The 284230-nt window shown below is 39.2% G+C and overlaps 4 protein-coding genes across 13 annotated transcripts; 1 reads left to right on the top strand and 3 right to left on the bottom strand.

Annotated features, from left to right (window-relative positions):
• Window positions 1-63045: 63045 nt before the first annotated feature.
• TBC1D1 (TBC1 domain family member 1) lies at window positions 63046-163391 on the bottom strand. 9 transcript variants are annotated; one of them, XM_058837482.1, is made up of 22 exons: window positions 163296-163391; window positions 155034-155556; window positions 116496-117029; window positions 113345-113434; window positions 112219-112323; window positions 111475-111607; window positions 109959-110050; window positions 108261-108371; window positions 105190-105318; window positions 103072-103140; window positions 101699-101988; window positions 99884-100012; window positions 97399-97518; window positions 96090-96229; window positions 85672-85857; window positions 81782-81943; window positions 79812-79970; window positions 75129-75373; window positions 74540-74699; window positions 70209-70378; window positions 67349-67519; window positions 63046-64833 (listed from the first exon to the last, which is right to left on the bottom strand). In XM_058837482.1, exons 2-22 carry the CDS (start codon window positions 155448-155450, stop codon window positions 64636-64638), a joined length of 3810 nt encoding a protein of 1269 aa, XP_058693465.1. In that variant the 5' UTR covers window positions 155451-155556; window positions 163296-163391; the 3' UTR covers window positions 63046-64635. The 9 variants fall into 9 exon arrangements, with proteins under 9 accessions (XP_058693465.1, XP_058693469.1, XP_058693464.1 ...); XM_058837486.1 differs by lacking the exon at window positions 163296-163391 and adding an exon at window positions 163067-163282 and having other exon boundaries at window positions 101738-101988; XM_058837481.1 differs by lacking the exon at window positions 163296-163391 and adding an exon at window positions 163067-163282.
• A 1822-nt stretch (window positions 163392-165213) lies between these two features.
• PGM2 (phosphoglucomutase 2) lies at window positions 165214-187346 on the bottom strand. Its single transcript, XM_058838257.1, has 14 exons — window positions 187186-187346; window positions 182617-182784; window positions 181673-181779; window positions 181231-181315; window positions 179976-180059; window positions 179218-179411; window positions 177917-178106; window positions 177162-177259; window positions 174508-174688; window positions 174296-174389; window positions 173059-173188; window positions 170416-170605; window positions 169677-169810; window positions 165214-168887 (listed from the first exon to the last, which is right to left on the bottom strand). Exons 1-14 carry the CDS (start codon window positions 187255-187257, stop codon window positions 168785-168787), a joined length of 1830 nt encoding a protein of 609 aa, XP_058694240.1. The 5' UTR covers window positions 187258-187346; the 3' UTR covers window positions 165214-168784.
• Window positions 187347-206796: 19450 nt separating this feature from the next.
• On the top strand, window positions 206797-230083 carry RELL1 (RELT like 1). 2 transcript variants are annotated; one of them, XR_009277557.1, is made up of 8 exons: window positions 206797-206971; window positions 217268-217507; window positions 219219-219290; window positions 220537-220594; window positions 223176-223415; window positions 224082-224264; window positions 227604-227874; window positions 228422-230083. XR_009277557.1 is itself a non-coding variant. In XM_058837840.1 (7 exons), the coding sequence occupies exons 1-6, from the start codon at window positions 206884-206886 to the stop codon at window positions 224260-224262; spliced, it is 879 nt and encodes a 292-aa protein (XP_058693823.1). In that variant the 5' UTR covers window positions 206797-206883; the 3' UTR covers window positions 224263-224264; window positions 227604-230083. The 2 variants fall into 2 exon arrangements, 1 of the variants encoding a protein (XP_058693823.1); XM_058837840.1 differs by having other exon boundaries at window positions 227604-230083.
• A 6976-nt stretch (window positions 230084-237059) lies between these two features.
• Window positions 237060-256070, bottom strand: C4H4orf19 (chromosome 4 C4orf19 homolog). The gene is made up of 3 exons (XM_058837841.1): window positions 256043-256070; window positions 253325-253379; window positions 237060-239704 (listed from the first exon to the last, which is right to left on the bottom strand). Exon 3 carries the CDS (start codon window positions 239401-239403, stop codon window positions 238762-238764), a length of 642 nt encoding a protein of 213 aa, XP_058693824.1. The 5' UTR covers window positions 239404-239704; window positions 253325-253379; window positions 256043-256070; the 3' UTR covers window positions 237060-238761.
• Window positions 256071-284230: the final 28160 nt, after the last annotated feature.

Below are 284230 nucleotides of genomic sequence, written 5' to 3' on the forward strand. Positions count from 1 at the left end.
TTCACTCAATTATCTAGGCCACCCAGTCTTGACTCATTTCAGGTAAGAAGTTCAAGATAAATCTCTAAGCCATTGAGAAGACAGTATAACTAACTGATGCCTTGTTTTCTCTGTGAACAGATTTTCTAGGAACCCTGATATTAGTGGGTTTGGGTTTTTTCCACTGTCTCATAGACTAGAGCTGTCCCTTTCCATGCCAAACCAAGAATAGTTGCAGGAATGTCCTACAGATTGACCATTGACATAAAATAAACGCATCAGACCTCTGTAAGAAACAGAGTAGACCATTCTTGAAGGCAAAACATCTCACCTGACATTTTGGCTGGAATTAAAAATCCTGTTGTATGACGCTAAAAACTTCAACCACCTTCTACTGAAAGTTGTTTAGGAGAAAACAAAGTTCTAATTCTCATTCTCCCTCCCTTGTTTTTAAGGTGAATTTAACACTGTTAGAGGAGCAAAACTGAGAACATCATACAAAAATGACCCAGTATGTTTTCTGAGAGTTCAAAACCCATCTTGCTGTCTATCCTCGGAGGACACAATCCATCCTCAGTTGGTTTGTACAAGTTACCATCAGAGCTGTAAGCTCACAAAGACTTACTGTCACTATGAAAATAAGCACATTAAAATCACAAAACACTCTAACAGAAAAACATAAATCTTGATTGGCTGTCATCAGTCCCCTGAAGTGCCTGATGCTGGCAGAACAGGTCTTTTAAAACTGATGGCCAGCTGCTCAGTTACTGTAAATCAGCATAAGATGTTGTGAAGAGGAAAAACATTGGTAAAGGTTGTTTTAAAGAGATCAGTGAATAACTAAATGTTTAACATGCCCACTGGGATGTGTATAAAACAGAGTCTGATTTGCAGAGAAGAAGATTTAAATTACATATTTTAAAAAAAATATTATCTAGTGGCTAAGCAGAAGCAGGCTGTGTTGCTAATATCCTTCACTGGGAGTTCGTAAGAACTGATCAGACTAACATCTGCCACACATGGATTCTGGATTCTGCTCCAGTGGAGAGGCTGAACTGTGTGTGCTCTGGAGATCTCTTCAGTGCTTGCAAAGTGTGAAGAAATAGAACTCAGAATTGAAACAGTTATGGATTTTCAAAACACCTTTGTCTCCTTGTTTCCTGTTCTAGACAGACCGCAAGACTCACAGATTGGTTCAATCCCATGTGTTAATCCCTGTGTTATTCAGCCTGCACTTCATTTCTGAGCACAGCTAAGAGACAGGCAGTACGTGTAAATCATTCTAGCAAATGTAGTTAAATCAATCCAGTAAAATTTTAATATTCCTTTTCACGCTAAAGTGAGCTATAACTGCTATTTAACTTCAGAGTTAACTACATTATATAAGTATCTATTTATTACTGTATAACTATGAACATATAATTATAAAATTGTATATGGTAGTTACTTATTAAATAACTGTAACATGTATGGTTTTTATTCAGAAGGCATGGTTTATTGTATGGTTTTTATTCAGAAGGCATTTTACAGAGTCAAAGCAATGGAAAAAGTTCCATTTGTTTCAATGGAAAATGTGTCAGAATTAAAAGGAGAATATTAGTGTTTTTTGACAATTGGTGGTAGGCATAGCAGAGCCATAGTGGTAACATATAACTGTAATTCACAGTGTGCACTCTTCCAGTGGAATTTGCTAAGCATGTTACAGTAAAAAGAAATAAATTCTTCCATCTTAGTCTACGATTTGACATTTGTTGTAAGAAGTTATGAGTATTTTAGTAGTGCATGAGGTAGATCTTAGTGGAGTCTTTTCTGTAGGATTCTCTGTCCTGACTTTCCACTCTCCTGCTTTGTGTGCAGTTTAAGGATTTATATGAGACGAGGGATAGGACAACTGTACTTTGAGAAGGGCATTGTAATTTCTCCAGATCCTTGTGTTGTTCAGACCACTGGAGTGAAATTGTTTTGAGGCAGGAAAATGCTTTACCACTTAGCACAGTTAATGCTGAGACCAAGCTTGCACAAGAGTTTTCTCAAATTATGCCTGTGAGATGGGTTGCACAGGAATCTGCAGCCTCAGGGGCACTTCTCAAGGCTAAACCTCAAGGCTTAGACACACCACACTGTTTGTGCACAAGGGAAAGAAAGGGCCACATCCCTTGTGAAGCCTAGAGTGAGGTCTCCCATTGAGCTACTAGTGATCAAGGCCAGGTGTGAGTACCAACACACAGGTTAAACCAATGTGTCTCTGTATGACAGACACAGGAAGTCCAGTGAGTGGAAAATAGTGCCCATCATAAACACAGAAAACATAATGTAGCTTCCCAGGTTAGTATGAGAGCCCTTTTGTTGAGGTTTTTAAAAGTATCCCATTGGTAGTTGATCCTGACACTTCTCTGCTACGTGGTTATACCACCATCTGTGCACCATAAATTGCCAGGCCAGTTAACATTCAATTACCTCCTGGTGTTTTTGGGCATTATTCTACTGGGCAGCAGAGCCAGCTGGGGATCAGCAGCACTTGTGGGTTTAGGAGGAATGTCACACAGGCACAGCTCCACTGCTTGCTGAGCCAGCTCTGCTCTGGCAGCTTTTCTGCAGTTGTGTTGCTGAGTCGGAGGACAAAATTAAGCAGCACACCTAAAGTGACCTTATCAGTGTTAAATGAGGCAGTCCTGTTCCTCCCTCCTTCCTATTTCTCCACTGTCCCAGTCTTTCCCTCCCTGATCTTTTTCACCCTGCTAATAATAAAGTCTTTATCTTAAGGAACTATGCTCGACTCCAGGGGGCTACCTGCAGAGCCCCGTCGGGTTTTTCCAATTGCTTTTCCAATACCAGGACTGCAGAGCAGGTACACTCACGTCTGGTGTCACTGGTATTAAACCCAAGATGGTAAATCCAGCCAGATCATTGAGCACTGGAGAGAAAAACATACCTTGCTCTGTAGTGGGGTAAGTAGGCTTGTTATCTCTGGCCATGTGCCAGTGTAGTTAGTGCTGTGCTGTCTCTAGGTAACCCTATCTGGATGTCCCTGTGTCAACTGCTCCAGCCCCTGTATGACTGGGTTTCTGCTATTCTCTGCAGTGTTCCAGCCCTTCTGTTTCAACCTGAAGTTTCTTTGAATTGTGCCACTTGTCACTAATGGATAATGTGCTATTTCAAAAGAGAAAACTCAGTTTTTGCTCTGTTTTTGTAGCTTCTAGTTGGAGTCTCATAGGGTAGAGTACAGAAGGCTGTCATCTCATGGCCTTCAATAGTAAAAGAGTACTACTATTCATGGTACATTTTGTACCATGTAGAGCTCATCACTGAGAAAGAACAGGAAAAGCACATGGAGATTAAGGATGTTTTTTTAAATGGGACCCCAAAATAAGAAACAGTGAAGTAGGAGTCTGGGTGTAATTTTCATTTAAATGAATTTGTTTTCTGATCTATTTTTTTTAAGTCAAAATGTTTCCAAAGCAATAGCAGTTTTGTCAAGAAGAGTGAGAGACAAAGTAATTGAAGAAGTAGGCACACATCATGTTCTGTGACAAGGGAATTAGATAATTTCCTAGACTAGGATTCTGACTCATTCCCTGCTTTGCTGTAATGCAAGTGTCAAGGATGGAAAGATTTGTGAGTCCCACAAAAGAAACTTGGATGGGGATACCGGGACACTAATGCCTTCCACCAGTGCCACCAGTGCCTTCCAAAGTGGAAAACCAAGAGGTTTAGTCTGCAAACAGATGTCTCAGCACATTTCTGACAGAAGAGTAAGTTGAAAGACATTATTTCACTCTCTGAAGAACAAAATCAAAAATAATTTTAATATTTAAATGTGGTCACAAAGAACTTAGATGGCACCTTTGATCCATGCTGCTTTTGTCATGAGACTATGTAGTAATGCTCTATTGGAACAAGTGGAAAATAATGAAAAAGAAATTATAGCACATGGTGTGTGTGGCAGAAGGCAAAGGCTGAGCTGTAGAGAAAGTCGAAGGTCAGAAGCTGGTACAGGCTGGGGCTTTTTTTTTCAGTCTAGACCTGAAGTTATTTCTGGTAGTTACAGGGATCTATCAGAATCTGGGGGTCCCTCTGAAGCAGTCTGTGGGTCTTGTGGGTTACTTCAGCACCTGGAGTGCCAGGACCACTCTGGTCACACAACCAGAGTGTCCTGCCATGCCCAGGCAGATCAGTCTGCTGGGGAGCTGTATGGAGAGAAAATGCCCACTGAAAAAACTGTATGGAGAGCCCCGGCAGTGGGTACTATGGCAGGAAAGAAAGGACAGTAGCTGAGAGGGTTTAGTAGGAGAGGGAAGAAATGGATTACAGAGCATTTAAGAAAGTGGCACAATGCCCAAAATGTGATTCAAGTAGAGCACTGGATGTGAGCATCAAAGTCCAAAGAAGTTGTAGGTGTGTAAACTGGCTGTGTCCCAGTGCACGTCGGGCAGCCACCTGTCTCCAAATCCGAAATCCAAGAAGACTCTGCATCTGCTCCCAAAGTTTGGGGCTGCCTGTGCTCACAGGGAGGTCCTGACATGGCCTGGGCACCTCCAGCTCCGCTTCACTGCTTGGCCTGAAGCACCACAGCCCACATGGCTCCGGGTGCTGGGAAGGGCGGGATACAGGAAGCTGGCTGCTCTCAGCCCCACTCCCTCAGGGCCCATCCCATTCCCTGTTCCCAGAGCACACCTAACACCCACGGATGGCATTTGGCTGCCTGCAGAACTCAGCAGGGGCCAAGCTCTTTGAAAACAGGCCCTAGTTATGATAGAGGAGGTAATGGCACAGCCATGTGAGGTTTTTTTAGTTAATGCCACATTGTGGTTAAGGGTGCCTGCCCAGGGGAACCTCAATATTAAGTCTTCCTCAGTCTAGAGAAGCTCAAGTGTACATTTCCCAAGAGAGCAGCCTAATAAGCATCTGTGGGAGGGGAGGAAACTTAGAGCTTGTTGTTGAAGCGGGTTCTTGGCAGAATAAATTATACATGAGTCAAAGGGCCAGGAAGGGAGCAACCAGGGGTAGTGTGACTGCAGCCCAGGGGCTACAGCAGAGCTGGGAAGGAAATAAAGCCTGGCATATCCCCATCTCCATGGCTATTTCTTCATCTCAGCCCATGCAAAAGACAGTCCAGAGCCAGATGTGAAGACTGGAGATATTATTTCTTGGAAGGAGACATTAACCTTTCACCATAGGCCTAGGCTCGTTCATGTCCCTGAACCTTTCTTCAGAATCCTTATTTCTTAATGGCTTCCCTGTATTTTTTTGGGCCCACTCAGGTCACTAAGGATAGCCATTTCTTGGGCAAGTGCTTTAGGCAGCAGGATATCATCTAGTACTTGGGTACTGGATGGTACACTGTCATGAGTTTTGAAATAAACTGTTATTCTTGCTTTTTCGTTTTTGAGGAGATGGTTACAGGACTTTTCTTTGGGAGAGACTTCTTGGTGATGGGTTCCAAATAAACAAATATTCCTAATTGCATTTCTCCATGAGCATCCCAGACTCTGGACAGGGGTCCACAGAAACACAGGACAATGGAGGTCAGAAGAGACTTCTGGGTGTCATCCAATCCAAACTCTTCCTCCAACTGTTATCAAGTACAGCAAGTTTCTCAGGGCCATGTGAAGCTGAGCTTTGAATATCTGCAAGAATTGAGACTCCACAATTCCATTGGGAAATCTCTTCCAGTGTTGGATTAGTCTCACTGTGAACATTTTTGTCCTCATATCTAGGCAGAATTTCCTCTGCTGCAACTTGTGATGATTGCCATTGTCCTTCCACTGTGCACCTCTGAGGGAAGTCTGGCACTGCCCTACCTTAGGTAGCTGATGGCAGGAATTAGGTGTCTCCTTGCCAGGGTTTTGCACTGACATAACTCTCTGCTCAGCATTGCCATTCAGAGGTGCCTTGTCTTCCCTGCGCACTGTGGTTTACTAGCTAGCACAGCATCTTGCTGTTGGTCTGGGGGAACAGCCCTCTAAGTCTGTGTTGGATTTTGCACTGCTGTGGCCTAATTATATCATATGCTATTGAATTTTCATTACGCTCTGTGTTTCCTTGCAGTTTCTCCAATTCCTGTTTAAATTTGCAACATTGCCTGAGTAAAGAATCATATGGAGTGTGGCCAGCAATTATTTTTTATTGAAAGAAGCAGATGCTATGGAACAATTAAAAATCATTCTCAACACCATAAATGTTTTCAAATATAAGCAGAAACTCTGGAATGAATGTACAGGAAAAGAGAATCTGTTTATTATGTTGTCACTTTATACAGCTAAACCATTTATTCTGTGCTTTGTTTACACTGAGATATGGGTCCTTTTTAGGTGGCAGTTGTACACCAGCTGTGTGTGTAGTTCCTCCTATAAAGATCACAGAAGGAACACACAGGCTGCAATGTGGAAAAGGAGTTTCTCCTATAAAGTAAAGATACAAAAGATGTGCTGGACATTATCTGTCTGTGATCCATGCAGAGATTCTTCATCAAATGTGATGTAAATGTGAGCAGTCAGCTCCAGTGCCTCTGAATGGGTTACCTGGTCATTTAGTAAATGAAATGAAATGAAATGTGGTTTCAAAAGTGCCTTAGCAGGCAGGTGTAGGGCTGCAACTGGTCCAGAAAGGCCTTGATGGAGCCTGAGCTAGCAAACCCCAGTAAACTAATGTCTGCTCTTTGTTGCCACAGAAGTGGTGTTATACAAGAGCAGCTATTGAGGCCTGACTGCACCACCTGGGTCCAGCCAACGTAAGTATTACTCAGCCTCCTGCTTCTGGGCTAGAGAGATCTGCAGTGGGTTTGGCTGCTTTTGAACCTTTCAGCTTATGCATTTACACAGTTATGTTTGAGCTAACCATCCCTTTCCATTAAAATACTTTAGTCCTTTTCCATTAAACTTCCCATTTAAAGTAATTCATGATTACACATCTCCATGACAAGAATAGTGGAAAGTTGACTGTATGGGCTTTTTCTTCTTATCTCCTAAGCTTTATCCCTTTTAATAAGCTGGAAAGCAGAAGAAAATTTCAGGGAATGTGTCTTTGTTAAATGAGGAACTAGGGCTTGGTGGAAGTAGCAGCAAATAATTCATCCAAAGATAGCAGAGCTGCTCATGAGAAGAAAAATTTGAGAATGGGAGCCTAACATGACTGTGGACCTTGTCCTACCAGACACACACTGTGGAAATCCAGACAGAGGCTGGCATATCTCACATCTCAGCTGCCAGGGAGTTTTCCAGCTGTCCCATGGCTCAGCGGAGCTTCACCTACTGCAGAGTACTCAAACAGATCCTCCCTCCTTATGCAAGGTTAAAAGCCAGTTTCTCTGCCAGGTGAGTCTGCCAATGCTCACTCACAAATGATTTTTATCGCCAGTTTCTTACACTTTTCAGAACAAGATGTATTTGGTATGATATGAAAACCAAAGTGAAAATCACAAAGGAGCAGAGATTATGAGGAATATAAAAATTACCAGACCAAAACCCCCATGCTTTATACATACACATGGCTGGGAGTTAGAAACTGGTGGTGAATGGGAGACAATGCAATCCTCATGACACCAAATCCATCAATAACATGTAGTGCCTCTACACTGTAGTGCTTCATTTCTGGTCTGTTTCTTTCTTCCTGTCTTTTACATGGGCTAATTTGCTAGTGTTTGCTTTAACAGTTTTCTGCAGGACTTATCACTAGTGGATTAGAAAACAGATAATAGGACATACAGCACTGGCTCCCTTCTTGTAGTATCCAGTGGCTGCTCTATACTTACAAGACCAGGTATAACTTACAAGATATACAAGCAGTCAACAGCAATCTTTTCTTCAGACTCTCTGAGATGATTCAGCACTAAAAGATGTAGTCTCTAATATTGCCTTTTTCTTCTTCAGCCAGAATTTTATAATTCCTTAAAGAAACCCAACCCCATATTAATAGAACACACAATTACGAATGCTCTTACCTGACTGAATGTTTGTAAAGCCAAATTAGCCTTAAGCACAGAGGTGCTTAGAGCTGTTGCTTGAGCCTATGTGGTTCCTTGGAGACAATGCTACTCCAGCATGTGTCACCTACTGTCACCCCTCCTTGTCTCTGACTACCTAAACTTGTGCTGGTGAACCAGAAACCTAAAGCCTACTGCCAAATATCCTTAGTAACTCCATAAGGCTGGCTATGCACATTCATTTGCTGACCTCAAGAACTTCCTAGGAAACCTACCTCAGGAAAACCAGAATGAAATATAGGACAGGCAAATACCTTTTTGGCAGTAACAACGAAACTGTGCCTGCTTTTTTTTAGAGAATCAATTCTTAATGTGGTATTTGCAGAAGTTATTCTGCTACTCTTCTCTAAATTAAACTGTCACCTGTGCCGCTTCCTGTACCAATACACAGTTGTTTTCTCAATAAATAAGTTCTGAATACAATTCAAATACCAATTTAAGAAAACAAAGACTCTTAAAAGGGGATTGGATATACAAAGTTAAATGTTGTGAGGCCACATTCTTTCTAAGGGTAACTTCTAGGCTGCTGATGATATATCTGTTTAGGAAAATAATCAGCCACATCTCCAAGGAATGTTCCCTTCTTCATTTGTATAATAGTTTTCAGCCTACATGTAAAGACAGGATTTAATTTTTTAAGTCCAGAAGACCAGCTGAGCAATCTTACTTCTTTTGCTTCATTTTTTTAAGTCATAAAGCCAGAGGACCATGGCTTTGTTTTATACTTTGCCACAGAACAAGGAGAACTTTTGAGATATGATCTTTGAGAAAATCAATTTCAAGTAACATGTTTTGAAAATTTCAAGTAACATGTTTTGAAAGTTGTGGTAAACATCCCCAGATGCTTTCTTTGTGTACTGACCCCTGCCATTTCAAATCCAGTAGATCTTGATCCAAAGGGCTGGGGTACCTGTTAAAGCAGTAATATCTTTTGTTTTACCTGGACTTTCTTAAAAATAAGGGGAAATTATAAATACATTATCAGGGGTTAATTTTGTGTCTACCTGGGGACTCCTCTTTAAGCATTTTTTTCCAGATCTGAATGATCATCTAACAACTCTTAATGGCCCTGTAGCAACTTCTCTTCCTCCCTCCCCCACCCTCCAAATATTTAGATTGCTGCCAAGCTCTGTTTTGTTTTCATTGAGTGCATTACTGCTCAAATTTCCTTAATGCGACACATGGCATTTGCTAATATACCTCACCTGCTCCTTTGAATTCAGCCAGGAAATCTACCCTGCTCTTCTCTCAGCAGCTTTTGCTTCTGCTGCAGAGAAGCAGTTGCAGTGGCTGCTCAGAAGCAGTTGCTGAGCTGCCATAAATTAAAGGTAGGTGTACTAGAGGAAATTGAAATGGATCCTGGTTTCCTCCAAACTGAAGTTGTGAAGGAGCTTCATGTGCTGCTGAGCTACCCCTGAAGCAAGAGGAATAATTAACTACCAAGAGAAAGCAAGGGCAGAAAGCTAGGAGAGGAAACCACCAATGTTGTCCCAAACTGAGCCATCATTACTAATGAGTCATATGTGTTTAATGATACTCATTTGAAAAAAAAGTAAAATGCTGAGTGTTCAGAAGCAATAAGGATGAAAAGTTTAAAGAAATTATACAGGAGTTCAGGAAACAGTTTCATTACTGCTCATGTAAAAGCTAGAACCACAGCTCTAGTTAGAAATGGATGAAAGATGGTTTTCAAATTGCTTCGTAAGACACAAAAGGATGTATTTATGGTGTTTATTTTCTTTTTTCAACTTGTGAAAAATTTTGCTCAATAATAGTTTTTCTCTTTTAGTTTCTTCTTTTTCCAGTAAGAAAGTAATTGCAGGCATGTTATGATTTTCTTCCCTCTCACAACAAGCAAATGTAGTTTTCTCTCATCGTGTACTCCAGAACTTGAGTCATTTGAGGTAAGGATTAGGTTTTTGGATTTTGTTTTTGTTTCCCCTCCCTACTTCTGAAATTTGCATAAAGTTTTCTGTCTGCTTACTGAGATTTTGGGGGGTAAACTGTGAACTTTCGACATCATCTGAGAAATCTGGTATAATGTGAAGTTACTGCAGTGTATGAAGTAGTATTTGGAATATCACATGCAGTTACATTTCCAAAAATGTCGTATTAACCCAATAGATTAAGTCAGTGTAATTCCTTCCCATTGCCTCCAGAAAGCTTTGGATAGCTCAAAATATTCACTTGACTATGTCATTTAAATGTAACTGAAAACATTTAACTGAACATGTAACTGAACATGTAACTGAACATGTAACTGAAAGAGGGGAGGGGCAAAAAGCCTCGAGAACCTCAACATAAGGAGAGGAAATAGAAACAAATTTCAGTCACAACAGAGTGCCCATTTTCATCCTCGCTTTTCCTCATTGTTCTCACCTTGGCTGTCACAGACACAGCTTTGGCAATGATGCAAAATTTTGTTTTTGACTTTTGAAGTCAAATATTCTGTCATACAAGATAACATCCTCAGACTCGTGTATCTGTACTTCCTGAGAAATTTGTGGATTTGAATAGGAGGGAGTCAATAGTCTGAGAAAGACTGGGCTGTTAGTGAGTCAGGAGCCTCTTTCTCAATATTTCCAGTCTAACCTGAAATGGATGGGACCAGAGATTGCGGAGGAAAGCCTACTCCTAAGGAATTTCTAGAGAGAATTTGCAAATGGAGTGTAACTCATAGAAGACTGAAAAAAGGCCCTTTTCCTGTGCATGCTTTGTCTAGAAGCCTTTTAGATATATCTGTTATAGTTTTAAATCTTGCTGCTGCCATTCCTTGTGACCTCCTTGTATTTCTCTACTTAAAAAAAATAAATCATCACACTTCTTGCATATAGTATTAGAGACTTTTCTGTAATATTCTTCTTCTTGTCCCTTCTAGCAGCAAGCAGAGCTCTGCACTGGTTTTAGGAGAAAGAGGTACTGATGCTCCTTCCTAAGCAGCCCTGGCCTCACGTGAGTGGGATTAGCCAACACTCACTGATTTAATGTCAGATCAGCAGCTTTTTCTTAAACAGCCCTGGTATTCCAGAAATCTTCACACTCCGCCTTTATCTCACCAAAATTTGCCAAAGAAAGAGTGGCCTCTGTATTGCCTGAACTCAAACCCCGAGGAATTTAATACCTGCACCTGTGTGAGCCAGTTCTCATCTTGTGATGGGATAATGTTTGTATCTGGTACTGTTTATTCACACCCATTGTGAATTAACAGTAATTCCCACTTGTTTGTTGGGAAGAGCTTCTCTGATAAGAAAGAAGAGTAGTTCAAAAAAATAAGAACACACTGCAATAATTGATGGGAAGAGAGCTCACAGTTGGTCTTGCAGCAGTAGGAGATATTCCTGTTTTTCTCTAGAGATTAGCATCAGCCTCAGGCAAAGTCCATTTTCCTTTGTCTTACAAACACCATTCGACTATAACATTGTACCTGCGGTGAAGCTTTTAAGGCACCTATGGCACAATAGTTAAAGTAGCTCACTGGAAGCCTGGGGATGGTGACTGCACTTAAAATTCAGTAGGGAGTCTGCATAAGAAAGAGCATCAACCTTCTTGGCAGCCTATACTGATCAGTGGCTGGGCTGCTCTGTTGCATCAGCTGGGATTTTCTCATTGTATGGGGGCAAAATACTGGGAATCATGGCAGGAGTGGATGGTATGGTTGTCTAGGAGGTTTTTTTTACCTCAGTCATGGAAAAGTCATGTTTTCTTGCAGGTGTCTGAATTCTCAGCAGCAAGGGAAAGCTGAGAAGATGTACATTGTTTTGATGCCTCAAAGGCTGCAGAGCTATGAAAAGTAGCCTCTTTGTTAAAGACAGGGAGTCACACTGCTTCCATGAGAGCTTATCTAGCATTGAGGGAACTGAGAATATGTGAGGAATGAATTGAGACAGGAGAAGCAAGATTGCCCCAAAATACTGTTCTCAATAAGGATATCCTAATTGCTCTGCAAAGCTTTCTACATGTATTAGGTTTGAATCTTTTCTACTGAAATGTGTCGAGTGCAAAATTGTTTTAGTAGGAGAAAAATTTATCCCATTCTGTGGATTCTATTGGTCTGCATAAAGAAAAACCTGAGGGCATGGCATAAAATTGTGGAAGTAATGACAAATCTGTTTTCCTGCTCAGTGTTTTCAAAAAGTATTTGTAAGGACAGATGGTGGGCAGCAGCAGAACATGTTCAGTTTTATCAAGACATTTGGCTAACAAGCACAGACTGAAATGGATTTCTTTCCGTCTTAACTTAATAATTTTAATTAGAGGCAAAAGGTGTGGTAGGCTCATTGTCTGGAGGCGTATGTGCAATATTGTCTTGGTTGGGCAGGACTGGGTGGGAGAGAATATCACTACCTCTAATGAAGGGTGGTGCATATCTGTGCAATCTCAGGGTTTTTTTATTGTCTGGTAATCTAAAAAATGCAAATTCCAAATGTGCTCTTGCACAACATACACAGCAATACACTGAGGCTACTTTCAGTTAGTCAGAGAATAAAAACATGGCTACAAAATGCGTGCAAGTAATACTGTGCCACTGCAGAAGAAAGGCTTTTTAGCAAGTGGTGAGACATGCATTTATTATCTTAAAGGGAAGTTTTCAAAGCTACCTATGTAACTTAGCGGTCTCTGGAACCCATTCACTATTCAAATTCTTACGAAATTCTTACTTATTAACAAGTCATTTTGAACTTCATGTAGTCTCTCTGAAAGGACATCAAAGTGTTCTGGAAGTGGTAATTAGGGACCATATGCTCTAACCAGGTCTAATGGTGTTCATTTACCCTACTTATCTCTGGCCATATTCTAGCTTTTTTGTTAAGCTGCTTGCACAGATGATGTGCATTTTGTCCTTTACCAGCTCTCCAAGCCCTGTCCCAGGAACTGCTTCTCCTGCTTTTGGGTGCTGCAGGGGGAGGTATATCGTATTGGGCTGGTCCCAAAAGGAAGCACTGAAATGAGACTCATGGCCTGAGCAGCCCTGGCATGAAATTCCTGTGTACCCCCTCTCTCATGTATGGGTTATGGAAATATTCAAAATGCATTCATCTCACAAACATCCTTTTGTTAGGACCTTTGCGCTTCTAAAACTTTCTGTGAGAAGCTAAGCTGTCTTCTTGCTTTGTTGTTATAGTCCTCATTAAAATGTCTGTCTGCTACAAAGAAAGTCATAGTATTTATGCAGAGTACCTTCTAACTGTATTCTGGGCTGCATCTAAAGAAGTGTGACCAACAGGTTCAGGAAGGTGGCTCTGCCCCTCTACTCCACTCTCATGAGAACCTGCCCAAAGTACTGTGTTCAGGCCTGGGGACCCCAGTGTAAGAAAAAATGGACCTCTGGAGGAAGGCCATGAAGATGATGAGAAAGGCCAGTTCTCCTAATAGAAAAGGCTGAGAGCTGGGCTGGTTCAGCCTGGAGAAGAGAAGGCTCCAGGGACACTTTATAGCAGCCTTCTGGTGCTTAGAGGGGGCCTACATGAAGGCTGGAGAGGGGCTTTTTATAGAGGTATGCAGTGATAGGACAAGGGGGAAGGCCTTTAAACTGAAAGAGAATAGGTTTAGATTAGATATTAGGAAGAAATTCTTTGCTATGAGGGTGGTGAGGTACTTAAACGGGTTGGTCAGAGAAGGTGTGGATGTCCCATCCCTGGAAGTATTCAAGGCCAGGTTGATGGGGGGCTCTGAGCACCCTGGTCTAGTGGAAGTTGTCCCTGCCCATGTAACGGGTGTTGGAACTAGATGATCTTTAAGGTTCCTTCCAATCCAAACCGCTGTATGATAAGATTCAAAATATAATTTTGCCTCTGATTTAGTGAAACTATTTGTTTCCTGTGACAGTAAGCCAACAAAATAATTTATTTTATAAGATTATATTGAATATTTTCTCTTACTGACTGAAGCTTATGTCTCACGAGCTATTTTAAGGACTGTTATCAGCCGTGTGGCTGTAAAAAGGCAACACTTCTATCAGTCATTATTTTACTGCCTTTTAGTTGCTACTGTTTAGAGGAAAGTTCAGTTCTCTGTGCAAAGCTACCAGAATTATGTCCCTTTATACTAGATGGTTGTATTTGGTGTCCCTTGTGAGTATAAGTCTCTGAGATCTGCAAAAAGTGGCAGGCTGCACTGTGTTTCATCACTGCCCAGTGGGGACAAATTCTCAGTGGGGAAGACAGCCTGGATGGCCCTTGCTGCCTGGACTCTGCATCTCAGGGCAGGAGCTTGAGCAATAGGAGATTCCCTGCACACTGTTCAAATGGGAGAGCTGAGGTTTTGTGCCCATGCACAGCTCACAGATTGCATCAACTGCTTGGAATGATTATTGTTCTAGTCCTTATAGTTTCCCAGGCAAATGATATATGGCCCAATAAACCATAGTGGCTTGTTACATGTTAAATTTTAAGTACATAGTTAGGTTTTGGCAAGGAGGATTGATAAATTGCCTGATTGCTAGATATATCAGAGTAGTAAAAGCAAAATAATCCAATTTCCATCACTTCTTCCTTCCATCATAGGTTTTTCTGAAATTCAGGTACATGATCAAACCTGTGGAGACAGCTACATTTTCTTGTAATGGCAGCTCTTTGGGAAATGCCAGTCTTGACACTGCAGTAGACTAGAGGCAGCAAAGAAATCAAGGCCAACTTCTGAAAAAGGTACATAAATAATATTCCTAATATAAAGGTGCCTGCATTTACCAAACTATAACAATATTGTGTAGCTTACATGTGCTGGTTACCTAAGCTGTTAGAGATAAATTATAACAGAAAACAAATTAAAGATAGATCAGAGAGTATAATAACTTAATTTGAGAATTTCAGTCTTGGTTTACTTTGCTTGTTGTGGGAGGATACTATTTTAAAAATGGCTGTATATTCACACATGAGGAGTCACACATGCTTCTCTCTGTTCAAAGTTTTTAGCTAATAAGCTCAGTGCCATCAAGATCCTTAGTCAAAGAATGTTGCTTTGTGATCGTAGATCAGCAAACCCTTGAGGTTTACAGCACATAAGCTTCTCATTCTCTGAGGAATTACTATGGGCTGGTGGATGCAACTCCAGTATACAGGAGGTAGGCCTGAACTCTTCACTAGTGTGCTGTCCCATGGTCTGTGTCTTTCCTGAAAGGCACAGGGCCAATCTCTGAAAAAAAAATAGTTTTACTTGTGGCTTATTTGTGCCTTCTTCTGGATCTGAACTCAAGAAGAGCAGAGCTGGGGAGTCTCCAATAAATTGTGCCACTGTTCTGGGAGCCCCACAATTATTAACATATAAAAAGGACAATTCTTTTGAATTGTGTGTCTGTTGATTACATTTTAATGGAAAACCAGGTCAATGTGCTAAAACAATTTAAATTTCAATAATATAATATCATTTCATGTTTTATAATGCTTACAGTGCCTATAAGGCAATTTTTTTGGGATGGAAAGCTGTTTTACAGACAACATAGTCTATGTTTCATGGTGGTTCTATTTGTAACTGCTTAAAAGTAATTCTAATACATAGAAGGGTAATTGTAGATATTAGTGTAGATATCCAAGTTCTAGATAATAAAAACCCATGTTCAAGTGCAATACATTGCTCTTAATTGAGGAAGCGCTCTTGATGTAAAGACCCCATGACTCCTGCCAAGGGCAAACTTTCTGCACAGTATGTTTTTTACATGTTTTGAAGGCCTACTTCTGTAAACAGGTAACTTCACATTGCTCCTATAGGCAGACCTCCACATGCACAGAGGTTTGTAGATCTGATCTGAAACAGCACAGCTGGTGCTACTCCACTGCCTCGAGAGGAGTTTGGTTTACATGTGGTGAGCTGCTGGCTCTGAGATCCAGCATGGTTCATGTGATTAGTCTAAGATGAAAATGTAGATTTTACTGGCTTACAGGAGTAGGAAGGATGTATATCCTAAAGGGTGTGTTTGATCTCTTACATTTTATAGATGTTGTGTACTGTTTTTACAAAGACAGACAAATGCTTTTCTAGTAACAAACCTGCCTCACCCCATCTAATCACCTGGAATAAAAGCTGTTGAAAACAAATTTTCTCATTCCTGTATGTCAGAGTATCAACACAAACCTTAACCTTTCCTGGGAATACAGCAGTTTCGTCGTAACTTGTTCTTGTTGCTTCTCTTACTGATTGTGTCCCAATATCAGTAAATAATTATCTTCCCAACCATAAGCTGATTTATAGGTAAATGAGTCAGATTTTGCATGGCCTTTATCTCTGCCCTTGTGCCCTTAATTCAAGCAATATACCACTCTGCAAATAGATCCTCTGACTTCATACCACCATTATGGATGCGTCAGGTCAGCATTGGATGCCAAGCTAATTCACATGCTGCTATACAAAAGGCAGCATGTGAACTACCTGTAAATTCATTTTATCTAAGCTGCAATTAGCACAAATCAGTTGGCTTTGTATATTCACTGTTTTGGGGGTTGTAAATTCTGAAATTTGCCTTTCTGCTGTTGCCTGGGGCTGAGTAGTGGCATGGGTGATGGATCTGTCAGTGCAGTGAGAGTGGCCATGTAATACAGGTGATGGGGCATGTCCTACAAGCTGCTAGCTGTACCCTGGCTACTGCTTTGTGGGTTTCACAGGGGTTCTACTTCTTCCACTGCTGCTGAAGAAAGACAAACCTTCTCTGAAGTACCTGTTCTCTAGCCACCTCTCTTCTTTAGTGCTGGGCTCTCAGAGCAGACCTTCTGGAGTCCAAGGCTCCAGCTGTGCAAGATATCCTTCTGGAAAGCTTCCCAGCTCAACTCTGAAAGCAGCAGCTTGAGACTGAGCTTGTCTCCTTTTCACCCCATTCATTCCTTCCAGACAGGCTGAAAGGAGGGCAAAGTCCACAGAAGATGGTGCTGAGTAGACAGTTTTGGAGGTAAAGAGTTCTTGTGTGCCTGTATGCTCACAAGTATCAGGTAAAGTAATTGTGACTTGACAATAAACCCTACATAATGCAGGGAAGGAAGATTTCTGGCATGGGGAATGCTGTGCACTCACCTGACATCTTGAAAGGGAACAGGCTAACAGCTGGACATCATTCCTTTACGGAGAAGAAAAAGGAAAATGGTCAACCCTGCAAGAAGCCATCAGGTAGAAACCTAACAAGAACTATTTGAACACAGTGATTAGGGACAGAAAAATGTTCAGCTTCTCCTTTTATTATAGCTGACAGAATGACTTCCTACAGGAAGAGTAGGGTTGATGTATGGGTGCAGTCGATGAGCTATGCCTCTTTGGAAAACGGCTAGTACATTCAGGCTCAGACTCTGACTTGCTCATGCTCTCTTTCCCTTTCACACACATCCAGTACTGACTGTCCAAAATTCCTATTCACTGTTCAGTTTCTCTGGCTTCATCTTTTTTCTCATACAATTGCTGTTTTTATTTCTAGTGAGCTGCAACTATTAGATCAGAGCACAGGCTGTCAGGTGTATAGGCAGTAGAGATGCTGAACAGGCATAAACCAGAACATTTATGTTCCACTAAGTACCACATTCTTAATTCACCCATGTCCATGCAACACATACTGCATGTGCAACTTCTACAGCACTGCAGAAATATTTGGCTCTCCTCATATTATGTTGCACAGGCAGTTTTTCTTCTGGCGTGATCTCATGTTTTGTGCCTTGGAAAAAGAGTGTGTGTAGGGCAGGACAGCTGGGAGCCCAGAGAGGAGAACCCTACACATTTGGCTAAACTAGCTCTCAAGGATGAACAGTGAGAGCTGGCAGTTAATTTTTGGTAACTTGCATAGCACACACTAAAAGCTAAGGTAATACACAAAGCACAGGGCAGACTTTTCCATACAATTAATTTAATTCCATTAACTGATTTAATGGTTGAATTGTCAGAGGGAAGTCTAAAACAACCTAAGTAAATATAATTTATTGCCCTTTCTGACTTCTGCAATTTTATTTTTTAATATTGTCATCTCAGGTATAGATTTCAGGTATCAGAAGGAGTACAGTAATGAAGTAACCATTTGACTAAGTTTTACATCAGATGTACAGCAAGCAGAAAATTTAAGAACCACATTTTTGACTTAAGAGACTAAGGAAACATTGTTTTATCAAAAAAAACCACCTTCTGTTATGTAAATTCCTTTATTCAGTTATTTGCCACACATATTATTGTATGATATATGAATGGCATGGTAAAGTCATATAAGGAGTGTTTCCTGGATTTTTATACTCAACTATATAATGTATATATACACTGGGCATGCCCAAAACATTTATTATATTAAGTAAACTCTGTATTTTGGGAGAGAGAATTCAACTTGAGTAAAACATAATAGCCATGAAGTTAATATCTGTAATTTAGAAAATGCTTCTTTCATGAAACTCTGTTGCTAGTACCCAAAAGGTAAGTGTAAATTATGTTATGGCAAGCTAGTTGCAAAAGCAATTGACAGTCTATATTCCTCCCAAAAGAAGGAAAAAAATACAGGAAACAGTAAAGTAACTGGAACAAATAATCAAGTTTTGAAACATATCTTATGGGCTGAAAATTTTAACCTCTATTCCGTGGAAGTAAGATAGCCAGAGTTTATCATCAGTCTATGTTAATTTTCTGTCTGCATAACTATCCTTCCTTTCAGTGGTCTCAACTTGTGTTCCAACCAGGCAGCTTCCTTCAAAATGAAGTAAAGGACATGGTTGGTATGTTCTTCAAGAGGCAACTGGTATCTTGAACAATCAGAAATTATTTTGAAGTGGCAGGAGTCTGTAGAACACATCTAAAACACAATTCATGTGAGAGGCTTTAGAAAAAGTTACTGAGCAACTGCTGAAATGACAGTAGTGAAACTGGGGGAGTGGAAGCTGCTATTCTTACTAGGAAAAGGCTAATGTTATATCAGTTATATACAGTTATATATGTCTGTAGTCAAGGCAAGAAGAAAGACCTGGGAAGAGGAACTGTAGGCAAGTAAGTCTCACCTCAGCCCTGGAAAGATAAGGGAGCACGATTCTTGGGGATCATTTCCAGTAACATAAAGATGAACCAAGGGAAAATCCTTGAGAAACCTGACTGCAGTCTGTGAGGAAATGACTGTGTATACTAATGGGAGGAGCAGGCTACATGGAGTATGTATTGACTTTGGTGAAGATTTTGACATGTCAGAAGCAAATGAGAAAACTGAATCTCTCTGAGCTGGCAGATGATATAACATGCAGGTATGGCCACAAACTGGAGATTCAGACTGGACATTACAAAAACATTTCCATCAGGAGGATGGTGCAGCACTGGAAGAGGTTGTCTGGGAAGGCAGGGGAGTCTGGATGCTTAGAGGACTTGACTAAAGTCACAGCTGACCTATCAACCAGCACTGGTGGTAGTCCTGCTTTCAGAAAGAGGCTGGAGTTGATGACCTTCACCGGCCTCTTTTAACCAATGTTTCTGTGACTGTGTACTTGCCAGTGATCTTCAAGCAGCACTTCAGCAAAGCCAGGTGAACTACTGTGAGCTACTCTGTGCGTGACACCTTTATTGCTTCATGTAGCTTAGTGCAGACACACTCAGGACCTTCCTTCAGACTTAGGCCTTTGCAATTGCAATTGTGACATTCCTGACTCAACTTCAACAGCCCTTTGTGGGGGTGTAAGGGCTGCTGAAGTTCCCTGTGTTGGACTGCAGTGGGAATCCACGTGCCAGGTAAGCCAAGAAAGGAACTTAAGGCTCCCTCTTCCCTCTAACCAGTTATTATCAGCAACATCAAAGGGAGAGTGGGCTTCCTCAAGCCATCTGCATCATGGAGTGACTACCCCCTCCCCTTGTCCAGGTTATAGGGTAGGGCAAGGCTAGGTGGGCATTGATCCCTGCCCAGCTCCTTCCAGTCCCATCCTTGTGCCTGCCACAACTCACTGGGCACAGCGCTCACCACACACCGCGTGTGCCGTCATGCGCAGCCCCCCGCAACCACGAGGGGACCGCGACACTGAGGTCCCAGGTGTTTGGGTGTTTGGGCAACATCATTCCCTTGCTGGGGGAAAGCTGTGAAGCAGCATTGCAGCAAACAGGAAATGATTCACCAGTTTTCTGCACGCATCTCAGGCAATATTTGTGCTGCAACAAATGCGCTGTTTGATTTTGCCCTATAAAGTGCTTATAAAATTAGCAACAAAGAAACACCATTTTTTGTTCTTAACTTTGAAGAGCTACAAATGTCTATTTTGGACTGCCCAGATACTGGCTGCATTGAGTTGTTTACTGCAACACAGTGTCTTATTCTTCACTGACTAACTTTCCTTACAGAGACTGCCAAGCACAAATTAGGTCAACCTAAGCGGCAGTATGAAATGCAATTAGCCAAAAACTTCTCTTAATTAGTGCTGTTATTCAGGGTGGGGAGAGCTTAGCTCACAGTCAATTGGCGTAGGGCACTTTGATAGAGAGAGACTCTTTCTAAAGAAAGGTGGATCAAATGCTGGATTTCTGCCCAAAATATATTTTGAAATTTTGATTGCAATCTTTTATGACCAGAGTGAGGACTGTAATTTGTGCCTGTAGGGTGCTCTGCATAACACTACTAGACTGCAATGAAACAGCAAATAATCATTCTTATGGACAACACCCTCTTGCAGCTAGAATCAGCGATTCTAAGTCTTCAGGCACTCTGTGTCAGAGCCACAGAAGTGTTGTTAAGAGTCTGTTTCCCTCCTTCCTGAAGCACCAAAAGTGCATTGGTGCCTCTGCACAGCAGCTCCTGCTGCACTGCCTGACCAGGGCCTGGCATCCTTCACACTGTGGCTGTATCCCTGGGCTCAGTTCAGGAGCCCACCTTGCAGGGGATACAAAAGACAGATCAGTATGACTTCCAGAGACCAAACCCCCACAGGGCTGAATTTGATGTTATGGGCACCTTAACTCTCATACAGGCCTGGGACTAAAGGGGTGTTTAAGTTAGTTTGATACCTCTGAAGAGAGTCAATTCACGAGAAAATTGTGCTAGCTCTCACCCAAGCAGGATCTGGATGAAGAGATTCCTACTTCTCATCACTGAGCAACTTTCACATTCCCTCACCTCTCCCCTGCAGTCAGTGTAAGACAGTGGCCAATTTTGCTTAAATAAAAGGAAAAACACTAGCCAAGGCTTTAATTTCTGCTCCTTGCTCAGTTTTCACCCTTACAAGCCATCTCCTATCTGGAGTGAACAAAATGATTTGCATTTTTCCATGTATAAGTTCTAGTGTGTACTGATGCAGGACAAGCTACTGATTAATAATTCTGATTAATATATAATACACTTATGAGAATCTCCTGGAGTAAAAGGCTAAATATAGTATTAGTGAGCATAGACTGTAATAAAAATCATACAAGTGCCAATATGGAAAAATATGCTTGGGAACACCCAACAAAGCTCCAAAAATCAATAATTTTTGCACTGGCTTTGAATAAACTAATTTTTGAAAACAGTCTAGCTACATTCAGGCAGTATTGCACTAAAACTAGTAAAGCTTTGGAAGAGACATGATAATAGGATAATGTATGCAAATTAAAATCCAACTGGGTGAATTTATTATAGTGCACATCAGAATCCCACATCTGTATATAAATAAAGTCCTTCCCTAAGTTTTAAAATATTGTCTAAGTGTGGCATAAACTTTGTGCTGATGAACCACACAGGTTTTTGTTATCATCATGAGAGTTGCATTTTAGCTGGAAAATTGCTTTAAGGATAAAGCACCCCATCTTCTACTGAAATCTCAACATTCATGAGCAAGCCTCAGGGTTTGCTGTAGTTCTTATCTTGGCCTGACTTACTGTGAAAAACTGTCATCATATATCCTAGGAGTTGGACTGCATTAATGATCATATTCTTTCAAAAGCTTAGAAGGTGCCTATTTTAATACATAGTGTGGAACAGCAAATCTGGTTATAAAATAGTAACATTAGTGGAGGATTAAAAATGTTATTCAAGTTCTTTATCTGGATTATAACTTACTTAGACTTATTTCAGTTTTGTATAAGGCCTGCAGCCCCAGCCAGTAGAAGCTTGTCACAAAATGTAACATTTTTTAAACTACCATCATTTGAATTTATCAGTGACCACTGTGCATCCATTTAGCAAGAATGAATGTGGGCAACTTAGAATTAAATAGGATTAAATATATAAATTCATATTTAATAAGCAGATTTAAAAGGCCTGATCTTCAGATGAAGAAACCTAGAAGATGAATTCAAAATCTCTCCCAGACCCCTCTTCAGGCAGGAAACAGTTGCCTCCTGGATTTTCAGCATTCATACATAGGTGAAAAAGGAGGATCAGAAAAGGAATGGGATCTTACTGTGCAGTCTGGCCTGAAGCATCTTTCTGCCCTGGTAATGAGTTCAATTTTGTTAATGGAAATTGAAAGACTTTCAGTGACTGGAACAGTGATTAAAACTCAGACATCAGAAAGAAATAGTGAAGCTATATTCTGAGAACTCAGAAAGTATAGTTAAAGGAACTGTTAAGAGATGCTCACCAAAAAAGCCAATGTTAATTGCTAATTTTCAGTGACTTCACAATAACCTGCTTCTTAATAGTCTGGAAACCTGTAAAAAAGTTTGATTAATTCTGCAAGACCTAGTGGGCATTGTATATTTAGCTTAGTGAAAAAAAAAAAAAAGGAAAATACCACATAGTTGTGCAAAGATAGGCTGTTCTGTGAATACCAACATTAAAAATGCATCCTTATTTCTGATTTTAACTTTTTCATTTTATTGTTAAGGCATAAATGCATCAAAATAGATGTTAATTTATACTTCGCCTGCAGTTTTATTCCTGACTTTATTAGGTTATGTAGACATGGTACTTAGGAACGTGGCTTAATGGTGAGCTTGGCAGTGCTTGGTTAAAGGTTGGATTTGATGATTGTTAGGGTGTTTTCCAACCTAAATGATTCTATGATTCTATCTTTGTCTTTACAGAAATGCCTGCTAAAACAGACCTGTCATCTAACTGTGACCACAAGTGAATGTTTCACAGAGAAACAAACCAATTTCTACTTTAATCATTGGCTATGAAGCAGTTTTGTGCTCACAGTATGTACATTTTCCCTTTTATGTAAATCTACCTATCATCTGCATCAACTCTGATAATGCTGTTAAAGCAAAATATATCATATGCTTAGAAACATAGAGCCTCCTTGCTTAAGTTGACAGCCTTTTTATATTAGTTTAAAAATCAATCCTTCCTCAAACTGAGGATTAGCCTGCTACATAATAATGATCAGTTTTGTAATATGTGAAATGTGTCAAAACTAATAACTAAAGTCTGCCCAAACAAAAGAATGTGTTCAAAAAGATTAGTGGATTACTGAAGGCTCACACAGTCTGATGCCACTTTTCATGCTTCTTGGACAGCTTTTAGCATGTCTCAGCTGCTGCCAGTCAACACATGCTCTTTAAGCATGGAAAATAATGCAGGACTTTATAGGAGAGCTGTGCTGATGTTTTGAATGAGATGGCTATTTGGTGAGCTGGAGTCATAAAAGGCTTTCCTTTTTCATCAGAAGGATATTCTACAAAGCCTGGGAGAGATCCTGTGCTTCAGTTAAAACAAGCCCAGTTAATACATACCATCCCCATACGACTGCTGACTGCAGCAGGCTTAACCAGCAGATGCCGATGCACTCTCACGGTTTCTTGTCAGGCACTGTATAACTGCTCTTCATTCAGACCTGCCGTAGAAGCTGCTGCCAGAGGGACAAGGTGCTCCGTGGGGCTGGCAGCTCACAGCAGCACAGATAGTACTGCTCAGGGTGGATGCCCTCAGCCAGAGAGAGAAGGGTCAGTGTTAGGCTAGCAAACACATGGACCAAATGATCTCTCATGACTGCAAAATTCATCAACTTTGGTATTTTCACTGAAGACTGGTAGACTTTCAGTTCTCCTTCCTTATGATGTATGGATAGTTTTATTAGCACTGCATCTTCAGTAGCCTGATTTGATGCACTTGGAGGAGTGTTTCTAAGTGGTGGCCACTGTCTACTTGGTGTGACATCATCACCCACAGCACGCTCAGATGCCGGGATATTGATAGTTTTGACAAGAGGTTTTAAAGGTTTGAGTTAAAATGGTACACTCTGCCCTGCATTCACCTGCTTGAGCAGTTTTGGGAATTCTGTGGGAATGTTGTGACTATTCAAAAATGATCATCCTTAAACTTGAATTCTTCTTTGAAACAGGTTTTTGAGGACTAGTGGTACACACCTTGCAGGAGTAAATTTTTCACAGGGCAGATATCTAACTTGTAAATATTTCAGTGGATAAGAAAAACCCATCATCTCATGTGTGGTATCACTAATGGACAAAATGTTGAGACAGGTATAATCCCACAGAGACAGATTTGGATGTGACATTTTGCTGTCTTTCTCTATTCTGTGTACTACTGTAGGTAGCTTACATGCTGGTAAGTTGTCATTTACTTTTCTTGAAACTTCAGAGTCTCACTGTGTTGTACAGAACCTGCAGAATGCTTGCAGAAGTCCTTTGCAGTTAATCTAAATCTAAAACCACTACTGTTGCAATTTCAGTTTCAGCTACTGTCCTGCAATCCACTGTTGCATCAGGTGATTGTGGAACTATTTTACTTCATTTCTGTGCATGAGCAATTTGTCAAACATGAGATTTATTTAAATACTGCTTCAAGTTTAAGTATTGCTTTTGACATTGTTATTTATTAAGTTCAGAAAAGAAATACAGCCACTTCTGCCAATACAAGAATGGACAAGTTGTAAGATAGTCTACTCTGATGCTATCAAGTTCCCGCAAATCATTGAGTGATTGCCAGTTTTCATGCTTTCTGTATGCTGCTTTGAAAAATTGACTTCTGAAAACCTGTTTTGCTTAGGCTGCCACGGTATTTTTGAATCATGATTTCAATGTCAATTTTAAAATTTAAAATCTGTGTCTCATAGATGACTGAGGCTGTGGGCAGATTTCTTTCCTTGTGACTATTGCTGTGGAACACTGGAATCTGCAACGGGTACTGTTGCACAGTCTTTCAGTTATGCAGTGAATGAAAGAATACATTTCTGATACACCTGTGCAGTCTACATCCTTCAAAACAATGAGGTATTCACAGTCCTGCTTTTCATCTCCCTGCTCCAAAGGTCAGTAAGAGGACACAGTGCCATTAGTTTCTAACACCAAACTCTCTAATTATATTGGCCACCTAATTACTGATTAGATAGAAAGTAGTCCCTATTAGACACATGAAGGTGATCACCTCTTATCACATCCCAGGTAAATGCTATTCATTGTAAGTGAATGCTCTGTTTTCACTATTTTTAGTTCTCTTCTTTGTAAGGTATTTTTTATTCTCTTCTTTGAGCACTAAGAAGCACAATACATTATTAACTATGATGAAATGTTGGCCTTTCCTGTTTTGAAATGTCTGAGAAAAATGTATGAGGATGGGCACTACCTTGATCCTGGGAACATGAAGACTCCTCTCTTCAGTGAGCATCTTCAAGCACTGTTGAAGGGGCCACCGTTTCCCGTGGACTGTAGGTGTGGTCTCATGGGCCCTGGTGAAGGAGCAGCCCAAGGTTTTGGTGAACCACATGCCCACCAGGCAGCATACACTCTTCTCGTGGTCCCAGAAGAGCTGCAGCTGGAAGGACAAATAAATCAAAAGATAGCCAGTCACCTCCTCCTGGCATGGCATCTCATGGGCTCAGTGCTCAGTTCCTGTTGATTTTCCATGGACACAGCTTTCTGCTTGCAGTAGATATTGGCCAAGCTGGCTGCTCAGGGAGGTGGCTGCTTCAGCACAATCCCTACAGGTGCATTGAGGTGTGTTTATGCACAGGCAGCCAGGATCAGAGGAGAGGTGGGAACAAGAGCAAATGTTATCATTCCCAGATGAAAACTGGTCTGTAACTCCAAATGGAAAACACTCAGTCCATATAGGAAAACTATAAACTTTGCACTTTTTTCGTACACCTTTTTTTTATGTGTGTAAGTGTGAAATACCTACATTTTTTTCTATTAAAAGTTTGATTTGTTGAAATACAATTTTCCATCAGAAGTAATAAATGATGGATATGTCCTTAACAGTCTTCTTTAAAACTGCATAAACCCCAATAAAACATTCCTTGTGGTATTAGTAGACTAATGCAATATGCTATAAAGGTCATATTCATAAAAAGATATTCTATACTGCATAGTCTTGGTGTTGGAAATTAGCCCAAGCCAACTCTTGCTACACTAATCATTTCTTACCTTGTATGCTCCCTGACTTCTGCAGGATACTGATGGTCAATAATCATACTTCCTTAAGTAGAAAAGTAGCTGCTGTAAAAGTAATGTTCTTTGATTTCTGTTGATAATGTAGGAATAAGTCCTTTAGCAGGCAATATTCTGAAGTAAAAATTTTCATTTCCTGGACATGAACTACATAATGAGCCATCAATTGTAGACTGCCACTGAAGGGAGTAAAAACTAGTTTGCTCAGAAGCCACCTACAAAGCATAAGGTGTGATTAAAACAGTATGTTGTGAAATAAGGTGAGACTATAACAGTATCTTCTGAAAAGTCTTTGATTCTTTCCCTTTTCAACTACAAACAATACTAATTACAGGAGGGGCAGAGAAGTAAAATAATAGAAGTTACCCTAATTATCTGGAGACTCTATTTTGTGTTGGATGGATGCTTTAGGTGTGCTTACTATCTGTTTGATTTTGTTAATGATACTTCATAAATTATATGCAAATAAAGAATGCAGATGGGAATGATTTCAGACTAAGTATGAGAATTTTATTGCTAACTATCAAAGACCTTCTAAAATGCTAATTTTTTAGACATAGTCCTTTGATCACTACAGATAGTGAATGTTAATCAAATAAAACTCCAACATTGTTCCTGTGATTCTAAATGGGAAATGAACAGTAGTTTGCCAAATTTTAATTGTTCATTTGGGCTATACTACTATCACTTTGCACATCTCAAAGCCTGGTATTAGAGAATATCCTTCTTATGAAGAATAATATATTTCTGGAGACATGCCTGAATATCACTGGCTTGAGAGCACAAGTATTCCTCACTTCTGAGAGCTGAATTAATACTTCCTCTGAGTGCTGCATCAAGTTGCAGTACTGGGTGTATTGTGGGTTTGCATAAGGCAAGACTGGACAGAATATTTCTAGGTTAGCTGGAAGGTGGGGTGATGTGAGCTGCCACACTCCTCTGACAGGCTGATGGCAAGGCTGTGGCATGGTTTCCCCCAGCTTTCACAGAGCTCTTTAGGTTGCAGAAGTGAGGCCACCACAACATGTCTACTCACCATCCCACTAAGCCATGGCCACTATGGGCCTTGCAAAGGCCTCCTTTTGACACTCAAACCATGTCAGCCAAGTTATGGTTTACCATAAAAAAGCAAAAAAAAACCAAAACCAAAACAATAATGAGGGAAAGGAAACACCCTTGTTGTCTTCTGCCTAGCAATCCTCTGATGAGGGAGCCATAACTTAGCACCAAAGTAAAGAAGCCTCTTTGATTAGGTACTAGGGGAAAAAATATACCCTGGAGGAAAAACATCATAAGAAAGAAGAACTGCACTTTTTTTCCTTTTCTTAGACTCAGGTCATGCATGTTTACATCGCTCAGGTGTTTATTCTACTGTAGCTTAAACTCTACACTAAAACTGAAACAATTATAAGATACTGTTTGTAGAATACCTTCTAACATAGACTTTCAGGTATAAATCAAGATACTGAGGGGAAAAATGCTCATTCATTTCATAAATATTAGGATTTTTTAGCATCCATCTGTATCAAGCTCTGATAAAACACTTCTATGAGCATTTTTATGTGGATTTCGCCTGTTCTTTTAAAAGCTCAGTTGTAAGCTTTTAACCTCCTTCTGACCATCTTTAGATGGTTTAGGAAGGAACAAAAAACTTTGCAAATGCATAGACTTGCGCAGTCCTGACTCTACATCTATACACCAGCCCTTCCCCATGCAACAAAGGGAAACTTCTCAAAAGTAACCCAGAGGGGAAGTGGTGTACCACCACCATCTTCAGGGTCAGCATGAAGTTCCTTTTGGAATGGGCCAAGAGCCACTTCAGTGGCTCTGGAGAAGAGGTTCTCTCTGTAAGTAGGCCGGGGTGAGGGTGAAGGGCAGACACATGGTGCTACAACCCTTCAGGTACTGAGAATGGCTTCCCCACCCTCCTGGCACCCAAGCGTGCATGTGCCTCACAAGTCAGGCATCTCTGTCCTCAGGTAAGTTCCTGCCTTAGGCAGGGGCAGGGAGCAGTGAAGTGGGAGCAGTGCCCTGCAAAGACACCCATACCTCAGCCCGGGGCTGCCTGAGAGGCAGGCAGCAGCCAGTGCTGGGAGGAGGGGCCACGAAGAGGGAGAGGTAGGAAAATTCCAGAGGGTAAAAGTTATGTTAAGAAGATGTGGGGACACCTGTGGAAAAGACTTGGGCGTGGCTCTCCCAGAAATTATTATTGCTATTTATTAGCACAAGAGCAAAGAGCAAAGGCTCTTCTGTGCCTCTTTTCTTATTTCAATGTTAAAGAGACACAATAAGCCAAATTAATCTTTAACAAAGAATACTTCCTCCTGTTTTTCCTGGGAACTCTATCATAATAATCGGGGTGGCTGGTGTCCCCTGAGCAGGTACAAAGTGGGAGGCATAAGTCTTTCCTCACCAGCCCTAGTGATACAGCCAGAATAGTCTTTTGATGTAGCACCTGCCATGCAATATGCTAAGAAGAAACACTCCACTTTCCTGGACTCCCTGTGTTTGCAAGAGTTCAGATCTTGCCAAGTAAGCACAAAAGGAACTGGTATTTCATAGAATCACAGAATGGTTTGGGTTGCAAGTTGCCTTAAAGATCATCTACAAACCCTCCTGCTATGGGCAGGAAACCTTCCACTAGACCGGATTACTCAGAGCCCCATCCAGTCTAGGGTTGAACATCTCCAGGGATGGGGAGTCCACAAACTCTTTGGGCAATATTTTACTTCAAAATGGAAGTAAGGCCTTTGCAAAGATTTTAATTACAAAACAAAAGTTTTTTTGTAATTAAACAGGCTTTTTGTCAGAAGTGGGCTCTAAACAGTTTTCACAATGTGAATGGCACAAAGCTCACCTCCTCAGAGTCTCCCCCGCAGAGGTTCTGCTTCTCTGCACATACCATAGCAGGATTTCTCTGCCAGAGATTTTGTAGACTTCAACCTGGTGAGGAGATTTTCATTTCTTTAAATACATGGGCAAATTCTGCTATCAGAATAAGGAAGATGCTTAAAGAAAGGTTGGGAAAATTCTTTTTTTGTGTGCAAAATATTATTCTGCCACATACACATGTGCAGCTGTGGGGTGGTTCATTATTCCATTAAACCAGGACAGCATGTGGACCAGTCTGTCACTATTCTAACACCATATTAAGCATTAATTTGTTACCTGGCAGCAATGGAAGTAGATGTAGTTTCTTGAAAGGCTGACTGCTTGGCATTCATACTGTCCCTGGAAAGTCTTTAATCAGCAGAGAAAGGGTGGTGGGGCTTACACAGCACAGGAGGATACCTTTACTACATTTGGATATGTGCCATGGAAAGCACCCATGTACCAGCAGGGAAGTACCAGTGCTGGCCCTGGGGCACACTAGAAAGAAATTTCTCCAGGGAGAGCAGAATCCAGGTATCTGTCACTGCAGATATGTGCAGTACTAAGATCTGGTAAGAATATGGATGAACATGGGTTTATGTGCTTTAAATATCTACATAAATAAAGATATAATCTGCATTAGAATGGGAAAACATGATAATCAGATTATAATTCTCAAATAAATTTTATTCTGACTTTATGCATTGTACCTTTTACTTTCTGCACTGTATTTTATTTAGGTAGTGTTTAAGACCTCCTGTCTTAAACAGGAGAGTCTGGGCATCTCTTTTACACAAACACAGACTCACAAGATTCCCAGCTTGGGCTCTGGGCCACTTTTTTCTCCTGCATATTTTCTACTACAGTCTCCAGGAAGTATACACATGCAAAAGACACTGTCTGGTCTGCAACAGGGATATAATTGATGAGAGGTATGATGAAAATTCATGAAAATTTAGATCTGAGATAAAGCTGGAGTGTATATAGTTATTATCCACAATGAATTTAAAAGTGTGAATGCAAGGATTATCCAGGTTGATTGCAATTGCACTGCTGGCATGTTAATCATATTGCATACATGGTGGTATAAGTAGTGCACAGTAGCAGCAAGCACATAATCTGTGCTAGGAAGTAAATGATGGCATGGAAAGAGCCAAAAACCAGCAGGTAGTGCCTCAGTTCACCATGGATATTGTCCTTCCCAGATAGTAACAGTCCATCAAACTTGGCTGAAGTGTAGCTCAAGCTTATTATAAAGATATAAAATCTTAATTGGAAGCAAATTTCTGTTTTGTCTTTTATTCTACTGACAAAAATAGCTTTGTAAAATCCATTACTCCTTTAACCGTAGAGTATAAATGCTTTTAATTACATCATCTTTCATGGTATGACATATTTAAAGGCTGTACCTGGCTCAGGTATCAGAGAAAACAGTTTCTCCTGAAGTGTTATCAATAAAAGCATACATGATAGAGCCGTTATTTATGGCAAATAAATGCTAATTTTACTTTTTCTAGACATTATAAACATATTGAGATAGCTAAAAAAAAAAAATAATTTAAGCATTTGTTGAAGGAAATTTCCAATACAAAGAAAAGTCTTTTTTCCACTAGGTCTCAAAAAAAAAAAAAAATTACAAACAGTGGAGAATAGGTAATAAAAGCCATTTTTCCCTATTCCTGTTTATGGATAGAGATCCACACACACGACCAGTGCTGGGCAGAAAGATGTAAATACATCTGAACTCTCTTGAATCATGTAAATGTCTTTCCTTTTCTTGTAGATCAGGTTTAAACTGAGTATAGTCAGGTTATCTGTGAGAAATTATAAGAACCATCTGTATATGTCCATTTGGAGGAAGTAAAATACTAAACTTGCTTTTTTTTGCATATTTGTGACAGTTAGACAAGTCTAAGTCTAATTAATGATAAGGAATTATATTATGGGAATAATTTCTCCTAGTCACAACCATCCTAAAATTAAAATAACAGATTATGAAAAATATCAAAATGATCCCTTCCAAGTAATATCCAAATAAGAATATTTTTAAGATTTTCCTTGTACAATAGCTTCTTTGTGAACAGGAAACACTGATTTTTGTGTTACAATGCTTATAAAATGGGAAAAATTTTGATTTAATTGTTAATTTAGAAGTGGTCTTGGAAGCAATTTTCAAGCAGCTGTATTTCTGTGGATTATTCCCTCAGTGTTGTTCGTGACATACGGTATTACTAAATGTCACAAATCATCCTGGGACACCATGTATTTGTACAGTGCAGATTATTTATTTTGCCAAGTCCAGGTTTTTCTTTCTTAGCTTTAGAATTTGGAAACAATCCCAAAGGTAATAGGGAAGCTTGAGAGCCTTCTCTTAAATATGCCTCTTGGCTGGCTCCCTTTCCTGTTTTCTTGAGCTCTCCAGGGACACACATCAGTGCTACTCATGCAGTCCTTATGAAGTTGCCTACAGGTCTTCTCAACTTCTTACAATTCTTAAAAAAAATAGAGCAGACTGTTTTGGAAACTATGTTTTTTCTTTGAGTTCACAAAGTCTAGCTGCTTTATAGTGCTGGATAATGAAGCAACATGTGACTGCTCCCAGCTCTCCCACACCTGCAATGTGAGGGTTTATAAATCAAATGCAGTAGTTTGCCTTGTTTTGCTTCTAACCGGGTCAACCTCTCCCAAAAAGAAAATTCCAGAAAGCAAAGAACCATAACAATTGGTTGCTGCACATAATGCTTCTCTATCGTTACATAAAGAACTTCACAATAATCATAAAAAGCTGGACTGGTTATTCAGAGATTTCACAACTGGAGATCTCAGTTTGTCTGCACTTGGAGGTTCCTTTCAGCTGTTTACCTTTTTTTATGATTTTGGTACAAAAACGGTTGTTTTTTTTCCATGCCCCTTCATTTACTAAACCAAACTCAGGCGAGAAGGCATCAATGAAATCCAGTACAAGATTTGGATTGATTTATTTGTTTATAGTCAAGAGGGAGAATGAAAGCTGAGTTCCAGCAACAGCTAAGTGTTTACATGAATTTGAATCTAGCAGAATGAATGACTCTGTTAAATCTTATGGGCTTAAAACTCATTTGTCAATAATCTTATTTTATTTATGAACATGTATTATAAAATAAGAATCATAATTCTTTCTGTTTCTGGAGATGTTTGGAATTCAAAATCTCACCTCTGTTGCTTTTACAGCTGAAATAAGCACCCTTTGCCTGGATGTTGGATGATGTCCTCCCTCATATCTTGCCTTTCACACCCTCTCCCCACTAATATTGTGCAATACCAATCTTGAAAAGAATCAGATTTTCTTTGAATGGAGCAGGAAGCCTCTTGAAAAGTAGTATGTGGTCAGGTAGTGAAAGTGTTGTTACATGATGTATGCCAAAGAGATGAATCAAAGATATTTAGACCTTTTGCTAATTTACTAGGCACCTCCTAAGCAAGGTTTTGGGCTTTGATCTTCTAGCCTTAGTGGCCTTTTGCCACTGTTTAATCTAGTTATATCAAATCTCACTGGAGCCAGCCAGAGTCCCCACACATGGATCACCATAAAGTGAAAGCGCTGTTTTAATTACACTCTTATTCCTGTGTGTGGGCAGGTGTCACAGGTGTGCTTGTCACATCCTGCTAATATCCCAGACTCCTCAGTGCAGGAGTCTTGTCAGCACCATCACTGTGAATGCCATGGTCACAGTTCTGGATGTGTAGAAGTGCTAGAGAATAACATAACATAAAATTTGATAGAGGAGAGCCCAGTGCTGCCAGAGCATCCTTCTGATGACACCCTGAGCTGAGGTCTGCTGAGTGTTAGTTACTGAGGTAACTGTGAACAGGGAGTTTATGTGGTCCCTGCAGAAGGACTCACTATTCCTTCAGAGCTTGTTTTGTGCTGGCAAGTGACTCCATAAGGAAATAAAATATTTCCCTGGCGCTATGTTGCCAAGTCATGTTTAGCTCCAACAAGAGAAAGCCATGAGGAGAGACGGTCTGAGGTGCTGGGACGCAGGGATAGGTAGAAGGTGACTGGGAAGGATATCCTACACAGCCCAGGGAGATGCAGCAGGCTCAGACAGACATTAGCTTTGGTTTGGAAGGGGTTATTGTTATCCAGTAAAAAGGGCATTAGACATTGTCATGAGGCCTGGATTACACATCCTCTGCGTTGCTGCCAGGTGCTGCTGCTGTCTTACTGTGTGTTTCCTTGGGTCACCCCTCACACTTCTGTTTCCTGTCCCAAAGTCTGACAGTCTGATCTGGCTCTTAGGGCTCTCCTGATGCTCTGATTGCCCTTGCACAGAGGAGTCCTGACCCCAACCTATGCTTCCACATCAAACAAGGGTGATTCATGCCCTTCTGAAGCTTTGAATTCACCTGTGGTAGACGTGGACGTTTGCAATGCCTTTTCTTTGCAGTTTTAAATCAATTTCTATTTTAGGAATAGAAGTGTTGATCAAATAGAGACAGAGCAAAACTGAAAAAGTAATTAATTTTCTGGATTTTTTTTCTCAGGATGGAATTCACATATCAGAGAAGTGATCACAGTAACTAATAGATGTATTTATTTATTTTTTTTAAGATTTGGAAGCTTTTAAGTAGTTTTGCTGACACTATGTAGTAAGAAAATCTTCACTGATTCAAGAATTTCTTTAAAGGTCTTCAGCAGTTAATAAGTTGAACTGAACAGATGAGTCTGTGACACTCATTGTTTATGGACACAGAGGAAGCATACCTTATATAAATAAATCCAAAAATTGTTTGAATAGTGGAAAATGTATCAATTTAATTCTAGAATTGTTAGTAGTCTAGATCTAATTGTTGCTGAAATAGAATGATAATTCTTTTAGACAAAGTCTTAATTATAGTAATATGGTTCATCTCTTCTCTCAGGCAGTAGGACAAGAGGACATGGTCTAAAGCTGTGCCAGGGGAGGTTTATGTTCAACATTTAGGAAGAAGTTCTTCACAGAAAAGGTGAAGGCATTGGAATGGGCTGCCCAGGGAGGTGGTGGAATCACCATTCCTGAAGGTGTTTCAGGAAGGACTGGATGTGGCACTCAGTGCCGTGGTCTGGTTGACACGGTGATGTTGGGTTTTATTTGATGACGTAAAAGGTCTTTTCCAACCTTATAATTTCTGTGATTCTGTAATACAACTGAAATCATAACACTTACAGTTCTTAGTAGACATCCTTTTTCTCAGGGTAATGGGCACCCTTGCACTGCACCTTTGAGTCCTGAAGTCAGCAGCTTTGGGCTATTCGAGAGGGTGACACAGTAAATTATCAGCCTCTGAAGTGCCTCTTTGGGAGGAAGATTGTATTGATGCAATTGGTTTCTTCTTCCTCCTTCTGGGATCCACCTGAGGTACTCTTGTTAGTTTGCTAACATACTTACACACTTCTGTTTTTCTTCTTTGGTCTACACTATTACATTGCATCAGCATTAAATATGTATGATGTCTTCTGCATAGGTGACTTACTGTTTCTTTGTTCTGATTTCCCTAAATGCAGTTTAGTGCAGCTCTATACTTTATCATCCCACATCTGTCTTTCTCTATGCCATCCCCTGTGTCTCTGCTTCTCAGGGCCTCTGCTGTTGTATCAGACTGATGTTTCTCTCCATCAGTGTATTAGAGTTGTTAATTAATATTTTATTCTACTGGAAACAACAGCTTATCACGACTACCAATAAAAACCTGAGATTATACCATGCAGCGATAAACAAATACATTATCTGTAGATACTGGATTAGTTAGAAAAATTGTTGCAACAGCCAAACTCAGTAAAACAAAGCTTCACACAGATGAGGGAGAGAGCAACCTGACAAGGTTCAGTCCCAAGGCTATGCAAACTCACTGCAGAAGTGATGGCCTGTCTGTAGCCATGACGTGGCCACATTATGGAGTTACAGGGTTACCAAGGCCCTAAAACTCTTCTGCTCACAGGTAGTAAAGGCTGTCCATCTCACTGCAGCAAGCAGTGCTTCTTATGCAGTTGTTTAGGCCAGAAGGCACCTCTGGGCATCATGTGGTCCAATGCCCAGCTCAAAGCAGGGCCAGCTTAGGTGGCCTTCAAAAGACAGCAATGGCTCTGCTCTTCAGGACTGTTATTAACAGTGGTTTTTCTCACCAATTAATCCAAGGTGTGATACTGTTGTGGTTTAATCTCAGCTAGCAGCTAAGCACCACACAGTCACCCATCTCCCCTTCCCTGACCAGATGGGGGAAGAAATAGGAAGGATGAAAGTGGAGAAAACTTGTGGGTTGATACAAGAACAGTCTGATAATTAAAATAAAAATAATTGTAATTATAATAACAAAAACAATATTAATAAATAGGGGCAGTGGGGCGGAGTGGGAGGAAAACAAAGAGATAGAAAAGTAAAACCCAAGAAAGATAAGATAAAAATTGAAACATTCATTGGAGGTGAAATTCCTCACCAGCAATCAAATTATGCCCAGCCAGTCATCAAAGGGCAGTCCCCTCACCTACATTATTGTTGAGCATGATGCCATATAGTAGGGAATATTCCTTTGGTCAGCTGTGTCCCCTCCCAACTTTTTGTGCACTCCCAGCCTACTTGCTGGTGTGGAGGTATGAGAAGCAGAAAAGGCCTTGGCTCTGTGTCAGCACTGCCCAGCAGGAACTAAAACATCCCTGTGTTATCAGCACTTCTCAGCACAAATCCAAAACACAGCCCCATACCAGCTACTGTGAAGAAAATTAACTCTGCCCCAGCCAAAACCAGCACAGGTGCCATAAGGTAAAGAAGCCAGAGTCAATGGGCTTAATTTTCTGCACCTCTCAAGCATCCCAAAACTATTACTCTCAGACTACTATTACTTTCAGACTACTGAATAGTCATGACTTTAAAATAATCAATTTCAACTTTAAAAATCAACTTTCTTTATGTTATATGGTTGGTCTAATATTATTTTAGTTGAGCAAGAAGGAGAAATGAGAGCCTGGGCAAGGTATTGCTGGCACACATTTCTAACTCAAGTTCATCCAGCAAGCTTGCCAATCAATTAGGAGGCCTTATCTCTGATGACACTGCACCTATTCTTGTGCAGAGCAGGAATTCCTTGTGACATGGAGGGGTTCCCAGAAGCTGGAGTGTGTCTGCCTGGGTGAAGTGTGGAGCCTGGGGGACAGCAGGGTGGGGGAACTGAACAAGGAAGAGGATACTGACCTTTTGCTCCCTGGGGCGTTTGATGAACTGGGAAAAAATCTGTCAGTGAAAGGTGCTGTATGTCCAGGATCACCAAAAGCAGCTGTATTTATATGCTTATCTTGGAAGTACATATTTTAAAAGAATTTGCTCCATGTGTCAATCTACTCAGATGGAAATAATCAGCAGGGGTAGTGGTGTTTTATTTAACACTCTCCTTAGTTGTATTTCATGGGGATTTATATGCTTAAATAAGTCATAGAGGGGTTACTTGGGTGAACCAGCCAGTGGCTGACGCCAGAGCTGACAAAGAGCAGAGGCATCCTGCAACCTTGAATATTGAGTTGACACTAGACCAGTGTGCCCTTCTCACTGTCCCAAGGAGAATACTCTGTATTTCAAAAAGGAAAGTGAGTTCAATGTGGCAAAAGTAAGATAAAGTTCAAAGGCTATGAGTTGTAGTGGAGCAAATACAGCCTAGAAATATATAAAGGGAGGGAGCCAAGAGGATGGAGCCAGGCTTTTCTGGGTGGTGCCAAAAAATAGGATAAGAGGCAAAGGGCAGGAACTGATGCGCAGGAAGTTCTGCTGAATATGAGGAAGAATTTCTTTACTGTGTGGGTGACCAAGCCCTGGAACAGATTGGCCAGAGAGTCTGTAGAGTTCACTGGAGATATCCAAGAACCATCTGGACACAATCCTGTGCCATGTGCTCTGGGACGACCCTGGTTGAGCAGGGAGGTTGGACCAGATGAGCCATTGTGGTCCCTTCCAACCTGACCCATTCTGTCATTCTGTGAATTAATTTCCAAGCAGTGATAGCAATTAATCATGGAAAGAATTTAGATGCCATGACCTCTCCCTCTCTCATTTATAAATAAAATTCTCTGCTTAAAAACTTACAACCATTTGGAAAAGAAATCATTCAGGCAAGGCTTTGACCCATCTTGCATACAATGTAAAATGAAAACTTTCCCAATAAACACTCTATAAATTGACCTATACATTTCCCTCTAGTGGCAAAGAGACACAGTCACTATCTGATCTCAGGTTAGTAATTGTTCTGATGTTGTTTTGACTTGTGGCAGTTTTTCTTGTAATTTATCCCTGTAATTGAAATTACCATATTCTGGATTACTTGTGATATTCCAGGAAATGAAATTACTCCCTTTCTCAGTCCCCTTTTTTTTTTTAGTAAAACATCCACCTTATTAATTTATTGTCCCTAATGACTTTCTTAAATTTTCCTATAAGAAAAACAGTAATGAATAAATGTTAGCTATCAGCTCTATGAATCTTAGCCTAAATCAAGTAAGCATGTAGACAAAGTTCTGATTGATTTATGGTAATGCAGACATTTTTCATAATCCCAAATAAATCCAATCTTTCTTCTTAAAAAAAAAATAAATTGCTGTTGTATCCTTAAATGACCTGCTAGTAAATAATTATGTTTGTCTATATAAACAAGCTCTTAGTAAGATATTAGCCACAGACATTTGTTTCCCAGCTTGCTCCTTAGCCAGTTTATTCTCAGTTGTCCAGTACCCTGCACTAGAGATGACTGACCAAAATGTTGGTAACATGCCAGACAATGGGTCCTAAGTTCCACCACACAGTCATGTGCTGCCTTTAAGAATTTGAGATTTTTATTGAAAATAATGTAGATATTCCAATATTTCCCCCCCACCCCAGCATTATCATTCCAACACTTTTTTTTTTTTTTTCTCTGAGGCAAGTAGCTACACTGATGCGTTTTCTAAATACTTTTGCTTAGTTTTGACTGGACCAGAATATGACTAAATGATTAGGGTTACTTGTGACTGTAACACTGGTCTGTATCCACTGTGTGGATATGGGCTGAACAAGTGTGAATTGAAGGAAAGCAGGAGTATGTAATGAGATACAAACCAACTAGGAAAACCATGACTTCATTTGACTGGGTTGGGACCAAGATAGAGAGGACACAGTTGATGGATGTTGATGGAGGGGAATATAGAAAGATGCAACTGGGCAATGTTAGATCAGCGGGAGGGAGTTACGGGCCTCCTTCCCTCCAGGCTTGGGTCCAGGTTTATAAAGTCTCTTTTGATTCATTCCCGCCATTTCTTCTACACATATTTCTGAAAGCCTTTCCCTTGTCTTGGAAGTGGTGATATATATCACTTTGACTTGTGAAGTAATTATCCCCTTCTTTATGCCTGCCTTGCAGGGCTCCTCCAGGAACAAGCTCAGCCATATCTGCTGATGATCTATTTGATGAAAACCTTTCCCAGTCCCACCCTTCTGGGTGTTGATAGGGCAGCAAATTAAAAATTCAAAGCCTTTGGCACAGGGGTGGCTGTTTCAGATAGAGTAGAAACTGAAGATACCCCCTCCTATCTCTCTTTGATGTTAATCAGTTATCAAGACATTGGCAGGTTCCAGCATTCTGTCTAAACCAATGATGTAATTTCTACAAGTAGGCTTGAAGACCTTGGCAAACTAGCCCTGTTTATTTCCTCATCCTCAAGAGCTCTGTTATTGCTATTCCTGATTGAAATTCAAGGCCTTTGGAAATTCAGGTGATGTTAAAGCCAAGCTCAGAACTCTGAAGCTCTCCATTCCTGGACATCTCTTGGGGCAGGGACCTGAGCATAGTTCCTGTGCTAGAGCTGGCTTGCCTAAACACCACAGCTGAATGACCAGGAACATTTTCTGGAGGGTCACCTTGTTCTTGGCTAAGCCATAAAATCTCTGTAAGAGATTATACAAAAAAACGTGGCTGTAGTTGAAATACCAAGAGCAGGTGTGATTAGTGGGTCAAGAATCTCTCACTTTCCTCCCTTTTCTTCTCTCACAAAATGCTCATGCATTACACAGAAGTCCTAAAGCCACTTGTATCCACTCTCCACATGAAAAAGTTTCTCACTTCGTGCCTTATCCAGTGCCACATAACTTTTCTCAGGCATATGATTTTAAAAATGAACATTTATCGATCAGTTCATCATCTCTATTACACAGTACCTTACCATAACCAGAGAGCCTGAAATAAAGAAAACCATGTCTAAGTCATACTTGCTCTGAGACCCCAGCTGCTCTTCAGTGACTCCCTCTATGCAGCTTTTTTTTTTTTCATACATGCTGTCAGTTTTATGCCCAAGGTAGTGGGAGAGTGCTAGCATTCCTCCCCAGGGCACAGTCAAAGGAATTCCCAGGGTGCTCACTGCTCAGAAATGGCAGGCATGGCAGAGGCTTACACACAAGACCAAGATGGAAGTAAATGGAAAACTTAACATAGCTATAAATAGGCAGAGCTGCTACTTAAGCTTCCACATATAGGAATTAGCTGCTTTAAGGAAGATCTTTGGTATGAGAATTCTCTAGAGAGGACAACCAGAGAGACCCCAAATAATTTTATTTATGTTTTCCAAGTGACAAAAGCCAGTAGTTTGCTGTTTAAGGGGTATTGGAAAGGACTCCAAAAACAGAGTAAAACATCATTTTAAAGTCTAATAGATATAAGGAGATAAGTAATTTCAAAGATAGCATGGGCAATCCCATCTCTGTGGGGAGAGAACATTTTTCACAGTAGTCACTACTGAACCTATCAGTAAGATCTGATGATGTCAGACTGAAGCTAGAAAAATTGCTATTGGAATTGAGGTACAAAGTTTTAATAGTGAAGTTAATCAAAAAATGGAGGATCTCATTGTGGACTGGGACAGGTTCTTCACCACCTGAAGTCTTATATCAAGACTGAATGTCTTGGAAACCATTTCCTTATTTCCTCTTGAGATTACTGGATCTTATACAGGAATCACTCAGAGAAACTCTCTGTTCTGTATTTTGTCAGAGGTGTCAACATGGTCCCTTTTGACCTTAACACCTGTGAAAAAAATCAGAGCCATTTTCCTTCTCTGTAATAAGAAGGCATTCCATGACATGACGGAGAGTATGAATGGAGAAATGTGAAAAACTTAACCCAAGAAGAAACATATGACTTACTTATGAACAGAAATGTCAGACAGTATTGCCATTGCTGTCCATCTGTCACTGGATCACACAAGATCAAGTGCTGTATTTGTACAGCATCTGGCACAGAAGAAAGCCAGCCTCTGAGAAGGTAGGTACTCTGATAGAAAACTGAAAGTCTGAACAGAGGAAAACATGCTCCTTGGGATTACTGCTGAAGTACAACTGCAGAGGAGATTCTTGAGGCCTCCAATCTCCACTTTGGCAGGAAAGGGCAGGCTGGATTGAGTTTCTCAACTGTATGGGGGCACAACTTATGTAACACCAACTGATTGCTGACTTTTACCATCAAATTAAATATATTTGACTGATACTTTCATTCTTTGCCTTTTTAAAGACAATGGGAAATTTAGCCATTTGTTTCTGCAGAAATAGGGTTTGGCTCTTCAAATATGTGTAGAAATGGAAATCTGAGCTCGATCCTGTTTTCTCTGCCACTCCTGTAATAGTAGGACTTGAGGCTCAGTAGAAAGGTTTCCTGGGTAAAAAAAAACAACCCCAAAGTAGAAATCTGGTCCTGTGCTTTAGGTTCAGTTCTGAAACCATCATAACAGAAGCAAAAGCTGTAGTATTTTCTAGGATAGGACAAAGATTGGGAAAGCAACCCCCTCCAAAACAATGTAATTACAATGGCAGAAGGCGGCAGGTGAATAAAGCAAACTGGATCCACCAAATGAAAACACAGCAATGCTGTAACACTACCTTTCTTCACTGATCTCACTCAGTCCAATGTTCACATAAATCAGGCAGGGGTGTGCCTGAGAGGCATTAATTCACTGAAGACATCTGACCCAGGTCAGAGACTGCATGATAAACTGGAGCATGGCTCCAGGCACTCGCCTTGGGATTGAGCAGCAACCTGCACAGATATGCTTTCCTGAAATGCATCCAGATGATCTGGTTCATCAGGTCAGAGCGATCCCGGCTTCCCTCCCCACCCTGTGTCCCACCTGCCTAATCCCTAAGCAAGGATTACCATTCCTGCAGGCTGCTGGTGGCATGGGGCTGAGGTAAGCTGGCAGAAGGCTGCTGGGCAGTTCTCTTGCAGGCTCATGCTCCATTTCACACAAGGCAGCAAAGTACACACACCCGTGGCATTTTCAGAAAATCAGCTCTCTAAGTCAACACGAGAATCCCCGCTGATGTCAGCAGACACAGGCAGGTCACTGCTCAGTGCTTTTGTGCTCATCCACCCATCCTTGCAGGTGGCAGAGCAGGACACCCCAGCACATACACACTCATCGGTGTGACACTAGCGTAAGATGGCAACACAGATCAGTGCCACCAGCTTTAGCAGGTCTCAGTTCACCCCAAAAAAAAAGGTGTGGAACAAACCAGTCTGGAGTCTGCCCAGCTTGGTACTGAGAGAAGGTGACCTCCTGAAAGGTTCTAACATCCTGACCACACTGCCCTGATGAGAGGAGACTCCCGAGCAAGAAATGCCTCAGAAGCAGCTCAGGACCTGACCGCTTAGAAAAATTAGGTGAAGAGCCATTTGTCTTACTTCATATGATGGAAAATAATTTTTATCAATAATTGAAATCCATTTTCATACATTTTCTAAATAAACATACGCAATGAGCAGAGCATCCTCTTCCATTTCCTCTGCAGCCAGTCAATCCACCTCCTTTAAATAAAAACATTGATAGGGCATTTGCAACCAGCAGTGCCTTTACATGTGTTTTCTCACAGTGCACAGACAAAAACTTCTTTGCTAGAGATAGCTTAGGCTGTTTAGGATGGAAATAGCTGTTGGGATAAGTATATACTAGAATTCTACCTTGCATTAGTCTCCAGGCAGGTGAGTCTCCTGCCCTCACCTTTCTCATACCCTGGGGAAGCCTCTCTGCCTGCCTCCTCTGCTCCCATGCCTGACCCAAATCCTCACCCTCCATCCTTGACATGATGCCATATCCCACGCCCAGTGCACGTGTCCTTCCTTCCCCTTCCACAGCTGTGAGAGAAGAGCTGTGGTTTGGCTTCAGACATCCCAGGCTGGAAGTGTCTCTGCAAACCAAGCTTAGTTTGAGTTGAATGCTGTAGCAGTATCTCAGGTGAAATCTGCTCTTCACATGCGATGGTCCCTTGTGGATGGTACCTCTGAAAAGGTAGCCCTTTGTTTCTGAGGAACACCCACCAGATATTCGTGTAAAGAAGATCTGGCTGGCCTTACCCACACTAAGAGAGAGCTCAGGGAAGTGGTGGCTCTCCCAGCCAGGATTTCTCATGCAGCTTCAGACTGTGACAAGGTTGTGAAATCCAGTCCTGAGAAGGGCACTTAATGAGAAAAATCATACACTTAAAAACCTTTCAGACTTCGCAAAAATAAGAGCAATCACTTAAGTTTCTGGCATAGATTAACTCTGCTGGTCCCTGGAAATGCCTGCATGTCCATCTTGCCAGTGGAGAATACTTAAAGCAATTTCACCTGAAATATCCCTAAGAGTAAAGAGGAAAAATAAAGACAGTGGGAGGTGCATTGGCAAATGGATGGGATGTAAGGAAGTTATCATAACTATATGACACTGGAGCATGAGGAAGCACTTTTTTATGCAATATTACAAAGAAATTTCAGCAAGGTATGTGATGCAGGCCAACCAGCATTGCCCCAGAAGATGTCATTGCAGCACCTGGTACTGGCTGCCTGGCAAGTGAGATGTTCAGTTTCTCTAATAATTAAAAGCTTGCTCCTGCCAGTTGCTGAGTGTGCCCATCTTATGTCCCTTTGGCTGAAGGTAAGGACAGCCATATCCACGTGACAAGAAGCTTTGGCAGGATGACAGGCTTTGAGGGCCAAAATTTCATCAGTAAGATCACATTAAACATTTACATGGTAAAAAAAAAAGATCTGGAACTAAAATAAAAAATCAATAGCTCTGTCTACCAATACACAAACCTCTTAATCTTCTTCACTTCTTCATTTTCTTGCCTTTGTTTTGATCTGGGTTTTAAAAACATGCTGAATTGTGGGAAGCCGTTCCAGACCTGCATAATGAAAACGCAGTCTGTGGAACGGATGAATTGCAACTTAGCTGTTACATACAGGACACCAACCTTTACTGCTGCCACAAACAAACTTCTTGGCAAAATTTGGAGAAAACAGAAAATGTTATACATGAGTAGAAGGACTTGTCTTTATTAAATACCTCAAGGAGAAAGCTTATCTCTGTATCAAGCACGTTCTTATCAAGAAGAGTCTGGAGAATTTGAGACAACCAATGGATTCCTAATTTTGAAATTATGTCAAATTCAGAATACAGAAATAGTAATGGGATGGTAAGATCATGTAATCTTGTCATACAATACATGTCATCTACTGTACAGGGCATCCTGTGGTATTCAAATACATACCTACATTTTATAATCCCTGAGAATGCATTTGATCTGTGGTTTTGTTTTTAAGGTTTTGTTCATAGCTTGGAATGTTTTTTATGCTGCAATTGAGAAAGCAGCTTTTAAGTCATTCAAAGCAGAGACTACTTTGAGATAAGCAGGTTTTTGAACACTCTTGATACTTCTTCTATTCATTGACTGAGGAATATCATTGGCAGGGATATGATGAACATCAGTCAAAATCCTGGAAGACCTAGATTTCACAGGTGGTATCTGAATCACTGACCAGACATGATGGCATGTGGCTGCAGAGACCAACAATGGGAGGAAACTGAAACACAGACTTACAAAGCTGGAAGTTGATAGAGCAGGGAAGATAAAAACAATATTGAATGATCTAGTAAAGCACGCAGATTGAAGAAGCAGAGTCATTCAGGCTGAAAACTTTGTGAGTTTGATGCTATGACATAAAAAGATATAGTAGTACTGGGACTGGAGGGGAACCTGTTGCTTTTACTGTTTCAAAGTGATGTGTAAATTAAGATTAATGGAGAAGTAAACTTCAATTCTGAACAGAAATGTAAAGGAAATTTTATTGAACAGGTCAGAGACACTGGGGACCACAAAGGAACTGATGGGAATATTTCTAAACATTGCTATGTCTCCACATTTTAGACAGTAATGGATGGTTGGATGGATGACAAATGAGAGCACAGTGTAGTACCAGGGAGACACATGAAAGCTACTATTAAAGAAAGTGGAAATGGATTAGCCACTGCCTGAGGAAATCAGATATCAGAGCTAGCAGTCAAGCCACGGAGTGGAGTCTACAGGGAACAGAGGAAAAAGAAGACCATAAAAGTTTATGCTAAAGAAGATTTGTCTGTCTCAGAAAGATATCAAACAGCACTCTAAGAAAAAGATGAGTTATGGATCATCTCAGAGGCCCTAAGTGTCTCCTAGATAAGTAATATTGGAGGAGACTTGTGCAGTAGGCCTTTAGACAAGTCTCTGTGAATTGCATTGGAAGATGGAGCTGTGTTAAACACGTGGTTTACATGTGTTCTCACAAGGGTGACACTTGGCTGTGCATTGATGATACACTGCCTGCTTAATTGATATCTGGTTGAATATATGGCTACTGTAATTTAGGACATCAAAAAAGACAATTTTTATTTTTTGCTCTGTGCTGCTACACTGCTGATGGCTGCTCATGTCCAAAGCAATTGTTGTCACAGAGACACATTTCAACTTTTTCTTACCCTGTCACAGCAGTGACCTCACTCAGCTTTCCTCCCTTCTCTCCTCTCAATGACTCTTCTGTTTCTCACTTTGTTCCACACCAGCCAAAGTTTTTTCTCAGCCACTTGTTTCCCCTTTACTGTAGCCACTGTTTTCTCTCACTGCCTTTAAATTTTGTTGTGACTAAAAAGCAAGAACCACAAAAGACTTAAGTTATATGGAGGGGAGGAACAGACACAAGTGGGGATCAGACACGAGGACCTGTATCTTCACACATGTTTTGTGGAAAATACAAGTCACTTTCCTTCATGGAAGGGCCATACTTCCCTCCTAGAAATCTGCAGCAGAAATTGCTGTTGGAGGGAAAAAGAGAGAGAAATGTTTTGTACTCCATATTGGCACAAAGTCAGGTAGTAATTAGTTGGGGTGAGCTAAGCAAAACATCAAAAGGAACTGTACAGAGCACACACATAGCTTTCTTGTCAAGAACCTTGCAGGGTGATTGTACTGTGCCTAGTGCTTACGAGCCCAGGATACAATCCATCTAACCAAAATACAGTCTTTCATCAGGCATGCTACTGGTACTAGACAGATTTGGAATTATTGACATTTAGAAACTCATTTTCAGAGACAGGCATCAGCCAACGAATATCTAAGCCAAAGAGACTATTGTAATGTGCAAAATAAATAATGTACACAATGAATTATTTATTAATTAATTAATGTAGTCATAAACAAGCTTTTACTGCTGAGCCTTTGAAAAAGTGTAAACTCATCTAAGTAAAAGACAACCCAAGCTAAAAGGAAGGGAAAATTATTCTGGATTTTGAAAGCAGTGAAGTAAAATGTCCTAAAGAACATTTTTGCTAAACTTCCTACACTGGAGTTCACAGAGACTGGAGCTACCAAAATACTGATGAAAAAGATGGTGTCTCTAGTGTAGTGATTTATCAAAATACTTCACAAAGTTCTTAACATACATTGGTAAGAACACAGATTCCTCAATGTCATTTCAAACTAGTTATCCTAATATCCACTCATCTTTAATTGCCAGTGACTTCACTCAGGACTTACTAACAGTTTCTGTTTTAAAGAGTAGAAGTGGCACAAATATTTGTTAATGCAAACCTTTTTTCCTTTAAACACACCATTATTAAAACAAGTTTCTGTAAAGTGTACAGTTTTCTTACCTTGGAGCTGCTTACAGACAGTTAAGCTCTTTATCTCCTTGTCTGCTAAACTCATAGTCTGAATGATTCCCAACTCAGTCTCAAAGAGAAATATCCTTCAGCTCAATTTTTGGAATCATGGTTTTTGGCTTTAGGGAACTCTATTCTATTACAAACCCACACAGCAATGCAGGCAAAATAGGAAAAGCCCTGAAGTGAAGTAGACCCAACCATTCCTTGACCCCACTAAAAGTAAGCTTGACACATGAAGACTTAGCTGTTCTGGCAGTTTCCATGGCTAACATATTTCCTTCCTAACATATTTTCTGAGGAATAGCATCTGGTGGAAAATAGTTTCTTCCTCCCACAAAACTACAAGACTTTGAAATCTTTCCTATCCTGAGTTGGATGAAACCCAATACTTTTTGAAGCAGTTTGTAGAAACCAAGAGATGCCTCACCAGCCAAGAGCCTGGTCTGAGGTGTTCAGCACTGATTGTCCTTCTCCCTGGCCTAACAAGACATTTGTTTCACCTGCCCCAAGGTGAGAGGAACCATTAAGAAAGAAAAGAAACAATTATGTCTGCAAAATGAGCAATTTTCTATAACAAACAGAAGAGCTTAAGAAACCACCCCAAACACATTCCTTATCACTCCCCAACAGAGAAAACACTTGGGAAGTGAGTGCTGTTCCTTTGGCCTGGAGCTGGCAGGGTCCAACCTCAGGCTTTTTTCTCATTCCAGAGGAGGGCTCTAATCCCAACCAAATGGGATGTTATGACCTAATAGCCTGATCTGTCTTTACAAATACGCCTCTTTCTCTCCCTTAAAATAAAAATGAAAAAAGGGGGAAGGAAAGGAGAAAGGAAAGGAGAGGGGAAAGGAGAAAGGAAAGGAGAGGGGAAAGGCGAGGGGAAAGGCGAGGGGAAAGGCGAGGGGAAAGGCGAGGGGAAAGGCGAGGGGAAAGGCGAGGGGAAAGGCGAGGGGAAAGGCGAGGAAAGGATTTGTTTACATACACATCCTAGTGAGAGATTCTCAAGCCTGACCAGAGCAGGCAATAACTGATCAAAAGCATTTGGCTGCAAAATTCATGAGCAACTCTATTTGAAAACTGCTATTCAGAGGTAGCTTTAACCACCACCACCGCTCTCTCCGGGCTCCTCGGTGTTTGTTTTTCCATATCCCCTGGTAAATTTGCACAAGGGTTCAAGGTCCGCTGCCGTGCGTGCTCCCTTTGCCAGCCCCGTTTCTGTGGTGTGTGCAGGAGCTCCGGGTGACCTTTGCAGCCCCATCCCGCTCCCCCCGCAGGGCTGGGCCGGGATGTTGCCAAGGGACTGCCGATCTCATGAAGCAATGCGGAGCCGCTGGGGCTGCCTGACCCTCCGGGACAGCTTTGTCACTTGGCCCCCAGCACGCAGCTCTGGGCGGATATGATTTCTTGGCTTTGCCCCCAGCACAGCCTTCCTGCCAATTCCTCCGCATTTGCATTCTGCCGGCGCTCCCAATAGAAAAGGCGCTGCTCCCACCAGCGCCGGCCACACCTGCTGGTGGGTCACAGTGGCCCAATTCACAGCAAAAACCTTCCCAAACTTCAGCCTCTCCTACTGCACCTTCTGCAGCTGCCTTGAGCTCTGTGGAGATCTCTCCCAGTACAAGCCCCTGTTCCCTTTGCCCCTCTCCCAATGGCACATTGCACAAGCCCGCATGTCTACAAAAAACCCTACAGAAGAATAATTTTAGTCTGCGTTAGTTACTGTTGTAAATGTAAAGGGGACAGCAAAGGAAAAAAAAATCTACTTAACTTTCAGATCCTTAGTAACAAAAACTTTGTAGAGTGAGGTAAAATCAGACAACTAGAGTGAGGTGAAATCCACAGTGGGATCAAGGGGTTGGCAGTAACTAAATTAAGAAGATATAGCTGAAGAAACACAATATTTTAGGTTTGATTTTCATCAGTAGATACAAGCAAGTATGCATGGAAAGTAATCCAAACTCATTGTGCACCAGCTGCTCTGAGTGAGCACAGTAAGGACAGCCCAGGCACTGGTACAAGTTGTACACAGCCCTAGGGCACAGTCTATCCACCAGTCACTTCTGGCTGCACTTCTTCACACCACAAAGGCAATGCAATTACACACAGTCTTGCTTTTACTCATATTTTTCTTTGGTTTTCTGTCTCCTTTTCCTTAAATTCTCAGTCTGCAACTAAAAAAAAAAGGATTACATCACTTGGTACAATGTAATTAGCCTAAACAAGGGAAATTGAATTTACTAGGAGGAAATCCTGGTTTTGCTCTAATGCTTCCTGCTTGTTCTGGATATTAGGCTCAAAAAGATCACAGGGAGAGTACCTGATTCATCATCAGTATGTTTTTCCTTAAAAACTCTGGACATCAAATGTATGCATTTACTTTCCTAATCACCAGAGATATTTATTCATAGCCTTACTGACTGGCATCTAATGACATCAAAAACTCAGCTTATAGCACATGACATACACGGTTTGCCCCAATGGCCTAAACCAATTTCAGTAGCGCTGCCCTGCTTCATTAGCCCACCTTTTTCCTGAACAAGCTTTCTTCCCTTGGTGCCGCTTACATTTCAAAGCACACAGATGCTATAGGTGAGGTATTCAGCCCAGCTTCACCTCCTTTACCTCCTGCAGGTGGTTCACCTCACTGAAGAGTCTCAAAACAGGTGAAGCAAGGATGGATACACTGGGGGTAGGAACTGGGGGAGCAGTTTCTCAGCATCTTTTGTAGAAACATGTTGCATTGGGGTGCAGCTTGCAGCTGGCCAGCTGTGCTGCTTCAGTGACCCATGGAGATTTGGGATGTACCTGTCTATCTCACACCAGTGATGGGAGTGCAGGTAGATTCCCCTGTGCAGGTTTATGTATGGGCAGCAATGCAGAGAGCTCTGCTCCAGCTGCAGAGTTGTCCAGAAACAGGTGTTTAGCCTGTGTGAAGCCAAGACATGAGGTTTATGACCAAAGGAACCATAGGCCATGGTTCCTCTGCTGGGTTCCTTTGTCACCCTCTCCCTAGACTCAGCATGGTTGCTTGTAGAGAGGCAGCACAGGATCTCACCACACTTGTTCTCAGGCAAAGCAATCTCAGATTCATCAGTCTGGCTTTTCCAGAGGTGTTTCCTGCTTCACCTCACCTCCTGTGTTTTGTTCTGCACGGACTGTGACAGCATGTGTCCTATCACCCACTCTGTCATGCTGTGCTCCAAGGCGTTGTCCCTCTGGGATGGACAGGCAGTGACACAGGAGAATAATCTGGGAGACCAGCCTGTTTCAATCAGTATCAGCCATGTCCCAGTGCTGCCTGGCTCTCACATGTTGATGCTTTTCTCAAGACCCCCTCTGGTCTTAAGAGATACCCTCCTCTGGATCTCCCGCCCCTGCTCACACCAGATACAAAGCTAGGGAATTTTGGATGGCACTGCTCAACAAAATTGGTCTCCTGCCACACCTTGCTGCAGCCCTGCCCTAGTCACACATTCTTGGCAGTCACAGTGGCCCCACACTAGGCAAGGGGTGTTTGTTGTCCAGGGGTACCCTGCCCAGCCTCTCCTTGCTCGGTGGTGCTGCATATATTTCTCTTGTGGCATGGGAAAAAACATTAGTCTCGGTGTCCTTGGGTGGTTTTTTGTAGAAATACATAAGTTTGGACAAAGGAAGTTAATCACCTTTTGCTAAAAATAGGAATGACTGCAGTGCCGACCTAGCAGCAGTGTAGATCTGTGCTGATTTAATGTTAGGGCCCACTCTTGGAAGAACAGCTAAATATTTCAGCTTTCTAAAGGTTAAGATACATGTCTAATCATGATCTATTTAGAGAAAACAGTTCAGACATCTAATACACAGCCAAAAGTGAAAGGTACTTCCTAAAGTCTTGGGTGGCAAGCAGACTGCTGCCTATTCCTATGTCCTAGCACTACTCACAGCCCCCCAGCCCAGTGATAACTTTCAACATTTTCTGCCTCTACAGCTGAGCTTCTTTGTCCTGGCTCAGTGCCACCATGCTCTGCAGTTTGATGAGTTTATGCCCAGGAAAGGCAGGGCTGTTTCAGGGTTAGAGTGTCTGAGTGGGGCTAAGGACTCTCCAGCACCTATCTCCCTTCTGCCTCTGCTTTTGCAGAGCATGGTAAGCCCAAATAGAAACAGTTAAACTCATTATGTTTCCACCATTGTGCTCATAAAGAGAGAAAAAATGGGAAGTCCTCTTCAAGGCAGTTGAAAAATTTGCAGATGAAAAGTTCTGTAGAAGAGCAGGGAAATGTAATAATGCTTTCTAACTAGCTCTTTGGTAACAGAGAGATGTAAAATTGCTGGATTCTAATTTGAAGTGATAAGTTGTAAACATGATTTTTTTTCTAGGTAAGACTTTTTAAAAAATTGTCAAATTACAATACAAAGTATTAAATTGCATAATATTGAAATATTCTGAGCATAAGATGCAATATGACACAAACATCCTACTCATGTTAACTTAAACAAATAATCTGCATTTTGAGATCTTTTTCTCTGCATGTATGTACAAACTAAGCAGTGACCAGGCAGCTGTGCCATGTGTCAGCAATGTGAAACAGGTTCTGCCCCTCACGCCTGATTTGGAAGAAAATGAGGTCAAGTATTGCCTTACCTCTGGGGGTCTGCCATCCAAGACATTCTGATGCCCCAGAATTAGGTAGAACAGCAGGTGCAGATCGGGAAAAAAACCAAGAAACAAAAAATATTTTCTAGCTGTCTTGTGTGCTTTCTCTGGAAAAAGCACATTTAGGTTGCTCTGCCAACAGTCAGGCATGTGCATTGTGTAAGGCTGAGTGAGCCTGGTGGTTTGCTGTCACCAAGTATGGACAGAAATTTGTATTGTGTATAGAAGATGGGCTGCCCAGAGATTTTCTTAAGGGCTTGTTCTGCAAAGCATGTCAGAAGTGCTGCTCTCTTTCTGTGTCCAGATGATCACAGCATGAAGAAACTACTGCTCTGCATAGCTAGAGGCTCAAGAGGGTTGTAAAGGTCATAACAATAAAATGTGAATCTTATCTTGTTATGTTTCAGAGTAGCTGTTTGTGACAGAATATTGTGATAAAATCAGCATATATGCTGTGGTGTGCTGCAGACTAGGTAAGCACGATGCAAGACTCATCCTTCTTCGTCTTTAGCCTTCAGAGGCAGTTTTGGCAGAGACAGCATCATTTAGCATCGTTAGAAATAACACCACCTTTGCCTCTTTAAGGTCTTTCTGACTTGTGTGATTTGGTCAGTCGGTTGGGGACTGAAATTGACTCAGCCACAAGAAGGTGTCTTTGGTGGGCAGGCCAGCAAAGGCAACCAGGATAACCAGTGTGGAATGCATGGGATGCTTAACCCTCCTTCAGTTCCGATGTTGCAGCTTCCTGCCTGGACAAATGAACACAGTCTGAGCCCAGAAGGATATCAGGTGTGTTAGCTCTGATTAAAACTATTACCTCTCATTGTAGATGTTGCCTCTCTAGATAAGGCCCAGGCACAGCAACTGGCAATGTGATGTTGCCCTTAGAAGTGCCTGTAAAGACTTCCCTGGTGTGAGATTCATCTCATGTCTCTTGAGAGAGGGATAAACCTGTTTCTCTGATTTAAAGCAAAACTGACAGTTATCCATTATTCCATCTAGCAAAGAATAAAGAATACAGACCCAGACTTACAGCAGAGGCATTACATTTTTCTCTTCCAAACCAAATGATGCCTTTCCATAACTGTATCAACAGCCATAACAATGTCTGTAGACAAGGCTGGATTAATTAGTTAGCAACAATTAATGGAATCACATTGCAGAACTATCAAAATCCAGAACTGCTACTTTAAATTGAACCTCTCTTGAATTTTCCTGGGTGGTACCTTTCTTAATCTCTTGTTCCAAGTGAAAGGTGAAAAGTATTTTTTTAAGCTTCACTTTATTACTAAAAATAAAACTAGCACAGATGAACTTTGAAGTATATGTAATTAAGTTTCATGTGATTAGAGGATCCAGCGTTGACAGGGACTCACTTTACATAAGTGAAATGATGATGTTCTCAGCCAGTGCTAGTGAAGAGCAGGTTATTGTTTGCAAACAGCATAAATCTGCTTTTGATTTGTAACATTGGTGGGTCACCTTGAAGAAACAGACTGACCTAATTTTAGGTTCATATTTGTAATACATCAGTTTTGATCTATCAGCACATTACAGGAAAATTTAATGTTAAGGATTTCACTGAATTTTATGACAAATCCTAATACAGAAGCTGGAAACCTTGGGTTTCTAAGGTGGAAACCGTGTTTAGCTGCGTGCTATTTAAAGACTTTTGGAAACATTTTCCAGAGCTGCACTGGCCTAGGCTATTGCCTGGGAGCGAGTCTGCAGCTGCTTGCTTGCAGCACCCACTGGAACTGTGTTTCTTCTTGTGGGGCAAGTTGACACCTTTTCGTTTCATAGCGGTTTTGTTTTGCTGAAAGCAAATAAATAAATCATGTTTGTGTGACAGGGCCCCCCTTTGGTCCCAAGTGCAGCCCATATTATCCCTGAAGAGTCAGGAACCCGTCTCCTGATCCGCTGGTTACTGCAGCGGGCCAGCACTGCTGGCAGCTGCCTGGCAGCCCTGCCCCGTCCCAGCATTGGCACCTCTGTGCTGCAGGGAGCAGGGCTGTGCAGGGCCTGCCCGCAGCCTCCACTGCAGCTACCCCCTGTCCTTAGCTGGGTATGCCAGCCTGCCAAACCCAGCCCCAGGGAGCAGGTGAAGAGCAGCACCGTTGCTCTTTTACCCTACATCACGATGGAGCCAGAGGTTTTCTAGTACAATTACAGCAGTGGCTTTTGCTCCTCTGTCTCCATTGCCATAAAAGGAGGAGAAGAGCACTTTTCTACTCCCCAGAAAAACTGTGGCTAAAAACAAATGAAGGATTTTGAGTCACTCAGTAACAACGATGGGTATCAGATAGCATAAAGCAGAGATCACCCTGCTTGTCTTCTGCATTCTCTCTCAATTGATTCATTGCTTTCAGACCTTTTCAAACTTGTTTCATGAACTAAGACTTCCATGATCCTAGTAATTACAATACATACAAAGTTTTCATCAAAACCTTTTCGAACCAAAAATTATTTATAATAACCAGAAAATTTTTTCTTCTCCAAGTCATCCGAAGATAATTTCTTGGACGTCTCTCATGGCTTCCGCTTTCTTTTGGAGTTGTTGGCAAGGAAGCACCTTTAAACACAAACTATTTGAAACAACATTACCATCTAGTGGAGAATATGATCCAGCACTGATGTGAATTCCTTAATGCAGAAATATACAGTGTGTGACTGTTGCATAAATGCTGAATTAAAAGTCAATTAAATATTCATTTTGAAAATCAATGCTTGAAGTTAGCTGACTTTTTCAACAGAGAAGTAAAAGAGTTTGAGTCATACTGTACTGTAGATCAGTAATAGTAGAAATACAGGAAATCAGTATAAGAATCTCTAGATTAGTCTTAATTCCTTAAGATTTTCAGAAGAAAACTTTGATATTCATTCTGACAAAGCAGCTATGTCTTTATCCGAGATAGCAAAATGCAATTACTCTATAAAAAATATGTAAAAATTAAAGCCTGAATTTAATCAATAGAAATCAAATCCAAGCTCTCATCTTTCAGGTTGGTGTAAATGGAAACCTTGAGGCAGACTCAGCCACATGGCTTGTTCTGGAAACTTCCTTAGGCCTGACCAGCTGTCCTTTCGCTGTTGATCCCCTTGTGTGCAGGTGGTTCAGTGTCTCTGGCGCTGAACACTGTGCAGCACTTCAAGTGGGCAGGACAGGAGCTGGGGATCAGTTTGGCTAGTGGCAGAGGACAGAACTTTCCTCTGGTCACAGGGCTTCCACTTCCTGCACCTCCACCCTGCCCTTCCTACACTCTCTCTAATGCTCAGTTTATTTATTGGGTTTCTCAGTACTGTGTCCCACCAGTTGCTTTTCCTGTACAGGCTTTGGTAAAACAGGCAGTTTCAGGCTGTTTCAGGCTGTTTCAGGCATTCAGTGGGGCCTCCACAATGAAGCACAGCTCTAGGAGTGTGCAGGACATGTAACAACTCTTTTAATGTCTGGTCTCATCTGTGTCGTTCCTGACCTACCATGCTTCTTTCCTCATTGCCACATTTACTTCAGCATTGTGGCTGAAACCAGTTTCCACTTCTAGACTTGGCAAGCTTGTCAATCCTCTGTAGCCTAAACCCCTCTGATTTAGGCAAAAGTTAGCTGGTAGGAAAACACACCATCCTCTGGGAACACAACTTCATGCAGTGCTCAAATGCCGAAGTAGAAAGCTTGACAGAAAAACCATCCTCCCATGATGAGGGCCACACTTTCACTTGTAGAAGGTTGCCTAGAACAACATGCACACGTGTGAAAAGTCACACTAGGAACTTGATTCAGCTCCTCCACTTTCCCTGCTGCTCTGTATAGCCCCTGGTATCACTGAGGAAAGCTGCATCTGGTGGGAGTTGCTGCCTGGAGGGAACGGAAGCACTCTGTGCAGCACAGCTGCAGTGGTTGCACAACACTGAAAACAGCATCACAGCACCTCCTTTGCTTGGGGTCACAGTTGCTGCCTTGCTTTGGAGATTACAGGCTTAGGTCTTAAACTCCAAGGGTAATAAACGCATTGAAAAATAACCCAGCAACAACAACAGAGCCCCTCCCCCAGAGGCAGTTTGTTATCTAAGGTAGGGATAATCAGGGTGTCATAATGGAATTGATCAAATTCCTCCCTGGGGATAAATTTGGGTACTTTAGTATCAGGAATTAAAAGGAAAGTAAAATGAGACAATAAAATATCTGCCAAAAGTTTTGTGAGTTTTCTTTTTAGAATCAAATTTCTTCCCCTCTGATAAGATGCAGCAGGGTAATACTTCAAAATTGTTGGTGTTTCTTCACTTACATAGACAGTACATGCTAGTCTGAGATACAGAAAGTCCTTAAAACTTGCAATTAAGAATATCATTACAATCTGCCCAGGGTAGGACTATACTGAAATCAGCCTGATTTTTGTGGTGGGCCTGGGTATTAGACCTGTTTAATTTTTAAACCTTCTCCAGTAACAGCAATGGCTACATACCCAGGCTAATTGCCTGAAGCTTTACAATCCTTTTGCAAAAGATGGTTGGAGAGAGCTAGAAAAAGCTCTTTCATTACAGCCAGAAAATAGGAAAAATGGCCAAATGAATTAAGGCAAGGGAATGAGCGTGGCATTTTCTTTGTGGAATATGCAGTACATCTTTTCACAATTCTATCTAACCTCCAGTGAGACTCATAACTGCTTTCTTTTGCTTCCAAATTAGGCCAGTTTGGTATCCAGTGAGAGCATTAGACTAGATGTCCCGGTGTTTGTTAAACTAACACAGCTGACAGCTCGTGAGTGCTTACTTTTAAATGTTGCTCCTATCTTTAAAAAATGCAACCACGATCTGGTCTCAGACCAGTGCCTTGCCCATCTATGTAACAGTGGGGACTGGAAACCGGGGAAGATGGGTGGTCATGATGTACATAATTCCAGACTGGGAACTTCAGTGAATCTTGCAAGCCTCCATAGGGGAGAAAGAAATGTAGGTATAGGAGATTTTTTTGCACAGATGATGTTTCAGAAGAACAAACTTAGGAAGGTTTCTGACTGGTCTTGATTCTTATAGTGGTATCGTGTCCAATGGAAACAAAATGTCTCAATGCAGTGGAAATTACATAATGGGGAATGAATAATCTATGTCATAACTACAGAATAAATCTTGGGATGATAAAAAATGACTGAAAAGACCTTAGGAGCCATGGCCATTGCCAGCAAATTTAATAAGAGTTCCCAGTGGGTACTGAAACAAGTATGTTATCTACAAACACAGAAATGAAGGACTAACCACGGGTATGCAGAAGACCAATGAAGCATCCCATACAATTTCTGTGCCTGTCTTCCTATAATTATGAAAAATGAAAGGTCGTACACAAGCCCTTAACATAAATGGTCAGGGGCTGGTAAAATGCTTCATATTGCCTGCATGCTCACTGTACTTTAGTGAAGTCTTGAAGCTGACCTCAACTTCTCAACACTCAAGGTAAGTCAACATGGAACAGTGTAGGTTGACATGAGCAAGCTCTTTCTGTACTCCAAGCTAGCTGGGCACAGGACAACTCCAAAATGGGAATCATGTAATGGCATGAGTTTGGGACTGCACTGAGCTCAAACTGACAAACTTGGCCAGGAAACAGAGCAATAAGGTGTAACTACCTCTTTTGGAAGGAGTAATATATCTCAGATCTCACATCATGTAAGTTGGGTTCTTGGGAATTGTGGAGATACGCCTTGCGAAATAGCCAAGAATCAGGAATGGAAAGGAGGGGCTGAATTTGGAACCATTCATCAGGAATGGTACATGGTCTAACTTACATCCTTCTTTCCTGACTGAAAGAGTAAGATCCTGGTATGCATAAAAGGTTTTGGACTGCCCATGACCTCAGTTTCCTTAGGGAAGAGGGCTGGCAGTGCCAACAATTTCTGGGCAGAAACCATGCTTGGTAACGAGGGAAATCTGGGAGAAAATATAAAATCTTTTAAGAACTCCATTCCAATGGCTGATCTGCCTGAACAACAGCAACAACAACAAAATCTTTTGGCTCTGCAGGGTCTTTAATGTTTTGTACTTGTTTGACCCTTCTAGATCAAACTGTCATGGAAAGTGGAAAAGTCATCATCTCTTGACACTTGCTAGATCATATGCTGCTGGTTTTCCAGAAGAGATACTTCACCAAAATGCACAGGACTGGCATTAGTATAGAGCCAATGACTGTCATGAACCTCACAGCTCACAGAGGAAAGTACCTTAGTCCCCAGTGACGCTTTTTCCTCTTGACTGTTTGGCTTATCAGGACAGGGTGTTCAAGTGACAGACAACAGAGCTTGCAGATGTTTGGCTTATGTCTGTGTTGTGTGCATGTCCCATCTTTATGTTGCAAGATAGAGTAGCTGGTGGGAGGGGAATACAGAAGAGGGAAAGTATTGTATAACCTTCTCTCTGAGGGAATTTTTAGTCACTGCAGTAACTAAAAATTCCTGAAATTCATAGCCCACAGCAGTGAGCTGTTGCAGGTTTTTTGCTGGGATTTCTCTGGAGGTCATACAAAAGGTTTGGGTAAATCCCTGCTGTCAGCTCTTTTCAGTGCTTCTGAAACTCTCATTTCCTCCTTCTCACACATACACTTATGTTCATTTAATCACAGAACTTCCTACTTCTTTTTTAGGCAAAAGCTGACAATGGAAGTTTTTATCTTTTGTTGAGGCATGAAGTTTCTGAGAAGGGGGAACAAGGATTTACTGTACTTGCAACAAAAACTCAGTAAATAATAATTAGCACAGATCCACTCAAATGTCCAAATATATACTCCTTAATTTGTCCACAATTTTAAGCAGCTGTTGCCTTAATTTGTAGCTATTTAGTCACATCTTTTAAACACTGGCCCCCAGGTAAAATGGTATTGCTTTCTGGAATTGAGATGCTGCAACAAATAAGGAGAGAATCTGAAATGCTGGCACTTTTTTTTTTTTTTTTGTTTCCTTTTAAACAAATTCTAATAATTTTGGATGCCTAAAGATATTCTGAGGATAGTAGATGCTGTTTATGCCTGCTTGATTTAGGCTAAAACTGACTTATTTTTCCTACCCTATATGGAACTTGGCAGCTACTAGAGTATGGGTAATGGCTAGCTATGGCACCTTTCACGCCAGCCAGCATATCTAAGCCAGCATGCAGTAACACTGAAGTCAGCAGTTATCTATTACTCCATCACTCTATCCCATCAAATCCTGCAGGAGCCAACTGGGCCACCTGGAGTTTTTGCAGCCATAATTTCTGTTCAGGCACGGTAAAACATCTATGTATGTTCTGTCTCACCATCCTTTTCCTTGTTTTCCTACCAAGTCAGTGCATTAAAGCAATCTTCCTTTGACATAGTTTAGTAGTTTAATTCCAAACAATGAAATTAAGGTCAGAAATATGACAGTCAACAATAAACCACAAATTTATGAGCAAATAACTTTCTCATTAAATGCAAGGCAAGATAGCAGGTATCACTAAAAAATAGCTCCAGCAGGGGCTGTATAATAATAGATCAGCATCATGGATTGCCTTCATGTAAGCTCCAGCAAAGTTACATATTCTAAGTGTCTGTGGCTGAACTTGCTACTTAAATTATTTGATCTCTACAAACTATGGAAGCTTGTTCTCAGCATGATGAAGATGTCAGCACATCCCAGAGATATGCCAGAAGCTCTTGGAAGATATGGAAGATATTTTTGTATAACAAGTCTTCTTTAATTTTCCACTCTAGCAGATCATTCTGACCAGATGACTATGTTGTGTAATCAGGTCTTGACTTTCTCCACTGTTTGAAAAGAACAGAACATTTTCTTTATCAGAAAAACCCTGCTGACACTGAAGGCTGCTTTTATGAGCTCTGTCAGGAACTACAAAAAACCTGAAGGTTTTCTGAGGCTTATCCCAATTATTTCACTATGCTCAGATTCGTATTGCCTCTCAGTTGAATGGGTATTTGCATTCACCTCTTTATGGTGCATCAGACATCCTACTGCAGGTCTTGAAAATGTCATGGCTTTATCCTGTCTGGCCCTACATGCTTTCTTAATAGTCCATCTCTTTCCATTTTTAATAAGCATCTTGGTTTTTCCTCTTCTCAAAATGAGCATAATGTCTATTAACAACTTGCTGGACACGTTTACTATATAGAATACACTTCAAAGGCTCTAGAATGATTCTGTACTTACATACTAATTACATTGCTATTTTGCCGTTTGCAAGGTTCACTGCTCCTCTGTATCTGCCGGTTACCTCAGTCTCTAACCACTGAAACCACCATTTAAGATTCCTTATCAAAAAATACCAGAGACAATTGGTGTATCAGGCCATTAAACACTAAATAACAACCACATTTCAGGTTTTGTTTGTTTCGCAGATGTTTTGTGATATGCCCTAAGAGAAAACTGCCAATAATGAGCTGGGAAGACATACATGTACCACTAATCCCACCAAGAATTTATGCCTTCATGACCTCAAAATCCCAGCCAAAAGCTGACTCTTGGAGCTACTTAGCTCATCTTAACTAGTACATGGAAGAAACGCTCTTTAAGACAACCACTGCCGTGGCAATTTCAAATCTGCACCATTACAAGAAATGTCACTATCTACAGAGCCAACAACATCCTATGCATCAAATGCTGGAAACATGGATAAAAGATACTGTACATAGGAGTGTTTTTAGCGTTCACTCATCTTGTAACAGCTTATGAAAAAAAATCTGGGAAAACTGAACTTGAAATTTCTTAATGGTGGTTAAACAGTCAACCCCTGCCCCTCCTTCTCCCTCCCCTGCTTCCAAAAGAAATAGGATGAACCAAATTGTAGAAAGGCTTTTTCTTCCTGAGGACCATCTTGATTAGAATGACTTGCAAATAACTACTGAGAAATGGCAACTCACTGCCTCTCTAGTAACAGAGCAGCAGACAGACACAAGATAATAATCATATTCTGCTTTTAGCTAGGAAATGAAAAATGTATTTTTATCTCCTTTGCAGACAAACAGTCTGAAATGTTAACAAAAGGAAAGGTATTACAGAAGAGTTCTAGAGAGTGACAGAAAGAAATAGACATCTGGTTGAACCTAGGATCAGCAGCTGTTGTCAGAACATTTTTGTCAGTTGTTCCCAATCAAAGAAAAAAAAAAAAGAAATTAAATTTTCCTAAAACCTCTTTGGTTCTGAAATGATGCATGAGAAAAATCAGGGATGGGGATGTAGTACAAGCTTCTCCAGAAGCCCTATTTTAATAATTTCTGTTCTCTCTGCAAGAGTTGTTTCATAATCTTTCAGCATCTATAGCCCCAATGCTTTTCTATCACCATGAAAATATATGATACAATTAGACAGAAGGAAAAATGCATTTATACAAAAGAATAACTAGAGTCTTGTACATAATGAAGTCCATCTTGATTTGCTCTGGGTTATGCTGGAAAGGCCTACTTTGAGGCACAGAATTCTTGCAGCCTCAGGTTTGTCTAGATGAAAGGAACATTTTCTGGCAGCTACATGAGCGAATGAGTACCTAGTGATCCGCCCTAATTTAGGTTATGTAAAACTTAGTGGGTGTAAGCTACACATGTGCTTTCTGAAGGCAATGCTTGGATTGCACTCCTGATGATTGGCCTGGCTGCCAGCGCTCTTCTCCCTCCCATGCACCTGTTCTAGCAAAGCTCTGTTGAAGAAAATGGGTGTGACACCATATAAATGCTGTGCAATGATCTAAGGTGCCTCAAGTAACCATGGCATTCATCCAGCTGTAGTCAAAACGTATTATTTTCATTTCAAGCACTTCTTCTGGTGTCATCAAGACCAAAACTGTGTTTGCAAATACGGTGAAGCATTTGATGTGGAAAAGAACGTGAACATAGAATTTTGAAGCAGATGGGAGACTAGTGAGGGCCATGTGACACAGAGCTACCATTGTGCTGGAGGTGCCCAAGCGGGCTCCAGGAGAACAGGCTGGCTTGGTCAGGGAAGAGCAGCAGCATGCACAGACACCTAAACAAGCCCTGAGCAGCATAGCCCCAGAAACAGCAGCGGTGTAGATATGAAACCTGAGCTGTGTGTTGGGGAGCAGCAAGAGCAGGGCTGCTCTGAGGGGGACAGTGAGCCAGGAGCTGAGGGTGACAGGCAGGCAAAGGGGACAACTTACTGACAAGGGGCATGCCCCACAATAGCAAAAAAAACCAAGCAAGGCAGGTCAACAGACTACCAGTCAAGGCTGAGTTCAAGCAGGAAAGCCAAGCCCATAGGTCAGGATCAACAAGGGAACAGCCAGATGAGGTGTGGCTGCAACATAGCTCAGGAAAAGACCAAGCACAAGAGATTCAGTTTAAAATGCATCTCCTAAAAGATGGTGGCAGTGTGGGAAGCACCTGGCTTTTTCCAGCTTTCTGTTGAAAGATTGAAAGCTGCTGGAGGCCTGAAGTGCCTCTAAGCCAGATGTCTGCATTATCTAATTAAGCAGTCAAATCTCCAGCAGAGAGGGGAATGTATTGAGGGCACTGACAGTATCCCACCTGACTTGGCTAAGAAGTGGTGTGCTTTGCTATTTTGACATACCAGGCTATTTTATTACAGTGGAATTGCAGCACCTACTGTAGCGGGCTTGAAGTACAAAGAATTGGATTCAGTTCCTTGCTCCACTGAATGATGGAATAAGATTCCAAAGGAGAAAAAGCACCGGCTATCTTGTCTTCTTTGCCATGCAGAGACTACTGTCCTTCATTCAGAGTCCAACTAGCTGCAGTTTTGTGACTTAATTCTTAATTTTGTGCAATTCTTATCAGATTACTGTTTGAAATAAATCCCAAGGATGTTGATTAACTGCTGTGCTACAGTCCTTGCTGCTCAGGATTGCTGGCAGTGCATCCACTCCAGCATGTGTCAAGCAAGAGCTGGTGGGTGCTGGGTACCTGCAGAGGAGGTACCTGGTAAGGACACAACATGCTTTAGTGGGACTGAGAGTTACTGTTGGGAGGGAGGAATAGCTGCCAGTACAGGACCAGGTTCCAGGGGCTGTGTTCCCATTTTACATTGTTTCAGCAGTGCACTGCCTGATATACCAAGTACACCTTACAGATCTTCTGGAACAATCTTTCAGAAAAACAGTAAGATCGTTTGACACGACTTAGATCTGGATTGCACTGGATGCCAACAACCAGTGAGAAACTGAAGTATTTGGTGCAAGTCATTGCACTTTTTTGTGACTCAATTCTCTCTCTAAACAAGGGAATTTGTGCCTTTATCAAAGTGCTTTGATCTTCCCACAATAGGCACTGTATAATTTCTCAGATTCTGTATTAAATAATGATCTCTGGAAATAGACAGCAGGGCAAAATACAGAAGTACATCAAAGAGCCAGAAGCATGGGGAGTCCCAGGTACCTACCACAGTCACTCACACTAGATGGAAGAAAACCAAACCAGAACTGGGTGACTGCAACACACCACAGCTGGTCCTCCGTACATGCAGCGCTGCTCACTGCAGAGGTTTCAGAGATCCTGCCTTTTTCTTGTTCCACATGTCAGGATTAGTTCTTTCCACACTTCTGGCTAACCTCTCTCTGGAGTACTGCATCCATGTGATTCACTAGCACGCTTACACTGCATCCCTTGCTGCCTTTGGCATGCACCTTTGGAAGCCTAAGTTGCACACACCAATGAACTCCTTCCCTCCTTCTTCACTGTTATTTCTTTTCTTCAAAGATTAAGCATCACTGCTGAGGATTTTTATCTGTAGAAGTGATATGGAGAAAATGTTGATTATTTCAACTTCAACTTTCCAGGAGTGGTTAATTTGCTGTTTCTGCTGAGGGATTCAATGTATGGATTTTCAGGTGGCTTTTTAAAAAAATATTCCCTGAATCAGAAATTATTGTTCATATGGAAGACAGTATGTGATGATTTCTGGTACTCAGAAAATAGGAGATGTAATTTTACACGTTCTTAAGGACGCTCAGCTACATCACAGTTGGAGTATCAAGTATCTAGATAGAGCTGTAGGCTCTATTACTTCTTCCTCATACTTGTGGAGGGAAAAGCCCTGAGCTTTTACAGAGTTGGGAACTTGCTAACTGCTATTACTTCCCTTCAGCTTCTAGTCCAAAGCCTTTTACTGAGAATTTGTATAAGCCCATTACTAAGTGCACTTAGATGAGAACTAGATCCACTGTTCTCAGAAAGCATGACTGGTAAATAGGTAACAAGCAACTTCAGGCTTTTCTAACCACATAGAAGGACCTGTTTCATTGTACCAGGGAGCTGAATGGAAATTAACAACCACTGTAGATAGTACAGTACTTCCAGGAGAAGTCTCATCTTACGTGGTTCTGAACTGGCACCCCACCCACTGTGGTTTTGTTTTTCAAAGTCAAAAAATGTAACAACATAGATGTAAGCATAGATTATTATTATTTTTATTGCTCTTGTTAAAAAGTCAGTGTATGAACTATGGCATTATGCTGTAAAAATACAACATTACTGAGTGATCTAACAGTATGAGTGAGGTCCATTACGACAAGATTTCAAACATGAAGCGTAAGCTTCACTATGGATTTCCAAATAAAAAAAACAAGCTTAAGAGGTAAATGGATTAATAATAACTGATGTATGTGGAATTTCAATATTAAATTAATACGAAGTGGACTTGCAAAAACCAAACATATAAAAATCATATCCTGTGTGAATGTCCACTGTAACAAAATACTAGTGACTATTAACTCAGTGCTTAGGGACTGAAAAAAACTATGGCAATATTTCTGATTCTCAATCAAACTCAAACAACAGCATAAGTATGGGTATTATTGCACAGTGTTGCTTTAATTGGCTTGCAAACTACTTTTGCCTTAAGGAAAGTGAGACTTTTTTAGATATGTAATCTTATTTGAAAGCTGCATTGCAAAAATAATGGCATCCTAATTAGAACTTCTATACCCTTTAAGAAACAGTTTAAGAATATCTGGCACACCATGAAGCTCTTGAAATAACTCCACTTCTTCAGAAAAAGTCTTTACATTTCTCAGAGGATGGGTGGGCACAGAGTAGCAAATAAAGGGGAAAAAAATGACAGTGGACATTAGTTTCCCAGCAAAAAAGATGTCTTACATCACACAGCAGATCAGAAATAAATAAGATAAAATTAGAGGAGTCTGAATATAAATCCTTGAATGATGCTGCAAGAGTCACAGGCTTCAGCAAATAATGTCAGTATATTTTGTTAAGAATAATGCAGTTACTATATACAGAATGCTTATCAGATAATGCTAACTAACAATAGACTAAATCAATGGTAGTTAAACAAGAAATATACTAAACCAACATAGTTAAAAAAAAGGAAGGCAACCCCCAGTTATGCATAGTTACATATGAAAATGTCCAGCTCCCTGGAGTCAAATGGATTGACACCTTCAAGCATCAGAAAGCATTCTGAGGTGTAAACATAATTAACAGAACCCAGCCAAGCTGTAGGGGAATTACACTGTCAAAAATCTCAAGTCTAATCACAAATCACCTGTAAATGTTACCACTGCATAGCTGCAATGGGGCAGTCATCCATTTACACTGACATATTTCTTCAAAAGACCTTCTAAAGGATGTCCTACTCAACATGGTGGTGATCCAGACACAAACAAAAATGTGACAAACCCAAAGCACTTAGGTTTAGAAGCACTTACTGAAGAATCCATACCATATTTACAGCATATTGTGTAGGACTGCACGCACTAGTAAGTTTCTCCTATTTACTATTTCTTATGTGGCATCTTACTCCTCACAGCATTTCTACATACTAAGAAGAGGAGAGTCCTTTCCCGAATAAACCAGCTTCTCTGATACGGAAGCCACCATGCCAATATCTTGCTTTGCCACAGTAAGGCGTGTACAACGAACACGACAATGTCAAATCCCCATGGATCATGACAAAATGACTCAGTTCTTCCCTTTGTTTCTTGCTCAGCTTTTCTGCTCCCTTACAACTGTGCAGGTCAGTCAGCAGCCAGTTCTTCTCTAGCAAGTAGAGGCTTCCCATCTCTGTCACCCATCTTTTTTTGCATCTCTTCCACAGCTTTCAGCAGAGCTGCTCGCTCCTGCTCAAGAGTGAGAATGGACTCCTTCAGTTTGCCTTCATTGGTCAATAAAAGCTCTACTGTAGCTTCGAGGTTTTGGATTTTGCCATTAGCCACCTATCAAAGTAAAAAGATAGGAGGGAAGAAAGGATGGGAAGGGAAAAAAGGGTAAATTCATTAATGACTGAAACCATCTTTAAACTATTTTTTGAGATACATGAATACATATAAAATACTTTAGAAATTTAACTCAGAATATAATGCAAAGTAATGAAATTAGAAAGTTATCAAATCTGCAAATTTTATACCAAAGAACTGCAGGTTAAGATAAGCATATATGGGTCAGTTGGGAGATATTTTTGGCCAGCCACACTTGTTGCTTTGCAAAACAAAGACAACTCAACATTGAGTCCAACAAATACCAGGTCTGAAAGCAAAGAAGAGGACTTAGAGCAATATGCAAATGGAAAACACATTGTGGAAAATTTCAAGAACTCCCTCAAAAGGCTGCACATACTGGTATTCTACTTCATGGTGAAACAAAGTATTAGATTATTCAAATTGATCATATGAGACCTGTAGGTACTGTGACAACATCAGATATCTGGAAGTTTCATCACTGGATAACATTTGGAGACATGAATATAGGGTGGTCTTTGCTTTCAGCAAAGAATTTGGCTTTCTGATGAACCCACTACCCATCATGTAATTGTGATGGGTTAAAAAGCTCAGCCTTTGGGGACAAAATACTGGGGACAAATACTATTGACCCACATTATTTGATGATGCATTTTCCGCCTATCAGCAATGGGTCACCTTCCACCTTATGAAACAAAGTCTGATTGCCATGGGGTGACTTTACCTTTAAGATAGCTTTGAGAGCTAAGGAAGTGGAAGCTGCTGGTGGCTGATGGGAGTCTTTTCTCCTGACCAATTATCGGTCATTTCTAAGAACTGACAGCAGTTTTGACCATTGAAAAGTGAGATCAACTTGTGAACACCCCCTTAAGATGTAAAGCCAGAGTTCTCTTGCTCTCTCTTTGGTTTCCGGCTTTTGACAAGGTAACAAGGCTCTGTCTTGGCCTTCCCCCCCCCAGGCCGGACAAGGCCGCAGAGAGCGGAGGTGGGGGGGGGGGGGAGAAACAGAGCTGGCCGGCCTGGCTTGGTTTGTAGTTTCTGCTGCTGAACTGAAACCTGACACCATGAACACTTACAGATTTTCCAAGACTTTAATTCTTTTACTACCTGGATAAAACATACAGATTACTCCTTTTTCCCAGAGAGACAGAGAGAGAGAGAGAGAATCAACATGAAGAAGACAGTGGAGAAAAAAGTTAAGTTTTAGATAGGAAAGAGAGAATAAGGAGATGCTTCATAAGCTGAAATATTTTTCTGTTAAAGCTATGGAGATGGACAATAGTGTTCTGAAAAAACCTCCTTTAATTCATGACAGAGTATATCGGGAGGAATGGAGTGTTCAAAGTGTAGATTTTGAGCAAAAAGTAAAGCAATTGTGATACAGTGAGGTGCTGGAACAGAGTGAAGATTTGAGGCCTTGAGGGCAATGAGAAAACTGTTTTCCAGAGAAGCTCACAGAGACAGATGAAGAGAACTTTTGCCTTTGAATAACTCATCCTTAAAAAATGCCATCCCTAGACTCATGGCCCATACACACCTCAGAGTGATGTGAAATGGGAGGAGTGAACTCTGATGACAGATTTCCGGGCAGCTGGCATCAGAGAAATAGAAAACTATAACAGAAATAGTTTTCTTGTGAGAAACTCCATAGATTAGCAGAAGAAGACTTCTGTTTCTCTACAAAGGCTGATGAAAAGACTCTAGCAGGAATTGGGACTGTTTTAAACACCAAAGTTCCAAAGTTTTTTGTCTCTATGTTGTCATGTGAACAAGGGAATGGTGGGTAGTGAGGGATAAAAGGGTTTTCTGAAGGTTTATTCTGGTGTTCTTATTCTTGTAGTTTTGTTAATAAACTTTCTTTATTCCTTTTAAGTTCTAAGCCTGTTTTGCTCTTGTTCTAATCCATATCTCACAGCAAGAAATAAGTAATTTTTTTAGTTACTGCTTTAAAACCACAACATTGATGAAGCCCACCTCCAAGACAAAGGGATTGCTCCAACACTACAGGGTTAGATAGTTAAGTTCCCTGCTGTGATTCTAGCTGCTGGCTTGCCAGCACTCAAGTGGAGATGAGCTTCGTAATAAACTGTTTAAGGCTGTCAGGTCTATAGGGACAGGAGTGGGTGGAAGATCACAGGATCACAGACTGGTAGGGTTGGAAGGGATCACTGGAAGTCATCTAGTCACAGCCTCCTGGCTCAACCATGGTCCCCATGATATCTAAAGATATGACTTTAATAACAAGAGAAGAGGCAGTGTGTTGAATCAACTTTTCACTAATTACAAGTATATGCTCTAACCACCCTTCTCTCAGAAATTCTTCTGCATGTAAACTTTGAAGGCTAAAGTAAGTAAAACTTTTAATTGGCTATATTTTAAATTCACTAGACCAAACATTAACCCCTCCTGTGATGTAGTGTAGGACAGTATCTTCTGAAAAGGTGCATAAATTAGAAAATTAGAATGTTAAGCATATATGAAATATAAATTGTACCTGCAGTTCTTCCAGAAGATCAAAGTTTTGTTTGCGCAAGCTACTGTTTGCCTTTTCTAATTTATCCAATCTCTGATTGTCATTTAAAGATGAATCTATAAGCTCATCCTGAAGCACATGATATTCAACTTCATAAGCTTGCAACTGTTTGGCAATATCCATTTCAAACACCTGTTGTATATAAAAATATTATTAGGTGCTGTGCAGATCAAAAACATTACTCTTTCAAGGCTTTAAAATATATTGATCTAGATCTAAACTTAGATATTTAATCAGTGTATACAAAAAAGGACTTATTTTTTGGCATTGACATTTCCTATTGTGGAAATGGCAAGCCTGAGGCAGTAGAGTGCAATACATTAGCATTGGATCTACTTAAAAACTTTGCTACTGATTTGCTGCCTGACTTGAGCAAAACTACTTACACTAAAGGTTTCAAGGGTGTGGACTTTGTAGGGTATTCCCCTTTTCAAATTTAATACATCTCAGTTGGTATAAACCCTTCCAGTCATACCCAGAATTAGTTATCAGTTCAGAAAAAGTGTGGTCCAAACTCATCTGCCACATGTACAAATGTAAGGCTAAGTAAAATAAAAGCTTGAAATAAAAACCAGCAGACTTTGCTATCTTTATTTATGATTCTATAGTATTTTTACAGACTGAAAGAAAATTATCTATCCTTACACTAACACACTTAACAAAGACATTATGTAGCATCAAAATAGATTTCTATTATTGTTAACTACAAATCACTGAAACAAATGAACATTATTATCCATGAACATTAAGAAAACCTTTTATTTTAAAATCAGATAAATAAATTGAGAAGAAGAGTGACCCAAATGAAAAAACCTATTATATTCTTTTCCTTTTTCTAGGTTTTGGCAAGCATCTGCCTTCAAATTATTCATAACTATGACTCCAATCTCCTCTACAAGCAGAGAAGAAGGTAGTAAATTAAAAGGACAAGTGTGCCAGTCACAGAACGTAGAAGAAATAAAAGTTGATTAAAAAATGTATTTGAAAAATAGCCCAAGAATGGAAGTTCCAGGGTAATTCTTTATTTTTAAACCTCTTGTACTTTATTCATCTTGAAAATGAGTCAAATGTCAAATCACATCTTAAATACCTGTTAAAAGTAACAGGAACATTTGCCTATTTTATTTATCTGCTCTGTCTACAAAACTTTAACTACTGGTTAAAGAAAACATCGGTTTATGAAATGTTCCTGTCACATGTCCAATAAAAAATTATCTCATAGTTAAATGACAGCAGAAACATATATACTGGGCATCTATGCACAGAAGGAATACAGTTTAATTCGAGTTTGATTACACATAGGGAATTTTAATTTTCTGTCAATCTGAGCATCTCTGGAGAAGACACCCTGTTGAAATTTCAGTAAAACAAGCAGTGCAATTCAGCAGGGCAGGGCAGCTCATGACCTCTGCCACTTCTAGCCACTGTGCTCCTGAAGAGGGAGGGAAATCCCTGCTGTCATAATCCCTGCCAGAGTATCAAATCTGAAAGAAGGGAAACGGAAACATGAGGCAGTAAAAAGTTTGATTTGAAACCTAGCCAACTGAAGGCACGTTAATGCATAGAACCGAAGGCCATGCTGCGGAAGGATGAAGACCATGGGGATTGAACCAGGAGCTGTGTATGGACTGTGGGCTGGTCTAGCAGCTGCTCTCTTCAAAGTCAGCCCTGATCAAAGCAGGGGAACTGCTCTTCATTCTGCTCACTTCTACCTACCCACTTCAAATACAGAGCAGTCAGGGCTGCCTAAAGAGAGCATCCCTTGATCCTTCCGCTCAAAGCACAGGGTTTTCTGCAGGCCACCTAAGCACTGCAGGTCTTTCAGCCTGGCAGGTAACATACAACCCCCTTCTCCCACTGGAAATTCCTCACTTTCCTTCCCCTTGCACAGACTTTCTAGTCCTCATCTCCTTCCTTTGATAGTAAGCACTAGGAGTCATTTTTCTGGCCCTAATGTGTCCCCAGGAGCTTTGCTGCCAGGGCTCGGAGGGAGCCCCTGGCCAGCCCTCTGCAGAGCACTGTGCTGCTGCTACTTTCTTTATCAACCCACAGGCCTCGATCTCCAGCAGCCCTTGGGGGGTTGTCAGCATCTGTGGTTCTGCACAGTGCAGCCCCTAGGTTCTGGACCACAAAGGCCTTCAGAAAAACTGGCTAAAGCCCATCTTCTCTTTGCCTGGTGCAGTTTAGATGTCAAGCGTAAAAACACTAAGGGTTTTTAAGCAGGCAAGCCTTAATTAAAATAATTTCTGACTTTTTCATATTCCATAAGTATCACATTGAGTATTCTGCTATCTTGGCAATATTGCATTATTTTTCTTGTCTGCTGTTTAAAAGAACTGTATCAAGGATTCCAAGTTTTGCTGTCTAGAGTCACAACCCACTGCAACTCCCGCAACATGGGTCACAACCCATGCACTCCTGACAGAATTACAAAGGTGCTGTTGGTACATACTGGGGCAGCACCATAAAAGCCAGTAGAGACAGAGTCAATGTAGGGAGGTTTCTAGTTTCATTAAGTAAGGGTAACATTTGTGATGTTGTAAGTTAATTATTGCTTCTGATATGTGATTTGGAAGGCAAGATTCTTAAGTTAAAAATAAATAATTTTCACTAAAGGCTTCATAAAGTGACAATAACCAGTGGTTACAATACCATACAAAGCTACTAAGTCATCTTAGTTTACAAGTCATCTGCTTCCAAAAGTTTTCAACATCTTCCAAACTACACGAGAGTCCTCAGGTTGAAGTAGCTGTTCTGCTTTTTCTATCGAGAACAGGAGCATTCCTTTGCACACCTCTGATGTGTTCAGTTTATTTCATACCTGACTGATGGTCTTTTCCATCTGTACCAAACCCAAGTTGGGGAGAGTGCTTTTAATAAAATCAACAATAGTTTCTAGATTCTCATGCTGCAGAATCAAGGGCTTGTGGCTTCCCAAAAGGCTTAACGCCACTTTAAATATAGCCTCTGATCCTTGAAGAAAGAGCATATCTGTGAAAACAAGGAAAAAACAGGTTGTATCAAGCAAGCACACCTTTTGAAAAGAATATCAAAACAATAAATTGTCCAAGGACAACAACTTCTGATAGGAGTGATCTGGAGATTAGATACACTGTACTGGACACATGCTTTTCGCTATGGCTTTAGAAGTTTGAAAGGATCAAGATTATTACTGTGAATAGCACACTTGACTAACACAATCACTAATTTGTTTAGTGAGTTTTCACAAAAAGAAAAAAAGCAATTCAAGTTTAAGCTAAGTCTGCAATAAACTAGGTGATCAAGTTTATCAATGTTGCCACTTTTTATTGCATGTAATAATTTAGTGGGCTGTTTTGATGTTTGTAGGAATATAAATCTGAATAGAAATCTAATCCAAATGCCCTTTAAAAATTGTAATACAACAGGGAAAAAACCTATACCTGAAGACACAACTAAAGATCTGAAATTCTGTTTTTTTCTCATGTGGTGGAAAGAGCCACAAAACCACGATACAACATTGAGCACATGAGGCTAAAAGCACATTTTCCAGTAGTTTCAAGTTTCAGGTGCACATTCTGATTTTTATTATGTGTCTCAACCACTTCTATGCTAATAATGATATTAATAAGTGCCCTGAAATCTTACTCATACAGCTCAAGTGTAAATATTGCAGGCGGCCCTGCAATGACAGCACCTGGCATACCAAGCACACTGAAACCACAGTATACAGTGACTTTTCAATGTAATGCCCTTCCCTTTCTTCTCTTTTCCAAAGTGCCTATGTATTTATAGAGTAAAGAAATATAAGTCTGCAATAAAGGCATCAGACAAGAAACCAAATCTGTATTGCCCTCCATTTGACTTTCCTGGTACTCTAACCCAGAATCTCCTCCTGGTTTCATTGAAGGACTCACCTTGCTACAGACACAAGCACCTAACAAATGAAACAACACTGATAGAGGTGATAAAGGAATAGAAGATACTGTGGGGTTTTTATCATATTTCCTAAATATAAATTTACTTTGAAAGGGCTTCTCTCTTGTTCTTTCCCCACTTTGTATTTGAAGCCGTGATTGCAGCCACAATCACATACAAAGTAGCACAGTGGCACAAAAAAAAAAGAAAAGGTATGTCTTGATATTAAAAAAAAAAAAAGAAAAAAAAAAATGAGTAAAGCAGAGAGGTACAAAAAACCCACCATGCTGTAAGGGGAAACAACTACTAGCAAAACTACAGTTATCTCTGATGTAGTGAAGAACCTACGAAAGCATTGGCTAACAGCTTTTCTTAGTAAAACCAAACTCTATTTCCAAATTTGTATCATAATGAAATTCCCCTCTTTCACTCTTTAGCTTGCAATGTTGCAGCCATAACTCTGCATGTCTCTCCAAGAAAGAAAATAACAAATGAAAACTAAACACAAATCTCACACTTTTTCGCTGTTTGTCCTAAAAGGGGTGCAGCATTTTTCAGCTCTGTGTTGAGCTGAATATGAACTCCAGTAGCAGAAATTATTAAAAAGTGGTGGCATCTGCCTCAATTCTCTGTTGAAACTCAAAACTATGGGAAAATTATTCATAGGGAAAGCTCTATATTAGGACAGGAAATAATGAAGAACAGCTAGAAACACGAAGTGAAAAACACAGAGGTAAAAAGAACGTTTTTATGATTCAGCACCTAACCCATAATGACATGCAGATTAACTCAAGGTGACCTAAAAGTTGTTAATTAATGTATGTGTGATTGAGCTGGTAATAACACAGCTGAAATCCCCCTCTCATTTAAAACAGCAAGTACTTAACAAAGACCTATTTGTTATCCACTCCCCACGCTTCATATTAAGTGGGCTCCCAGCCAACAACAATACAGTGAAGGTACCCAAATTAATGTCAGCATGATTGACAGTCTACAGGATTAAAAAAATCAAGTTTTATCTACAATCTTGAAACAAAATAAACACTGCTCTATCAAATCTCCTCTATTAGTAAGTGAGCAGGGGTACTAAAGAATGCATCTTTCTTAACACTGTACTTTCAACAGCTCCTGCTCAGGAGAAGTGTTGATAGTTTGGACAGAAATAAAAACTTAAAAGGAGTTTTGCTATTTGATTCATAAAACAGTCTAACCCACTTCTTTTACATATTGCCTGTTAGATGCCTGCAAAAAGCACACTTTATGGAAATCCAAAGGAATGGTCTGTAACAACTGTATAATTAAATAGGAGCAGGCTAGTTTCAGATACTAGAGGTTCAGAAATAACATGTTAGAAAATGGCAGTGCAATCTCAAACTGTTAGTAACCTATAAACCAGTTACTTCAGCATCAATATTCTTTTCTCTCAAGGGTTCTAGTAAATGAATAAATATCTGTATGTTCTGCAAAAGTGCATGAAGACATGGGTCAAAAATGACTGGATTTTAACTTGCCATGCCGCTAATGACAGCCACTGGCGGAGTGATAGCTCTAGCCTTTTTTCTTTAAAGTTGTGTTTCAGAATCTTTAATATGGGTGAGGATGAGATTTTACTTTCTAATGTAAGAGAATGTCCAATGTTCCTAACGTACATAGCTCCGTAAATACTGTTTTAAGGAAATTACTAAATACAAAGGAAATACTGAATTTCATGAAAATACTAAATACAAAACTGCAAGTGTTGGTCACATTGAACCTTCTCTCTAAAAAACATCAGAGGTTTTTAAGAGGCAACAGTTTCTGTCACACATGCTTTTCTCTTGTTGACCTAAAATCATACATGTGTAGATCATGCTTCCATGCCTTCTATTCTAAGGCAAAGTCCTTGTTTTCTAAAGCCCTACAACCCCTTCAATGACAGAGAAAATACTAATCTGACTATTAAGGCAGAAATCCAAATATACTGGATACACAAGGCACTTTTATAACCTCACTGCAGTCAACTGCTCCATTCAAATGCTTCTTACCTTGTACAATACTGTGAAAGATTAAGAATAACAAAAAGATGAGCTAATCATAAACTTGGTATATGACACTTGCATACAGCACTTCATGATTCCTACAATTTATTATTGTCAGCTACATACTTGTTGAAGTACATAAACCTGCTTTGAACTCTTCCAGGGAAAAAAACATGCTGTTTTCCCATGAGTTTGGATGCTAATCATGGAACATACAGCTCTTTTCACTGTGAATTTTTCTAGCCTTACTTTTAGCATGTCCTTCAACAGAACTGTTGTTTGTTCTTCTGGAGCTCTATATTACTATTTGTGGTAGACAGGACCATATTGTTTTTAAATCAGGAAAGTGTCAATATTAATCCACAAATAAATAATTTCTTCATTGCATCTCTTAAATGAGACTAAGGCAAATCAAACTAGCTTCTCACTAGAAGAGAAGAACTGAGGAGAAAGCTCCAATCCACCCCACTCATTATGGACAATCCAGTACCACGTTATGAAGTTGAAAAACAAACAACTGAAAAGGAAACAACAAAGCATCATATCAAACACCAATCTATGAAATATACATCCAGAAGAAAGCATCAAGGTAATTTTTTAACTGGCATTTAATTAAAAAGGAAAGCTTCTGTAGATTCTAAAAATAGGCAATAGATGTGACTTTAGAAACTAAATCCCAGATGATTTTTGGAACTAAAATTGCCAGGATAAGAAACACTAGTTTAAATGTCTTGTATTTCTGCAGAGTAAATCCACAATTACACTGCAAGGGCCATCTCTGTGTGTGTTTTAAAACATAATCCTCAAGATAATTTTCTGCTGACACTGCTGGAAATTATGATAATGGAGTAAATGGATATATTTCTCAGATGATGCCTTTGCTACATCTCTTTTTAGCTTGGAAATAACTAATTGTTGGTGTTGAAGTGTCATTGTCATAATACAATGGCTGCCTTCACGGCATCAAATTTTACATCTTTAAAAGTGGTCACAAGGTGGGAAAAGGTAACAATGAGAGACTTTAAGGACTGTAGTTTACTTTCCTCCTCTCTCTTCCAGTTTTACTGACACACTGCACACTCCACAGGATGACCCCTGCTGTTTTTCTCCTGTTCACAGTAAGCAAAGTATTTCTCCTGGATGTCTGAAACAGGTTGGATAATAATGCTGTTCCTAATAGCAAGATTTCAAATGTAAAACTTCAGAAAGAACAGGGAGAAGTCTTATGAAGAATTACCAAACACTCTGGATACAAATCCAAGGGGAAACTGGGAGGCAAACATGGTGAGAAACCAGGGAGCAGCATAGAGGCTGGGGCCAATCTCATGTTCCTCTAGGTGGTTATAGAGATCTCGATGGTAGTCATGAAGAAGTCGAGACAATTGGTACATCTGGATCTGCATGGAATAAGAACAAAAGACTAAAGATCAATGTGTTTTAACATTCATAATAGCGAAGACCATGCTTCATACTTGTCAGAAACAGAGAAAGGTATTTGTCAACTGATGTTTGGATGAAATTGTGTGGGAACAAGAAATACTTGGAAGCCATCTAAAATACACAGGATGGGTCACCTGTAAGCCTAGAACAGGCTCAATTGCACGGTCATTTGAACCTCATTCGAATATTTATTTATGGTTTCCATAGTTTCTCTAGAAGTATTTTGATATGAAAATCATGCATTTAAGATGATGCATTCTTTTCCTAGACCATCCGTCCCTATTTTTAAGAACTCAGTATAAGTTCAGGCTTTGACAGTGCTAGCTGTATTGCATTACTATTATTTAACGTTAGCATCCTCTACTTAAAAAATAATGAAATCATACCTGTAAAATTGTCATGTCAGGACGATACTGTTTTCTCAAGCCCATGTCAAACATAAGAAACTTCAGCATTTTAAAAGCATCTTCTTCACTCATATGAAGTAGTAAAACTCCTGCTACAAAACTGAGGCCCTGGCAATATCCTACTTCCTGGTCCAGGAGTGAATAGGCCTTCAAAATATTGTAGAGTGACAGCTGCCCAGCTCCCAGCTGTGCTGAGAAGTACGGATGTGTTGGAAACGTGCGCCCTGTGAAAAGAGCTGAAGTTAGCAACTTAAACTAAAAAATAAACAACAAAACCCCCAAAACCTTGTCATATTGTCAAATTAAACAGTCTTTCAAAAATGTAGATTCTTTTGAGAAGTAGATTTTGAGCCAACCCACAGGAATACCATAAGAATGTTAACAATACAGAACAATTGACTCTTATATTCTACCACCGTTTTGTTACAATCATTGCAAAGTTCATTTAGAAACTGTCAGGGGGTGGGGAAAACCTGTTATTTGGAATGCCTGAATACCTGATTCTTAAGACTGGCCCCTGAACAGTTTATTATAGGTTAATAAGGACTACTATAAGTTATCCTAATAAGGACAACTATTAGGATCCAGGCACAGTCTTAGAACATCTGAACTACTTGGGATGAGGCCCCTTCCCTTAACTTTTTCTTTTTGTCTTTTTCATCTAAATGTGTCTCTTGTCACAACCATCCTTCCCTTTGTCCCTCCCAGTCTCTATTTGCCTTTTTTTTTCTGCAGCTGTACAATACCAAGAATTGTGTATCTGGATATCAGCTATGATATATGCTATATACATATTTTTATATATATATATATATACACAAATACACACATATTATGTGAGAGCACAGCTAATCAAGGCAGCCAACAAACACAGCATAAATGTGCAGCCATTTCTGGGTTTTGTTTCCTTAAGCTTTGAGCATACAGAGACTATGTCCAGGATCAGCAGGGGACTCCTGGAGGTGTGAGGGTACTGCTGCTGGCTGCTAAGGCTGATGCTAACCAACCCTTGTCAGTTGCCCTTAATGACAAGATGCCTGCAGCCTTTGTTCCAGCTGATCCCTTGTAAGTGAGAGTCACTGGTGACCTGGGCAATGGGGCAGAGCACACCCTCAGCAAGCCTGCAGGTACTACAAAACTGTAAGGAGTGACAGATACACCTGATACCATCCACAGGGACCTCAACAGGCTGGCCAAATGAGCTGCCAGGAACTTTATAAAGTTCAATAAAGTGCAAAATTCCTGCACTTGGAGGGAACAAATCTGTGCACCAGTATTTGCCACCCATCTGGAAAACAGCTTTGCAGAAAAGGACCAGAGGTTTCCGGTGGTCACCAGGTCACACATGAGCCAGCAATTTGCCCTTGCAGCAAAGAAGGTTGATGGTATCCTGGGCTGCACTAGGAGTGCTGCCAGCAGCTGGAGGCAGCTGATCCTTCCCCTCTAGTCAGCACTGGTGAGGCCACATCTGGAGTGCTGTGCCCAGTTCTCTGCTCCCACTACAAAAGAGATACAGCCACACTGGAGAGAGCCCAGCAAAGGGCCATCAGGATAATAGAGGGACTGAAGCATCTTTTCTATGAAGAGAGGTTGAGAGAATGGGGACTGTTAAGCCCAGAGAAGAAAAGGCTCAGGAGGATGTTACCAGTGTGCACAAATATCCAGTGGAAGGGAATGAAGAAGAAGCCAGGCTCTTCCCAGTAGTGCTCACTGACAGAACAAGAGGCAATGGGCACACACTGAAAAACAGGAAATTATAAACGTGGATAGACACTGGCACAGGCTGCCCAAAGTGGTTGTGAATTCTCCATCTATGGACGTATTCAAAGGCTGAGCAAACATGATCCTAAGCAGCCTGGGCAGACCTTGCTTTGAGAAAGGGAGATTTGGACTAGATGATCTCAAGAGCTCATTTCCAGTCTCAACCACTCTGTGATTCTGTGAACAAAGACATTAAAGACTTAACCTTTACAGATTTTTAAAAAAAAAATTCCAAAGGCAAATTTTTCACTTTCAGGAAAAACCCTCCCCCTATCAAACTTCCTCTGTGAAATACCTCAACAGATGAGAAATTTGAATACCTCTTTTGTTCTAGTATTAAGTGGAGCTTGTTTTATGGTTGCCCACTTGTTAAATACCACCCCACCCTTTAGCTCCTGGAATGCTGCTGTGCTGCCAGATAATATCAGAACTCCTGTTACAAGACAAAGCCTGGGGCAGAGTTCTTCTGCCATCTGGTAGCTGCTCTAGCCTGTCACATGGGACATAGCATTCAGTTCTGAGTAGGTCTCCCTTGCCAGGGTGTCAGAGTTGAATGTTACAGAATAAGTATTTCTAGCTTTCAAATGAGAAGGAGCTTGCATTCCTTTGCTTGAAGGACGAGTTACTACAGCACAGTCTAAAGGCAGACCTGCACTGCCTCACTCAGGCAGCAAAGCTCATTTCATGTAAGTCATGAAAAAGAGTTAAAAGCTTAGCAAGAATAAAAACGCTAAGAACTTCTAAAAACCAGTAAATAGAGGAAGAGAAGAACTACTAAACTCACAAGCTGATGTGTTTCTGAGTGCTGTGATGTTAGCTTAACTAAGAATTTTAGCCTTCATTTTGGAGCAAAGATCTCTGGCCCTGCCAAAAAGATTAAATGAACTGTGATACCTCTAGAGCCCCAGAATGCAAAAGGCACTACTAAAAAAGTACCTATTACTTTATTTTTTAAAGTGTAATAAAACAAAACCTAATTTTTCTTCTGTGTTCAGCAACACCCAGTGATGGATGGTTTCCTACACTGATAGCATTGTAACATGTAAATTGGGCCAGCAAAGCAGCTGCTATACCTCAGCTCTGCATCCACATGCACATTCCTGGCCTCAGGAAGCACTATTTACATCTGAGGATGCATCAGTTCAACTAAGTTTGAGCAGTAAAAGTGCATGCTCTCAGAAGGATTCTTAAAGATTTAAGAGAAAATGCTTCTGATAGCCTGAAGGAACACAAGTCAGAACGTACAAATCCCTTCTAGCTGTCTATCCAGTTATTTCAGCGTGAATCACTAGGAAGTCTTCAGCTTCCTCATTCACCTTATGGTTATGACAGGGCCCAATTCCTCTTTCAGCTAATGGGCTGGCAAATAGCCAGCAGAAACAACAATTTGCATGAAAACCACCATGAAGTTACCAATTTGCCAACATATGCAGTCATTTGTTTCTACAAGAGTATGTGGCTAAGATAAGAAAGTATTTGTGTGCAGAATCAGGTAGAAAATATGAACAGCTTGCCAAGCCAGTAATCCCCAGTCCGCTATTCAAGACAACCAAGCTCAGACTGACTGTGCTCTCTACTGTTCAGGAGTCATCCCAGCCCCATCCCTCTGCTAAGGTATTCAATTAATTAACCCAGCACAAAACTGTTCACCTCTCACTGAACCACTTCAGTGTCCCACCCTTCACTGCCAGGGCTATCAACACCAGGTATGCTGGACCAATAGGTATTTGCTAGTAAATGATCTCTGGCTGCATGTAAATGTCTCTCTCAAACACAAAAGATTGTTGTCTGGCACTGCTCAGTCCAGGGGAATTCCTAGATTGGTGTGCAAAATCTGAAGGAAGATAATTTACACACACTACCACTGCCTATTCCCAGCTGGCATTAAAGCTCCTTGGATTGTTACTTTCCCAGTGCCACATCAAAACCAGGCAGGTCTGCCAAGTAGGGGAAAGTGAAGGTGACCTCCACTAGCACCCTTTCCAACCTCCAGCCACACCACTTTCTGCAGAAACACACCTGTTCCTTCACATTCCTATGTATTTTCTATGCACTGCTTTGGTATTTTGATATACTTGGTATATATACTTTTGGCATTTTGACTCACTTTCCCAAGTGTTCCAAAAAAGGAGAAAATAGTCTCTTTATTATCTAAAGCTTAGGTCACCAGTTAAGCTTGACAAATCTTCTCACAGTTTAGTACCCACTGAAGACAGTCAGCACACTGAATTTTTAATAAAATAATAAAGGGGTGCTCCCAGACAGCTCTGTGTAGGGGTAATCCTACCTCATCAAGAGGCAAGAAAGGGGGTATTTTATATAGATCCATTTGCAGTGAAAAATACTTACATACTGCTTGAGTAGTTATAAAGAGCAGAATTATCATGGGACAATTCTGTACTACTGCTTTACAGAAAAGACGTAAGAGAAAATAATGCAATGGGTATTAATCATTCAGATCAGTCCAAGTACAACTTTTCTTATATATTTTTATCATTCTTTCACATGACATTTCGTTACTTGCAGTACATAATTTCCTTTGATGGAATTTTTCACTGCAAATTAATTTAATCAAATGCAGTGATAATGGACTTCTTAAATTGACCCACACAGCTCCTCAGAACCAAAGTGTCAGTGCTATGCTCTGGAAGACATTTACTTTTTGCCTTTATTAGGGAAGAGCATAATGAATACTGAGTTCAATGTGGGATTATCCCCCACACAAGAGCTGTGATCCTCTTGGAAAAACATCAGCTCCTGGTTTCTCACACCAGATTAAAAACAATTCTTACCAACAACCTATTACTAAATAGTGAAAGGCATTTTGTGTGTCAGCTTCTTGAAGTATCTCACACAGATACTAAGCCCCTTGTTTTAATTTCAGACCACTACTGTACTTACCTAGGTCAATAAGAATTGCATGCTGTTGGGAAGTTAGTTGTTTCAGGAGTTCTTTGTAAGGTGTGTCCTTTGGTTGTTGTTTACTTGGAAACTGATGTTTAAGATGGTATTGCTCAGCTAGAAACTTCCAGATTTCCCCACGGTGGTGACGTGGTACTCCTGAGCAGGGAAAACAATTAAGCCAGTAATTTGTACTCCTACTGAGGGCTCTGCTGTAGTTGAGTTAACAGGATTGAGGAACTGAAAATGCCTATCTGCTACACAGGCAGGCAGGTCCCTATTGGCCACCTCCAGTGGACCATAGAAGTAGATGAAACTACAGTGCTTTTACTTGCTCAACCAATAAAAGACATCAGCACCTTAAGAGGAGTGATTTAAAGCAGAAAGAAATGCTACAAACTGCCTAAGCTTAATCCAGTCTGAGAAGCACTAGAAGAGGCATGAAGAATTGCAATACTTGTCTCTGAAAAGCAATAAGCTTATCTCCCATTTTTCCATGTAAAGTACACAATAAAGCACTGCAAGGAACTAATTCACACTTTTCACTAATATAGCATGGCCTCTGATGTTATGAGTACATTTTGGGAAGGTGGGATGCACAGATACCAAAAATATAAATAGGTACAAATGAGATGTGATCTAGAGACTACAACACAAGGCAGATAATCTGATAGCAAGTATTGTATTTCTAGTTTTGCCATCGGCTTGCTTAATGACTGGTACACATAAAAATGTTTTAAAGTTTGAATTTATTTCTCTTTAAAAAGGGCAGATGCTACGTAACTATTTCACATAAGTAATGACAGCCTTCATTTTTAAACTTTATGTAAAGCTTTGAGCGTAGAATTAATTCAGCACAAGACTCACTATTAAATCACCTGCAAAAGAAATCAATGCACTTTCACTTGGGGAAGTGTTCTGTCTAATCCATAATGCACTGGAACCAGATACTACAGTTTGAAATTAATTTACAGCTTGAAGTTTTAAGGACTGGTTTTTTTCTTCTGGTGTATATATATATAACATATGGAGGACAATAACAACAGGAGAAATCAAGACTTACCCAAGCATACAAGTTACATGCAAAGATAGCAAAACATATTATGATTTGATATTGTTTGAAATCTAGACTTACCCAGTCATTTTAAATGGGCAATTTGGTTTAACTTGCTTGTATAATTGCACATAGTCAGGTGCAATATTTAAAATATAAAGCTTCTGACAATGGTAAAATCTTACTACTTCCTTTACATGTTGGAAACCTTTGTAAAGAGCTACAAAAAGCTCCTTGGAGTAGACACTTTCACCATTGGTCCATACAGCTCTCAGCCTAAGGCCTTTGGGTCCAACCATGGCAAATATAACATTGAGTAATAGCCCAATTTCTTAGAACATTTAAAAAACATCCTTAGGTTATATTACTTTTGCTGCAGTGGAGATAGGGGTGGTTAGTCAGCCCTGCAGTTGTGAGGAAGACTATAAGTGGTGCTTGCAGGGACAAAGTGTTCTTGAACTCAGAGAAAAGGCAGTTCTGCAGAGATACCCATGTCTATTGTTTGTGCACACAGTACACAGGCTGGAACAGAGAATTTCCAGAAAACAGTGCAGAGGGCTTCTTCAGTTATTCACACAGTCATTTATTGGTATTACCCAGGCTTTTTTTCTTTAATTGCAAATTTTCATTTATAAAATCAGATTGCAAAAATTGCAATACATTGAGGTAGCATACAACTGTCCTGGTAGGGGCAGATGTTATTTAAAAATGTATGCTATAGCTCCTGTGATACATCTGCAGCTACCACTGAAGGGGACTGGTAGTTGCATAACCGCGATGGTACCATTGTTTAGTCAGCAGCTTGAGGAACAGCACTAAAGAGAATACGGTTATAAGGAGTGGTTAAGTGGCCACACTATTCCTTTTCAGATACAATTTACATGCATTTCAACAACTCTAAAAATGAACCGTTTACCTTGTCCAACAGCAGCATGTATTTTTTCCACATCAAATTTAATCTTTGACCTTCCAGGTGTACTCAACATTTTTTCCCAAATCAAAGTTACATCTTTTAAGCATGGTGTGATTTCTTCATAGTCAAGTTTCAGGCGTCTGTTCTGCAAATTGTTTTCAGATGCTAAAAAGTGATATAATGAATGTAGCAGTTAATATTGCTTACTATTTGTAAAATGGATTAATTTAACTTACAACTCTCCCGTGCTATCCACCTGAAACATTTCGTATCTAAAATTTCAAGATTCTGGGGTTGAATTGGTTTGTTTGGTTTTTTAAAGATATTATATACAATATTAATTGTGTTTGGCCAAATATGAAGAAACATGAGACATGATGACTAATGAAATAAACCTAAGATTTTTATAACAGGAATTTTCATTTTCCCCGCTCTTCAGTGCAGAAGAATTTCAGCAAATAAAAACACAAACCAAATTTAGTCATCTATTTGCTATGCATACAGCCCCATAATAGTAATGACAAACAAAATACAATAGCTGGGAAAGCATCAAAAAACCAACGCAGAAATGAAAATTATTCCATAGCTGAGTATAATTCCAAAATTTAGAAGTAGAGCAAGAATTTCAAAGGAAGTTTTAGTAAAACTTTTAAGTTTTTTCTTTCCTGTAGGGGCATTTTAGTACTATAATGTGCCTGGAAAACAAGATTTATTAATGTTAATCATGTAAACTAAATAATAAAGCATGTTTTGTAATAGTGGATAGATTTGTGCAGGTAATGAGACTGAAAAAATAGAATAGGAAAAAAAGAGGTGGAGTTCATATGAGATACAAATATGTTGATCATCTATTCCTAAAAGGATGAAATTATGAAAGAAAATGCTATAAGGAAATCAAGATGAAGATACAAAGACAACACTAAGGAAAGACAAACAGTGGGAAATTTATGGAGAAATTAACAAAATAGGTTCCAATTTTTTCACTAGGCTGTAAGGTGGCTGAGTACTCAATGAACCCAGTTCAAGGCCAAGAGCAGCTGTCTACTTGCAAAAAATGAGAAGAGCAAAAGTTCAAAATACATAACAGACTGGAAAGGTTCTATAGTATTAAAAATTAAAAGGTACTTCTCCTACAAATAACATGATTTGAAGCTATCTTTAAGAAAAAATAATGTATCATGGAGTGATTGTGTTTTTTAACTAATTTGCCCCAATGTATTTGCAGTACTCCTTTGTTGTGATGATGCATTACTGTAATGGTAACAAGGTACACTTATTTTGAGGACATTCTGCCATATATCATAAGCCTGATGCTACATTTGAGGATTTCACAGTATGAACTGATAGAATCACTCCTATCCATTTCAGTCTTGAGACAGTCTATGTTAAAATGTTATTATATTATCTTTTGGTAATTTAACTCTCCATAATTTGTATTTTCAACTCCTTTATATAAATCTAATAAACAGTTAAAGATTGCTTAACATTTTAATTGCATAATGACACTATCAACACACTAAACTCAGCTTGTTCTGAGACCTGTATCTGCAGTTAAGATTTTTTTAAATTATTGAATTCTGAGAGTCACAAAGGGTTATCTTGTCCTGTACTCCCACTGACTACACAAGCTCCTTGATTTTAAAAACTGAAAAGAACTGTTTATATCTGGGAAGTGTACCTCCTCATCCTGTAGTTGCTTTCACATGTGAATGACTTAATTCAATGAGGTTATTCATGTGAGTTGTGAGGTTACCTAAGTTCTTTCAAGGTTTGGACCTCAGATTATTTAATTTTTAATTCAGTGATTAACTACAGATACATTAAATACATGCACTCATAGTTTTATTTTAGCTGTGTGTTCACACAAAGTACTTCAGTCTATCTAAATTATTTGTCAACTTCACATTTTTATCAGTGAAAAAAAAAACCAACATATTTATAAATCAGAATATTAAAGACCTTAAAACACAGATGGCATTGCATGAATATAACTAAAAACAGGCATTTAAATTTCAGCTTATAGGAAAGACTTGGACCAATCTTTTAATGTGTCATCTTCTGTAAACAAGTATTTTCTGGTGCTTGGCAACTTTTCAGACTTTTCTGCTTTATTCAGTATTCTTATGCTATGTAGAAAAACGTGACATGTGAGGACTGAGGAGAGAATAATCCTTTATCAACAGCTTATTTAGATACTGACACTACCCAATTCCCAATATCACACATAAGCACTACTAGTAAAGATGCTGTGCTAGCTGCAGCACAATCATCTGTTGTTTTCAAGCATTGTCTCACCATCCGAGCTCTTCATGGAGCAGCTACCTAGGACAACTTCCTCACCCCACAGGGCATAAAGCACAGCTGGGCCTTCAGTTCTGCTAACACCCACATCATTCATTCCCTAACTAGCTTTTTAGACATGCTCATTTTAATGTATGTGTGACGGTTTTTCAATCTTTTCTTTTGGGCAGACAAAACTGGAGCATAGAGTTAAACTTGCTAAAATGTGTATGGATATTAGTGACCTGCACTTGCCAAAAATTTGACTGCAGGCTGTAGATTCAGATAACTTGAATACAAGAGAATTTTTTTAAAAAAAATCAGGACTATAAATACACAGAACAGAGAAAATTTATTTCTAAATGCCATTAAAAAGTTACAGAAGCTCAATTACAACAGCACTGTTCTAAGCTTAAAGAGATTGTATAAATCATTTCTCTAAGTATCTCTTCTCCAGATGGTCTCAGCCTCTGGCCAAGGACACTGTATATCTGGCATCCATTGCCATATTTTATTTTAATGGATTAGCTAATACATTGCTGGGAATATGCATGTCACCTGTGGAGTTCTTAGGAAACTCGGGTGTCAGGTGTTCCTCAGTCAGGGTTGAAATAGGAGAGCTACACTGCTGGGAGCAAACAGCCTACAGGTGGGCCAAGTGCTTTGGCAGGCCATATCCAATATCCAAGAAGTGTTCTGTCTTTCCAGGCACGTGTCTTAGCCTGAGTTTAAAGAAGGATTTCATGTTTGGTGTACTGAACTTTTCATACAGATAGGCCCGCTCTCTGCACACTTAGACAAGAAAAATAAATATTACCATTTTCATACCAGGTACCTCCCCTTTTGAGGGTTCAGGTCCCTAGTCCCTTCCTGAACATCTAAAATCACCCAGATAAAAATTCTGTCCTCAGAAATCTTCAAAGCTCAGCTCTCAAAGGCAATCACTTGTGATTCTGCACACAGCTGTTCTTTATGAATAAAAACTGAGTAAAAAATTTATGAGTAAAAATTGCCACCAAAATGTATTTGTTGCAGCTAAATCATTCACAGAAAAATTGTGGTTAAGAATGACTGCACATTACACTTTATCAAGCTCCTTCTCATCACCCTCTGGACTGATTTAAGTCATTACCACTCTACAGAAACCTTGCCTGCACAGCATGAGTACTATTGCTGGAACCCATGGTTTCAAGTCCACAACAACCTCTTTAAGAACTTCCTTTGAGCATCAAAACTGTCTGAACACAACATTGCAATGCCCAATACTTAGACAAGGACCCGTGGATGTGAATGTAGAAAATAGTTAATGATACTGATCATGCTGAATTCCTTGTGAGAGCTTCTAGACACCAGCCTGAAAGAACCCATTCATAGTAAAGAGAGTGTCCTTCATTCAGATCAAGTAAACAAAGAATAAGATGAAGTAATAAAAAATTATCATCTATTGTCACCTACACTAATGAGTGCTGAGGGAGATGTTGCTAATCTGATTTACCTGTGTGTTTCTAGAATGTTTCATTAAGGCTTGGTGCAGTCTACTACCATGGCCACAGAGAAAACCAAAAGGTGAATTTGTATTCCAGTACGGTGTTGTACTCAAGAACTTCACCAACCTTGTAACTTCTGGTTTTCTTTCTCCATTCTGAGGAGCAGTATCTGCTGAATAATGGCTTTCTTCCACAGTTCACGCAGCTCATGGGGTGTCCGCTTCCTTTCTTCTTTCACTGGCCCAAAGGGGCCATCTTCACATACTGGTTCCAGTGGGGATCTGGGTGGAAGATCTCCCAGTTCACAGTAATCTTTAAAAAAGAGAAGCTGCTGTTAACTACTTGGATGTCATGAACAGGTGAATGAAAGGACAATTTGAAAGGCTGCACATATACATATACACACTTCTACATATATGCACACTAACTCATGTATCCGTCTATATCTACATAGATAGATAGGTAAGAGGTAACAATACCTCTTAGTGGTTTCCCAAATGACAGTTTCAAGCAGACTTAAAAGCTGCTTCAGAGTAAGAATCATACAGGCTAAAGCCTAGAATAACTTTTTCTATAACCTGGTAAAAACATTGTACCACACACCAAGACCACATCTTGCTAATTACTACTTTACACGCAGAGAACTAAAAGGAAAAGGCAAATTTGAGAAATTACAAAAACATAACCTACAGCTGAAACATGGCATGATTCAAACAGCAGATAAAATCAAATATAGCAGCCACATAATTTGAAGAATAATCTCTGAAGCGTGTTTAACAAAGACGCCCTTAGCTGCACAAACACACCACCACCTAAGGCCATACAATGGGATGATTACCAGTTCTTAAAGTAAATAGGCGGAGAGACAGGCACTTAAGACATGCTTGCTTTCAGTTCTCATTTTTAACCATATCATAACCTGTACTTTTTCTTTTGGCTTCAGATGGCCTACCACAAAATATATCATTTTGTCAAGCATGCAAGGCAATTCTAAGACTGAAAACATTACAAAAGAAAGTAAACATTAAATAAATCTCAGGCAAATTGAAAATTCATTTATTTTTAGGGAAAGGGTACACAACATTGTTTTAAATCAAGTAATCAATGTAAGAAGAACAAGCTGTTATACTTTGTTTTCTTAATACCTGCTGTAGTATTACTTAATTTTATTGTTTTATACAGCTTCTCTGGAGGCTCAGTAGTCTTTGACACAACCTGTATCTAGAAGAAAAATTACTCAATTCACCAACTTTAAAATGAATGGTCAAAACAACCAATATCTTCCTACCAAATCTCAAATAAAAGGCCATCACAACAGCATTTCTTCACCCAACAAAAATGACTATGAAATGGCTCCCTGAGCTATACATGCAAGACAGTGCTTTCAAGTTAGTGCAACAAAATCCATTCCCAGACTCGCTAGCCAAGGACAAGTACATCTGTGTGTGCTATTTCAAACAGATCCTGCAGAAGGAGCATTCCTGAAGCAATTATTCTGATGGCAGCTCAGCAGTCCACTTCTTTATCATTACCATCATGGCAAAGATTTTGAATTAAACACACACATCATCTCATCTCTTCAAAAAATAACAAAATAGGAAGGTTTCCCCCCCTTTAAGTTCTGCCCAGACTGTCACTCCACTTTGACTCATGCAGTACATATGCAGCTATTCTTTCCTTGTTTGTTTGAAGGCACTTGCACAACTGAGCTCAGATGACTAAGAAAGGAAATGTTCACAGCTGTTCACTTCTGCTTTTCTGAGTCTTGCCACTGTCAATCTTCTCCTCTCAAAGAGACAGAGAGAAGTAGAGTGGCTCCAAATACCCCCCCGTTTCCTTATACAACATTTATTTGCTTTCCACCACAAAGTCTAGGGCTAAATTGCACATAAAGAATGTAACGTTTTCAGCTAGCAGAACAATTTAAACCTTAACTATCTTGCACTCTGGATATAGGTGTGGATACCCATGCTTCTGGTATCTACAGCATTTCAAAGAACAATGAACATCACAGGAATGAGAATTCAGCAAAGGTCAAATAATTGCCACTTTAATGGCAATCACCGTTTTTGCAAAGAAAATAGGAAAACTGACAGGTGCACTCACAAACATGGCTGGTTATGAAAAACATCAATGCAATGAAGAGACTGTATTATATTCATTAATAGAAACTAGGGAACATTAATATTTTTTCTTTACAGGTAAATGGAAAGACTTCAATGGCCTAAGATGTGCAGTTATGAAAGAGATACAGGCAACTGTCAGCACATAGAGAAGATACACTCACTCAGTAATTTTCAATTTGTATTGACCATGAGAGGAAAATTATTTTTATTTGATTGCTGGTTTTGATGCAATTGTTGGTTTTGATGCATGTGCTATACTGTCACCAATGTTTTGTACATTTTTATGTAGAATTACTAAATGTAGTAGCTTTGATCCAAATTTTCCTCAGTGCATAGTAAGAAATATTTAAAGGCAAATGCTCTCAAGGATAATGCTGGTAAAATTCACTTAATTTGCTTGAATAAAATAATAAAGAAACAAAAAGACAATCTTCAAGGGAAGCTTTTAATTTCCTCTAATGCTACGTGCAATAATCACACCATAAGAGGAATCAACAAAAGTGGTCACCATACAGCAATGCAAAAAAGTAAAAGTGATCCAGATAGGAAACCCCTTATCTACTGGTACACTGTCTGTACACTCTCTGTAGTCTGTTCACAGCTTACATTCACATTCCATTCTCATAGCATCCAATAGGGAATGCAGGCACATCTTGGGGGAAAACAAGTCTCTTCTACACGTCCTCCCAGTTGTTTATGTATCTCTTTTAGAGTCAGATGTATATTCTGATTTTATGCATGTATATACACACTAATATGTTAGAAAATAATAGACTATGTCCAGATACAGTATATGGCTACCTACTCACTAAAAAGGCCCTAAACCCAAAAAAAACCCAGGCTAGCAAAACACATGCAAGGAAATGCATTAAATACAACGCATTCCTAAAGCAAGAATGAACACATTCCACATCTGGAATCTTCTTTCTTCTTCTGTCTTTAATGTACACATCCCACCTCCTCAGGACAAATTTTAGTGTTTGGTCCTCAAGTACCAAATTCACAAGTTTATCAGAGACATTACTCACTTGTTGTTCTCCAGTGATCAAACTGTGGCAACACCTGAACTGCTGCAAAGCATTAATTACTGAAGACCACGGTCCTGCTTCCATTTAGGCTGAAAATTTCCCATCTGTTGCTGACTAATCTGATAAAATCAGTATTCATTAAAGATATAATGCTTAGGGCTATAAAAGAAAACTGAAAGGTTACAAAATTCTGTAAGCTGAACAATTATGATTATCAACCCTACCTCTAATGCTTCTGTGAAGAATCCTAGGATTGACTTTGCCTTCCAAACAGCAGCTCCTTTTCTATTTTTTCTTTTGCTTCTTATCACTTGTGGACATTTAACAGAAAGTCTAAAGTCTATTCTGATAAAGTCCAACACATTCAAAAGCTGCCTTCCTTCCTGTCTGCACACTGGCATGAGGCAACATTTACAGAATGGAAAATGAACCTGTTTAACTGCTCAGGTGGCCTGTCAGAAGTCTGCAGAGTTGCATCAGCTGTTTGGCTGGTAAACGAGGGAGGAAGGTGGAACATGAAGGTAATCCCTCAAGCAAAATAAGAAACTCAGACATTTGGTAAATCAGCGCTAACCCATGTCCATGAACATACAAGGTGATAGAGAGACATGCCACCCAGCTTCCAGATTCAGAACAGACAAGAGCAGAAATACTGCGACAAGGAACTGAGTATTGCATTGTTACGCACCAGGATCTGGAGGACAGCAGAGAAAGCAAAGACAAACAGTAGAGTGATTCAACTGTATGTAACTGGGAGCTCACATTCCCCTGAACCAAACTGCCACATCTTAAAATCCAAGCAATGTGCAGCCTTCAGAAATTTTATGAGATTAGTAGGTGCACTTAAACAGGACCTGAATGCTTCAGTACACACTGAAAGACTGCTTCCCTGTTCATCTGCCAACTTAGTCATCTTTTGTTGACTCCTATTCCATGTTTGACCTGACCCTCACTCCTTTCAAATATATTGCTTCCTTTGTTTCCATATAAAATTCTACCTCTATACATGCTATTCCTAAAAGCTATTGCATTTCTGTTCTCTAAGGTTCAGGATTTGGCAAGTTGACTCGATGACTATTTGTATATTTGATCAATGGTAATTGTATAGTAGTTTTCCATTTGAGGTTCATACCTGGACTACACTTCAGAACTATTCTTCTGCACAGTGGAATTTTACAAGTCTGTGGGTCAAACCCAAGGATTCCCTGAGAGACTGCATTTCACTGGGAAAACCACCATCTTTCCTGGGCTTGTGAGAACTTCTTCAAGGTACTGAATTGCAGACAACACTGCTCATAACCCAGATGGAAATGTTGCTCAAATATTCTAGTGCATCCACACATACCTCAAAAGCACTCCTCTTATGCTTCCACCACTTATAATACCCAACAAAGGACAAGGCCAGTAGGAACAATGGACTGAGACTGAATTTGTACAGCTCATCTTTTCATGTATACTCAGCTGTTGGCTTCACATGGCAGTGCTTCAACCCTAAGGTGCAGAGTATCCCTACACTCCAAAAGGATCAACAAAAGCATTACACAAAACTCTTACATGGAAAGATGACACAAAAAACAAATTACAGAAGATTAAGAAGGAAGTATCATGATATTTTACTACCAGGGACCACACTAAAGAAAGTCTGTATGTGGAAAGATGGTGAATTAGCTCAGCAGTAATTAAAACAGACCATATCTGATCAGACATAATATGAACAGGGATATTTCATTGTAAATAACAAAGAAAAAATTAGTTTATGAAATATTTTCCTAATTGATCCACCTTAGTATTAAACAAGGTTTAAGGGGCAAACCAACCTGAAAGCCTAAATTGAAAAAAACATTCTTTCAGAAGCACTTAGTCTAACCAACCTCAACTATCAAAACCAAGACAAGATTCATCTTTGACTAGAAACTCCAATGCTTCAAGCAGAAAGGAAGGGGCTGATAGGGAGGAGGCTCAATAATAATCCATTACCACCATCCTCACTATGGAATTGTTTACACATGGCTCTCTACAAGCAGTCACATCCACTCTCAGGAGTTAAAAGGTCAGACAAGATATGGTAAGAATGTGGACAAAAGAATCCATTAAGCCTTTTATTTCCTGCACTATGTTATTTTTCTTCGTTGCATTTTAAACTTTACAAAATTCAGCTTGGAAAACAAACAAGAGAATTTCACAGTCATTTATGATTCAAGTGCCAAAAGAAAAGATGTCAACAATGTCCTTAGTTCTCTTCAGATTTTCCATACAGGTAGTACAGCACCTTCTGCAAAATGCAAACTTCTGTAACCAAGGATATAATACTCCTATTATTTTACACAGCTGACTGGAATATTTAGCTTCATAACTGGATGTGGTAAAATGACCACATCTGGTCATTTCTGTAATCAGAAAGCTTCAGATACAAAATCACAAGAAGCAACAAGTTCTTCTAATCTGACATACATCTTAAAGCAATGACTGAATGAGGAATTCTTGAAAAACTGTGTATTTCAACACTGTTGATTAAATTCAGCTCTGAAAGATGCTTTGGACTTTGCTTTTCTTTTCAAGCCAAGACTTCTTAAAAAGTACTCGCTACCTCCAAATTAATCTCATTTGCTAATATTATCAGTCTCTGAGAAAGGAATGCTATGATATTTCAATGGGGACAGACGCCATCAAACGTTAATTGTGTACTTACTGGTTGTAGCCAAACTTCTGTGCCACAAATCAAGATTGAGCTCTGAAAGGAGCAGAACTGAGTAATCAATTATAACCAACTGGCTTTAATTAATAACTGTGTTGCTAAAATACTACTGGCAAATACATTACAAATAATTTATACCCCATAAACACTATAAGCACAGAATGCTAAAGCATCAGTTTATAGTATTTGCAATGCTACTACAAAATCACTTTTAAAAAATTTGCTTAAATAATCAAGAGATATAGCCCACACCACCAAGCACATGAACAGACAGGTAGGTGTTAACTACAGCTGATTTCAAGAATAACAGCTCTTCAAAATTTTCTTCAGCACTTAGGACTTAACCGTTTGCCACCTCCATCTGACAGAGGCTGAAACCAAATTAATTTTAATTAATGAATCAATTTCATTTTCCTGTACAGAGATATTTGTGCTTTCTAAACAATTTTTTTTCTGCAACTCAAGCCCTAAAATAAAATGTAGTTGATTTTTTTATCTGAATTTATTTGCTGAGTACTGCAAAGTCATACAAGCATCTCATTGCTCTGAATTTCAACTTCTTTAACTGTTCAACAGGTAACTTCATCACACATTGCCCACGTTAAATCACTCATTCTCCAACCTAAAACCAACATAGCTGTTACAAAAGTCTTGATGTCTACTTCCAACACACCTCCCTCAGCAACAAGCACCACTATTTTCCCATTTTCTTCAAAAACCACTCACATTCCCCTTAAAATCCAGCAATTGACTTGACTGTGCTGGGAGTTTGACAATTTCCAAAACAGTACTCCTACTACGACCAATTCTGAACAGGCAATAAGTGAAAACTGTAGTGAAAACTGTCCACTTCCCTGCTTCTCTACTGCTTGTGTAATAATGCGAGTGGGACTAGAAAACTGACCCAACTGAAAATTATGGCCTTTGAGTGTGTCCATACTTCATCTGGTTTAAAATGATCACTGAATTTTCTCCACACCTTTTTAACAATGAACAAAGAACTAAAGAGTCCTAGACCACCTGCATAGCTAAAAAAATGTGGCTCTTGAGTGATGCTACAGAAGTAGGAAAATCTGTCTGCAAGTAGGGTGGGGAGGTATAAAGGTAAAAATCATATAACCAAGGAAACACATTTATTACTTAGAATGCTTAAGACAGTGAGCAGGAGAGACAGAGCTTTAGAATAAGAATAATAAAAACCTTATTTCAAAAGAAATGTAATATTGTAACAGATCACAGTAAGATCCAATTGGTAGAGAGACTCTGCTTCCCTTTTTCTATCTCTCCACTTGGCAGGATTCAACACTCATTACACTCCCACAAATAAACAACAAGAACAAAATTCTGAGGATGGAATTCCAAGGATGAGATGCTATGTCTGAAGGTGCCAGTGAGAGAAATGCTGCTCCCTGGTGCTCTACACCACTCGCAGCACCACAACCCTTAGAAGGAAGCAGCTAACAGCAGGAGTTGAAACTGGAGATTTTGAACTACAGCTTGCTACAACACAATTCAACAGTCCATCCTCCAGCTACCAACTGTAAAGTACTGCAGATCATTTCACCCACGTGGAAAATCCTTTCTAGGTCTTCAAACTGGAGATCAGCCTCATCTTCAGGCTCACCAGAGATCACCTGGCTCTCCTGTCAGAACTAGAATGCAGTACAAATTACATAATAATTCTCTGATGTGTTTAATTGTAAAGTTATGTACAGAAGCAGGGAAAAATACTAGGGGAAGGGGAAAGTGGCAGCACCAACAAGTAGGAAGTGGCTGGAAAAGGGCATGCATGTGGGGCTTTGGTTCCACAACAACCAAAAGGAATGGTTTCTCTACAAGGCTCTGTGTTGTCTCAGAGTGTTTGCCTTGCTGAGCACGGCTATATTAGTCCAATCATCAGGCATCACAGGAATCCCACCTGGCAAGAAAAAATGGCTTTCCACCATATCTATTTGCAGTATTTTTCTTCTACTGATTTAGAACTTAATAGCATCCTTCATGTATAGCAAATATTTCCTTTTAAATAATGGTGTCTACAAAACAACTGTGCTCTTTGCCTGGTAATTCATGATGCAACCCCCAAAGCACTGCCAGCAACCATTCTGCTCCACCTGAGCTACAAAAAATGAAGATTATGAGCACTTCCTGAAGAATTAAAGGATACAGAAGTGCAAGGCAGTGGGACTCAGTGCTGTTTAAGCAGTTCAAGCTTCAGGTGGAAACTCAGGATATTGGACTTTGATCATTCAGTACCTCGAAAGAGTAAGATCAAAATTTCAGCAAAAGCTTTGTACCAGTTGTCTGGGGTTTCTCTTTAAACTTTTAGTAAATACACCTTCATATCCTGCTGTGTTAACCACACAGAGAGCAGCAATGAACATGATGCATTTTGATATTCAGCTCACCACCTGCCTATACAAATGTAACCACAAATGTCAGAGCCTAGGTTTTTCTGTGTGTATAAAGCTTAAAGCTGTCTCTAGTTCTTATGACAAGTTATACATTCTTATGTACAATTTACTCATTACAACCCAGAGAAATTACAGGCACAGAGTAGTTTCATTTTGTTGACAATGCCTGCCGACATGTGGTAAGAGCAATGCAAGTTCAAGCACCCTGGTGGATTTTACTTTTAACACAAAGTTTAGTAAATCAGCCTAGGCTAAACTTGAAAAACTGTATCATCTCTGAGCCGCAGAGATCTGGCTCTCTTGGCTGACTGACTTAATAGCTATTAAACACACCCCTTCACCAGCTTTTTTCCTTACTCCTCTCCTGCAGATAACCCTGAAGCAGGGTGTTGACTGGCACCTGAAGGGAGAAACTGGTCAGTACAGTCTGTGTCTATAAAGAGAAACCCATAAATCACAGATGTTCCCTTATTTCCCTCCCTTCCTGCTTACTTTTGCAGAACATGACAAAGCATGTTATCTTTAAAACCTTCTTTGCCCTCTGTCCAATTTGGCTGAAATTGATCTTTTGGAGATCCATCAGCTGTTTGTGTAAATGAAAGGAAATCAGTCTAAAAAGAGTGAGAAAGACTTAAAAAAAGACAGAATATGGAAGAGAAGCAAGATGATGAATGACAGGTAGTTACATTTATTTTGGAACTAGAGGGGTTTCTCAGTTAATTGTGATGGTGAGTCCAATGTAAGACCAGCTGTACAGCAGCTCTCTTTAAGGCTACAGAGACTGGATAACAAGTGAGTATCCTTCACTGCTAGAAATGTTCCAGGAGATGCATAAAAGTCCAATTTGAAAAACCCAATATTTGATTTAAATAATTAAAAAAATCCTGCTGACTCTGACTTTTCTTCTGTTCATAAACTGAATATGTACAGTGAAACAAAAAAGAACATGAATGAAGAAAAAAGGCCAAATATTTTAAATTGCTGCTCCTATTAATAGCACATCCTGTTTTCCATTTTGGCCACACTTGTTTCCCAAACTACTCTCTTACCCAGCTGCAGGTTGTTAAGATTGTATCTTGCAGCTATTATGTCTCAGAGGAAATGCTTGGGTAGGCAATTTAGGTGGATTTTATTTTCCTATTTAATATGGGAATGTTTTGTGGTTTTCAAAAACAAGTAAGACTATTTCCAGTCACAAAGAGATGCATCAAGCCTGTAAAAATAGATGTTCCATATAACAGTCCTTCACATGCCTTTAAGTACTACACAGCATTTCACATGTATGTTCACACAACATGCTCCCGAGATCACTTCACTTTGAAGTACACTAAATTTGAGAGACATCTGTACCCATATGCAGCTTACCTCACTGTCAGTCAAATTGCAAGCAGTGCATTAATGACAGAAACACTTCCGTTATGTGCCTACTCCAGTTAATCAAGGTCTCATTTTAAGATGCAAGAAAAACATCTCGGTGACATTAGGATGGTTATGTTTTACAACATTTACTGTAAGGTACTGTTCCTTTCTGTTTCCTCACAATTTTTCTTATTTCTCATACAATGGCCTTAGAGGAAGTCAGAAGTTATAGCTTACAAAGCTCATGCTGTGAAATTCAGACCTCAGTGAGCCAGAGAATTTTCTCAGGCATTCTTGGCCCCAGCATGTCCTGTACTCTCTGGCTTACATAAAGTCAATGCACAAAATGATACACATGCATGCTTACACACTGATTTTCTTCTAGTCTGTGGTTCTTGAGCTCTACAGAATTTCATAAAATAATTGGATAATAATAATGGGAACAGTGGATAATTATGATTCAAGTGGCAAATGTCACAGACTGGAGCAGCCTACATGAGGACAAAGTATGCACTAGAGAACTCAACTGAGATCATAAAAGAAATGTTATTCCTGCTGGTACACCTGGATTTTTCTAGTCTGTAGCTCTGTACTCCAACACGGAAAAATTAAAATAGAAGCATCCTCTTTTCTTCAGCACAATACTTGGTAATGCATTTTTCCCCAGAACTCAAAATAGTACACATAAAAATAATTTCTCTCTGTCTAGTTAACATGAGACAACTGGAACAATTTACATATGAAGCTGAAAAGTAAAAATTCAACAGCTAATGAGCTGAGTATTAGCAAAAAGTAAATGCTAAAGTGCAATGACAGTACAAACAGAACACCAGGCAAATATATCCCCTTGGTAGACACAATGATTCACACTTTACACACTACATACACAAATAAACTCACAGAAGCAAACAAACCCAGACTTTACCATCGTATCTGCTGGGAGAATCACATGCTTTCTGAGGGGTGGCCACTCGCAGGAATATCTGCTGCCTCCATGAATGCCTTCGAGTCCTGACAGGGCTGTCCCCATCAAGGGCCTGCTGGCCATGCTTGGATTCGTAGTCACTACAACGGCAGAACACACAACAGTTTGTGAGTAGGTCACCTGGATCTGCCAGAAACAGTGACACAGCCTTCAGTGAACACATGGGCCACTGCCTTGGCAGTGCAGTGTGCTGTGCACGTGCCAGGGCAAGCTCTCAGTGTAAGGAAGGTGAAACACGCTGTGTGGCAGAGGCTTACACTTGGCTGCAAACAGCACTGAGGTTCACAAACGCGCTGGCAGCTCTGTACAGTCTACTCTTTGCAGTTTTAATTAGTTTTCAGTTTTATTTGCAGCAGTATATTAGTCAGAACATATTAAAGACACATACACAATAATGTAGATTTATCATTACACTATTTACATGCCATCCTCAAAACTTAGCAATTATTCATAGGAGACACAAAGACTTGCTGATGCCTTTTATCAGTACTCATCAAGGAGCTTTATAAACAGCAACTAAACTTCCAACCTTCTGTGCACTGGGTATGCAATATATTCCCTCTCAACACAGACTGGGAGAAAAACTTCTAACCTTTCTGTTAGCAAGTCTGCTTCTGAAATATGCAACAAACTTGGGAACAGAATCCAAGAATCTTGGATATTACTCCTTTGATGTCATCCACGCATGCCATATAGAGGTTTTTATTCAGAATACAAAATGAAACAGTGAGGAACAATGCTGTTTTCCTATTAAAAATCCCACTAATAACTTTCATCTGTTAGAACTCTAAATGACTCATTGCTTTATTCCAGCCATTGGCTAAATGGCTACATGAGTCTTTGTAGAAGCTGAAAGGGATGAATGAAATCCAGATAGCTCTGGCAGCAACAGGGAGGAGCATTTTACAGGTCATCCTCTCCTTCCAATTTGAGGACACTGACATTGCTTAGGATGAATCATATATTCTCCTAACTGAAAATTCTCTCCTATGTCACGAATAATCATAGAAGTACATAGATGGGAATTGCATGATCATCGCAACATCAAAAATGGCTAAGAACTGCAATCATAATGGGAGAGTAGTCTGGGATAGCTTCATCCTTTTGACAGCAATTACATGCACAATACACACACGTGAAGCATTGCACAAACCAGGTTTTGCAAGTGCAAGAAGCATTTGAATTATTGCAGAGAAAAAAAATCTTTGAAAATACAGTTTTACCTCCAGGCTTTAAGAGAGAACCCTACCTTGTTGTGCTCCTAAAGTCAGAGGTGTTATTTTCATCTACAGGAGCCAGAAATTTTAAGAAATTTGGCACAGAAGAGGAAGAATGAAGCTTTTTCCTTAAGGCAGTACGGTAGGAGATGCTGAGAGTGCAGTTGGGAAAAGTATAGTTTAGAACAAAGAAGTATAAATCCACAGACTAAAAATAACATACATTCCTAAGTTTCAAACAAAAGGCAGCTAAATCCTGAAGATCTGAGTATCAAGGAAACTAAAGTCAAAACTAAAACTGCCAAATAAGTCCTGCTTTGAGATACATATTTATTTGGGCAAACTAAAATGTTCCAATACATATAAATATACTTCCAGTAAAGTTATTATTCTTTTTTTCTATATCCCAAGATTTTTAGTGCATGTTTCAAATAAATTCCTTTAATCTAATAAGAACCAATGCCAACTTTATCACATTTTCTTAAATATCAGTTTCAATGACCAACTAAGTTTGGGGGAAAAGGTTAGGACAAGTTGATACTGATAATCTTTGTGCTGGCAAATGAAAAATAAGACTTTGGCAAAAGCTATTTTGTAAAGCATTAACAGGGTTTTATTCAGACAAACCTAGAACCTTTAAGTTAGAAGTTAAGCCTTCTGACTGATAATTCAGGATTGTGGCTCTATTTATGCAACAGACAGGAGCGCTAATAAAATTTCATCAACAGTCTTCTGGCCAACATAATTATTTTAAAAGAAATTATTTTAATTTAAAAGAATTATTTAATTATCTTTTAAAATATCAAGTCTGAAACATACTCAGAAGAAGGTTAATAGAATGAAGTAAGAACAACTCAGATAATGAGAAGTTTTTCTATGGAGTAAAAATATAGAAAACTACTTGACTGATGATACTAGAAGACCTTTTCTCAGATGAGTACACAAAATCACGTGATTAGGAGAATATACTCCTGAAAAAGTAAGTTTAAGAAAGAATTGTTTCTGATAAACCATAATGTTCTATCTGGATGGCATTTAGCACTGTTTCCTGAAGATGTGAATGGAAGGGGGGGGGGGGGGCGGGGGACAGAATACTCTGGGATAATCACTAGCATGAAGTGAAGCAGGTTCTTTAGTAGCTGGTATTGAGATAAAGAAGATAAGGCTGTAGCATGGTGTGCCCTGAAAACAGGGTTCACTTACAATCACATTGTAAATCCATTACAATTACATGGTAATTCCACTTACAGATTTGGGAAGCTTGATTGTATTGATTAAAACTCATTAACCCACTTGACATCCCTACCAATTTCCATTTTCAGTCTTGTTGCTTACATGTTCAATATCCTTAAGAAACAGGGAAAGGAAAAGAGAAGTTGCAACTGTGCATACAGAATTATTACCAAATCACTTGAAAAAATTTGCTTCAAGAATTTGACCTTCAGGATTTAAGTCTTACTAAACTGAAGACTTAACAGGATTCTGCAGACTCACATTTTCTGCCCTGAGCTATGTTATAGTTCTGAGAGAAAGCTGAACTAAGAGATGCTAATTAGTAGTCAGCAAGTACAACTGAAGAAACTGGTGAAACAGTGTCCTCAGCTGAGTATTTTCTCAGGTTTAGAAAAATCAGCACCTTGGGGAAACAGGAAACTTTCACATGAGAGAAAAAAAATGGAAAATAAGCAACAAAAATTGCTTGCCAATGGACAGTGACTGTTGACAGTGCTTCTGAGGACATTTGGTCTCACTAGCTTTTTAAGCTAAAATAAACAGCTTTAAATCAAGAGGTTAAGAAAGAGTTTCATAGTTTATGATTTTCAGGGATCCACTTAGTTTCAGGTTCTCAGGGAAACAAAGTGTTAGTGTCCTTTCCTTCAATGCTCTCTCTATATTTTAATCGTAAAAAAGAAGGCATGGAAAATATAATGTGATACTGCTGCAAGTAACCAAAACAAATGATGGGCTGATAGGTTGGGGTTTTTGTTTGTTCTTGGGTTTTTGTTTTGTGAGGAGTGGGGACGGTGGTAGGGTTCTATGTGGTGGGGTTTTTTCCTATCAGCTATCCATATTCCTGCTGCTTCTTGCCCCATGTAGTTAACTGGTCAACTTGCTTTTTAATGTCAGGCAAAAAGGAACAGTAGTATGTTTTTGTGTTACTATGAACAAAGGACAGAACCAAATGCTTCAAGAAGGACAGAGTGAGCTCTCAGGTTCTTAGCAACTTACCCCTCACACAATTTAGGGTGTGCTGCTGTCTGCTGCATAACAACAAATTGCTTTGGAAACACTGGTTCTAAAGAAAGAGCCAGTGTCTGAAAGAATTTGATTGATTAAAACAATAAATTATTCAAGCTCTACATTTAGTAGTGGAGCAGTTAAAGAGCTCCCTCTCCCATAAAAGTCTTCCACCTTTGGTCTGTACTAAATTATTTTAATTATTTATGCTATAGAGTTTCATATTTATGACATAGGCAAACAAACCCTACCCCAAACTATTTGTAGGTACTAGCTCACCTTTTTTGTGCAAAATGCCCACTTGGTTCTCCACTTGAATTATGCCTTAGATATTTTAAAAAGTTGGGTGAAGAGGCCGAGGGATTAAGACGAGCTAGAGTAGGAGAACGTGCAAGTTGACCAGAAGAACTTTTAGATTTGCCGACAGATTCATTCACACCATTTAGTGCGGATTCCAACCAGAGCGATGGAGTTGAGGTAGCACAGAGAACAAAACAGAAAGAAAGGAAAGGAGGAAAAAAAAAATGAAATCCCTTCTCTAATCTTTGAAAGGGAGCTGGCATATGTAAATGAGACATTTCCTATGTTTTTCACAGCTAATGTAGTAACTGTAAGATCATCAACTTTTTTTAACCTAATCAGGAAAGCCACAAAATCACATCTACAGCCTTCTGCAAGGCATTTCAGAATTCGACTAATTATAACTCACCAAAAAATGGCACTAACATCCCTACTTCTTCTTCCTTATATGTGCTTTTCCTTGATTTCTATGATAAAGTCAGGCATATGACCAAGAGTTCCAATGAACAAGAAGTGAAATGCTGTAGGATGAACCGAATTTAGTTCTACTTCGAAAACCATTTTTGAAATGAGGTAAGATGCTCAAGAACATTCATAAAACAGGACTTGATAGAAGTCTATAACTCACATGATTTTTGAGAACTTTAAGTATACTTGTCTTTTAAGTTTTCCATTTCCTCTGTTTCTGTACATTTGCTATGAAATAGAAGCAATAGGGATTTCTTCTGGATTTGAGTTATGTGAAGGAGCAAGCACACTCAGGCCTTACTAAAAGTTACATGACCAAACACAAACAGAAACAAACAAAGAAATAAAAAAAATACTTAATTTCTAGCTGCATTCCTATAGTAAAATAGTAACTGACAGAACAAGCAGAAACAAGTTCCAGGGCAGCTCTTGTGGAGATAACAATCAGTAAGTCCTAAAATGCACTACAAAAACATACTAGTACTTTAGAATTAAAAAGATTCAAAGAAGGGACAAAAAGGCAACCCAGGTTATATTTTCTTTCACATATTATAATTTTCTTTTTTTTTTCCACTGTCATCCATTTCAGGCATGTTCATTTACTGCCCTGCCTCCTGCAGGAAAAAATGGGCTGGAACACATAGAGATTTATTACTAATTTATGTAAACGAGCAGTTTGGTCAGTGAAACAGAAGCCTATGGACAGAAGTGTTTCAACAGTAATTGGAAAAAGAAGGATGGGAGAAAACTGTCATAAAGTTAAGAGAGGACTAAAGATGCAGAGGCAGGCCTTTGAAGGAGGACAGCTTGAACAATATCCATATTAAAGGAAGCAGTAGTTTGTTTTTGTGAGTAAAATCTAGATAGGCTCATTGAAAGCTAGACAGGAGCCCCACCTCTACCAATAACTAGGCACTTTAAGTCACTTCTGTGTGCTACTTCAAAGCTATGTATGAAATCACCAACTAGCAAGGTTTTCAGGATCACAGAGGCTACTGGATTTTTCTCTGTAAATAGAAAACAAGAAGTAGCATTTATTTACACTGCTCACAGATCAAAACAATAAAAATGATTGCTTAGACAAATATAACCTAATCAAGTAGTTTGAGACATATTCTGTGGAACTACATATCTCATGTCTTCTCTCCTCTGTGAAGCAGACAGGGCTAAAGGGGTTTTTAAAAAGAATACCCACAAACCTCCAAGAAGTGATACACTGCTGCAACACATCTCTTATCCACTAGGAGGGCATATCTGGTATGCAATTATCATCCCCATATATACCCTCAACAAACAAAATCATAACCTGCTTTTAATAAGGCTTACTTTCTGTTGTGAGGAGTCTCTGTGCTCACTGAGTGATACCTCATAAGTTTCCTCTGAGAAAGAGATGGTGATGTTTCAACTGGTCCCAGAGATTCCTGGCTCTCTGTCGGTAAATGACTGAGTGTGTTTGCTCGCCTCCGAAAGCTCTGCTGGGGAAACGTAACAGACTGCTCCAGAGAGGAATCCTCTGTGTCACTGCAGAGATCATCCACTGATCCACTGGTCTTGACAGCATTTTCTGCAGGAAGTGTAGGAACTCTGTCTTTCTCTTTTTCACACAATGGTGGCTCCTAGCAGTGCAAGAAATAAGGTTATCAATATGTGGGCTTAGAATACATCTTAGAGATTGCAGTACTGTGTCATTCACATCCCACAGATATCTGCTTCAAACACACGTGTTTTTATCAAGCTAGGTCAAGGAAAGATGTTTGATGTTTTTTGTCCTTGTTATTCATCACTTTGGCCAAACAAAGCAGAGTTTTTGTTTTGCAGAGAAAATTGTGGGCAATTTTGAGACTAATTGTATTTTATAGTATGTTGAATACAACTCAGAAGAAATAAGGTCAGAACAAAAGGGAGAGGTTTGGCTAACAGTGAAAAGGATGGCACTGCAGAATGATGTATCTTTAACAACTGATCTAACCATATAATATTCCTCCTGTCTACCTGCAGATTCATACAAAGAATTTAAGCTTATGACTAGGTGCCTGTTTCAATCTCAAGCCATGCATTTTCTTTACTCTTCACCTTGTGTGTTTCCTGCAGAATCAGCCATTCTTTTGAAAATATAAGCAGAAAGAGAAGACCCTTTTTTACACAACGCCAGGAATCTGCAGGTGAGCAGGCATTACAGCAGAATCAATAGCTGTATATCTAAGCATGCAGAGTGCTATGCTGCCTCCAGGGAAAAGACTAGCTTTTTCCATGCTGTTTGTTTGTATTGTTTTATACAAACTAAAAGCTTTCTAAGCACACAAACAGGGAAATTATTCTACTTCTTGTTTTAGTTTTATATTTCTTATGAATATAGTCTTGCATTCATGGTATGAACTTTTATGGCTAAAACCAGATGAGGATTGGCAGCATGATTATTACAGCACTCGTTTTGCTGCACACTGTTGTAAAATTCAGATGATGTTATATAATAATATTTTATTTCACATATATTCATATATTCATACAAAATATATATTATATACAATACAAGGCATTTCTAATTCACTTCTCTGGTTTGTAACACAGGGAACAGAATGAAAAGCTTGAAAGCAACTTGAAAGATTTCACATCTGACCATATTTCATACTTGCTTAGTTGTTTCAGGAAATATTTTTTGAAGTGCCTAAATATGAACAATTATCCCAGGCTTTACTTACCTTATTTGTGCTGCTTAAGGTACTGGATATAGAGCTGTCCAAATCCAGTGGACCTCTGGCTTTACTGCCCTGTAGAAATAAAGCACATCAGCAGTTAAGATTTTGATATATGGGGCACACCAAAGAAATTCTGGCAGCACAGTTGGGATCTGTAATTTTAACAGACAGTATTAAATTTAGTTTCCTAAAATGCCTAAAAATACCCTGTTTCCCTATGGGAAACAGATGCTTCATTCAGGATAGTCTCTGACAACTTGAAGGATTCTGTAGAATTAAGGAATTCTCATGGGCAGTAGCAATGTGCTTTCCATTATATGTACATAATCACATATTTCACATGTATTAGAACTACTGTTAAAGTACCTTATGTATTAGGTACTTACAAAGATACAGAGAAATGAAAAGGATGTCTTTTACAAAGGACTAAACCCATATAAATTCACAATGCAGGAAACATAATTTCTGGTATTGTGATTTCAGTGCCTACAAATCAGAAAGCATAAATATTTCCGTAGAATCTGCTGACAGTATTTTTGTATCATTTGTTTGAGTAATGTTTTTGTGTAACCAAGAAAAATATCTGAGCAATTCTGATGTGCAATTATGAAACTTGTATCTTCCTAACCTTAAATAATATAATTTTTTAATGTTCTGAAGTTAAACCTCACATTCTCTTTGAAGTTTTATTCCGGGTAAAATATAAAATGTCATTATTCACAACAGTGACTATCTCTCTTTGAAGTTCAGCCAAAATTTCTGGCTTCAGATCTGACCAAAATCAAGAGTTTCCATCAAAACAGCAATGCCAGTGAAAATGCAACTGATGTACAGCTATGCTTATGTGAAGGCAGCTTGTACCAGTCAGGACAAGCTGAAAAATATCAGAACAGTACTACACCTAATGCAACAACAGGAACATTATGTTTTATATCCTGAGCACAGCTGCAGCAGGATTTGACGGGGTGAATTCTAGAAATGCTGTCGGGGAAGTAACGAGAGGAGATATGAAACTAAAAATCATCTCTGTATGTACCATGGTAACAGGAAAACTATGCTTTTGCTATCATTGGCCTTAAGAGGATGGATTAGATGAAACAAGCTTTGAAAACCTAGTTTTGTCACTATGAGTTGCTTGTCTGTGAACTAATAAATTGTACTAGATATTGCTTCAATGTAACTTTTAGTTGACTATAAATGAGAAATTTTTGTTTCTGAATATTTGTTGTTTGGCATTCTGTCATAATTCTTTTGTTTTAAGGCAGAAGGTCTGATTTTTTTAATCCTTTGTCAAGCAGAAGTCCTTCCAAGCCTCCTACTATTTTCCTCAGACTTTTCTCATGAGGTGCAAAATGAAGTATATTGGAATGAGAAGATACTTCATAGATTTCAATTGTGATTAAACTTGATGTCTGATTTAATTTCAAACTGCTGCTGTTCACTTTCAGCAGCTAATTTCAGTGATCAGTTCGTGATAAACATTTTTACAGAATCACAGAACTAACTAGGTTGGAAAAGAATCACTGTCATGTAGAAGTTCAAGCTTTTTTCACTAATCAGTATTTCCAGACACTGTCTATAGAGAATCTCACCAAATGGAATATTGCATAGATGCCTTCATGCTCTTTGTGCCATTCTTTACATTCCTTACCTTCAAATAATCTACAGGATTTAAAAGTTCAGATATCCCACTATTCATCAGTTCTGCGTCACTAGTAAACACATCCCATTAGAAATGCTTAGTCAGCTCCTTAGTAGCTTTCTTCTACATAAAGAGCAGTGAACAATTATAATTACTGTTTTAATTTCCTAAATCCAAAAGAGATATAAACTAATTGCTGCCTTTCGTAAATCCTCATGTTAAACTTCATATTAATTTTTTGAAATGCCCATATACACGCTTTCATATCTAGGAATTAGTTCACTTCATCTAGGACTCGGTCTTCTCTCTGTCAAAGCCCTGCTTTTTTTGTCCTCTAAGATGTATACTCAAATATTTTTGTCACTGTGACTTTAATAACCTTTGGACTACAGCCTGAAATGATAACAAATAAGACTTTTCTATCAAATAAGTAAAGCAATGATATTATGTTCAAAGACAATAAACATGAAGATACTTACACGTGATAAAATACTTTCAAAAGATTCTGTAAGAGACCTTTTTGCTTTGTTCTTTAACATGTCTAATCTGAATCTTGAAGCAGTGCTGGGCACTTCATTTGCAGCATTCTCAGGAAGAGGTTGTGAAGCCTGCAAGCATTTAAAAACAGAAATGTGAAATACTCAACAGCATGGAGAAAATATCAGTCAATAGTTTGAAGACTTCTATAACCTAAATCAATAGTTTTTCCTGGTGTCCTCAGCTTGTCATGCCTTTTTCTCTAGTGATACTTGAACTGCAGTTTAACAAGCTATCCTAAAGTAAGGACAGAAAATCTCTTACAGGAAACATGTTGAGTGAACTAGCATGCTTCAGAAGAACTGCATTTTCAGTACGAATTTATGGCTCTGTTGACAAATTTTAATTTATACCAGTGTAGAACTGTACAACTTCTAAATGTTTAAGTGTAACAGATTAGAGATTTCTCATGGATTTCCTTTTCTTCAACTAAGAAATAAACCAAAATCTCATCATTAACAGCAACTCTCAACTTTCTTCATTACAGTAAAATGGGTCCTTCAAAGGGCCTGGAAGATGTGTAACAACCTAACTTCTCCATATATTTTACCACTAGAAACACTTCCACCTTAAAGCTAACACTCAGTTGAGAGTTTTGCATCTTAAATAAATATTTCAGTCCATTTTTAGTCCTGGTGAATACTAATGCAGTGAACATAAAAATGATATTATGATGCAAATATTACTCTCCAAACCCAGTACCTGCAGTAGAAACCAGAGCTCAGTTTTCAAGGCTGTTTTGGTAGGTTCATCTTGAAGCTGACAGGCACCATAGCCCTCTCTGCTTGTCCCTAAATTCAGAGATCTGGATGCTTGATCTGTGCAATTACTAGCTGAATGATATAACCATCACCAAATTGTCTTGCCTAGATGTAATTTTAAAGCATCCTATTTCCAGTATGACAACTTTACAGGTTCCTCTATTTCCTTTTTACCTTCTGTCCTGGTTATGCCAGGACAAGGTTAATTTTTGCAGTAGCCGGGAGTCGTGGCCATGGCCAGGACCTGAAGGACATTTTATACCATCTGTCATTGCTGGAGGTAGGGGGAGAAGGTCTCTATTCAGAGAGAAGGGGCTCCTTCCAGGCAAAAACACGTGTCCGGAGGGAGTCTTCTGGTACTATCTATCATTGAGGGGTGGATTCTGTGTGAATAATTCCTTTTCTTGTATGCTCTGTGACTAGTATTGTTGCTATCACTGGTCATTTTCTTATCTCATTGCTGTTTCCAGTAAATTGTTATTATCTCAGCCTGTGATCTTTGCCTTTTGTGCCTCCAACTGTCCTCTCCATCTCACTGAAGTAGGTGCCTGGCTTGGAGAGTCTTGGTGGGGGCACTGAATGGGGTGTACCATTCCTAAACCATGACACCTTCCCTCATCTTATTCTCCAAGGGTAAATCAGATGCAGCTTGCTATTACATTCTTAAGAAAAGACACTTATTTTGAAGTGGTTTTGTTGAACAAGATCCATGTACAAGATCACACTTCGTCTTTTTTCTGATTGATATATATATTTTTAAAAAGACAATGAAAAGCATGAAAACATAAGGGAACAGGGACATCAGGGTGTCATGGGTTAATGATTGCCAAGACAAATAACAGAGTATGTGTTCAAAGGTATCTACTATTACACAGGCCTGGAGATAAATTATCAGAGTAAATATAAAATGTTATGCTGAGACGAATGAGGGGAAATCAGTTCTCTTCTTAGAACACTGGCATCTTTGCAAGTGTCAGATTAACCAATTTGGTTTCAGGAACTGAGTGAAGAGATTGCAGCAGGCCTTATAAATTTCCAATCATTGAAGACATACTAAGATCTTATCTCACTTTGTATATCCCTATTTCCAAGCTGTTTGTAACTGACAACTATTTGACCATCAGCTAGCATTACACCAAATAAATATATTTCATGTATGATGACAGAGGACCTCAGGCCATGTTTCCTCCTCCTATCCCAGAACTGAAATGCTTTTTTCTTAAAAGTGTGTTTCTGGTGGATGCCCAAGACAATAAATCAGAGAGTGAAATATGTAATTTTCTCTGTTTACTCAGGAGGGTCAATAATTAGCTAGTAAGCCATAAAAGGAGAAGAGATTAACAAGGTGAAAATATAGTAAAGGAAGATTTGCTGCTGTTTTCCCAATTTCTTCACATGTGTAATAACTCTCCATATATTAATTTGCTAGTTTATATCACACAAATGGCTGACAGCAATCATCACAGTGGAATTACCAACCAACAGTAGAGGGACAGCCAAGAGTTTTAAAAGGGTCTAAATAATTGGAAATGAAAGTTTCCAGAGAATGGATGGAATCCTTTTTTAAATACTAACCTCCTTGAGTTGTCTCAAGGTAGCTACTCACAAACCAAGGCATCCAAAATTACTAATCCCTTTGGAAAAACCTTAACTGTGCTGTATATATAGCCAGATAAACAACACTGATAGAACCTGACAGAAAATAAAAGGTAGCTCAACTCTTTGGACATGGATGAGAGTCTCTGCTGCCATTTCTGCAGCAATCCTCCTCATCTTAAGACCACTTAAAATGGTTGTTTGCACACAAGAAATAACTTTCAGTCTTGAGTAAATGTAATAGGCTTTATCAATGATCAAATCCAATGTGTTGTCATTACAGTGACAGTGAGATGGCAAATGCCACAGATCAGCTGAGAGAAATCACAAATTCATTATACATTCTCTCACATATATTGAATTTTCATTGCAGTGAGAACAAATAAACAATTTAGTAGTCTTCCCTGTTTGCACCTCTGACTCCTAGGCCTGAAATCAGACCCAGGAGTTTTCAGGGACCTCAAAATTGGAGATATGTGTTTTGGCTCATGACAATAATTTATGAGCCATAAGCAAACCCAGTATTCACCGCTGCTAACACACTGAAGTTTCAATTTGCAAGTGATGGAAATTTGCCTTCAGAAAGATATAAAAATTGAACAGAAACTTTTTTCCTGGTTTCTCCTTACACAAACTAAAATTGGATTATTACTTACCTGTTTTGCTTCTCCAACATGAACATGGTCCTTCTGTTTTTCTTCATACATGTTCCTCAAAAGAGAGATAACCAGCTCATTCTCTTTTTGTTCATTTCGTGGTCTTAATTTCTGTAATTGAAAACACCACAAGCACAGTAATTATACATTTGTGTGACAGTCAGCAAATAGTAACTCTTTTCATTTGTCACTGTAATAAATCATGAAGGTAGGAACAAGTTTAGTCTGTTAATGCTACTACTCCAGTCCACCAGAGGACACCAGTGTCCCAGACAAAGCACCAACACAGCCACAAAAACATTGACCCCACTTCATACACAACAGAATTTACACCTAAGACAGAGGACAACTGTACAGACATCAAACTGCCACAAGCAAATAAAGGCTTTAAAAATATTTTTGACAATTTTCTTTTGATATAAAGAAAACTGAATCACTGTAGCTCTGAGTTTGCAGCACACATGGAGTACTGTCCTAGAGATAGGATTCACAACAGTTCTCACAGAAATCCTTCACACTGGACATTTAGTTTTTGGGAAATGACATTGATTTTTCATAAATTAGTGCACAAGGTAAACGTATTTATCTGTGCTCCGTTTTATTTCGACTGGAATTATTGTAAGAGAAGATTTTAAACCAATTTATTAAAGAACTTAATCCCAGAAACTTAAATTTGAAAAACATATGCTGTCTTAAGCCTATTGATATAACACAGAGGATATAGTATGAATTAATGCCAAGGTAGCACATTAGAATAATACAAGTACCACAGGAAGACATATACCTAAAAATGCAAATCATTGTAACAATACATGGATCTGCAAGAATGCAACATTCCAGGCTGTCCAGTTGAAAAAGTTAGCTGAGAAGGATGGGCAGGAAATTTGTACTTTACCCTTAGTTTTACTAAGTTAATGGTTTGCAGATCCTCACCAGAAGGAATGAACAGTTTCCTGTGACTACTAGAAGCTTTAGACTGTGCAGAACACTCAAAGGCACCAGTGCTGCTAGCTGCTGTATGCTAAGAAATTACTTAGCTCATGGAATTGGTCCCACAGAATAACTTCCAAATTTGGTATTAAGTGATAAACTGCCACGTGGAAACACACAAAGAGACTGAAAAGCCTCAAGAGAGGAAGGAAACACTACTTTTTAAAAAGTCTGAAATTTCCTAATCTTCAACAGTGTGTCAATCCCAGTGACATTTGCTACAATGAACATCATCTCTTTTAAATCCAGCTCTGCTTTCCTCTGTCCTAAAATAGATTTAAATAAGAAGACAGGAAGTTTATCTTTAGTTAGTTTGACATGAATTAAGATCTAGGATAAATTTTAGGCAAGAAATTTTCTGATCTGGGAATACTACTGTAATATGCTTTGGTCAAACTAACAGTTTGAATGCCCTCTCAGTACAAGTTACTGCCATAAATGTGTTCAGTTTACTCAATGAAAAGGCAACATCTTCATGGAAAGCAAGGAGTATTGAGGAAAAAAAATAGTAAAATAGTCATTTTCATCAAAAGATAAGTTCTTAAGAGCTCAAGAAAAACAACTGAAATTGAAGCACAAGCTGGCTAACCATCTATTAAGTAAAAATAATGAATGATTTGCAAAAAAATGAAAATAACTTCTGTATTTTACACAGATGTTAAAAAAACCCACCAACTGCTTTAAAATCTTGTAGGAAACAAAGCTTACCTGAACCTCTTCAAAAACAGAGGCCTGTTCCTGGTTATTTAGTGTGGTTAGATGCTTTTGTAGTTCTAGTTTAGTCTTAGAAGGGTGCAACCCTACACCAAGAGGAACGAAGAAGAACAAATTACAGGGTGAATTTTTTCAGAAGTAATCAATCACATAAATATGCTCACAGTTTAAGCCTAAGCTGCTCAATTATTTGAGCTGGTCCATTCCACGATTTCATAAGAGGGCTTTAGAAAGAACTCTAGGTTAATTTAAAGCTACTGCTAAACTCATGTCTTTAAAATGAGGGACATGAACTCTGCAATGAGGAGATTTACTGAGCATAGACCAGGATTATACTCTTAGCTGAAGATTTCATTATCACACAAGATAAAATAAACCCACAATCTACTGCATTTTAGTAGACTGTTTCGTTGGTGTTTTGTGCAGTGCTGCTTGGATTTTGTTAATGGTATAAATAGAATTGCTTTTCATTTTCTCCAATTTCTGTGCTGTGGGCCCTTCTGAAAATTAGTAAATTTATTGCTTGTTAGTGAAAGCCTTACTTTGCCTCTTGATGGAAACATTTACTGACAGTCTAAAGCAGACTACCCTTTCATTCAGATTATTTTTTCTGTTCTCATCCTGGATTAAATTCCTTTCCTCTACTTTCTATGGAAAAACAGCAAACCATCAGTACTGTGCACTTCAGCTTCTGATCATAGAGTATCTCCTTCAGAAGCAGACAATACAATTACCAAGATGTCATGATTGGAGGCATTAAGGAACATTTGCTTTTAAAAAACTTCCCAACAGTCACAGCGAGTTGAAAACCAAAACAGAGTGAAAGTAATTTTGGAAGTTCTCCAGTTTCATCAAATTAACATTAGGCAGGTTTTAGTCCAACAAGCCACTATCACATGATCTGACAAGCTGCTGTTGCCTTTTATTCACCCCAAACATCACTTAAAAGAACAAAACCTAACTGTGAAATTTGCTGAAACATAAAAGAAGTTTTTTATGCCTTGAACTTCTGTTCTGGGCAACAACTACAATTCTAATGTTTGCATTTTCATGAAGGAGCATAGATGAACACCATAAACACACATATTAAAAGCATATTGTTCAGTTCCTACTTAGTGATAGCATAATACCAGTTTCTAAGTGGATTCAGAAGGACAGTAGGTCATAGCTATTGCAGCCTCTCCCCTTCAGAGGCTCCTTATCTACACTCTTCTGCATTTATAGGGCTAATAGAGCCAAACAAGCTGCAACTCACTAATGTTTACACTTGTAAATAGTTTTCAGAAGTTCAACTAAAACACAATGAAGGAGCTTAACTCTTGTCAGAAAATTCTTATTACTCTACAGAAAACCTGACACTACAGTCTTCTAAATAAAAGAACTGGCTTTCAACTTTCTACCCCAAGTCCCAAACTCTTTTTAAGCATTAATTTTCTTTAGGATTTTACATACTGTCCCCCAATGAAACTGCCAGAAAAAATATTCAGCCAGAAAATGCTTTAAACCTCACCTTCTATCTTTTCACAGAGTTTATGCAAACTTTGCATAGGACACCCTTCACAGAGCTGGGGCTGTGCCTTGGAAGTCTGTTGCACAGCAGCCACAGTGAAAGCCTGTTTCAATGTCATCATGATTTCATCAACCTGAAAAGAACGGCGTACAAAAGAACAGAATTTCACTCTTCCACTGTTTTCCTTAACACAAACACAACAGTCTTTTAGAATTATACTGCCCCTTGCTTGGGAATGTGCTTACGATTAAAAAGACAAGCTGTTCCTATGTCGGTTCTGTGGACAAACAAGCACGATAGAACTTGTCACGAACTCATGGCTCTTCCAGGCCACCCAATTTTATTACTGTGGTCTAATGAAAGATCCTACCCTCTATCTCAAACCCCTTTTTTGACAAAAAAAGCTTACTGCAGCTGTGATGCACAGGTCTTACTTAGAGCACAGGAGTGTAGTCCTGATTTTCGGAACAGGCGCTCTAAGAGAAAACTCTCCCCAAAAAGTAGGCATAAGGTCTAACTTAGTTTGCGAAATGAAAGGAAGTGGATTTTAAATAGGGTTTTAACTTCTGCTCCCAAAACAAATGAAAAGATCTCTTGCAGACTGCTATATTAATTACGTTTTTCAAATACTTGTATTTCTGAGTGGAACAGGATTTGAAGACATTCAACAAATTAAAGAGCATGGATCAACAGAAGACTTTTAGGGCCTAATATTCTATTTGGCTATTCTTTTCTTTCACTTACCAGTGCTTCATCTGTACACTGAAACACATAGCAAACAAAGTGGAAGCCTCCATTTTCTGAAGACTCTCTGCAGATGAACCCAAAGTGATCCACATGTCTAATTCCCTAGCAAAGAAACAACAGCAATGAAATAGTCATATTTACTGTCAATGTTTTGTATCTGTATTTCTTTCAGGAAGAAAAGAACAAAACAGCATTACATATATCACTTATACGTCTTACACTTATTATATGTCACTTATCTCTGCTACAGCTACATTAAAGACAACTGGCCATTAAAATTGTCCTGTTATAGAACCTAATACTTCATGAATCTTTTGAAGTTCAATTAAGTCAGACATTTTTTGTTTTTTTGTTCTGTTTTTAATGGATGAAGTATGTAAGACCCATATGGCAGACCAAAAGATTAATATATTCTATTCAAAATGTATCTTACTCTGATATTTTCAGAATACGTATGTGCCTGTATGTTTAGTGATGAAAGCTACTGTCATCAAATTAAAAACCAAAGTAATTTATAGACAACAAAATCTACAAAACAAACAAAACCAACTCAGGGAGAAGGACTGAGAAGTAAATTCTGTGGCACAAGGAACAGAGATTAATAGTGAATGAGGCTCTGACACATTCCTGCCCTCAGTGCATCACATACACTACCCCTGCAAGGCAGAGGACTGTCTTTGTTTAAATACATGCAACTTATACTCTTGAAAAGAACATATTTCTTAAGTATTTTTCAGATAACTTGTACATGTAAGTTTTCTTGTTTCATTCTTACGTCTTGAAAAATATGGCTCAGAGATCCTAAGATTTGCACAATCGTGAATCATGCTCACTGCAATCTCAAACAAGAGTGTGTTCTGACCAGTGTGTTCCTTCTAGCTAGTATTATTCATCCACTGCACACAGAAGTGAATCTTTATCTCAGAAATCACAATGCAAAGCATGAAAGAAGAATGATGGTCTTATAAAATTACTGATTAATTAGCAGCTTTTCAATAGCAATCACTGAAACTGCTGTTGAGAGAATCCATATGGAGTGCAAAGAGAGAGGATTACATGAACATTCACAAGTAAAGAATGTTTAAACAATAAAAAAAGAGAAAAAAATACAATACAGTCTTACCTGAGAACAAAAGGATATTTCTTTAAAGCTTTTCTCAATTGCGACTTTTTTTGTGTCAGGACTGATAAGGTAAACTTCAGACTGGCCAATCTAAAAAGAGCAAAATAAATTGCAAGGTGCTAACAAGTAACATTACACTTCCTTCTGTCCCACTATAAAAATGTTTCCTGAATATAGATCTCAATTTTTTTTATATACCTGTATATTTATACCAATTAACATATTACTACCAGAAAGAACACTGAAACAAACTGATTTGGCATTGAGAGCTCTGTGCATTACAGCACTGAGGTTTAATGAGACAAGAGACTAAAAATAACATTTAAACAGATGAGAGCAATGTTTTATCACAAGTAAGCTACTTTGCACTGAGAGAAATATACTCACATTCACTTTTCTTATTTTCTGCAGTCTTGGAATGTACCACAGTCACAGAAACTACTTAATAAGAGTGCTCTAAAATTTAAATCCAAGTGTGTGCCTCTTCCTGTATTCCACCTAATATTTTTTTAGGGTTTTATTTATTTACTTATGGCACACATAAGATTTAATTTAAAGCACTTAACTCAAAAATTATACAAATTAATTTACTGGAGTAAATTTTCTAATGTAATTTAATCTGTAGGCCATTTGTGCAGTCAAAAAAATGATGCTAAGTACAGATGAGCAAAGGGCATTTTTAAGCTGAAACTATTGTTTTCATTTTTTCAGCTTCTGGCAACATCTTTGTAAGATAGTAACAGAAAAATTTAAAATCCTCATATTTTCTAGCGTGTCAGAGACTGCTAGAAATGAGTCTCACATCAGATTTTAGGAAGGCAGGTGGAATTTGGATCTACTTATGAGTATGACTTAGAGAAACCTGCTTCAATCACTACCAAATCCCCAGAGATGCACATAAAAACATCAGCAGCACCAAAATAACTGTACTTTCTCTAGAAAAGGGGAAGGGATGAACCTTGTGTGTGAGTAGATCAAGCCAGATGTGGGACCTCTCTATGTCTAAAATCCTGTGCATTCACCTTCCACCTCTTCTTTCACTTCAACCAGTCACAGTAGTTTTCCCCAAATGTCTACTGGTTTCCCTGTATTGTCCCTGGGGCTGACCCCTTGCATATGTTCATGGGGCTGTTTCTTCCAGCACCTACTCAGCAGCCTCCTGAGCCTGCTGTCTGCCCCTCCCTGCAGCAAGAGGCTCCTCCTTATTGCTCAGTCCCACATAATTCTTTCACATTTGGCCCCGGGGCAGTAGTGATCATTTGAAGTTAACTGAACAAGGGGGAAAAACCCAAACTACCGAACCTCTTCCCCCACCCCCAGCTGCCCCCAATATACAGCCAGGAGAAAAACCTAAACATACCCCCTCCTCCCCCCAAGATCCCAAGAAACTGGCTAGGAAAGCAGTTTTTCAGGAAGATATATGAAAATCAGGACTGTTTGAATCAGGTGAAGAGAGCTGACAGATAACTAATCTGAATATTTTTTCATACTTCATGCATCAACCAGCCTTTGCTTCAGTCCAGGGGAAAATCTAAGTAACTAGGTGAGAAGATACCAACCATTTTTTTCCCCCTCTGGATATCAAATTAATTGTAAGCATTTCCTATGTAGCCACACACAAACTGTTGAGACCTGAGCATGCCGCCTGCATTCCCTGACTCAGAGCCTGCTGAACACAGGGGACAAATAACCAACAAAGTCAGCTCTGCCATGAGCCTGTGCCTGTGGATTCTGAAGGCACAAACTAGAGTTACTTCGCTTCCTTATATTCAGCTGAATTTAGACTGGCTGAATAGGAAAAGAATACAGCTGTGCATACTAAACAATATTTTCCCAGGCAAAACGCAACCCAGGACACAAAGCCAACTCAGCAAATTTTGGAAACATGCCTGCCAGCAGGTGACTGACATATTCAGGCTGAAACTAAAGATGTCTTTCAGAACTATTGCAACTATTTAGTATAAATTAAAAATGCACTCACTGGAGTAAGAGGATCTGGACCTACCCAGCCCAACTATAATCTATTTCTAAAACATGTGGCATGAATCAATAATGGAATCATGATTTACTTAAAATTAGGCATTATTATTACAAAGGGTACCTATATTTTCTATGTGAAATACATGCTCAGGGGAAGAAGGTGAACATGCCTTTCTCTTTCCTAGGGAAGAAACACCTCTCCAACTTCTTACACTCTCCATCTGATGTCAGCCTGCCACAACCAAACAGAAGCTTTAATTCAGATATAGCTGACTACAATTGTTTCTGCATGCTACTTTTTACAGATACAATGCAGTGGGAAATCCTTCTAAAGGATTCTCTTTTCCTGCTTTAAAAAACCTGCTATAATTGCACACACTCCACTCTATTACTGGCCTTAAGAGCACCCAGCTCCTACAGCAGCTGACGGATCCAAGATGACCTCAGGAAAGTCTTTACAGTATCAGCTCCAGGTCTGTACTATACTCAGAAGACACAAACTAAGTAAAATATGTTACACAGCTTATCTATCATGAGGATTGTAAGAGGAGCAAATACCACATTCCTTACTTGCTTCTCAGTTCTTGGAAAGGGGTTTTGCTGCTCACCTATGAAGGCAAGGGCATTGCCAGCCACACCACAGCAGGGCAGGAGTGGAGGCATCTGTGGAGTAGCGTAGGAAGCTATTAACAGTACTACTCCATCATAACACAGACATGTTGGCAGCAGGAGCACCTTCATCAATTATACTGCTTATCATGGGACAAAGTCTACTAGCTCTCAGTTATAGTCCTGCTCTAGTTAAAGGTAATTAATTCCCTTGGAAATTTATCTCTGCTGTTACTAGCTAGTGTAAATGTACATACCATTCTGCAATTGTGCAATTACCTACTGACTTGCAGTAACTTTCTAAAAGCTTTTTTTAGAAGTCCAAGGTTTCAGGTAGTACTGTTTTAAACTATTTAATATAAACTTATTTAGAATATGTAAACCAATTTGCACTAACAAGTACTGCTCTCCAGAGAAATAGGCACGTTTAAGTTAAGCTTTGGTAATTGCAATTAAGTTATCAAAGAAGTAACTGCCATCTGTCAGAACATCTGCTTTGGTGTCTGCCACTCCAAACTCCAAGATGTGAAAATGCCACCAGAAGCCACAAATCTTGCTTTACCGTAAACAACATAGTCCGGTTTTCTGCAATGTCAGTTGGCTGCACAACACTGTGTCCATAGACGAGTTGACTTTTTAGGTTCAGTGAAATTGCATCTTCTTCAAAAGACCTGACAAAGCTGTTACTCCTAAGGCTTCCCTCTTGGAAATCCTTCTTAAAAGCAAAGGAACGAAGTCCAGGTTGAGAAAAAGATTTCCTAATTGGCCTTTTTTCCTCCTCTTCATTGACCAAGGGCTGGAATACAGACCGCAATTTGCTGCTGAAAGAGAAGCCTCCAAAGTTACTGGAAGTCTCATGTTGTTGGGGTGATGAGTTGAAATCCGAATTATTTGTACAACTTGCACGATTAAATTTCTCAATGCATTCATCTATGAGTGCTGGAGGTGCATTTTTATGTGCTACTGTTACCCGTCCACAGAACAGCACCTCAAACTTTTTGGCAAAAGGGTCTTCAACATCTGAGAGATTATTCTGAAACTCTTCTTGACGGGCAATTTTTCCAGCTTGTCGAATAGAGCTTATAATCTCAGGCACCTACAGGAGGGGGGAAAAGAATGGACATTAGCATCCAGTGGTTTATGACAAACAAACTGCAAAATTAAGAGACTCTCTGTAGTGATTTTCCTGGAATGATACTTTGATTTAGTTTCAAAAATAAAAGACCAGTTGAAGTGATCTCGTATTTATTCAAGAAATAGATTATAGCGGTAAAACACTAAGAAGAGGAATTTCTCATTTGTCTCCTTGCCAGGAGTTCATCATCATCAACACTTTGTCAAAAGAGCTTTGTTCCTTGAAATGCTCTTCATCCTCAGTAAAACTTTTGCCGTTGAAGCAACCAGTGTAACATGACAAATTCCAACTCAAAATGAAAGACAAAAGTACTTCAGATAGCATACAAGAAGCCATGGACTAATTAATTGTTAAAGTTATTTTATCTCTGGTATTTTTCACTTCGTTCTTTTACTCAAACACTCATGTCATGTAGGTTAATGAATCTCTTGCAAATTTACTTTCCCCTTCATAATAGCACATTACATTGTTACTGCAGTTTGGCGGAGCTTTTTAAAAATGCAAATAGCTGTACGTTTTAATAACTATATTCATTATTTTAGATGTTTATTTTTATTCTACTATCCTAGATGACACTCTTAAATAGTATTACCTCTCATACAGTATGATTTGCAGGACATATGTATGAGACAGCAGTCAGCTACAGATGACAGATGCTGTAATTAGAACCCAAACAGCCATGTTTTGAGTGACAGTAAACTGTCTCAGTTGCTGATATGGTTGGACAGTACTGATATGCATACGCTCTCTGCTAAGCTGCTGCGAGGCCAACGCTTGGTTACATCACTCTGCTTTGAATGACCTAGGAGATTAAGGTTCTTCTGCAGTCTGTGCTGCTCCTGCTGTAATGAAAAATGTGAAGCCAGCATCTATGATTACAACTGTTAATTCTGCCAGCTTCTTTATTTACCAAAGCTACTTTGAGAAAAATCCATGCAAAGTGTGCTAATTTCCTGACAAAACAAATTTCCCCTGTCAAGCATCAACTGGAACTCACTTTACTTCTAAGCATTGGGTTGCAGATAGTACAGAAAGAAGTCTGGGAGCAGCAGACTTAAATAGCAGCCCAGAAGAACCAGCTCCCCTGTGAGAAAAGGCATCCCTAAACCTAGAGAATATTTTGGAGACCTGGCCTCTGGTGTTTTTTCAGACATTTTTACAGTTATGTATTGCTTAATCATAACGCAGTAATATGCATAAACCAACCAAGGAAACAGCAAAGGACTCTGAGGGAAAAAATTTGAACAGTGAAAATCAAATTAATATTTTGGGTGCTCATGAAGACCTCAATAGGATTCCTTTTATAGACAAGGAAACAAAGATAAAGATATGGATAGATAGATAGGTAGGTAGATAGGGTAGGTAGATTAGATAGATAGATAGATAGATAGATAGATAGATAGATAGACAGAGACAGATATTCACACACATATAGCTAGTAGATTTAAAACAGTAAGTAACACATTACAAAATAGGAACTCAGGAAGCATTACTTCACCCTTCAGTGCAAAGCATGAGTCATCAGCTAATCATTCAACAAAGATAATAGGGAAGAATGGAAAAGAAAAGCAGGGTCAAGAATTCTTAAGTCCATTTTCTGATATGTCACAAACCAGTCAGAAAGCCTTGAGCTCATGTCTTTGTGGCTAACTTCTTATTCATACACAAGAAGAACATTAAGGGTATAACAAATCTTTAGTACCTGAAAATATGTATTTGCTCTGCAGTGAGCTTAAGGTCTACCTCAGTTTCATTTACTCAACACTTCTTGAAAGAAAAAATTTTTGAGTGGCACAACGTATCAGAATTACAGTAAAACATAAAATTTCACTCTACCTACATTTGAAGCTGCAACTGCTTTAGCAGTTTTTATGAACATGTTTTACTCTTGTGGGAGTGTCTGGACTCACTAGCCAAAGGCAGTTTTACTATTTAGCTGTCCAGGATACACGCAGAGACCAGCAATCCCACCTCCACTTTTGCTGAGGCTGCAGAGGCAGCAGCAAAGGACTGAAGCATTTTCTGAACTCTGCTTACTTTGGTAAAGCCAGGAACATCAGCTCTCACAAAGAGGGCCACTATCTCAACCACAGTTAAGCTCCCCTAGCAACACACACATCAATGACTATAAGGACAGTTTCCAGCAGTGCAGGTGCTGCAAGGGTTACAGCTGAGCTAAAGCCCTGACAAGGTACTATGGAACCGGCACATATATGCAATTACTGAATTTAACTTCTTCAATGTTTTTTGTTATCAAACACCTTAGATACCGACAAAATAGCTATTCAAGAGCGCCTATACTTCATATACAGACAGTGCGTAAGGAAAGACACTACATCACACAGAAGGACTTTGCAGTAATTAATAAACTTTGTGTCTGAGGAGACCCAGCAGGCCTGTTGATGGATAATCAAGGGAAGTATTTATTTATTTATTTTCACACATGCTAGGGCTTGAATCATGTCATTGATAAGTAACAGCTGGCTTCCGTGCTACACTTACTAAAAAACACAGACTCTTCTGTTCTCACTTACAGACCTAAAAAAATTTTCAGCCTGCTAATAAAATTTTATTACTGATGATTAGGCAACTGATGCAGCAGCAGCAGAAACAGCATATCACCACTTCACTTTCCTGTGATGCTTATGTATGTTCAACATTTATCTGTTTTCATTAGTAAAGACATGATCCATGATGAATGAAAAAAAAATCCAAAATACTCATTTCCCTGGAACTGCTATTTGACTGATCAAGACTAGTGCTCTTTTTATCTACTTGTACCACTCCAGACTTTTTATGCAAGTATGGAAAATGAACAATCCAGTTGCCCTCAGTATCCTCTGACATTGGCTCTCTGAGTAAACAGACCTGGATGCTGATTAAACAAACATGAAATAAACAGTAGTTAAATATATTATAATTATTTCAGGTTACCATTAGAATAAAGATGTAGGCTATATCTTGGCAAATGTTTATTAACCACAGCTGGAACTTTTCCAGATTAAGTAGCATGCCAGTAACCACATCTCTTGCAAACCTCCAAAAATTAATTAGGATGTAAACAGAATCAGGTTTTACGGCTCTTCAATTTGTATCAAAAAGCAGCAAGGATGAAGTTGCTCCTGAATTAAGTTAATGCTGCTTGGAATCTTTTAAAGGTTGTGGGCTCTTTCTGAATGTACAAAAAATATCTTTTTTTATTATTATTTTTTTATTTTTTATTGCAAAGGTAGCCACAAGCTGGCATAGGTTGCCCAGAGAGATTGCAGGGTCTCCATCCTTGTGGATATGCAAACTCTGACTGGACATGGGCTGAGCAGCCTGCCCTAGGCGACCCTGCTTTGAGCAGGGGGCTGAATTAGGTGACCTCCTGAGGGGCCACCTCATGTCACCTTGGTGATACAGGTACCAACTGCTTTCATACCTATTGGTAACCTATTGGTAATCGTGCCTACTAATCTGAACTTGCTAAGACAGTGGGGGAAGACTGTTGCACACAGGTAAGATTTTTTCATGCCATGCAAATCCTCTTTTCTAGTATACTTCTACTCTTAAGTGGTTTTTTACTTGTTTCTTAATATAAAGATATAATTAGTGGATTAAGATTATTTTTGTAATCTGAAAAAACACTGCTCCTGACCTAAAATTATTTCCCTAAACCCACAAAACTATGTACAGAACACCAGTGTAAGCAACAATACACCTCTACCAAACACAAAGCATTACCTTCTTATCACCTCAGGCCAAACAAGGCTACTGAACACAAGACACAACTGAAATGTACTAGGGTAAAGGTTTTGTGTTTAGAGTATCTGAATTAGATACAGAAAAAGATCACGTATCTATAACCATTAAAAATAACACTGGACTTGTGGGTTTTTTTAAAGCGTACCACATTATTTCTGCTATAATGAGAATGTTTACTTTGCAGAGACAAAGCAGGGAACCAAAATGCTGAGTATTCTTGTGGCTTGGCTTCAAGTATTCAAGTATTCAAACAAAATACAAACCAACACCTGGGACTTCCTAGTGCATGTTACTCAGTTACAAGACAAATAGCTACAGCTTCTATGCACCAAATCATGACAAAAGGCAGTAATTTTTAAGCATGCGTGGGTTTGCTACATCTGAAGAACAAACAGCTCTTCCCCCTCACATAAATTGCAGCTGCTTTTTTACCCCCTGAAACTAGCAGTCACCCTGTAAGTTTACATACAAGTGTGTAAGAGGTCAAGGTCTTTATCCTTCAGTAGATGTAAGAATGAGCTAGAAACTATTTTAATGAAAAGAGTTCAGTAACAGCTGAATGCAACAGCTGACTTTTGGTAAGACCAGACAAAAAAAAAAAAGATTCCTCATTTCTTTTATACATAGTACAGCTAAGAAAGCAAAATGTGCCACAGAAAAAGAACTGCTAACACATCACCTGGGAGGACTAGGTGAAAAAAAGGATAAAGTGGGATAATTTATTATTCTAGATGTTATGCAATGTTTATGCCTGTAGTACAAATCTACCTGTTTATACATACCAGTCTCTACATAAGGCTTCAGGTGAGTCAAGGGCTCAAGCACTGGCTTAACGATTTCAAGGACAAATTGGGTTTTGTTTAACCCAAGACAGACCTGTGCTGATGGGAACTGGTCTTATGCAACAGACTCCAGAAACTACTGGAGACTGAAAAACATCAGGGTCAGATTCTTAGGCTGAACCTCAGATCTCACACCACGCTAGCCAGAACAAAGCCTTGAAAATCTTTCACAAAACCCTTGAAACAAGTAGATGTTTTGATTGAATTTTGCTAGCTTACTCAAGCGAAAGAGGACATCTGAATTATTTTAAAGTGCTTTTATGTGCTTTTTTCTCCTGATCAATAGGGCAGGCTTAATAAAATATGTCAAGAAATCTAATACTTTGCTGTTAGTATCTTTCCTTCTTTATTTTAGTAGACAGTACTGCTACAGAAAAGATAAGGCACACAGCTACTTAACCACGGGAGAAGTTCTCTAGTTGTATCAAAACAGATAGCAATATTTTTGTCACCAATAAGTTATTTACAATCATGGAATATTTTGTAGAAGTAGTAGAATGAAGAAGTTAAAATAATTTTTTAACATATACAATGCATATAAAAGCTAATACAGCACAGTATTTACTTGCATTTTTAAAAAGACAGCATAAAAGTTTTTATTTCAGTAGCTTGATATGTAATAAAAATCAGCTGGTCTGTTTACAGCACATTGGTGGCAAAACAGCCATCCAGAAATCAACACAGATTAGCATTTCCTGTCCTTACTACTCCTTAACCCGCAGCAGTGGTCAACTGACTTCTTGAACACTTTTCTCCACTCATAGGATTAAAAGTTTGGCATTTTTAAATCAAAAACATTGTAATTAATATGTATTACAGATACTCTTCTTTTTAAATTGATATGCTGCACAATTTCTTCTTCCAAAATCACAGAATATTTTAATTTTGAAGTGATCTCTGGTGGTGCAGTCTCCCACATAAAGCAAGGCAAATTTCCAAGTTAGATAAAACTTCAAACTTTGATGAGATGCTGGGGGTCACATCCAGCTAAGTTCCAAGTAGGAATACCAAGACAGAATTTCCTTACTCTGTGGCATTAGCAGAAATTCAAGGTAGAAAAGAGTTATGAACTTTTACGGTTAATTTCTATTTCAGAAAAAAGCCTTTTATAGTCAGGTCTTATCTCAAGTGTCTTCACAGGGCTTTTTTGGCTTTGTTGCTTAGAGACTGGTCCACTACAGTCTCCTACACCTCCCTGACTTTTTCCAGTCATTAACTTCAATTCTTGTTTTAAAACCTTTTGCCTATTGACCCTTAATAAACAGATTTGACTTCAGTTTTATTCCTCCCACAAAGCCACTTTCAAACCCAGATTTAATTCAGGGAACAACAAAGTTTACAGCTCTTCCGGTCCCTGGCCGATGACTGCCCTTGCAAGCTCCTGTCAGTTTTTCTGTGGATAGCAAACACACCAGGGGTAGAACTAAAGTGAAATTCTTACCAACAGCTCCCTAAGTACTTCAGATTGGCAGGTGCACAGCAAGACAAGTCACCTTTACTCCATGACTTCACTTCTCAACATATGTGAGGCAAAATTTTGCTGCTGTATCCTCGCTGCTCATAAAACAGCTATAAACTGTGCCACTCTTAGCAGCTTCACCAGCCACACACGTTGGTCTAGCACATTTCTCTCCATTGTACATAAGATGCACTGTGTGTCTCAACCAGGGAACTCATTAATGTCTTTTGAAAAGGAGAACAAGTTGGAGCACAACCAGAGGGCTGGGGGGACGTAGCCAGGGTAGCAGCCAGCAGGACTAACCACAGTGCAGGTGTGTTGCTTAGGGAGGGCTGTGAAACCTACAAAAGCAAGACAGAGGTGTTGTTTCAGCCTTAATAAGGGAGAGTTCAACAGCTGAATATCACCATGGGGATATTTCTTCCATGAAATGAAGAACAGTCATACACATGCTTACTTGTGGGCATGGTTTCCTTAGTAAGGTTTGAATGGGCATTATACAAAGAAAGGGATAAGTGAGGGCAATAAGTCTGAGACTCAAACTTTGCAGGGATGCTTGTAAGAAGCTGATGAATCTGTACTAAAATTCAAAGGGTATTCTGTGTGGGGCAGAAGAGTTACCTGTTTAAATCTAGTTCTTTTTGACCTGGATGAGTGGATGAATGCCACTAGCATCATCTGAGATAGGACTGACACAGTAAGCATCAAGGGTAGAGCTCCATGTAGCCAACGCATACTCTTAACAGCATACGCATTGTCATAAAAAGCTGTAAAGGGGACTCGACTTCCCACACACATCAAGTGCTACCTCCAGAAGATTGTTAAAGTGCTGCAGACTGATGTCATGAGTACTGTATGCCACTTTCACAGTATTGCATTCCTTTTAATGTTACAGGCAAATCTCAAGAACATTCCTGATTCCTCAGCCAGACAGAAAAGAGAACACTTCTTTTTGCAAAATCATGTGAGTTTGAGAGCACTACATGTAATTTAAAGGAGCACAAAAAGGTTTTCTTTCCTTTTGAAAAAACACTCAAACCAGTACTTGCAGAATCTGTTCATATAGTATTGTAAACAAGCTCAGAAATAGATCTTAAGTGTACTAAATATTCTAACCAAGCTGGACTCTTCTGTTTTGTGATGGTGCTTTCTCCCCAAGAGAGATGCACCATGTTGCTGATACACTTAAAGGGTTTCATACACATGCTTTTAAGACATACCTTATTTGAAGCCTGAAATACCACAAAAGCTCTCCATAAACTGCCATGTCCTAGATTGCTTCTTACTTTTGGATCCTTCCTCATGGAAATGCATAACCCAAAAGCAAACTGCAGTTGACAAAGTCTCCATGTGCTTTTAGAATACCTCCAAATACAACAACACCTGACAGGTTCTGAAGGGGGTATTCCTACAAATTGTGCTTTTGGGAAGAACATAGGTATACTCTGCCATATACCTGGTGGGCTTATTACATGGTGTTCCCTAATTCATATTTGCCCAGTCCTTTCAATCCTTACAATAAAAACCATTTATTTTCATCTTGCACAGCTTTATCAGCTCCTCCATTCAGTACCATAAACTTATACAGAACAACTGTGGAATAAGTCAAAAGATATTTCAAATAAGGCATTAACATCTTCAGATGTATTTTCTCTGTATTTTGTTTCGAAGGTTTATTTTCACACAATTTCACAGATGAAAACAGCATTTCAAGACATAGAAGTAGTTTCTGGTCATACCTACAGGATTCCTGGCTCACATTTTACAAGGTGAGCACTGAACAAAGAGGCAATATTGCTGTAAAGCAATAACTACAAATATGTGTGCTCATTCACTATCAACAGAGATTAAATCCGTTTTTTTGGGAGAGGGGCAAAATGGAACCGCAAGCATCTCCCTTCACAGGTTTGGGACAGGCTTGGGACTTTGGTGGAGGCTATGGGGTGGGAAACAGAAGGAAGTCTATTCTTAAATAGCTATAAATGGAAAAAGACAGCAATGGCATTTTAAAGCTTTCAGGACAAGAGTTCTTTTATGTTTTGATTTTTTTTTGAGGTGGAGCAGAAATTTGTCTTTTACAAGTGAAAGGCAATAACAAGGACTTAAAACAGGAAATTAGGTAGTAACTTCTTCTGTATTTTAAAATTATTAATCAGATTAAATTTCACTTGTACAATAGGATACAGGCTCTCTCCTGATCTCCTTTTCTCTTGGGCTTCTTGCAGTTATCAGAATTGGTACAACGGGCAAAATAGGGATTAGCAAAACAGACAGAAGTGAATACAATTTCTTTATAAATTAAAAAAAAAAAAGCCTGAAATTCTTCTGTCCTTTTTATCAATATTCAACTCCAAATAAGAAAGGAGGAAAACTCCATGAGTATCCTCAGTAGAACTAAGGTTATTTCTGATATGACCTTCATGACAGCTGACCCAAACATGTGTCAAAATCTCCCTCCCCTCAACATTTATTTTGACAAAGGAAGATAGTGGGGGGAAGTCAACCTATGAATGCTTTTGATTGACATGATGTGTAAGTTTTATCTGCAGCAGAGTAAACTTACTCTGACAACAGAGTTGACAGATTTCCAAAGGAAACAGACAGCCACACAGCCCTTCTTTCTAGGGCTGCTGGTGGGAGGCACAGGGACAGATGATGTTTTTAATTGAATGAATCTTACTTGAACATTAAACTTATAAAGATCCCAGGGGAACTGGAGCGAAGAAGCTGATCAGCTTTTTCCAGCATTCTGCCTGACTGGTACAAAATCCCAGTGAACTGATTTGCTTGTGGATGAGCACATTTGCTGCTTTGTCATATAGTAACAGATTTCAGCTGCCTCAGGTCAACTCGCAGGAGAACGGGAGGGGAAAGCAACAACTAAACTTCCCATGAAAATTACTCTTTCACTTAAAAGAGCAGTTAGTTCACCATTTTTCACCCTTCTCTGCTGTACAACAGAACAAAAAAAATGCTGATGGAATTATAACAAGCTACATAATTTTTGTATGATTCCATATTTCATAAACAAAACCACATCAGCTGCATGAACTGTGTTTGCATACAAAAATATGCTTTCGTCTAAAAAGGTCAGCCTTCAATGACTGTATGTCAACCAGAAATGTTGCTTTCACAGAATGATAAACTGTAGATTATATTCCAAAGGGACATAGCCAAATCTGAAATTCCAAAACATATTACTGGTTTAGGTTCTGAACCAGTTTTAAAGACAGGCCGGGTAACACCAGTTTTGAAGACAGGCCCCTTGTACATAATTGTCTAGAACTCCAAAGCACTTCTACAAATTTCCTTCTCCATGCCTTGCATTTGAGGAGATTAGAAGCTATAAAAAGCTCCACAGAAACAAAACCAGCATGAAACATTTAGTGCCAACCATCCAAATTTCCATGACAACGGCTTCAGTGAGCTCACCTCATTGGTACTACAGCAGCAGACCAAGGGTTCGGTAAATATAGAGAGGCAACTGTTAAGATCTGGTAAAAGTAAGATATTTGGCTACATAACCCCTTGAAATGAGCACATAAATTGCGCAAAATGGTTCCCTGAAAAAGAAAGCTGTTTAGTTTAGCTCAGCTTTACCATTTTCAGTAGCAGGGAGTGTGCCTGTGCAACTATGCATAAGCAGCCTCTTTTCCCCAAACCTGCAATTGCACAGAATATCTCTACCTGAAAATCCTGTTTGGTAGCTGCATATCAAAGGTTTCCCCTGGGAAAAAAACATGCTTTTCATTATAGTGACGGTGCTGCAAAGGTATAAAGAAAAACATTCACATGTCCAAAGCTAGCAACTTTTGAGTTGGAAAGAGGCTTCCAGATACTCCAGAATAATGTTTGGTTTGGTTTTAAAATGTGACCATCAACATGTGTGCTTACATATACAGTGCCCTGAGAATGGAAGGCAACAAACATTTTTACACTCTCTTCACAGGTCTTCAATTAGTAACAGACAGAAGTCTAGGACACAGAAATTCCACATAAACTCTTCAGGCCTAATATTTTCACTAAGCACTAGCCAAAAGGTCAACATCCAAATAAAACAAAAACTCCCTGATGGGACCCTACTGCCTCCATCAGGGCCATCCACTGTGCCACAGTGTGTCCACACAGCCAAAGCCATGTGTATGCTGTTTGTCCAGCTTCTCTAACTGGACTCTCAAGTATAATCTGGTGTGACTACTTTACTACTTCATTTTGAACCAGGAATGTGCTTGAGAGTGGATTCTCCCATTCCACTTCTTGTGTGACAGACTACATTACGAGGGTGTCTCAAAACACCAGGACTGTCACCCATTTAAACAGAACTAAACTTTCATTTTGTGATACATTTCACTGCAAACAGGCATTTGGTTCACAGCATGAAATTAGGGCCAACTCAAAGTAAAAGTCACTTCCCAGAGTGAGGTATAGAACCTATCCTCAGCACCAGAGGTGCCCCTTGAACAACACGTTGCTGTATGGCACTTACTAACATAGATGCAACCTACAGGGTATTTCATCCAAGCTAAGAACTGCAGCTTTCACGTACCTGATCCAGGGATACTGGCCTGGCCTTTTGGGAACTTGAAAGCACAAGGGAAAAGAGGCAGCAAAAACCCTGTTGTAATGCTCTAGTCCACTGAAACAGGGTAAAGGTGCCTGAACCTCCCCCTCTGGCTTCTCAGTAAGAAAACCACGATTTTCAGAAAGATTTTACTTTTAAAAAGGGATACTAAGCATGTTTGCAGATAACAGAAAACTGGGGGGAGCTGTGACTCTCTCAAAGGCAGGGAAGCCCTGCAGAGTGACCTTGATAAACTAGCAGACTGGGCAATCACCAGACACAGAAGTTCAAAAAAGGGCCAAGTGCCAGATTCTGCACCTGGCATGGGGCAATCCTGGGGAATGAAATGCTGGAAAGCAGTGCCACGGTAAGGGACCTGGGGGTTCTGGTCCATGACAAGTTGGACATGAGTCATTGTGTCCTGGCAGCCAGAAGGGCCAAGCGTGTCCTGGGGTGCACCAAGCCCAGCATGGCCAGCCAGACAAGGAAGGTGATTGTCCCACTCTGCTCTGAGCTGGGGCAGCCTCATCTCGAATACTGTGTTCAGCTTTGGGTGCCACAGTGTAAGAAGGATCTAAAGCTGTTAGAGAGTGGCCTAAGGAGGGCAACAAAAATGGTGAAGGGCCTTGAGGGGAAGCCAGGAAGAGTGGCTGAGGTCACTTGGCCTCTTCAGCCTGAAGGAGACTGAGGGGAGACCTCATTGCAGTCTGCAGCTTCCTTGTGAGGGGAAGAGGAGGGGCAAATACTGATCTCCTTTCTGTGGTGACCAGTGACAGGACATGAAGGAATGGCCTGAAGTTGTGTCAGAGAGGTTTAGGTTGGATATTAAAAAAAGGTGCTTCACCCAGAGGGTGGTTGGGCACTGGAACGGGCTCCACAGGGCAGTGGTCACAGCACCAAGAAGTGCTTGGACGATGCATGTCGTGTGACTCTTGGGGGTGTCTTGTGCAGGGCCATGAAGCTGGGCTTCATCCTAGTGGATCCCTGCCAACTCAGCTTGTTCTGTGATTCTGTGAAAACACTCCTATTAAAATTCTATATCTATGCATTAATGCATCTCATGATTTGTTACTGTAACTTGGTTAAAAAGCAAGAATAACTGAAAACAACTCAAATACAATTCAGTAGAGTTAACTCAGTGATAAACCCAATACATAGTAGCTAAAGTAATTCCCTTGCTTCTGCTTCTGCTCTTAGAATTCTGGCTGCCTTTCCCAGCTCTGCTGCCTCACCTCCCCATACAAATTAGTAAGCATCTCTTGACATATTTTGTGTATCATAACTGATACATAAAATACTACCAAAACAGAGGCTGAGAATGTTTTTCCTCTGAGTCATTGCCATCCATAAATATTTCAGATTGAACAGTTGATGTGTAAAGGCTTCTAATTAAAAAAAAAAAAAAAACAAAACACAAAAAACCCCCGTAATTCTATTAATTGAATGATAACTGAATAATTCCATTGAGGATTTACTTGTTAAGTCATTAGTCAACCTCTGTAGACCGTACACAACCTCAGCTCCTTCAAATTTAGAATAAAAATGTTCAGAAGACTTCTTAAAGTATTTAAAGCTTTTATTAGATGGCACAGTAAAAAAGTTCCAACAACCCCTTAAAGCAGAGGTTTCTCAGAAATGCTGGAGCTTCTACATCGGGATGATGGGAAGTTACAAACTGCAAAGGGGTTCTTTACCTGACTTTTCCCTAAGGATATTTCCATTTATGGCACCCAGAGTGGAACTGCTGCTTTGGTGTTCTCATGAACACCTCTAGTACACATAAACAACTGCTCCATTAAAGTAGCCTTTTGAAAAAAGGCTATGATGTGAAATGGTATTTTAAATCATCAAACATAAAGCAAATAAAGTTAAAATACAGTGCTGCAGACATATGTATATATGGCAAAAAATCTAAACAAATCCTCAGTTGTATTATCCGTCTTTGATACGACCTGGGGTTTTCCCTGATCCTGCAGGACTTACTAGTAGTTTTGCTACTGGTTGTCTCAGAACATGTTAACCACATGAAGACAGCTACCACCAACTTCCAGAGTGCCCTTCCCCAAAGAAAAGCAAACAGTGCTTGACTGGAGGCTAAAAGTTCTGTTTTGAATTGCAGAGGACAGAACCTGTACAAAAGAGCAAGCTCAGCTACCTTGTCAGGCTTGGCTTGTTAAATCTGAAGGTCAACATGAACCTGAAAGAAGATACTCATGAGAAATTAATTCAAAAAGGCATAAATGATTCAAGAGAAAAACCCTGCTAAACTGCAATCTCTATGGCCAAGAATTTCTCTGTGGAAAGCTTTACTCCTTACTAAGCATCCCTAATGTACCTGACAGATGCAGAGGACACTGCTCTACTACACCTGCACAGCCACACAAATGCCATGTGAACAACTATACTCCAGCCCTCTCCCATCAAATGGGGAACATCTAAGCAGAGCAGGTGCAATTAGAGCCTGGCAAGCAGAATAAAAGCAAATAGCTCCAAAGGAAACTTAACTGCTGAGTAACTGAGGGGTTTCACCACAGGACTGACTTCATTTCAAATGCTGAGCGCATATTCCTCAGTCATCACCCAGGCCCCCGCAGGGGAAGGCGGGGAGTGACTGGCATACAGAAAACACTGCATTTGAACTGCCTGGTATTTTGTGATAATCTACATTTATCTGAAAGCTGTCAATTGTCAACAGCATTTTACATCAACATAAACTGACCTGGAGAATCACACTGAGCAGAAACTGTAGTGTTCTCTGACAAGGGCATTGTGCAAGCTTGGGCACCAAAACACAGCTCTGGCAGAAATCTGCACTTTCTCTTTGCTACATTGCTGGCATCCAGCCTGGGAGACAAGCGAGGGTCTGTCCTTTCGGCCCTACTCACAGCATCAATGGCTTCAAGGAGATTCTTCCACAAGCAAAACTATGGCTTTTGAGCCTTCCCTCCTCAGTGATTCCCAATTCTTCCCTGGCACTAGTTCTCTATTAAGTACTTGATTCTTGATACAGTATGCAAGTATTCAAAGTCCTTTACAATAAGGGTTATCAGAGATGAATGCACTATCACAAACAAGAGTTGCACCCCGTAGAATACCATCACCACTCACCTACCCAAAAATTTATCATAAGTAAGATAGGCTTAAAAGTAAGACAGGTTTAACAAACATGTAAGGTTTTTGGCTTTAGACGACTTTAAAATGCCTCATTATGAGGGCTCCCGAAGAGACCAAAACTTAATTTGTTTGGTTAAAATGTAAGTCATTCACTGGGGGATTAAAGATGTCCAAAGGTGCTCGCTCTACTTAGCTGGAAGCTGTGAGGAATAAAAGAAAGAGGCATCCAGTTAAACTGGAGCAAAACATCCTCGTAAATGAGTGTGATATACCCTAGAACAGACCAGCAAAACACCTAAAATTCTCCTTTCAGAACACTCTTAAGAAGGAGAAAAAAAAAAAAAAGCAGGAGGGGATTTCTTGGCCATCCTGATTTTCAGTCTCATTCCTCTTCATTCCTTTGCAGAAGGCAAAATAATTTAATTTGTAGCTCCTGATCTGAACTAAGATCATACTGTTATGTATATTATTACTACCATCCATGCTCCTTCAGAGGTCTACTAGGCACTCTGTTATGTAAAAATAGTAGGAATGATGGCAAAACAGCAGCAAGATCAATTCTAACAGAGCACACAAAGCTACATTAGGATTACAGGAAATCTAAGTGGCGCTTCCAATATTATTATGATTACTTCTTCAGTAATATTTCATGGCACAAGCCAAGTGTTGCATCTTGCTGCACTGAACAGGAAAGAAACTTTGATGATGGCTTGAGAGCTTCCTAAACTGGGGAAAGCTCATAGGCCCTTCCAACTCTGTAACCCTTGAAAGAAACTGAAACCAAACTAAAACTTACTTCTTGTTTTGCTGTTGGGAATTTCAGAGCATCTGTTGTGAATACACGCTAAAATCTGATTTTCATAGGAGAAGGAATCCAAACAATCAGCTTTCTCAGCTCAAGGTCCAAGATTAGCCAACCCAGCTGGGGACAGCTACACTGTAAACCCACCCTTTTCTTCCAGTGCTGGTGGCACATAAGTGGAGGTTCCTCAGGCTTCAGCAACACACTCTGTCACCTTCAGCTCCCCTCAGGAGAGAACATCTCTTTCCCACCTGCTGTCCTGCAGGTTGGAGGCAGCTGCTCCCTGATCCCTACCAGCAAAATCATTACAGAAGAAACCTTAAATTAAAATATGTAACTTTGCTTTGCATTTTATCTTAGTTATTTTCTTTACTGGTTCCTTGTTGGTTTATAATCCTTCAGACAAAATAAGCTGAAGTTAACACAGCTATTAAATTATATACAGCAACTTTTTTTATAGCTAGAAAGACAAACTATAAATTTCATAGCTAGCTGAGACTCTGAGGACACATCTACTCAAAATTCTCTATTTATACAATTTCTTGAACTAAGAACTGTTTCTATTTCTTCAGCAATCACTTCTCCAATTCTGGTTTCTGTAAAGCTGCTTTGGAATAGAAACTTTCATTATAAAATTAAGCAATTTGTAAAGAAGTAAGACAAATCTCTTTTTTTAGCTACAGCTATATTAAATATTATAGGAACAGAAGTAAAATTACTTTTAACACTTGTCACTGTATTATTATTGCCTACTAATGAATTAATAATGTGCCAGTTTAGCACTAAAACTCTGTATGTCTTTTTTCTTAGTCTGAAAGCTTTGACATTTTTCAACCCCACAATGATTACTTTTAATAACAGTTACTTCAGTGCTCTAAACTGAGTATGAACAGTCTTCGTGTATCCACAAAAGCAACTGTATTTTCTACTCAGAATAGTGCAAGCATGGTTTACACTTTGAAGAGACTGAGCTTTTAGGTGCTTAGTCAAAGGTTTCCCTTAAGTCAGTTGTCTAACTTTGTATCAAACCATGCAGGAAAAACAGGTATAACTGTTATTTTTTATTTAAATAGTTTTAGGTGGCTAAAACAAGTCAGTACTTTAGAATTCATTACCTACAGAGACATCATTCAGGGATTTAGCCAGCATCCATATGGCCAATGGGCAGCATCAATCTACATACAACTCAAGTAGGGCTTTATCCTCCAGCTCAGAATGGGCCCCATGGCTGAGCCTGGCAGCGCTGCAAAACTCAGCCCTGAGGAGCCTGCGTGCAGGTAAGAGGCAAGCTGGGAAAAACTGCATGTAAAAACGTGTAAACAAGATATATTAAAAGGTTATGTTTATACAAACACTAGGGAAATCAATTTTATACACATGAGAGTAAATTGCTTCACATGTAACTATCTGCAGGCCTGGTGACCTGCTTGGTGAGACTAAACACTTCCATTACTTAAATGGGGGGGGGGGGGGGGGTGTCACTCATTTTTAAGTAATAGATGCAAGGGGACAACTTTCCTTCGAGGGGGGCAGTTTCCTCCTCCCCCCATCCCAAAGTCCTCCCTTGCTCTGGAATGGGCCACCATCTTATCAAAACTGGAAAGGCTTGCATTTGTGTTGAAAGCCCACAGCAATAGCTCCTACATTTTCACTGAGTAGATTTTGGCAGGCAGGAAAGCTTTCTCTACTAACAAGGCTCACTTTATATTTCTAAGTATGCTGCCTTGCTTTCCCTCCCAAATTAGAGCTGACAATTAATGGCCATCAAAAGAATAAAACTAAGTAGTTGTGAGGAACCAGCATTGAAATAATTAGTTTTGAGAGCTCAAAAAGCACTCCTAAAAGCAGTTATAGGTGTGTTTGTGCAAGAGCTTGCTGCTCTAAAAACACAGGGAACTTCGTGTGCTACAAGTTCTGACCTCCTCCAACACCAACTCCCCTCCGACCAGCTGTCTTCCCAGCTGACAAGTGAACAATGACGGAGGGAAATGAGCCATCCCTTGGGGGCACCCTTGAAGTACGTACTCAGTGGCATCACTCGTCTTTGACGGCAGCCACACGTATAGGAGACCGACATAAAAGTCGGGACGGGCATCAGCCGGTGTCCCTCCTTCAGGTAACACGGCAAACCCGGTCTGAGGCTATGCACAAGACAGAGCCTGAGGAGTGACAGGAGAGGTAACTACACGTGCTCCACCCAACAGGTCATCACCCAGAGAAAAAAAAAGACAAGTGGAAAGAGAGAACGATACATTTCGATTTTGCAGGGTGTGTCTAAAAGTCAGCAGTCTCCTTTCAAAACAGAAGAGAGCAAATCCTTCTATCTGAGAATCTGAACAAAGGCAACAGCCACATATCAAGCACTTCCCGTTAAGTATCTCCCGAGGGTAGGTATTTCACCTGTTAAATATTCAGGAACAGGAATACAGAAGTAATTAAGCAACTTGACCATTTACACCTGACAACCGAGAAGGGCGAATCAGGTTTTATGTGGTCTTCTTAGCAGCTTACGCTATGGGCTGAATTTCAAGACATAGGTGGGGTTTTTTTCCCAGCTAATTTATTCAAGGAACCTACAATTCTTGACCGCCATACAGCTGTTTCACACACTTGTGCTCTTCCACATGTGCCTTGACACAGAATATCATTTGCAGCTCATTTTAAATTTAGGATGACTACTACTTTAGAATTATTTTTTTAAACAGCAGCCCAAAACTATATTCTAGAGATCTTTAACCAGCTTTACTGCTTTGCATCCATATGTAACTTCAGCTACAGTGGAAAATCCTACTGAAGCCCTAGACACACAGATGAAGATGCCAGCACGACACATGCGTTGTCATAGTTAAACATGTAAGTGTCCCACTAAAATCCAACTATTGTGCTTCATAAATTCAGAGCATGACAAAAACCATGGGAAAAAAAAAGACTCCAAAACAAACAGTAGGAGCGCTGTTACACATTCCCCAGAGTGCAAAAGTAGCGTTAGACTTCAACAGGCACTAAGATCAGGCCTTCTGAGCACTTTTAATTACAGCTCTCCCCCTTTGCAGATCCGCAGCAAGGGAGAACAAGTCGGCCGGACCTGCAGCTTCGCTTTCAGCCCCTAAACCCAAGCCACGTCTGACAGCAGGTTGACTTTACTGGTCACTTTGAGTGCTCCTCCTTTTCCCTGGCTGAACAATACAGCAGAACTCTGCTCCCTTCCCAGAGACGACTGACTTGCCTTGAAATAACACGCGAACATCTGTAAGCCCTAAGGCTGGACATTACTTCCCGAGCGCTGAGGGCGGCGGGCGCCGCGCCGCCTACCTTGGCCACCCAGCTGAACAATGGTGACATCCTAGGGGCTCCGGCGCGGCGATCCCCGGCTCCGGCCGCTCCTCTCCGCCTCTCCCGCCCGCCGCTCCCACCGCCTCATGCGCCGGGAGGGGCCGGGCCCGCGCCGACTCCCGACGTGTCCCCGCCGCCGAGCGCCGGCCGGCGGCACCGCGAGCTCTCCGCGCCGGGGACACTGCCCGTGGCGGCGCCGGCTGCAGCCGCGGGGCTGCGGGGCGGGAAGGGAAAGGAAGGGCCGCGGCTGCGTCCCGCCCCCGCCGCGCTCCGCCTCCGGCGGGGCTCCCCGCGCCCGGGCTGCGGCCGCCCGATGCCGGCGGGCGGGAAGGGAGCGGGCTCGGGAAGGGAGCGGGCTCGCCCTCCGGCAGCGCGCCCGGCAACGCAGACAACCGCCGGCCGCCGCCTCGCGCTGCCTGGCTGCGTAGGTCAGCGCCCACGACGGGATTCGTAACTAAAACTTTCTGGGAACATCCCGGCATCGAAGCCATTCCTAACATTAAAGGATCGAGAGAAAAATCATCTGTTTGAAATCACTGTGAAATGTTATACTTCCAGTCCGTCTTGCCATTCGTGTTAGCTAATGGCGTTTGACATCACACGCTAGCAGCTCAACTTCCAGAAATCAGACTGTCGTGGAAGGGCAGACAGCAGCGTACGTTTCCGGCAGGTCCAGGGATGTTACTTGCCACTCAGCCAGGAATGCTGATTCCTGTCGTTGCTCCGGCTGAGCTGGCTGTGAACACCCTCCTCCTCTACTCAGTGGCCGCAGGGCTGCCTGAAACAACTAATTTTCCTGAGTTTGAAGGAAGGGCATAGAACCAGGAAAGGAAAACAGGCTTGGTGTTCACAGGAGATAATCCACTGGGCTCAAAACAAAAAGCCCTTTACTTTCCACCACCTCACAGAAACATCACGAAGAACTACATTTGCACAATAGTAAGAGGAAAGCACAGGGGTCTGCTGTGCACTTCTCAATAAAATTCAACTGGTCAAAGTTAGATGATGGAAGTGCCAAATTCAGCTCTTCGTTTTGCCCAAAGACACTCTCACTAAGACAGCTATTCCACTGCGAGAGTGCCCTGCATGTGCTCGCACTTGCACACTTATGGCTGATGGAATGATCTCCAGGTTAGAGCCGACACTGCTCCAGTTGTTTGAGTTATTAAATGAAAACAGAAGGGAAAGAGTGACATCCAAGCACATGGGCCAGAGAGAAGCAGAGCCAATCTCACGGCTCACTGAGACAGAAAAGGGGTAGTTTTGGACTTGCCCGGACTGCATGACCCTGCAGCCCTGGGTTTGGTTCATGCAAAGCAAATAAGGCAGCGAGCTGCCAGAGAGCTCTATCACCTCCTAACGTGGTGCTGCCGAGTGTCCTAGCACTGCTGTATGTCTGTCATGGGCCCCAGAGGGATGAGGGGGTAACACAAAAGCAGTTCTTCTCAGGCTGCACCTAAGCTACAGTTTCTGAAATGAAAACCTAAACAAATACATTTCAGATCTTCATAAAAAGAGAACAGAGTTCCATTTTCTAATAGTTCTACAGATTAGAGATAATTCACAAGGATGGCCAGTGGCTCTGTCATTATGATAGTGGCCATGGACATTTTGATTGTACTTAGCTATAAGCCAAGTAAGTGACTAAATATGACTTACACTCATTTTGGTAGCAGTCTCTAAAGGCTTACTGGCATGATAGAAGGAGAAATTTTCACTGCTGCTACTGTTCATGATGTACAGAACACGTACATGAAAAAGTAACATCTGTTCTCTGGGCCTTAAACTCAGAACCTGACAAGAACTCTAGGAATATTACCATCTGAAATATAGAAACAGGTCTGCTTTTATTTCATAAAGTAACTGGAGGGCATGAGCAAGGCAGAATGCTCATCATTATGTGCTGCTCATGGCTGAATGGTATAACCACTATATTTGATGGTAGCATGAGAGTCTCAAGAGGCTCATTTCTCTAATGTTGAGTGTGAACAATATTACTTCTAAATAATTATTTCTTCCCCTTTCTCTGAGGAGATCCTGCCAGCTGAGGAGTTTTTCTGGCTCCCCCTTCCTGACTGACATCTTTACACAATTTTAAACTAACAATACACACATCTGCTCCTGAGTCCACATTAAGCACTGATGTCAGTCAGGCTATCTGGCTTCTCGCCCTGTCTGCAACTGGCTCAAACAGCCATCTCCAGTGTGTCACTTCATACTATTTAACTTTGGAGCCTGTTTCATGTAGTTGTTATAGTGACATTTGTATGATTTAAAATGCACTCTGAAAACTTCTAGATGGTTCTGTAGGATTGGGAAGAAGGGTGAATATCTTGTGGTGAAGATATTGAATTAGGAGATAGCACAATCATTCATTGAATTTCAGCTTCTATTAACATGACTTTCAGGCATGCTACATAACTGCTCTCTCTGCATTAGTTCATCTACTAAACAAAGATGATAGATGCTGGCCTTGAAGGAAGGAGAAGTAGGAACACTGGCTTTTGGGAAACAGCTGGAAGTAATGCTTAAATGTTCGGCTATAAAAACATGTAGTAATGCATTAAATTCTTCAGTATAAATGAAAAGGTCAGTGTGTTGCTCACCTCCCAAAAAAGATGCATTTAGTAATGCTATGGGAACAATAACTGCATTCATTTTTCAGGATTAAATTTCTAAAAAGAGAACCTCTGTTTCTTAGTATTTTCAGTTTGGCTTGGGTAGATAACTGTCTCTCCAAAAATACTACATACCCATTTTGGGGGAATGGAAAAATTCAGGGTCAAGGAATAACATCTGTACTGCATAAATAGTAAGTAGCACTTGACACCATCTTATCCAAGTGTATGATCTCTTAAAAATCAAAACAAACCCCTCAGTCCTATAAGCTGTTCCATGTTATCATGGAAAGTATTAGCAAGATATTTGCGGCTATTTTTAAAATAGCAACAATTTAAATACTTCAAAGCCACAACTTAAAGCTTACACTATCAGAAAGGTGATCTTTCTGTTTTACAGATGTCCTACATAAATTTACACATACACAAATACCCCCATTATTTTTTCTCCAACAAAGTTTTCTCCATTAAAAGAAGCCATTTGGAGAATGAGAGATATAAAAAGAGAAGGGACACATAAGGAAATATTAAGAAAAAAGTAGAGTGCAGTTGACCTTTCAACTCATAAGACGAGTGTTTCTGATTCATTCTCCTCTGATTTCAGTTTCTCTAGTTTTAATGGCCATAAATATTTTTGTGAGTCTTCACAGTGTGTCATCACTGAATGATGTCTCACAAGAACTTGCATTAAGGGTATAGCCACAACTGTGGTATCTGAGAACTGGCCTCTCCTGTTGCTCTTTTGTAATCACTAGTGGTGATTTTAAAGCAGATCCAATTCACATTGAAAGTTTTTTTCTTCTGAATTGTACTTGAATATATTTTAGCAGTTATTCTTCTCATGAATTATCCCCTCTGTCCACATTCACCTGCAACTTTCACTTATGTCCTTCCTCCCTGTACACAGGAAGGTCTTGATAAATTTGGGTGAAAAAAATACAAGAAAAAAGCATGCCTGCCTTTAATTATCACTTTCCAATATTTGGTCTTTGTTTAAAAACACCCACAATTTTTATCCTTTATCACTTATTTCTCACTGTTCTTTAGGCTTTCCCCAAGTATTGTCTCATCCCTTCCCCTTCCAGATGTGATGGTTTCTACTTTATCAGAGAAAAAAGAGAGAAAGTAACTACTGTGAGAGTACTATTTGGGATGTGAATTCAAAATGTAATAATGTTTTGGTTCACAGATGCAGCTGTAATAAATCACACCAAAACAAAGGTATCTAAGGAAACACCAGACTTTTATGGCACCTTCAGACAATGCAAGATGCAAAAAATAATTTATCTGAATCCATCAAGGAAAAAAAGTAATGAATCCTTTAGATTTCATCCTATCCAAAGACTCAATCAAGCCTAACTCAGTGGCTTCTGAATAGATACTGTGGTGAAGAAAATAGTAAGCTTTGTTACTTCTTTGCCTAAATTATAAGCAAATGTTTTTCTCAATACAAAATAAAATATTAACCATAAAACCAAATTACTTCACCAAACCAGATCTGCACCAGACGCAAGATGAAAGACAACAGCAAGACCCAACACCTAACCACAGACTGGTAGTGGTTGTCCCTTTGAATTAAAGTGCATAGGAGCCCACTGCCCATGCTAAAGATGAAATCCAGCTTTCACCAAAGCACCTGGGATGACTTACTTGGTGGTTTCTAGACACTCATTGGCAACAGAAATTACATAGATTTGGATAATCTTCTTAGCTCTGTGAGCAAAATTTTCTGGGTATTTGCTAACCAGTAGCGAATATGAAAAATGCTGACATTGGGCCAGTGCCCAGAGATAACTTGCAATTTGGTCTCCGTGTGGCAGACAGAAGAGAACAGTTCCTCACCAGGCTGCTGGGCACTGATTTAGCAGCAGATTCCTTTCCAACCTCTCCTGTAGTTTTAGCTTACATATAATTGTCTTTTCCACCACAAAATTTGTAATTGCTAAAATGCTTTAATTCAAGTGGTATTAAGATTACTCCCTCAGGAATGAAAAGTCATGTTGGGGATGGGCTATTTGTCCCCTTCTCTCTCCAACAGTGTCAGAGCATAAGAGGGTTACCATGTGCTGCGGCTCAACTGCACCTCAGCAAGAGGTATTCTTTCTGGGTATTCTTAAGTATTAACGATTCTACCCCCAAACCAAAATATTCTTAGTTTTCCTGGGAATTGCTTAACAATAAGAATTATCAGTTCAGGTTTTTCTCTCAGTAGGTGTAGGGTCCAGAACTTACCTACAGTCAATGGAGCTATATTGCTGTTCATATACGATGAGCAGCTGAGTGTAAAAGCTATTTATTTGAGAATTGCCTCCACTAAAATCACAGATCAAGTTGTTACTATATCTTTATGCATCTTAAGCAAAGATAACCAAAAGAGGAAAAAAATACCATATTGTCCTGTTGTTTTCCAGAATCAAGCTGAATAAATTTTAATGGCTTTAAGATTTCACTCACATCATAAGCCTCTCTGTTTGGGTGCTCTTGGACAAAACCCTGGTGGGAGAACTGCAGCAGCCAGCTGAGAACTACTGCAGCCCTTTGAAGCTGATTAAGAAGAGCACTCAGCTGCCTGCCCACCCCTTGCTCTACATTGCTTCACATCACCAGCGTTCCATTTGATTACAGGCTGCAGCACACTCCTTCCCTAGTAATATAAAATTGAGAATACCACTGCAACCTACCAACATAATTATTTGCATGTACAGTAATTTTGTATGGAGCATCTAAATCTGCCTTTTTATCAAATTATCTGTGATTTTTATGTTGCGCTGTTGATGATATTCCTTCTCAGCTGTCTCGAAAGCAGAAAACTTTATCAGCAATGTTCCCTCGCACACATTTTCAACTTACTGTTTCTAATCTCTCTCCTTCCTACCCTCCTCTGCATGCTTATTAACCCATTGAGTGTATGTTTGCCAGTGATGTGGACTCTTTTTCTTTTGTATTTTTGGCTAAATCATTCAAGTCATGGCTGTGTCTTTCAAGTACAGTGAAAGCCACAAAATGGCAATAAGCTATCTTTCAAACCAAAACTGAACCTGAAAAACCTTTCCCCGTGATTCAGTTGGCTTTCCATTCAGAAATTTACAGTTCCAGGTTTTACTACAAACAACATTCCACATTTAGTTACTTTAAGACAATTCTGTTTTAACTCCTAAAAAACACACTGGAAAACATTTGTGAAATATAACACACAATAGAGAGGCTTTTAAAATACAGCAGCAGGATTTGTCCTTATGGCTCTTTTGTGGTTTTGATAAAGCTGCATCGCTTCAAAGGGCTCAGGATACACTACTGTAAGTCACCGCTGCACATTTCACCCACATGTGCTGACTGCACTTCCGCTCCTCTGCCACAACAATGGAAGCCTGTGTGTGCTGAGTCAGCCATCCAAAAAAACATGGATCCACACAGCCCAAATGCAGCCCCTCACCACAGGTTCTGTTAACTATCTTATCACCAAGAAGGGGAGATGGCTGCATCATTTCATGTAAGACTCATGGAGTTGGTAGTATTTGGAAATGTGTACATATTTTCAGGAATAAAGTCTAAAATATTAGTTGACATGCTGTATTTCATGACTGAAATACATAAATAAATACATAACTAATCATGGGTCAGTTCTGCCATTTCCTCCTTTCTGGGTATTCTTAGTACCAATAGGGAACTCTGGCATTGCAGGAGAACCCTGCACAAAGCTGTATGGATGGGCAAGATAGCTGACTTCTTCACTGAAGTGATCTGCTAAGTTCAGGTAACACTGCAACTTGCATCTCTGAGCTCATGTATTTGAATAATTTGCAAGTCTTAATTCACATATTTGAATGCGTTCACAGGTGTAAAGACTCAAATGGATAAATGAACCTCAGAAGTCATCTGAGCAGGTCTTTTAGAATCATAGAATCAATTTAGGTTGGAAAAGACCTGTAAGATTATCAAGTCCAACCACTAACCCAGCAGTGCCAAATTCACCACTAAACTATGTCCTCAAGTGTCACATGCACACATTTTTTTGAATGCTTCCAGGGATGGTGATTTTACCACTTCCCTGAGCAGCCTGATCCAATGCCTGGGAACCCTATTACCAAGGAATTTTTTTCCTAATATCCAAATTAAACCTTCCCTGGTGCAACTGCAGCTATTCCCTCTCATCATACAACTTGTTACCTGGGAAAAGTGCCAATCCCCACCTCACTACAAAATTTCAGATCGTTGCAAAGAGTGATCTGGGGCCTGCCCTGAGCCTTCTCCAGACCAAACAATCCCAGCTCCCTCAGCTGTTCTTCATAAGCCTTGTGCTCCAGACCTTTCACCAGCTCTGTTGCCTTTCTCTGGCCCAGCCCCTCAATGTCTTTCCTGCTGTGAGGTGCCCAGAACTGGAGACAGGACTCAAGGTGCCGAGCCCTGCTCCTGCTGGCCACACCATTGCTGACACAGGCCAGGATGCCATTGGCCTTCTTGGCCACCTGGGCACAGCTGGCTCATGTTCAGCCAGCTGTGGCCACATTCCAGCCACTCTGCCCCCAGTCCACAGCACTGCCTGGGGCTGTTGTGACTCAAGTGTAGGATCCAGCACTTGGCCATGGTGAACCTCTTGCAACTGGCCTTGGCCTATTCATCCAGCCTGTCCAGATCCCTCTGCAGAGCCTTTGTGTCCTCCAGGAGATCAACATTCCCACTCAATTTGGTGTCATCTGTGAATTTACTGAGGGTGCCCTTGATCCCCTTGTCCAGACCACAAATAAAGATATTAAACGGACATAGACATTTCATGACATTTAATCCATGGTATATTAAATTTTCAAGTGTCCCATTGCTTTCAATTATAATTTATGAGTAGAATGGCCAGTTTTAATCAGCATTCCCAACTTTTTCTCTTAGCCTGCAAAAAGCTGTAATATACAGTCAAACAACAAGAAATTAGTAAGTATTACTTATTAATACTCAAGTATTACTTTCTGTCATTGTAGATCCACAATGCCATCCCCATACAAGTGCTTTGATTTTACTCACAACTCCAATTAAGACAAAAACCTGGAAGTCTAATTCAGCTGACATTTCAAGCTGGCATCAAGACTTCCAGAGCTGGCTGACATGACTGTGCAAACATGTGTACTTAAAGTCAGGTCACTGAGGGTTATCTGGCTAAGGAAGATTTGTCATGTATCTACATTTTATATGGCTTGTGGGAAGTACATTGTCTCAACATGTGCAAAGGGGCTTATCCTGAGACCTTGACCGTTTCTGTTCTGTAACTTTAACAAGAAATGTAATCAGAAATCTGTGTTTTGTTTGTTTGAGGTTCCTGGGAACTTTTCTGACTCTTCCAAATCTAGCATGCATATGGATAGTCTATTAAACACAAAATCTGAAAGAGAAGGAAAAAAAGGACAACTCCATTCTAAAGAAAAACTCGAAGCATGCCTTCTGCAGTACACAAACTCCCTGCAGAAAGAAGGGAACCTGAAGACCTCCTCCCAGTGAAGAGGAAGCCTGCATACAGGCAATGCATGCACTCTGAGATGTAAAAGCTATTCATTTGAGAATTGCCCCCATTTAAATCACAGACCAAGTTGCTACTATGTCCTTATGTGTCTTAAGGATGTATCTGGAACAGTACACAGTTAATAACATATATGTAAGGAATATCCAGAAGTCCTGCAAGTTTCTAGAAGATAAACTTTTGTCCTTACACACACAGAAACTTACTATAGCAAGCTCCTAATATGACTGAGAGATAATGTTTTCACAGCTGTCATATATTCTGCTGAAGGGAGTTGAAATCCCAGAACATTGGCTGATGTCATACGTGTTTTATTTTGTGAAACTTAACACACAAGAATAAACTCCAGAAATACCAGTATACTTTGCATAGTGCTGCTTCTTCATAGTGGGGCTGTTACATAGTAAAATACAAACTCATTTCAATATTTTAAGAGGCATTGAAAAAATTCTGAAAAAACACCCCAATGGAAAACAAAAAACCCAAGAAACTCACTGGGAGAACCCAAAGAGAACTTCAGTAGGACAATTCTGGGGAAAAAAAAAAAAAAAGGAAATTACAGTACTGAAATTACAGCACTTTCTTACTGAAAACCTACCATCATCTTTCAACCGATTTTAACCAGTTTTAGATTAAGCCTTCGGTATCTCCGCGGTAAGGCGAGCAATTCTCCTGCTGGTGGAAAGCAGAAGAGGTGAAAACTGTTACAGCAATCACAGTATCTTACATTTGCTCTAGACAGCCACTAAGTGGCACTTAAACACCTCACTTAAACCGTGATGAATCTGAGAACTTGTGAAGGGACTGGGGGAACAAAAGGAGTTCTGCACGCTGGGGAGTAATCTCTTTTAAGAACAACGAAGTTCTTTTCCTGCAATTAGAAAAGCTTCCTAGCGGCCCGGCTAGGAACGCTGCTGTCAGGAATGCTGTCAGGAATGCTGCTGTCAGATACTGCCGAGAGCTCCGCAGAAGCAACCCCTTTCTGTCCTAAATCCCAGTCCTGATTCGGGAATCCGAGTGCCTCGTCCCAGTATGTCATTCCCCACTGTTGTGTCGCTGTGAAATAAATACTTAAATCGGGAAAACTGAAGTGCCTCACTGCTGCTGGACAGCTGGTCCAACAAAGGCAATCCTAACATGGATTGTTCCTGACGCAACTTCTAGAAATGCCTCAGTGGAGACCTCTGAAGGTATCAACACTCTGTACTTGAGGCACATTTGAACATGGTTTTCACAGCCTGCCGAGGATTAAAAGCGATGAACGGGGCTTTGCTCTTCGTAAGACTTTAGCGAATGATTGCTTCATAGGCATACAGCATACTTCTTTTTGAAATTTTAAATAAAGAAACCTAATTTTTTTAATAGTGGTGTTGAATCAACCACGTTAATCATCTTGAATATGTTCTTGTATTTGAGTTATAATTTTTCTTGTCTGGTTTTAAAAGAACTTGTGTTTCATTGAAAATCTTTCTACATGAATTAATTACAGGTATTGGAAACCTTTTTTTCCTATGTGAGCAAAGTAACTGTCATTGAAAAAAAATGTAACAATAAAACCAAGCAGAATATTATATATTATATTAATTATATTGTATTACAGGTGCTAACCAAGCAAATATCTACAAGCATGTTTAAAGTTATTGTTGCAAGTGTGTCTGTTGTCTTCAAAGGAACTAGCCTGAAGTTAAAGTGCATACAGATTTTCAGCCTCAAAGACTCAGAAATAAGATTTATGTATAATTTGCTTCCTGACTCTCCAAAAAAACACCTCCGTTTCACTTAGCTACAGGTTTAGATGCAAATACACCACCAGATATTCACGTGTAATTTACAGTTTTGTGCTGAATGTGGCCTCCAAAAATCTCAAATGAGGAGTTGAAAAATTTAGCTTTTATTCCCTCTTCCTGTGCAAGTTCTTTAAATTATAAGTAGAAGCACAGCATATAAAGCAACACAACAAACCACATCATGATTATTAAAAATACAGTTTTGAAGCACATTATGCCTGTGTGCAGCTAGTTTTGTGGGGTTCTTTTAAAGGCTGAAACAAGAATCTCACAAATGAAAAGTGTTCAGTTGTTTATGCAGAAGGACCAAACTTAACCCAATGCAAGAGGAGTCATCATCAGTGAAGCTGTTTTTATGACTAGCAAGAGATTTCAATTACTGTCACTCTGGGAAAAGTGGGGGGAGGGTGGGAAAGAAAGGGGAAGTCCACATCGACCAGCAGTTTCATACAAAGGACAAACCAAGTATAAACTGGCATTATCCACTCAATCCTTGTATCAGATCCTCGATGATCAACCTTTAGGGCAAACACACATATCCATTTAAGCCTGTATTTGTCCAGTCACACAAATCATTCTTTAGGAAAATATTTCCCACAGCCCTTCCCATAACTTGACGTCCACAGAGAGGTAAAAAAAACAGAAGTACAGAACAACTGTGTCTACACCAGGCAAGGGAAAAGCACTGATTTTACGACAATGATTTTCTACCATTATTCACTTTGACATATAACAGGATGGGAGATTGTGCTGCTAAAGTAAATACAGCGGTTATATATGCCTCCTCTGCTTTGGTTTTCTGCTCCACTACAGCCAAAGAGCCCCCATCTGATGACCTTGGGGGCACAGCATAAATGTCAGCCCAGGAAAGGCAAAACTCTAAATGAAAAGCCAACTGCATGGAAACATAAGGAGCTATTTCAGGCAGGTGATTTACTCAGTATCACCATTTATGAATTGGCATCTTCATATTTTAATATGGATGGCTTGCATTTGTCTTTTAGGGCCATTTTTAAATCTGAAAAGAATAAAATACAACTGCCTGAACATGAATGTCCATGTTTAAGTAGCTCCAAGTGAGCTTAACGCCAAGCTTCCTAATGAAACTTGCAAAGCACTGAACATAGGAGGTTTTGGTTTTACTAGTCTTGAGGAAAGATAATTGATATCAATCAGATATGAGCCAGAACCACACTTGAGTCTGTCTGTAGAGACTGTACTAACCTACGTGAGAGACATGGCCTCTGTTTATTCATGCATTTGACAAAAATTATCACTTTTGCTAACTAAATCACACTGTCCTCAATATGCTATTGTACTGTGTGCCACAAAAACTAACACTGTTTTAGGTAAGACTGATTTTTTTAAAATAAAACCTGTTATTTTTCAAAGCACTATTTCCCCTTTCCAATATACACTTTCTGGCTTTAAATTGCATACTGCTATCATTTCACCAAGTATCCACAAAATTAATCTAAGAACTTCACAACTATGCAAAATTTATATTACTTAAGTGTTAAATACTTCCAAACTTCTTCTAGTCTTAACTTCAGCAAGCCTCAGCAGTGGGTAATTCAGAAAATACACTGGAGTTCCTTCATCATTAAGTATTTATTTGTATATTAGTGTGCATGCAGTTTATATTCAATATTGCTACAAATCAAAAAGTATTTTCTGAACTCTCAATTCTGAACACACAACTTATATTTCCACACTCCTATTGCTCACTCAGAACTTTTCCATGGCACAAGTCTTTCAGTCTGGTTTGGGCTTTTTTACTTGCCCAGCACTGTCTGCTTGCTGCACCTTTGTTTGAAGCTGTTGGACTGATGGGGCTGCAAGGCAATGAGGAGACTCATTCACTTTGTTTGTGTCTTGCATCCAACATCTTTGCAGAAATCACTTTACTACACCACAGTAAGGTGAGCTGCATAACTTTGTTGCTACATATTTTGTTATTGATACAAGTTGTGAAGCTGAGGACTTTAATATGATTAGTGCTCAAGTAATATGTGGATAGACAGTCTCCCAGATGAAGACCACCCACTCCGTGATGTTTATGTCTTTTTAGAGCAAGTCTACTTTGGACTCAGTGGGAAGGTATGCAGTGATTTCTTCTCACACATTACTAGCAGGACAGATTTCAACGTTGATGACACTTTCACCAAATATTTTGAGTTGGGAGGGACCCACAAGGATCACCAACTCCATCTTCTCAGTAAATGGCCCATATAGGGATTGAATTCACAACCTCGGTGTTAGGAGCGTTGCGTTCCAAACAAGGTGGCTCTGTGTACAGAGGCCAAGGAAGCTCGCAAGTGTCCCTGTGCATCTCCATCCTCACAGTCCTACTTTTAAGATCTGTCATCCTACAAAGAAAGAACTACAAGTACAAGAACTACTCCTGCTCCATGGCCCAATCCCTTTGGAGTATTCCTGGTGTGGTACTCAATTTCCCCCACCTGCTTATGAAAGCACTAGGAAAAACTTGTCCCAAATGATTTTATGTTCACTTTAGTTTCCAAATTTATGTCAACTTGAAATTTGACCAAAAAAATCTATGGTGATCTAGCAAAGTGCACTGAATCAGTTTTGGAGCAGAATGAAATTAGCTTCTTTTACCTTAGCCCCTAAAGCAGCTCAACACAGGGCTGGACGAACATCATGCCAGTACAAGGGAAAACACCAAGGAAGTACATCAAGGGATGGATCAGAAGAGAAAAGAATAACAGAATTGCCTCTGTTTACAGACGACACCTACAAAATCTCCTCAGTGTACCATCATAGACTATACTTGCATTAAAATCCCACAGCAGTTTAAGACTGAATGAACTGGGGATCTGAGGCTGAGCCTTCTCTCTGCTCTAGGTGGCGATGACCTGACTCTCACAAAGGTGCACATGAAATTGTTCTGTGATCATGTTAGGATGCTGATTTCATTGAAACTTCATTACTTTTCCTTTGGAATATTCAAATTGCTCTGAAACACCTCACTGAGTATAGAAAAGAGGGGAAAAGGTAGGAATGTGCAAATCAGCAAACAAAGGAATACAAGGCCACAGAAAGCTGTCTTAAACTTGCTTAAGATGTTAAGAGTGAGCTGCTCTTCAGAGATATGTAAGGAAGCTCTTCTCTGTGTGGACAGGAGCTTTTAAAGAAAACTCGACTATAGCTCTGGAGGATGCTTAGATATTCATGGCTCCAGTTACCTGTGCTGGACATCATTGGTCACAAATAAGACAAAAAGGATGGTTAGTAATCAGATGAGAAGCCATCACAAATCCACTAATTATGTTTTTGCCTCAGTTCCGCTGTTTTATATTTCTGCTACAATCCCCAACAGGAAAAGTGAAAGAACAGTTAATAACCTTGAACAATAAATAGCTTCGGCATGAATGCTGACCCTAAAATAAAGTGCGTGTAACATCACAAGTAACACACAGCTACTTTCAGTTTATTTAAGTTGAAAAAATACATGAACAATGTCATCTGATACAGTTTACTATACAGTTAGCTATTACACTAAGATAAGAAATCACAAGAATATATAATTTTTATGATGCTGCTGCCATAAGACTGGGAATAGGCAACTCTTTTTATAAACCTTGTGATGAATTTAGTTTTCCTTGATCAGACAAGGAAATCTTGACTGTAAGTCAGACAGCAGCACTGGTATTACACAAATTACTTCCTCCCTGTGGCAATCACACAGGGTTTAGGGAAATCCCACAGTATTTTTATAAAATGAGTGAACACACGAGCACTTAGCTGATGCAGTATGTCACAAAGTCACTCTAAGATTTGACGAGAGCCCTGTAAAGGCTTGGAATAATGCTGCTAGGGACAGGGTTACTGGTCACTAAGGTTCCCTAACAGATGAGCTCACATACATGAATTGTTTGAACAGATCCCAGGATAGAACTGGTGTCATCATACTCATGCTCACGAACCCTGTAAAGCTTGATTAATTGTGAGAGCACTGAAAGCACAGCTGGCTGTGTGCAGTATACAGGATATTCTGATAGGATTTACACAGATAAACTTTGACCTACTTTATAAACTGGACTGTGTATGTGCACAACACAAATATGTATTTGATTTTTCATTTGTTCTGCTGCATTTTTTATGCTCCCTTCTGTATTTTACATTTTCTTCAGTTAGTATTTGGGAGACAGGAGAAATGTCCAAAATCAAAAATCAGTGCTAGCAGTTCCCAATTATACAGATTCAATCAAAAACTCCAAAGGTGCATAAGGAGGCAGAAAACAGCCAAATTAAGCTCTCACTTGCACTAACCTTAGTCCAGTTTATTGATTTTGTTTCAGTGTTTTATGTTTTTTGCAAAAGAAGAACCATGTTTTAATCTCCCTAGACTCATCAGGCAGTAAAATACAGAATAAAAAGATCACTTGTATCTTTAAAATTATCTTCTCTGAATTCTTTTAAGAAAGGGAAATGGTTCTATTAAAAATGAGATACTTAGAGAGGCTATACCTTAGAGTCTAAAGTAAAAACAAGTTGTGTACGAGTCGACAGTCATGAAGCCAAGCCTCACAACAACTGCTTAGGAGTTCACTGGGCCTCTGCCATTCCTTTTATAGATGAATAATGTGAAGTTCAGCTCTGTGCAGCCTCACTGAGAGCTAAGTGTTGATTATCTGAAACCAGCTTCTTCAGCACATAATCAGATCATAAACAACATGTAACAGAGTGCTGCATTCCAGGTAAGACAGCGTGATCTACTTAAGTGCATAAGCTATTTTAACTCATGAAAGTAGGTGAAGGTTGTTTAAAAGCATAGTAACTGTTAAAGCAGTGGGTGGACAAAAAACCTGAAGATCTCTGACAACAGAAGAGGTCACACAGCCAAAAAGCTCATCAACACGCCAGGTGCTACACTTCAAGTGCCTCAGTGTAAGGAAATGGTTCCTATCTGTGTTTGCCTTGGGGCAGATTTGGCAGAGGTGAAGTCAATGAGCAGGCGCAGGTTTCCAGCTGGTGTCCCAGTCTGCTGCAACCACACAGACACTGCAACTCTCATGGTAACACTCCTGCAGCTGCCCAGGCCAAAAGCTGTCCCTGATAGGTGATGCTACAGAGAGAAGATTCAGAAGCACCACACAGTCCTGTGCAGCTGTGATCCTGTTTAAATGTCAGGCAATATTTTTCTATTAAGCAGAAAAGTTCTACCCAGGGTTTTGCCATCATAGCATTAACTTCTCTAGTAAACACAAGCATATATTACAGGCTGTTATGACAATTTGTGTCCAGAGTCTTGGGGACTAAAAAAAACGTAACCCACACAAACAAAAACACCAGTACAAAATGTAACCTGAACTTTTTAACTTTCTTCATACTTCAGATCTGCACTGGTAATGTTACAGAAATATTTTCCTTGCAAGACATCAGGCTCAAGTTTCTAGGCTTTCCCTCAAACTCTCTAAACCTACAAATTCATATCACAGAATGAAAAAGGGGAAACTTTCAAGCACTCTGAGCATATGCTTCACTAAAAAAAATAAATTAAAAAATGACAGTACTGCCTGCCAACCTCTACTCTGCATCCAGGAATTTATTTTACCCTGTGATCAGAAAGAACAGGTGGATGATGCACTCTACAGACAGCACTGAGTAGCTTCACATTAGCATACTCTGGTCCTGATGAGGGACTTCAACCACTCAAGTATCTGCTGTAGGAAAAACACAGCAGGACATAGTTAATCCAGTCAGTTTCCAGAAAGCCTCGGTAAGAACTTGCCAACCCAAGACAGAGACATGATTAGGAAAGCTGAAGTCCACCTGGAATTGAATCTAGCAAGGGCTGTCAAAGGCAACAAAAAAGTCTTTATAGCTATGTAGGTGACAGAAGACAGGCTCGGGAAAATGTGAGCCTGCTGCTGAATAGAGCACAGGACATGGAAAAATGCTGAGATACTGAATGTCCTCTTTGACTCAGACCTCTGTGAAACCATTAAATATAGAACTGTAAGTCTTCATTTACAATAAATATAAAAGTATAATAAAGGACAGCACAATCTTAACTTGCCTTAAATCTGAACTAGTTCAGGGCAAGAGTCAGATAAACTTGTGACCTGTGTTCCATTTGCCAGCCCAAACATCCATCAAGTAAGATTAAACATGTCTAAGTAAAACAAATCATTCGATATGCCAAAGAAGGATCAACATAATGACATCTGGAATTACTTTTCCAAGCTGAAAATAAGAACAGAAATTACTCATCCTCCACAATGTTTTGGCTACTTTGCATCTGCTGTAGGGGGATACCGTGCTACAGTATGCCATTAGCTTCACATTATTTCTCTCTTTCATTTCTTGGAGTGAATGATGTACTAAAGCAGGGTATCATATAGAAGGAAAGCTGGGGAGAATGAGCTCAGGAAAACGGCACACCTCACCTGCAGTTCCTAACAGTTTAGAACTAGCATATTTCAAATGTAGGACAAAAATGCCAATATTTTTAAAAGTATATAGTTTTCAACAACAACAGTGATATCAACAGCATCGCACTTCTGTAGTACATAAGCAAATATCAGATCAGAGGCCACTGGGGAGATACAGAGCATGGAGCATATATGATTTCATTTCCATTGCACTCCTACAGTAGCCAAGCATGCTGTCTCAACAAGGTGTTCATCAAGGCTGTGTTCTTATGCTAAAGGGACTATTCTGCAAAAAGACATAGTGGAGATTTAATTTTTCCCCAGCTTTCCCCACCATTACTCACCTGACCTATAAGTAGCCATCATAAGCTCCCTGCAGGCAATACAATTGAATCCAACTCCATTCCTGAGCACCTACAAAGAATATGCAATGCTTCAGCCCCATCCTCAGGCAGAAATTACTCAATCATGAGGCCACATCAGAACCCCTGCAGAATGAAGGTGTAAGGATAAGAAACTTCACTATCTGTAACTAGTGGAAACTTACTGAAGTTATATATGAAGAAAGGAACACTCCAGATGCCATGAATGACAAATCTACTTGGAAAGAAGACTCTAATCCTTAAGAGAAGCTCTGTCTCGGCAGGGTAAACCCATCCTTTAAACACAAAGCAGAGTGGAATGATCTCCATATTCACATGCTTCTTTTCAAGTGTCATCTATCCTTCCCTACTCACTGCTATCCAGCAGGGAAAGTGAGCCACACATTGCCACGATGGTACAGTGGAAACATTTACAGAAGATCCTGCAGAGGGAAGACAAAGACCACAATGGGGCACCTTTTCTTTCACTGCTAAAGAGCAGCATAACAAAGAATTCCTTGCAAAGAATCCTGACATTATTTAATGTTAATTACCTGTCTACTGATTTCTTCTCTAAAGTGGCTATGTTGGAAATGCAGCAACAACGAACTCAAGAGCCTTGTATTCATATGCAGGAAAAACATGCATCCCATGCACCTCCATCAGCTCTAGAGCTGAGCTAAATATTACTCAGCAGCATTAACAAAACTCTTATATTAAACAGTAAAATAACCCCTCACTAATCAGATGTATGTTCTTGCTCAGTTTGTATTTATAAAGAAGTAAAACTACAGTTAATGGACTGCAGCCTATCTGCAATGCTTATGCTAAAAGCCTGACCATGCCTAGATTTCTGTACTTTCTACCACTTCCAGTGGTATGCCTCTGCATGACTTGCAAGTTTCTTGTCCTCCTCTTAAAGGCTTTAATTGTTTAGTCTTCTACTCAACTGCCTTTGTCTTAACATCCTAATCTTCCTACAGTACTTCTTCCACAGACATACTTCTGCCCCCTTTTATTCTACTTATCTTAAGGTGAGGATATACACAGAACTTATTTGCAAAGCCACAAAGTACCTTCTACTTCAAATCCTCAGCCAGACCTGACTTAATCCAAGAACTCTTTGTCAAATATAACTCTACAACAGATTTATATATGCAGACACAAAGAATTGTGGCTCTTACAGTTTACAATATTATTGTAATTAGTAACTATCATAAAAGTCTGGATGTCCAAGATTGTTGGCTAAAGATTGCTATGGACATGTAAATTTTGTGACTAAACATATCTGGACTGCTGTAATTCTTTTACAGACCTGAAGCAAATAGGAAAAAAAAGAGTCCTCACAAACAAGAGTGATGGCACAGGAGTCTGCTGAGTTGCACAGCTGCGAAAGTCCAGTTTCTAAAATTTATTTCTTCTGAAATTGAACATGAACTGCAGCAACAATTCTAAATTCTTCATCCCAACTCACTGGCTTCTAAGAAACAGCTCCTTCAGTTTGCAACAAAGGCATATGTGCACTCCCTATCCCTTCAATTTGGGCATCTGCAAAACAGGTAACATCAGTTCACTCCTCCTTAGAAATATATAAACATCAACTAGCTAAAAGGCATTATATGACCATATTCAGGGCAAAGTAACAGCACCCTAAAAAGCACAGAGAACTTACTTAAAATGTGGAAATTGTACAAAATTTAAGTAAAAGAGACAGGGCTTCACTTTAGATGGCAACACCACCTTGCATTTCCATTACCCTTTTGTTAAAACATAGGTCCACATATGCTGATTAGATGTCTACCTAGACTGCAAAGAAGAGAAACAACTCTTGCATGCAAGGCAAGTTAAGAGACCAGGTGGAAGGTAGTTTTTTTGAAAGGATAGATACCTGTGTGAATCTAGAGCTAAGTAGTTAAAACAGGCACCCAAGTTTTGGGTATTGCCTCCAAAAACACGTAGACACAGCTGCAAATTTAACTACGGACTTAATTTGTTCTTAACCATTTCAACACATCCAGGAATTTGATCAAACAAGAAGAAAAAGTACTTGAATCTTTTGTTGCAAAAGAAAATGTAAGAAAATGTACTGGAGGTGATCAGTGCTGTGTTCTCACTATAATCCTGGAAAATCACAAGCACAAGTAAATGCATAAGCAAACTGAAAAATGCATTCACCAGCCGCTATCCAATGCCAAGTTCTGAGATATTTCATTATTTCTGCTTATTATATCTGCTATTCCTTATTTTTGCTCTTACATACATAAACTTGGTATTCTATATTTAAGTTGACAGGATTTCCCACTTGAATGCTTATGATTTACAATGTATTTGCCTTTAAATTTACTGGAACTGCCATTTTATCTGGGGGGATTTAACTAAAGCTGTTTCCATATGTTTTGAACTGTAAGCTTGAGACCACGGATTTGGAACTGTACAATGTTTGCTATTGGGCAAGTTGGCATAAATCCCATGTGTAGTGTATATTTACATAATACCTCCAGGATTCTTCAGGACACCTCCAATGAGTCAAGTGAGCACACTGTTTTCCAACATTATGGAGACTAGAATCGACATTGAAGAAGTGAAGGATACATCACCATTTTGCCCCCCCGTAAACAATAATTTTGTGTGAAATCCTACTCACTTTACTCATTCATGAGAGTCAGGGTTTCACATTACTTTCAAAAGGAAGAGATTGACAATTTTAATGCTTCCACTTTTTCAGCAAAGACACAATTGGTTAGGAACTAATTAGGAAATGCAAAGTAAGCCAAAACTCATCCACTGTCAGACACGCCTACCCAATTCCCTTCTAACACCATGCAGCAACAAGCCTGCATGTCACAGAGGTAGAGAGACTGCCTTTCTCCCACTCTCTAAACCTGCCTGCCAGGCTTTGTGAATTACAGAGCTAGGAAAAGGTTTCCACAGGGTCCTGTTGTTAGAGATATGATACATATGGAGGTTCCACACTACCCTCTCTTTCTGAGAAAGGAGGTATCTCTGTTTCCCAGTCACACAGCTCTCAACTCAGGAAAACAGAAATTTGAGAGGTCTGAGTGCAGGATTAGATAAAGTTCACAAGTGACTCGAGAGTGAAATACTAGCCCTAGTGACATCAACAGAAAAGCTCTCACTGACTTAAGGGCCAAGATGTCAGCCCATATCTCAAACTAAAGTGTTTTTTAAGCTGATGAAATTCAGGCCCTGAATTCTCCTACAGGAGTAGGAGATGTACACACCTTTCATTTCACATACTAAGCAGTTCAAATTCCACTGAGCAGTTAACATCAAATAAAGTAAGTCAGTAAGTTTTAATGAGATCTAGTCTCTAACTATAAGTACAACCTTAAGGTCTTACAGTGTAGTGAAAAGATTCAAACAGTACAAGAGCAACTCCATGGATGCTTGTTTTGGTTCTTTTCTTTTTACTTACTTTTGTCTGATCATCAGCTTTAAATACATAGCAGATACTTTGCTGATTTGCTGCTTCATCCTTTATCAGACAAGCAAAGTAGCTCGGATCATGGCTATTGTGAATCAGTTTGTGGACCTGCTGTGGCTTGTATTCAAACAAACTGGAGCAAATTAAAGGATCCCACTGCTGGGCTTTCCCTGTGTCTGGCTCACATCGCAAACTGGCTGGTGAAACACAAAGTCGGATTTGGCTGATGCTGGGTTCTTCTTTGGAAGACTTTGCACTGAGCAACCGGATCTCGGCCACAATCCAAGGCAGCATTGACATAGTGGTTAGGGAATGCACTGGGAGAGAACCCACGAGCTGGAGACTGAAACTTGCTGAGAAATCACTAGGTGTTTGACACTTTTTAACTTTGAATGTTATTGGCTCCATTTTACAGTCCTTTAGGGAACCTGGACTAATTCACCAATATTTCAGTTCCGTGGAATGACATTATCTGGATGCTGGATGGCTCCTTTGATTAAGAGACAGAAGAATTCTGAAAGGAAAAGAAAGAGTTATGTAGGTGCTGGAACTCTACAAAAAACCAACTCTCAACAACACAAATCATTAAAGCTTAGTATCAGAAGACAACTACCATGGCCCACCTGGCAAGTTTCCCCTCTTTACTCTGGGCCTTGCTATTTCAAGTCCAACAAATATAATTGTAATAAATAATATAAAAATTAAATAATAAATATAATTGTAATAAATACAAAATAGTCAGTCCTGATTTAAAATTTGCTTTATGACCTTAGCTCAACTATCTAATGAATAACTAAACTACAATGAACATTCTTTCTAGCCTGGGTCTGTTTCGTGGGCAGGCACATGTAGATCACACTGGCCTATTTCAATCCTGTTATCACAGGAAGAACTCAGCTGAGCTATTCTGACCTTCATGATAGAATGACAGTTGAAGTCACTGCCTGCTAACACACCTTTACATTTGGGGGAAAAAAAAAAAGTCAGCTTGACAACCTACTTGTCCATAGGTGAATGACTATGAATTCAGCTATTAACATGGAGTTGTTTCCTTATGTATAGTTTGCCCAGTGATTACTGGTTGTAACTAAACAGATTTTTTCAATACATAATACCCTAGAAATCACTGTCATCTAAAAATGCCAGCAGCAGTCAACTGAGTGATTGCTGAAAAACCTGTCAGACAGCAGTCACAAGCAACAATCCTTACAGCATTCTGGGAAGAACCAGATGATGATCACAACTCATGGTTGAATCTTAATGCTGGTCAGCCAGACAGGAATACTTAAATATTAACCAGACTGACACTACCATTTTCATTTCTTAAAATATCAAATGGAATATACCAAGTTACACACAACCCCATTGTAACCCTGTTATACCCAGCATCTACTACCACTACTGCTATGTATTAGTACTTTCAGTAATGAAATCCAATAATTGCAGTTATTTATGCATTCCATTTCATAAAATGCAGTCCATGAAAACAGATAGATTGGCATTTGTTATACTACCCTGCTTTAATTCCTCTTCAATTGACCCTAGTTTCAGCTGTTACATTATATTGTGTGAGACTGACATGAGGCTGACAGGCCTGTAATTGCCTGTGGTTAAATACCAGGACACCAGTTTACCATCAGTCTTAAGAGAGTTTCTCATGATAAGACCTATTAAAAACAACATAAATAGTACCAAGATATCCTTAAAAAACATTTTAATTACATTTGAACAAGTTGGATAACATTGGATAAATGGCATCCATGTACTGTGGAAACAGTATTTCTTGTCTTTGTTCGTCTACAAATATGATGGAAACTAGCACTATTTTTCTCATGAGTTTCCATTAAACTTTGTCCTTCATTCGCTCTTGTAATATTATTTTCAGACTGAGTTTTTAACAGTCTTTCACCTTGTTGAAAATGAAGGGAAATTTCATGATTAAAAAAGCCCCAACACTTTTTTAAAAATTTCAAGACAGAAATTAATTTTGAGTTGTTTAAAATGCAACCAATCTGTAAATGTCCCAGTGGGGAAAAATGTTTCTGCAGTAACAGGCAAACTGTAAAAACAAGAGAACTGCAGAAATCATCTTTGGGTACATTTACCTTTTTGACTTTTTCATCTTTTGACAAAGGAACACTGTGGCAACATTATCAGTTCCAAGAATAGCAAATTTAGCAAGTGCAAGTTTTCAAGATACTATTCAATGAATTCATAATAAATAGCAGTCTAGATGTGTGGATCAATTTTTTAGACGTCTTTTCTTAAACCTCTGTATGTGCATCTGCACATGGGAGGTGTGGGAAAAAGGGCCATGAAACTCCAGAATTTGTACACCTCATTTTAAGTATAATACAATTGGGAGGGTTTTTTTGTTTATTTCACAAATGAGCAAGAAAATAAGCATCTTTAAATTAACATAAATTCATTACATCCTAAATGAAATTCCATTAAGCTGTGGCAGCGGTGGTTCAGGTTGGACATCGGGAAGAATTTCTTCATTGAAGGGGTGGTAAGGATTGGAAGGGGCTGTCCAGGATGTGGTGGAGTCACTGTCCCTGGAAATGTTCAAGAAACAACTGGACATGGTACTTGGTGCTATAATCTAACTCACATGGCAGTGTTGAGTCAAATGCTGGACATGATGATCTTGGAGACCTTTGCCAACATCAACGATCCTGTGATTCTAAATGGCATAGCAGCTTCAGCAAGCATTTTTACACCTTATCAACACAGACTGCTAAACACAGTTATGATTACAGTTTTCCATCAGCCAAGAATCAAAATGGTATATTCTTTGACAAACTATTACAGATTTTTTTCTCCTTAACTGCAACAATGAAAAATAGTTCAGCAACTGCAGGGAAGATTGAATTAATTTGTAACTACCATGGTGTGTAGTCTAAAGTACATAAAAATCAAGGTTTTTAGTGCTCTTGTCACTCAGTGTCACAGACAATAATCTCAGGATAAGAAAGCCGAAGAAAACTTCATTCTTAGTTGAAAACAGGAGAACTGAGCTACCACACAGAAAATTATGTATTAGCCACACACTTTTTATGGCAAATTTCTTATTTGTGTTTTCTGAGAACCCTTCTTAAAAAAATTACAGGCATGCAAAAATACAACAAAGTCATCCTTGTTTCAATCAACTTTTCAAGTTTCTTTTTAATTACTGCCATCTACCATGCTCTATTACCCCAGATCTACAAGGCAATACAGCCTCAAAGAGAAGTGAATATCACAATATATTGCACATGCAATATCACATTAGCATGCTAACTAAGAACTCAACAGTTTATAAAAAACCCAAGGTTGATACTCTGTCATATTTAAACAAACACTGTACTGATGGAATGTATTTAATATAAATGTGAAGCTTCTTGACATTCATCTCTTTTTAAAAAAATAAACACCTTGGAAAGTCAACAGCATAAATACTCCAATGTTATTAATTTGTTATTTCCAAAGAAAAATACTTACTACTAAATTAAACTACTTTAATTACTTGCTACTAAATCAAACTAGTTAAGTAGAAGTCAAAATACACGATTTTCCCCCCTAATGTTAGAAGAGGCTGAAAGTGCAGTTTCTCAGAGCACAAATTTAGCAGCATCAGAAAGTCTCTTTATCTAACCCGAATTGTTCTCTATGTTACTGTTCTTCATGTTCCATTTCCCTTTCCCAGCCATTCTTTCTTTGTTTTCCCCTCCTGTCACTTATTGTAAACAATTGCTGCCCGAATTTATGCCAGTTTCATGCTGTTGGTGTTAATGTCCTTCAAGTTTACATCAAGGACTAGGTTTTACTTCAAGACCATGAAGTATTTATGTACATGCTTAATTTAGACCTAAAAATAGTTTTGTTCTTCTAAACAGGCCTTTTCCCACCTATAAAATTAAGCACACATTATGGCCAAAGAGTAGCCATGCTCTCAGCCCATCCATGTCTGCCCTGACTCCACTGCTTAGAATTTTAGCACCTTTACTCATCTTTGGTTGCCACCTTTCAGTTCATCCCCTCTGAAATTTGGCTCTGCTGTTGCCATAGGAATTTACCATACATATTAGTACAGTAGGCTCAAAGAAGTTTCCTCTTCCTCCTAAGTGTCTGATTAACTCATGCTTATTAAATGTTTATTCCACCTCTAATCCAAGAGGGAATAGAAAAGATACAAAAATAAATCTGTCTACTAGTTTCTTTCTACCTCAACTCTGATGTTCCTTTGGCAACTCTAAGAGCCAATCAGCTTCATTACTCTGGGCTTTGCTTAGCACACTGGATGTGTTCTCCCAGTGCTCACAAATACAACTGGGACAGCTCCTCTTTCTCCTCTCCACCAGCATCTTTTGAAGGATCTTGGTTGCCCTTGCTCTCAAAACTGAGAGCAGCTTGAGTGGCACTCCTCAGCTGACAGCTTTGCTGCTGAGAAAGATATAGTTTACAGAGATATAGAGAATATGAACCTTTTTGTTCCTACTGTTTAGTCTGCTTTGATTTAGGTGTATTTGCACCATAAGCATAAAAACAGCCGAACTGTAGCGCATAAGATACACAAACCACATTAGTATATCTATCCCTGCCTTCTATATTAGGGGACACCAGACTGACTCATTAATGGGGAAGATACACATGGGAACATACGTGTGCCCTTTGTCCTCAACTTCTCTTTTGCTCTTATCAACCCAGCCACTTCTCACAAGCAGGGAGCAGACTTAGAAAGCATGCAATACTACACTGATGGTCCTGTTCTAGCAAAATCTGATACTGTGTTCTTTAAAGCCCTAAACCAATGAAAAAAAATATATATTAGATTCTTGCCCTCCAAAATCAAGTTACATTCTCACTGTGTTATGCCACCAAGTTAAAAGGGACACCTTCAGAGAGAAGGCAGGGTGATGGCAAGACCACATGAAAGGGAGAGCTACACAAATTATTATTTCTACCATTCTGAACCCCATGTGAAGGTACATGTCTAAGCAGCATCATGCAGGACAGCATTCCTCAAAACTCACCTTCTCTCAAGAGAGCAAAGAGGGCAAGGTATTGGCTCCAGGTGCCAGCTGGTTAGATGGGGTCAGGCAGACTTTGATATTAGGAAAAGGAATCTTGTGGGGTTATTGTGTTAGTAACCTGGGAAAGTGAGGCACTGAAAATCAGGTTTGTGCACCTGGGGGAACACCAGGCAGATTTGGGATAGACTCAAACTAATACAGAAAAAATACAAAGAGAGGACCAAAAAAACATCCCCTCCCCACCCCCCCAAAAAATTAAAAAAAAAGACAAATTTTGACAGTGGTGAAGTGTTGTCCTCCTTTTGTCCTTCCTTCTTAACCGGACTAAATTCAATACAGACATGCAGCCAGAAGTTTTCAGTTATTGTTCAGAACATTGGTAATTGCAGACTTAAGCAATCCTTTACTCTCCCTCCAGCTCCCTCCCGACTTAGGTAGTTGTTGAAGTGCTGGGACTCACAGCAGATCTGACAAGCTTAGGAGATGCATCAAGCAGGGACAGTCAGAGCTTTCACACAGCAATGAATAAATGAGGGGTTTGAGCTGGGAGTTGAACAGAAAGATGCCATCTTCCTTGACCTCTGCAGTTCTTCTGAGAGACAACTGTGCAGTTCCTCCACATCAGGCTTGCGACATGACACCAGCTTTAGTTTATATGAGCCTCTCTAAGTCAGTTTTCTCCCTTTCAAGAAGCTAAGCAAAAAATGCAACCATACAGCAAGGTCTTATGAAAAACAGCTGGTGTTAAATAGCACAAATTTGTTCAGCTCCTCTCTGCACGGCATTAACACTGAACCCTGTTGACAAATGGAACCAGAGGAACTGGTACTGACTGCACTTCACCACTGATTATTTTAGCAGAAATATCATACTACTTAAGGATTATGAGGAGCCCTGGCATGCAGCCAGAACTCTGGAACACTAGCCAGAACTAAATACCACTTGTCTCCATCTCTTTCTGATCCCTAACTGAAATTTACATTGTCTTTGCTCAAGATGACAGATTTCTCTATCCACCTGGCAGAATATATAGAAAAACACAAATGAGAATATATATATATTAAGTTTGTCATGACACTGCTAAGAACAGTGTTCAAAAAGTTTTTTATTTAATTCAAATAGGCACTTGGAAGCATGACACACCCCTATTGTTGCAAGGATATTCTTTTTATCTCATAGTTACTTATTATATGCTGTTTCCTTCTGAAGCTATGGTTTGCTCTGGGCAACAGCATGTGCAAGTCCAGAAACCAATCTGCCTCAGAAATTAGCTTTAATTTCCATTATTTTTTCATTAAATGCCAACTTTTAAAAGATGTAATGCTTAAATGCTGTCAGCAACTCCAGACTGTGGTCCAGATTTGACCATTTACTCTGGTACTGGTTCCAGTAATAAACACACCTAAAATATTTACCAGGACAGCCAGCATTTATATCACTCCTCAAGTAAGTTTTAAAAATAGGCTATTAATAAAAAAAAAAATGCAATAGAATGGTAGTATGTTCTTGATTACAAACACACACATTTATAATCAACTATCAAATGAAGAAAATAGCTGTTCCTGCCCGTAACGCCTGTTGCTATTTCCTTAATCAGGTCCATGGAAATTAATATGCTGATGATTGAAGTGTTCTGACTCAGAACAAAGCTTAACAAAATATTGAGCTGTTCTATGCTCTAAATGCACTAATGCACTAAAAAAAACCAAACCAACACAACTTTGTAAAAGAAAGCTTGCTAGGTAATTACATTATGAACAGCATTCTTTTTTGTTCAATTGCATATCCACAGCCAAAATGCATTCAACTTTGCAATTAACCAAATTAAAGTGAAAAAAGTGTCAAGTCATCCACATATCACTGAATGTGTTTCGCTTTCCTTCCCATCCTGACGTTCTCACCTGCAAACATTTCTACTTTTGTGTATTACCTATGATTTTCGGCATTCCTATATAAGAGCCCGTGAGAAATTTCTATTTCAGCACTTACGAGTGCTAAAAGTATAGTCATATGCATCAGCTCAGATTAGCTCCAAAATTCGCTATTCAGAGAATGTATAATTTATTAATTTTGACCCACGATGTTCCATTCAATCTCTGGGCTTAACGTAGACACAAATCCCACCATCTGCACTACTGAAGGTTCCTACAACAGATCTGCCGCGTTAGCCTCTCTCCCAAATAAAACATAGCACACAAAGGCCTCAATCTTTTCAAACTGCGCTATAAATAACCACATTCGTTCCATACCTCTCGTGAACGCAGTTTCAAGAGATCATTCCCTTGCTGGCTTAGTTCGCGAATTTAAAGGGCCCTAAGAGCACTGCGCCGCTGCGGGCGGATTCAAAGTTACATCTGGCGGTGCCAGGGTAGGAAAGGTCCGCTCTCGCCCAGGCAAGAGCCGCTGTGCTGCTCCGAGACGGAGCGGGCTCTGGGAGGAGTTATACCCACCGATTTTGCATAGGTGGGCGAGGAAACAGCAGACAAAAGAGAAGAAGAACTAAAGCCACCTCAGGTCACTGACAGATTAAATTCAAGCGTGTCTTTCAGTTATTCTGACGAGGAGCAGTTCTCCCAGAACACCGCCAACCGAGAACAGCGGCACCGGCGCCCCCGTCCCCACTGCCCGGCCGCCCCGTCCGCAGCAACGCTGTTCCCTCAGGCAGAGCAGCGGCTCCGCCGGGAGCCAGGGCGCGACCCCGCCGCGCCGGCCGGGAGCGCGCAGCCCGCCCTTCCCGCCGCGGCCGGAGCGGGGCCCCGGCCGGAGCCGCCCGGCGCCGGGGACTGCTCCCCCTCGCAGCGCGGGTGCAGGCACGGGCCGCCCCGCGGCGGGTGCCGCGCTCCTCGCCACAACTCTTCACTTCCTCTGCGCCAAGAGCTGCTCTTCCTCCTTCCCCCCACCCTCCCAAAACGCTGCTCGGCCCCGCCGGCGCAGCTCCCACGGACCGGCCCGCAGCGGAGGCGCGGCGGGCCCCACCGCCGCCCCCTGACAGGCCCGGGCGCCGCTTACCGCCGCAGGATGTGCTCGCCGCAGGGAAGTGCCGTCGGCGGGCTGCGGCCGCGGGCTGCCAGGCGCGGCCGGGCACCCCCCGCGCGGGGAGGCGGGCGGGGCCGGTAACGGGCGCCGGGACGGGCCAGGGGCTGCCCTCCGCCTCCTGCTCCTCTCCGCCGCCCGCCCCTCTCCGCTGCCTGCCCGCCGCCTCCTGCTCTGCCCGCTGCCCGCCCCTCCTCTCCCCTACCTGCCGGCGGGCCGGGACGAGAGGGACCCGCGGCGCACACGCGGCCGGGCCGCTCGCCAGCGCGGGCGAAAATAGCAACAGGCGGCTGGTCCCGGCACGGGGGGGCGGACGGCACGGGCGCCCGGCAGAGACGGCCGGCAGCCGGCGACAGGGGACGCCCATGTCGCGACAGCGGGCAGCTGAAACTTCCTCCCCTCGCCCGTTAAGTTGCTCTCGAAGAGCGTTTCGGCAACGCTGCCCCGTGTGTCTGGCACAGGCTGTGATCTCTCGCGGAAAACGTGTTGTCGCCTTGCGGTAGTGAGCCTGGGCGACGGCGGGGTCAGCTGAAGTGGCGAGCGAAGGTTGCTCACAAAACTGGAACTAGCCCGGCTCGCGAGCTCTGAAGCGGTCAAGTCCCCACTCGGCTGTGGGCCCAGCCCTGGCCTCAGGGCAGCCTTTTGAGAGCTCACCTGAGTCACCTCGACGGCTTCCTCAAAGAAACCACACTTGCGTATGCATAAAATCATTGTAAGAGTAGGTATTAGTTAGTTAGTTAGTTAGTTAGTTAGTTAGTTAGTTAGTTAGTTAGTTAGTTAGTTAGTTAGTTAGTTAGTTTTGGCAGTTTCCAGCTGCCAGAAAGGATAAGGCATGAATGGATGTGGAGACTTAATTATTACTTCTCTGTGAGTGGAGATGATTAAAGCACCCTACATCCCCGCTGTACAAACCACTTTTGCACTCAATTAATTTCAAGTCTTCTTGGCAGTAAGACCACTGATTTATTTACTTTTAAGCCTGTGTGCTTTTCAGAATCGGAACTTTCTAAAGGAAATCTGCTCTGCTGCTGTGAGGGAAACAATCAAGCTGTTTAATGCAAGCACAATGTTGCCACAGATTATGAGAAACAAGCAGATTCTGGTATCCAAGCACATCCCCTGCTTATAAAGTGTAGATACACATGTAGGTACAAAGTGCACTGTGTCTCCATGACCTTTGGCATCTAGGTGTACTTCCATAGGATCACTGGTAAGTGAATTGAGGTATGTAAGTAGCAGTTCACCCAGAGTGCTTGCTCCCAGTCTGTGCTCAGGTCATGGTTTGCTGCTTTCACTTCATATATGGGAATAGGTACAAATGCCTCTTGCTTTTCAGTGACATCTTTACGATCCTTGGAAAGAGGAATGCCATCTCCTTGCAACCAGCGCCTGTCTTTAGATTTTAAACCATCACAACTAAGGACAATGCTCTTACTCCGGTTATCACCCAATACCAGTATCATTTTAAGCCTGACTGAGCATTATACGCCTCTGGAAACCGTGCTGTAGCAGAAGGTGAACCACAATTCCCACCCAGACAGCTCTGGCACTTCAGCCGAGGCTCATGCTTTCAGAAATTACCAACCAATGATCTTAGGAAGACTTTTTTAGCTGCTTCACTGTTGCCTTTCAAAAAAATGCAATGAAACCAATAAGGATCCTATGAGACTATTTCTTGCTTCTTGGAAAATCCTTGAATAACAACCGAAGTCAATACTAGAGCATCACAATTAGAAATACTTTCTTCTTTCTCCTCTTTGATATTGGAAAAGAAATCAACCTCAGAATGTTCAGCCTGACTGCAATGAAAGTTGCCTAATCATTACCTTTCAGGCTACATTCAACAGCATTCCTTCTCTACATCCTGATGCAGTGATGTCGGCTTCTACTTCCTGAAGTTGATCAGGAATACTAACCTTGATGAATGTGTGTCTTAAATAGTGCAAAAATGTACTGGGAAAGAAAGCAATTCAGATTAATTACCTTTGATTAGTTTTGTACTTAGAGACAGAAAACTTTTACTGGTGGTTATTTTTATTTACAATTAATTAGATACACGTATGGCATCCAGATGCCTTCAGCGTCAGAATCCTAAAAATCACCAAACTTGTTAATACTTATACTGTTGGTTAACAACTGTTAATTTAATTCCATATTAATATTACTATTTACAGTGATTGTTAATCAAGGATATAAGAGTTGCTTGTTGGTGGTATGTGAAAATAAAAGCCATGACCTCTGGAACTTTTAAAAGAATTGGCAAGAAGAAAAACTTTATTTACAGAAACTTTGTAGGTAAATCAGTTTCATATTCAAGCACACATTTGAACAACATGAAAATTTCTTATATAATAAATCTTCCCTTGCAATGAATTCCAGTTATCCTTGTATTTGTTGTATATAGCAAATTTGATTTGTTGTATATAGCAAAATTATCAAATAAATCCTTTTGCAACTCAAGTACAGTACTTGAGTATCATAAGAGTATTTTTAGATAATATGCCAAGTTCATAGCCTGTAAGGAAGATGGAATGTATTTACTTCCTTCCAGCCAAACTGTTTCAATCCATCCCTGAATTTTAAATCATTCCGTAAAATTTATGAAACTGGGCTTGTAAAAAAACTAATAACCTTTAGGTGAAGTCCATTGGTCTACTCCTGAAGCATTACTGTTTGGGGTTTTATTTTGGCAGAGTTTGGAGTACTATGCTAATCTTTCTCAGCCCTTCCCTCTAGTCCCATAGGCCTAATCCCTTATAGGATCAATGTTTACAACTGTTACTGGAATTGTGTTTTCATCTGTTATATGAAACAGGCTCGTTTTACATGTTTTTGGTAATGTAGGGATGTGTCTTTCTCTAGAAACAGCCAAGAATTCCCGTATGCCTGAGTTCAGTCTGGACTGCAAGCAGTCTTCATTCCAGTCGTGGCAATTCCCATTTCTGGATAAAACACTAGTACACCTGCACCCAGGTGAAGGCTGCTCTTTTGTAAATTACATTTGTCTCTGTTTTAATAGCTATCTTGAGACTAATACTGTCTAAGTAGGCTTCATTATCTTACACAACACTTTAGTGTAAGAATTAGACCAGCTCTGAAGAAACTGAAGCTTAACACCCATTCTGACTTGCAATACTAACTTCTCTCTTTGCTATACTCTTGCTGCCTTTGTTTTGATTCTTTACTTCAGTACTAGATCCTCTTTCTCTGATGCAACACAAAGTTGGTAAAGACTTTAGCAATAACAAGTTTTCTCTTGTTATTTTGCAGTTTGTTGTAATTGCTCAAGCAGCTGCTTTTTTTGGTCACACAACCCCCGCCCCCAAGTTGTGAACTTCTGTCTGGAATAGAGAAAGGAATGGAGCAAATAAATTCCTTTACCTTAGGAAGACAGAATGATAAAGATTAGGTCATCATCCAATGTCTGTACTGTTTCTGAAGATGCTCTAAAGCCATACTAAGGATGTTTCAGTACACATGAGTGCATTGCCGGTCTCACTTCCAGACTTCTAACACTAGCAAAATCCAAATCCAGCTTTGGCACACGTAAAATATGTCTCTCTAGCCTGTGATTTTAAGACAAACACATTAAAAAAATCAGGACCTCTAGTCCTCTGTCTTCAGTTCTTCCCCATTAATTCAGTAAAGCATCCTTTAACATATTCTGTACCAAAAGAAATGTGAGTCCTCCCAATAAAAATGAAAGTAAAAGGAATAATGGAATGGTTTCAGTCTGAAGGTCCCCTTTAAAAATCACCTAGTTCAACCACCCTACATGAAGCAGGGACACCTTCCACCAGATCAGACTGCTCAAAGCTGCATCCAACCTAGTCTTGAACACTTTCAGGCATCCAACAGCTTTGCCGGGCAACTTGTTCCCATTTCTCATGCCCCTCCGTATGAAAAAAATAAATCTTTCTTTGTATCCAATTAAATCTATCCTCTTTCACTTTAAAACTGTTTCCCTTTGTCCTGTCACTACAGTCCCTGGTAAAAAGTGTGCTTCTTATAAGCTCTCTTCATATATTGAAAGATCTCATAGCCTCTTCTACAGGCTGAGCAGTCTCAGCACTCTCAGCCTTTTTTCCCAGTGCAGGTATTCTAACCCTCTGACTGTTTTCATGGCTTTCCTCTGGACCTACTCTAACAGGTTCATGTCATTCTTGTGCTGGGATGCAGTACTCCAGGTGGGGTTTCACAAGAGCAGAGTGGAGGGAAAGAATAACCTCCCCTGTTGAAGCCCAAGGCTGCAGGCTTGTACAGACCCACAAAGCTTCTTCCAGCCCTGGGTGTAGCTCATCAATGCCCAAATTGAAGGCACTGCCCCAGCCTGCCTCCTGAAGAACCATTCCTCTGTCTGCCTTCAAGCAAGGAGGAAGCCAGTAAGCAGATCCTGCATGATGGGATAGTGCTTTTTATCATGCCAATGTCCTCCCTTACACAACTAGCTCAGGCATGAAAACTCCCCTCTGGAAAAGTACAGGGACATTCACATGGAGCCGTGAAAGTATTCATTCTGATGGGTCATAATTCACTCAACTAGGCTGACTTGAGAGGCAGCTGTCATATCTTAGAAGGTGTCATAAAACACCAAAGATCCCTGAAGCATCCCCAGACTTATTTTTGAGGCCTCTCACCACAAGACTGCACATGATCTGCAGTGGTACATCAGACTGTAAAACTTCTTGTCCTTCCACTCCCCCCAGGGAGTGAAAATAAATTGCACTGAAAATAACAAGCACAGAGGACTTGAATTCAGGGAGGATAATCAAGCTTAGAAATTTTGCATTTCTAAGTATGTACCTATGGTTCTGACTATTAATGCTACACTGATATCCAAAGCAAGTACTGAAAATGCAGAAAAGCCCCATACTAAAGTCAACTGGCAACCTCCAAAAAACCCTCTCAGGCTTTGCAAGCACAGACAAGAGCATGCAATGAAATGGAAACTTCTGCTCTAAATTAAACACACAGAGTTATGCACCAAGTCATGGCAGCAAACAGTGTGAGTGGCTCCAAAATTGGGCTATGGATTGAACTAATTAAGCTGTGTTCAGTGAGGCAACAAAAAGGTGCTGTATGTAGATATACTATCTTAACGGGTTCATGGTATTCAAAGACAGTTTAGTACACTATGTGTCTCTAGCCTGGAATATGATATATAGTCCCACAGCAAATAGATATTTAACAAATTTGCTGCGAGTTTCTCATTTATTTGGGCCAAAAAGATCACTACTTCTGAATCATCTGCCCCAAGTTTGTCCATCTCACCACAGGCTTTAAATATTTCCTGTTAACAGGAGAACTTGCTTTGCAGATCTAAACCTAGACAAAGTTGCATAGTGTTTTCAGATTATATGCACACAAAAGAAACAAGTCACCACAAAATAGGCTGTTTCAGATACCAGAATATTACTTATATTTAATTAAAACAAATTTTGATTGAAATACATTTGCAGTCAACTTTCAGTTCATAAAGCTTTTAGTTCAACTGATGGGTTTTTTGGTCCATTAAGGGTAAACGTACTTTCCTGTCAAAATAAGATACTAGAGCTAAGAGTACCCAAAGTAACTCTTAAAAGCAGAAGTCTTTATAGTCAGAGTTGTCAGACATTTGGTCCTAAAAAACTTCAGCTCCTTAAATAATGCACTTCTAATGCTGCAAAAGCCAATCAAGGTAGTTATTTTGCTATTTTACTCAGTCTTTCGTTGAAGTTTGTTTTTTTCTGGTTGAAAGAAGTGTTTTTCAAGAGCATTGACCAGTTCATCTAGTTCCCTCTTCAGCTGTTCAGCATCACTGGAAAAGGAAAATCACACAAACATAGAAAACAGTGAAACAATGGAAAAGCTAAAATGCATATTTTTACTATGAGGAATTTTTAAATCTGTTGCATTGCTTTAGACAAATTTTCTATTAATGCTGAAAGTGTATATATTTGATTTCTTACGGCAATGCACTGATGTTCATTTTCAACTGACATACATGAAAACTATGAAGAAATATAACTCCATATATATCTAAATATAATATGATAATCTATATATAGATTATTATATATAGTATAATCTAAAGTAGAATGGCCAATTTCAGTTCAGAAGATCTTCTGTTACTAAATGTAAGTGATTAGAAGTGTAATTTTTATACTTGTAACAGTATTCTTAGATGACTTTTCATCTGTGAAAAAGTGTTAATTTCATTATATAAGTTAATAATTATTTATCTTTAAGACTATGATTTCTAAGGCTAACAGGGATATAATTATTAAACATAAAAGGGTTTGAAATATATTAAAATCCTTTATATTTAATTAAACAATTTTAAAGGAACTATGCATGTAAAAAAAGGGTGAAAATATTTGAATTTATTTAAGACAGAATGTTTTTGCTGATATTGTTCACTGAATGCAAAACTGAGTAACAAGACTGTGTCAAAAAATTTTGCAGAGTTGAAGCTTTATACAAATACACTGACTAAAATGACTTTCGTAATATTATTTGATCACGGAGAGCTCCTATTTCACTAAAACAATACCAAAGATCCACACAGACTCTACTACACCAAATGTGCTCCTGTAAGTGACAATACCTGTTTCCAGGGGGTGCACAAAGTTCAGAATAGTATTTGATCTTTGGTTCCGTCCCACTGGTTCTAATTGTGGCCACTCCTCCATTAGCAAAAGTGAATGTTATCATTTGGCTGCTTTTACTAGTAGGAAGTATCTAGAAATATTAAGAATTTTTTTTTTAAAACTTGGAAAGAGACTACATATAAACCCACTACTTGATGTTAGATAACATGACAAAAGCATCAGCTACAGTTATAGTTAATTCTGTTTTCTTAAACATTGTGGTCTTGAGACCACAAGGATAGGCTTGCCCTCAGCCTGGAATCTGGGTGAACTGCATCACTGCTAGGTAGTTCATTTCAAATCTAGACAACTCTTTTACTGCTAAAAGAAGTTGAGCTATCATGGCATTTCCTAAGAGGAAAGGAAATGGAGATTGTGGAAAAATGTAGAATCCAAAGCCACATCTTAATAGACAGTTTAACTTGCACCTACAAGAAAACAATGCAGATTGCTGTAGCAGGGCAGCAAGATCCTCCTACTGCCCTTTACAAACTGTCATCTTGGAGAGAAAAATACACCACAAAACCTAACAAAAAAACCAACACCCCCTTGGCTTCACTTCCTCTCACCAAGGCAAAACAATTGTCATCAGTCTAACTTACTTTATGACTCAGTATGTAAACACATTTAGTGTTTCTCCACAGAATGTTTTATGTATGTAGGTATGCTTTACATGCAATTTAGAAAGATACTTACAGCCTTTTGATCTGGCTGGCTGCTATCATACCCAGTAGTTAGATCCCTTATTCCAGAAACTTTAAATCTACCACAAGATTTTGGGTATGTGTTTTTTCCATCAAAATTTCTAAGGTTGTCAAAAAGCTGTTGAATAACTTTAGGATCATGGCAGATGAAATACGAAGCTTTGGTAATATGGAAGCCGTATCTGTGAAGACACAATATTAGGGAATCCAGACACATTACACATCCTTCCAAAAAAACAACATTCATGCTCATCCAACTGAAGCATCAGTTCATACCCTTAAAATTTAAAAAAGGTATAAACAGCTTAATTATCCCATTTTACATACTTTAAAAGAAACTTCTGTGCAGATGCCTTTTTAATGATAAAATTTTTAATGATAAAAACAGTGTTTAGAGCAAAACCAGAAGAAAAAAAGATACCATTATTGCCTTGAAGAGCTCTGACCACCATTGGAAGGGAAGAGATTACATCTAATAGCTTCTTTGAGTGGATTCCAGCTGATCTTTTCTAAGTAAAACAAATCCTAGATTGCTTTTTCCAATCACACTTCATTAAAGTGTTTCTACTCTCCCATTAAAGTGTTTTTACTAAACCAAACTGTTCTGAACGTTGTCTCTCTACCTCACTTGTTTGCTGCCAGGTAATGTGATGCATCAAAAATGAATGACCTGGTAACACTGACTTTTCAAAACAGCATGTTGTTGAAAAACATACAAGCCTGGACTGGTTGTTCAAGTGAGCTCTTGCTACAGATCAAGACTTGATAAATATCCTTGATGGCAGTGAAAATCTGAGGGGCAAAATCTTCATTAGTACTAGGATGTTCGCACTAGAAATCTGAATGCCTTCTTAAACAGAGTCATGTTTATGTTAAATGGACATCTTGAAGGTTAATAGTAGTTAAATTAGTCTTAATAGTTCAGTAAGGGAATTAACAAAACCTATCCTGTATCTGAAAGAAGTGATAGGCCTAATAGGAGCATGTCCTTTTCCTGATCTCCATTTACTTCAGGACAGATGCCCCTTCTACATTTCCAAAGTACAAAATAGAGTTTCTTCTGCTTCAACTATAACTCAGAAGGCAAATCTAACAAAAAATGAATAAAGTAGTAAGTAGTAGAAAACTGCAGCTCTATATTAGCCATAAACAAAAATCAAACACATACTAAACAACCCCCAAAACAAAAAAAGAACCCTCCTTCCAGCTCATTATCAAACAACAGTTGAACAGGGCAGATCTATTTGTAGCTTTGCCACGAAGTGACTATGTGCAGTGACATCTTACAGACTGCTTTTATACTAGAGCAGCTCCGAGTCCTCTTCAGTGGCTATGTGCACAGCAGCATTGTGGCACAGCTCAATTCCACTCTGTCAAATATTCTGCAGTCAACCTGAAGTGGGTGTTTACTGTATTAGTATATAAAAAAATAATAAAAAACCTCAAGCCAGAAGTTGAATATTTAATTCTTGAATATGCACTTTCAGCTAGTAGCATTTAAGGGAATTCTCACATCAGATACTGTATTTGCCGCTCTAGGTATGAATTCCTCTTTCATTCTCTCATATCACACAATTTATCTAGGCAGCATAAGCAAGTCTTTGCCACTTGATTCCTTCCTAAGGAGATGATGAAACAAGCATGGCTAATGCTGCACACAAATAAGAACTCAGGATTGGCAAAACAAGTGGCACAAAGGCTAGAATTTTCCATGAGTTTCTTTGCAGGTTCCACTCTCTCCTGTTAGTGTCTACAAGACAAGAGCTGGAGAGTATCAAATAGCCTGTGCTTCTCCCTCCTTTAAAACAAACAACCCAAAACCTCCACAAAAACCACTCCCTGCCCTATGAAATCAAACATTCATCTTTGCTATTGATTTCTTTGAATCCATTAAAAAAGAACAAAAGAAAAAGTAGTGCCTCATATTAGAAATTCTTGGAGGGATACCCGGCTGTATATAGCCAAGAGTAATGTCTAGTCACAGCATGCAGCTCAAATCTCATTAATCAGGGGCAGAAAGAGAAAAGGACAACCAAAACTCAACAACAATAATCTATCAAAAAAAAAAAAAATACTAATACAATAAAAAGCCCAACTTTAGAGCCAACTAGATATAATTTAATCATAAGTAGCCCTGCAAGGACAGAAGCAAGCTAGCTTCTATGTACAGCATAAATAAGCCAGAGCTACTTAGACCCATTCTGCCATCAACATTTTTGTGTGTCTGGCTCATTTAAGCAGCAAGAAACACTATAATCTCTACAGATCAGCAATACAGCTGGCCAAAAACTTGCCCAATCTTCTGTAAAAGGACCCAAGTGCAGAACTTCCCAAAAGGAAAAAACCTTTCAGACAAGTGAAGAAAAACACCAAAAAGATCTCATTAACTAATAGAGAATTAGTAAGGTAGTTATTATTATATTTAAAATACCCTAAACCAACACAAAACAAAGTAATAAATTTGTCCACAAGACAGGAACACTTTCTGGAAGATTACTATTAGCACAGAATTGTTTTAATAGTACAATAATCATATTTTAGTTCTTTATAAACTACAGGTTACTATTGAGTCCCTATTAACCCCAGTATGTGAAATTGAGAAAATCTGAAAATAAAAAATTAAAATTAAACTCACTCATCATAGACAGCTTTCAGCTGCTGAGACAAAGACAAATTCCTGGTTGCCAAAAAGCTGGCCATTTCTGCAGTTATAACAGCAGCACTGACACCATCTTTGTCCAGAACAGCAGGACAGCACATATATCCTAAACAAGGAACATTAGATATAATTTGACACATTTTTAACAGGAAACAGGATGGGGAGGGAAGGTTAGCCAACATCTTTGAAAGGAGAAATGCACATTGCTATAGTGTGTCTAGTGTCATTACCACAGACATTTCAGAGTCAAAACAAAAGTAGAAAAAATTGTATCTTCTAATCAGTATTCATTTTCATAAGCAAGGTATTTAATGGAATTTCAAGACAGATATTTGCACCGTATCAGTGCCACAGGCTCCCAGGTCCTTATGGAGCTTTCTAGAAAGAGAAATACCACACACTGCAGGAACAATGCAAGTATAAAATTGTCTCAAATGTGATTACCTTATACAGTAGCATAAGGTAACACTGATAATTATGTGTGAAATTTGTCACTTTTTCTCTGGTTCTCAGGTACTGACATACTTAAATAGCACTATATCTTTACAATTTCCTTCTCATGAATTCATAACTTTCATTTGTGGCTTTTAACTATGGCTTTCCAGTTTACCAATGTAATTTGGGGTAGTTTTTACTTTATTTTATTCCCATTTACACTGAGCTTAAATCTGTCAGGTAAAAATACTCAACTCCAAGTCTGGAAAATGCGTTTGTTTCTTTTTTTTAAAAATAGTTTATGCAGAATTTGCAATCCAAATCTTTATAGCCATGCTACTATAAATATATACTCCTAGCCCACAAACTTTGTGCTAAGTAGAGATACAAAGGTTGTATCAATTAGCCAAATAGATAATTATCTATTACTTACTGGAAATACACCCACTGTATTGAGGACACCCTTATGTCGCCATTTTTACTTTGGTTTTTTTTTACATTTTATTTCATTAAAGAAACGCTAACAGAGCATTGACAAAAATTGCTCAGAGAAACTGTAGAATAGCCTTCCCTGGGGATATTCAGGAACCATCTGGGCCCAATCCTGTGTAATGTGCCCTAGGAAGCCCTTTTTGAGTAGGAAGGTTGGACCAAATGACCTCCAGCAGCCCCTTCCAACCTTACCCATTCTGTGATTCTCTGCAATTCTACCACTTTTTGCAGTTGTTCTATTTTCACTGTTTTGCAAGATATAAAAACATAACATTCTGTCTCTCACCTATAGCCTCTTCAAATGCAAAAAGAACAGCTTTCCCCTGGTCCATGAGCTGTTTGGCACGGTTGCCCATCCACTTGAAACCTGTCAGTGTTTCCTACAGCAGTGAGGAGAAATCAAAGGCATTAAAAAGGAAAGCAATGTTTTATTAGCATATGACACTTTGTAGGAAAGCTAATAAAAGAACATGGAATAATGTGTAACATGTTGCTTACCTCAAAGTGAAAACCTTCCTTTAGTGCAATTGCTCTCAGGATTTTGGAAGAAACAGTACTGGATAACATGTAGACATCTTTAATGGCACAAGTATCCCTACTGTTATTTTTCCAGCAAGTGAAGATCCACCAGCCTAAAAGAGCTCCTAGTTCATTTCCAGAAAACACTTTCCATTCACCGCTAGAGGCAAAAAAATATTAGAAAGTATGAATTCAAAGGATAATACAGGGGGCAAAAAAAAAATAATTATTGGTTCTTCTATAAATTAATATTAACAAATAAACCACTGCCTTGGAATTCCAAGTTACAGTAACAAGGTATCACATGTTCATAATGAACAAAGAAAAAAATTCCTCCCCCAATGCATTCTGAAACTGTTGCCTTTCTCCTCCATCATACACATAAGCTTTTGCAGCTGTCCAAAGACGAAACAGTGATATTTCCAACATATTTTAAGTAAAATAAAAATGTTCAGCATACAAATTACAAACTCAGTGATTAAGACAAGCACAGAGAGACAAAAACACAGTTCTCAAGTGATCAGTATTTTTAGTTAACCCAGTGACAAATACTTTTCATTTAATGACAAATACATCAATTAGTCATTGGGAAGATTGGAAAAAAATCTTAAATAGGTAAAAAAGATTAATATTGATGTGTTGCTAGAACAGGCAAAAAAATGAAGAAAAGAGGAGACAAATGTAAAAATTGTCAAAAAAATTCCCGGTCACAAAAGGGGACAGAGACACTTTCAAACTGACAAAACCAAGACCTACAGAAACAGTACCTGTTGTGAAAGAGAAGCAGACTCAGTCTCCTGCATTTATTGATGCCAACAGGCACAAAGCAATGCACAACGGCAACTTAGTGTAAGAGTGTTGAGAGAGTGTGCTCTAGCAGGAGGTTCTGTCAAAGAAGAAGTACAGATACTGTAGAAGCCTATATTAATATTTGATTAGTGTATGAAAAGCTATGACAGAAGTCTGAGAAGACACAGGACTGGAAATTAGGAGACACCAAGACTGGCTGAACAACAAGCATAGAGGCAGCAGAATGAGAGCACCACGCTCTCACTGGTAATGAATACAATAAACTAACACCCCTCTCCAAGTTTCTGATACCTCAAAGTTTTCAGACAAAAAGCATGAGGTATTTTGCATTCTTGTTTTAACCCATCATAACTAGCATAATCCTTTCTATACCTTTTCCTCAATGCTGAATTGCCAATTGAGGCTGGCACAGACCAACACTATTGAAATATGAACCTTCCGACTAACACAGTGCAAGATACAGCAGAATGTCCACAAAAGACCATTCTCCTTCCAAAGGCAGAGAAACCTCCTTAGTTCATGCTGTGAGGCTAATGAGTTTAAAAGCACCCCAAAACTCCAAAGAAAACACTGCCACTTTTAAAGCTACTACTTTAGTTTTTTTGGTCATCTGTTGAGGAAAATGGGTATTTGCACTGTCTCCTTTTACTGGACTTTGGAAATTTGTCTGACTGATACAGATTCAACTATTTAATTTATCCACAACCACTAAGGACATCTAGCAGATGTCCATATCATCCCTCGTGTACCAAAGACCGTTGCCATAACTTTACATCCCTCTTCTGGCTCTTACAGGGAAATCATATATGCTGGCCCAGCAGCAGATTTTTTTTCTGCTCTTCTTGAAGCTGGAAACCTTGAAGTTTATTTTTACTAAGGATTTATAGTTTCTAACTGCTCAGATTAGTTTCTGATTTATCAAGATAAATAAACAAGAAACACCACTATTTGTAGATGTGATACCAACTGTTTGAACTTCAGCTTTCTTTCATTCATCAGATAAAATCACAATACTGAAATGTAAATAATTGTAGAAGTACAGGATATCAGAGGGAATGAAACAAGGGGACAGCCATACTGAGTCAGAACTATAGGTTCCATTTCACAAATATGAACAATTTATGGTAAACCCCTGACTGAGCAAGTTGACCTTTTGTGACCCCCTTCTTTGACTGGGTATGCAAAGACAAATAATGCACATATAGGTGGTTCTTGAAAGGGAGAGTACAAATGACTACACCAAGAAGTACCAAACTGTGAAAAACCTTAAGGTGAAATGCAAATACATAACATTTTATGTAAAGAAGTGGGAAACTGAGCAAGAGAAGCACAAATCATCTGATGATTAGTGAAGTGCTTGGTTTAACAGGATTTGAGAAAGAAGACACTCATACGAAGAACAAGAGGAACCATACAGATTCAGGGAACTATACAGATTCTCCTGAATCCAAGTTATTGTTTAATAAACCTAGAATGAACAAACATTTATTGGTCTTAAGTGAAAAAAATCTAACTGAAAACCTACCTTTGAAAAGCTATGGCACAATAATAACAATTCACATGCTTCTGTGCATGCCTAAACTACAGCAAGTGCCAAATATTTATTCAGGCTTCTGAACACTGTCTAATATTGATCATTATTTCATATCCTGCCCCTACTGTGGTCTGCTTCATACAGTCTTCTCACATTTCTGTGTGTTTTCAATCCAAAAAATTACTACTGTGACTATTCTTCCTCTGCAAAGCAAGTAGCAAGAATTCTCCAAATGAGTCTAACCTTGGGAGTAAAAAATTCAATGGTTTGCATTACTTTATTACCATACCTCTCTTGTTTCTCTGCCACTGCCAGTCGATCAGCATCAGGATCATTTGCTAAAATGATTCTTGCCCCATCTTTTTCAGCCAAAGCAAAAGACAATGTCTGTAAAAGTGGAAAGAAGGACGAGATGAGCATTAATATTCCCAAATAATATTTTCACTTTCTTTATAGGTTTTAAGTAATTTTCCCAATTTATTTAATCTCAAACACACAATCATTATGTGTCTCTCAAAAAACCCAAGAACTTCTAGCCTGGCAGCAGAAGAACATAGTCAGGACCTTTAACTAAATCATTCCACTTCTGTAGCACAACTTAAAAGCTACCTCGATTTAATGGGATCCTTCAAAAAACAAAGTGTAACAGAAATAGCAGCAGAAACTCTAACCACCTATCAGGACTTCTGCCCCCTCCTGGTGTTGTATCAGAACAAAAGAGTAGAAGCCTTCCAAAAACAACTGTGAAGATTTTTATTATTATTTTATTTTTAAAAATTAACTATCACTTTGTCCCATGTGCAGATCCTGCCCATTCTGTTAAAGCATAGAACAAAGTAGTTCAAAGTTACAGATAATTACTACCTGTCTGGTTCAAAGAGGGCTATGTTAATGAAAGGATACCAGCCAACTCTTCACTAAATGTAAGGCTATGAAACAGATTAAAAATAGACTTTCCACCAATATCTACAGCTGTGACTTTTGGCAAAAAGGAAAACACTGAAAGACATCACAACTATTAAATAAATAAATAAATAAATTTACCAGAACACCTTTGCCTTCTTCAGGATTTGGATACTTCACTGTGGGAAAATCTGGATCAGGATCTTTCTGCTCCGGAACAGCAAAAGGAGGGCTGAGGTCAAATGCCTTGAATGCCAACTGCACAAATTTATGTCCTACGCCATGCACAGAAGTATGAACAAATTTCAGGTTTGTTTCCTTGTTTATATTCCTGAAATAAAACAGGTCAATAGTAAACTTGTACATGGAAGACTGTTCTGCACAAAACTGACTACGTTTAGAAACAGATACAACCCAGTATTCTATACCACTGTTAAAATTATGAATTAAAGGAGGTGAGATTTTAAAAGCAATGGCTTGAAAATCGGCTTAGCCTCATTTTTCAACAATATGAGTCACTCTTGACATCCAATATCCTGGTATGTGCAAATCACTGGAGTAAGAAAGACAGTGCACTCTACATATCCCAGACAAGGCAAGTGAAAAGAGACTCTTCATCCCCAGCTCTAGCATTTAAACCAGCACCAAAGACTGTGAACACAGAGAGTCAACAGCAGCCTGCCCAATTTGAGCACACTCACTTTTAGGAAGTAAAAACTGTTGGGCATACCTAAAATTATGCAAACTCCTAGGGAGACATTTAAATCCAATTCTGAAAAAGCAGTTTGACAGCCCCAGCTTTCTAGTAACTCCTGACTGCTTTTAGCAAGAATAAGAACATGGTTACTGGTGGTTAAAATTTCTACATAAAATAAGAGGATCTAAAAGGTTGATACTCATCTACTACATAAATCAATTCTAACTGTTAATCACCAAGAAAACATCCACTTCATTTTGCTGAGTAAACATTTTACTAAGCAAGTGATAGGAATAGGCTGTCGTAAGGCTCCCAAGGCTACCAGGAGCACAAGCAAGGCTGGAATGACAGAGCAAAGACTTTTTCGTCCAGAACTGGCTTAACAACCTGGTTCACTGTCTCTCAGAATCTTGTTTTAAGGCTGGTGGGCTGTCCATGCCAGCTCACCTCCAAAAGCTCCAGTCTTGCTGTGACACCTGGCTGATGCATGGCCATGAAAATACAGGGAGATATCATCGGAAATTTGCTCACTTTTCTGGGTTTTACTTCTGCTAGGACAGCTTTATGAACTGTCTTACTACACCACCACACAGCTGCCAGTGCTACCACAAAAGATGACAAAAAGGCACAGGCAGAACTGGATCATGGCAGGATTGTGGCCACCCTCACCTCCATCAATTTAAACTGCCTGGCTAACATACTAGATGGAATAGCCTATATTCTTAAAGGAATTAACACCAGTCACCTGTAAAAGCACTGTTTCTGTATGTCTTTGAAATACTCCTTATTGACCATGGCATATGGATCATGAAGTAGTGAGCTGCTGTCAATCAGTTTGTCATCCCAAGCCTGAGGCCACGGTTCTTGGTTCTCCTCAATAGCCTGAGAAATTCCTTTGTCATGAGGAGAAATGATCTGAGCACCGTTTTCCCAGTAAACCTAAATAAAATAGGTAAGTGAATATGCGATCATTAATCTTATAAGATAGTTTTGTTATGTTTTTGTTGGTTAAGGTGCAGTACATTCACTAGAGTATTACAGTACATTAGGCTTAGGTATACCCAAAGTAATCTGTTCGTATTCTCAGTGTTTCTTCTCACATTCCTTTTTTATTCTATTAAGAAAAAAGCAGTTTAATTTTATCAAAAGATATCAAGATCTATAATGAAACACAAAACAAGGCCTGGTCATTTACTGAGGAAACTTCCATTTTTGTATTTTGGAAACAGTCTGTATAAGACTGCCCAGCTGCTGAATGACTGGCAATTCACCTGTGTTTTTTAGTGTGGACAGCAGATTACAATGGCATTCTGCTTTCTCAAGCAAAGACTTTAATTATATTATTAGTTTAAGATGATTCTACCTTTAAGTACATAGAATAGATAGGAGAGATAAAGAGACTAGTAATTAATTTAGTCTATACCATTATAGGAACTATATACAATTGCATTAGTTTCTCTACATGGAAAAAACAGAGCCAGAAAATAGATCAAATTGGAATACCTTGTAACCATTGTCTTGTTTTGGATTATGGGAAGCAGTAACCATAATTCCAGCACAAAGCTTCAGATGAGTTACTGTGTATGGCTGTAACAAGAAAAAGTTACTTGAGTAGAATGTGCAACATATTATATATTATTTCTTCTCATGCCCATATAAAACTTCCAGGGTGCTGAATGAAAAGTCAGGATGTGATTCCTACACACTGACTCCTTAAAGCAGAAGATAAATAGTACTTGCTTCACTAGATTCCATGTGGCACAACTTCAGCCCTTGCTTTTTCTTGCACATTTTTCCATTTATATGTTATTAATATTTCCAGATGCCTTGTGAATCTTTAGGGTAGTGTATTTCTAGAAGGAAGCCAGATGCACATGTTGACTACGCTGGAATGATTTGAGGTACCTGAGGCCTTAGAGGGTGCCAAGTCTGTTGGGGTAATGACTGAAGTCAGCACAGGACAGATAACTGCAGCTCAAGCAGTCTCACCCATGCTGTCTTTTGGGAGCAGCCTGGGGAGCAACTCCATTGGGGTTCAGAAAATAATTGCTTTGGAGAGAGCTCTTATAAATTAGCTCAAAACAGGTGGAGTGAATGAAAAATAAAGCATTATTCACAAACACAGCTCCAATTTGCATTTACTCCTATTTCACTTTATTTAATAGTGAAATGCAATCAATTGCAGCTCTTGCAACACCACTTTAAGCTGCACTATTAAGAATTTGACCCTAAATCTACAAAAAAAATTATATCAGTATAAGAATGCTGTGTTCTGTTTGCAATGCTCACTGGGGCAATTGGTATAGGGAGAAATTATTGCTTTTAGTACCAGGGCCAAGAGCAGGGCTTTTCAATATTGCTCTGGAGACACCTGGTGTTTTGATGGGGCCATCGTGGACACACTCCAACAACCCTTCTGGCAAAACATCACTGCACTCCAACAACTTGCTATTATGGATTCAATACTCACCCCTCATCCCCCCCAAAAAAGGTAAAAATCCAGCCAAATGTGAGTGTATGTTTCAGACTTCAGACTCCACAGTAATCTGCTGACATTCCACATTCTCCCTTCTTTTGCTATGGATGTTGTAAACTACACATAGCTAAATAAGTACAAGACTGACTGCAGGAAGAGCTTAAAAAGTAAGCACTGGTTTGTGTAGTTATCCTTAATATAAATAATGCAAGGTTATCTGACAGAATTTGTATGTATATAAAGAAGAGATAGTACATAAAAAGACATAACAGAAAAACCTACCACAAAGGGAGTTGGTATTATATCAGAGAATAGATAAACTGGAACTCCCTGACTGATGAAGGTATTGGCAGCAAGTCTTGCAAACCTAAACAGGAAGAAAAGATACCTTGGGAATATATTCATTTTCTTACCAATTAGTTTGCTAGAATTCACAGCTTTCCCTCCTACCCTAATGCAATTACAAAATCCCGACAGCAAACACCATCACTTACCAATATATCTCAATTATTATACGGACCAAATTTAAATGTGTTCCCTCACTATTCCCAATAGACAAAGCACACCTCTTACAACTGCTTTGGCATTACCAGTATGTAAGAATATTGTAAATCCCACATACTAATTCACTTTACAGAAAGAAAATATAGTTTAAGTAGATCCAAATCCATCATGGATCACACAAGGCATCTACAAAATACTAAATACAAAAACTAAGAAGTACCTTTTGCTACTACCTCCACTGGAAAGATGAGCACGAGCATCAAACCCAATCACAACTCCTCTCTTTTTCAGGTCACTGAAATTCTTCTCAAGGTACCTGCAAAATCCCTAAAGACAACAACAAATCCACCTCATTAACTCAATACTGATGTTTAATTTATCATAGCATTAATATGATTGCTAAGATGGTGATGTCTTAGGAAGCTGAGCAGACAGCATCTCACTGAACTGCTCTGGGATTCAGCTTGTTCAGGACCAATAAACACCAAGAAATCTCAGAAACCTTCCAATCAATATTGCAAACCTGGACAGCATTTAAGTACTTTCTAAAATATCAGAACGAACTCCAAAAAGAACAGGTAACACAATTAGTCCGAATTGCAGGTTTTGAGAAATGATTCAGCTGTCTTAGGTCTCACATGAGGAAGAGAATAGCTGGCCAGTATTTCAGGTTTTTAACCAAATCTCATCCTTAATAATGACATCTCTTTAGCACACGTGACATCACCACTACAGGCTGCAGTTATTCAAGGTTGTGGGCTTTTTCCCCAAGTAGATCTACTTTAGGATCTATGTATGTATACATACCTTCACTGCTTTTATGTTAAGCCATGTCCAGCACACAGAAAGCTTAGCCAAATGTTGGCCACCCTTGTAGTTGTTACAACAGCACTAGCTGTTACACTTGACCTTAATTGCAGCTGTGTATAAATTAAATTGCAAATCAAATATGGAAAGTAACTTCTTTTAATGGTTTAATAGCTTTTCTCTGCTTGTTTTCAGAGATCAGCACTCAGCAAATAATTATAATTTAAATTACTTTGAAAACTGGAAGAATAGGATACAGCTTGTACTTCCATAGAATACTCATTTGCTTGCCATAAATGAGGCTCTTCCATTCATATACACAACCAGTTAAGTGAGATAAAGTGCTGAACACAATACCTGGGTTGTCTGGATAATAGTCAAGTCATTCATGTGGGAAATCCCTGCTCCCATGGCAGCTCGGAGCCCTGCTGTGCCAAACTCCATCCGTGAGCCAAAGTATTTCTGCAGTTCTCCGGCATTTCCTTCCGCAAGCAATTGTTTCACGATTGCGTAAGTTTTTGGATTCTGTTGATACAAAATTCAGATATTCTCAATGAGGTTTTGTTTGTTTTAACAGAACTGACTTTCTGTCCCAGTCTCTGGGTTTCAGTATCAAAACATGGCACACAACCTCAAGAACACCAGAACTCCTGCTGTCTTCTTAATTTTAAATCAGTACAACCTCAAATATTATTTATTTTAGAATTGTCTTCTTAAGTGAACATGCTACCTGGACAGCAACATATGTGTGTGTGTGTATATATCTCACAGTCTGAAACATTACAAGATTTCCAAGATGGTTTTAGGTATTTTAATGTTTTCTATTTTTAAAACAAAACAAAACAAACAAAAAGCAGCATTTTCACAGTTCAGAGAATTTTTCCTCATCACAAGAAATACTCTAAACATTTAAGAAAGTAAGTTTAAGTAATAAGCTGATTATTAAGAAATATTTGTTATTTCTCTAGCACTATATGTAGCATTTAAAACAAATTAAATCATAACCTTGTCCCAAGACTGGCTAGTACCAGAGGTTGCAGCAAAACTAAGCAGACTGGGCAGAAAATAATTTCCAACATATTTGCAGGTAATGCTTGTAAAAATAAGCACAACCCCAGGATGAAAACCTAGAAATTACAGCCAAATTCTTAAATAAAATTACTCGAGAGTGGCAACAAAAAGGCCTTGTCAGACCACTTGAGAACAGTGAGTAGTTTCTAACTTTCACTGCTTTTCTTCATATATTGCTTCCACAGATCCTCTATTGTTATTTACTCCTTTTATTTCCAGACTTAGGGAATTATCAAAGTCCTGTATACCTCAACTTCTCAGCGTAATAACATGAGACTTGTGAAGTTCAGTATTTGATTTCTTGAGAGCTGACAGGCCAAGAGGACAGATGGTGGGTGGCAGACTCCTAACAACAGGATTACCTAGAGAGGCAGCAGGTTACTCACTGCATGACTACACATACTTTACTCTGGAGTACAAAGAATATAATTTCCAAAAGGACACAAACTTGATTTCTAGGGAATCAAATGACCTCATAAAAGTCACAGACTTTACTATTTCCTGGATGACCTAGGTATGCTTACAGCAAGGGAAAGCATATCACCCTAGCCAAACAGGAAAAAAACAATTAAATGTAAAACCAACTATCTTCTGCAGCTTCAGAAAAAGCTGCAGAACACACAGAGTACTAGACATGTAAGTTTGCCTACAAAGGTATAAACATTCTGCACATCAAACTGAGACCAGAGTTAGGATGTCCTAACCACTGACCTGTGTACCCACTGCCTCAGGACAAACAACATAGTTTAAATACTTAAAAGGCTAAAGAGCCTTTGGTACTAATAAGCAAACTGCATAATGCAGAATAAACTAAAGAATTTAAAAAAAAATCCCCTTCTTGAGTGCAATTAACAATTAGGTACCCCAGAATTACTGATTTCCAGTGCAAAATTTACCAATTTACCAGTCCAAGAATGTAGTAGCTGACACTTCCTTGTAGGCAGCTTGACACAATTATCTATTATTATTGAGTAATTACATTCTGTAAGAATAAATATAATTCAATGTTGTTATAGAATATATAGGACAGCATGACTGAGTTTAGGCTGTTTACAAGTTGACATCAAATTTTTGCTTTAACATCAGGCCTATGTCTCAAAGGTAAAGCCTGAATGACACCACTTGCATCCATTTTTGTACACTGCCTAGTCACCTTTTAATTCCTCTGTGTGAGCTTTGTGCACACAAGTCATCTCTTACTGAAATGAGCATTTTTTTAGGTAGATACTACAGGTGTTTGACAGGCTAGGAGCTGTAATGACAATGCACAAGGACATCAGGAACATCCTGCAGCTCTCACAACCAAGCAGCTGTTTGTTGTTGTTAGAGGAATTTCCCAGGTTTGATATCTACTGTGAAACTAGAGGGAACCTCCAGTTTTTTAAGTCTGGTTAAATGTACACATCCAGGTGGCCACCCACATCTTAATAGTTTCAGGCCATAAAATTGTCTAAAGAAAACTTGGTTGCATTAATTTAATTGTTCTCCACTTCCTGCCTCCACCCCACACCAAATAATGGTAAAAGTCAGGCCAAGTCTATTCAATATGGAAGAAGGATTTTTCCAGAACTATTGTTATAATTGTTTATGGCTATATTCTTCTAAGAATCTGCCGCCTTTTTTGGGGGTTTTTTGTTGTTTTGTTTTGTTTTTTTTTTTTGGTGGAGAATTCTATGATGCCATTTTACACAGCTAAGTAAAAAAACTAATCGTAGTTTTGGCTTTTTCTTCTGCTTAAACAAACTCTTCACAGCATCTCTATCAAAGAAGGACCAAATTGGATCAGAAGGATGAAGTGCTGCCTTTTTCCCTTCTTATTGAGTCTCTCAGGTTATGCTTTTTCTGCTCTCAAATTAAACCAGATGTGAGTATAGGAGTACCATTTCTGTGAGTACAGTGGCAGGTGATTTAATACCAAGTTAATATCCACTAGTGCAATTAGCTTGAATATCACCTGGTAACACTCAAGTTATTTACTTTAATCCACTACAGGAAGACCCAATGACTTATCATCAGTAGAGGAGTCCCCACAAGGTTTTAGAGGAGAGGAAAAGCTTCTGACTAAACAGATTTTGTTTTTATTAAAACCAGAAGCTACCTTCCATTCATAATTCTATGACTGATAATAGAAAGAATGAAAAAAATGCTATTACTGTAATGAACAGAGTGATGAAAACAGCCTGGTAACAAGCACAGTAATTGTAGGTAGGAACTTCCAGTTAGGTCAGCAGAACCTCCATCAGCCATAAAGGCTTGCTCCTGCAGACAATAATTTTGTAATAAATGTAGGGCTTATCATCATTAAATATTAACCTATCTCTGCATGTCAAAGAGGAACTTTTTTTTAATATCAGAGTAAATGGACAAGGGTTATATGTGATTCTGTTGCTCAATACAAACATGTAACAACTCCCTGAGAAATTAAAATACCACACCATTTCTGAGCAATCAGCAATGGGTATTGCACACTAGTCAATTATTACTGAGTCAAAGATGCAAGTGTTAACAGAGGGCCAAACTTTCAAAAGTAAAGATGCTATAAGGGATACTGCATTAGATTTCCAGAGAGTTTAACATATTCTAGAGGGAATAACCAGTTGAAAAGCAAATTATTACACAGATAATAAGAAGCTTTAAAACCAAACTATTTTCTCAAAATAAAAAAAAAACTGGGAAAAAAAGGCACAAAAGCTTATTGTAATTTGACGTGACACATTAGCATTTCTGAAAAGAGGACTAGTTTGGCACTGCTCTATCATTAATAAAACCAAAACTGGGTAACTGGTCAGTTAAACGACTGACTGATCTTTAATAAAGAATCACAACAAGCTCGAGGTACTTCTAATGATGTTCTTTAGAACCTGGAAAAAACACTAAAAAAAGAATTATTATATGCTTCCACTGATAGTTTTGAAATAAGTAGAAGATGCCTTACCAAACAGGCACATGTGCTGCACAAAACTCAGAGAGCATTGTCGAGTCCTCAGGTCACTTTAGTGACTAAAGAGGGTGCAATGGCCAGTGTGTTCCAATAAAACCAAATGAACAAATTATATGAATAGGGACATAAACAATGCAAACCAAATGTGCCAATAGTGGTGTGCATCTCAGTGGGACCTGCAACAGCAAGCAACTACATGACCATTTCCAGGACATCACTATGGCAAGATGCTTCTTTCTTTAGGTATGTGGAAAACAGAAACACAGAGAAGATTTTAGTTCTGCATATAGAGCTGTCAAAACCAAAATCAAAGGTAAGTCTGAACAGGAAGGGAAATAACACCTGAAAAAAAACCAGGACTGACAGCTTCTGCATTTCCAAGTGTTTTTGAAGTGAGCCCACATGTCTCTTAGGATCAATATTTTAGTAAGCAAAAATTGGAAAGCAGCAGGAGGTTTTTAACACCGAGAGACAGGTAACACGGCAATGTGTGCTGGTCTTTAATAATTTAAGTCTATCAACTGCCCTACGACTGCAGCGGTTCGGAACAATACAGGCCCCTTTGAAACAGACGTTCAGTACAGCTAAAAGCCAGACTGAGACCGTCCGGGGGGGGTTTCGGCACGGAAGCGGCGGCAGGTGACGGAGCCGCAGCACCGGGCGGGAGTCGGCAGCAGCTCCGCAGCCCCACCTGCGCCAGCCCCGCCGCGGGCCGGGAGGGGATGGATGGAGGGGTGGAGGAGGAGCATCCCTTGGTCAGAGAGCTCTGAAAGCAGAACCAAAGGAGCAAAGGGGTGCTTTTACCGCACCCGAAACCGGCACAGTGCAACAGTCGGGCGTCACCCCGCGCCTCCTGACCCTTCTCCAGCTTGCGCCCACCCAGCCCCTGCCTGGCCGGAGCCGCCGCCCCTCACCTTATCCCATAGCAGCCACTGTTCGGCCAGGCGGCGGAGCGCAGCCTCCCCTGCAGAACCCCGCGCTGCCATCCCGCTGCCGCCCCAGCCGCCGCCGCTCCGCTCCTTCCCTCTTCCGGAGCGCGGCCGCTCCGCTCCGCCCGCCGCACCGCCCCTGCTCCGCCCCGCCCGCCCGGGACGGGGTCAGGGCCGGGGCCGGGGCAGAGGCCGCGGCCGGACAGGGCGGTTCCGCTCGTGTCCTGCCCTCCGGGGCCGGGTCGGGGCTGTCGCGTAGAGCGGGGGTTTAATAATACTTCCCCGGGGCGCTGGATGTTGTCCCAGCCCCAGTGGAGCTGCGGCTGCGGCCCAGGGGAGCCCCGAGGGGAGCCCCGGGCAACCCCTGCTCCCAGCCCCCGCACGGCGCCGAGCAGAGGAGGAGCGGTCCCAAATACCTTCTTTTTTCTTTTTCTTTCTTTCCAAAGTTCTTGTCTAATGCTTTCTGGGACCGTTCTGAACAGAGTGGCCAGAACCATGCAACTTGCAAAGTGCCACAGTCCTGAAAACTTCGTGATCTAATGACACTAGAAGACACTGAAAGGAAAGAATAGCCAGCTGCTGCGACGAACACAGTTTTTCCGGAAAACAGTACAGTGTAAACTATTTCAAAATACCACATAACAGATTCTTCCTAATGATTCTTTCAAAATTAAATTTCCAAGAAAGAGTGCAAAACCCAACAGTATTTAATGAGAAGCCCTAGATACTGAGTTGGAGAAAAACTGGTTGACTATGTGTTAAAACTGACACATAAAGGATGAAGGGTTTTTCCTTTTTTTTTTTTTTTTTTTCTCTCTCCAGCTGTTACCAAACCCAGCTGAAATTGACAAAATAAAACTCAAAAAACCCATTCAATAAACCAAGTAAATTTGCTGACTTTATACTCTTTTTTGGGAACTTAAAATACTGTGCCTGATTTTAATTTAATCTTCTTCAAAACAGGTGAAACCATTACTAAATTCAAATTAATGCTAGAATTTCAGAGCGAGGTACTGTGTGGGGTACCTAAAACATCTCTCTCAATCTACTCAAGTACCTGCTTACTCAAGTGGAAAGTTTCAGATGCATATTGAATGTTAAGCATTGGGCTCAGTGTGGCTGCAGCTACACAGGCTTTTCACACCAAGTATGAATTCAATGACATTTGTCTGTTAGCTGAATTAGGCTTTAGCCATTACACCACAGCATCAAGTTGCTTTATTTAACTTGCAGATAGGAAGAGCAATGAATGCATCAGTGGTGCTCATCAATGTCTTCAGCTATGCTTTGAATTTTATATTATCTACAACTATATGTTGTTCAGAGGGATTTTACCAAAGTACATAATATATACCAAAGTATATAAATACCTGAAGGGAGGATTCAAAGGGGATGGAGCCAGTTCTTTTTTCAGTGGTGCTCACTGACAGGACAAGAGGCACAAACTAAAACAGAGGAGGTTCCAGGTGAATTCATTCTTTAGGAAATAATTTTTCACTGTGATGGTGACTGAGCACTGACACAGGTTGCTTAAGGAGGTTTTGGAGTCTTCATCCTTGGAAATATACAAAGGCCATCTGAACATGGTTTTGGGCAAGAGGGTCTTGAGCAGGGAAGTTTGACCAAATGACCTCCAGAGGTCTTCTCCAACCTCAACCATTCTGTGAATTTGAGATGTTGATACATTCTGTAATACATAAGAAGTTTTATGTTTTGGCAAGGAGCCTAATTTTTTCTCTGCTGACTTCTGCAGTACTGTGATACAGCTGTAGAGAAAATTTGTGAAATGCTAACAGAAAATTAATGTCAAAACCACTGATACTTTCTTGTTGTATGTACAGATATTAGATTTAAACTCTTCCACCCAGTTTCCCCATTTTCAGTATGCTTTTAGTGCATGATTCATTCTCCATTTGCAGTCACTTGGACATGACAATTGCTATTTGTGTTACCTACAGAAATAAAAGGACTAAAGATTATAGGATATTACTGGTAAGAATTTAAAGTTAGCTTTAGGTTCTCAGAGCTTAGAGTGCATATTTGTCTTAGCTCCCCTAGTTTAAGCAGTCTGAAAATTTAAAGGTATTTCATTAGTATGAAGGTATTATTTAAAGGTATTTATTAGTAATGAAAATTTTCACTTTCATCACTAGCTTGAAATACTAGTAGGGGGCAGGAGAGAAAAAAGCTTTGATTCTGCAGCACAGATTGACTGTGAAACCGTGGTGCACATTGCACGTTTCAAAAAGCACATATAGCCCTCAGAAGAGGATGTTGTCTTAAATTAAGCACTGTTCTCTGAGAGAGGGGAGGGGGAAGCAGGGGAAGAAAAGGAAGGATGTGGTGGGTATTGTATTCCTGGCTTGAATTTTAGTATTTGTTCTCCACTTCTGTTGTCTACCAGCTAACCCAAGGATGTGTCAGATTATTTTATATTTCCTCTTGGAAAATTTTTCTCCATTGTTTATTGTAAGCTTTTTATTCACAAATGAAAGTCTTTTATAATTTCCACTGTTTAGCATAGATTCCTGATCTGTGGTAGTCAGGCAGATCTTGGATCCTGTGGCAGCAGAACTACTAAAACATGCTTTTTCTCTCTTGTTCTAGACTACATTCAGTTTCTAGGTTCAAGGATAAATTAACTTATGTTTGTTCAACAGATACAGCTAATGCCAGTTCTTTTCAAGTATATTTTGGATTGCTGCCCTTCTCTTACATTTAAAGACCAAAAATGCAAGCCAAAAGGAAAAAAAAAATTAGTCTGACTAATGAATACATGATCTTGAACTCACTCCTTGTGCAAATGATTCAAATTATGCTGTAACAAACAAGAAACATTTGATATTATTATCTCATGAAATTCAAGAGTAATATGCAGTTTATTTTGACCCAATTCCTTTATGAAAGAAGTGACTAGGGTGCATTATTTTAATATAACTTTCAGTTTAATTGTGATTAAACTTTATTCCCTCCCTAGGTAATTTTCTAGATACCTAGGTAGAATTACCAGGCCTACAACCTTATTTGAATAACACTGTGCTGTGTGTTACAGAAATTGGATTGAGAGGAATTCTGACACTCCTCTCGCCCTAAGCTAAGGAAAGCTTTCTTAACCAGGATTAGTTATCCAAAGTAGAAGTAAAAAAATCTAAACTGGTTGCAGCATAAATATACCGGATAGATATTTGCCTTAACAACAGCAATAAGTTATGCAGATTTTCGTAACTTGTTATGAAAACATAACAAGTTCCCCCAAAATTTTAAGCTTCTAAATCCAACTTTAGACTTCTAAGTAAGCTGTTTCTCAAAAGTGCTGAACCTGCAGCAGTTCCCATTGAATGCTCAGGCTTGTAAATGCATGGCTGAGAGGCACGATAGCAATATCAAAGGGGAAAGGCGGTTGCTTTAAAAAAACTGGCACAGTATGCTTTTATAATATACAGCTCCACTCCACAGTTTACACCACTAAAGTTGAAATATTTGTTTTAAAAGTGAGCTCACATGCGAAAGATTTATCTGATGCCCTATTGATGAAGGAAATAGTATCTAAAATTTGGAAAGTTAGTAGCAGCACATTTCTGTTAGAAAGCTGCTCTAAGAAGGTAGCACTAAATGCCCTACCTTGTTTTTCCCAAATAAATAAAAAAAATCTGCAATTAAGGAACTGACTTAAAAGATGTAGCATCTTATTAATGCAGATTATTTACTCTTGGTAGAGGAGATAAGCATATCCTACTGAAACCATAAAAGACCTAAATGAAAGGCTATACTGAGAAATTTGTACAGTAGGTCTTAAAATGGTCCCAAGCAACTTGAAAATTCTACTACAGTACGCTTACGCTTTTTAAACAGCTTCATTTTTAATCTCCACAAAATTTTAATCAAAATGAAGCAGAACAATTAAAACCCTCTGAACCCCAAATTCTTCCTCAGCCGAGGTCAGGCTTCTCGCAATGATTTAATGGGCACTGGCTGCCCTCTGGCGGTCAGAGCAGGAAGAACCACCGAGGTCATCTGCTGCTCGATGTTGAGCTGGAGCTGCGTCCCCGGGTCCTGCCTTACAAAAAACTCCCCACGTTTCTGCCAGATAATAATTGTTTCATAATGTAGTATTAGTCTTACAGTAATTTGGGGCATCTCTCCTCGTCTTTAGATTTAGACAATAGAAAACGAATGTCAGTGAATAAAAAATATCTGCACTTTTTCTTGTACTGCTTCAATATTCCTGTTTCCAGAGTGTTCCAGTATCAAGTAATGAAAAGAAATACTGAAAAAATAACAGGAGTGCCATGCATGGAGAAAACGAACATCTTTCCCATACATAATTTTGCATAAAACTTTAAAATGTGCATTCAACTACATTTTTACTTTCTGAAGTATAATTGTTAATATATAGAAAACTTAAGTAAATTATCACAGTAATACATGTTAGTAAGGACTGTGAAACTTCACTGTGGGCCTAAAGGGTTTGTTTTCTTTCTATGTTCACTGACCAAACTGTTGAAAGGAATTAATATTGCTACCTCTGACAACAATTTGCTTTTGTAACAATTACAGTATTAATAAATTTTTCTGATGTCATGTGCTTGCTTGGTAAATGCAAATATTACTCTAGGCATTTGGCTTGATGCCTTCACTGCTTTAGAAATTGTTTTGAGATTGGCTTTCTGATGAGCATAATTATGCTCCTTTTTATTCTTGGTTTACTTGCCAAATACTCAAAGTTACTTCCTGCTTGTTTCTACTTTGTAGGTGATAGGTTAGTCATAGGATGCTTGTTTTTCATGGCAAGATGGCAATGATACGTGATTAGAAGAAGTAATAGTGTAATGCCCTGCAATTCTACCCCATCTTCTAGAATCAAAATGCACTGAAAAGGTTTGAACGTTTGATTTCAAGCAGTTTCTTTCTTAAAATAATAACACCTTCAAAACACCACCAGAAGTCATCATCTCTTTGCAAACAAGTAATTAATAATATTTTCCCCCTCCAGCACAATTACCTGATACCAATAACAGACTTCGTCAAGGGATATATGAGCACCATATAATTAGAGCTATATTAGGAATTGATAGTTCATAGTGCTTTGGATCATGTGGTAACCAAACCTTAAAAACAAGGTGAGTCAAAAGTGTACAAAAGCTTTATTTTTGAGGAAGGAAAACACTCAATATACAAAAAGGTTCTTGCAGATGGAGATGGATGGATATCACACATAGTTGATATTTATTTATAAATAACATTTAAAGCTTTATTAATCCCAGATGGCCCAAGCCATCTCTACTTGAGAGGGCATTTATTGCCACTTTAGTAGTCAGCTAAGAGGCCCGGATGGCTTGGTGGCACTATAGCCTGTTCACTCAGTACCATGGGAAAGCCCAAATCTGGTGACTTGTAGACAGAGTACAAGTGCCATTCAAACCCTCTTTGGTGAATGACCTCTAGGTATTGTGCACCAAGGACAAGAGAGGGAACAAAGTTTCTGTAAGTGATAACTAGTGAAAGAATTATACTGAGTGATAAAGCTGTAACACATTCTGAATCCTGGTATTTCAGTACTGTAGCATTACTTTATTAGTATATACTGCCTGCTTATTGTAATACAATATCATTGTAGAGGGAACTGTACTATTTCCTCTGTAGATATAAATATTTGCTGGAACAGTCTTCCTGAGAAAAACACCATTAAATAATTCTCAAACATTTCAGTGTCAATAAGACAAGATAATACTTTTCTATAAAGAGTTGCTTTAAATAAATAATCTATTTTACAAATTAAAAGATTAACAAGTATGAAGTTAACTGGAAGAATAAATCCTATATATAGCTAATACATATTGACTCATTGCCACTGTGGGCAAGCATGATGTGCAGGCACAGACAATTGTTTACATCTTTCTGTAAGATCTTTCTGTACATCTCTTGCATACTACTGATGCAGTAATGTGTGAGCTCAGCCACCTGCCAGATAAAATGTCAGCAAGAAGACTTATTGAATGCACTAGCTTATTAGTTGAAAAGATTAAACAGAGCGTTCAGCTCAGGCTTTATAACCAAAGCATGTAAATATACACACACAGACACAAGTCACTCAGTTTGACATGCTACAAATTTTAAATCATGCAGTAGCTGAAGTTTGCATAGTGTATCTCCAAATGTGTGGGACATAAATTTTGGGGGCACATATGGTCTTATTTACCTCCCTCCCCCTTGTATCATATGAGGAACTTTTACTACTGTTAGTAGTATTTTATACAGCAAGTAACAGTGAATTTATACAGCATTAGAAGTGTTATACATACCAATCTAACAGCAAAAAGATTGTATGTCTTGCTATCTTTTAAAATTAGGTTTGCAATCTTTTAAACAAGAAGCCTAAGGAACAGAAATTGAATACGTAAACATCAGTTCTAGCCATATGTGCAAGAGTGCAGATTGTTGGAGGCTGTTCAGATAGTCAGTTGCCTTGTCCCATAGTCTGTTTGATCTTGATGAACACCTATGGGCCTCAGCTGTCAATCACCTGATAGACAGAAATTTATTTAAGGGCAAACCTTTCTTATTCATACAGAAGGAAAGTTCCCCCCCTCAAAATTAAGTAATATAATTAGACATTGGCTAGCAGCAGCTGTTCTAACTACAGCATGACCAATGCATCACTTTTCTTCCCAACTACTTCTTCCCTCCCTAGAGAGCTGCATTTTATGATTTATTGTACTGCCTGTTATGTCTTAAAGTCAATATACTTAAAAATAGTGCTTCAAAAGGGATCCTAATTCTGAGGTAAAACTCTCCCTCATATTGCTCACTTTCATCCAGGAGCCTAAATATTAGCAGATCTGGTGTACATATATCTCTTTATTATCTCTGAGAATGCTTCTTGCTGAGACTTTCCTCTGCACTACTCTGCCAGAAGCAGAAGTTTACACCTAAGTATTCTTTAGGCCACAGTTTTAGCAAAAACATATTGTAATTAATAGTATTACCACTTCCTCACTTCTTTACATTTTTTAATGTTATTTATTTTAAACAGCAACCTGCACTTTGCCTCTCTCCTTTCCAAAGAAAGACAGGACTGAAGAAGAGGTAAAATAAAATCACACTATGCACTGGTCAGTACAAAGGTGTAGTGATTTTTCTTAAGGTGCTGTAGTACAGGACAAACAGTAAGCATGAAGGAGCATAGTAAGTTTTCAGCACAGCTAACATTTTGTAATAATCTAGATAGATAGACTATAATGATTCATCACAGTGTGGAAGTTTCATCCTGTACTCCAGGTCCAGAGTTTTGACTTCCAGGACTTCTGAGTAATTTTAAATTTTAGTATAATATTACAAGTTATCATATTTCTCATTCTGTATGCTTTTATGTACTGAAGAAAAGAATCATGTAACATTTTTTGATCATGTATTTCTGGAATAAAGAGTGAGATTTTTCTTGATTGGTTAAGATTTACATTGAAAACAACATCCCGTCTTACATTAGCTGAGAGCTATCACACTTCTGAAGATACCTGAAATATCTTCATTTTGTTGCCTATTAATGACAGCAAAAGTGCAATTGGAGCCCTAGACAAGCTAATTTAAAGTGGCAGCTCTTGGCTCAGAAGCTTATTCTGATGTGAAGGTGATACAAGCACAGAAGATAGCAAAGTACATGTATATCAATCCTGTGAGAATTGCAATAAAAATTGACAAAGTTTGCAGGGTAATGGATAAAAGAGAGGCCTCCAAACAGAAAGGTCTTCTTTCCTCCATGACTCAGAAGTGACCTGAAATTAAATCTTGCCTGATGTTGCCTATGCTTCTAGGAAATTAAAGTTTACTAGCTAAATTCTAGTGAAGTGACTTATTTATCTAACAGAGGCTCCCCAGGGAAACAATAAGCCATGTTTTGCATTTTGCATTTATTGTAAGACTTTGGAGCTATTTAAGATCCTCCCATGTTGCTGTGATGGCTTAGAAGCTCTCAGTAGGTCAGCCAGCACTGAAGCACCAAACACAATGTCAACATCATTGTTAAACACAATGGAGAACTGTTAACTGTCATGGAAAAGAGAATATATTGACCATAAAACAAACTAGGAAACAAAGAAACCCTTCTGCATCATTATTTGGAATATTTCCAGTTATAGACATTTGACCAGACAGACTGATATAAGCCTACAAAAGTCAGAAAATGGAAAAAGAAGTTGGGAGAAAGTGAGGACTAAATGATACACAATTCCAGATGTCAGTAGGGCAGTTCTCTACAGAATGATTTACTATACATGTGTTTTCTGTTAATCATCCACTGGAAATATTACAGCCCTCAGAAGACAGAAACAATCAGCAATATGAGCATTACTTTTCTGTAGAATGGGGGGAGATAACTCAGCAATGCACAAAGGAGCAGAAGTAGTCCCTCTTCCCACCATACCCACCATCCTAAATTAACCTGAAAATACTGCTATCTCTTGAAAATACTTGTAAGCAGCCATCTGTGTGACAGGCAAGGATCACATGCCAATGTTTCCTCAGATGATTAAACGACAAGCTCTTGGTGTGACTATATTGGAGCTGGTAACCTTTGCCGCTGTCAAAATAGATCTGTGTTCCTATTTTAAGGTATAGAGCTCCTTGCCCTGCAATGCTCAGCTGAACTGATCTAGATACCAAGCCTTGTTTATGCACTGCCTAAGTCCAGAAACAGCTGTGGACTTTGTGACTAGAAAGTAGATCAGTTAGATGTCCTCTGAAAGAATCAACACTTTGTCTGACCCTTTCAAAAGCTAGTTAAATCCCAGTTAGGGATTCAATGAAGAGACAAGCATGCAGTCAGCATGTCCCCTCCTTTGCTGAAGCAGGATACTGTGCTTCAGAAACCTGGATTTCACTCAATCACTCCCAAGTTTTGTTCTCATCTATTCTCATGGGTCCCGTCAAATACACCAGTGTTGTTTTTACACCAGCTTTAGCAATGATGACACTGACACTGTGCCAGTTAATCAGCTCTTGCTCCCCTTCCTATTGTTCTTATCATATCTGTTTGTTTTTTTTTTCCCCAGCCCTATCATGGGTCCCACATGATCAGTAAAATTTATCAGTATAATTTGTCTCCTAAGAGCAAATTGATGTTCAGACTACTGCTTATTCTTCTGCTAGACTTCTACTGTTTTTCAGTTATAAATTGCATGAAAGGCAGAGTAAAAAGCTGCCCTGTGTTTAACCACAAATGTGAATCTGTGGCAAATGCCAAACCACTAACATCTCCTCATCTGATACAGCAGTTCCTCTGAGCTGTCCAAGGGGCTGCTCCTCCTCCTGCATCCTTCTGACAACTACTGTGGCAGAAAGGCAGAAGGAACAGCTGAGAGGGACGCAGCATGAAGTACCCACACTAAGTGTAGAGACTGTTACTATGTGATGGTTTTTTCTCTCAGTGGAACTTTCAATACTATTTGTGTTGGATTTATGTTTTGAAAAAGGGTATTTTAAAGGGGAGGAAGATCCTCTTGTCAGAGTTCCTTGCAGCAGAAGATTAAGTGAAAGATCTGACCTTATACAGCAGCACTGTTTTGATCTGGGTTGCACTCTGTTGTTAAGAGTGGTTTTTTCTGTCACTGGGGAAAAAAACCAACCTTTGCATTCTTTCCAGTCCAAATATTTTGAACTCAAGGAATGTGAAAATATTCAGCAAGACCTTACCTTGATCAGAGGACCTCAATAGCTAAGACAAAGTTACATTTTATAACCATCAGGTAGAATTCCTGATTATGGCTACTATTTGTACTGTGCTATCATACCAGAAGCAAATATTTGGAGTTAAAGAGCCTTTTGTTGACTTAACACTCTGGAGCGATGCTATGGAATAATTTAGGTGTTTACTTTAGGAGGCTCTATAAAGGTCAAATGAATCCTTAGCAAAAAATCTCTTGTACAGTATATGGCCTATACAGTCCCTGTGTAGAGATTGAATAATATTTTTATCTAATATAATTTGAGTTGAAAATATCTCTCTATAATATATTATACATTATCCATGTGCTAGAGATATAAATCATACAGATAATATAGAGAGATGTATTATTTCAATCTAGGTTCTGATATAACTTTAGGCAATGACTCTCCTGAGGAAGTCTGGGTTACACACTACTCCTGGAATAATGGTTATTAAGGTTGTGATTATTGCAAGTTAGTGTTTGGTGTACATAGTGATTCATACAAAAAATATCCTTCATAAGGTTGTTCTCATCTTAATGTATTAATATTGTTTGCCTTATTCTGAGATAATGCTTTGCAAACCTAGGCTGGTTATAATGCAATTCTGTTTGCACATTTTCATTCCTGCCTCCATTTCCATTGGAAAATACTTGGGTAGGAAGAAACTGATTTGTTTATATCCTAGATATATTTTGGGTTTTTTCTTGAAAATATAATGCAAAAACACTTTATAGGAAACATTTAACTTAGCATAAAGTTAAATATTTTATTTAAACTATTGGAAAGGAAAAATTAATGACAAACTATGAAGGAATTTCTTACCTTCTTTCCCAGTAGTCCAGCATTTGTTACATTCTCCCAGAATACTGAAACTATGTATTCTGGCAATGTGTTAAATCATCAAACTACATAATGTTTTGAGACTTAGACACTGTTTGAAGTATTGAAAATTTTCAAATAATCATTGTGGTAGCAGCAAAAAAAAGATGATTATATCCTTGTGATTAGGATACAAGGTTGACTATAGTTCCTGCTGCTTTAAAGATTTGTCTGGTTGTACAAAGCAGGACAGCATCCACAGTTGAGAAACAGCAGAATTTCTCAGCTTTCACAATCCTTTGATTGAAACTCTTTTTAGTAAAGCAGGACCTATGGATTTATGTCCTATTAGTTCCAAAAGGAAATCAAAAAACTTGTGAATATCTGAAAAGCACCCTAACTCTCGGCTTTTTGATTAAAACCTGTCTCCTCCCTCTGCAAACATGGGAGCCTGTTCCTACCTCCTGCAGGATGTTTTATCTGTTATTATACTGCAACTAGTTTGATGGCATTTAATATACAGTTTGGGAATATCTGAAATCATATATTTGAATTAATTTACTATTTACTCTTGCCCTCCCCTCCATCACCCTAGGCAAGAAAACCTAACTTGCTAAGACTTGATATGTATGGGCACATGCTAACCAAAAAAATCTATTAATCTACAAGATAACTTTAATATTAATTAAATAATCACACACACCTATTAAAATTCTGTAAAAGATACTTGGCTCAATCCTACACCAAGAGTAGATGATACAGCAGGGTAACCAGGGCAATTAACCAGACCATATGCTCCACACAAAACATGGAAAATCAGCATCTCTTTTATCTCCTATTATTTGAGAACACAACCTCTTTGTTTCTTTTTAAAAAAAGCACACTGCCTTCTGGTGACAAAATTATTGTTTATGTGCAGGTTGTATCAAAGCTAACTATTGCAGTTTTTGAAAGTATGGCACTAAAGAAAGGTGAGCTCTAAAATAGTATTAATTTAACCAGGGCAGGACCAGATTTGTGAGGGATGTTCAGTGAGAAATGTCAGGATTTTTTCTTATTGCCAGAAGATCCTCTTCAAAAAACACAGTCCCAGAGTCCATTTTGCTTGTGGAGCCTTATCCTTCTCCCCAGAGTGACTCTCAACATTCCTGCTGGCCTTTGGCACTACTTGTTTCCTGATTATAGTTTTTTCTATCCTCAGTGAAAACTCTAATCAATTTAAAGCAAAAAAAAATAGAAGATTAATCTATGGATAACACCTTCACTGGAAAACTGGGACTTCTCAGAATTATGTATTTTACCTGTTTAAATCTGTCACAAACACTGACTGTTAATGAGTTGTTAAAGCAAAAAGTATTCTGATTTAATCATACTTCAGATCTCAGCTTTGTCCTTAAATGAAAAAGGAAAGTCTGTCCAAACCTTGTAAGTTCTCACGATCAGGGGATATTATTTCCTGACCAGCTTTAAGAAGCTTCCATTGACTTTTCCCTAGTCCTTATCCACCTGCCTCTCCTCCTGCTTTCATCTATCCCTTGATTCCCTCTCAGGCTTCAAAACTGAATCAACTCCTGAATCTGTGTTTCAGATCTACATTCTCAGTGGTAGTTTATCCAAAGAAGTCTGTAAGTACAAAGAAAACACTGTGCGTGAGAAATCAGTGATTTTTTCACTATCTCTTCTCATTTCCATTCTTGCCAATCAACTATTTTGTGTCTTTCAGAGAAAAAGAGCTGCTGCAAGATGCTACCTTGGTATGAAGATTACTGTACCATTAGGCTCAGAGAAGGAAAGATAAGAAACAGCAGAAACACCCAATACTCACATTATTTAAGGAAATCCCCAAATAGTACTTAGCATGTTACATTTAATAAGCATCCATACAGCCACTTCCACTTTATACCTTACTGCATTCAAGATTTTATATTTTTCTACATTTATTTGTGTACAACTGCTTTTAAGTATTTGCTGCCTCTAAACAATTGGTGACCTGACCTACCAGGGATTATACATATAAATAGAAATACTGTTGTGAAAACAGTAAACTGGAATTTGAATCAAATCTTTTCCCTCTCCCTACAGCTTTTCAGTCAGTTTGTGGCTTTTATCTAGAGAGTTTCATATCAAAAGCAGTGGAAATAATCAGGTCTAACAAGATTCAAGGTTTATCTCGATAGATCTTTTCTTCACTGAGTTTTAAACCAAATTCCTTGCACAAAAACTTGGTGAGTCATATTTGCATAAAGCAGAGTGTGCTTCTGAAATCTCAGAGAAAATAAAGGCTGTCCTTACTAAGACTTTAAATTGTAATTTAGTGATTACGTACTTAGCCCTAGGCTGTTACCTACATTATGTATTCTTGCTTAAGGACATTAAACCTTGTTGGTAATAGTGTGGTTGACCAACATGAGAAGTTTAATCATATCAGGCTAACAGATCACTTTCCTGACCTTCATTCTCTGCAAATGTATGAGGAACTGTTACTGCAGTAGTGTGTCTATTATTTTACTGTAATAGTTTCAGCCTCAGTATTATTTTCAAGGAATGTGCTATTCCACATGCTCAAATTAAAGCAAGGCTTGTTATGAGTAAGTGAGCCTCCAACCTTATAACTGAAGCACTTAAGTCCTCTGCTAGAGGTCTCTTGGAGGTCTACATCCTTTTTTTCCCCAGATCATAATTCCTAGAAGTAGATTCTAAATTTTCTGGAGAACATTACTTATGAATGATGAAGAACTAGAAAGTAGTTTCTGAACTGAGGATTGAGAAAGTGGCTAGGCAGTGTAGAGCTAAGTGTAAATGCTGCTGACAGACTAGGACCATAAATCTTGAGATAGGAAGGCCAAACAGATGTATTTATGCCATATCTCCTTGCTAGTTTACATTTACATTTGCATTCTCCTAGCCTGGTCTTTGTTACGAATACAATTTTCAGCAGGTTATTTAATAAAGCTGGATGTGGCACAATCTGCACAAGTTACCGCTATTTGAGTACCTTTTCCACTCTTATGTCAAGAAAAATAATCAAAATGCAATTGGTTTAACATTAGCATTTTATACATTTAAAAAAATACCTCCCAAACAAACAGTTCCATGAAATCATAAGGGGGCAAAAGCAGTACAAAGCTAATTTTTAAAGAGTCCATGGAAAACATATTTGCCATGACTTATCACTTATAATGATTTAACTGCTATCTGTCATATGGTGCTAGAGACATCTGGAGACAGACGACTTTTGATCTATAAAAAAACAAGAAAAGGCTGCCAAGTGCTCCATTTTTAGCAAAGAGCAAATCTCTTTGTTGCATTTGGATAGAGTCACTCCAGAATTATTACATGGAAACTTAATTAATATTTATGTTTTTCAAAATACTTTGCTACTCTCCTTTTCAAATAAATTTACTATCTTCTTGCAAGATGGACAGTTTGTTACTGATGATCAAATTTCAGAAACTAAGGAGATTTACTTCAAATTTTATTTGAAGTTTTGAGCATTAAAAATAATTTCACTTGAAATCCAACTTTCAATTATTCTGTTTTCCTTAACAGGAACCAGGATAGAGAAGAGGAACAATAGGATTTGGTTAATTAGAATATTCAAGATTTTTAATTTGTACTGATCTTTTTACTAACTCTGGGAAGTGGAAAACATCTGTAATGCAACACACACTGCCAGTCTGCCCTGGGCAGAAGATAGGGAGTGATTCCACTGAGAAGTACTTTCTGCCCTGCTCTACACAGCCACACAAAGCCACTGAAGAACCAAGAAACAGTTCCAGGTTTCCACATGTCTCCATGCATCCCTCCTGCTTCCCCCTTAGCTGAAATACAAAAGCAATCTTCCCTAGTTACTTTCTTACTTACATTTATGAACGTTGCCAAAATTATTAGAGTTGAATCAAAATATTAATAGAATACTTCCAGATTTCCTTTTGTATCTACACTTACTCCTTTAGGCATGTGGAGCTGTGAATGTACTCTTTGTAATAAGGCCATTAATGAAGCCAATCCCTTCATGTTTTGTCACTACACACAATACTTCTGAGATTTCTTCAGTTTTTCAACCCCACTACTATTGCTGAATTCCTCAGTGAGTGTCCAGTTATGACAAATTCAAACTCCATCAGATTAATTCATAATAATGTATGAATGGGGAATAGAAACCAGTGGATTTTGGTTTCATTATTGCAGACTTTTGCTTCACTTGTAATTTACTTAAGCATCACAATATAAAATATTAATATAGTATTCACATGCTAATTTTTACTTGCTAACTATTGTGCAATGAGTTCCTTAACAAATGTGACAGCATAAAACTCAGGAAAAATCTGTCCTCTGTAGGGACTGGATCTACTTTGTGCTACTTCAGTTTCTGCCTCTACCTCACCCCAGGCAAGCCACTCTGTACATTGCTTATTCATAATATGGTTCTCCACAAAACCTCAGTCTTCTTTCACAACTCCTTTCAGTCTAGGATGGACTTTGTTATTTTCTTGTGATCCCCTTGTCAAACTCAGAAGCTGCTCAAGATCCGCTGTCTCCTCTATTTTCCAAAGGACTGATGTAATAACATGCAACTCACTATATTCCACTAAAGCCCAAAGCTGTTGATTAATTTAGGAAGCTCCTGAGTTTCCTAAGAGCCTTATTATCATAGTCTCCCAAGGCAATGAAGATATGTTTGGTTTGAAGCTTAGGACCAAGTTAATAAAGTATCATGCCTAAACCTGGTTAACATCCAGAATATCAACAGTCTTCTTCAGCACCCTGAGGAAAGCTCTGTCTACCAGGCATTCCTGGGGAGCACCTATTGAGTACCAACAGGAACTGGCAACTCAGGAGATGTAATGGCAACCACAACAGCTTTAAGAATTAAAGGTAATTGCCTCACTTTCCTCTTTATACCCTACCACAACTGCTACAATGTCAAAGGCTAGCATCCTGGAGGGGTGTGCCAGGCTCCAATTCTGGTTTCCAATAGTTTTTTTCAATCCACATGCAAATGATTGTAAAGTATTAGCTCTGTCTTTGGGACAACATCAATAACCTTACTCTCTTCTCTGGCAAGTAGAATCAAGTCTATTTTTTTTATTCTCTCTGGACCAGAGAAACAGATTTTATCCTCATCAGTGGAACTCATTACAAACAAAGGGAAGACAGTCCTTCCCAAACCAAAAATCTGTTGTGTTTAAACTATTTCCCTGAAAGACAGCAGCCACCTGAACCTGACCTTACACATGTACAGGTAAACTGAAACAGAATTCCTGCTTACAAAGTCCTGTAACAAAACTGATTACTGCATTAGAAGTGTTATGAAAGATTCAGGGAGATAAAGAGAGTAAGCAGGTGAGAGATTTCTTCTAGAAATATACTACCCTTATAGCCTTCAATGTGACAGCTGAAATATTGTAAAACTGGGCAATTTTTTGAGTATAAAGTTCAGAATTTTAATGAAGAAGCTCTATCTTCTTTACAGCTTTGTTAAATTTAGGATTTTTTCTGTGTAAGAATCATAGAATCACAGAATGCCTTGGGCTGGAAGGGACCTTAACAATCTTACAGGAACACACAGGGAACACGCACCTTCCACTAGATCAGGTTGTCCATCAGCAATACCTTTCAGCAATGCTTTTACTTTCATCACCAGAAACAGCTGCTTGCTGGGAAAAGGGGAAAGAACTAATTAGGAATCTAGTGTTTATATAGTTTGCTGGGACTGTTCCTTACCACTTTTCTATCACTAATGGTTTGATAATATAGCTACTTTGAGCCACAGATACCAAGTGTTTCCAAGTGCTGTGGTTTAGTCCCAGTAGGCAGCTAAGCACCACACTGCCAAACCTGGAACACCAAGGTGTGTTATAGTGTCTGGATCTAGGAGTTTTTACTTTTAATACATAACTTCCCATAAACAAATACACAAGGTGTAAAGTAACCACTGTCAGGTAAGTTATCAGTCCCAAGGAGGGCTTCTTTGATGTATATGTGTTTTATATACTGTTGGCATTTAGATGCAGCTTTAAAACATTTTGGAAGTATTTTTGCCTTGAATATGTAGATAATTCATACAAAAAATGCTTGTAGAAAGGATGCTTAGTAAACAGAGATAGTCCTAACTGTGATTCTAGTAATAAAACTGAGTAATTAAGTTATGTGGGAATATATGTAATTTGATTTTCAAAGGGCATTTTGATTATTCACAACGTACTAGCATCAGCATTGATAGTTTCACACTGAGGTATTTGTGTGTACTTGAAATAGATGGATTTTAATAGGCAATTACATATATATGAGATTAATGATGAAATTAGCATCCTGCTAGTTCAGTATAAAGTATCTCATTAAGTCACATAAAAGGGCTTGATGACATGAGATTTCCAGTGTCACTTTCTTTTGATGTTTAAGGCCACACTACTTAAGGTATGCAAACAATGATTCCTGTCTTCTACTTACCTCTGGCAATGTTTATTCTTTCTGTTTATTCTTTTACAAATGAGGACAGTTAGTTGTCTGGTTTGTTCAGGCATTTTTACCAATAAAAATGAAATCCCAAAAAGATCTTCTAATAAAGAAAGTCAACACTGGAATTCAGTTTGGAGATGAAGTTTGAAGAATTAATAGTGGGTAGAGCTAAATACTACTTAAAGAAATTTTCTTGATTACTTTGCAACAGAAAAACTAATTGCATGTTTCCCAGCTTATTTCATTTTCTAGAGATAGGAACAAGCCAAAGATACATTCTAGAAATCATTAGGAAATAACTGATATAGATTGGGCTAATTAAACTTCATTTGAACTTGTTTTGAGACTGTTAAGGAAACTTAGTAATGTTTTGAGTGAGATTTATTATTTTTCATAAAAGCTGACAGGTGGTTTCACAGATCTTCTAGTGGCAAAGCTAATTTCATAGTTTCCCTATGCCCAGGGGTGTTTGTTCCAGTGGATGAAGAAGGGCAGGAAGCTACTGCCTCAGAAATTGTGCCAATTCCCTGCTTGTAAACCCAGATTAGTTCTCTAATCTTAAAAGGAAAAAAAAAATAATAAAAAAAAAGCACAGTCTTTCTGAAGTCAGAGAGAAACTGAGTTAAAGCCTACTTCTAGAGAGCTTGTTTCATTGAGGCAGATATGGTTCAGTAATCCTGCTGCATTTTGCCATTTCCTTTGAGTTGGGATCTGCAGCGCTGAACTTTACCCAAAAGGAAGACTGTATCTCGCTCCAAGTCTGTCACCTTTGTGACATTGAGAACAGCTCACAGAGAACCACACTCTCAAAAAAAGAGTAAATAAAATTTTAAGAGACAGAGCAGAGGCAACTCAGGTGAACAACACTTTCTATTTTCTGTAGAAAACCCAAGAGGAAGAAATTGTTTTTAAAAGTGCAAAGAACCCTGTGTCCGGCTGCTTGACTTCCTATTCTGTTGAAAAGGACGTTTGTACTAGTTCCTCAGTTTGGGTAATAAACAGGTAAGTCTCACACCAAGTAATAAGAAAACATCTGAGTTTTCACGTTCTCGGTTATCTACTTGACTGAGAAGAGGTATTTCCATCTATAAACATCTCAGATACTGAATCACCCTAATCTTTTAATACTTGTATCTCTGAAAAAAATAATTGCATAAAAAATAGTGGCTTCAGTTAGTACCATGAATAGAGCTGACAGTCAAGCACAGAGGAAAAGAGTTAAAATTTCCATTATTTCCAGAGCACTTATTTTTTGTCTACTGCAGAAACGGTACTGATGTACTCTTTTTGAGAACATAATTTTCTGCATTTTTTTTTGCTAGAAAAGGAGACTGGGAGGTGGTGAGGGGAGGAGATATCATCTGAGGTGGCTGTCCCAAACATGAAGCTGGCAGTCTGGTATTGTGAATCTCCCTGAGGATGGGTCAAGTTAGGGGCTGATAAGGGTATTTCTGCACACTACGTTGGTACCAGATGAAAAAACCCATTCAAAAATCTATCTGTTTAATAATTACTGCAATATTGTATCTTAAATGAGTGGTATTTACCTTAGGTATTCAAAAGCAGTAATAACTAGTAAATAAATTATTTAGATTAGAATAATTTAGATATTGTATTTGGAAGCACTGGGAAGCTATAGTTGCCTCTGCCTGAGTACAAGAATAAGTCTAGTTTCATGCCATGTCAGTAGGAGAGTCCTGTGGTTGCTGAAATAGAGTGCCAAACTCTAAGCATGGGAGTTGGTTTACTGGAGTATAAAACTAAGCTGGAGTTTAGCTTAGTTTTAGCTTAGTGAAGATTTAAGGAACAAAGCATGAATTTGAGACCTAGTGCATGAGAAGAGGAAACAGAGTGAGTGGAAGCAATGCCCCCACATGCTAAGGGACAGCGAATGCAGGGCCACACTTAGTTTCTGCACACTTGCATGTCCTGGTGATAATGCTGCAGTGGCGGCAACAACTTCTACAAGGTCCCATGGCTCCTCAGAGCAGGTTCATTGTATTAAGGCTCTTCCCTGCAGCTCTGGTAACAGGCTCCCTGCTGGTGCAGAGCGATTGTTCCTGCCATACCTTCTCAGCCCTTGAGCCATGCTGTGCCCTGGCAGCGAAGAAGCTGCCGGCAGAGCAAGCACGGCCCCTGAGGCAGCAGTGGCAGAGAAACCTTCCCTGGCCACAGCTGAAACCCACAAGGAGACACACCCAAACCTGCCTGGGTGAGAGGCTCTCCCGTGGGCAATTCCACGAGGGTGGCACTGCACCCCAGGCACTCGGGAGCCATCGTGGCACACGACCAATGCCAAGCAAACGGGTCCAGGAGTCACCTCGGGCCCTTTAGGACGCGATGTCCCATGCCCATCTTGCCCCTTCACTGCACCCCAGCGTGGCGACGGCCGGGCTCAGGAAACCACGTCTGGGAATTGTAATACTAAACTAATGTGTGGAGCGCCTTCGGCGTAAGCCCCAAAGGAACGTTTCAGAAGCGCTTCGCCCCGGTTAAGGCTGCGCACGGGCACGCGGGCCCGGCCCTGTCCCACGGCAGCTGCGGCGGGGCGGAGGCTGCTCCGGCCCGGCACCGCCCCGGGCCGGCGGCCCCGCGCAGGCGCCGTGCGGGCAGGGCGCGCCCCGCCGCCGCTGGGCCGGGCCGGGCAGGGCGGCAGCGGCCCCGCTGCCAACGCGGAGCGGCGCGGGCAAGGCGCTAGGAATGGCTCCGGCAGCGACCGGCGGGATCCCGCCGACTGCGCCATCGCTGGGCCTAATGGCTGACTGGCCGGGCAACAGCTCCACTCCCGGTGGGTCGCTGCGGCCTCGGTCCTTCGCGGTGGGACGCTTCAATCCGCGACCCCCTCATTCCCCGCCGGCGGCCCTTATAGCGCTCCGCGGGCTGTGACCTCGCTGGGCAGTACGGCCTCACTCGCCGCTCGGATGTCTGGTCTGACCCCGCTGCTTCTGCCGGGGAGCGACGCGGTTTCCTCGGGGTCCCGGGAGTTCGAGTCCATGCGGGGGACGAGGGAGGAGAGCGGCAAGGCAGGGGCGCGTCCCCCTCCGGCCTGGCCCCGGGCAGCCCGGGGGAGCGGGCTGGGAATGGATCGAGGCTGAAGTTTCTCCCGCCTGTCAGCGGAGCGCGGCGGGGGCGCTCGGGCGGGCTGCGGGTGCCCTCAGCACCATCGCACCGTGTGCTTACTGTCGCGACACCCCGGCCTGGTGATGTAGTAGGTTATGGCCAGGAGTGGCGAGGGAAAAAAAACAACCAAATAACTGTAGTGAGCTGTACGAGCTCGAGTCTGGCAGCTTCTCCGTAGTTGATTCACTTTAACTGGTATCGGATAGCTCTTGAGATAACAGTGCATTAAAGAATTGTTTCTATTTTACCTTTGCTTGTGAGGTTAAGCTTGGCTTAACTTTTAGGTTTTGGAAATGAAAAGTTGACTGTAACCCTTGAGAACTCTGAAGAGCCCTTGCACACATACAATCACAAGAGGAAGTTAGTTTAAAATTACATTTTCTTTGTTTATGTCTAACTACAACTGTTATGGTACTAATAATCTCAAAATGAAGCAGAATTTGTTGCCCGTGTAGTCTGAAGTACTTTTTTTTTTTGTTGTTTTGGTGCATTGTCCGTGATGCTCAAACGTTTGTATTAAAAATTGATGCTCATTTCCACTTTCAGCTTGATCAGCTGTATTGCTTTTGGGTGGTATGACATAAGTAAGAGTGTACCAGCTGGTTTGAGAGTAAACTTTCAACTTAGTTGAAACAGTTAAGATGGCCATACTTACTAGCAAAGAATAAATCCAGAAATGCTTCTTGTCTCTCTGGCGTTCCTTTTGTATATTTGTATATTATGTGGTGTAAGCAAGCTTGGTTAGAAGGGTTTGAGATATCTACTACCTGCTGTTTTTTTTCTGAAAGCAAGAGGAATGGAAGGCTTGTCATCAAGTGCTTCAATAGAGTAGAAAGAATTAAGTACCACTAGACACCTTGAATTTCATATTAATATTTACTGATAGCTGCTATCTGGGGACCTGAGGTTTTCTATGCAAAGATAGCAGGAGAGAAGTTGTGGATTTCTCTTCTCTTCTTGATCATGGCCATATATATATATATATATATATGTATATTTTAACAGATTAAAACCAACTTGCTCTTTGACTGTTACTTCAGCATATTACTGCATGTTTATACATGCTGTGATTACTATACAGTTTACCTACTAGTGGTATTTTGAAGAGGCTGTAAACAGTTTTTTTAGTAAATGAAAGGATGTGTATGTATAGGTTTATACAGACCTTTTACAAATGTTTATACTCAGGATTGCTTGATTGAACTTGAAGGTGGGTGGAGAACTCTTGGTATGCTATGTGCATTTGTAGGATTTAATAACTATAACAGCAATTTAGTCGTATATGTAGGTGAATAGGATTATACCTATGCAGGCTATAAGTTGACAAGTCTAGCAAGAGATGTAAAAGCTATGAAAGAATTTTATTCTCAGAGTTTTATAACTGTTTCTGACAGAGTTTTCTGTCAATGTATCTGCTGTATCTCAAGATCGCAGTGTACCTCTTCACAAAACAGATATATAGGTTTGGATTAAAATTGATTTTTGACTCCTGTAAACTAGTGAGGATTGTTGGTAGTGTGCATAAATTCATTGATGTAATGTGCTTGACGGCATTGATTTAGCGCTGCTCACTAGATGCTGATTGTACTTGTAAATTTAACTAATAGTATGTAATAGTACTAAATAGCTGATGTGTCCAGGAAGGATTTTATTTAATTGCTTTTTCACAGCCGTACTGAAATGTGCTTTATTAAATGTATTGTAGCTGTTTGCAGAGTGTTTTTATTTGAAAACTGAAATTTGAGGAACAACTTTCCAACAGAAATGCAAATGTAAAGCACCATTTCTGTGTATTTTTGCCTATATGCTTCTCAAGTAGTGACCAAAGCAATTACACCATAAGCACTGCAATTTAGTACTGGGAAACAGTGAGCCATAAGCTTTCTGTCTTTGTATGTGTTAATACAGCATTATCAACCACATAATGTGTTGCACAAAGAACAGACTACATCTTACTTCCTTTTATATTTAAATTTTTCCCTTTCTCAACGGGACCAAACTGCTCTATAAACTTTTATTTATTTATTTATTTTTTCCCTCATTGAATTCTAAATAATGTCAGATGCCTTCATGGCATGGTGACTGATGGTTGATTAGGTTTGGTCTTCTCTGTTGGTTCTTAACTAGCTCTCTCTGTAAGGGGATTGCAATGCTTATTGCAGGTATTTCAGTGCTCAAAATTGTTGAGTCTTATATGCATTATACAGTAATACTTTTAGGTGTATTTTTTTTTTTTGCTGTGAGTAGGACCTACCTTACATAGCAGGTACCTCCTTTCTGAATCCCCACCCTACCCTCAGGCTTTCAGAGAAGCCAGTCTAAAACTTTCTGCAGAAAATTGATAGGGTGTGTAATTCAGAAAAAATTGGCATTAGTGAAGAATTTGTCAGGGTGGAGACTTACCTCGTAGTGTAGAAAGCTCTCTTTCCAGACCTCCTGCAGAATTTGCCTACAGTCAAAATTTTTGTGGTGACTTTGGTGAGCCAGAGATTTTGTCTCTAATGCAAGGACTCTTAGCAGGCTGTAGCCTGAGTTAACTCTGAAAAGCTTGGTGTTTTATGGTTTTGAACACTATGGTGGATACCATAGATGCTGTTTGGTGTTATGTTCAGGTGGGTCATGCCTGATACTTGCTGCCTGGGTCTTACTTTTGGTGTTCACAAAGTAGGTGCACTTAAAATGAGCTTTAAGGAAATGTGGCTGATCCTTCTGCTCCCTTTCTTGAGATACTGCATTTGACAAATCTGATGGAGGCTTTGAAGTCTGTTCTTAGCAGAAATTCTTAATCAGCCCTGCTTAACCTCTAAGGCAGTTGGCAGTGTGTTATTACTTGTCAGTATGTTCCTTCATCATGTGGCTTCCTTTTTGTCATCACACTTCCTGCTTATTTCACTTCTGGTTGTAGATTCTGATTACTACAAGGAAGCTAGAAGTTAAGCGGAATTCACAAATGTGTTGAATGTTCTTCTTCAATGATAGGTGTTTTTCCTTTGTTATTCACTTCAAGCATATTCCCTGAAGTGCAATTTCCTTGAACAATAGACAAAGCAAGTGGTGGGGAATAGGTTTTCAGCACTTAAGAGTTTTTTTCCTCTAGAAAATAAACTTTTTCTTAACCTCTTCTTTACTGACTTTTCTAGTTTGTCTGCTCTCTTCCACTGCTCAGCTACCACCTGACTAGTGAGGCAGGGAAGCCCTAACAGGGAAGCCCTAACAGGGAAGCCTTAGCAGTTATTTTTTATATGTTTTGGCAGTGGTTCAATTCATATATTTTGTCTTGTGATTGAAATTGCTTAGTAATTCTATCTGCTTAGTTTTGCAAAAGCAATTTGAATGTAGTGTCCATAATAGAAAAATACTGTTTGAATCAGATAGCTCGTAAAAAGTGTATTTATTTTGAAGTTGCATCAAACTGTTAATGTTAAATTTACTATTGGTAAAATAATTAAAGACGTATAGTAAATTAATTCATGATTGCTATCAGAGTAAATTATTTACCTAAATTATTTCCCTGCTAAGTACCTGAATTAAGAATCTAAAACAAATTAAATTTGACTTGAAAATGGAGACCTCTACTGCAGCTCTAATGGAATGCTTTATCTCTGAGTAAGTTGAAGGTACTGAATGAAAGTATACAGCTGATTTAGAACTTCTTAGCTTTTAAGGAAATATCTGCCACTTCAGAAAAGCTAGGAGATATAAGCTGGCATTGAATAAACTTTACTAAAACTCAAGTTTTTAAAAATAAAGTTAGTTTTTAAAATTCTTTAGATTGGGGATTTAGATCAAATAATTTAGATTATTCAGTGTGTATTTAGGAAATTGAGCTAATAAACAAGGAGTTTTTATTTTTATGCCTGATTTTAAAAGCATGTAATTTAACATGAAAGAAGTTTTATGCTAAATGATACTTAAAATGAATGCTATAAATGAAAGAGCACATCCAGATCGAGCAATCTGATCTAGTGAAGGAGTCCTAGCCAATGGTGGCGGGGTTTGGATTACATAGTCCTTAAAGTCCTTTACAATCCAAATCATCCTATGATCCATCCACCTTTGATATCTGTCCTGGAGGTAGGAAGTGTCGTTAGTGTTTAATGTAGTTCAAAATGTACTTCTTCTAGAGCCAGGAGAGAAGTATCATCATCAAGTGTCTTCTTGTTGCAGGGGGAGCTGGGGTTGCAGGCTGCCTGGCCAATTTTCTCCTTGTGGCATTGCCACCAAAAGCTAAAGCAGTGCTTTTAGCAGCAGTGCGTGTCTGTGTGGTGAATTGAACCACAAGTGATCTAGGTACGAAAGTCAGGAAAAGAGAAAGCATCAGAAAAAGCCCCCAAAAGAACCAAAACCCACCCATACAAACTATATTCTCTCTAATTATTTTGAACCTTAAGTGGTGGCCCTTTTTTCTGCAGATGGGTAGGCTGGCACATTAATGGTGAGGAAGGGGAGAAATTCCTAAGCTGATGTTGCTACTGCGCAGTTTGAGCTACTGAGATGTTTGAGCAGATCATCTGCCATACCAAAATATTAAATTTGCCTTGTACATGAATAGGTTGTATGTGATCATATTTAATTTGTTTAAATATTAATTAAGACCAACAATAGTTTGTTTGCGTATGCTGTGAGATTGATATGTTTCATTTTCATGCCTAAAATCAGGGAATATGATCCTGTAACTCCTTAAACTTCATGGACAAGAAGGTAGTGAATATAAATGTACTTATTTTTAGTTGGTAGACTCAAATAATCAAATTCATAACATATAAATAAACCTTTTTAAAAGGCAGGCATGCCATAAAAGCGAAATGGCATGGGCATAATGGGCAAAATCCAGAGTAACGAAATAGGATTCTTTACCAGTAGAACAGAGAGATTACATCATTGTGTATGGGCCACTTTCTGTAAATTAAACAATACAAAAACAAGTGGAATATGCCTGAAGTAATCGGATGGGTTTAGAGTATACTTAGATTTAGTATAGGAGATTTAGAAAACCAGTCCGTTATTTTAATGCTGAGTTGTATATTGCTAATGTAAGAACTAAACTGCTTTGATCTTGGTTATTTAAAGGATTTGTTTTCCAAGAATCTGAGTTGTACTTTAAGCGAGATAGGATTAAGATTAAATATTTCTAGAAATTTCTCATGTGCATTATGAAAAGTTTGTCTATGCCATGTAAAAATTTAATGAAGCATGGAACATTTTTCCATTTATCTGCCAACTTTTTTCCTCTTATATTCTGTTTCTTGAAGGTGCTGTAAATTGTCTTGAGCAATTGCTGAGGTGGAAGAACAGTACCTTTGTATCTGAGTAACAGTGGTTACAGCCAAAAGACTTGTCTGAGGTTGACTGTCTTTATATTTTGCTTCTTAGGTAAGGATTAAGTAAGGGCAGGCAGAATTCAACTTCAGTACTTGGCATATATTCATTTTTAAGCAAATGAATGCCTGGGATCTGAATTAGTAGTATGAGTGCAATTTATTATTTACAGCTTAAGCATCACTAAATGTGCTGAATATCGCTCCTAAACAATTTCATTTAGATCACATCTTCAAGTAATTTTCCTATGTAGACTGGTATACAATGATGGGTGTATAAAAATGCCAGGGCAACAAAGCACTGAAATAAATCAGTTCTTTTATGAATTGTCTCAAGTCAAGGAAGATTGCTGTGGCCTGATTAAAACCATTGAAAAGCAGCATCATACATCACGAGAATGAGATAAACTGTCACCAGTCTGATATAAGCATAATGTGCTTCTGGGGAAAGGGAATAGGGAATGTACCATGAGTGATGTAGCTGTGACTTGGGACATAATACAAAATATATTGCCCATTTAGGTACTCAAGGCTTGGCTTTGCATTATGTCATAATTGCTGAGGGTTTTGAGGGCAGACTATGTAGGGTGATTGATAATGAAAGCTGAGTGCTTTGCTCTGCTTGTAAGGTTACACAGCATCAAGTATTTGATTCGGCTAAGTTAATTTATTCTAGGATATTTTTGCGTTGCTTTTGGTGAATTTTTGTGTCTGAACAACAAAAAAAATGAATGGCATCACGCAGTTTCTGGACTTCATGTAAATGTGTTTTTATAGAAATGTTATTGATACAATGTTTTACTAGCAATATTTGTTTCTTCTTGACTTTTTGTGGGAGAGTTGAACTTTCAGGTATCTAATTGCAGCCAAAGAAAAGTCACATAGGCCTGTGTAAATAAGCTGGTATGTTGAAGTATCCATGTTAATTTAATGAATTTTTAAATTAAAAAAAATTTTTCTAGTTCAAGACCTCTGTAAACCTTAACCCTTTTAATAGACTGAACTTTGCTACAGAGTATTCAGTTAATAAATTATGATTTTTTCAACATTCTTCTGTCAGTAAAAAACTGTCGGTATAGGCACAGTTCTCCTTTCAACTTGCGTAGGCTGTATCTGTTGGAGCATTTGTCTAGATTACCTGTTGACTGCAGATGAGATTTTAGCTAATGAGATTTTCTCATTGGTGTTTCATGTGTCAGTCTACAAGCAGAAGTACCAAATTATAAAACTGATTATGTAGGAAGAAAAAGAAACAGAAAACAAATTCAAATCATGGTTCTTGACATGAAGGCTTTTCCAGGTGTTACATATTAGGTAGGCTGGAAATCTCAACCTGAGTGGTAGCTGGCAGTTTGCTCTTTTGGGGGGTGGTGATGGTGTTAAATTGTATCTGTTTTCAGTGGCTGTGTCAAGCTGATGGGGTTTCAGGTTGATGATTTAAAAATAATTGTTCTGGACATTATACTTTTTTTTAATAGAATCATAGAATGCTGAGGGTTGAAGGGGATCATCCAGTTAAAGATCATCCAGTCCCAACCCTCCTTGCACTACCTCTCACTACACCAGTTTGCTCAAGGCCTTATCCAACCTGGCCTTGAACACTGCCCTCACAGTTAAAATTTTTTTGCACATAGTTAATGCTACTGCCATTATTTTTTGAACATACTCTGAGACTGTGGCTACATGTTACTACAATTATTCTGGGAAACTTTGTTCTAGATGTACTTGGCTATCCTTGCTCATTATTATTTCCCCACTTCAGCATACTCAGTCAGTGGATTGCCTTAATAGAGGAGTTTTCCAAACCTCAGGCTATCCTGATTCAGTAAAATGAATGCTTAAAAACTAAAGACTTTCGTGGCATTTTTTCTTAAATCTGGTTATCTCTGTAAACCAATTTAAAACTGTTTTCAGGGCTGCAGTCTGTCAGGAGCACAGTGGGGTAACAGGGACTTGAATGGGAAGGGACCTCCTAAAGCCACTTTTCATCTGGAGGAATTGCAGTGAACCACGACTTGGAAAGCATGAAGCATGGACCTCTAGCCATGTGATAAGGCCCCCCTTGCTCTCTAAGTTTGGTGGGAATTGCCTGCCATGGTTATGGAGAAAATAGATACTTGCTTGGGCAATGTGTGCCATTCTTGCCAAAAAGAGACTCAGAAAACCCAAAAAGTTGAGTTGGATAAATTTTGTGACCCTTCCACAAAATAGCTTGACTATCAAGTTGCTGTAGGGAGGTGATTCCCATTTATTCTTCAAATGGATACAGTGAAACAAAATCCAAAGTATCTGCCTGTTGTTGTCTTGAGTTTGAACAGGAAAAGTGCATATTTATTAATACTCTAAGAGCTTGTGATGTATTCTGTTTCAGTTGGATTTCTTAGATTCTGAGATGTGGTAGTCATCCAAGTAATACTTCTCTGGTGTGATGGCTTTTCTTCTGCCTTGAAAGTAAATGAAACTACTTTGTTGATTAACTGGGGTATTTGTGGCTGTTGCTACCTGATGAGTTAAAAAAAAATAAGATTATATTTTGGTATATGAAAGCATGAATTATAAATTTGTAGAATACAAATAAACTGCATGTAAGATCAACCCTCTCCATTATATAATGGTATCCCTTAGCCTTTCCTGTCTTGTTTCTTTGAAGTATAAAACAATTGCAGCCTTAAAGTGTTAAATTGTAGGTATTTTTCAATGGTCTTTCTCAGTCATATGTTAGAGCTTCTGAAGGTAATGTGTTGGTAAATTCTGCATACAGTCATCTGTAGGATTGCTGGCCTCTTAAAGTGAATAGCTTTCTCTTTTGGTTTTGGGAATAAACTAGACCATCTGGTTTTGCCCAAAGCAAATATCCTGAGATTCTGTTTTAACATTTAGTTTTGGAATATGTTCAATAATTTGTTTGCACTTCTTTCAATTTTTCTGCATTTCTGCTTTTTCCTAGAAAATTATTTTAGTGAAATGCTTAATACATTTTTTTTTTCTTGCTGCTAATTGGGGTTTTTCAGTTGTTATTTCAAATAATTTCCATTGTTTTCACTTTGAGCAAGTCTTTTGTGTTGAATACTACTGAATTGACAATTCAAGACTGTTCTGAAAAATTCAGAAATATTTTAAAATAAAAGGTTTACTGTTACTAGAGGAATAAAGAAAACTAAGGTAAATGCCAAACTTCTCTTTGCTGTCTGTCAGTCTACTGGTGTTTCTCAAATGCAACTTAGTTATGTAGCCGCTGCAGGAGTTGTTTGTGGAATAGCACTCTTCGTACAAATTTTTAGGGGCTTCCATTTTTTTTTTATTTTTGAAAGGAAAGGATTATTATTCTAGACATTTGTGTTGTGAAAGTGTCCCTCTCATGTAAATAATTTTCTGCTGACTCTTCTGTTCTTCAACGAGTTTGATGAATGGAACAATTGTGAATTTCCTTGTTCAGTTCAATACAAGTAGATGGGAAATATCTTGAAATAGATGAATAAAAAACTAACACTTTCTGGTTGTTGTTATTTCCTACTCAAAAAAATTGTTTTCAGCTGGAGTGGAGGAGAAGAATAGAAGGTAGAAATTCATGTTGAGGATAGTAATGTTAAAGTCTTATTATTATATGGGGTGGGGAATGTATATAAGCTCTAAGGATTGCAAAGGTTTAGAGTATGTAATTTTAGATTTATCTGAGCTGTTGAACTTTTTATACTTTTATGTTTGATATGTGAGAAAGTACTAAATTTTTGGTTTCTTTGTGTATATTGGACATAAAAGTATGTTAATATTGGAAGAGATTGTCCAGAAATGTGGAATGTTCATCATCTGGATGGAGCATACCTGCAAAACCTGATCTAATCAGGGCTGCTTTTAGCAGCATTTGGACTGATGAACTTCAAGTGTCCCTTCTAATGTAAATATTCTATACTTTTGATAGGTCAGATTCCCAGTTTATAACACAGAGTTTTAATCTGTGGAATTCAGAACTTAAATGAAACAAAAGTGCTTAATTGTGGATATAGTGTGTGACAGTGCTTCAACTTAAATTCTTCTCAAGCAAAAAGAATTCTTTCATGTCCTGTTTCAAGTTTAAATACAAAATTATTTTCAAATCTCAGACAAACAAAGCCCACCTTATTCTGATGAGTAGGGGGTATATGCTTTTTCTTTTGAGAATTCCCACTGTCAAAAGAAAAATAAAAGTCAAGGCTATTTCTTTCACACCTGATAGTTTTTCTATGCAAGGGTCAATATTCAATACTATATTTACTCTCATATTAGGGAAGGATCCACATTTTATTGGTAATTTTGCATGAATTTAGGACTGGAGGAACGGTAACATTTTCCTCACTGATGTGAACAAGGAGCAAAGGTGATGTTATTCTTCTGTGAAATACGTGAGGGCTCTATTTGACATTACAAGCCTGTCAGGCTACAGTGTGGTTAGTTCTAAGTTGTTGAGGGAATATCACACAGGCTTTTTGGATGTTAGATGTTTGTAATTGTTTGGTGTCGTTTCTGGTGTAGTTACTCAGCCAGTAGAGTATGTGTTGTCCTCATCATTGGAGAAGGTACTGTGGGGATTGGCTCATACTTGTAATTTTCTGAATTCTTTTAAGTGATTTACAGTGTATAGTGATACATGTGTTTATTGATTTACGTAGATGGAGAGGCTCCGTTGGTTTTGTCAAGCCATGGCTTACAGACAACTACTTTGACAACTAAAATGGATGGCAATGATGTCAAGGCTGAACACCTAGAGTATATTGCCTTTGCTTTGGTTCCTGTTTTCTTCATCATGGGTCTCTTGGGGATCCTTATCTGCCATATCCTTAAGAAAAAAGGATATCGTTGTACAACAGAAGCTGAAGAAGTAGAAGAAGAAAAAATTGATGAAAAAATAGGTAATCAAGTTTAATAAACAAATTCCTATTTCTGCACATTGCAACTACTATGAAATAATTTATTGTGAGACTTCTGTAATTCCTGTGTCTATATTTGACATCAAAGCAGTATTAAGAATAATATTTTTATTAGTGTATGTCACTTGGGGTTTGATCTTTGCCAGTTGAATCTGGGAGTGTTCTGCTTTCCCATGCAAGTCTGTTAACATCAAGTAAGAGCTTACAGATGGATCAAAGTATCAGTATATTTGTTTGCAACTCCACAGATGGAGTCACCAGATCATTTTTCTGCATTCTACGTACTGTTAACAACAAAGTATTAGTGTACTAGTGCTAGATGAGAAGCGGCAAAAAGCTGCCATTTAAAACCTCAGATCTTAGTTTTATGTTTTGCAATCTTAATTTGTTCCTGTTGTGTTGTCATTCTCATCGTCCCTCTCTTTATAAAGCCAAGCCTTTGGACTGAATATCTTCATTCTGCTTATAATATTTCCTTTAAGATGTCTTTGTTTTTATCGTAACGTTTGTTCATTTATGCCCTGTTTTTATTGTTCCTTATTCCCACATGTTCTTACTTGGGGGGAAAAAAGGGTGTTATCATAGTAACATGCTATAGCATTTGTAAAATGTAAGTAAAATCAAAAGTCACTTGTAAATACTCCTGTTCCTGTTCTCCCAATTAATTTCTTTCAGTAGGTTCATAATGAGTGCAAATTAGAGTGGCTCTGTGGTAAGGGTAGACCCATGTGGTGCAGTAATGATGTGTCAGCGTGTTCTTAAGCATTAACTGCCTGGGGCAGCTGTGCAGTGAGTGCAACTATCTGATCTGTTCCCCTCAGTGGAACAGGGGAGTGGTAATGAAGCGGGGACCTCTCCTGTGTGTCAGTGGCAGGAACTAGCTGCCTCTAAGTTACATTGCAAAGTTGTAGCTGTTCAGGTGAAACCTGGGTGCAGAGGTGGGGAAGCCCCTAATTTATAACATAAGAGAAGAATTTAAAGTCTACCCTATCAAACTTGCCTCAACTCCATTGTTTTAAATAAAGCATTATAACAATTATTAGGGAAGGGCACAATTTTACCTCTTCATTGTTTTAGTTCCTTAATTGATCTTCTTCAGTCTTCGCAAGTTATTCGCTTTTAATATTGTTAATGGGTGCATTCTATTCCAAAAGTTTTCAGTTTTGTTTTTTAATTAATAAATTGTTATGTCCTTGTAGATATGGTGAAAATCTTAACTTGAATCCCTCTCATACTAAAAGCCGATAGTACCTGTTTTAGAATAGTGATTTGAGACATTTTAATAGTTCGGTTTGTTTTGTTTTGTTTTTTTGTTCCCCTCCCTGTTGTTAGGATTAGAAATGCTGCTCACTTGTTTGTCTCTTCCTTACTAGCCAGGGAAGGAATTTTGAGGTATGTGAAAAAGTATATTTGTGAAAATACTGAGCTTAATTAATTCTTAGCTGAATTTGTTTGGGCTGATGTACACAGCATAAACCTGCATTCATAGTTTTTACTGAATAAGAGCAATAAAGTCTGATCTAAGCTTTCCCTCCATAGTGTCAACAGATCTTGCCTCTTTTTTAAAATGTAGTTTCTTTTGGGGTATGTTTGGTTTTGGTTGTGACTTTCTTATCATTAAATGATTTTAAAATAGTTCAGTTCTTGATTCATAAGGCCAAGATACTGACAACATATTTATTTCTTTGCACAGAAATGAATGAAACTATACATGAGAATAATGACACTGTGGGACAAATTGTTAACTACATCATGAAAAATGAAGGTATAGTATTGTATAGACATTGAAGTTAGCAGCCCTTGTGATGGTGTTCTATAAAAAATGTTTTTTGGATACTCTGATTTATGGAATGTTCATGTGCTTTCATTTAATAACCAATTTGTTCATTCTTAACTCTTTGAAATTGTCTTTACAAGGCAGTAACTTCAAGGACAATTGGGAAGTTTCTTGCTTACTTGAAAATTGTTTTGTATGGTAAATTCAGGTCATGTGATTCCAGATATTTTAACTGTTTAGGTATTTGGGGTTTTTTGGTTCAGCTTTTTGCTTTACCGGTGAAGTAAAAAATCAGTGTTGTTTTTTTAATGGCAGTGTTTGAAGCCTGTGGAAACTTTTATGTTTTGACTAGATTAAACTTCTTGTTTTGAAGTGATTCTTACAGCTCTTGTCTGATGAGAGGTTTGTGCATAACTGAGACAATTGGGTATATAGCACTAATGTTGAATTCTGTACATGTTATCTGCATGTGTGTGCAAAGTAAAGGATAAAGAGGAAGATGTGACTGAGAGAACAAAATCATAGTTAAGCACCCCATGGAAGGCTTGGTTAGTTCAGAACGTATTTGCCCAACAGAAGAAATGTTTAGGAGACTGGATGTTTTTATAGGACAAGAGTCTTCAGCCTTTTAATTTTAGATTAGTATAAATCAGAGTTCTAACAATTGAATTGCCTTTGAGTTACCTCTGAATGAAGATTAGTCCTCTGGGAAAGTGATATTTTTGGGTTTGCGTGTGGGGATTTTTTCTCTCCTTTTGTTTTTTCAAGACTATGGGTGCTTTGAGTTTGCGTATTTTTCCTTGAGACTGGGATTAGGTAATTCATGTGTTTTGATAAGAAGTGAGCAATTGACAGTTCTTGTCTGATAATGAATTTGCATTTTGTAGGGCTCACTTAAACTGATGTTTTTAATCTGAAGTTGGGTTAAATGTGTGAGGTGATTCAGAGATCTTGTTCAAGAGTTTTGTTTGTAGATGGCTATGTTTCATGGCTTGCACTGGGGTGGAGTTTTGAGTGTAACATGAACTGCAGTTTTAGTAGCTAATGTTAAGACTATCCATAGAATTATATTAGCATTTTTTTCTGCAGTTTTCTCTTGTGCTTTTTTGGAGATACATAGTGCAGTCATCTTTCTTTTAAATGAAATATCTTTGAGGAACTTTAACTTTGATTTTGTTTTTTTCTAAAGTTAGAACTGTTCACTTTTGAAGAGTTCTGTTTATTCTCATTGCAGCAAATGCTGATGTGTTAAAGGCCATGGTAGCAGATAGCAGTGTCTTTGAACCTGAAAGGTAATTACTCCTCATTTTAATGCATGCTTCCTGAGGCAACTAAAAGCATATGCTTTCAGAGGACTTTGTCTCCTGAACACTTCTAAGACTACATTGCTTGCTTGAGTTACCAGCTATGAGGATAGTACTTTGATTTTCTGTCCTTAAATTTTAATGTATACCGTGGGTTAGTGACTGACTGTTCTGGTTATGTGTTCTAGGTGCATGATACAGTGTTACTGCATTTTGGGCTAAAGATTTACAGATGGTGCAAATACTGGTTTACTTTGGGGTGGTTGTGTACAAGGTGGCTTAGTCCAAAGTTATTCTGGCATCAAAAAACAGAAGAGCACTCATTTCACTTGTACAGGTGCAAACTTACAAGAGACATATTTTTCTGTGTCTCCCTTTGGTTTACTTTTTTCTTTATAATTGTGGCAATCAACCTTGGTTGATCTACTTCTTAGGTTTTTTCACTGCACACCTGTTTAGGTAATTATGTAGAGAAAGCAGCTCTGTTTTAGATGTGTTGTATGTGTAAAAGAACTTGCAGATGCATCATATGTGTAAAAGTGCTTGTAGCAGTACATGAATACTTTTAGCTATATCTAGACTCTTTTTTAGCTCTTTTAGCTACATCTAGACTCAAGACTCTTTATAAATAACTCTGTTCGTATTAAGGCAGAGGAGATGAAAGGTCAAGTAGTATTGTGTCACCTATAAAAGAAGTAGGAATATATAATTTCAGCAAAACAAAGAGTTGAATATGCAACTGTTATACACCTGTTCTAACAGTGAGAGGCTTGGTTATAAAAAAATAATCACCTGAATTTCCAAAGGGATTTATTCTCAAGTATAGATATTTTTAAACTTCTATGGTTCTATAGAAATATTTATTTGAATTTTTTGCATAGGCATGTGTAATGTTATCTTGGGCGTTTTAGACTATAGTTTCAGTGGTGAATTAAAATACAAGGAGTAAGGAGGAGGGAAAATGATTGCTCTTACAGAATCTGACAGATACTCCTGAAGCTTTTGTAATCAAGTAGAAATCCGTTTTATTTCTTTGCAAGTTCAGTGCACTATGAAACTTCCTAATTATAGAAATCGTTATGGCTGAGTAAAATCTGCACTTCTCTCACTTGAAGCTGTTAGTCCTGTCTTTGCTTCAGGTATTGATCAACTTTTATTTTCCTTAATAGCATTTTCTTATTTATTTGAAGACCATTAAATATTTCTTGCTGATGTTTTTATTTTAAAAATAAACATCCAAGTCTTCTTCGGCATGTTTTACTTCTTTAGTTTGTTCTTTATGTTCCTCTTTGGAGTCTCTGCAGTTTGTGTCTTTCTTGAAATAACATTTTTAAACATGCATGGTAGGATCAGATGTGGCCTGATTAATGCTGAGTAATGTAAATTTAGGTTCACAGGTTATACTTGTGTTATTTCCACTGTTTTGTTGTCCTTTTTAAGCAAGAATGGTGTTTATGATTGATGTTCAGTGCATGATCCTCTTTATCTGAAGAATGGCCATCTGTCTTGTTGCTTTTGAATCTGTGTTTGTGCAAAGGCTTTCTCCTAAAACACTGAAAATCTATGTTGTTCTTACTGCAGTACATCCAGTATTTTTAGTAAGATTTGTGTATGTGTGAGTGTCTTTCATATGCATATTCTCCTCTCATCATTCTAATTTCTTACCTTGACCTCTATAGTTGCTATGGGTGACCCAAAGTCTGTGGGTACCTTAGCTGTTCTTCTATTCTGTTACCCAGTGAACTATTTGAAGCACTGAGTATCACCAAAAGAAACACATTTAGTATGTCTTTGCAGTTTTACAGCAACATTACTTTTTGTATGTATTTTTAATTTTTTTTTTACAAAGTGTGCTGCCTTAACTCTACAGTTATTTCACCTTTCATGAGCTCTGGCCTGCTGTGTCACAGGACAGTGTTAAAATTGATGCTAAAGTCCAAAAAAAGTACATTTGATTTCTATCTATGCTGTCTGTTTTTCGGATTTAGAGGAAAATCAGATTGATTCAAGTAGATAATCTCAAATGCCTTTTGGAGGTTGTACTGCTTTTTCTTTCTAGGTACTTAAAATTGAAACTGAATGATGTTGTTTCTTCTTGTTGTTGTGGTATACATTTTAGTTTTGCCTGCTTTCAATAAGTGGGACTGTGCTCTCTTCTGGAAATTCCTTGAGATCCTGTAACAATTCTAAAATACTTTCTGTAGTTTTCCAGAGTAGTTCTTTTATGAGTATAATCAGTATAGTAAATGTCATCATTGGTAAAATTGCATGTAACCTGTTCTCTTCTGCTTCAGCCTGATTTTTTTTTTCCCCCTCTTAATTTCCTTGTCTTTTGTGTTAGTTACCTTAGCCACATGACTGCAGCTGAATTAATTTGTGAAAGTGATTCTAACTGCAAAAATACACTATTGGAGGGAACTGTAAGCCGGACATCCTCACAAATAAATTCTTCCTGTAAAAACTGGTTATTCACTAGACATAACTGAATGTTGGATTTCATACTTTTTCCTTTTTAAGAAACAGTATTTTCTAGTAAGAATTAAATTTTCTTTATTTCTTTTTCCTACAGCCCATTATCTCCTACCTCTCCTGAGAGTCCAGTGAGTCCAGGTACTCCTTTGTCACCAGGTGTTGTTCCATTCAGACACAATTGCAAAGCCCACCACTTCCATACAGTTGGAGGAGTGGTAGAAAAGGATGTTTGTACTCGCTGTAGTCACAAACGATGGCACCTTATAAAGCCAGCTCAAAAATCTAAAGAGAACAGAAGAAGTCGTATTGGAGAAGTTACAGTCCTTTCTGTGGGAAGGTAAGGCTTAGGTCATTTTACTGCATACTTTTCTTAGAATGCTGTAGTGGCCAGTGTTGGATCAGATACCCACTAATTCTGCTGTTTATAAGGTCAGTGACTTTTTTTTTTTATCCTGTTACTGTTAGACTGAAGTTATTTCTAGAAGAAGTAAATGTGGGGTTTTTTTCTTCTTTTTTTTAAAGAAGTATGTAAAAAGATGTAGATTTACTGTGGGTGTAAATCTAAGGCTCTTGCTTGTTTGATACAGGCTAAAAAGAAACAAGAATTACACACTAATAAATTTCTCTGTTTCTAAATTTGGTGTTTCTCAAGTAAGTGTGAGGCTATAGAAACCACTTCATTCTTATTGTTACTTTTAATTCCTACCTTATATTGTAGTTGTCTTTGAAAATTACTATTCTGAGAAGTGGTATGCAATCTGTGGATTCTGCTTCAAAACACAATTCCCTGGGAAAGTGTGATTCAGCAGGTAGTGAGTACTAGAAGTACCTGTAGGTGATAGGAAGGAAGATGCTCTGAGGTGAAGCAGGGTCCATGTAGGTGTCTGCTCTCACATCTTGTTCTTGGGACCTGGAAATTTGCTTATGCCCATGCTGTTGCTCCTGAGAATGATCTAACTCATCTGTGGGGAAATACAAGTGAACTTTCTTTTGCTCACCTCAGATTTCGAGTCACAAAAGTGGATCACAAATCAAACTCCAAAGAACGGAAAAGCTTGATGTCCGTTACTGGCGTGGAGGGTGTCAATGGTGAGATGCCTGCCACGCCTGCGAAACAGGATGTGAGTGAAGCACCTGCCACACCTGTGAAACAGGAAATGCAGGAGAGGAGAAGCTCAGAGTAAATGTAGGTATCAAACATTTGAACGTTTGGAACTAATACTGAAGGTGTTATGTTGTGAAATATATGAAAGTAATCAGTACAGTTGAAAATGCATCAGTTGTGTGTAAAGACTCATCTTTCAATTTCAAAATTCTCTACACAGGTCTGCAAAATTTCATGTGGTCACTCAGTTAATGATAAATTAGGAAAGGCTTTTTTATCCCCCAGATTCTTATCTAATTGTTTATTCAGATGTTGTAATTAGAGTAGGTGTTAAAATTACTTTTGTGGGTGTGGCATCACTAGTCCAGAAGATAAAATGTTTGCATATTAATTTTTTGGCAATAAACAGTGGCTCAGATTTAATGGCGATGTGCTTATTGTCCAAAACAAACAAGTGCTGTTGACAGTTGTATCACTAGAATAACTACAGTTATTCGATAACTACAGCTGCTTCCTTCTGCTGCTGCTTTGTACTGCATGCTTTTATAAGATGGTTGCTTACTAGATACTTCTCTGATAGATCTGTGGAGCTTTGACTAATAGCAGTGGAGTCACATGAAACTGCTGATCTCACAGGGATCTAACTAAGCCAGGCGGTTGGGGTTTTCTTGTGAGTCATTAAACTTCAGTGAATTGCTTGAGTTACTCTGTTAAGCATGTGAAAAACATGCCTGGCATGGTTTTGAAATGCAGTCCTCACTGTGGTGTTTCGTTTTTTTTTTGACAATTTAGAATGTTAGGGGGGGAAAAAAAACCCTGGAAGTTAATATGGTTTGCCTCTATTTGATGACATGCTGATGGTTAATATGAAGGGGAAAGGTGATTTTAAACAAATGTGATTCGAAATTCAGACTTGACTCTTGAGGAAGAAAGGTTTTGAGGTGACATAGTAAAGGTACTGAACTTGAAGAAAGTGAGCAAAGTGCATAGTACCAAACCCTGTTTGCTGAGAGAGAGGATAAAATTATGTTATGTCAAACTACTGGTAACCTCAAATGGAAGAGGGAAATGCACAAGAGGAAATTGAGTCTATTTGGAAAAGCAGAAAGACTCAAATGCCTTTGAGTATCTTGTGATTAAGGTAGAGAGCTGATATACAGTGGCGTACTTCTTCCTAACCCTTATTGGCAGCACAGGTTTGACTGTTGAACTGAGCAGAGTGTATTTGTCTGGCTTCTATGCCTCATCACTAAATTATACCCAGGTTTTTTGAACCATTGCTGTAGAGGAAGAGAGACTTGGAGATGTGATACACTTTCAAATAATAAAAAAGTTATGGAGGGTAATGAAGTAAAAAGATTTTTTTTTTCCTTCCTGAGTAAATAAGAAGACAATGATAGGCTAAATTGGAAGGAGGTGGAGCTCAGGTTTGAAAGATAAAGAAATTGGAATAAACATCTTTATTGCTGGACATTTGTAAGACCAAACTGGACAAATGCTTGTCTGTGCCAGTGTTTCACTTTTTTGATCTGTAGCACATTTTGACAAATTACAGGTGCCCTAGTGGCTGCTGTTCACTGTTGCTCTGAAATCTGTGAAGATTTTACAGATGTCAATGAAAGGCAAGCAGTACTCTTATTTTCTGATTCAGAATAATGTCCTTGTGCCCCAGGTTTTTTTATGCTGGTGTGGTTTCTATTTCTGCCGTTTTTAGAAATTGATATTAGCTAAATGCAATAGGTGATAACATTTTCCTTCACTAGATTGGCATTTCCATGTCCAGCTAATTATTTTGTTAGTTTGTTAGTGACTATTTTTATTTCTTTTCTGTATCTCTAGTGGGAGATACAGAAATCTCATCAGATTGTTCATAATATATTTTTTTATCCCTACTTAAAGGCAAGATAGTTAGCTTCTCTTTAAGCATGAGAAATAGAAAGAATAGGGCATATATGAAAGTAAGTTCCAGTGCACTTTGATTAAAAAGGCCCCATCACTTTGAAATCACTTAGTGTTTTGTAGTCCAGTTTTCTCTCTTAATTTGTTCTTTCCTCTCCTAAATAGGAAAGCTGTTCCCTATAATTACCTAAAAGTTCTATAAATGTAAACCATTACTACTTTAATTTAAAAATAAGCTGTTCTCTGGAGAGATATGATAGTAAAGTTATAAAAAAGTTGTCCATCTATGGCAGCTTTTTATTGTAGAAACTCCCTTAGGATTAAAGTTTCGCCTCTTCTGAAAACAAATGTTCTAATTGCAGAGAAATGGCTCAGCAGAATATTTTAATGGTCTCTGTAGTCCAGCAGAGCTATTTTGTAAATCATCTGGGAAACTAGCCAGGTCTGTTTGATTTGCACTACAAAAAAATAAACAGATCTTGCTTGAAAAAGGGTATGATACTGTTCCCTAGTATGGCTCTAGATAAGTTTTCATCTGCTGTCATGAGAAGCTGTTCATGTATAAACAGGTAGTAGTTAGATCTTTACTTCAGCTACTTATTTCAGGCTTCTAATAAATTATTGTAACCCAATTTACTTAAACTGAACAGATAAACAGCATGTAAGACTTTTGTGCCTCGAGTCAGTACATTTCTGATTAAAACTTATAGTTTGGGGGGATTTGACTCAGATTTTTCAGATACAGAGGAAGAAGGCAGACATAAATGTGTATTCAGCTGCTTCCAGAAAAGGTTTTTCTGTCATTCAGAGGCAGTAGATTTGTGCCTTGTGGCTGACTTTAACCACTGTTACTGGGAGTTCTGTATGAGGTGTAATTTCTGAGCTGGACAGAACCTGAAAGAAGTAGCATTGCTAATTGCCTGTATTCACTGGTACTCTCAAATCCAGGGTTTTTCTTCCCCTAAACTGACATGTTCTGAAGTGGCCTCTACAATTTTTCAGCTTATCTAGTGTCTTGCTGGCTGCATCATTGGAAGTTGTAGCATGTCTTCTCTATGTCTTCAAGGTCCATGTTCTCAGCACACTCCATTTCATCAGTTTGTTTTATTTCAAGTATGCTTAATGGCACATAAAAAAGAGTAGTAAATACACAGCTGATAAGTGAAGTAAAATCTTTGAGTTGAGTTCTTACACATCCATTTTAAGCTACTGGGTAAACAGAAACTGGTACTGGTACACTGAAGCTATGTAACATTTTCCATTTGTAGTGCTTCGTACTGTGGTGTGATTTGTCAGTTCGTCCATGTGTTTGTCCATGCATTTCAACAGCACTAGCTCAATTTTTAGTTCCTCTTTGTGTTTTCACATGCTAAACTTGGAATGCACAGCAAGTACTTCATGCAGTTGTGGCTTTTTTTTTTTCCATTTCAGAGCACCTGATAACTTCTTAATTGGTGTGTCCATCCTAAAACTAATTTTGCTACTTAGGTTTATTTTTAGAATTGTTTTCTTCTCTTACAGGTGGAACTTTTAGAAGATGATTGTCTGCAAGCACTTTGGAGAAAACTGAAAACTCCCAAGAGATGCATACTGTTTAAGGGAAATGTATTTATTGCAGTGTAGCATTTTACAAGTTCTATGATGTCATTCCTGCAAAGTTAAGCACTTAATGGTTTTTGACCAGTAAAATAGTAAGATTTAGACACTTAAATACTGTAGAGCTGTGTGGACATCATAACAGGTGGCTTCATCTTGGAAAGAAAACATACGTACAAGTTTTTGGACAGGAAAGGTAAAAGCTTTATCATGTCTTAAACTTTTTTTGTACTTAGACAAGCATTTATGATCTCAATATTAAGAGTAATACAATTACCTCATGGATAAACTGCATTCACCCCGGTGGTCCATCTGGATTTTTCTTCTCCTGCTCTGCCTACTCCAGAATCGATAAGTGTTTGCTGAAGATAAAAGCCAGCCTTTGAAAGATGAAAATATTAATCTTAACTGCTTGTAGCCAAGTAAAACATACAAGGAAATAATTATGTCAGCCAAATCTGCATGTGTGCCTTTAGTAATAAGCCCTCAAACTCTGCAGGGTACCTCACAGTAGAGACTGGTTCAGTTAAATGCAGTTGTTAAATTAAAGTGTTGTTCTCCAGACCCGTACCTCTCCCTTGCTGCTTAACATAGGCTGAAGAACATATTTTCCTATGCAGTTGGATGAGCTCTTGAGGTTACTTTTCTTAAGGCCTTGTGTTCTCCTGTTTTCTTGTAACTGCTCACTCATATTTGAAGAGTGCCTAATAGTTTTGCTTTTCTTTTTTTGTTCTTACCCACAGGTTCCTTATTAAGCTAAGGCAACATATTTCAACCCTTAGATAAGGATATGGAATATTGGGCATTAAAAAAAATTATGGAATATATACTAAAGTGCTTCAAAGTGGCTTTATTGGACTGAGGGTAGTTGTATTCATTGGCACCAAAATCTTAAGCCAGTGTTACTCCTTTCATATTTTAGGTGTGACTTAATGCTAAAATTACCATGGTATTGTGATGTTAATTCTCTCTATCTACTTATGACTCAGCTTTGTCCTGCTACTTGTTTTAGGGAGGGAAATCTCTGATATACTTAGCAAACTTTTATGTGTAATAGAAAGTCATATCATTTGTTCTGAGTGCCTAAGAATATAAGCTCTAATGTAATGCATTTTAGTAGAGATTGCACTATATTCTGAGAACTTTAACTTAATCTGCTTTATGAACTCAATGAAAATCAGTGTATGTTTTTGAAATGTATTTATTTTACATTGATACCTTCAATCTTTTTAATACAAGTGCTCTAAATTGTGTTTCTCCTTCATATCTGAGAATTGTGTTTCTTCATCGATTTATATATGCAATGTTAACAATCAGTGTGTACAAAATTACTCTTCTTGCATGTGTATTAGTTACCCCCATGTCTTATCAGGCAACATGAAGTTTTTTCACTCTTGCTGCAGGTATGTGCTGCTGCTGGTCTTCCTTCTGTGTGTATCCACAAGATACTGACTGGTCCTATCAATATGTACTTTTCAGCAATGCTGTATTTGCCAAAAAAACCCACCACTACCCATCCAGACTTTAAAAATAATAAATGCTTTATTGTTCTTTTTAAAATGTATATTTTTAGACATAATTGTCTGCCCTTGAGAACCCAAAATAACTATTTGGTTGGGACTCTAACTTCAGTGTTTAGCACTGCTCCCTGCTCCCATAAATTTAAAATCAGCTTGTGAAATCTCTTCAGTATTTAAGTTCAACATAAACACCAACCTCATCTTACAGGTGTACATTAAGCTTCACATGATTATTTGTGGGAAGAATATTTCTAGAAGATTTAATTAGTATTGATTGTAACAATAAGCTTTCAGTGTCCAAGAGATTGATGGCTATGAGTATAAAGCTACTGGAAAAAGGGAGTGTTGGAGAAAACAGCAGTTTTCAAATAATCTTCAGAAAGAAGATACACAGTTACAGACTGCCCCCAAAACTTTTTCTAAAAAAAAAATCACTGTTTGTCTTGATATTGTATTTTGATACATGTGGGTTATTACTGCGAATAAATGTCAAAAGAATGGACAAAGTTTAAACAGTAATATGTATTTTTTTACTTATTTTAAAAGTAGTTTCTATTTTGATTCCATTGAAAATACGTAGAATAAAAGGGATAGAAAGATGTTGGATATGTAAAACATTGTTTACCTGTATAAAGTGATTATGTAAGGTATTATAAGACCTGATATGTGCAAGAATTGAATTTATGCATTGCTACCTAACTAAGAGAGGATTTCGAAACTGCCTGTTTTATTGCCTTTAACACTACACTGCTATTTTGTAGGGGTATGGGTATTGCCATATTAGTCTGCTTTTCTTAAATTTGCTTATCAAATGTATTTTTAACAAAATAGTTTATATACAACTTTTATACTACCAAGCAGTAAATAAAAAATACTGATTCTTAAGCTTGCTTCTGACTTCCTTAAGCCTTCACCCATTGAGTGACATTTAATTTTTGCACCATCTAAATGTAAAATGCAGTCTTTTTGCCTCTTAAGTTTCTGTTTATGGAGGTAGTGAGAGGATTAGGTGTGGTGTATTTCAGGGCAGTTTTATTTTCTTCAGAAAGGACAGTTGCAAATACTACTTTAGTTTCATATTTAAATGGGAAAGACAGAAATGTGTGCTTTAATCCAAGCTGATATCTTAGATTAAAAGTATGAAGACCTTTAACTTTTTATTGTATTTGATATGGAGCTTTTAAAAAATATTCAACATTATTCTTAATTTTTTCATAAGATAGAGAATGAAAAATCAAAGATGACCAAAAGTTCTTTGCAGTTGTTTCAGCCTGTGTCTGTCTGTGATGCTACAATGCTTAATTTGTTACATTATGTTCTCACATGACACTGATCTGTAAAGGTCATTAAAAAAGGGTTTTGCTTATGAATAGTGTGAAGGTGGCTTGAAGCAGGTTGTGGCTTGCTGAGATGGCATTATCGGTGTACTATCCTGTTTACAGGTTTGGGGTTTTTTATTATTTTAGTATTCCTAGCAGCATCAGTAGGGTCTGTTTTGAGCTCTGTATTGGAATTTCCGAGGTTGGTATACAGCTGTGGTTTAGATTCCAAATGTTAAAAAAAAAAATAAATTAAAAAGGTCCTTCCAGGTGTTGATCTTCAAACAGAATTGAGACACTGCTGCTGCTGAAGCTTCAGAAGATTTAACACACTGTGAGTCTTGTTTTCAGGAATTTTTTTTGTTCCCTTTTTTTTCTATGTACAAGTTCTGTGTAGTATGTGTAGTGCACAGTTTTTATTAGATTATATGTACATATATTGAAATACAGGAGGATTGCTGTATTAAAGTTTGAGAAATTCTGTTACAACTGGACAGACATAGACAAGTCCCTCCAAAGAAACACAAATAATTTTTTTTCAAATGGATTTTGTTTTTTTCACATGAATTAGTTCTTGTGTTCTGACAAAATTGGTACCTTATATGGTCCCTGTACTGCCATGTGTGTTGTGTGTCACTTGGTGAAAGTATTATTTCAGCCAGCTGCTCTCGTTCTGGGGGAATGCTGGAGGACAAGTGCTTTCCTGTGTACTTAAGCCTGCAGATGTTGCAGCTAAGCACTGTCTGTAGGAATGACCCCAGACTCCAGTACTCCTGCAGAGGGTGTGTGTACAGCTTGCACTGGGGAGCTCTTTTGAGGCTTCTGGAGTTATGGGGCTGCCAGTGTTGTTGTGTAGCAGAGCCAAACTGAAAGACAGAAGAGGGAAATAGGCACTGAAAGCGTGATGAGAAATCACAGGAGAAAAGGGTGCCAGAGAAATTTGTTGTCTGGTTGTTTTCTTTTTGGTTTTTTTTTCCCTCCTACAAATGAATCAAACTTGTACTTAACTGCATACTAATACAAAATGTGGGTTAAAAAGATCCTTTTTATGAGATTAGCCCTGTCTGGAAGAGAGGAGGACATATGGTCTGTTCTTGCTTGGTAACACTGAAAGTGCCTACTGGGTTGGAATGTGAGACTGTCTTTCCTAAGGAATTAAGTTTCCTGGCTGTTTAGTGGTTGTTGAGGACTCTCACCTGTGACCTGTAGTTTGAAGTGTGAATCAATTTGTATCTATTAACTTAGGGTTTCTAGGCACTTAAGGCTTGTTCTTTTCTTTTTGCTGCTAAGTGACTAACACTACTGCTAATGAGTAAGCAAGAAAAGAGTGGTTAAGTCTTGGCTATCTAATATTAATGAACAGCATGTAAGACTTGGACAAATAAAGATGGATTTAGATTTAATTTTTTCTCAGTGTTTTGTGAAATCCTGTATTTTGGGATTTTGTTTCAGGTAGGTTACGCTCAAAGTACTGGCATCTGAAATTTGCGCTTCTTGTTTTCTTTTTTTAATTTTGGTTTTTTTTTTCCCCCCAGTGGTAAGGGACCTGCGCTAAGGTTCTGCTGGTCTTTTTACTCAAGCCATGATTTGATGTTATCTCTTGTTCTGGATGCTCCTTTTGCCTCTTTGAGGGGGCTAGCTGATGGTGGAGCTGGAAAGGGACCCTGTCAGCCTTGGAGCTTCCTTCCTGGCAGGTTAAGGCCATCTGCGTAAGGTCATACGCTTTTCGTCATATCCCCTATACATAAGGGATCTGTCGGGCTGGAGCAGGATAAGGAAAAGGAAGCTGAACAGTTTGGGAAGATAGGAGTCTGTTCCTGTAACTTTGAAGAAAAAGGTAGGAGAAATGCCAGGCTTGTAGTGCTGGAAGCAGGAAGGTGGCAGAAGCCTTCACACAGACATTAGTGGCAAGATTTGAGAGCTCTGTGCTGTTACAGTAAGCAGCCTCCAAATTATCTGTCTCCCAAATTATCTGGAGGAAAAGATTGGGTTGGTGGTGTATTTTGCTGCTAAGTTAAGTGAAGCCAAGTCCCCTGTGGCATGGATTTAGTGCAGAGCCAGTTATGTGGGTAGTGCTTGGCCATCTGTTTCTCTATGTCAGGCCTTGTGTGGGTCTGTGTCAGTCTAGCTTAGTACACCTGTTGTAGCTGAAACACCTCTTAAATTATATCTGGGCAGCCTCTAGCGCTGTAGAGGTGCAGTGGCATTGAGTGTAGCTGCAGCTACAACACAAAGGAGGATATATTAGCAAATGCTTTTTTCTACCAGCGTAACCCCTCTGTTTTATATGTGTAAACCCTCTGATGCCCCCTTCCCTTGTCTATTTTCAGTCAGTCATCCCAGTCCTGTCTCTTCTGGGCTGCAGAGTTGTTAGAAGTGCAGCAGAGGCAGACGGGAGGCACTTGTGTTGGTATGTCACAATTGTGGTGGTGATCTTGAAACGGTTCTGGGGAATAGAGAACACTGGATTCAGTACACTTTTCATAGCTGTCACCATGGAGCAGAACAGCAACAGAAAGACAACTAACAAACCTAGCTGGTACCTGATGCAGAGGGGTAGGTTCTGGGGAGAGGCAGCAATGGGAGTGTGAAAGACTTGGGAAGATGGACTGAAAAATAGTAGTGATAGGGTAGAAGCAGTTTGAGATGAGCTCTTGTCATTGAACTGTTCTGAAAAATGGGTTTTTGTTCTGTGGGTGTCATTAGATATCCAGCTAAATACTCAGGTGATAATATGGTTTGATTTTCCTATTGATTAAGATAGTATTTTGAAATTGCCGTATTAAAGTAGTATTTAACTGTTGGTCTTCAATATTGATTTACAGTAAAAATAATTATCCAATAAAAGCAGCAATCTTAGGAGAGCCTTAAAATAAAATACCCGTATTTCTGAAATTTTATTTTCAAAGGACTCTACAATCATATATGCATGGAGAGACAGGAATGCAGTGTTTTCAGTCAGGTGCAAGCAGATTTTGTGTAGAGTAACTGAATTTCATACTTGCTGGCAGCAGAGGGAGCTATGAAGCTTTTATTGATAATTCAAAAAGTCAGAGTGGGTCAGTGAAAAAAAAAGAATTAAACCAAAAAATCTGAAAAAGTCACAGTTTAAAGGGAGACCTGAGGTGCCTCATGGGGCTGGAGCAGAGCTGTGGCTAATCAGGACCCAGTAACTCAGCCCCTCTCTGGGCCTGCAGTGGCCTGGAAGTAGCTGCTGCAGTTATTAAAAGGAACAATGTAAACTTCTCTCTGAGCCAAATTTTTAATCAGAGCAATGAGGAAGAACAGGATCTGTGTGTCGTATGTCAGAACAATAGCAGCGTGCATCGACTGGTAATTAACACTCATGCATGAATCTGGAAAAGTAATTCCCAGTCAGGGTGGAGTATACATATTCTTTTGTAAGGCTTTTGATAATTTGACTTGGTTTTGATTAATGCTGGATCTCTAGTATGGTTGTTTATTTGCAGATGCTAATTGGATGAGTTTTTTATGTAAGTGTGCGTAAACAGGAGATTAATGAGTATAAGGTAAGCAAAATCAGTCCAGCATTATTCTGGCAAAGTATATAGTAGTATATAGATAAACCCCTGTGTCACTTTTACCTACCAGACTGAAAGCGTGGCATTAAAAATCTGTAATACTTCATTTGTTCTTGAGACTGATTCCAGAGAAACTTGTACCACTTCTGGCCACGGCAAAATCTCTTTTTGTAGTGCATCTTGTATTGACATCGTGATTCAATGCCAACCAGCAGCCAAGCCCCAGACAGCTGCTTGCTCATTCCTGCACCAGTGGGACTGGGGAAAGAATTGCAAGGGTAAACACTGGAGAACTCGTGGGTTGACATGAAGACAGATGAAGATGGTTTAGTAGGGAAAACAGAAGCCCTGAATGCAAGCAAAGCAATATAGGGGATTATTCACTGCTTCCTGTGGGCAGGCAGGTGTTCAGCCATCCTCAGGAGGGCAGGGCCCCATCTCATATGTGACAGTGATTTGGGAGACAAACACCATCACCCCGAAAGTCTCCACAGTGGGCACAATGTCCTGTGGTTTGAAATCTCCCTTTGGTCGGTTCAGGGCACCTGTCCCAGCTCTGCTCCCTCACAGTTTCTTTAGTGAACCTCCTAACTGGCTGAGCATGAGACAAGAAATAAAGTCCTTGACTTAGGACAAACATGACTTCCCAAAAAGCAAAACATCAGTGCCATTCTTATTCTGATTCCAAAACACAGCACTATAACAGCTACTGAGAGGAAATTAACTCTATCCCAGCTGTAACCAGAACAATTGAAATTAAGGACATTTGCATGGATTTTTTTTTTTTTCCTGAGGATTTTATGAAAAAGCTAATCTGAGGAATGCCCCTAAATTATTTAATACATTATTTCTGAAAGAGGATCTCAAATAAGAACTAAAGAGATGTGAGATAGAAACAACCTAAGTTATTAATTCTTGGCCACGTCCCTATGGTTGGTCCTCAAATACTTAAACAGAGTTTTAATCTCATTCATAAATTCATTTTGCTCTGTAGTTATCTTTCCTGTGTCACCTACCTTCCTTTCATTTTGCATAAGTCTAGGTAAATTACTTGGTACTGGCTCCAGATATTAAGAGCAGGGAGGGGATAGGATATGTGATCACAGATTATTGAAAATCTGGTCATGCTTGAGGTTAAGGTGAATAGCTAAGGGTGTTGCCTTTCTCCTCTCTGCTTCTGCACTCTCATAATAACCAAGCTAATCTCTAGATCAGAGTAAATAGAAGATAGCGTAATGAGCAAATAAATGATTTAAACTGTTGTCTTCATGTGACATGTTTTTATTTTGGCATTGGTTGAATACTTAAGTTGTCTTCAACCTGACATAATATTGGGATGCTGTATTTCCTGAAAGACTTCTGAGGTTTGTTTTGTTAATGAATGAAAGGTTTCTCAGTTGTTAGTGTATAGTAATTGAGCCATGAATTAAAGCAAAAAGCTGTTAAGTCCTGTTTATAATAATTTCAGTTAAGATTCAGAGCAGAGAATGATGTAACCTTGATAGGTTTGATCACTGTCATTGTGAGGTGACTGCTTGGGACGTTGACTTCAACACTTGGATTAGAAACAAAGTCAAGAGAAGTGATGTTTTTCCCGTGTCTTTGAGAGAGCCCTGTTTCCCAAACTATGTTGTACAAGGGAATATTTCTTTTCTCTGACTAAAGGAGAAAGAGGTAGGGAGTGGAGGAGTAGCTACATGTATTAAATTCTGTTGTGAAAATGGACTTAACCATTTAAAAGAAGTTTAAATGACATTTAACAAAAAACGAAAAAGTTATTGCTGCTTATGTTAAGGCATTAATAGCACTTTTTCTCTGTAATTTTCTATTTTCTCAAGTTACTGAATTTTACTCTCACAATTGCCTGAGCAAAATGGATTATTCAAGCTGGCAGTGTTTGTGTTTATTTGAATCAATGTCTGATGGACTGAGTAAGATTTGGTTCCCACATAATTATTTAAAATCTAATTTTTATGGAGGAAACTGTGTGGCCTTTAAAAATTGCTTCTTAAATAAGTTAATCTTTCGCATTTATTATGAAAATTGTACTGTAGTCTGAAAAATGGCTAAGAATTCCTGACACTTGGCGGTGTCAGGGTAGAGTTGAAGGTATATAAACGTATACGTCAATATAAAATGCATACAAATGTTTTTCGTTTTTTTTTTTAATTTAAAAACTGCAGGGTTTTTTTTCTTAGCAGATAAAAGAAGTCTGAATGTAGTATTTCCTCACCACCTGAAGTTGGTGTTACCTCATAGGTTTATTTTATGGAGGCTTTCCATATGATGTAGATTTGAGATATGCAGATGCCCGACTTTTTTTTTTTTACTTTTTCTGTGGGAGAACACTGAACAGTTATTTCCAATGCAGTGAATAGACTTGCTTTTTTCTGGGTTTTGCCTCTTCTATTTATGACAATGAGAACTTGAGCTGGAAGGCATGCACAGTCTGTGGCTCAGCTGCTCTCATGCAGAGGGTTTCAGCCTGGTGGCCCCATGGTTGCAGGCAGTTGCCCATGGAAGAGTTGCTTGGTTTGAGTTGTCTGGGGTGTGTCTGACCAGGGGCTCTCCTCTTATGTTTTAATGCTTGGGGAGCAAGGTGAGAAACTTGCTGTGATTTTCACTTGAAGGTTGAGCTGGAGCTCAGGTTAGAAAAGTCAAATTGATTGGATATTGAAAAAACAGGTAAGTTTTCTGGGGTGTTTGTTGCATTTCTTTATTTAACGTCTTGTTTACTTGAATTGTTTTTCATGGTTTGTGTCATGGTGCTGCAAGGGCCTGCTGGCTCCCTGGGGCTGGGATGTGGGGAGCAGCAGGGGCTCCCTGGGGATAGCAAGGCTGGATTCCACAACCAGAGCCTGTCCCGCTGCCCCAGCCATGGCGTGGGCCAGCCAACAGCACCAGGACAGCCCCAGCACAGGCATCTCCTGCAGGGCCCATGGCTGGGCTGGCAGGTCTGCACTCCTGGGAGGTGAATGGGGTCCTGGGCCCCAGGCAGGGCAGGGGGAGCCCTGGGGTGCCGGGCAGGGACAGTCAGGACTGGTGACACTCTCAGCATAACTCTTTAGTGGCTGTGTTCCGACACTTTCACCCCCTTTCAATATTGTAGTAACCTTTGAAAGACAAATGCATATGTGAAACTTGTATGCACTTATGAGAAGGCTTAGAAAGACCTACTAAATAAGGTAGTGGTAGAGAAATCAACAATACTACAATACTTTAAAACCACATAAAGCTTTTTTATTTTACAGATGCAATGTTGTGACTCTTACCTGTAGTTGAATATAGTTCTCTAGAAGCTGAGACTTTAGGTTGTTTTAAATGCTCCTAGGAGTATCATTAATGTTTTGAGAAATCAAAATCAGCATATACTCTAGGCAAATACATTGTTGGTGTTTTTCATGTATCTAATGAGGGTTATGTCTTATTAAACTTCTTTCATGTTACTTTTATATTCAGAAAATGCATAAAGTACAAAAGCCACCAGATTATTTTTTTATATGGTTGAAAAATTTATTAGGAGTTATAACAAAAACGTGGAAACCACAAAATTTCCGTATAAAATGTCAAGCACTTTCTATTCCAACCATACTTATGCTGAATTAGCAGTACCAAATTGGTCTCTACTTCCTTTTTTTTTCTCCCATTAGAAATGAAGCCCCTCCAAGAATGCAGCTATTTTTGGATCTTATACTTAATCCAGTTAGGAAGCTCAGTCCCTTTCCTGATGGAAATTTAGGGACTACAAGCAGAGCTAAGGAGGGGTCCTTGTTGGCTCTTGCTGTTTTTGTATGGACAAAACACATCTTGCTGAGTATGTTTGAGACACAGACTTTTTGAAAACTGTCTTGTTAAGACAGGTGACATGCACCTGGAAAATTTAGCAGAATTTAGAGGTTTCAGGCTGTAGTTTTACAACAGTTTTAATCTATCCAAACTGGTAGGGACTGAGTTTCTCTCTATGGCCTCTCTGATAGCGTCTGTGCAATGCTTACATGAGCTACTTTAGCACGTTAAACCAACAGAAAGTTACCCACCCTCCTGGATTTGGCTGGGCTTCTGCTATTTTAAGGAACTGAAGCAGCAACACTTGGGGTATCAAAGAAGTCAAGGGAGAGGTGTGTGGGGAGAAGTAATGTTACCATTCCAATGCTGGGTGCATGTGCACAGATTTAGGCTTAATCTGTAATGGAACCATAACCACAGTAAAGTTCAGTCCAAGCTGCCTTCCTTATTTTGCATTTCAGTAGATCATAGAACTTTGGCTCATTTATGTACGTTTTTTTGTGCTAATGATGAAAATCTGTGGTTCCTAACTCCATGGCTTCAATAGTCCTATTTTAAATAATGGGAACTTTGTGAACCTGGAATATGCAGTGTGTACAGACCCTCATGAGGAAAAAAAGGTAACACTTGCATGAGTCCAGATGAGGTGGGTATACAACTGAATATTCTGTGTGGAAGAATATGTGCTTTTGCCTCTTTTTTGGGCCCAAAAGGAGAGAATTACCATTAGTCAAGGAAGCACTTCTGTACCTCAGGCAGTGGAAATTAAAAGGCTGTATAAAACAGCAGAAGGGACTGAGGTTTAAGTCCTTTTATATATGCTGTTCATAACAGTTCTCCATGTGTGCTGCAAATCTGTTCATATGGATCCAGAAATAACATCTGGATCTTACCCAGTGTATTAGAAAGAAACCATCTAGTACTCATCATCGTCTTCCAGGTCTTCTCCTGCTGTTGCAGCTTCCAGTGCAGCCAGGGCTGCCGCAACTTCTGCATCTTCCTCCTCAATTCCTCCATTGACATCTTTATGGCTGGTGTGTGTGGGTGCCTGTGTGCCTTTGGTAACAGCCACTGCAGTGATACCACCAGTAAGGCTCTCAGTCAACCTCACAGAGTCACTTTTAAAAGGTTCAATACAGGTCTCTTTCACAGGCCAAGGTGGGACTACACAAAGGTCCTGGTTCTGTATTGCTGAAACACCAGTGTTTTGGTCTGAATGTGCACAGCTGACTGAAAAGCTGTCTTTTTCAACATAGTTTCCAGTTTGATTGCTGTTTTGGAGATAATCAATACCTGGCAGTCTTATGGCATTGTCTGCTGTCTCCAGTATTGAGTTTCCTTTGAGAAAGGTGCTGTCTTCTGCAGACTGTGAGTCTGGAATACTGTTAGGCACATTGCTGGCTGCCGTATTCTGACTAACTGTCTCTAGGTCAAGTTCTTGTCCATACCTATTTGTTTTGGTGTGAAAGTCTCTATTACTGGCTGAAGAAGCCTCTGGCTGGCTGGAAGTTCCCTTTTCACTGGTTTCTTTCACTGGGCTTGTGTTGGGGTTGAGCATGGAGCACGGAGCACAGGAGTTGCCACCATTGACTGCAACATCAAGCTTTGCAGCATGCTTCACAAGGCCATCCTCTTGACAATCATTGCCTCTGTGGTTCCAGAGAGTTTCTGTTGTACAGTTTACTGGATTTTTATTTTCTGTTTTGTTTACCACATCCTTTTGGAGTTCATTTTTGGGTTCTTCATTTTCACTATTCTCTTTGAATCTGGATTTATTGCTGCCTTGTTCATTGTATTTATAGCTGTTTCCTTCATGAATGCATCCAGATGATTGTACTTCTTCTGGATCAAAGATATAGCTGGAGTAAGGAAAATTTGTAAAGGAAATGTTACTTACGATGTTAATCAATATAATTAGGAAAAAAGATTAAGCTTCCTTTTTAAGCTGAAGGTCTTGAGGAAGGGGTGTCACTGAACTCTACCTTGGGTCCTGAGAATGAGTTAAACCGAATGGAAATGCTGAATATGCTGCAGGCTACTGTCTCCTGGGACTGATCATAATTAACTCCTCTAGTGAGATTCACCAGGAGCATAAAGGAGGATGTTGAAGAACTATGTGCTGGTCATTGCTTGTTTCCAGCCTTATCTGTTATTTTCTCTGGGGAGCTGATTATCCAAGGAGTAGTCATAACATGGATTGTTAATTAATATGTCCTCATAAAATTGCTAAAATATCTTCTATTTTTTCCTGGTGTTCTTCCTTCAAGTATTTTGTCTTTTTTTTTGCCCCCCTCCTGATTAATTTTCTTCCTCTTGCTCTATAGTTTCCTTGACCTATCTCTCCCAGGGCTTCCCTCTTGTCTTTATCTTTCTTTTTTCTCTCTTAGCACCATTTTCTCCCCAGTTCCTTACCTGTTCTACAGAAGTGGCTAAGGGAAGTAATAACCATCATGTGGGGCTGAAATGTGGTCTTTATAAAACTAGCTAGTCCTCCTCTCTAGGGAGACTTTTAATATGGGAATTCTTCCCCAACTAACTACATTTAACAGCTATGATGGAAGAAAGGAACTGTTACTCATTTTCATTGCTTGGGAGAGAGGGTGGATCTGGCACAGTGTGTGCTCCCTGTTCTGCTGAATTGAGGGAAGCTCATGCTATCTCAATTAGAAAAAACTTTACTAAAGAAGAGTTTTCAATGCAACACAATTTTAGGAATTCTAGAAGTGCACCTTAATAACAGTAAATTAAAAGGACTTACATAGGAAATGTGTATGTCTATTCTTAAAGATGCTGCAAACTTTGAGAAAACTGCAACCTTTTACAGTGGCTAGCTAATTAAAGCAACAGGGGGAGCAGAGACACATGGTTTAATGCTTTTGTTCTGTTGTACCTTTGTATCATTTTGCAGCACCTGCACCCCATCTGGATTTTCCTTAATCTGAAAAGAGAGAAAGGGAAGGCAAGGGAGAAACAGAGTGAGTCAAGCAGTATGAAATTAATATATGAGCAATTGAAAATGAGCTGCATTGAAAATGATGCTCATGTTTAGAAGGGTGTTATTAGCTTAAAAAGAAAGATGTCTACACAGGAATGGATGGAGTACTGTTCAATGTATTTGTAGGTTGTCGTCTTGCATTGGCAATGGTCTTTAATTGGGGAACAATCTGGGTAAGAATTTAACAGTTCTTTGATAGGGATGTTCTCTCAGAATAGTTTCCAGCAGTTTTATGATTTGGAGAATTTTAAGTCAATGTATTGGGTGTAGGTTGTTGATTTGTTGTTTGGTTGGGCTGTTTTTCCATTTTTCTTTTCCCACTTGACACTTTACCAACAAGTTCTTTACCATAAATTTGCCCAGCTGTCTTTTGAAACTGTAAACTGCTAGCATCTACTACATCCTTTACTCAGTGCTTTCATAGACCAGCCTTGCCTGTGAAGAATCACTAGCTTTTGTTTGACCTGAACCTGTTTTTTACTAGTAGTACTTGGTGCTTCGTAGTTCTTGTATTAGAAGTAGTGACCGTCATGTCCAATTGTTACCATAGCAGAAGTCCTGTACTTTGCCTTCAGTGCTCTTCTATTTAAGTGTTACCCATATCGACACTGTTTTGTGCCAGTGAACTGTCCTTGTGGCGTTCTCTTGAGATTTTTTGCATTTTGGCATCGTATCCACAGGAAGTGTGGGAACTACAAATGCAGAGTTCTCAAGGTGTTTGAAACCTGAAAGAAGCATGTTTATTATCTGCTAATATCTTCCTGTTTCACTTGACCCTGTGACAGCTACTGAGCACTGAGGTGAGAATTTTGCAGAACTGTCTCTTAGTGAGGCACAGCCAAATTCCTGGAATGAGCATTTTGTTCTAAGCAGTATGTTGTACCTCCATTTTACTACAGTAAAATTCCAGAGTTTCACTAGAACTAGTAGTCTGTCTGTTTTTTGCTACACCATTGCCTGATACAGTGCAGACTTACGCCAAAGTCTTTTGTTATGAGAAGAAATGGTTTGCTGCTTTGGACCCTTGAAAACATTCCTGTTCTGAACCTAAACTGAAGTCCCAGACCCCCCAATATTCTTGATGGGTGGTGGCTATCTTATTTCAAGTCAGTAAGTCAGGGCATGTTGTTTAATATGTTTTGTCCATTGTTATTCAGGCTCTTTCTTTTTCTCCTGAGGTACTCTTCAAACTCACATACTTTTGCCAATATCTAAGGACAGCAGCTCACTTCCCATAAAACAGAAATTGATGAAGCAAGGTCAGGGTATTTTCTGGAGTAACTTACTTACAAAACATCCAAGGGAAGTAGTATTGATTTATTCTTCTCAGGCATGGCCTGAACTGCACACTGGCAATTATGCTAGTTGAAATGTAAATCAAAACAGTTGCCCTCTAAAATCTGAGTACTTCTGGTGTTAGCACCAAATGAAATACTTGATGTCAGATGTCTTATTTTTGGAGCCTCTAAGGGCCTACAGTCATTCAGCAGCTGGTTTTAGCCTAGGTTATAGCTGCTCATAACTATGCTTTTTGTCTTTGTGTACACATGAACTGTTCTGAGCAGAAATTTCTATCAGGAGTAACCACCTAGCTGAGTAGCTTGTTGGAATGGCTGTTAAGCCAGCTGCTTTGCTTCCTTTCTCTTGGTGCTGCTTCTCTCCCTGAATTGCAGTCTCCCTTCCACATCTCTGCTGTGTACTGTGTTCTCACCCCACATAGCTCAGCAAAGCAGGAGTTCTGGTACAGGGTTTTTTGTCTGAAGAGGATTGCCCACTGAAATGCCCACACAGCCTTTGGCTTGGCTTTAAATTTATGGGCTTGGTGAAACCAGTTCTGATTTGTATGTAGACCAGCTCTAATAACAGATGTTGCTTCTAGCTGAGAGTGGGCACTTCAAGTCAGCATGCTTCTGCTTAGAGTTTTATTTGACAGATTTCCCACTCAGGGATTTTATTTACAAATTTTGTGGTATTTTTAAAAAAGAAAAAAATACTGCTTATAGGTTTTAACCATTGGGAAGTCCTAATTGCTGGCCTTTATGCTATTGTAAAGATGTTTGTGATTGTGACATAAGGCAATCATAAATTGAAATTACTGTTGTAGTTTTCACAGAAAGCACTTTCCTGATTTTTGGTGTGTGTGTGGTGGTTGTTTTGGGTTTTTGAGGGGTTTTTTGGGGGTTTTCTTTTTTTTGTTTTTAATTTTTTTTTAAATTTTTATATTATTACAGCTGCTGTTGGAATTATCTCTGCAGTTATTGCATTATGCTTTTCCACTGATTAGTTACAACTGGATCTGTCCTGTGGCATGAATAAATGATTACATATGGAAAACAGTGTATATTGTATTATCTTATGAATTATTTCACATCCCTGAAATAGAAGTATCATTTTACAATGTCACTGTCTGCACACTGGCTTTTTTTTTTCCTTTCCCTTTCCTTCCATTTATGATAATGCTTCAAGTCAAGCTGGAAAATAATTCTGGGGAACAAATTGCTTTTATAGCCTGAAATGCATGCTTTAATCCTATTTATCTTGTTTTAGATACCAAGCTCTAAAGACTTGTGTATTGTGTGATGTTCATGGTTGCATTAATAGATAAATAATACTAATAAACTGCTGTCTGGAGTAGTTTGAGTCAAGCAAGTGCTACAAGGCTTGAAACAAAAGAATATTAGAAATTTCAAGCAGTGTTAACTGATACCGAATTTAGAAACATTGTGTCCTCATTAAAGTTTGTTTGTTTGTTCCATCAGTTATACCATGCTGCTAAATTGATGAAATAATTTCAGATAAACATGCCATGATGTGGAATGCTCTCTTGTAGAACACTTTGGGGGCTATTTTCCCCCTGAAAAAAATCTGCCTTTCTAAAGTAGCAGTAAAATCCTTGGCTTTAACATTCAGGTTCTCAGAGTTCAGATCAAACTGCCATTAATCCTAGATATTATTCTTTCTTAACCATGAAATTTCTGAAGGCCTGTAACTAGTCTGTCACTAGTTATTATGCAGTTATTTAGTCCTGAACGGTAATACATCACCTGGCATTAAAGCTCTGCAAAAATGTTAAGTAGATTTTAAAGTTTTTTTAGATGTGGACTGGACCACTTGGAGCATTTTCAGGAATAAGGTGGAGCTGTTGAGGTAAAAGGAATGAAGGCGGCCTAGAATTAGTTTTTTTTTTTTCTCTCCCAAATTTTGAACTTGAATTTTTCATCTTTTAGTAGCTGCTGCATCTCCTGAAGTGTGCCTCTATGGATGAGCTTGAACCAGTTTCTACAAAATAATCAGATTCTTGCAGTGTGACAGTGTAGAATAGCCTTGTGGTTTGCACAGTCAGTATCAGTGCTTGTTTCATTTAGTTATGATTCTTTTCTTCAGTGGAAGAGGCACAGCTTTGTGGTTTACCCCAGCCACCCCAGCAGACCTTGGGCTGACCGTGTCAAAAAATAGTCTAGCTGTAATGTGCTTGCAATGTATTAAATAATTGTTCACAGAGAGACAAGAAAGACCTGATGTTATGAAGAACTGACTTTCTTCCTTTAAAGCAATATGATACAGGTGAGCAACTTCTTAAAAAAAAGTTGGAAGAAAATCGCACAATGGAAGGACGTAGTAATTAGTCTTAGTTTGAGGAGAGCGGGACACAAATCCTATCAGTAAAACAAATGCTGAAAAAGGGGAGGTGGTTAAAAACATTTATGGTGGCGCCTGCTAGAAGAATGAGGTGGGACTTCCCTTTCAAGTGTGAGACCTTGGTGTAGATAACAAGAATAATGTCTGACTGCAAACCCACAGCCTTGTGTTTCAAGCCACAGTGTGCTTTAAGAGAAGTCTGCTTTTCTTTATCAGATTTGAAAAACACAAGGTATCTGACTTTAAATGATGTAATAGCATAAATCATATTGTCTATTTAAACTGTGGCTCTGTTATGAGTAAATAAAAGGCAACCAAGAGATGATGTCATGAAAAGGGAAGAAGAAATATTTTTGAGTCATAAAAATGGTCTGGCACCTTTCTCAATATTCTTGGAAGTTTACATGGAAACAGAAAAAGTCAGTCTTATTTTTGTTCATGGTGTATTTTTTCTTCTGTCTTGATTTTTGTTTTTAAATTCCTTTTAGACACCTCCAGGAGCAGAGGCAGAAAGCTGAAGGAGACAATATTAAAATAGCTTCTCTAGTAGATCTCAACAGATAAACTATGACTTTGGATCATTATTTTTAATCCAGTTGGGGTCCTGTGGGGTTTTTTTGTTTTGTGGGGTTTTTTTTCCTTTTCTTTTTTTTTTTTTTTTTAGTTTGTTTGGAGTTTTCATCCCACACACCCTGAGGCTTCTGTTGTTTGGCTTTTTACTCTCCTCTATCCTTTCCCACTCTAGATTACCTCAGCAAGTAAGGAGATTTTTCCTACATGGGTATTATCTGGGCTGATGAGCCTGAACGATGTATCTCCCAGGGGTCTGAGGCACCTCCTTCTGATGACTTTTTCCAGTAGAGGCATCTTTCAGACTTGATCCTGCCAGTGTCTTCCCCATCAGTTTGCTGTGTTTTGTACTCCTCTGTCCATTTTCTGTCCATTCTGAGATACTGCCCTGACCTACCAGGCTCCTTGCAATGGACAGAAATCCTTCATCAAAATAATGTCTGTCTGCCTCACTAGTAATGCAAACACAATTTACTTTGTTGGTATTTTTTTGCTAACAGAGATGCCAAATTCTGACCAGCTAGGAGACATATGCACAGAGGCAAGTGTGGGAAGAGAAAGTGTTTGCATAGAAATATGTGCAGAGGAAATATAGGGAGTTTGGGGTGGGGATAACCTTAGAGAGCTGTAGCACTTGACAGGCTTCTCCTAACAGGAGGTACAGTTTGCCTTCTGTGCTAAGTAGGCACTCACACCTCAGAAAATTTCAGAGACTGTCCTCAGCTTGTGCTAGGTCTGGCAAAGGCTCAGATGTGCCTAGGCTGGAGGAAGGAAGTGCAATGTCCATACTCATTGCAGGGTGGATGGACGAGATGACCTTTAAACTCCCTTTGAACCCAAACCATTCTGAGTCTCTATGTTACTGAGGCGTGGAGGCAGAGAAGTAATTGATCTGGATGACAGATAATATAAAAGAGGTGCAGAAAAACTGTAGGAGGAGTGGTAGAGTTGATAGGAACTATATTTAGAAATTTAGCAAACTAGTAAACACACAGTAGAAAAAGATACCAGCCCATGCTAGGGAGGGAGAGGGAATAACAGGGAAAAACCATGTAAAAGAAAAAAGATGAGGAACATAATTTAGTCACACACTGTGCAGGCTAATCACTAATACTGGATGAATATAATCTGCAAGAACTGTCTCACTTAAAATGCAGAGAACACTTCAAATCCTGTGGGTTTTTTCCTGACCTTAGTCACTATTTTGAGACCAGATGGCCTCAGAACAGGTGCAGGCTTGGGGAGCAGGAGAACCCAAAACCTCTTGGGACCAGAATTATCTGAACAACCTGATCTACTTGAAGATGTCCCTTTTCATTGCAGAGGGCATGGGCTAGGTGACCTCTTCCAACCCAAACTATTCTATTATTCTGTCATGGTCTATGGAGAGCACAGTCTGTGCTCAAATCTTCACTGAGACCAATACTTAGAGCTGGACTGAAATCTAATTTCATTTTTCCTGACTGAATCTTAATCTGGAAATTTATTTTAAATGTGCTTTAGGGAATAACTCAATTGACATATATAATTTAAAACAAATGAACTAAACTGAGGAACTGTAATATGATCCCTTATAAGAAGCAGATCCCACCTCATGGGCTATTTTAGTCTATCTGTTTTTTGCTAGCTGAATTGACTTCAGTCTTTTCGTTCACACTTTCTTAAAATGCAGCACTGAGGTGTTGTTCCTGTGCTTTGGCCATCTCGCAGTCCAGCCCTAGTGAGATACCTGGCTGTGCCACCCTGCTGACAGAGTATGACCTGTGGATTGACTGAGTCACCCTGCAGCCCTTCCCTATCTGTGCTGCTCTGCAAGAAAAGAAAACTCTGCAAGTGCTTTTTCTGGAGCAGCTTACTCTCCTGTTTCAAGGGAGGCAAGCTCTATATTTGGGAATAAGGAGTGTCAGTGTCTGACAGAAAGAGCCTTATGCTCTTATGCTATCCCACCAGCACAAGGTTATTGCCAAGGTTATTGTTTGTCCTATTTTTCCTTATTGTACAGAGCTGAGGAGCTGCACAGGTCTGTCAGCCACTTTTAATCTCCAGTGAGAATATTATTTGCCTATTGAACAGCTTGCATGTATTTCTAGGACAGCTAACAGTGAAGACAGGAGAAGCTGACACATCGAGACTCCTCAAAAACTTGTATTGAACTTCTGTAGCCATGGCCTGACTACACTGGTGACTTGGCTGTCAGTTTTGGATATTTGGCTCATATCACCACCCTCTGCTTGCTCCTTTTTAAATTGAACCCCCTGTTTTTAATAGATAAAAATGATCATTGCTTGAATGCAAATAATCCATACATTATCATCAGTTGTTAAGACTGATAATGCATTTCTTAATGTGATTTTCCCTTTCTCCCTGGCCAGGCTGAATCAAACCCATGGATTGTACATTGTACAAGGTGACCTGATACTTTGCATTTTAATTACTAAAGCGTCAGACTTCCGGGTGATATTACACACAGACACTGTGTACAGACAATGGCTATTTATTTCAGTGAGGGAAGAATTTGATGTGTTCTGTGTGCTATTCAAGACATAGAAGTTGATGTGGGTTTTGTGCCTGTGAATTAGTGATACAATTTAGGTTTCTTCCCAGTAAAACCATTAAACTGATTTAGACTTGTATGTTTTTTCAAGGGACAAAGTGGCTTTAATCAGTCCAGTTACCATAATCTGGGTCTCATTGATCAGAAGCATATGTTGCTTGTTATCTGAAAAATTAAAGAAGTCTCACAGTTACAGCTTCATAAATTTCGATGCTTTGTATTCTGACATAGAGTAGTTTTTTCATTACCGAGAAAGTAGGTCTGATATCACAAAATGTTTTAGCTTTGTCAAGGTAATACATGGCAAGATAAATGAATCCTTAAAAGACAAAGACATGTGAGCAGTCACAGCAAGGGGCAAAGCAAACCAAGGGACACTTAAACAGAATTGTTTCTAATTAGCAGAATCTCACACTTTTCAGGAGATTAAAAAACAAAGTGACTTGAAGGTTGAGAGGATTGGAGGACTTCCCTGAAGACACACTATAAAAGCTGGAGTTGTTGAGCCTGGGAAAGAGAAGGCTCTGGGGAGACCTTGTTGTGGCCTTCCAGTACTTAAAGGGGGCTTATAAAAATGAAGGTGCTTTTTACATGGGTAGATAGTGATGAGATAAGGCAGAATGGTTTTACACTGAAAAAGGAGAAATTCAGATGAGATACTGGGAAGAAGTTCTTTCCCCACAGGGTAGTGAGGCACTGGAACAGGTTGCCCAGAGAAGCTGTGGATGCCCCATTCCTCAAAATGTCAAGGCCAGGTTGAATGGAGTCCTGAACAACCTTATCTAGAGGGTGGCATCTCCACCCATGGCAGTGGGATTTGAATTACATAGTCCCTAAGATCCCTTCCAAACCAAGCCTTTCTACAATTCTATGAATATCAGATACCCAAATAACAAATACCACACTTGCCAGATGAACAATCAATATGGCACAGCTGATCACCAAAGTATGGCCTACTCACCGAACAAGCAGTGGGAGTATGCTATCATGATTTTAACCTTTATTTGTGTTGTGTCATCCAAAAAGGTATACATGTATTAAGTGTTTATCCAGGAAATTTGCAATAGTAATAGCTGACAAAAATGTGCAGTTACTACTATCTTTGTTCCAGGATCACAACAGTAGCAGTCAACCCTAATTGCCATGTACATGAAATAGTACTATAATAGAATAAATTGTGTATTATATCTTTGGAGTGTTCATAACTGCATCCAAGCTAGAGTGCAGTCTCCTAGCTGAGAGGTGTGTCTGCTATGCAATTATGGGTCAATTATGCCCTCTACTTGTGGGTGCATGCTGTGACATTTCTCAACATAGGGGAAGAGCCAGTGTGATGTCTGGCTGCTGTCTGATGAGAAGCTACTTTGGGAGTAAGGATGGTCAGAGTAATGGAAATACTTGCCTACATTTGTTTTCTCAAAATGTAGAGAAAAGGTCAGATTTAGTCTGCCCTGCTTATACTAGAAAACTACGTGCTAATTATCTTACATATGTGTAGTTGTACTGCCAAGGAGCCATACCAGTATAGCTGGCAATGGCAGAACCTGCTAATTCTTATGTGCCAGTGTGAATACTTTAGCTGGAATGGGGAGCACCTGAGCTGATGCAAATTCAACATTAACAACCGCTCCACTTCTTCACAGCTGCTCTCTTCCCATACCTCCAGGCATCTAGCTGTGTTTTTATCAGATCCTAATGGGTTTTCTGTTCCCACATTGCCCCTTCCCATTCTTGCTTTTTCATGCAGCTGTTTTGCACCAAACTCAGAGTCAGCAGTGGGCATAATCAAGACGGGGAAGTTTGGGTGTTATCAGTACTGCTGGAACATACCTGCACTTGTTTGTGGGTGTGTTGGCAGAAGGGAAAGGTAATGAAAAGTAGATGCTATCAGTTTTACAAAAGGTGTTTTGATTTTTAAATATTGGTCATTGCCTAAGCTGATAATAATATACATAGCTATGTTAAGTCCTGGTAGGCTCTTCCTCAAAATGTCCTTCTTTTCAAACCAGTAAGGTCAGCCAGGTCTTCCACTTCTGGTGGCTTCCTGACCATATTAGTCAGCATATGAAGTGCCATGTTTTATTCTTATAGGTTCCTATTTCTACTTGAAAGTTTCAGGGTTTGTTTGTGTTATTGTTTGTTTTCTTTTGTTTTTAGTTAGTTTGTTTTTTCTTTGTTTTGTTTTTAAGAAGTCATCTTGTACTATTTCATTCACTGACTACTGTCCCTGGTAGCTGTTGACTGTTTTATAAACAGTTGAGAGAGTAAGGCCTTCTCACACAGAAAGTGGACCTTTTTGTGAGGCATTACTGCTGCAGCAGAGTCCCCTAGAGGACACAAGGGCTACAACTTGGAGGTGATCTGAACGTGTATTTTTTTTTTTCATGTTATGCTCTTTGCAATCGATTTTAAATATTTATAAGATACTTAAAAGGAAATACATTCTGTCTGACTAGCTCCTGATCATTCACAGCACTATGTTACAGAACATTTCCCTACCCTCATTATTTACCATACAAAATGATTGTTTTATTTTTAAAGAGTAAAAGGAAGAGTGGGGAGAAGGGTAAAACTCTCACAATCATTATCCAGTTTGCATAAAGGGAAAACCAAATAATAGCTGGTAGCATAAACTCATTCATTTCCTCTTCTGTTAAGCTTGTTTTCTACATTTGGTTTTACCAAATGTATATAGTCTAGTGTTTAAATTACTGAAGTTTGTGTTTCCTGTCTTTTAAAATTATCAATCCCATGAAATATAATAATAATTGTTAATAATGGGGCCTAAAACCCTGAGTCCTGTTTAGTCCCATATTGTATAGAAGCAAACAGAAATGTGCCCCTTCCCAAGGGATTCATGGTCTAAATGTGTGACAAGGCAAAAACTAGGGAAGCAGATGGTCATGCACATGTGAGAGAAACAATCAGCAGAGAAACTGTATTTGAGTCAGTAATTGTGTTAGGCTAGGCCTGAGTGGGGATCTGTGTTTGGCATCACAAGCGGTGCCTCAAATTAGTTATGGCCAATTTTTAATGTAACAGAGGGGCTGTGTCTGAAATGTCATTTCTCTTGAGAGGTTAAAGTGTCTCTATGTGATCTTGTGCAACTGTGCACTTTGGAGGATGGATTCTTGGGTTCCAGCCATTCGCCTGAAAATCCATGGTTGTATCCAATGTTTTAAAAACATTTAACATAGAAACATCTCTAGAATCTGGTCTTGAGATGATGCTGCCATGGGTCTACAATTCACAAAGTTCCTTTGCTTATACTTTGTTCCTTTCCCAGTGGCAGGCTTGAGCAGCCTGCTTTGGAGTGTGCCATCAAGGACGTGATTTTGACAGCTCTGAGATGCTTCCTAGAGACTGAGGGTCAAACTGAGCTGGGGATCCTAATTTATGATGGAATTCTCTAACACTGAACACTGCCTCCTCTGTGGTTTTATCTGGGAGTTGATGTGGGTGCTGTCTTCTGGCCTAGAAGTCACTTTTTCTTAGATTTCAATTTACAGAATCAGCTGATATAAGGCTGTTTAAATATAGAAGTACTTTCCAGATGTGGATTGTTTCTCAATTGCATATCTATATAGAGGCAATTTTTTTCAGCCTCCTGAAATAATTCTATTTTTATTGTATCAGTTTTATGGACGCTGTTATCAATGAGAAATCCTACTTGGGACATAAGAAAAATTGAAAATGTCAGACGGTGAGCATGAGAGCTACAGCATACTACTGTAGGATTTTGTCTGTGAGAAAGAACTTGACAAGCCAGAATGCTTCCTAAATATATTCTGAGGTCATTTGGTCTGTTCAGCCTGGAGAGGAGACTGAGGGGAGACCTTATTGCAGTCTATAACTAACTTCCTTGTGAGGGGAAGAAGAGGAGCAGACACTGATCTTTCCTCTGTTGTGCCCAGTGACAGGACCTGAGAGAATGGCCTGGAGTTGTGTTAGGGGAGGTTTAGCTTGGATATTAGGAAAAGATTCTTCACCCAGAGGATGGCTGGGCACTGGAGCAGGCTCCCCAGGAAAGTGGTCACAGCACCAAACCTGACAGAGTTCAAGAAGCATTTGGACAATGCTCTCAGGCACATGGTGTGATTCTTGGGGATGATGCTGTGCAGGGCCAGGAGCTGGACTTGATGATCCTTGTGGAGCCCTTGCTACTCAGCTTATTCTGTGTTGCTGTGGCTGTGCCATGTACATTGTCAGACACTGCCGCTCCCTTGCAGCATGGCAGCACTCTGTACACTATGAAATCAAGCTCTTTGTTGACCCATCTGCTGGAAGCTGTTGCCTCTTGTATTTGCCTGTGAGTTCTGTGCAAAAATAATTTATTTGCCTTCTGCTGAAATTTGGGGCCGAAGATAACAGAACTTTTAAAACATGCTGTTGAAAGACTTTGAACCTTAGGTGACCTTGCTGAACAGAGGAAGATGGAAAAGGAGAGAGAGATGGAAATCTCATGTTTTAGATACTGTGTAATTCTTGTAAGTTAAAATAAGAAAATGAAACTTAGGTAATCAGCAATGAAGTCTAAGCAGCTTAACTCCTGTAATTCTGTCATTCTAGCTTGTTGAAACCTCTTGGTTGCACATCAGTTCTATGGAAAGGCTCAGTGCTTCTTTGATTGTTTGGTTTTTCCCTGTTGAGTCTTTACAAGTGGATATGAAGAGACACTGCTGGAGTTTAGCAGGCCTTTATCCTTTAAGTATGCCATACATTTTTACTTCAGGGAGCAATATTCTGAAAATAGACTTGTATGTCCATGGAGATTGCTTCAAATACAGGATTGGAGTGTTTCGTGTATATGCATTTGGGCAGGATTTAGGCCAAGCAGGATATGTGATCTCAGCTCTGGTATTCAACTGTGACTTAGTGTGCCCAAAAATCATCTTGTCCTGAATATTTCAGATGCTTCTGATTTGTTTATATCATATGAAATATTGCTAGTGGCAGGTATTGTGGTGGTATTGTTATAGTGCTCAGAACATCAGCCTCTCTTAATTCCAAGAAAATAGGATAAAGACATAAGTAGTTAGAACGAGTCAATGATTCTCTTTTGTAAAAAAAACCAACCCAGCAAAAATTAACTCCCTGTCCCCCACAACAAAGAAACCAGCACCAAAAAAATCCCAGACAAAACAGACTTCCCCCCAAAATCCGACACATTGACTAGGGAGATTTCTTAAGATTGTCAGGATGATGTGCTTTTGTGTTTGACCATTTAATGGAATAATCTGCAGCTATTTATAGGGAAACTGTTAGAAGTCAGTGTGCTCTTCCCTCTCAAACCAAATTAATCCTTATGTTTTCCAATTAGTTCTCTTTTCCTGATTCCCCCTTTCCCCTGCTTGCCTTCCATTTTTCTTGTTCTTCCCATACTGTTTGTCTGCATTTTCACATTTTATTGTGCCATTTTTCACCTGTGTGAACTGTCTTAGATTGGTTCAATTTTGTATTCCTTTATTTCTTCTGTACGGTGTCTTTTTCTAAACTTCAGTGTGGAAATTGGCAAGATTTTATTTGCTACATCAGGAAATGTAGCTTATGGGCTGGAAAGAAACACAGTTCTGTTCTGTCACTAGTGCTTATCGCAGCTGAGCGTTGTCTTTAGAAAATACTGTGGAGTAGTTTAGAGAGAGATGGTTTATGTTGTGGAATGCTGAAGTTACAAAGGTGAATGGCCAGTAAGTACACAAGGAGAAAAAAAAATAATCTTACCTTTGTGACTGTACTCCATCGACTGGTTGAAAGATTTGTTTTAAATGTCTCGGTCCTGCAATAGTAAAACACTTTGCAAATGGTTTCTTCACGTGCACATGAAAGTAAGAAGGATACTCTGAGGCATTAACTGTCTACTGCAAACAATGTGGAAATAGAACAACCTCCTGTTGGTACCATTGTGAATTTTAAATTTAGACAATGATTAAATAAATCACTTGATTACTATGCTCTTCCCCTTGAGCTGAACTGGAATGCTAACCTGCTTAAAGTGAGCATAAGCTTTGCTACAGTGGATTAGGACTCATGTGAAGTGTTTAAACAACAACAGTAAAATTAGAAAACTTCCAAATATGCAGTATTATGGGACTTTTTTCCCTATGTGTTTTCTTTTTTCTTTTTCTTTCTGGGAGACAGGACCTTTATAATATCAGTTAAAACTTCATGTGTGTTTGTCAGAACTTTACCCTTCAGATTTTCACAAACTTTGAAACTTAAATGCCTTTGGCATTGCAATAATATTTTAGATATTGGAAAAGCTGTTCTTTCAGATGTGTGCTCCAGCTAAGTGGAAAGATCAGCAAAATGTTTTGTATTAAGAATTTCTAAAGAGACAAATAAATTGATGAGATAATTGTAGAATTAGAGTATAACAATACTGCAATGCAGATGCTTTTCCTCCTTTAAAAATGCAAATATTTTCAATATTTCTTGTAGTGAGTGAAATGTGAGCCCATGCGGATTTGTGTGTGCATGCAAACCTATAATAATCACCATGTCAAGCTCATTTCTGTGAAATGGGCAACATTATTTTGCTGTGGGTTTTAGAAACTGGGCCATGTGCTTTCTTTCATTCTCAGCATGTCTGTGTGAGTGATAACTTGAAAAATCTCAGTGTAGATTACATTACAAACCACACATCCACACAGAGTTATGCTTGCACCACTCTTGAAACCTGCAAGGCTTTTCTTGTAAAGAGAGTGAAGTTTCTATTGTCCTTGAGTTCCCTTTCAGCAGAACACTCCTAGGATCTAAGCCAGGGTAGTTCATTCCTGAATTCAGCATCCATAGGCAATGGGTCTGGGAAGGGAAAGTACAAGGTAACAAGGACAGTACAAGCAACATGGTCATTGCTGCTGCTGCAGTTCTTTTGGCTGTACTCTCATTGCATACATATTCTTTGCAGCTGTAATTTTCAGAATTTATGGGTGAACTCTGACAAGTTCTTATAAAATTTCACTGTCTAGCTTCCGAGTTTGAAAGTACCCCATGCCATATATGTAGTTTCATGGTTGCTGTTTGCCTACAAATTGAAAAGGACAATTAGTGTCTGTCCCCTGGGTGATATTTAGAAGACTTTCTATTAAAAGCCTGAAACATGATTGAAAACTAAATGCAAATTTAAGTGGCCTGGATATCTGATGTGACTCATTGCTAAGAGAACTTGGGATTCATTCAGTCTCAATTCATTGCATTGCTGTGTTGCCCTTAGAGCAAGTCACTTAAGTTTTCCTGTATGTCACCATTTCATATCCTTCTCAGAGCTTAATGTTTGTGCTGCACTTCGAAGATTTATAGCCTTATTCAATCTTGTATACTCTTGCAGAAGTTAAATGTTTTTGTGTTAAAGGTGTGATCAGTACTTTATGTGAAGTGAATAGTAAAGTTTATGAAGAATGAGTCATGGTGTGTTCCTGTTTATATGCAGGAACATTATCCCTTTTACTGGGGTAATTTTATGTCCTTTTTGCATTCTATTTTTTTTTTTTTAATATAGCAATCATTATTCATTAGTTAGAAGATTCCTCCTTTTAATTTTTGTTCAGATCTCTAATAATCTTACTTGCAGTATAATTTTGTCTTGACATCCTAATTTGTTTTGTGTAAGCCATGGCCTAAACATTTATGCATATAGTGAAAGTAAAATGAAAAAGAAAATCCATGGTCCAGTTATGAAAGGATGCAGATTTCATTTAACAAATTCAAAAGAGGTAGTTTGTTTAACAAGCTTGTTTAAACTTTGAAGTGCGTTCTTAATTGCTGTAAATTCCTTTTGTCTGTTTAACAAATTCTGAAGTAGTAGGTTAGCTATAGAGTTTTCCTTTAATTTATTATTCGGTTTTGATTGTTTATTTTGAATCCTCTAGGAAATTCCTATAATTCTGTAGAAATGTAAAATGAACATGCCAAAAAGAAGAGCTGCTGGGAGTCACAGCTATTGGTAAATTGTCAGCATACTCCTTATATCATGTCAAATAATAGCTAGTTTGATTGTCAACTGCTGTCTGATGTGTTGGCTTTTGACCCAAAAATAGACAAACCATTCTATATTTGTTCTTAAACTTGAGTTAAAAGTATCCTTGTTTTCATTGTATTTGGACCTTTTTCCTTTTCTGCTTGGTGGTGATAGTTTGGAGCATGGCTGTTAGTCCTATAAATTGCATTCAGACATCTTAATTAAATACTCTTTTTACCATCATCTTTGCTTAGCAACATCCTATCTGAGATATTCTGGGAAACTTAATACTTGTCTGATGTGTAAAAGTGTTCATAAATCAAGGTATGTTGCCATATCCTGCTTGCTTCTTGTTTATGTTTTTTAATAGTTTTTATATTCCTCTCTTTGAGATAGAAACATGAAGCCTCATACAACTAGTCACTCCAGCTGATTGCACAACACAATTACCAGTGAGACTCAGTCTTTGGAATATGGCTTACCATGCTGGTGTAGATTGTTAAAGTGAATAGTGTCAACATGGTTGTCATGGATCCAAGTAGCAAGCAGCTTTCACATTCCAAAATAACCTGGAATTTAAACAAAATCTTTAGGCTGTCAGAAGCTCATATCAGCATTTTCCATTTCATTTGGTTGCTGAAAACATGCTATCTCAAAGTCATAAAACCAAAATGAAAATGAAATTATCTAAACGTGCTTTGGCATACACCATAGGTATTCTTCAGGTCCTGGGTGTGTTTCCCACTGAACAAAATTAACCTTTTTGACACAGTTATTTGATCAGTTATTTCCCTAGTTACCATCTTGTGCTGCTCTTGAGTCTCTTTCTAGGCTTTTGGTTTTAAAAGTTGTGTTTGTCCTGCACTAGAAGGTGCATGGGGTGCTGTGTTCTCTGAGCAGGCTGGGTGGTTGTCACTCTGATCCACCTATGGTCCTGCTGCATTAGGAGCTCCCACCCTGAAACTTTCAAGCACCACTCACAGGCTCTCTTTGTAGAATGTGTGAAGTCATAGAGCACTTTTCATAAGAAAAGTCTCCCTCACCCTAAGGATCAAAGAGAGCTAACATATTTTACTCACACTATACAGGGCTTAACTCTTCCTTTCTGGAAAGCACAACTTGGTCTTCCAAGCTGAGCTGAAGATTGGTTGGTTGTGTAGACTCTAGGTGTTTTCCTTTGTAGATAAAACGTGTTAGAATTCTGTGCTGTCCCCTAGAGTTTCATCAAATACTTAGCTATCAATAGTGGTTTTAATTGCCCATTTAATTCAAATACCCTGAGGTTTGCATTCCCCTCATAGTTTCTTTCCCTTCTCTAACAACCTTGGCCCTTTTGCTTTTGTGGTACCATTCAAACATTTTCTCTGCTGCCTTAGTTTCTCTGTTCTCAATTGACAAGTCTATTGTCCAATAGCTTTTTTGGAGGTCTTTTTGATGGGTTCAATTCTTTGTTGCAATTTAATTTTCAGTGGAACAAACTTCTGATTTCTATGCATTCTTTGTGATTGTACCCATGAGTTTCACTATAATTGTTTACATATGGTTGTATTAATGTGCTCTCACTGCATTTTGATGGTAAAACTGATTAACTTTGCTATGAGTGGATTCAAAGCCTTTAAGATTCTGTTCTAAGTTCAAGAAAAGGAGCAGTTTTGTGAAATCAAAGCTGAATTGGAAAATCCTGAATTATTTCTATGAATGCTTGGAATGAAGAAGTAATCCTCCAATTGTCAAACTGCACACTTCTCTCCTACACTCTATAGGGATGAGAAGAAGGAAATGTAGGTAACTATAGGTGTCTTGCGTCTTGGTTCACAGAAGGAATGGAGGAGGAAGAGAAATGAATAGTCAGTTTTCTTTACAAAAAGTACATAGGAATTATAATCATATTGATTATTTATTCCATCAAACTTTCTTGAATTTAATTTTTTTTTAATATATCAGTATGTTGGCTTTGAATTCTGTCATCACATTGCTCCTTGAAGAATGTAAGCAGGTAAGATGCTATGCACCAGTTAACATTTAATGATGATTGTTTAACAATTCCTTGAAATCTGACCAATCTCCCTGATTCTTGAAGTGCCTCGTCAGTAACTGAAAAGGCACAGGTTGTTTCCTGAGTGGTAAAAACAAGCTGACAAAAGGAGAGAACTTGATTCACAGCTAAAAATAGGCTGTTTGAAAGAGCTCTGTGGTCTTGCCAGTTGTGCAAGAGTTTTCTGGAGAATTGCTACCTTTCTATTAGCTAGGGCATCTTGGGATAATGTTGTCTGTTTAGTTGATTCTGCAACCCATTATCATGTGCCCATTCATGCCTGGATGGAGGTTCTTAGTCATAGTCATCTGTTAGTGAGGCCCCTTTGGGTCACTGTCAGAGTTTTATGCTGTGTTTGCTTCACCACTTTTATAGACCATGCTGGAGACTTTTTATTTCTTCCTGGTAACTAGTGATCATGAGCTGTTTTAGATGGCAGTATCCTTGTTCCTGGCAGGCTTTCTGCTGTCTGGACTATGAATCACAACAAGATAAATTTGCCTTATGTTTTACCAAGTGTTGTACAGAATCATAAAATAATTGATTGAAAGGGAGATCCAGAGTTGTTCTGGTCCATCCTTTCACTCTGTCAATATAGGTCTACAGCATGGTATGAAACATGTAACACCCAGGTTTAGCTCATTTGCATTGCATAGGAAGCTTTGATCTTTTTGGCCATGTCTGCAGAAGCAGCATATGGCTCTGCTGGGCAGGTAATGCCATGTCAATATAATCTGTCTATGTTTATATAGTTCTTTATTAGTAAAAATCTCACAGGAGCCGAGGGTGAAAGTTCAGTACCCAAAATTTTCCACTTCTGTAACAATTTCCTGTTCCTAGCTTGTTTGTTAAATGTCTTCTGATTGCTTACCTCCAGCTTTCAGCCCCAAATGCTAGCAATCTGCCTCCTGTTTAAAGAACATAGAAGAAGAATACTGGTGTATTCTGTAAATACTGTATATTTATACTTGCATATATCATTATATATATAGAGAGAGAGAGACATTGATATTCCCTCTGGAAGGAAGTGTTTGTGGCAATTTCCCTAGGTCTGTTATTAGAGAAATTTTTATCTTACTGTAGATTACACTGTTCTACAGGTGCCACTTTCTCATTTTAGAATTTTTGTTGTTACAACAATTACTGGATAAGAAATGTTTTATGATTGGGACCTCTTACGGCTTTATCCTACAAGTTGCCTTAGCAGGCAACACGGATGTTGAGGTACACAGTTTCAGTAGACATTATTCAGCCAGCACTGAGAAACCATGACAGACAGTTCTCTGCGTGGAACAGGTATTTTTCTACATTTGTAGAAACTGAGGATGTGAAGCCTTTTGTATGTTTAGAAGCTGAGAAATCAGCCTATCCAGATGTTTCAAAATTAATTATCTATAAGGAGCGAGCAAAACCGGTTCTTGAAGCTGTCAGTGCCCATAAATAATCTCTGTTTTTATTTTTGAGGCAGGACAAGAGCATGAATTTAATTAATGGGTTTGACTTGCTCTGTAAACACACAGTAGAGCAATCACCCTACCCACACCTTTCACAGATGCTGTAAACATACAAATGTTATTGTGTATTTACTCCTGAATGCTTTCCAGCATCATTGTGCTAGATACAGTTGAATGCCTCAGGCAGGTGACAAAGCAATGACCGCAACAAATCCTTGTTCTTTGGACACCCAGATCAGAGGAGCAGCAGGTTAGCTCCTGTTTTCTTGGTTCCGGCCAACTTCTGCTTAACAAAGGCATTAGTAATGACTGCTACAGAAAACTCCAGGGGAAAACAAAAAGAGTGGGTTTGTCTGTTTTCCATGATTGGGAATTTAATTATAATATGAAAAAAATAGTAGATTTATTCTGCCACTCTGGTTAAAAAATAAAAAGGGAAAATCTCTTTTTTTAAAAAATAACTGTCTGCAATGGATCACCAGGACTGTCTCTGCATTGTTTGGTCTTTATTGTATTTTAAATTCTATCTTATTAAGTGTGAAGAGACGCAGAAACTGTCAGGCTGGATCAGACCAAAGTTCAGTGCTGTAGTCAGCACCAGGTACCTCAGAAGGAATTGTGCAAACACCCTTGGTATTATGGGGAGCTGGAATTATATAACATTTACATCACATCAAACATGGCTTTAAGTCTCTTGTGTCTGAAAACTTACATTCTCCTAGAACATTTGACTTGTTAAATTTGATTTTGTCATGTTCACTGTTGTGATGCTGGATAGTGTTTAGGTTTTTTTCTGTGGAAATTCATGATACTCTTTCCTTTGGTAATAAATTTATGGATGGCAATTGCCCAGATTTGTTATGCTGGAGGAAGAATTTTGTTTGCTCCTGGGCTAGTTTCTCTTTTGTCCTGACTGAATGTTCCCCCTTATTTATGTTGTTATGTAACAAGATGGCTACACTTTCCCTTTAGTAGGCAAAGTGTAGGATTTCAGTGTCTAGACAGCTAGAGGACTTGAAAAACTGTGTACTAATAAATGTGGCATTTTTTTTTTAATAAGAGGGACTTATTCAGAACATTATTTGAGCTCCTCTATATGGATGGGACTTTAGGTTAGCGTGGATGTCTGAGATGTGGAGATAATCAATCTCCAAGTAAATTGGAAAATAGGGGTTCTTTATTCAAATACTGAAATAAACTTGAAAATACTGAAAAAATGGTTGAATGTTGCTTTATATGCTCTATATGCCCCATGTTGCCAACAAGTGAGAAAGCATTCTGTAAATTATAAGTGCACAATGGCATTCACCCTCCTATGATTGCTTGAACCATGTGATGTACTTAAAATATCAGTTCTTGCTATTTTCTTGTTTTTGTTGTTTCTTAGAGAGTCTTGTAGGAAAGGACATTTCAGGGGCTTCAAAGAGAACTGAAATTTAGTTCTGAACTAAAATTCAGAACAACATTTCTAGGCCTGTGGTGAATGCATTTATGAATACTTACCTGGAAGTTAAGATTGGGAGTAAGTGTTAGGAATGAAAGCCACTGAACATTTTAATCTGGCAAAATCCTCAAAGCTCTCTTCCTTTCCCTATGATGCTTATATCCTGACAAAATCCATGATACTTGTTTTTTAGAAATTCATGCCAAAAATATCCATGACAAATATAAGTTAAAAAAATGCTTCTTCTTTTTTACATTTAAATATTGAAACACACCTATGGCTGCACTGGCCAAACACTGACACCAGTAATTCTGGGAAATATTCAAAAAGAATGCCAAGCACTGAGAAACTAGTCTTTGTGTTTGTTATAAGAGAACATTTTTCATCTAACTGCAGAATAAATAGTTTACCTTTCTCTTCTATATATAAAATGGTCAATTGAAGACTTTGATATTTTTAAAAATTATTATTATAGCTGTATCTGAAAGCATTTTATAACATAAAAAAAATTCATCATCCTGATTTCATCAAACACAACTTTGTGTAAGGGCCATTTTGCACACTCTGAGATCTTATGTAGGGTGTTTGGAAAAGTAAATCATCATCCCATCTGCATTACTGGATAAGGCTGTTTTCAGTATAGGGAATGTAGAAGAGGCTGCATTTTTTCTACTCCTTTTTACCTAGGCTTGTAGCATGCATTCATATGAACTGTAATTTACTGCTCTTTAGCCATCATTGCTGTGTGTTCTACTGTGTCTTCTCTGTGGCAGTGGGCCTTCCTTCACGGGGAAGAAACTTGTGGAAAGAAGAAACCAACCTTAAGCTTGGTGAGGATGGACTGTGAATCACTTGTACTTGAGCATTAAACTTGGCTCTGTATTGTTTTATTACTTGATTGCTGAAGGCTCTGACAAATTAAAGGCAAGACTTTATCCGCCATAATATCCTGAGTTTAGCTGTTCACAGAATCATGGAATATTCTGTGAAAAGGGTCCACAAGGTTCATTCAGTCCAACTTTTAAGTGAATGGCCCGTACAGAGATTGAACCCAGAACCGTGGCAGTATTAGCACCATGCTCTGTCCAACTGAGCTCATCTTGCCTGTCTACATTGTGCCAGGAGCTTCGTGGGCATGCACTGGTGGAAAGGCTTCTTTCAGCCTTTGTGCTGTAGGGGAAAACTCTGAAGATCAGTGTCTGACTGTAGTGCTCTGGTGTCACCAAGCAGTAAGAGGTGACTTGCAGCTGGGCAGAGCCAAGGATGGCCTCATGTTTCCCTGATGCTCTGTTCCCTGCAGGCCCTCAATGCAGACCTGCTGTGCATCTTCTCTTTGCTTGCCCTTACTGAGGAGCTTGTGTTGTCTGTATTCTTACAACAAATCATGTATTTTCTGGTGGAGGGGAAGGGGACATGTGTGTGCTGTAGATGTCTCTTTCCACTGCCTTTTTCATTAAAACTGTTTGATGTGGCATGTACTACCTGATGCAAATGTACCCATATGATTAGCTACTCTTGGTAGCTTTTATCTGGGTTGCAGGTATCTTGTTTAGGACCTGTTTCTGTGAACAGTATTCCCAGACACCCAGGCATCTCCCAGTCTCTGACTGTTTTCAGGCAGTGTGACAAAGCGACATCTAATTTAGGTACAAAATTTAGTAAGGTTTCTGAATAGTGTAATTCACTGTCAAAAGCACTTTCGTTGGCAAAGAGCCATGGGGAGCCACCTCTAGAAATAGGATCTTCCACTCATGTTTTTGAGGATGTGGAAATGGATGATATTAAATCACGGGCTATAATTTAGACAGTGAGAAGTTTGCAGACTGATTCTGTTAGTAGAAAAATCCCTTGAGGAAACACATTATGTCTATAATTCTGCCAGTCAGAAGATTAGAGAGTCAGTCAAAAACTAACTTACACAAATGGCTTAATAGTAAAGATTGTGCTAATAGAGGTAAGAAATTTAGCTGAAGTCTTTTGCTTAAGGCTGTGAAAATTGGGTGACTTTGAAAAATGGTATTTCTTTTCCAGAGATGTAGTAGAAAAAAGGTCTGAGCTATAATTAGTTGAACCTGGTGCTTCTATTGCAACATTAGGAATAATTGTAGTTACTTAAATTTGTGGTTGAAAGAATCCCAATGTGCTTAGCATTTGGTTATATATTTGGATAACATATGTAGCCTTTAGGGCTCAGATTTCAGAGTGGAACTTGTTCATTATAATTTGTAATTGTGTGAATATTATACTGACACAATTAAAGAATGAGCCAATGTGAAACTGAGGTGCTTCAGATGACATTTTTAATCCTCAGTGCTAGGAAACAGACTTGGGAGCAGGTTCTCCTCAATCAAGTGAATTGCTGTGGCTGCTGCTTCTTCCTCCTGCTTTTGGTAGAGTGCATCTTCCTTTTGAGAATGAGTTTTTCTCGAGAGGGTGGAACCAGGTTTTGTCCTGCTTCAGAATTATGATACTGAAACTGTTCCACTGATGAAGAGTAGAATGAATGGGTGGGCCCTTATCCTATAGCTGATATACATTTAGGTAGCTCATCTTATATCAGTAATCAGTGTAATCAACCCTTGCTAAAAATGACACATATATTTGGTTTACTATTTGCAATTCTTGCACCCACAGTGTGAACACTCCTGTCACATCTATAGGGTGGCATGGGGTTTGCAATCTAGGGCAGTCTGGCTGGTGTCTTCCTGGTGTCTGCATCAGAGCAGTAGGAGCACAGTCCTGGAGAGCCAGGACTGGAGCAAGTGTCAGTGAGGTCAAGTGTTAATATGAGACTTCCTCAATGCTTACTGCTTTTCCTGAAGTTCCCCAGTATGTGTGTGGGAGATGGAAAGCTGTACCCAAAGACCAGAAAACCCCATTGCAAAGTAGTCAATAGATCTCCCCTCTTCTCCTGCTTTCTGTGTGTGCAGAGACCAGACTGTAGTGGGGCACCTCCTCTGGGTGAGAAACATAGGAGTTTTTTGTTAAAATTTAATGTTCACATAAGGGCACGAAAGACACACAAAATCCTGCTGAAGCTAGCTTCTCCTTGTCCATTTGAAGTTTCTAGCTTTAATGTTGGCATTATTTTCATCCTCCAGAAAAATTAAAGCTCAGGACGAGGCATCAGCAGTGAGTCCTCTAAGCAAAGCAGGAGTAGCAAAGATGGAGATTTTGAAAGTCATTTCAGCAAAGCAGGCAGTAATGAAGAAGATTTTCAAAATGAAAACAGTTCCCTAATGTGGTCTCTAATGCCTTTTCAAAGTGGATAGCAAAGGTGTTTTTCAGACAAGCTACTGCAATTCAATTAAACTGACCTAATTTTTATGTCTTCTCTTTCTGCTACAGATTTCCACACCGATACAATTTAGCTTTCTTAAAATCATGTTATGGCTTGGAAGGGATTTGGGTCCAGCATTGTTAATTGACAGGGTTTAAATACAGGAAATATTCCCTAAAGCTTGCCTAGTCTGTATGTTCATATGAGCTAAAAGACTTTTTTGATTTGGGCAGATGAATATTTTTAAAAGGAAAGTAAGCATTGTTGCAGCCCAGGGCAAATGCTACTGGGTGTGACTTATGCAATATATATATATATAGTTTCTCAATTAGGAGTAGAGGTTATAGGCCCACTCTTCTATATTTATGTAAATGTCTTTGTGCTGACTGCTCACTGTGACACACTAAGCAGCACAAGCTCTCACAAAACACCTATAAACTCAGTCGTGTGCATCACATCCCACAGTTAGCAGAATTGGTTATGCATTTAAAGCTGCTTTATCTAGAAATAGAAAATCTTACTGGGCTTTCTTCAGCAGCTTCTGCTTTCTTTACCTAATTAAATGCTGATTTAAAATGCATTGATGACATCAAAATTTGAATAAGATTTTGGAGTGATGGTTCTAGGTTCCAAGCCTTTGAAATAAATAAAAGTTATTTTCAAAACATGAAATTACTTTTTCTTGCAACCCATTCCTTAATTTAAAATCACTAACCCTATGATACAGATAATCCAAGCAACTGTTTAAGCCTGAAGCTTAATTTGGCCATAGAAATTTGCTGCTGTGAAGCAAAAATAAACTAATAAATAATCCAGATTTAAATCAGTGCAACATTCTTTCGTACAGAATTGCTTCAGTTTAACTATGCTAGTGCAACACCATACTTGTTTTTTAGAGCTGTGAGTGTTACACATTGGTCTTTCCACAATGTATTTTGGCAATGGTTTTGCAGCCGAAGCAATGCTGCTGTGGCATTTAATACAGGCTGGCTTGCCACATTTCCCTTGCCAAGAGACCCCTGCCATGGTGTGGACTGCCTTCCTTGGCAGGTGTTGGCATTTACTTGCAATATGCTTATGCAGGATTGAAAACAAAGGGATAGTTTTAAAGGTGAGAGACATCCTCCCTCTTTGCAGTCTTTGTTCACTTCATATCTAAAGAAGGTCTGAAATTCAGGTATTTATTTCTCTGTTGTAGTTTTAACTTAGTAACTGGTATGATTTGTATGTAGTCCAGAGATTTGAAGCAGAAAATGCAATGCAAAAATTATTATTAATTGAAAGTTGTTAATATTTCTTTTGATTTTACATTCAAAAATTGTGTATATCACATCTTGAATGACCTTTATCAAAATTTTGAAGTTGCTGAGGATAGATAAGTCTAGCAAAGACATCCTTTTTCTGCAATGCAGTCACAGATGTCTGGGACCAGTCCTTCAGTCATGTGATTTCACTCTTTCAATGGATGATTCCTCAACTTTGAAAAAACCTATTTTTTAATGTTAAAATCAGTTAAAATCCTGGAATTCAATTATGCATCCCAAAGAAAATAATGATGCAGGATTTCTCTTTTACAAATCACATTTAACTGAGGGCTTAAGTGATTTATAGGAACTAAGAATAAATAATACCTCCAGTAAGAACTTCTTTTTCCTCTCAGCTGTTTAAACTCTTTCTCAGGTTCTACTGACAGGGATGCTTGTGTGAACCAGGGAATGGAGCCTGTAAGGGTCTGTGCTGTCCCTTGCAGTGCTCTACATCTTTCATTGTAGTGATTTACTGTATGCACTGCCCAGATTTTGACATCTGGAGGAATTCCTATTTATTGTATATTTTTTTTTCAAATGGCATGTGTTAATAAGGATGAGTAAGGAAAGGTAAGTCTGATTTACAGAAGCGACAAAGATGTAGCTTTGTTCTGGTTGAGAAAAGGCAATTTTCTTGTGGTTTCTTTTTAAAATTCTTTGTGAAAAGAGTATTTCCCCTTTATAGCATGATCCTTGTGATGGTCCTTACCTATTTAAGAGAGCCTTGAGGTTCTTGGGCCCCTAGAAAAAATAGCAGAGCAGAGTTTTTGTGCTCCTTCCCAGTTTGATATCCAGAGAACTGGTCTGCCATCCCGGCTTGGATCACAGTGCTGGAAAGATGAGATGGTGAAGAGACAGGAAAGTGGTTGAGTTTCTAATGGACATCCAGAAAGCTGCTAGTCTATCAAATCCTGTCATGTTCATGTCAAAAAAATATCAGAATTCATTTCAGGTAGGATAGACAGGCAAATCTTCATAAAAATGTAGTCAGTGCTCTCCTAACCCTTCTGCTATCTGATCAAGTTTCAGTCTACACATCCCATTGTGTTGAGGTGAGAAAGGGGTCTGAAGGAATACTTTTGACCTTTACAGGAAAGAAGGCCTTTTCACACTGTGCTATCTGGCATATTACCTCCTGAAATCCTTTAGTTGTATCAAGCTGTATGTTTTTATTTCCTCTGTAAGAAAATGTTCTTTCAAAAGTGACTTATGAGTGACTTGCTGTGAAGTTTCCTGTCACAATTAAGTTTCTGTGATGCTGAACTGCTGCTAAGAGTCAGCCCTCTTCTCATCTATTCCTTCTGCTGTATGTATTTAAAGGGAAAAAGTTAATTTAAAGCTTCACAATGAACAAAAGTGCTGAAAAAACCACGAGACTGCTGTGGCTAGAGTTTAACCCAAGTTCGTATGTTGAGAGCCTGTGGTCAGTTGCCTTGAGACCTGCAAAAACCATTGCATTGCCCTAAGACAGCTGAAGCTGAGGGTGTCTCTGAGGTGTCCCCCTGGCTCTGAGTGCAGCACTGAGGTGGCCCATGGCAATAGGGAGAACTCTTCCCCAGAGGTGAGACAGAGACAGCTCTCTGCTGATTTCCTCCTTTCTTCCTGTAACAAAGGTTGTGTTGGTCAGTTCTTTATTCAGGTGGTATTTAATAGCCAACATGGGAGTTTTCAAAACAAGCCTGTGGCTTAATTTGCAATACCTGTATTTGTGTTGTTTGTGTAACACAACTTGTGCTGTTTAACACTTGCTATATTGAAACACCAGCACTGCTAAAGCCTGAACTGGGAGAGGAGACAGAAAACCCTTCACTAGTGTTACCTCTGGAAAGGAACACTCTGCATGTGATGCTGTACAAAAGGAACAAAGCTTGGCTAGTTCAAGCTATATTGAATGATCTGTTGTTTGGTTTTTGGTTGGGTTTTTTTGTTTCATTTATTACCTTTTTAGACAGTAGAAAGTTTTTCAAATGGGAAAAAAGTGTGGAAACTTGGGAAATGATATCTCCATAGGCAAAGCCTAAGAAGAAGGAAACAGGTGGCAAACATTAATATGAGGAAAATTACCCATGTGTTTTGGGTGGAGCAATGATTGGGGAGGACAGCTTTGTGATTAACAGGCCTGACTAACTCCCAGCAGTCTGGCTCTGCTGCCACTGCCTGCTATTGTTCTAGTTGTGGGTGCACTGCAGGAGTGGTCCATGGCACACAGATTTGGTCCAGCTCCAGCTGCAGTCAAGTGCCATTCCATGGCAGAACAATTCACAATTCCCTGCCTAGCTGTATGGGACATTAGGGTTTTTTAAATGTGTGAGACACTGCCTAGCAAAATCTGTTTAGTTGTCTTAAGTCCTGTTACTGGGCTTGACAGCAGCATGCCACTGGTAGATCTCTTCTGTCTGAGCAAGGCAGCTTGACAGCTGCATTATCCAGAGCAACTTAAAGTTCACAAACCTGTGTTTCCTTGACTTTGGAGAGTCCCTGCTGCTCTGGGTGAGCTCTGAGCCATCTCATGCCCCGTGCAGACACCAGAACCCACTGCTGGCAAAGCCACATGAGGCAGTGGTCACCACAAGTTGTGCAATAGCCTCCTGATGACACCCATTATTTGGGATTTCAGGTACCTGCAATTATATGCCTCTTAAACCCAAAGGGATTAAAACCCAGAGCATTTATTTCTCAGGGATAATGTATTTAATAATAAGCAAGATGGGATTGGGTTGTGCCTCCTTATTCTCTCTAAAGTAAGGATGTGCCGGAAGCCTGAATCCAGTCTGGACCAGTCTAGGTAATGTATAAATGTTTAAATAGGGTGTGTGTTACTAGGTGTCTCAGGGACAGCCAAAGTAGCAAGGCCTTTATCCCTTGTGCTGCTTGTAGGTGCTCCTGTAGCACCAACAAGGAAATGCTGCAAACCCCTGATGGTAGCTCAGAGATAAGACACCTGTAGCCTCCTTGCACGGGGAAATCCTGCAGGGAAACCCTGAAGTATAACAGGAGCCGGGTAATTGTACACTGGGAGTAACAAACACCTCGGGGTGTTCCAGGTGTCTCAGCTGGGTGCTTCAAAAAGGCCATTCATGGAAAGCTTTGTGGTAATCAATTGCAATCTTGCTTCCATAAGGAGATCTTCAGGCCTTCTGGAAAGTAAAGGAAGTGCTTGGAAAAAAGCAGAAAGAGCTCAGGCTCTGTTTCAGGCAAGCATTTCTTATCAAGTCTTTCGAGAAGGTTTGTTGACATGAAGGGTAAATCATATTTGTGCTGTATTTTGCTGGACTAGAAATACATTGTTTCGCAGTCTGAGAAAAGTGAATTGGCTCAGTAAGGAGATTTTTCTCAAATCAGGCATTTCTAGCCTTTGTTTTCCACATAGGTGTGTTATTTTTCCCATGTGTGGAAAGTACCAAAAGATCTCTCTGTGTGGGAAGGTGGCATGGGAGGAGGTTGAAGATGGTTCTGCAAACATGCTTATTTCCAATACCACCCTAGAAAGAGGCTGCAGATTTTTGGAGACTGGGCTCCATGTGGTAGGTGGGAGGGGGTTTCTGTGCTATTGATTAATTTCAAATTGTGTGGGATTTTCCTGGCATAGTGCACAGGGTCTTTGCCAATTTAAAGTTAATTTTCCTTCTGTCAAAGAAGCTGCAAAAGCTGTCTGAAGAGAATGTTTTGGGGATGAAGGACTCCAGTATCTGCAGGCCTTGATGGAGTTAACCTTTCCATTTTGTTTGGGAGAATGAAAATTACTTTTCCTGAGCAGTAGTGTATTTATTCATGTAGTTTCTTTTGCAATAAACTTTCATTTCCAGAACCTTACTCAGGAAATTCTGTACGGAACACAAAAGACTTTCTTTTAGTGTATTATTCTCCTTTCTGGGAATGCCATGGAGATGAGGAAAACCAAAACAACCTGAATAAAGAACAAATCCTGCAGGGTAGCAGTAGACTTGTACAGGCTGGGAAACAGAAGGCCAAATCTAGAAAACAGGAGGCTCTTGGTGGACTCAGTCCTTGGGTTAGAGAATTTGTGCCAGTATCTAGGTAAGCTGTTCAACCATGTTAACACTGCACAGTGAATTCTGTGCACAGAGCAATATTGCAGGCTGTAGGAATGTGAGATAAACTAGACCTTTACAGGCCAGAAAAAGGTCTGTTGTACTGAACAAAGAAATCTAAGTCTATGATTAACTTTATTTCATGTCAAGAGCAGAACATACAGATCTAGGCTCTTTCATGGCATGATACTGAACAATGCAAGCCCTGTAGCACTGAGCATACCACTGCTGGATTATTTGTCCTAAATGTACTCTCAAGAAATTCACTTAGTTTTAGTTTATGCTAACAAATACTCACTTAATGCAGCTGTTACAGCAATGCAAACCACAGGACTGCAACAGGCCATGCCCCTGGGGCTCATCTCAAATACTGGCCTTATGAACCTTTTTTTTTTTTACATTTGCCTTTTTTGCATCAAGCTAGAATGATACAGAGAATGGAAAATAGTTTCAGAAAATAAGAATCGGTGGTTTACAAACATCATAATTGTTTGACAAAGGCAATTTTAATATATTTGGCAGCTTAACAAGCTAAGGAATCAACAGATGGTGGGGGAAAGATGAAACTTTAACTTCTTGAAGGGCAAATAGAACCCACAGAGAAAAAGAGACAATGTTGGTTTCACTATTTCAAAGAAAAGATGACTAGAGGATAGAGGAAAAAATTGTATTTTCTGTGGCTGTTGGATTTCAAGTTATAACTGGATTTTCAAATTGGAATGCAAACAGAAGGAAAAGATACTGAAACCCTGTTTATAAATAGCTTGAGTTTGCAGAGTTACACCCTTGGTTTGTTACTGCTAGCTCAAAGTGAGCCCTGCACAAAGGAGTAGGTATGACCCACAAAGCACATGCTATAAATTCATTGTTCAGACAAAACCTATGCTTTCCTGGCAAGACTGAAACAGAAGATGATGAATTAACAGCTTGGCCACCTGCCCAAATTCATAGCTCCTAGAAGGTCTGAGTATCAGACAGCTATGCATGGGGAACAATGTTTAGGCTAAGGCATTCAAAGAAGAATGGATTTTGAGAAGTCAAAATAAAACCTGTAGAACAGTGTACTTGGTACAGAAGAGTCAGGTTTGAAAGAAAAATTTGATTTTGCTCATTTAAAAAAAAAAAACCTCACCAAGTTGTCCTGCATGAAACCAGTGATAAAAAAAATGTATCACTTTCTTCATTATTCCTTATTCTTGTTGCTTTTTAATTGGATCATAACATGAAATCCAGGTAAGTAATATGGCTTGCATTGTGGCACCTGGAGAAGATGCTTTCCTCATCAGAAGAATTTTACATGTTGTGGGAACAAATTTAGTTTATTCTGTGAGCAAAACAATACTATTGTTAATTATGTCAGGTACTGGTGGTCCAGAGTTCATATAAATGCCTGGCATGTTAGGGGCACCAACTGTTTATAATCAGGTATTTCAGTGAATGGTAAGGCATGCATGTGCCTGGCTCAGAGAGTTATTTCTGAGACAATCTTGCAGCCTATAATCTAGAACTGCTTAGACCTAGACACCCCTGGTAGGTGTTTGAGAAGGATCAAATATGTGCACTAAAATTAGGAATCCTTCTAAAACAATATAAGCCATATCAGATTTTATCTGTGTCTTCTCTCATATCAGACATAGCCTGAAAGATACTAAAACACCTGATGCATTTATTTTTCCTTCACCCCTTTTTTTGGGGGTAATGGTGGAGTGAAGTGTGTCTTTTCCCCCAGTTTCACTGCTCAAGATGCTTCTACACAATGCTGCTTTTACATAACAAGTGTGGAAAACATACCAGGACACTGTTTTAAACTTGGTTGTTCCTGAACATTTCACATACAGATTGGTCAGCAGAGAGTAGAAAAGCATAGTTACAGAAGACTGTGAAAATGGATCACAAACCTTTTAAAACAGAAAAATACTCAAAGCAATTATAAATCACACTCAAAAATTTTCAAGCAATGACTCTGATACAATACTTTAATAAAGGCCTCTTTATGTACTATGACTTTTTCTCTTACATGGGTTCTTTTTTATTAAAGGGTTTTTCTTTCTTTTAAATACAGCACTTACATTGAAGTGTAAAGCATAGAGATAATTTAATCTAGAACTCTTTAGAGTGCAGGTTAACTTTTTTATTTGGTTATTTTAAACCAATTTCCTTCACAGACATTGAGTGATGATGGGTGGCTAAGGGAATGATCAGACACAACAATTTCATTAACAAGAGCAAAGAGCTTTTACGTTACAAATACAATAACTATTTCTCAGAAGAAGGTAGATCCAAAGTATTGACCACTGCGTCAAAAAGGTCCAAATGTTGCTAAAATGTGATAATGGTGAGATAGCAGTGAAATACAGCTGCATTTCTGTAGTATTATTGAATTGCTGATCTTGATTGCATTTGCAACCTTTTTTAGTCTCTCAGTAGAACAATGCTTAAAAACTATAGGAAAGGATTCATTGCCTTAAAAGACTTAGTTTGTCTGGCATCAAGACAGCTTAGTAATTTTTTTTTTTCTTTCTTTAATCCTGTGCAAAAAAATGGTATATATTCACCAAAATTATCAATGAAGGTTGCACTATCAGGTCTAATTTGCTGGAGTGTGGATTTGTTGGTGATGCTGTAACACTGTATGCTAACACCAGGCTGACATTACCAGCAGAACTCCTTGTTCCAGGGACTATAAATGGTGTGTCTCAGGTCACACTGTCATAAAGCAAATATCTGCTGCTTGTGTTGGAACTTTATTTATTGGTCAATCTGACATATTGCCCTGTGATAAATAAGTCACTGGGTTGGATTTTTAAAGAGTGTTAGTCTCTAGAGGCAGATTTGGCTCTTAGGGTATTTGGGAGACTTGGATTCAAATTCTGCCTCCTACCCAGAGACTGGGGCTGATTTACCTCCTTGCTTCTCAAATCTGGCTTTCCCCCACAAGGAAAATCTGGGTAGCTATGTGCTCTGGGACAAGTTATTTCTCTTTCACTTTCTAGGAGGAAAGTCCTGATTTCTGTAGTGCTTCTGTGGTCTTCTGTAAAGCTTTATTGTGGTAGGATGGCAGGGTAAGGAAAGAAAGCTGAGACTGTATTTTGGTGGATACTGGGGGCTGGTAATTGGATGTGGAAACAACAAGCTGACCTTTCCCTAGCATCTAGCTTTTTGGCCTCGGCTTTCCTCTGTATTCTTAAACGGTCTTTGAGGTTTTTTGATCTTCTGTACCCTAGCAAATCCCTATGTTTTTACTCTATATAAACAAAAAGGGAATAGAAATGTTTTTGCAGAAGGTAATTAATGGGATAATTGCACTGACCATTAGTTTTTAATGTGTATTGGTAAATATGAACTAGCCTTTTAGCAATCTGTGTGCATTCATCCAAAGCAATGGAAAGTACTCCCAAGTGATTTTAATTTAAAAAGAGATTATAAGGACAAAAATTGGACATGGTACATAGTGGTGGCTCCTCAGGCCCCTGCTAGCCTTCCATTCAGGGCTGATGGCTGTAGTTTTTATTTAATTTACTCTGAAAATTAAATCTTATTGTATGTCTTGGTGTTTATCCCTTTATCTACATTTGCCCCTGAAAAAGTGCCTGGCAGCTGAATCTGTATTATCTTTTCTGTGCAGACATTGCCTATTTGCTACCAATGTTCAGTGGAGACATGCACGTACTCTGACAACAAAATTCAGCCATGCAACATCTGCTAAATTCACATGGGGAAAGGGAATATAAAAACAAATACACAAAGGGCACAGCTACTGAGATGGTAAATATTGCTTTTTCCATGCCACACCCAAACCAGAAATAGAGACAGAGGAGGCCTTAACAAAGCTTGGTTCAGGTTCCTGACAGCTGACAGTAGCTGCGTGTTTTTCCACTGAGCTGTAAGTGAACAAGACTGCCAATTTACTTCAAAAGCATAAATTAGCCTGAGACTTAGGCTTCTTTTACTATGAGTAGATCAGAAGTAGATGAGAGAAATAGCTTCATGGAAATGTGTAATGTTAAAGTCATGTCAATGAGATTGCTATCAAGCTTGCTTGCCATAAGAGAGGAAGAGTGAAAAACACTTTTTTCGGAAGTAATAATCTGCCTGTGCTGCAGTAAGACAGCATGGATTCACTGGCTGGGCAAGTGGAGCAGCTGGCAAGGGAGCCTGGGTTGGCTGCAGGCTGCAGACCCAGGACTGGGAGCTGCCCCAGCACGGTGGGGCTGGGTCCTGTTCGGGGGGGTTCTGCCCCAGCTCAGCTGTGGGACGGAGCACCCAGCTCAGAATGGAGAGGAGGAAATTGCTGGGTGGCTTTGCCAGAGTATAGCTGATGCTTCTGCATCCTAGGCTGTTGCACAGAGCTCAGGTGCTTAATAAGGTATATAAAACTGGGCACTCCCAAATCCACTGCCAATAAAACAGGGTTTTAAAGTGGCTGTGGGTTGAAGGGGGAAGTCAGTGTAGGAAATACAGTCCAGTCAACACATACAGTCATTGCAATAAATTTAGTGGGGAGGTTAGGTAGTCAGGGGAGGAACAGAGCTGCAATCTGCTGGGCCCTCAGGACTGTGGACATGTGGCTCCACATGGCTCATTTGAATCACTCCATACCTCTCCTGCCTGAAAGCTGCTGTCAGATACTCTGCATCAGAGTGTAAGAGGGCATCAATACTAACCTGCCTGGAAAAGTGCCTTAACATTCAGATGCACCTGCTCTGAGCATGGCAGATTGGGCAGATGTGAAATAATCTGTTTTGTTATGGTCTGAAGAACTGCTGTCCAGCACAAGCAAATCTATACTGCTACCATGCTGTTTCTGCTGGCATGTTGGTGCTGGACACCACTTGCATCAGGCTATTTATTTTCTCCTGTCCCCTGTTGGCAGTGTCCTCACACTGAATTTGATACTATTCCCACTGGAATCAGTGAGAAGAGTTCTCAGGGTGGACTTCATGCTGAAAGGGTTTTCAGTCATTGGGTGTGCGTTATTCTTGACATGGGGTACACTTGTGCTTGTCATTCAGCTCCTTCAGAAAAGCAGATTGCCTGCAATAGCAAGGCATTGGACCTTGTTGATATCATATCATACAACTAACTGCTCTTTAATAGAAAAACATAACTATATTAAAAAGCTAGAATTGATGCAAAGTTGAGCCAGGTCAAGCTGGCTGAAAAAAGTAAGCCTGAAGGAGAAGTCTTGTTATCCTAAATGGAAAAGTAACTTGTGTGAATTAGTAATAGAATATTCAACCAGAAATATTTTTCTAACCAGAAAGCAACTGTGCCTTTGCAGCAAACATCAGTAATAAAAGTGAAAAAAGAAAGGGAGTTAAGTAAACTTGTATAAAAATGGCAGACAGAAAAAAAGTCACACAGAAAAAAACCCAACTTGGGTCTTTTTTCCCCCCTGCCTCCTGCTTTAAATGATTAAATGTTTGGTCTCCACACAACGTATTCTGTTCTTAATAAAATTTTAATGTTCCTCTGTATGTCTAAGTGAAAGTGACCCAGAGAACAACTCACAGGAAAATTGCTGCCTTTTTTTTTCCCCTTTCCAACAATTCCTTTTGACCTTTCTACAGTAACTCATTTATTTTGTCTATTTTGATATCAAACTTTCAATAAGTACAACTACAGTATGTTTTATACCTATTCTCCTTAACAATACATCCTGCTTGCCAGCACTCTTCCGTAGGTCAGCAAAAACCAACAATTTTCATGCATCATTGCTCAGGCATGAAGTTTTGACATTGGATCTCCAGTATGATCAGGTGCTAAATGAGGTGCTCCTGGTTAAGGAGTGGTGGGATTTGGCCACCTGCTCTAGTTAGCCATGCCCTCCCCACCATGGCTGTTGTGTGGAAAGCTTGGGCATAGTCTGCTGACAGGTGATCATATATAATCCTCAGAAAGACAGCGTCTGAAGGAGAAATTATAAATTTCAAACAAATATTTATTTCCTGATTACATTTCATCATGTTTCAGTGGGTTGAGTGTTTCCCCCACCCCTCTCCTTTGTGAGACAATATCAGTGAAAGACGTAGACAATGCTGAGGCCATGTTTAACTGGATACAGTGCAAACACAGCAAAAGACCATCCCTTCCTGAAGGATGTGAAGAAAGGCTTTCCTTAGCTTTCATTCAGCAAAGTCTGAGAGCAAATACTTCTTGAGAGCAAATACTTGAGGTCGGGTACAAACAGTAGTGTGGTTAGAGAAGGGCCTCAACACTCGCAGATGTTTGCCTTGCTTAGTGAACCACTTTTAAACAGGCTTTCCAAGGAAGGAAGTCACAATTCCCTTCACTTGCTCTATCTTCCCACCTTCCTTGAGCTGTGCAAAAATCATCAAGTTGATTTTCAGTATTAGTTTTAAATGTGGTACAAATTCCCTGAGATCTGGAAACTGGAAGACCTGGATTACCTTTTGATCAATGCTTGTCTTAGCTTTGGGTTAAAGAAAAACCGTGATGTGAGGGTTGTAGGTGGGGAGACAAAGATCCACGACTCATGCTCCAGGTGCTCATGAGACAAACAGCCTCGTTTATTATTCAGAACTCACTTAAATACTCAATTCAAATTTCCCAGGCTAGAGAGCCATTGGCTGATACTTCTCTCCCTGCCCAGTGTCCTGGCCAGTGGTGTGCAGTGGTTCAGACATGAATTAGGCTAGCTAAATTAGATATGTGTTATGGCTAGACCAGATCCCTGTTCTGTCTAGACCCACCCTGTCCAGTCCAGACCAGCTGCACTGTGACACTACTGCAATAAAAAACTATTCTAAACGTCTGATAGTGTTTTGATTTTTATATTTGCTTGGCTTTCCCCAAAATTGAATTGAGGAAAATTCACCCTTAGGTTTCCAATTATCTCATTTTCCAAGAACTTCTCTCTTCCTTTGGTTATGAGCAGGAAGTATTTGATTTGTGTCTTCACTGTGAAACAACACTATATTTGGTTCTTTATTAATGTGACAAAGCAAGAAAATTGGTTGGTTTGTGTCATCAGAAAAAAAAAAAAGGCAATAATTAGAGCAGTAGAAATTTATGGACTAAAATTGTGGGCATAAAAAATATCTGAGCTACGAGAGTGCTTGACAGCAAGTGCCTCATTTGTATTCCTTTCTTTAGCAAAGGAGTTCAGGAAGGCTCCCTCTCATTCAGTGAGCACTGTCATTTTGGTCACAGAGTAATTTCAGTGTGCATTGTACCTTCCACCCTACAAAGACACTTTGTGTAATTAATATTCAACCAATTTAACTACTGCGCTACTAAGCTGGTTTACTGTGACACACGTAACTTGTACAAACATTTCTTAGAAGGGACTGGCCACAGCAGGCTGCTTTTCATGTTTTGGGTGCAATGCTCCTCTCAGTGAAAGCCTGTGGTTGGCTGTTCACTTGGGAGCTGCAGTGTTCCTCTCTCTCCCCTGAGATATAAATGTAGCTTGGCACATAAGACCCTTATCTACAACAGTTTCTGAATAGATTTTTTGTAAATAATATAGGCTCAGTAGTCAGTTATAGTAAACTCGGAGCAGTTCTTTCAAAGTGTAGCGGTTTATTGCTACACTCCCTCGGCACAGCTGGGAGCTGCTCTCTCAGGACGTTGATACAATGAGTTTGATAAAGAGATACTTCATGGCTCGGGCTGATCTAGGCTGTGCTCAGGTCTTAGCCCTCCTCAACATGAGACCAACTATGTTTCAAGATGGGCACCCTGAAAGTGAATGACAATTTTTGAAGTGCCACTGGTAAACCTGTTTGGACTCAAACTTATCTTAAATACTGGTGATGACAACCCCCTTTTTTCCCGCAAAGAATGTTGAGAGCTTAGCTAAAGCAAGTTGCTTCAGGTATTATTATTCTCCATTTCTTTTAGTATCTCCTAGCATTATGTGGAAACAATAAAAGAAATGTCTTTTACAGAATGAGCTGAGGAAAAATTACATTACTGGCAACCAACACCCGACCATTGTAGGAAAAAACCAATAAACACTGCTTGCTGCTTTTGAGCAGTAGGAATCCTCGGGATGTGGCAATCCTATGATGCACTAGAGATCTTTAGTAAATCTGGATTCTGTAATCTTCTAGAATGCAGTCTTTAACTAAATTTATATAAAGATATTTAAAAATTGAGTATTTAGAACACTGTCTGAAAACAATTACAGTTAAATGAAAATTGTGATAAGAAAAAGATCTTTATGATAAAAATGCTTCCACTGTAGCCTTCAGTGCAAGTAAAAAAAATTAACTCCTGCAATATTACCAGTAATTGTCAGTGAAACTTTATTGTTCCATGTGAAAACTGATATGCTTTAATGCAATTTAAAGTCTCAATTTAGAATAAACTGGTTTTATCTGACTTTCCGCTTAGTCTGTATTTTGCAATTTTATTCTCCTTTTATGGAACACTACTACTCCCCATCTGTCTTTCATTTGCTTTTGTAAGATTTTATTTTTAAATGTACCACATTCTAGGAGGGGAATTTAGAAATCATGTAAGTTCATTGAGGAAGCCAAATCTGTTAAAACACACTTGGATTACTGTGACTGAAACAATGTGCAATTCATGACATAAGGAAGTTAGAAGAGTTCTAAATCCCTTCATTTCAGACATCAAAGACATATTAACTCCTTCACCCCACATATGCCAACTCAACCATTTCAATAACAAAGAGGTAAGTTAATAAGAGATATTTAAGTTAATAAGAGATATTTTAAAACATTGCTTTTTAAATAGATTTGGCTTAAAAATTGTTTGCTTCAGGTTTCCACTGAGCCAACTGTATTTCTGAGTGTAAAAACAATCCTGACTACAACAGGTGGAACAAGTGAGATCAGATATTTTCAGGAAAATCTTAGACTGTTTTGAAAGGTAGAAAAGAGAGTACAAAATATGCCCTATAAACAGTTTCTCTAGAAAGCACAATGTTACAAGTTTAAGAGAACTTTTCCTACCTGTAGCTTTTGTGTGGATCAGGAAGCGTAGCTTTTCCTGATTACAATCTTCCATGGCTTAGCTTGGCTTCTGCATTTGAATGTTAAATATGTAAGAATGCCTTGTTTAGCTTGGGAGTTTGCATGACCTCTTAATGAGACACTGTAGTTAGTGTCATTGGGTATTAAGGCATCATGTGACTGTAGATGAAAATAAAATCCTTTAAAGTTTGCATTTAATACTTCCTAGAATCTGTAACCCTTTACCTGCAAGCTGGATAAAAACCTGATAGAGCTCACCGTTTTCTGGCCAGAGTTAAAAAAAGGAGAAGCGGAAGAACACGCGTCAAATAATTCCTTTCCTCTGGGGCAGTCACAACCACCACAACAAAGCCTGAGCCTGTCAGTGTATTCATGCTGCCACTTGCATATTCTTAAAATTAAATCTCCCCATATCACAAACAGTGCTGGAGGAATTTGGCAGAAAGTTCCTCTGTTGCATGTTGCCTGGCAATGACACTTATTCCCCACTGTTTTGTGTGATTCTCTAAAGAGAAATTCAGCTCTAAGGTGTATTTGCAGGCGTCACGTCACATTTACCTGTGAAAGCTGCCGACTTTCCTGGAGTCATTTTGATTTGAGTGTGGTGTTTCCAGAAGTGATATGAATGATGTCCTGTTGCCACAAACAGTTGAGAGAGTTTTCCCCGTACGGGAGGAGAGGTTTATGTTGGGCAAGCACCTGGGTCATGTGTGATCTTTAACACATGTACCGGGAAGCTGTAGAACAAGCCTCCTGGAAAGAACTGGCACTAAGATTGCATCACCCTAACTGCCTTTGTCGCAGCTGGGGGGTGCAAAGCAGGGCTAACAAAGCCTTCTCAGTAGTATAAATAAACCTTTTTTTTATTATTATTATTTTATTTTTTTCACTTATGTGAAGTTTGGCTACTGTATTGAGTGGGCGTGCTGTTCTCACTCTAAACAACGCCGGCTTTACAGTTGCCTCCTTGCCTTGCAGGGATTGCATCCTCGCCTTCCCTGTGGGAGGAGGGTGCTGGATTACAAACCAAGGGCTTGGTTTGCCCTGCTGTATTCCCCTCGTGTCCTCTGCAGTGAGCTGAAGCCGACTCTGTCAAACGCGTGTCAGCAGCGGGCAGGGCAGGCAGGTCCCCTGCCCCGGAGCAGGGACTCAGATGCGCCACCTGGCCCCAGCCTCCCGCTGCAGGAGCCAGCACGAAACGCTACGTGCAACCAAAGAAACTCATAAAAGCTGCTTTGGATATTCTTATTTTAAGCAGACAACAATGTCATAACGTGAAGACCAAGTGTCATTTGCAGGTTATGAGCTAGTGTGCTGCTAAGTTCTGCAACAGGTCTTTGGCACATTTTAAATATTTTTCTCTTGCAAACGATTAGTTTTAGCTGAAAATGGACTTCGAGAGCCGGGAAGTTTGTTAATACAAAACCTTCACTAAACTCTCCAAAGGCTCTCTGGTCAGTAAATAAAGAATTGCCAGGCTGACACATGCTCAAGTTGTGAGAGAAGGTGAGGGGGACAGAAGATGCAGTTTAGGGCTACCTCTGCAGCATGGATCTGCAGCTGTGAGCAGCCCTGTGCACAGAATGTGCCTTATGGCCCATATGACCCGTATGGTCACCCCATGGCCAACTTTGTATTTTTGCCTGTGGTATTTTGCCACTGTACTTGCAGCTGCTGGGCTAATGAGGTGGGCTAACAGCCCGAGAAATGTCCCAGTCAAAAAGCTGCATTTTAGGCCAGGAGGCTGCTCCAAGTAAACACAGTGAGGCTGCCTTCCCCCCTCTCCTGATGCTTGGCATCTTTTTCAGACCCCTTCCATGGCTGCTGTATTTTCTGTTCCACAGATGGTTCATTCTTGAGATTTCTTGAACCAACACCCGATATTTCTGTCATAGTAGGGAGTTCTGCCCCAGCCCCTGCAATCCTGACTGTGCTGTAGTTTTCTGTATGTGCCAACTGCTGGGATCTTTCTGGGTTGATTGCCTGACAGGTTTTCGCAGATGTGTCCTGAAGGAAATGATCACTTGTCTCACCAATCCATAGTGCTTGCTCAAAAACACGGGTGTGACACTTTTTCAAAGGAAAAATAGTTGAGACATTCAGCCTTCAGAAATCCTCTTTTCCCTCTAATCTCATTCTTGTACCTTAGTCGACTGTTTTGGCTGATGTTTTCTGGAGAATGTTCCTGCTGTGATAGAAGGCTGCCTCGAAAAATTGCAGCCTAAAAGGCTGACTTTATGACTTTATATGCTATTGTTAATGTGATATTACAGTGGGAAGTGCTGGGCAATTTACTAACAAGCAATGGGATAAGGTAGGCAAATGACAGCAAACTATCCAGTTGCTTTGGAGATGTTCTGTTTTCATCTGTGCTACAGCCTGTCTGCATTTTTGCCTCATCTCTCACCTTGCAATTCTGTGTATTTCACTTTAAATGTGTTAACTAGCTCTATTTTAGTCTAGGAGCTTTCTCACATGCACTGAAATGCATGTGTAATCAGAGATGTAGTAGGAGAGCAGGCAGATGATTTTATTTATACAGTGTTATGTGGTGAAAGCTCTGACAGTGGGAACATGTGAACACGCCTTAAATCCATTTTTGTATATTCCCTGCTGAGGCTGGAGAGGAGAACACTGAGCAACTACCAAAAGAGCAGGTGCTGCAAATGCAGAGTGTACCATGGCTGGGAACACATCAGGGGCTCTGCTGAGTTGGATGGTAAGCAGGGGCAGCATAGGTCTGGGATGGCAGGGAGAGGAGCTTGGTAGGGGCAGATTTTAACAGTTGCTTGGAGAAACGTGATTTTAAGAGCATGTTATACTGGACTGGAAACATTTCCTCACACTCTTCTGCTCATTTGCCTCTGTTTTCAAGTGAATTCAGCATTGTATAGCTTGTCCTTGATAGTGCAAGACCCTTTTTCACAGAAGGGTGATGGTTCAAACTGCCCCTTCTGGAGAAACACATGATAAAATGCCTCACCCTGCCTTGAGAAGCATTGTGATGACTATTCCTGCAGCCTTTGACCTTCCTGTTAAAATTGAGAATTGAGATTATGAATTAGATGCACACTGAGATAATCAGTTCATGCCACAAAAGTCAGGAGACTACCTCCAAAATGCAAGGAATGGTGTTCTGTAACCAGGCTGGAAAGGTAAACTGCAGGAAAAAATGTAGCTCACTGGCCTCCCTGCAGCCATGTGGTGATCAAGGAAGAGATATTGAGTAATGCCCATAACAGGCTACAAGAACCTGAAGTAGGTTATATTTGCAGCACAAATACTTTATAATGATTCTTAGTAACAAGTCCTTTTTAATTAAATCTTTCCAGAGGCCCTAGTCCACACTTGGATGACTATCTGGTCAGTTTTATGATTATCTTAAAAAAATGCATTAAAAAGTATGAGGAAGAAATAAAAATAGATTTGAAATAAAAAACCTAGAAGATATAAAAATAGATTTCAGAAGTCTGTCCTTTTGCAGTCTTAATATTTATATTAAAACAGGTATTTTTAAATCTTTAATCAACAAAATGAAAGAATGCAGATTGTTGTTAACAGCTTTATGGAAGTGCCCCAGAGGACCCATTTTATGACGTATCATATGGACAAATTTATAGTTTTTTGTCAAAGAGATAATTCTCAGGATTTTAAGCTAAACAGTCCCTTCTGCATACGAACACCATTTCAGCAATCAATATTTGCTTTAAATTCTCATTGCAAAATGGCTAAACCTTCTGTTTCCGCAGGTAAAGGGCTTGAGTGTGCATCGTGGAGAAATCAGGGTTGGGGAGCCAGTGAAACCTGTATGCCTTCTGAATGCAGACTTTTCCAGGCTACATGTTAACTCACATTCTGATGTTATCTGATAATAATGTGAAAAAAAGTCGAATGGCCACAGGCTGTTTGAAATGAAGTCACGGGCCATGCATTCCCCAGCTGTGCTGCAAAGGAAATGACTGATAAAAATATTTTTTCTAGCTGACCTCCGGCTTACCTTTGTCTGCCAAAGAATTTCCGGCTAATTCCCTGTTAAAGCTTTCTTGCAGCTACAGCCTATTCCTAGAATCTTCTGTGTCAGAAAATACAGACCCCATCTGAGCTTGTTTACAGATGTACTCTATCTAAAAGATAAATGAAAGCTTGTTTTCTAGAGATGCAAATAGTGCTTCTTAACAAAAAGTAAATTGCACTATTCCTATGTAGGGGTAGAACAGCACTTGGTATTTGGATGGCTCATTATTGGAGAAAATACTTTGTCTCAGTACCACTAAATACTTGAGGACAGGTTTGTGAAGAAGCAGTCACTCTTGCAGAAGCAAGTATTAGCAGCCTGAAGCCGTTCAGAAACATGTGTCTGTATGGGCTCAATGTGACAAGTCTGACCCCTGAGAAATTAATTCAGAAAGCTGGCAAGCTGAATGAGCTAGGTTAGGCACAAAGTGTGATTCTTGGGGGTGTCCTGTACAAGGCTAAGAGTTGGATTTGATGATCCCTGGGAGTCCCTTCCAACTCAGATTATCCTGTGGTTCTGTGATTACATTATACTCCATTACTACCCCAAATCAGCCACTCTCCTGGCAGGCAGAGGATGTATTTTACTCTTCCAAGATAATGAAAGAACTAACTTTCCAATATAACACAGATTATGGAGAGTGAGTTCAGGGCCAAAATGCACAAGTCATGCACCATGTTTGAAAGAAGGTGAAAGTTGCCTATGTTTGGGACAGGATCCTGGGAACTGTGGTGCCCGCAGCCTCTTTCCATAACTTCACAGGTCTGAATGGGAGTGGGGTTTCAGGTCCCCTTTTTTTTGTGTGTTTTTTACTGGGTTGGTCACAAAAACCTTAATGTCTGTTGATTTGCATACTGTCAGTATGCAATCTAGCCATAAACATCTTCTAAGCATGGTGGTTTATTTATTTATTTATTTATTTTTGGCAAATCTCATTGTATTTTGAATGCTTGATTTAATTAGCTGCAATGGGAAAAATACTGGGATTTTTCCTTCTCAATACTGTCCTTAAAATTATTTATGTACAGGCCAAAGGAAGTTGCAATGCCATGTCCCTCTGCCAGAGTGAAATTTCCATGAAATTAAGGGACTCACACAAGTCTGCTTCCATAGTTTATTAGTACAAACAATGCATACACAAGACTGTATATTTGTTTGAAGACTGCAATAGATTTCTAATTTAACAACTCTGTAACAAAATTTAACTAAATTTGACATTTATGAAAATATAAATCTCTGATTGGGTAGGTTTTCCCAACAATACAAAGTTTACATAAAAACATTCAATATGATCTATTGTTGCAAACCAGTTAGGAAAAATCATTCAGGTCACTTAATATACTATATTGGCTTGTACACTGAACATTCACACACTACATTAAGTTCTAGTTTAGCATTCATTTCTTGGAAATTTGTGACATGGAATTCTGATTTTAAAAATAAGATTATTCTGTTTAAATAATTTGAAAATATTTCCATGGGTGTGCCACCTTTAAGATACACAAGGAGGCCAAAATTTTCTTATCCTTTCAGATGTTGTCCAGTACATAATTTTACTTAGGAAAATGTAAATTTTTTTACAGAATTTGTCATTATTTCACAATTTCTGCCTTGACACTGGTAAAACTGTACAAAAGGCTCAGAACAGTTTCTAAAGCAGAAAGTGAAACTTGTATGTATGTGAAAGTAAGAAAACCCCATTACAAACTGGACTAGGAAAGGACCTCTGGACAGCCTTTACATTTAGTGGAATATTTCAGCAGATACACAAACAGTCCTAGAGTGTTTGGTCATTTGATCTGTATTTATCATGGGAAAGAACAGAAACAATACTAAGGCAAATGTTATAAGGACTAATGCATGGCATGTCTGAAAACTACCAGGGTTACTTTGGAGACATAGAGATACTTTAGACTGTCTTACAACAAAATGGACAACAAACTTTTAACATAAAGAAATTAATGTCTTTAAGTGTTCATCAGTAACGCCCCTTCTCTTTGAAAAATTTTCATTACGACCTGTACTAATATACACTATGAAAACGAAACGTTTCCCCAAACCAAAAATAAAACCCCAATCCCTACACTTCCTTTAAAACTCAGGACTTTTCTAATTTT

This window comes from Poecile atricapillus, chromosome 4 (assembly GCF_030490865.1).
Source record: "Poecile atricapillus isolate bPoeAtr1 chromosome 4, bPoeAtr1.hap1, whole genome shotgun sequence".
NCBI lineage: Eukaryota > Metazoa > Chordata > Aves > Passeriformes > Paridae > Poecile > Poecile atricapillus.

Bases quoted from the DNA above. Each gene is read 5' to 3' on its own strand.
- TBC1D1 (XM_058837482.1), bottom strand. From the start codon at position 155,450: ATGGAGCCAATAACATTCAAAGTTAAAAAGTGTCAAACACCTAGTGAT. The intron at 117,030-155,033 runs GTAAGTAAAAAG...CCCCTCCTGTAG, and splicing joins AAGCTGATGATCAGACAAAA to GTGCCTGAGATTATAAGCTC. The intron at 81,944-85,671 runs GTTGGTGAAGTT...ATCACTTTTTAG, and splicing joins AGAAAACCAGAAGTTACAAG to CATCTGAAAACAATTTGCAG.
- PGM2 (XM_058838257.1), bottom strand. From the start codon at position 187,257: ATGGCAGCGCGGGGTTCTGCAGGGGAGGCTGCGCTCCGCCGCCTGGCC. The intron at 179,412-179,975 runs GTATTCCAATTT...TATTTTATTTAG, and splicing joins AACAAGACAATGGTTACAAG to GTTTACTGGGAAAACGGTGC. The intron at 177,260-177,916 runs GTAAATTTATTT...CCACTTTTACAG, and splicing joins AAGAAGGCAAAGGTGTTCTG to ACATTGTCTTTTGCTTTGGC.
- RELL1 (XM_058837840.1), top strand. From the start codon at position 206,884: ATGGCTCCGGCAGCGACCGGCGGGATCCCGCCGACTGCGCCATCGCTG. The intron at 206,972-217,267 runs GTGGGTCGCTGC...TGATTTACGTAG, and splicing joins GGGCAACAGCTCCACTCCCG to ATGGAGAGGCTCCGTTGGTT. The intron at 220,595-223,175 runs GTAATTACTCCT...TTTTTCCTACAG, and splicing joins AGTGTCTTTGAACCTGAAAG to CCCATTATCTCCTACCTCTC.
- C4H4orf19 (XM_058837841.1), bottom strand. From the start codon at position 239,403: ATGCTCAACCCCAACACAAGCCCAGTGAAAGAAACCAGTGAAAAGGGA.